The 288,358-nt window shown below is 40.1% G+C and overlaps 1 protein-coding gene across 2 annotated transcripts; it reads right to left on the reverse strand.

The window, feature by feature from the left end:
* Window positions 1-82,926: 82,926 nt before the first annotated feature.
* On the reverse strand, window positions 82,927-220,317 carry Abd-B (Abdominal B). 2 transcript variants are annotated; one of them, XM_067140528.2, is made up of 2 exons: window positions 219,029-220,317; window positions 82,927-84,014 (listed from the first exon to the last, which is right to left on the reverse strand). In XM_067140528.2, the coding sequence occupies exons 1-2, from the start codon at window positions 219,927-219,929 to the stop codon at window positions 83,569-83,571; spliced, it is 1,347 nt and encodes a 448-aa protein (XP_066996629.1). In that variant the 5' UTR covers window positions 219,930-220,317; the 3' UTR covers window positions 82,927-83,568. The 2 variants fall into 2 exon arrangements, with proteins under 2 accessions (XP_066996629.1, XP_066996621.1); XM_067140520.2 differs by having other exon boundaries at window positions 82,927-84,053.
* Between the last annotated feature and the right edge of the window lie 68,041 nt (window positions 220,318-288,358).

Below are 288,358 nucleotides of genomic sequence, written 5' to 3' on the forward strand. Positions count from 1 at the left end.
AGGTCTGTAATGTCTTCAGGTTCAGAAATATAATTAGCCTCATTAAAGGCATTCAACACATTTTCACCCTTTTCCACCCTTCCTATTGGCATTTTCTGAAAACAAAAATATACGTGTTTCTTTATTTTTAAAGGAGATTCTAAATACCAATTTTTACATCTATAAACTTTAAAAGTTTTGTGATATAGACACACTCAATTTAAAAAATCACCCCCTTTTCACCCCCCAGTTAACTGGATTTACAAAAAACAAAAAAATACGCGTTTCTTAATTTTTAACGGAGATCCAAAACACCAATTTTCAGGTCTATAATATCTTCAGTTTCTGAGATATAAGTGTCCTCATTAAATGCATGCAACTCCTTTTTCACCCCTTTCCACCCCTTCTATTGGGATTTTCCGAAAAAAAGTACGTGTTTCTTAATTTTTAATGAAGATTGTAAATACCAATTTTTACATCTGTAAACTTTCAAAGTTTTGAGATATAGATACACTCATTTTAAACATTTACCCCCCTTTTCACCCTCCCATTAATTGGATTTTCCAAAAACAAAAAATACGTGTTTCTTTATTTTTAAAAGAGATCAAAAGTACCAATTTTCAGGTCTGTAATGTCTTCAGTTTCTGAGATATAAGTACCGGTATCCTCATTGAAGGTATTGAACCCGTTTTTCACCCCTTTTCACCCGTCCTATTGGGATTTTCTGAAAACAAAAAATACGTGTTCCCTTATTTTTAAAGAAGATTCTATATACCAATTTTTACATTTGTAAACTTTTAAAGTTCTCAGATAGAGATACACTCATTTTAAAATTTAACCCCCCTTTTCACCCCCTTAGCGATGGAATATCCAAAAATCCTCTCTTAGCGAGCACCTACATTTCAATATGAATGTATCTCCAAAATTTCATTTCATTATGTCCAGTAGTTTTGGCTCGGCGATAATGAATCAGTCAGTCAGTCAGTCAGTCAGTCAGTCAGGACAAGTTATTTTATATATATAGACTAGCAAGATACCCGTGCTTCGCTACGGTATTATACTGGAATTTATAATTGAATGCTTATTGTTTTAGATATATAATCCGCCGAAATTCGCGATCTGACTCGTTTTCTGCGAGAATCCTCCAAAATTCCCGATCTGACTCGTTTTCTATTATTTTACAGCACGTTTCCTCCCATTTTTCAATATTCCTTTCCAACAATCGATTTCGTACTTCCCGGGCTAGGCTCAGGTATTCCTCCTGGTCAGTTGGGTCCGTAAATCTTTGCCATCTTTTCCGTTAATCATTTTTAATATGGATAAAATCCTTCAGGAGATCCGGCGTGGTGTCATATTGGGTGATTTGGCGGCACTGAACCTGCGGCCGGACTGCATTCTTAGTCATTACCCGTCCAGGAGCCGTTGCCAGCGCGGTCCGCACATTTGACGACGGTCCGGAACATTATTATTATTATTATTATTATTATTATTATTATGTGTTGCTGGAATGGCTGATGACAGGGAAAACCGGAGTATCCGGAGAAAAACCTATCCCGCCTCCGTTTTGTCCAGCACGAATGTCACATGGAGTGACGGGATTTGAACCACGGAACCCAGCTTTGAGAGGCCGGAGCGGAGCCGCCTGAGCAACGGAGGATCCTTATAAGTACATTAATAACAGTAAAATCAATTGGTCTCACCTCCTTCTACACCCCACCGCCGTTAAGTTTATTTACCGCCACCCCCCCAAAAAAATTAAAAGAAGGCTTGTTTCTTTATGTTTAAGGGAGATTCCAAACACCAATGTTCACGTCTATTACCTTCAGTTTTGAGATATAAGTATCCCCATAAAAGTAATTTACTTTTTTCACTTCATTTCACACTACTCCCCCCCCCCTCCTAAGTGAACTTTCCCGAAAAAAATACTTGTTTCTTTAATAGTAAAGGATCTTCTAAATACCAATTATCACGACTCTAACTTCTTCAGTTTTTGATTTATGTGTACTCATGAAAGGAATTCAACTCCTTTACACTCCCGCCCTCCAAGATGGTTTCCCGCCCAAAACGCGTTTTTCTTTGTTTTTAAAGGAGATCCAAATACGAATTTTCACATCTGTAAAAACTTTAGTTTTTATTAGATGTATGTATTCTCATACAATTAAGCCAATTAATTTTTCAATTCTTTCACCCCCCCCCCCCCGATTCATTGGATTTTTAGAGAATACGTGTATTTTTACTTTTAAAGCAGATTGAAAATATCAAATTTCACGTCTGTAAAATCTGCATTTTTGATTTATCAGTAGCCTAATTAAAAGAATTCAACACCATTTTCAGTCACTTTTACCCCTCCCCCCTCCACTCAGGTGATATTTCCGAAAACTAAAAATACACGTTTCTTTATGTTTAATAGAGATAAAAAATACCATTTTTCACTTCTGTAACATGTTAAGTTTTTATATATACTGTAAAAATTCTCATTTCAAAATTTCACCCCTTTTGAGTTCCCCTTAAGTGGAGTTTCCAAAAACAAATCACCTATGTTACTTTACATTTACAGGAGATTCCAAACACCCACTTTTTACGTCTGTAACATTTTACGATTCCAAGATATTCTGTAGATATAGTCTTTCAAAAAATTCACCCCAATTTGTCACTCCTGTTTAACCGCCATTAATTGGATTTTCCAAAAACTAAAAAATACGTGTTCCCTTATTTTTAAAGGAGATCCCATATACAAATTTTCAGTTCTGTAATATCTTTCGTTTCTGAGATATATGTATCCTCATTAAAGGCATTCAACCCATTTTTCCCCCTTTTACACACCTCCTATTGGGACTTACAGGAAACAAAAAAAAATATGTGTTCCTTTATTTTTATAGGAGATTCTAACTACCAATTTTTACATCTGTAAATTTTAAAGTTTTAAGATGTAGACACACTCATTTTAAAAAATTCACCCCCCCTTTTCACCTACAATATTTGGATTTTCCAAAAACGAAAAAATACATGTTTCCTTACTTTTAAAGTAGATCCCAAATACCAATTTTCAAGTCTGTAATATCTTCAGGTTCAGGTCTGTAATATCTTTAGTTTCTGAGATATAAGTAGCCTCATTAAAGGCATTCAACCCTTTTTCCACCCCTTTTCACTCCTCCTATTGCGATTTTCCGAAAACAAAAAAATACGTGTGTCTTTATTTTTAATGAAGATTCTAAATACCAATTTTTACATCTGCAAACTTTAAAAGTTTGGAGATATAGATTCACTCATTTTATAAATTCACCCCCTTTTCACCCTCCCATTAATTGGATTTTCCAAAAACAAAAAAATACGTGTTTCTTTATTTTTAAAAGAGATCAAAAGTACCAATTTTCAGGTCTGTAATATCTTCAGTTTCTGAGATATAAGTACCGGTATCCTGATTGAAGGCATTCAACCCATTTTTTCCCATTTTCACCCTTTTTCACCCCTCCTATTGGGGTTTTTCAGAAAACAAAAAAATACGTGTATCCTTATTTTAAAAGAAGATTCTAAATACCAATTTTTACATCTGTAAACTTTTAAAGTTTTGAGATATAGATACACTCTTTTTAAAATTTCACCCCCCTTTTCACCCCCTTAGCGACGGAATATCAAAAACTCCTCTCTTAGCGAGCACCTACATCTTAATATGAATATATCCCCAAAATTTCATTTCTTTATGTCCAGTAGTTTTGGCTCGGCGATGATGAATCAGTCAGTCAGTCAGTCAGGACAAGTTATTTTATATATATATATAGATTACAAACCACCACAGAAAGACGCAGTAGTGAACATATCCCCACAAATATTGTTGGCATCAGGAAAGGCATAATATCGTGAAAACTGGACTAAATCCACAGAAACCGGGCGAGTTGGCTCTATGGTTAAGGGCGTGCAGCTGTGAGTTTGCATCCTGGAGATAGTGGGTTCAAACCCCACTGTCGGCGCCCTAAAGATGGTTTTCCATGGTTTCCCAGGAAATGCTGGGGCTGTACATTAATTAAGGCCACGGACTCTTCCTTCCTCCTCCTAGGCATTTCCTATCCCATCTTTGCAATAAGACCTCTCTGTATCGGTGCGACGTAAAGCCAATTGTAAAAAAAAATTGCGGAAAATGCCGATCTCTGGTGATTACGGAAAGGGGAGGCAGAAGGGTATGGAGATTGGAGGGAAATCAAGAGAAAAATAAGGGAAATATACTAGAGTGGATGAAGAGTCTAACAATAATAGTAATAATAATAATAATAATGATAATAATATACCAAGTGAATTGGCTATGTGATTGATGTCGCGGTGCTGTGAGCTTGCTTTCTGGAGATAGACGATTCGAACCCCACTGTCGGCAGCACTGAAGATTGCTTTCCGTGGTTTCGCATTTTATACGAGGTAAATTACATTACATTAATTAATTTCATGGCCGCTTCCTTCCCACTCCTTGTTCTTTCCTATCCCATCGTCACCATTAGACCTATCCGTGTCGGTGGGACGTAAAGAAAATTTTAAATAATAATAATAATAATAATAATAATAATAATAATAATAATAATAATCATCATCATCACCATCATCGTATAGTCTCAGCTACCAAGCTGCAGACCTTCTGAGGAGATATTAACTCTACGTGGAGAAATGTGTTCACTATTGCGTGTTTTCGTATGTGGTTGTTACTGTGACATCCCTAATGATACTGTAGTAAAAATGCGTGTATTTTGCAAATACGAACATGAAGACCCTGAACGAGAGGAATTAATAAGTCAGGGCTAAAATCTCCAGCCCAGACAGGACCTGAACCCGGACTCTCTAAACCGAAGGACACTGCGACGACCATTCAGCCATGGAGCCGGGCTTGCAGATAGTGGTAAATAGAAGAAATCAAATGTCAGTACAGCTCTCCCTTATGCCGAACTTCTGCCATATACTCTTTAGAATTACTTCTGGATTTTATGCAACTAAAGTTAGTTATGTTTAATCACGATCGCCTTTGAACCTCGGGCGAGTAAGGAATTTTTCCAAAGTAATGGAAGGCAATAATGTCAAAAGGATCGAAATATTATTCTTAAACATTCTGTTTTTGTTCCATATGGCTGTTCCTATGACAATCGTGTGATTCAACTTTCACAACGCTTGTTAATATGTGCATCAATGCGGAAGATGGACACCCTTTTCGTAATAATAGCCGAATCAAGCGTACGGTAGGTAGACTCGTAACCCTTCCGCGCGGGATTGAAGAGATACTAGGCATCCATCGCAGCATCCACAATCAATGGGCGTGTTCTGAATCTTCTACATCTCAGCAATTTCCGTACCATCAGTGATGAATGAGACAACAATAAAATAATAATTTTGCCATAATTCTTGAAAGTATGAAAAATGGAAAAATACTGCATATTCCGAGAGATGGCAACAGACAGCTCTTGTGAATGAATGGACAAGTGCGTCCCTCATGGATTTTTGCCAAGGGACATCTGAGGTCCTACTCTCTTCATCTTACCAAACATCCAACGTTCCATAGAACAGCATCGTGATTCTAAACAAGTGGTCAAGCAACTGCGTGTCCATGAATATAACAGATAAAGAATTTATGCGTGAAATTAATTCGTCCTTGTAAATGATTTATAGCTTACGTGACTTACGATGACGTACAGTCAAGTTCAAAATGATGTGTAATTCCCATCTTATGACTTTTGTCAGACACTGGATTTACTTCAGAGGGCCCAATCCCTTAAATGGGTAACAGCCAAGTGTTGAAATGTTCAGTTTTACAAGCATTAATATGAACACCTCTTTGGGCTAGTCTTAAACATCGGCATGAGATCTTCCTCTCGGGTTGTCTACGGGTTCTTCGTCACTTGCTTAGGTAAGAGGCGGGTTTCAGTAACTTAAACCACCTACTAAATGAGAGGAATCGAGTCAAAGAAATTGATGTTTTTTTAAATAATTTAAATAATGATGTCGAAGGGACACATGATATTTCAACAAAGAACTCATTCTTGTCCGTAATAAAAAATAATAATAACGATGATGAAAGATACTGGCTTTGGAGACCTTAACTCAAATGCCTGAGAGGCACCCTTACTAGGAACCACGGTCTTAACTTAAGAGTGAAATAAAGAAAGTCTGTAGATCACTAATATCCGCTACCATGTAAGACTGCATGTACCATCATAATGATTCGTGATGATCCAGCCCCGTAGCACGAGCTCTGGACTCTTGGTATAATTAAGGCAGTCCACTGAGTGGATGTACGGCATGGACAATTAATTGAATCGATGTGACTTGCGAATATGTCATGGACCGACGTATCACTTTGTAATTTACGTTAAAGCCATTGTGGATGATGACCGCAAGGAAAATGAAGCTAGAATGGCAAATGGCCTTAATCTACGTCGCTGAGGTTGATAACTGAATGACCATCTAAATTTCTAAGCTGAAGGCTGAAGACAATTCAGTTACAGTAGTTGATAACCAAGGTTTCTACATTAATAAATCCCCAGCACATCTGATGCTCAACATATCGAAATAAAAATGATAACAACAACAACAAACGCTCACAGCACTTGTGGTAGTAAAGTACCTTGCCATCGGACACGTCCCCTCAATCCTTACGTTAATAACATGAGATTTCCCATCAAAATAAACTAAGATTTCCAGAATACATTTTTCAAGTTAGTCACTTGGTTTTAAGTTAATTCTAAAAGTACGACTTCACTGAATTTAATAAAGTGATGTAATCTCATCCTAATTAACGACAAATTTTATCTACTCCGGACGAATGGTTTCTTTATAAACTCCTAAATATTTAATTAAATAATTGTCTTGTTTTATTGCTGGCTTTATTCATTTCTGCCGAAAATGGAATACATTGTTATGATTCGCAATAATATTTACTTATTTCATGACGTCACTCAACAAGTCCAACAGTTATTAACAAACTAGCTTGGATAATCCTAACATTAAATCCTACAAACTGCATAAATTAACGCACAATGGAAAATAACCATCCATGCCACATTGCTTCGTGACATTAAAAAATAAGACTTTGTACAACCCTCGAATAATGTCAGACAACATTACTATAATTCTCAAATTTTGACATCCCTGAAAATGGTTAACTCCAATATCATCGTCTCATTTCCATCGCTTCCAAAAATGAATTCAAATCTCTATTAAAACGAGTCTCTACTAAAGAATGAAATCTGATTCCAAACATTTTACTACACATGACCAATTCCAGTTACAGGTCGTTTCTAGTAGCGAATTCTATCGATTAACAGCTGGCTTGAGTAACGGGTCACTAGTTTCCCGTCGTTATCTTGACAGGAACCACATGTGAGCTAGTCGTGTTTTTAACTGGCATTAAATGAAACGATAAAACTCGGTCTCGCTGGAAATTCACATAAAATATAATTCTTGACCCACTTTAACTGTGCGAAGATATTTCATTTAAGACGTCACACAAATATTCTTACCCATCACGGTCCTACGGTTTCACGTGGAATCCAAATTATGGACACACCCAATTCCCATCTCAACAAATTACACAAAATAACTCCTCGGGTTCTTACACTGAACATCTCGGCATCAACACTATAGGATTTCAAAAACCTGATCCACAATCCTTCCTTACTTCTCATTTCGCTAGACTTGAAGCACTCGCTTAACTCGACCAGACAATAATATGGAATATCTCTATTGGGTCGTCTATAATGCTGTTACACAAACTCATCGTGACAATTAACCACCTCTCCCGGCATATCTGAGCTAAATGTTTACAAAAACCGAAATTCACAACTTGACTCACAAAAATGTTTACTGATATTTTTCTCTCATCAACTCTACAAAGATTTCAACAGACTTCGGAATAATAATCCCTCCAACAAATTTTTATTGATCTCGCTTCGTAACTTCCCTTGAATAAAATTTACATCCCCTACAACAACGGTGTGCCTTTATGTCAGCTTTAACTAAATAAACACGGATTACACCTACTTGAATTTCGTCCTTACATCGAACATAATTTTATGGCAAATTAATATCTCAATTTTGACAAACCACAAATATAGAAAATGAACTTACCGAAATGATCCTTTACTTTACGCATTAAATTTGTTTCTCAACCATCAAAATCTACTACTCTACAACACCTCACACGCTAGTTTCACGACTTTCCCGGTTATCCAAGAAAATAACACAAATGACCTTTTGACATATTTCTCTGATATTTTCACGAAATAAAAGGGTGACCAAAATGCGTCACAGATACATACACAAGAAAAACAGTGACATCATGAAACAAATAAAAGCATTTTAACAGGGTGGTAATTCACATAACGTTTAGTCGTACGCCTTCTCCCATCTTTACAGATTCACCAGCTTCTCAATAGTTTTCTTTTTCCATCTTGACAGAGAGAAGTTATACAAATATATTTTCCTTTTATTTTATTCGCCTGAAAATAATGGCATAAACAAAGATATACCCTTCAAACGTTCCCTTCCTTGCACGGACCGAATATGTCTGTCGAATACAGACCCGCACACGCGATATTCTTAACACACAACAATTATTATTTATAACATCAATTGCAGGAATTGCAAGATCGCGGCATTAGAATGACCGTCTATTACCTGTCCCTGAAAAATGGTGTGATGTTTAAAACAGATCTTCCCTTGGGACTTAGTCTTTAAAATGCTGGTTTGTAAATTTACTCTCAAAGACGTGCACACGCCTCGAGTTCAATTGACACAATGCGTGCTTTCATGATGGCGCATCGCTCTTTTATACATTTTACTCCCACTCTCATGTCATTTTCATTTACCGCCAAAATTTTATAAACTCTTTTCTACCCAATAATAAAAATGTTTTGAAGGCAAGTGTCAAGGTAACACAAAGTTATTTGATTTAGTAGCAATGTTATTGATGGGCATTTAAGAATTTCTCTTAACGAATTTAATTGTTAAATTACCTCATAAGATAGGCACTATATTTTGTCGACGAAAGCGAGTTTGGACGAACAGGCGCCTCTTTTGAAAAATTTTCTTCTGAAACGGTTTAGCGGTTTAAAATCTGTATCATTAATGATAAAATTGTTTCTCTTATAATTTCCTACCATTCACTACATTTTCTCTGCCAATTCTTCTTAAAATGTACTTTTAATTAGAACAAATAGTCTACCATATCCATGCTCTTGTTCCACGTGCGGGTGACGTAATTTCTTTAGTGTGAGAATGAGAACACGTGCCGTCTCTGGTCAGAGATTTAAAAAATTCAAGTAGAGCTTCTGACTTGTAATTTATATGGGATCTCATGTAATTACTTATAGGACTCTGGTTCCTTATGACACAAAGGTCATGGGTTCAGTACGTATGTATGTATGTATGTATGTATGTATGTATGTATGTATGTATGTATGGATGGATGGATGGATGGATGGATGGATGGATGGATGGATGGATGGATGGATGGATGGATGGATTGGGCCGGAAAATTATTAAATGATAAGCCACGACTAGTTGTTTCGGAGATTTTTAAGATTTCTTAATCGCAGGACACACTAGGTGTAGACCTGCAGCTAGAGAGAGGTCCTAACTACAATAAGCTCAGAAATTAAAATACGGAATTTATTCACATCAGGTTCACCTTTATTGTGCTGGTTACAGTGAAGTTGTATCCATAGACACTCCTTGTTGAACGGCGACCCAACCAAGTAAACGCGATCCTTCGTACTCAGCCACTAAACCATGGAAACACGATCCCTCAAGGGCAGCAATCAAACCATGGAAAAACGATCCTTAGTGTTCAGCAACCGAATCATAGAACCACGATCCGTTGTGAGCTGGTCGTCGTTGATTCTAGAAGGTTTTGGCGCGGGGTAATCATTCACTGATTATGTTACGCGAGTGTCCACATTTAACAGTCCCCTGAGTATGGAATGGTTTCACGTAAATCACAGCAATTCGTAAACGTGAAGTAATATTTAATCATGGATTCTGCTCTAATTTGACAAAAATGTTAGTTTAGAAAAATAAGATGCACTTGTGTGAAAAGATTGTGGTTGTTTTCCCACACAAACAGTTGAATCCCATCACTTGCGTTGTGTCTTCCCACGAAACTGGAAATTAACAATGTTTCTTTGCACTAATAAATGCACAGTTTATTCTTAATCACATCAGAAAATACAGTGTCTGATGGAATAACTACACGAATGTCTAAAGCGATTTAAGACTGCATTCGTGTCTTTGAATGTCTGTTCGCAAAGAACAATTCACACGTAGCATTTATTATTCTTATTCTTATTATTATTATTTCCTATCAGCAGAGTTCAATTCACTTGAACATGTCACTTATAATTGCTACATTCTTCACAATGTCTGAAGTGAACTACTAGAACACCTGCAATACGTAAAGTCCATTAGCAAAATACCTGAATATTCTATCACTCAAGTCGTAATGTTAAAGTTTCAATTAAATTAACTTTGAAACTGTCCTGACCTATGTGACAAACGTAAGTATTGGTTATACTATGATTTACAAGTCCTGGAGTCGAACTCGAATATTTACAAGTTCCTTAATAAAGTTCTACTCACTGCAAATGTATAAGTTCCGAAACACCGAAATTATTATGTGTCAAAAGTTCACGCCTCACTCTGACAGTGTCCTGTCTTCAAAATACGACGCAGAAAACCAACATCGTCGAGGCATAACGAGTATAAGAGAAAGTGTGAGCTCTTAAGTTGTTCCCTGTTGGCTAGTATAGGGACTGTGATGAATCGTTCGCTAGGGGTAGCACGTTGCTATTTGAGGTTCGGTATCTGTAGTTGTGATATGGTTATGTTCGGTAGTGTTGCTCTGTGAAGGCAAAAACTTCATTGTCGTGCATTATTGTTAAGTGAAATGGAAGAACGTGTGATTTGGTGATGGTATTTTTATTTAGTGCAAATATATTGCTGCGTTTATAAAACTTACTGAAATACCGACGAAGAATAAATGCATACTTGCTTCGTTCCAGGATGTAAGTCTGGCTACAATACTACGAAAGGTAAACACTTATTCAAACCACCTAAAAATGAAGCAGAATTTTCAAAATGGGAAAAGACGATTCCCAGAAAGGACAAAAAGCTTTCTGATAAGTGTTGTGTGCGATTCACATATTTCTGATGAATTTATTGTTAGATCAGATCATTTGTAATACAAAGCGAACAAGTAGAAATTCTTAGAGATAGATGGAAACTGAAAACTGGGGCTGTTCCTCGTATACAGGTATTCCCAAATTTGCCACAATATCTCACGAAACAATTAAACAAACGAAAATAATCCCGTTAAAGACAGCCTCCGAGGTCGGAGGAAGGTTCAAAAAACAAATCACACAGGCCTCACCGCGAATTAAATTTCCATGCTTCTTCTGAGAGTGCTAAAAGGAATGAAATAAATCCATGCACAATTAAAAAGACAATAAGTTCACTTAGAAACAAACTAAAGAGGCAGGGACTAATGTAATGACTATCCGTAATAAATTGAAAATAGCTAATGCTAAGGTTTTGTTGCTAGAAAAACAACTAAGAGATTCCAAATTACAGCCAAATTATTCAAGTGAGCCGATATTAAGCAGAAAGCAAAGGGTGATTATTGACACCATGCTAAAAATGTCAGCTAAGAAATAAGAAAGAGATGACATATGATAACGAATTCCTTTTAGATAATCTCTTATTTAAAATTAAATCACCAAAGGGCTATAGACACTGTTTAAGGCATGACATGCTTCCCCTTCCTTCGGAGGCTCACCTGCAAAAATTACTTAAAGGTCTTAAGTGCCCTTACGGGGTGAACACCCATGCCATAAGTGCTATTGAGAACTATTTCTGCGATGAGAAGAGTGAAAACAGTCGCACGGGAATTCTCATATATGACGTAGTAAAACGGAGTGAAGAGGTTCAGTTTAACACCAACTCATTAAAATGTGATGGATTCGTAAATTTAGGAGAACACGCCCAAGAACACGAGAAAAATAACTTCCCAAATCATGCCTTAGTGTTCATGTTTGTACCCCTATTGCATAATTGAGTTCAATCGGTTGCTGTGTATGCAATAGTGTTGGCTACTGAATTCATGATTCGAAGCAGTGTATCGATTCATTCAAGTGTCCGAGTGAATCGATTCACAGGAACGGCGAGCTCACGGCACACGATTCAGCTTACGCCCAGCGGAGAGTGCTGAGTGGCGCACTCACTGGACATTGACGGGGAGCCGAGCTGCCGCTGCAGCGAGACACTGAATCATGGCACATCGAAAGAATCGTGAACGAGCGCGGCTCAGTGAGACACATGATACACACGGCTCCTTATCGGCTCACTGGACACGCGGAGAGCCGAGCTTCCGCTGCAGCGAAACGTAAAGTGAGCCATGGCACACGGAAAGAATCGTGAACGAGCCGGCTCAGTGAGACACAAGATACGCACGGCTCCTTATCGGCTCACTGCAGCGAGACATACAGTGAGCCATGCTACACTGAAAGAATCGTATGCTACAATGGACTCTCGAGCTCAGCTCATTTGAAAATAATACCCATTTGCATTCACTGTCCTCTTCTTACAGGGAGGTTTAAATAATAGATGGATTTATTTGCAGTGTTAAAAAGGTAGTCACAACATAATTGTGAAGTAGCTAGTAAGTAGGTAGGCTATTAGGTGATACTATGTATTAGTTTAATGAATCTTAGTATTATAACTTAGTTGACATTTGACAATTAAACTCAACTCTAGCCTGCCCTATGACTATGAGTCATGCCCATGACCACTCAAAAGTACCTGTTTTATATTGGGAAGAACGGCTCAGTATTTTCTCAGTTCATATGTCACATCGTTGCACAAGACTTCAATCATATGTGGACAGACGCAATGACAGTATGTTGAATCAGAAAACCAGCGGGCTACTGTACATCTCGGGTAGCCTATATAAAATATGACGATTTAAAAACATCCTCAGCTGATAGAAAAATACATATTTTCAAAAATGACTGAGCGAGTTGTCGTGCGGTTAATATCGCGTGGCTATGCGCTTGCATTCGGGGGATGGTGGGTTCGAATCCCACCGTCGTCAGTCGTTAAGATGGTTTTCCGTAGTTCCCCATTTTCACACCAGGAAATGCTGGGACTGTACCTTAATTCAGGCCATGGCTGCTACCATCCTAATCCTAACCTTTCCCACCTGCGTCGCAGGAAACCTTCGATGTATTAGAGTAACTAGCATTTTCTTAAGAAAGGAGTTCATAGTATGAAGACCAGATGGCAGCTGCGAGCGCTAAATGCTGTTTCCGCTGTCTTACCAGCACATACTACACAGATGCAGTAGGAGCGGTGACCCATGAGCCGTGAATCGGATTACTGTATCGATTCAGTAACGTGAACGGAATCAAATGAATCGATTCAGTAAAATGAATCGAAGGTCCCATCACTAGCATGCAAGCCGAAATTCCGCACCTGGTGATATTTTGTCACGAATTTTAATCCAGATGGTTCTACAACTGGAGCAAATTAATGCCAGAATTATAGGTTTCACCTCAGACGGATGTCAGTCTAATAAAAAAGGCGTGGAAATGTTTAGGAATAAATACTTCTTTCTAATACTTTTGATTCCATAGGAGACTTTGGGCCTTTTCAGATGCTGTACATTATTTAAGTGCATCAGAAATAATTTTCACGACAAAAGGCAAGTCTATTACAATATTGAAGTTGTGGACTTTAAATTCTATCGACAAGTTTTGAAATGGATAATTGCAATAAATTTGCAGGTTTGAAAGTTTGCCACAAGCTAATGTCTGCACATAGAGACCCCACTTCTTTTCAGCGCATGAACGTGAGATTTTCTTTTCAGTTATTTAGTAATTATGTTGCAGATGGCATAAAGTTCTTTAGACAGATAAACTCGGAGGGATTTGAAGACAGCGAACCGCCAGAAACATTCACAAGTGATTAAATATCCTAGTAGATATTGAACCCGACAGGGGCATGATCCAAGGACCTTAGGTTGATATCGATCTCCGTAATTACGCACGCAATGCTATTAAAGGGAAAGAACGCTGAAAATGATTAATATTCATATCATTAATAGAGGTCATACCGAAACTAATTAATATTCATACCATTGAGATAGATAAATTGTGTATTTTAAAATTATTTTACGAGATTTCTTTGTCTGCGACTTATTGCGCAGTATTATCCTTTGTGTAGCGGGGGCCCCGTAGATGAAGCCAAGCGAACTTAGACCCGGGAGGGGTTACGAATGGGGATTCCCTGTGACATCACTCGAGAGAAGACATCCCTCCTCAAGACTCACAGAATGAGGGGAAACTAATTTTTTCGAAACGAAATATAGGAGCCATCTTGGAATCGGACTGGCCAACTTAATTACCTACGACCTAGAAAATTAATAAAACTCGAATTAGGGGCTCATCTCCCGATTTAAAAGGGATAAATGTTACTGGGACATTTATTTAGAGTGTTTAATGTCCTCTTCCGTGATAACTTTCAGCAGAAGAAAGAATACTGTGTTGTTTCTGCGTGGAAAGGTACTGAGGCCATCTGGTTATTCTCATGACACGTCCTCGACGGAGGGACTTCACCCCGTGTGGTAGGGGAAGCAGAACAGATTTTAATTAATTTAAAGAGATTCACCGAAGGATAATTGAGTGGGTATGTCTCGATCGCACCAACTAGATACTGGTCACCGACTACCCGTACTATTATACCTCGAGTACGCCGGGAATAGGCGCTACGCAAATTAGTGGAAGGGGTATCGCTCCCTAGTAAAAACTACTGCAGGAAGGGACAAGAGTTAGTCGGGACTCGTGGCTTACAGACGGCGAAGCTATGTGCAGTCGAGTTTCCAGCGATCTTTTGTTTGAGTGAATTTAAATTTAATTTACAAGTGAAATCGCGTACTGTGCCTAAATATTGCAGAGATTGGATAGACGCGATGCTAGTGTCTAAACTTTAAAGATCAGGGACGTGTCGCGAACATTAAATATAATTTGTAATAATATTATTATTATTACTACGGCGCTACTGTGTCGAGTAGTAACAAAGGTACGCGGAATCCGATACTGAACCGCGGATTGCGGAGTGAGGTCCGATATCGTGGCTGGACGTTCACACTGAATGTAACTAAACAAATCTGGGAATAAATAGTGACGTATTGTGTGCCTCAGGAATACTGCCAGCGGTTTCGTCAACCTAGAACAATGGACTCCCGGTTGGAAAGAAGAATGGTGCCTCCAGTAACTGCTTTGGTGCCTATGGGTCAGCACTAAACCAGCAATGGACTTCCTGAGCTGACAACGGGTCATCAAGTGATGGAGATGAGTATTAATCATATTTAATATGACGTGATCAGATTGGGCGGGGAACAGTTATCATTACCTGACGCTATAATGTTAGAGATTGTAACTTCAGTAATGTAGATGTGCTACCATGATACACGTAGCTTCTATTTACTTTATTTAATTAGTAACACGTCTGAGCAATCAATTGTAAATAAAGGTGTAATACGATAAGTTTGCATGCAGTAGTAGATTGACTTAATCATTTTATTTGGGGAAACTTGTGATTATTGATGCGTCAGGAAACCAATTTTTAGTAATTCAGAGTAATTCAAGTTAGGCTGTAGTTAGTCCAGCGTTGATAATGCATGGCCGGTAAATAGTGTAATTTTATTCCGTGAGCACCCAGAACTACGAGATATGACTTCGGAACTGACACCACAGGCCTCCACTGACATATATTTAGATAGGAATTGTACAATTTTAATTGGCAGGCTTATCACAATTTAAGTGCAAATTGAGGAATATTTAATTCATAATGGTATTACCGTGTGACGATTTTATCAGAAATCACAATTTAGATATGGATTAATTACACCGTTATTACGAGGAAGTTAATTATGATCACGCAGTATGGTCTAATTTCCAGGTAAGTCGTGTAGGGAGATAGTGCAATGATGAACCCAATAATAATAATAATAATAATAATAATAATAATAATAATAATAATAATAATAATAATAACAATAATAATAATAAATTGTAATTAAGGTAATCATGCAAGTATTGGTATCATAGAAACCGGTGTCGCGTCGCGGGATCATGATATTGTAAACGAATGTGTGTGTTGAATTGAAGTGAAGTATTGAGAGCCGATGTAATTTTGCTTAATGAACAATGAAGCTCAGTTTATTAGCGAACGATCCCAGAGATGGGGTGTTTTGTTAAGAAAGGGCGTTATGCCTGTGAAGGCCGAGGCCATTGACCACCCGCCGTGCAGGGGTTGGGGCAGTTGACCTAGTGAGGAGAAGTGTTGTTTTTTTTGTATGCTCGTCCGCTCGTATAAGGGGGAGCCTTGAGTTAAAGAGAACGAGGCCCGGAAGAGTCGCCTAATAGTGGAAATATTCAACACGCCAGAATGATGTAGTCGCTAATAAATGACACGGCGATTGTTACCAGTACTTGTTAGTTTACTGTCATTACTCACTTGAGTATAATGTAGCTTAGGGTTTTCAGAGTCCCACTTCCATCCAAAGGGGTGTCAGTTCAGTTTCCGACAGCGGCATTGGTACCCCAATGCTCAACCGAAGGCTGGATGTCTCACGTGTTTACTGTATATAATTTGTGTTCTATAAGTGTTTATGTATCTTGTTGTGATTATAATTGAGTTGCCGATGGTGCTGACCATCGGGGTGGTGAATTGTATACAAGTGAGGGTCGGTTCAAACCCGGGCGTTTGTTCCACATTTTTATGAGTTCCTTCTTGGTACTTCGTTGGGGAATAGTTGTGTGTTTAGTATAGGGATTGCTCAGACTCGTTGCATGCATGTTAATCCTATTGGTCTATGATATCACATAGCCTCAGTGTCTATGATAAGTGTTTTCCCGTTCGAATCTCGTCATAATGGATCGCTCTGCGATAGATAATACTCGGATCCATCACATACGACTAAAAGTCGATAACAAAGCACAACAATTGATAATAATCCATGTAATTCATTTGTATATAAATGCGTCATTACCATCATCATCATTAAGGCCTAATAAACCACTTGTATTAATCTAAACTTTAACCCGAATGTGTTCTCATTGTAATTAGGTATGATCCGTCTCCTACCCTGTATGCCTTTAAGCTAAGTCTAGTTAAGCGCCTATTTGTTTTATTCCAACCCGTTAACGCCCTGTAGATATCATGCCGGAGCCATTATGTGTAGGGACGGGTGCAATATATTAATTCTACACCAGCAGGGACTCTTTATAAAGATTCAATAGGGCATCTGACCTTAATAAAATGGAGAGATAACCTCAGTGGGAGGAATAATACTTTTGCTTCAGAAAAAACTCTTGAATCCCTAAGAGTAACAATTGAGAGCACCATACAGCTGTCCGAGTATGTATGCCAAATTTAATCAAGATATACTAGAACGGCACTTTGGTATACTACGCTCGTTAAGTTGTGACGACCACCATTCAGCAATAGATTTTCTGAATTTACAATTGGTGCAGTCTATTCATATCCCAACCAAACTTTGCCTGTCATCGGGTAGTAATTGTGAGCCCAAATTTTAACTGGCATTGACATCATTCGTCAATCAAATGAGAACACTGGCTAAGAAGACAGAAGAGATAGCTAAGGCTGTAGTAGAAAATGCACACAATAAATTAAGACAAGCACTAGACTTCACTGAGAACATGGATGACCTCTTACTGGACCGGGAGAACAATTTAGGCCTAATTAACAGTGATAGCCGCAGTCTTGCAAAGGAGTGTTTGATTTATTATCTAGGAGGATATATAGTAAGCAATGTATCCAAGGTCACAAAATGTCATAAATGTGTCAGCCTGCTTCACGGAAAGCCTACTGAAGAAATACTTGCCACAGCCCTCACATTTATTAGGGACTACAGCAATAAATACAGCACTGAGAGCACTTTCCTCACCCATCCTTCAAGAGCAGTTTATAATGTGTTCGTGCAAGTTGAAAGTGTAGTGGAACAAAAACTCTCCTGTGAACATAGTCTATAGGACGATATATTTTACGAGTGTTTGGACAGTTTGCACAGTATTACTATTAATTCGAAAGAATTAGGATGCTGCGATGACCCTGTTGCGGACATTATCCCTAAACTTGTGATACATTATATGAAATGTCGATTTTATTTTGTAACAAGACAGATAAGAAAGGAACTGAAATCTTTTAAGACCACAAAGTCTACCCGGAAGCTATCTAAATTATCTGACAGCTGACTTCTGGAATAGTAAGCAAAAGCATAATATTTTGCATGCAATAATTGTCTTTCATTCTCGTGTTGACTTGTAAGCTCAAGCTCGAATACTGCTGGAAGAGCGGCGTAGCGGAGGAACCGATGAACTAGGGAAATGATCACACTTCATCCTTCTACCCGCTATCGTCGAGGTGTAGACTGTAGCTGTACTGTTGATGAACTGGCTGATAGGGCTCAGAATACTGTCCCTTTTGTATAAAACTGGCTCTAACGTAACGTGTTACCAAAACTTGAATATCTCCGTGGTCCCTGGATCGACTTTGGAGAAATTAACATGAGGGGACCTTTGACATGTGTATTAAAAGATGAACTTGTTTCTAAGTTGATATCTCAATTGGTTCAGAATTTGGAAAATTTTCTTTTATGGCTGTTTCGAAAACGTATGATGTAACCTGTCCTTGGCGAGCGGTGGCCAGGCGATGATGCAATGAACATTGTCCCAGTCGACTACTTACTCCTGTAGGACTTAGTTTCTGTCGACGTTCGAAATATATGCACGCCAATATTTTGTCATTTCCTCATGATAAACAGTATTTAAGAAATACTTTATGTACGGTCAATTCCGATACACTATGTATGTATGTATGTATGTATGTATGTATGTATGTATGTATGTATGTATGTATTGTCCCCGTCAAATTTGGCGATCTTGAGAATATTTCCAACAAGTTAATATTAAAAGTTTTATTGTCTACGGGGAGCTGTAATTTATCATTTGGAAAGTAGTCAGTTTTTCTTCATTCAGAGGGGCGATGTATTGATCCAGCTTCGACAAGGGCAAGGTAAATCACGTGACGAGCCCATGTGCTGTCCTGCCACGCGCGAACGACTGACAGCCAGCTTCTCGAACAGTCTGAGCCAATTACAAGAGACCCGATAACCAATCGTCTTCGTAGAGTACACGCCTCCTAAGCCAAGGATATAAAAAGCCTTGTTCCGAGTAAATCACTCTCTTGGATGTTCAATTCCCTGCTGGACAACTCTCTGCTGTGCGATTCTACGACGCTACGTTACTCGACCACGTGGGAAGTAACTTTGCATTATGAGCAGACGCCCGTTCTGCCACAATTTAGTGGAATAATTAACTAACTCCTATGGAGTAAAATTCAACTTAAAAACCAAGTTAAGTGTGACTATCCAGAAGAATATTAATTCTGCATGTGTTTGTGCCTATATTAATATTTACCGTCTCAGTTAAAGCTTTCAGGTCTGGAACGCAACAGAAGTCAACCTGAAGATCGCAGCACATATATATATAATTCTCCAAGAATCTACACCTCAACTTCATTGTGGGACGTCTACTGCTGTGTCTCCATGGATTTCTAAAATGTGAGGCGTATCTGGTCAGGAGGAGGTGACTGACCGTGAAAATGCTGGAATTATTGACTACTACCTGGGATCGAACCTCATCTAAAACTTGAGTACCATTTAACAATTTTATTTCTGTCTCATCTTTGTAAAACTAGAGGTCTTTCTTCTTTAAATCGCAGATCTATTAGTTTTGTTGTAGTTAGAAATGTTTCATTTTTCCATTTCTTGAGGTGTCGTGGTGGTCGAGTCATGTGTGTGAATGAAATTTGGAACCTATTAGATTAGATGTGTAGTCTGTCTTTGAATGATTTCCCATGCATATGAGTTAGGTATCTAAAAATCACTGACCACGCGATAAATCTTACTTCTTTGTGATATTGAAATTAATCGGACTTGAATTTACGTGTACAACTTGTGAGATAGGGTCGAACCTAGTGTCTTTTTAAGATCACTTGTATTTTTTTTAGGATCGAGTCATCTAATTTTACGATATTTCATGAGAATTGATAGATGTAATAATCACTTGAGTAATAATAAAATTAACTAAAGATCGGGTAAAAGAGAATTAAACGCACGTGAGCCATAACTTATCTTAGATTCCTTATATGTGAGATTTAATGTGCTCTGTTCATGAAGTGTCTGGAATATGGCTAATACTGCGGGATATTTATTATGTAATTGAGCAATTGGAGAATTTATTTGTGATAATTGACTTGTTCTTGTGTCAGTGGGAGCACAAGGGAACTTATTGTAAGTAGAGCACGTGTTGCGTGTGTATTTCACGGATAGGGAATAAAAATAATAATGCAGTTGAGGCTCACGAATGCGATAGTTGCGATTTGTAACCCATGTGATGGAAGTGATTATGGATTTTATTGGAATCTTCAATTATATTTCCAAAATTTAGATGAATGTCCACCGTTGTGAGAAGAATATTTCAACCCAAGTGATATCCCTAATTTCGATCACTAGTCACTATTGATGATAGAATAATTTCCGTACACGAATTTATGTTCTACTGCATGTTGACGTGACCATGCTTAAAATTAAAGAATAAACTTATAAGGGCAGGATTCGATGTAAATAATGTATATAAAAGTACCTTTTTCCAGTATGAATGTGATGTGTGTGTGTGTGTGTGTGTGTGTGTAAATAAGAGTATTTTCCATGTATCTTGATTGTTCCATTTGATTTTATCTGGTCGTGTACTTGTGGCGACACAGATTACATTCATCGTTGTGTGCCACCTTGAGAAGTTATTTTTGCGCCCTTATGGGAAAATTTAATAAGTTTAAGTCGAGGAAGACTAGAAGAGGATTTTATTTTGTTGATTAGTATGATTTAAAAGGAAAGATCATCCTGTTATTTTTCGCAAAGGTAAACGATTTGTAAAGTAAATTATTATTTAATTAGCTCACACGTGGATAACAACATTTTTGAAGACATTTATGTTTAAAATTTTGAAACATTTTAAAATTAATTTGAAATGTGAATGCCATGCAGATGTCAGAATTAAATGTTCATAAACGGCATAATTATCTTGAATTCTAATGATAATGAGTCACAATAATTAACTGAAGAATAATTAATTAAAATAAAAATTATAATTGCCATGCGGATAATGTAGTGAGATACATTAATTAGAAACACGATCGTGTGATGGTAAAGAACATGTCACTCAAACAAGGATAGAGATTAATAATAATAATAATAATAGTAATAATAATAATAATAATAATTAATTAGGAAAATTTGAAATTAACTTTGATTTTTATTAAAGCTTATGCTGGTGTAATTGACAAATGTTATATATTTTAAATGTTGAAATTTATCAGAATTCAGCTTAAACCACTTGTTGAGACTACTCTTAATTCATAAAACCTCTAGCAACTTTTATTGTGGAACCAAAAGCGAGACAGCTGTGTAATTATTTTGTAAAAACTCTTTTGTTAAAGTTTTGAATTCTTTCAGCCAAGTATTTAATTTTAAAAGGCAGTAGAGGTCTAATTTTTCTTTGATTTTCATTCCAGAACAATAAGGCTGGATGTCGAGAAATACGTGTGATTCTCAAACACTGCGGAAGCAAAGAATATTATGGAAGTTCATTGTAAAACAAAACCAATTTTTATATGCTTATGTAAATAAATGTCAGAGTGTTGTTTGAAATTTATTTTCTTCGCCTGGTCATCAATCCCCTTTTCCATTAAATGCCTCTAGAAAACGATAGCCATGAACGAACGGTCCACCTTGGTATCTCTCGCTCACTGGCTGGGTTTAGCTAGGCAATAATGGGGGCAGTATTATAAAGAATGAAATTATATATATCTATCTCCACTGTAGCGAATAATATATTTCCGCATGTAGGACAACATTTAAAATGAATGTGCAGATATTATTTTCGACTTAGTGCGCCGATCGCGTTGATAATATCGTTTGCATGTTATTGTAGTATTCCATCCGCAGACACAGTATTCAATTATAACGAATTTTTACACGTGTTTATTGTCATTGTTACAGGAGTCCACGCATCGTTGTTATATTTTATTTCCTAATAGCTTCCTGACAAATTAAAAGTTGATTCAGTTTTATTTAAATTCAATGAGTAAGAAAGTTTTGTTTCTTTTCTACAGAGGAATTATGTTTTTCCAAAATATCGTCGCTGGAAAGGTAAAAGGTTGTATTCCGCAAAGCTCTTCCTATCAATTATTCTCCTTAAGACTGGTCACGCCTCCCAGCCACGTATGGATATGCAGTCCATCAAAACAAATTTTGTTGTGTTCATTTTCCTATGCCCATGTGTAAAGGAAAATGAACCTTGCAGTATCGTACTGTAGGAATGTACGTTTGCATTACGTATTTACGCACTCCTAGTGTACAATGCATGTAAGGTTCATTTTCGTTTAATTGTCGACGTAGGAAAACGAACACAACGGACATTGTTCTGATGGACTGCGTATCCATATGTGGCTGGGAGGCGTGACCAGTCTTAAGGAGAATAACTGATAGGAAGAGCTTTGTGGAATACAACCTTTTACCTTTCCAGCGACGATATAATACACACATAAAATATTGCTGGAAGACTCCATATTCACAACAATAACAATGAAAACAGTGGGAAAACGAAAGTGAGAACTAAACTACCATTTGTAGATGGACCGATGAACAATGTACATATATGTAGATAAATACCCTTCACTGTCTCTGTATCAATAATACTTGCCAATTCTCATAATCAGCACTTCTAGCATCACACAGATACTGTACCTCGTAATACTGTGCTCATAGACTTTACCACTTGTTGTAAAGATATATACATTTAAGTAACACACGCTTATCGATCCTGAAAATAAATTATGAAAAGTCGGAGATAGCTTTCACCAACATATAATGCCAGGCCGCCACAAGTGCTACAATACTTAATGCGCAAGCACTCCACTATCAGCCAATTTCCATGAACATAACAAGACTACGCTCCACGAACGTTTGAAGTCCAGTCCATTGCAGCGATATTGCGACGATATAGTTCAATCGGAATCTCAAACTCAAACTACAAGCGACGAAAATGAACTCCACAATATGAAATATTTAAATAATAATGTTGGAATATTATAATACCTAATGCACATTTATGAAGATATTTGAACGTAATGATTTATTTTAAATCTGGAGACGTTGTCTGTTTACATATGAGTAATGGAATTTCGAAGATGATATAGTTGTTAAAGTCCGTTCATGGACCTATGATTGTCGAAGAAACAAATCATTCTGGATCCGTATTTTCGTCACCCTTGCTATAGATGCTTACTTGGAGCTTTCTGATACCCCCAAAAGACACTGAAGCTAAAATGACCTCGATCTCATAATCAAAGACGAGAATCGAACCTCGCAACCTCTAAAATGCATGCGTGCTTCGCTGTTGGCAATGTACAAAAATGACAAAAACGAAATTTCAGACACAACAAAAAACAACAATAAACAAATCACAAATATTCCAATGGATCTGATATAAATACACAATATACACACTGGTCTTGCGGGCTTGATGATGTAATCGCATCCCTGGGTCGTCTTTCGGGGCGACGTTCATGGACCTTACCTTTACTGGGGAACGGGCAATGCCGTCTTACCCTCGCTGTTTCAAACAAAAACATATATCTGTCTGCAGATACACATAGCCACACGGCGAAGCCTCTTTCACATCTGGTTTTCGTCCTCCGTTTGACCTGGCTAGTTCAGCGGCATCGCCCTACGAACGTCCGTAATTTGGTCTCCAAAACACATCAAATAAGATCTCTTAAAAATGTAATTAGGACAGGAATTGCTTTTGTGTGTGTAAATGAGGGCTAAAATTTGCATTAAAAAAATTTTTATATGTTAAAACATAAAAGATGGATAAAGAAAATAATAAATTCCCTGAGATAACTTGATACAATTATATTACAATGAGTGTTGTTAGCCATCAAGAGGCAACAAAACAAAAAATACTAATTTTGGAATTCGTGGGGGTTACATATACACTCCACTGTATATTTAAAGAAGTTTGAACAGTCTCGACTATTTGCGTTGTACTTAAACGTCGTGGTAACGAGACAAGCAACAGAAATCTTCGTATATATAAGAAAACTAAGATTATAATTATTCCCGTTTAAATCTGGGGTACAATATTCACCCGAAATTAAGATGCCTAGTTCAGAAAATCATGGGTTAGGACTGAAGAAAAAATATAACATGTCTCCGATCTGGGCTTATAGTATGTCCCGTAGAGCTCCTAATCACATGTAGAAAGTATTTGTTAAAAACTGTACCACGCATACTGCACACGGATCTCTGGATCAAAGTTTATTAAAATATTATTTCCTAGCTCCGTGTAATTGCTATTTCTCCAGGCTATGAATGATAAAAACTTGCCGACACCACATATTCTAATACTGGCTTTATGTAAATACTACAAGCTCACGACGCACTCTGTCTCATCGTCTGTCTTACAAAGAATGCCATCTCCACTCAGTGCTCCCTTGATGTTCTTGACAGAGAGGCCACACACGGTCCTTTGATACAAACGCTTCTCCTTTGTACAACGAAAGCTTGGTTCCAACGCTCATCCCGCTCAAATCATACTATGAATGGCAAGTATACTTAGCACATCGGATCACTTCGGAGCACACAGTAAACTACTACAAAAGGTTATGCTATTTTAACTTCGTATTATTACGTTGAGAGGACTAATTATCGTCATATTTTTTTACCTTGCCAGGCCTGGTTCTTGCCGCTTTTCTTCTCATAAGGGTGGTATATATGAATCCCCAGACAGTATTTGAGTCGTTCTATCCTTTTCCCTGGCTTCATCGCTCTCTCACACATCTTGCCACGCCCGGTCTTGCTCCCCTTGCCTCCTTTGAGCACCAAGCTACTTTTCACGCCTTTCCAGTTTCGACTCGTGGTACAACGTTCTTGATGCGTTAAATACATATCTATCATCATGAAATGATAGTCCGACTCGCTGGCTGAATGGTCAGCGTACTGGCCTTCGGGTCAGAGGGTCCCGGGTTCGATTCCCGGCCGGGTCGGGGATTTTAACCTTCATTGGTTATTTCCAGTGGCTCGGGGGCTGGGTGTTTGTGCAGTCCCCAACATCCCTGCAAATCACACGCCACACACAACACTGTACTCCACCACAATAACACGCAGTTACCTACACATGGCAGATGCCGCCTACCTTCACTGGAGGGTCTGCCTTACAAGGGCTGCACTCAGCTAGAAATAGCCACACGAAATTAATTCAATCATGAAACGATATGGTTCAATATGTGTGTATGTATGCATGCATGTATGTATGTATGTATGATCAGTATTCAGCCCAAATCCTAGTTGGATCCTCAAAAATTTCCACTATCAGCTGTCACACGAACGCTTGTAAAATATAGTGGCAAAGTATGCATATGCAGTATATACGTTAAACCATTTATTGTAGAACCAGCATACTTCTAGATGCCGTCAGTGCAATGCTCTGTAATGTTACAAACGTTGCCAATTGTGTGGAAGGCTTAGGAACCACCTTACAATACTGACCTTGTTGTTGTCTGCGACTGAGCACCCTACCGCTTGAAGTACGGCGTGTCCAATCGGAAACGCTCTTCTTGTAGTGGTTCTTTTAATTTGAGGAACAGATCAAAATTATCGTTCAAGGCTGCAAGTGAGATTATCTAATGTGGCTGGAACTGCTTTTCAGCGCAAGTCCAAGCTCGGTTGGCGGAGATAATACCAAGTCAACACCTAGGACATCTGAGAATGCTTCTGCACGTGAGACCAGACTGCATACGGGCAGAAAGAGAAATCCGGGGAACGATCCAGGTAGCCAGGCAAAATCTACGGCGTCTGAGATTATTTTTAATAATGATGTTGATTTTACGTCTCAGCATGTGCTTTAAGACCCGAAGATGCCTCAGAGCCGAGAGTTCACTTATGTGCAGGTAGACCTACCGACAGGAGACTGGCGCATATGAGCCTCTTCAGATATCACTGAACCGAGGCCTGAGGTGGGATGAAAACCACCCCCATGATCACAGTTAGCCACGCCATATTAACTAACCCAATCCGCACAGTAAGACTGTTCAGAGGGCGAGGCCAGCCCCTCCGCCGACAGACTTAAGATGAACATTGCTCCAGACTCAGATCGTGGGAAAAAGTTCTACTCTGAGAGGATTAGATAGATAGCACCGTTAAAGGGAAACGTCATTGGGTGCCTCGAATAAAAAAATAATTGGTAGAGAGTTTCATTCATTCAGACGCGAAAATCAAACCGCTGAGAAATGTTTGCAGGCTTTTGCATAATGACGAATTCGGTATACGTCATCAATCGAAATGTAAGATGCTCAATAGGAATATGACTAGCTGAGTAACAAAGATCACAGACCACTGATGATTATCATAGTCACTTCGAAGCAGATAGAACAAGACTTGAGTTGCCAAGATGCAAAGAGTCTTAAGTACACAAAAAGTGAAAATTGAGTTAAGACCAACAATTCGTTCTTCTTATCATTTAGCATTGATTAACACTAGCGTAGAGCTTCAAAATGCCCTCTATATTGCTTATTTTGCAGGTTAAAAATCATGAACTGATGCAGAGACCCGTATGTCCACTGCCAAGCTTGCTGAATGGACCCTTATGTCCAATCACTAAAGGGAGATGCAAGTACCATTATGTCCACATCCATAAGCTTCTATATAATAGTGGAAATTCAGCAAAACATCATTATGTACGCGAAAGTTATGTTTGCTCCTGTTCTTGAAATTAATGGCCAAATCAATAGAAAGCAAATAAAAACTAAATAATAGCAGATACTTCATACATAAATGAACAAAAATACATCCAAATTTGGTAATACTGTCAACTTCACTACACTGATTGTCAGCTGTAATGTGGCATTTTCAACTAAAGACTAGCGAACGGATAATAATTGAAAGATCACGTATGGAAACATTATTATGCGTGTAGAAGTTCTTTACAATACAGATTATTCTGTAGCTAAGTCGATTTTGAAAAGGGTAAAGAACTGAGACGTAGTTCAATCTCGGATTGTCCTTGAGGGATTTAAGTTAATAAATAAAAAGTGAAGGATATGAAATGCCTGCTTGAAACACACTTCACAGAATACTGTAAAAATTTAGACCTGATATTTTTAAAGGATACACTGTCTAGACAGGATGAGCGGTTTGGTGGACACAGTTCCTCATCTACAGGAAGATGTAGATGATGACTTATACATTCCTGTAGGAGATAAATTAATTTCCATTTAAAGAAATAGTACTTTTAATGTATAATGATTCTTTGGCTATTGAAGTGACTTAGTTGATATATTTTTCATCGCCCGTTATTCTTTATTTAAGACAATGTATGAGACATAATTTTATACAGCCTGAAGAATGACAACTAGATCAGCTGAAACCTGACATTTAAATTAATGTAAAGAACCTGCTGCCCTTTCTGACCTAGATTTACTTTAATTATTTTGTGAAATCTTGTTTGTTTGTTTTGTCAAAAACTAAAGTAAATGTAAGCAGAGTAAAATAAATGGAAAAAAATATATATTAATTAAATGATTTTTGAGTTTTTCTTCCTTCCTCCAGTCCACCTAAGTTTATGTTCCCAGTACTGTAGCATATGCCATTAATTCCATTACTGTTGCAAATACCCTTATGTACAATGTAATGCAGCAAAATGCCTTATGTCCAAAATAAATATTTATATACCTATAGAGGAGAGGAAATCAAAACCTTGAGATTTGCCATTGATATTGTTATTTTATCTGAGACTGCAGGAGATCTCGAGAAGCTGCTGAATGGTATGGACGAAGTCCAAAACAAAATGGAGTGCAGTCTAATAAAGGCAGGTGATGCAGGAAATATTACATTAGGAAATGAAGTCTTAAAGGAAGTAGATGAATATTAAAATATTATATTAAAATAACCAACGATGGCAGAAGTAAGGAGGACATAAAATGCAGACTAGCACAAGCAAAGAAGAGCTTCCATAAGAAAAGAAATTTGATCACTTCAAACACTGATATGGGAATTAGAAAGATGTTTTTGAAGACTTTCGTGTGGAGTGTGGCATTGTATGGAAGTGAAACATGGACGATAACTAGCTCAGAAAGAAAGAGAATAGAAGCTTTTGAAATGTGGTTTCACAGAAGAATGCGGAAGGTGAGACGGATAGATCGAATCACAAATGAAGACTGAATCGAATTGGTGAGAGGAGATCGATTTGGCTAAATTTGACGAGAAGAAGAGATAGAATGATAGGACACATCTTAAGACACTTAGGACTTCTTCAGTTGGTTTTCGAAGGAAGTGTAGGTGGTAAGAACGGTACGGGTAGACCAAGGTATGAATATGACAAGCAGATGTAGGATGCAATAGTTACGTAGAAATGAAAAGGTTAGCAAAGGATAGGGTGGCATGGAGAGCTGCATCAAACCAGTCTATGAACTGATGACTCAAACAACACATATCTATAGAATCATAGAAATTCGGTTTCTCTCGCACATGAATTTAAAATCAAATATATTTTCTAGGGGTACTGTGACTCCATGAAGTAAACGAAGTTACGTAAATTTTGCACGTAACTTTCTCATCCATTACATTCAGCAGCAAAAATGGAAGCACGAATCAGAGGGAATTTGCTATTCATCTGGCAAAACTGAATTAGATCCCATAGCCCATTCACAGATTTCTCCATCAAAAGGGACACTGCCGACTCTGGTGATTTCTTTCAGTCTATGAGATCTTACAATAGAACATTCCAAATCACTAGCTACCCGTTTGTGAAGGAGATGAAGATGTCTGGGAGTAATGTCGGACGGTGACAACCACAATATTAATATCGAGAATGCAATAACCAGCCAACAATACAGTAGACAAGCTAGTCGTCTTCCTGGCATGGAACGAATGTAAAAAGCAAGGATTTCCAGAGATCGAAAAACCCCTATAAAGAACATGCTGTTCTCTCTCTATTATTGTCGCATTGTGATAAGCCAAGACGAGATGAAATACAAGTACTTGTTTTGTCAACTGTCTGATCAATTTTGGGTAGACATACTTGTGAAGGTAGAGACTAAAATTCAGTCTATATCTCACCAAAAGGGTTGAGAAGTACCTTCACCTAAAAGATGCCCTGTGTCAGGGAGAGGAGAGGGTTCCTTTTTCCAGCAGCTAGACCGGGGGACGTCGATATAGATTCCTCCGTTCATGAATCCATATGTTACATGCGTCCTGTCGTCACGTTTCGATTACAATTACAACTAACCCAATGTAAAAAAAGAAAAGCTATTTTAAACGGTCAGCCACCCTTATGATCGTCACGACATTTCTGCATATCACGTATATTTCACTTGAAATGGAAAGTTCTCATGAACTTTCTAACCACTGGACAAATATTTGGACAAACTCTTTGTTTTATGTCCTCAGTTGAGTGGCAAATGCGTGGTTTACCTGTACTGTTGCGGGTCGAGTACAAGATGCGAATTGCCAATATTGAGAAGTTGATATACCGGGCGAGTTGGCCGTGCGCGTAGAGGCGCGCGGCTGTGAGCTTGCATCCGGGAGATAGTAGGTTCGAATCCCACTATCGGCATCCCTGAAGGTGGTTTTTCATGGTTTCTCATTTTCACACCAGGAAAATGCTGGGGCTGTACCTTAATTAAGGCCACGGCCGCTTCCTTCCAACTCTTAGGCTTTTCCTATCCCATCGTCGCCATAAGACCTATCTGTGTCGGTGAAAAAAAAATTGAGAAGCTGATAAGATCATTAGCACCGACTTGTCAGAAAAAGGTAAGCTTTGTTATAAGTCACACAGTACATGGGCCATGGCGACCTCTGAAGTGGCGCTTGCCGAATATGAAAGAAGAACAATATTCAAACAGTAATCGTGACTTTTGATCAAGGAGGCAATGTGTAGTATTGAGACCGGCGTTAGGAGTCCATCCATCACGGTGTCTTCAATGAGCCTGCTGTTTCCCACTTCAGCATCTACTGTAGATGATAAACTCTAAATTTATATCAATTTCAGCTATACTTCATGGAAATATGTACCGTCTCATCAATGAGGGGTAGCTCACCTAGATTCTTAATATAAGGGAAGAGAAATGTTGAAACAAGTTCACAATGAACAGATTTGTTCAATCAAATGGACGTCACAAATAAACATAACATAGCGTATATTCTCATTATGTCATTTCTTCCAATTTATTGGGGTCGGCACAGAGTGTAAATTTGACCCAGTTTCATGAACGAATGCTCTACCTGACGATAAACTTATGTAGAGGGATGTATTCAGCATTGCGCGTTTCTGTCGTGATTGGTAGTGTGACGTATGTATAAAGAGATGTATATTGAGACAAACACAAAAAGTCCTCGAGCTAGTGAAATCTTCGACAAGGCCGAGAAAACCTGAAGAAAGAAAGGGGGCTTAAATGACATAACACTGAGTCATACTTTCCGTCCCAGTAAGTAAGTCCTGCAGGACAATATTCTGACTCTTATTAAAACAACAGTCAAAGGGAGATTAAACAATAGAATTATATTATGATTAAAAGAATATTAAGCCCATCGCATTACCGGAAGTAAAGAGTTGCTTGAATAACAAATAAAAAATGACAGAAGTGGATATTAGGTTGTGTACTAGTAACAGGGTTGGTATAATATTTTATTCGTCTATATATTCGTTCATTTATTTAAAGCTTATGTGGTAACGATTTTACGTACAAATATTTAAACACTATGGCGAGTTAACCATTCATACGGCGGGCTGAGCGGCTACTGACCTTCTAACAGAAAGGACTCCTGTGGTATAAAATTCTGGCATATCAGAGTCTCCGAAAAAGGTAAAAGTAGTTACTAACGCCAGTAACATTAACATCATTTCAATTCGTATATAAGATATATCTGTATATGGTGCTTATATACAGCATATATTTTTTTCTAAAGCGATATGAGGGCAATACTTTGAAATAGGAAAATCTTGTATATTTCATATTTGGAGCGCCTGCATTCGATTCACGGCTGGTCAAAGCATTTAAATTCTCTAATGAAGGTGGATCGGGGTTTACTCAGCTTAGTGAGACGAACCTAATAGCTGAATTCAAAGTAGCAGACACGATTAATAAAACTAAGCAATGTAGCTGAGGATATCGTTACGCTGACCGCACGGCACTTCATCGTTCTAGTTGGGCAGCTGTCATCTTAGCGCGGCAAGGCTGTTTATGAATTCTATATGTGAGAGAGGGTTCTTTCTTTTCTTGGAATTATTTTAAAATCTAAACATGTCCATTGATTGAGGTTTATACCGTTCTTATTTCAAATTCATGTCTTATGGCTTATGTCTTATCACTTCAGTTATTAAAAGAATCATGGCCCTCTTCAGGAGGCTTGGTGGATCTTGAATAACAGCCATTTCCATTTACTGTTGTGATGAAATGAAATGAAATGAAATGAAATGGCGTATGGCTTTTAGTGCCGGGAGTGTCCGAGGACAAGTTCGGCTCGCCAGATGTAGGTCTTTTGATTTGACACCCGTAGGCGACCTGCCCGTCCCGTTAAGGATGGAATGATGTTGAAGACGACACATACACCCAGCCCACCTCAGCGAAATTAACCAATTATGGTTAAAATTCCCGACCCTGCCGGGAATCGAACCCGGGACCCCTGTGACCAAAGGCCAGTACGCTAACCATTTAGCCATGGAGTCGGACTGTTGTGATGAATATAATAGAAGCATGAAGCATGAAGGAAAGCAATTACCGTATCAGGATTTCTCTGGCGTTGAGGAGAGAAAATGACGGATTACTTGGACGGTCAATAGTTGATTTTGCTCCTCTTCTCACCTCTTTGAGGTCCCTCAAATCAAACTTCATTTCGTGACAGAGCGTAGATTCGAACCCAAGTCAACGGGGTGGGAAGTTACTACTATTACTAAATTGTTCTTATTCCTCCCCATAAGAGAAGGGCGGGCCTCTTACGCGATGACGCCACCTCTCAGGCTAGGAGATTTGTAATGGTGATGTCTGGAAAAGTTGAGGGGATTCGCGGCCGTGGCCTATATTAGGAACTACCCCGACATTCGGCTTAGTAAACCACGGAAAGGCATTCTTATGACAGTGGACGGTTTACACCAGCACCCTTCCGTCCCCCGATGCAGAGGTGTAAAGCCAAGGTAGATGCCGTAGCTACCCGTCCTCTGCTAGGTTGGTTGGTCGGTCGGTCGGAATGCACAGCTGTCGGACCAGCCGAGGCCACTTGCAGACCGAAGCGTACTTGCAACCGCTACTACTACTACTAATACTAATAAATTGTTTTCGTTCCTATCGTGAAGTGGGAGGCGGGCCTCTTAGGCGATTATGCCGTCTCTCACGGCAGGAGATTTGTGGTGGTGATGAAAATGTGTGGAGAAGGTGAGGGGATTCGCGGCCATGGCTAATACTAGGAGCTGTCCCGGCTTTTGCCTTAGTGCAGGAGAAAGCAAAGCCACCGAAAAAATATTCTTAGGGCAGCCGAGCGGTGGCGTCTAGCCCACCTCCGTCTCCTGAGTGCAGAGATGTAGAGCCGTGGCTGCTGTCCTCTCCTCGGTTGGTCGATCGGAATGCAGAGCTGTCGGGTCACAGAGCAGCCGTGGCAACTTGTAGGCGGAAGCCTACTCTGCAACCGGTACTATGCCAACCACTACATCACAGTTCCTCCGATAAGATCACATCCTTACCTACCATTGTAATTCGAACTTACAGGTGTATATGGTTTTCTATATATTTCGTAAGATTTTAGCTACTTGTAAGTCAACTTAGATTGAATATCAATAGAGCTTTAACAGCTGTTGTGTACCCATCGTTGATGGGTTGGTGATTTCAAACAGCAATACTATCTAGCGTAGAGAAGTAGCAGCAAAAAAAACAGAGCACTCCTCAACTAACAACAATAGCCACTCAATGCAATAATGCCCCCTGGAGGCGTCAAGTCTTTATGGTCTTTATGGTCTGACACCGTGGTTATCTGGTTCGAGGTCCATTGGTAAAGGAAAATTCACCGTCAGAATGTTAGCCGGCTTGATAGGAAGGACGATAGTTTACGATTTCTAAGAGTAATAACTAGATTGCGTGCCAAAATCCTGGGTACAATTCCATAACAATCCGTAGTACTCATATGGAGTGAGGGCGTATGACACTGCTGGTGATTCGTCCCTCGAATTGAGGCGTTATGCCTTGAACAGACCCCTTAGTGTTTTTCGACAGGAGATGGCTATGTGTCACCACCGGGTTTCATGCTCTCCCTACCTTTATCGTCATCATCATCATCATTATCGTCACCATCATCATCGTCGTCATCAACACACTCTGACGTGCAGGTCTTAGAGCGTCATGTAGAGAGAGGATGTACAACTGGGCAACCATTCTCTATTAACACTATTCAAAGGAAAACAGTTGGAAAGGGTAAAAAAATGTCTTATGGCTTTTAGTGCCGGGATATCCCACGACGGGTTCGGCTCGCCAGGTGCAGATCTTTCCATTTGACACCCGTCGGTGACCTGCGCGTCGTGATGAGGATGAAATGATAATGAAGACAACACATACACCCAGCCCCCGGGCCATTGAAATTAACCAATTAAGGTTAAAATCCCCGACCCGGCCGGGAATCGAACCCGAGACCCTCTGAACCGAAGGCCAGTTCGCTGACCGCTCAGCCAACGAGTCGGACATTGGAAAAGGTTAGGCACTGTGAAAAATAAAGGTATCGTCCAAAGAATGGCAAGGGCCACGAAGGACGTAAAAATGGAAGACTTCCTAGGCCACAAGAACCTAATACCGAAGAGGTCAGAAAAGAACAAGAGTTGTCCAAGAGAGGTCGGATAGCATAGATAAAAGTGAGGAGCCTGACACAAGTGAATTGAAGCAATGCCAGAACTCAAGTAAGTGCCCCATGGTCGCCATCCCACGCTCCCAAATTAAGAGCCTCTGTGGCCCCTTTTATTCACTTCATACGACAATTAGGGGATACCATGGATGATATTCTATAACCCCCACCCACAGGCGACGCTACATTGAACACTTGCCCTTTGACAATATCGCCATCCAAAATACACTTTGGACACCAGAACGATAGACTTCTAAATTAATACGGTCCCAAAAATGACGTTTTGAGATCCCTGTCCTTGCCCTAATTTATTTTTTTGGGGGGGGGGGAAGGGAGGGAAGGAATCCTATAATGATGGCGACCCTTACCACACGCACAATTAGAAACGTGACTTTAACGATAGGTATTCTGGTAAATCAAGACACAAATATGCGAAATCTGTCATTTATAAACTAAATAATAATAAATGACATAAACTATTAACGTTTAATCAATTACAATTAATATTAATACTAGTAATGTTATTTGCTTTACGTCTCACTGACTACTTTTACTGTCTTCGGAGACGCCGATGTGCCGGAATTAAGTCCAGCGGGAATTCCTTTACGTGCCAGTATATCTACCAACACGAGGCTGACGTATTTGAACACCTTCAAATACCACTGTATTGAGCCAGGATCGAACCTGCCAAGTCGGGGCCAGAAGGCCAGCGCCTCGACCGTCTGAGCCGCACAGTTCGGCTAAATTACACTTAAGTTATCGTTGAAATTTTACATAAATTCACATACACGGCCGACTTGAAATACTGGCCGGGTGCTGGAAGCCGTCTTGTTCATGACACAAGCAATGTAGATCTACTGTACTGTATTTTCTCGCTGTGGAAGTGAGTGCTATGCGATAGTCATTATATGGTGCATTGAGTAGTGTATTATTTGTTATTGTTATCTCAATTTCTGATGTGAAAATTATAATGTTCCACTTTAATTAGTATCTTTGTCTTAAATGTCGATACGTTTATAAGTAGTTATTGTAATTAGGTACTTTGTGATGTTGTGTTGAAAATGATTGTATAAACTATGTAGCCTAAATATACAGAAAAGTTTTCATACACACTAAGATAAAAAAATTGGCTAGTTGTTGTTTTTGGAAATAACGCGTGTATTTACATTTTAATCGTTATATTCAATTTCTGTTTTTCAGATACTAAAAATGCCAAGTTTCTGTAGTGTGGCTGGCTGAAGAAAGTAATTACAGATCACAAGGTGATACCGCAAGTACATTTTCTTTACACAGGAATAAAGAACGGAAGACAAAATGGCTGAGAAAAATTCCCACAGTCTTCTCAAAAGTAAACATTTTAGTGAAGAGTGCATTTACAAAGAGTTATCCGAAGCTGAAGCCAGATGCTTTGCCTTCAAGTTTTCCTAATTTACCAGGATACTTGAAGACAGCTGGACCCTCGTGCAGAAGGTTATGTGATGCAGAAAGTGATAATTTTGAAAAAGCAGTGGCAAGACTCTTGGAAGACTACAGGCAGAATGAAGAGCAAATTGCTACTAACAGTTTGTGAGATATGTGCAAGTACCTTTCAAGTTCTACCCGAATAAACAAGCAACAGCGGTCCTGTATTGACAGTGAAGAAAAGAACGTGCTGTGTTGTATTGATGTTAGCAAAGAAAACATTGTTGCTTCAGTGAAAATTAAGGCAGATCTAGTTGTACTACTTTCTGTGAAAAGGTATAAAATTCCCCAAACCGAGCTCGATAGCTGCAGTCGCTTAAGTGTGGCCAGTATCCAGTAATCGGGAGATAGTTGGTTCGAACCCCACTGTCGACAGCCCTGAAGTTTGTTTTCCGTGGTTTCCCATTTTCACACCAGGCAAATGCTGGGGCTGTACCTGAATTAAGGCCACGGCTGCTTCCTTCCCATTCGTAGGCCTTTCCTCTTCCATCATCGCCGTAAGACTTATCTGTGTCGGTGCGACGTAAAGCAAAGCACAAAAAAAATCCCCAACATATTTTTTTTTGCTAGTTGCTTTACGTCGCACCGACACAGATAGGTCTTATGGCGACGATGGGACAGGAAAGGCCTAGGAGTGAAGAAAGCGGCCGTGGCCTTAATTAAGGTACAGCCCCAGCATTTGCCTGGTGTTAAAATGGGAAACCAAGGAAAACCATCTTCAGGGCTGCCGACCGTGGGGCTCGAACCCACGATCTCCCGGATGCAAGCTCACAGCCGCGCGCCTCTACGCGCACGGCCAACTCGCCCGGTCCCAACATAAATTGCCCTATGAATATGTTTTACTAAAATTTAAGAATGTGCCTGATAGTGTAATTAAGTATATTGAATCATTGGTGTCCGCCTCCGTGATGTAGTGGTTAGTGTGATTAGCTGCCACCCCCGGAGGCCCGGGTTCGATTCCAGGCTCTGTCACGAAATTTGGAAAGTGGTACGAGGGATGGAACGGGGTCCACTCAACCTCGGGAGGTCAACTGAGTAGAGGTGGATTCGATTCCCATCTCAGCCATCCTGGAAGTGGTTTTCAGTGGTTTCCCACTTCTCCTCCTGGCAAATGCCGGGATGGTACCTAACTTAAGGCCACGGCCGCTTCCTTCCCTCTTCCTTTTCTATCCCTTCCAATCTTTCCTTCCCTCCCCAAGACCCCTGTTCAACATAGCAGGTGAGGCCGCCTAGGCGAGGCATTGGTCATCCTCCCCAGCTGTATCCCCCGACCCAGAGTCTGAAGCTCCAGGACACAGCCCTTGATGCGGTAGAGGTGGGATCCCTCGCTCAGTCTGAGAAAACAACCGACCCTGGAGGGTAAACAGATAAAGAGGAAGAAAACATAGTGAATACTTTAGAACCTAGTTTTTTTTTTTTTCCAGGTGATAGCAGTTCACAGCTGCAACTTATAATTGAACAGATCCAGTTTCTTACTATAAATGACAACAGTCGCAAGTACAGTGGTAATACCTTATTACTGAGAGCTTCTCTATATGTCAGCAAATGCTGCCGTACACCAGAATGGTTATATGTACTTGCCACACCCATACAAAGTAAGTAAGCTCATTTGGTAAGTTTGATCTTTATTAACAGGTTGCTTTACGTCCCACCGACACAGATAGGTCTAATTCTAATGCACACACACCCAGTCCCCGAGCCATTGTAATTAACCACTCAAGGGTAAAATCTCCTGCCCACCGAGCTCGACAGCTGCAGTGCGGCCAGTATCAGTATTCGGGAGATAGTGGGTTCGAACCCCACTGTCGACAGTCCTGAAGATAATTTTCCGTGGGGTCCCATTTTCACACCAGGCAAATGCACACTGTACCTTAATTAAGGCCACGGCCGCCTACTTCCACCCCTTGCCCTTTCCTGTCCCATCCTCGCCATAAAACCTATCTGTGTTGGTGCGACGTAGAACAACTTATAAAAACCTAGCGAATCGATCCCGAGACCCCTTAGACTAAAGGTTTGAAAGCTAACCATTCAGCCATTGCACCGGACACTTCTGATGCAACAAAGTATTACACTCAAGTTAGGAAAATGAGAGCGAGGATTTTTTCTCCAGCCCATGGTATTTGCTCTTCAAGAATAAGCAGTAAATGTATCATTACATTGGTTGATCCTTGCACAACATAGTTCACAGGTAATCTTACCGCGCACACTCCATCGAATGGTTCAGTACGCTTCATACCGCTGCAGCGAGCGAACGGCTCATTTGATGTCAATTTGTGCGTAGGTAAACAAACAGAATAACAAGTACAATAACTAAGAAACATACATAATGACTATAACCAAAATAAACATACTGTTGCAGGTCAGAAGCCAAATTACCGATTTTACTATCAAAATATAAACACCGAACCTCCATGTGGAGTACTACTAGAAAGTTGTATGTGAGCCCGACCTGATGATACCACAACGGTTATCCGCCTGCGACCCTAAGTTGTATACGGTAGAAAACATTTGAATTTCTTAATATTATTGTTATCGACTTCTCAGTGTAAAATCCGACACATGATGTGTGCATCATTGAATAGAGTTTTTATTTTCAACATAAAGTTGTTATTGTTCGGTTAGTGTTCCGACCTTTGGTCCAATGGGTCCTGGGTTCGATTCCTGGCCAGGTAGGAAATTTTAAACCTTTATTGGTTAATTCCGATGATTCGGGGGTTGAGTATTCGTGCCATCTTCAACATTAGAATAACATAACTAGGACCCCATCCTCACAGACTCGCAAGTCGCCTATAAGACCTCCACCAGCCTCTCCGGAAGCCACACGCCACTGAAGGGTATTATTGTGCTAGACCACTGTTTTATTTGCTCCTTGATATCCTGGATACTGGCACTGGGACGGAGTTGATGTCCCAGCTGGTCCCGCACATGTTCTATCGGGGACAGATCTGGGGATCTTGCCGGCCACGCGCTGTTGGCGGGGAGTAAGGGAATGGAGGAACGGTAAGGAACTGGCCATCCTACCGTACGTAAACTCCGGCTCAGGCACACCTCCGCGGAGGTTCGGACCTACCTTCGGGCAGAATACACACTTATCTTTAAAAAGTACAATAATGTAGAAACACAGGTTTCCAAACAAATAGACTGTCCCTACGAACACTGAAAATGAGAGAAATGTTGTTTTATTGCGCTGACGGCTAATTTATATTGAACCCTTGACTTACCATTCCATCGTTGGTCGGCCACAGCTGCTGCAGTAGAGCAATATCGAACTCTTAAATATTGCGGTCGTAGCGGGAATAATTCGGTCACGATCTTAACCAAACGATGGGGTTCAGAAGAGAGCCTAACTACTTGAAATGAGGAGCAAATATGTGCTTATTAACTTTTATTGAATCAATTAACTGCGCAAAAAGTCATTTATATAAAATCCTTGATCAAGAAAAAAAAGTATTATTTAATGTTTCAAACGCAGTCACATTTCATGGCGTTAGTTTTATTGATTACAGTATCGAAGAATTTTCTTCGGAGAAAAGTAGAAATATCACAAATTAGTGGACAGTGAAAACTAGAAAAATGAAAGGTAACCTGAAAATCGGGCACCTATTGATCCAAGCGATAACTGAGAATTAATCCAAACGATCCGTGGAAAATCTGACCTTTACCAAGTAGAATTCCAGATTTACTCTTAATTAAGGTTATCCACCAGTCAAATACCCTGTCGGATATGGAAACGCCCGCCGAATGGACCCTTAATCGAACCAAACTGACTATCAGTTGGTTTGGATAGGTTGCGAAATATTACTGAAAAGCATGGTGTTCACTGCAAGTAAACAGCGACATTCACATTGAAAATAAAATTCCACCATGTATTGTCAACTCGTGACACCCTTAAGTTATAAAATAACCCCGATGCTGAAACGTGCATCACCCAAACAGCTGTTCAGAAGGAACCAACAACACCACGATCCTAGAGGACCTTACGTTACGTCCTTCTGAAGGAACAAAACTGCGAAATGAAGGAAACACTTATTCATCACGCATTTAGAAGAAATGCCAAACACTGAAGTTAAATAATAAGTGGTGAATCACTTGAAAAATATTATTACAAAACCAGCTTTCAGGTTATAAACGGTTACGTTACGCTTAATAAAATTACAAGTCCACATGGTGAAATGAAATAAAATGTAGGAATTCTTTCCTGTACAACAACGGTGACTACCATTACAGATCCATCTACTTATTGTTTGTCCCAAAAAAACTACCTACAAAGGTATTGATCGACCACAATCAACTACTACAAAAATGAAAGAACAACAAAAATTGAAAAATAAAATATATTCCCGGCTGACGAATCGAACCCGCATTCATAACTCAAGTCTCACATAAATAAGCTAAGTATGAACACGCCCATTAGCAAAGCAATCGGACGTCAGAACGACAAAACAAGTCCGTAAATAAAATAAAATACTGAAGTTCATTGAACTCAAACATGCGTGGCGAACTGCAATAAATATACAATCACCGTTAGCTCAGTACCCAATATTGGACAACCCTCACGTTCATGCCACTGGTGGTTCCATAATCTTAGGTAAACACCTTCCAGCTGGTAAGGGATGTGCGCAAATCACTGCCTCAATGTTACTTAGCTAACACTCTTCGCATTGCATACACTACTGCAGACACTACCATCGCTCAAGTCACTTCGCAAAAACATCTAATCTAAGACTTGAGTATATACAGCTGACATCCTAAGCCTATCGTCGGGCCTGCCTAATGTATGCACACCCTAACACTAACCTCTATGTACACACACACACCATCCTAAACCAATCGTTGAGCGTGAACTAGGACGTCTCATCATCAGTATACTCCTAGGATAACATGTGACGTCCTAAATCTATTGTCGAGCGGAAATTGGGTTGTCTACGCTTCCTCTAGAATGTCAGGTAGATATTTTAGCTGGAAACCAATAGCACACAATGAAACAAATCTTGCCACAGAATGAACGTAAGTTGGGAAATGCAACTAAGTCCCTATCTTGTTCATAAACGTGAAATTGAAAATGAATAACGCGTGGCAAGCAATCCACAATTCAAACACGATCTCGACCTACGCAATGAAGTTTGGAAAAATAATAATGACTTTCAACACCCGTCTAACATTACGTGAATATCGCCAAAACAGTAATCATCACCACCGCAAAAAATCCACACTATAATTCTAGGGCGAGGCCCTCACATAGCTTACCATCTCACTATTCCAAATATCCATATCCATTAAATATCCAGTGAAGCGAAATTCAGTGAATCTACACAGCCAAACTATCGCTTTAAGAACGTTCAATATATCATCCCACAATGTTTCCGATTTAATGATAAATTATCGTCTCGTAATTTATGAAATTTTCTGAGTGGAAATTTGTTATAACAGTCAAATAACACCAACCGTGTATTCAGAATGCTCTTCTACCCTTGAGATCGTATAATATAATATTCATTATGCTGACTTTACATAAACTCTTCACTTGTACTTTACTGCCAGGAGCTGCCATCCTCAACAGAAATTGTTCTTCACTGGGGATCTTAACTTGAAATCTTACTGTGCATCACACAATACTCATCTCGAACCAACCTTCACTCGGTCAGCTGTCCCGGATTGTAAGCGGAATATACTACAGCCTGCCTCAAAAATATCACATTTAATATACAGCCTGTCTGAAAAATTCTTCGCCATCAGCAAATATAGCCTGTCACAAAAATTCTTCCTCATCGCCTCTCACGGCGGTATTACACATGAAATACAGGCTTTCTCTGCCTTCAAAATCTATACAACTCTCATCTCAACATATAAAAATTCTTCGCCATCAATTCATTTCTTCTGTTCCAAGACTTTTCAAACCTCAATCCTCTCGTGACAAACAACTTTGATAAAAATATTTTTTCATTTATTTTTACTACAACTTTCGGACCTCAGGAATACAACAACACACCGTGATTTCCCATATCACCGACATACATGATGTCACAAAATTACCTTCCCATGAAAAAACATAACTTTATCAGACTTCACTGGATTTCGAGACAACATAAATCTTACTGAACATATCTGTTAAATACACTTTAAACATAGAAAAATTTTATCCCGCGGTAAATATTATTATTATTATTATTATTATTATTATTATTATTATTATTATTATTATTATTATTATTATTATTATTATTATTATTATTATTATTTCGACAAAAATGTTCTGACCTCATACGATAGTCGAAATTAAGACATTCACCACGACTACATTACCGTTGTCACCTTGCTAATTTTACTCAATTTGAACAATATCTCAAAGAATATTAACACATTATTTAAACTTCGCATTGTATAGTTTCTCGACGTGAATTTTACAGCCCTGAAGAATTTCACACGACGACAAGGAATATAACACATTCGCCTGATCATTATTAAATATCAATTCGACACACGCACTGAAAATTTATTGGGACAAACAAATTCTAACTACAACATTGATAAAAATATAGTGACAGACCTGTAATCATAGCCACCTGGAGATTCTGGCTGCATTTTGCCAACTGACCCCGTGCTTAACCTCCCATGGCTACATTTGACATCATATTCTTATATATATTACTTAAGCTAAGCCGATTTTACACTCGGTGTCGATTAACACCACAAATACCGCACTTTCTTCGCGTTTAACGTGCGACGAGCACGCTTCTCAAATGGCGACTGCCACAGTTTTCCCAGGACCCTGCTGTCGTTCACACTACTGCTAGCCAGGTGTTCCAAACAGATAAGAAAATCAGACCTCGCAGCCAGCCTCCAGACTTCCCTTTTGACAAATATTAAACGCACATAATTGTAATACAGAGAGAAACTCAGCTACGTATTTCAACCAAATACCTAAAACTTCAAAGTTTTAATCGGCGGCAGTTCAGGAAAATTTCTATCACCTTCTACTTTAATATTCTACTTGTACCATTGACACGAATATGTAACAAGTTACTTTGAGAACAAAACCCCGCACTTTCTTGCAGACGAATGACGTGGGCTTCGCCGTTCAGACAATCAGACAGAGTGTATAAAATAGGCGGAGAGGGGTTTCTTTTTTTACCCTCTGGGAGCGACGCCACCCTCTCCACGAGGCTCGGTTATGCAATCTGCTAATTCCACATCCACTGGACCAATTTTCTTGAAATTTATTCCATAACTTCGGACAGATTTATAATTCACCATGGTGTGAATTTCATATTTTTCCCATACTTGCAACGGGCGAAATGAATTAGTTCTGGCAAGGAGTTTCGCGGCTTTTTCTTCAGGAAATTGACCTTGCCACGTGTCGCCGATCCGCGAGCAGGAGGCAAACTCCTCCAGGTTTAACTGCATTTATATTTACCCTGGGGATTCTAACTTCACATACGGTTTATAAATAATTTAGATCCTTTATTCCTCTATTTACCATGTCGCCAAAATCTCTCGTTATGAAGGATTTCTCGAAATTGACAAATTATTATTTACTCGAGGTCCACCGAAGTATCCCGGCATTTCACGAGCTCACCGCTCGCTTGTCACGGAGAGTTCGTTCCCACGAGACAGAGAGGCTCTTGAAATAAAAACATGGCTACCCTCAAAAGTTGTTTGTAGCTGAAATAAATATTTGGAATTATTACTTATTTATTTTTTTCTCATCGTAGAATTATGGGTTCAATATAGTGGTCTGTACTTTCTGTACGGAAAAAGTATTAATGACTATGATCAAGCAATGTAGGGTCTGCCTGGCCGAGCCGGACAAGGCATGCTTGGTTCACCCGGAAGGACGTTGATTCTATTCCCCATCAGCAGGTGAAAACATTAAGAAAAATGATTTCATTCCCGGAGTTGCACATGGCCCTTAGTTTCACTCATCCTATACCAAAACTGGGTACCAGGTTAATTCCTGGGGGAAATGTGACCGGGCGTAGAGCTAACCACTCAGTCCCACTAACTGCCGAAGTTACGGAGAGTGGAAGCCATTACATTCCATTCATCCAAGGATCTTCTTGGCTTGTACGGAGATTGCTTTTCCAAAGCGAAGTAAGGTATTGAAAATATGCAGCAGAATTTGATCAAGAGAAGCGCTAGGGAACTCACCTCTAAAGTTACGAGTTTAAAATTTCAATAGTAAGTTGTACTTAGGAATAGTCGAATTTTTACACATAAAAATAGAAACAGATCATCAGAAATGTGTTGAGACCCGTATAAACGGGACAATTACAAGAAAATAGATGGTTGTTGTTATTACACACACTACATGTTTTTTTTTTTCAATTGATATTCCGAAAATCCACAGGTATGATATGCTTGAGGGAAAACGAATATAACCTTAAATAATGTCCTTATACACATAAATGATTAAAGTACTTGCAACTATCTCCGAAGGTTTATTGCTGTAGCCGCTCGTTTGAATGCCTTTGAGGCGTGTAATCTAGAATGTTATGATTTTAGTAACCAGGGTGCAGTAGTTTATGTCCTTTTCTTCTTTACGTCTCATCGACACAGATAGGTCGTATACAACAATGAGATAGGACAAGTCTAAGAGTCTAAATAAACAGACGGTGGCCTTGTTTAAAGTACAGTACGAACATTCGCCCCGTGTAAAAATGGGAAACCACGGAAAACCATCTTCAGGGCTGCTGTCTGTGGGGTTCAAACCCACTATCTCCCCAATGTAGCGTATTTCTACTGACTCTATTTCCCACATCAATATTTCTCCTTGAAATATTAGGCCTCAATAATAATAATAACAATAATAATAATAAAAATAATAATCAATAATAATAAAAATACTTTTGTTTTACAATTCTTTATGTCGCACCGACACAGTCATGTCTTATGGCGAGCACGGGATAGGAAAGGCCTAGGAGTGAGAAGGAAGCGGCCGTGACCATAATTTAGGCTCTGCCACAAAATTTGAAAAGTGGTACGAGGGCTGAACGGAGTCCACTCAGCCTCGGGAGGTCAACTGAGTAGAGGTGGGTTCGATTCCCACCTCAACCATCCTGGAAGTGGTTTTCCGTGGTTTCCCCACTTCTCATCCAGGCAAACGTTGGGATGGTACCTAACTTAAGACCACGGCCGTTTCCTTCCCTTTTCCTTGTCTATCCCTTCCAGTCGTCCCAACCTCCACCAAGGCCCCTGTTCAGCACAGCAGGTGAGGCCGCCTGGGCGAGGTACTGGACATCCTCCCCAATTGTATCCCCCGACTTGAATCTGAAGCTCCAGGACACTGCCCATGAGGGGGTAGAGGTGGGATCCCTCGCTGAGTCCGAGGGAAAAGCCAACCCTGGAGGGTAAGGAGATTAAGAAAGAAAAAAATTCTGGGACTGTACCATAATTAAGGCCACGGCCACTTCCTTCCCACTTCGAGTCCTTTCCTGTCCCGTCGTCGCCATAAGACGTATCTGTGTCGGTGCGACGTAAAGCAACTTGTATGAAAAAAAATAATATGAGGAAGCATATCGGGTCGAAGAAAAGCCAAGTAACACTGCTGAGCATACAATTATGACGTTCACAGATTAAATCTGAGCACGCCTTTAACGCCCCATCCTTCATGGAACCCATGTATTATAATTTATGTTTGATGGAATTTACCTCTTCATTATACTCGTATTTTTAATTTCCCTGTACAAACATGGGTAGGAGAGGCAACATCTTAGACGGGTCTGATAAAGGGAGCACGGAAGCTTCATTCTCAATTTCTTCTTCTTTGGCATCCAGACCTCATAGTTTGGCCATTGCTCCCTTCACAACTGATGCTCGTGGTTCTCGATCAGCTGCTACCGCCCTCTGCCTTCTCACTCTTATTTTCCTAAGGTCTCCTATACCTCAACTTGTCATCGAATTCTAGGTCTTCTCTGATTTCATTAGACTTACCCTGGAACAATCTTTATTACAGCTCTTCCCTCTGCAATACTCATCAAAAGACCCAGCCTTCTGATTTTTATTACGGTGACAATTTCAGACGAATTGTATTTATTGCGTGATGCATATTTCGTCTTTTATACGTCATTCTCTGATATATCTAACTGGTCCATATATCTGCTTCAATGTCCTGAGGTTTCTCCCATCTTTCCCGTCATTGTCCATATCGTTCCCAATGCCAGCACCAATTAATCGTAAATGCTACTCAGATAACAAACTGTCACACCTCATCTCACAACACACAAAATGAGCAGACGAAAATTCTCTCTGAAGAATTTACAATGTTCTGGATATATGATCAGGAACAGAGAACAAGTTCAATAACAGCAGGTCGCAAGAAGCCTACTTACCTGAGTTCGGTGACCCTTTACACAGCCTGCTATGAATTAACATAGGTAATAGCTACGTTCTCACAGTTCTATTGGCAGTTTCCCCTTGAGGTAATGAAATAAGACTAAGAAGATTATGTTGTAAAAACTCTGGATAAATAGGACGTGCCAGTAAAGAGGGAACCCGGTTCATTTCAAAGCCATAACTGTAAGTCTCCTTCTAGAAGGTAATTATGTATAGGTTGCTAAGCAATTTATGCTGCTAGTTCCAAGTGTTTGTTAAGTGAACTGAATTTGCTAACACTTGTTCATCTAGAAGTAAACCAGAGAAGGGTTCTCAGCTGATTCTAAATAGTTTGGGGGTTACTGAAGCCACTTCGAATTCTTTTGAGTTTTAGTCGGAGTTTTAAGGCCGTATTCTATTATTTAACACCATGCGAGGAAAATTCAATTCTATGTTCGATGGGATTCTACCTTTGGTAGTCCAAATGGAAATACGCAACTACACCCCTGTTTTAATCTCATCCTGAACTGGAAAGGAAGCAAAATCAAAACAAATATTTGTAAAAACTTAAATTCACTAGAACGAGGCATGGCAATGAAGAAAGAATACTAGGAGACGTGACAGCCCAGTGAAGTTACCAATGGCTTCTCACTAAGCAGGCCATGGTCGAATCCCAGCTAGTGCATGTTTAAGATTCCAAATAAAAAACTGAGTAGATCTGATTCTTCATAAAACTAAAAGTCCCATGACTATGAACATATAAATAGTCACGTAATATTACAGTCCTTATTCCTCAGAGAATACAAAAGTATATGATGGCCTGAAAATCGTGAAGAAGGAAAACAGTACAAAGACGAGGAAGAGGAAACTTCCCTGTTCCCCAAGATTACATTTCGGATTTTGGTTGGAGTTTTTTTCTTAGTTCGAATCCTCTTCCTGACAACATGCGACTTATCTCGTCACAATTCAACCTTACATTCCTGGCATTCAAATCTAAGTATATGGAGAGAAAGTTCAGTAACTAATCGCCTTTATCAATTACGCACACTGGAAAAAGATAAAAATTAAATAAATATATTTTTTAACTCAAAATTGAGACAAAGCAATTAAGAGAAAATGCTAAGGTAAATCATGGACGGTAGAAGATCACAAGGAACACTGGTGTGATTATAAGCTAAAGAGGTAAAACGAAGTAATAATAATAATAATAATAATAATAATAATAATAATAATAATAATAATAATAATAATAATAATAATAATAATAATAATAATAATAATCGCATAGCCTTAGCCATCGTGTATAGGCGTTTTAATTTGACGCCAACTAGGTTACTTGTGCATCAGTGGTGGTGGTGGTGGTGGTGATTATTGTTTTAAGAGGAAGTACAGCTATGCAACCATCCTCTATATAACAGTTATCAGAGGGAAAAAAAGGAGGGGATTCGACACTTTGAAAAATGAAGGTAACGGCCAAAGAAATACAAGGGCCACGAAGGGCGTGAAAACGAACGATCCCTAGGCCTCGAGTGGTCTAATCCCGTCGGGGTCTGAAAAGAACAACATTTGAACAAGGGAGGTCGGATAGGATAGATGAAAGTGAGGAGTCCGGCACAAGTAAGTAGAAGCAATGCCAGGACTCAGCTCATGGTCCCGTGGTCGCCAATCCACACTCCCAAGCTGAGAGCCCCTGGGTCCCCTTTTAGTCGCCTCTTACAACAGGCGCCGGGCTGAGTGGCTCAGACGGTTAAGGCGCTGGCCTTCTAGCCCCAACTTGGCAGGTTCGATCCTGGCTCAGTCCGGTGGTATTTGAAGGTGCTCAAATACGACAGCCCCATGTCGGTAGATTTACTGGCACGTAAAAGAACTCCTACGGGACTAAATTCCGGCACCTCGGGGTCTCCGAAGACCTTAAAAAGTAGTTAGTGCGACGTAAAGCAAATAACATTATTATTATTTCTTACAACAGGCAGGGGGTATCGTGAGTCTTATTCTACCAATGCCACCCAGAGGGGGATACCTGTGCGTCAATTTTGATGTCCCATTATACACTACCGCTGGCCCCGTGTTGAAGGGGTAGCGCGCCTCCCTCTTACCTGGACGCCCCGGATACTATTGCTGGCCAGGTCAGGAATTTTTTACCTGAATAGAGCCTGTGAGTGCTGGTTCGATGCCCATTCATCCTGCGTGGTTACAATTGAGGAGCTACATATCAGACGGTGCGATAGCGTCCCCGGTCTAGATAGCCAAGAATAATGGCCGAGAGGATTCGTCAAGCCGACCACATGTCACCTCGTAAGCTGCAGCCTTCGGGCTGAGCAGCGCTCGCTTGGAGATCCATGGCCCTTCGCGGCTATAGTACCAAGGGCTTTGGATTTCGGTTTTACGCCCTGATGGTAGAGTATACCTGATCTCGGTTGGGGGAACTATGACTGAGTTTTAATTAATTTGGTCGGGTGTCACCAGAGATATTTGACATGCGGACATCGTACGCCTTGGAGGGTCGAATGGACTTACATTCGCCCTTCAAAAATGGTACTTTCTCGGTCAGGCTTGAACCCGTGTTCTTGGAACCCGGAGACCGACACTCTACCACTGATCCATAGAGGCAGTCGAATTGAAATCCCTGGATTAGCAGAAAATCGAACCCTGGGCCTCCGGGTAAGGGGAAAGCCTCTATCCTCACACCACACAGCTAACACGAACATCATATACGGATATAAATGAGGATTAGAGGTTGGAACCGTCACAGAAACCTTCATAAGTACAAGTGATAATTAAAGTACATTGCAACCTACTCACGACCTTCTAGAATTAGTTTCTCGGCGGACTCTACGTCAACTTAGTGGATGCCGGAATGATATTTCGAATACAGCATATTAGTTCCTTTTACAAATCATAGCTACGTAGAAACCCACCAATCGCAGTTTTAAAGGTTATCATATGGAATGTGCGAGCGCCGATTAATTTTATTGACTTAGGTCCTACATGATGTACTACCAAAATTTTATTTCTGATTAACGTACCATTCTTCACATTCATTTGCTAATATTGATATCAGTCAATATATTTCAATGATGTATTCATAATTTTATCTCCATATTGTGCTATGTAGTGCCCTGATAAAATAAGGAAGCCATATCTGTACACACTATGGAAACGCATGGCATTATGGAAGGTAAGTTATACGCTACCACTATTCGTTCCTTAAGCGGGATAGAATGGGTAGTTCTATGCCCGATTGCCTTTGTTTCAAGGAATTAACCCGGTACATACTTTTGGTGTAGGCGGAGTGAACCTCAGGTTCATGTACCTCGCCAGAAGTAGAAACCTCGTTTCTAAATTTTTAGACTTCCTGACGGGGAAACGAACACACATCCTTCCGGGTCAACCGTGCATACCTTTACCTCCTCGACTAAGCGACTTCTATGGCTTTAATACAAATAATAATATGTGTTAAAATAGATTTATTCCGAGTATTAAGCAATTAGGCAAAGAACATCACCTCACAACTATAATTTAAACCCTCGCTACATAGGTATACCATTTAAGTTCGCTTGTCGATATCTACATATTAAAAGAGTTTACTAAAACCAGCTTTGGCAAATCCGTCCGTTCTACTGGACAGATTTGCTTCATCTCTATTTTATTCCCTCCTGAATGACCTGCAAGTGAATCACGAGGCATTGATAGGTCTCTAAGTTGATACAATATTTAAGCTCTGGAAGGCCCTCATCAGTTCATGCCTTATTTTGTATACGTACCTTTAGAGATCGCTACATTTTAAATTCCATTTGTTAATATAAATTACCTCAATATTACGAACATTTCTCTCAACGTATTCTCGTCGTTTGATGTTTAAAAATAATTTTAATGTTGAGGAAACGTTTAATTCCGACTTATTGTCTGATTGATCTGCGTGTGGGCTTTCGGTTCAGAGTGTCCTGAGTTCGATCTCCGGCCGGGTTGAGATCTTAATCGCGTCTGGTTAATTCCTGTGACTCGGGAACTGGGGGTTTGCGTTAGTCCCAACACTTCATACTTACACAACCCACTACTCTACCAAGCACCACAGAAACATTCCTTACCGAGCTCGATAGCTGCAGTCGCTTAAGTGCGGCCAGTATCCAGTAATCGGGAGATTGTGGGTTCGAGCCCCACTGTCGGCAGCCCTGAAGATGGTTTTCCATGGTTTCCCATTTTCACACCAGGCAAATGACGGGGCTGTACCTTACTTAAGACCACGGCCGCTTCCTTCCAATTCCTAGGCCTTTCCTATCCCATCGTCGCCGTACGACATATCTGTGTCGGTGCGACGTAAAGCAAATAGCAAAAAAAAAAAAAAACATTCCTTCACATACGGTTGGCGTCAGGAAGGGCATACGGCCGAAAAAGAGAGACAACTCCACAAGTGCAACACAGTTCGGACGCACGATATGAAGAACGATAGAAGAAGAAGAAGAAGGAAACATTCATGTTCACAAAATCATAGCTTTGAAAAAGAGGTTTTCCATTTGCTGAAAGGTGCTCTTGTTTGAGTACTTATCCTGTTTTACTTCTAACCCTATAAGTCATCGCTTGGGAAAAGAGCTTTCCCACTGGATACAAAAAACTCATGTTTATGTACTTACGCTGTTTTGCTTCTACGCCCCAAGTTTGAGACCCACCAAGCTCGACTCCCTCGGAAGGATTTTGAAATGTTTGATTTATCTAAGGATCTCGGATGTGTGAGGTTCTCCAGTATTTAATGCACCTTCGTTTATATTTTAATTTATTAGTTTAGATTTGTTTGAAAAGGACCCTAAAATCAACCTGCTGTGTACTGATTTAATAACGATAGGCCTACTAAATATTGTCAACAGAGATATTTTACATGTATGCGTCGTACGACATGGTGTGGACTGGGCCTTTTTTTTTACCACCCTCCAAACATTCCGCACTTCCGCCGGGTTTGAACCCGTGATCTTGGAATCCGGTGGCCTACACTTCACCACTCATCCACAGAGGGAGCTTGTATAGACAGAAGAGATCCATAAAGCAGAAACGCGTCTAGAAAACATGTCAAGCTACTGTACAGAATTTCAGTACCGGTACACAATAGTAGATAATAATAATAATAATAATAATAATAATAATAATAATAATAATAATAATAATAATAATAATAATAATAATAATAATAATAATTTTTGCTAGTTGTTTTACGTCGCACCGACACAGATAGGTCTTACGGCGACGATGGGACAGGAAAGGGCTAGGAGTGGGAAGGATGCGGCCGTGGCCTTAATTAAGGTACAGCCCCAGCATTTGCCTGGTGTGAAAATGGGAAACCACGGAAAACCATTTTCAGGGCTGCCGACAGTGGGGTTCGAACCTACTATCTCCCGAATACTGGATACTGGCCGCACTTAAGCGACTGCAGCTATCGAGCTCGGTAATAATAATAATAATAATAATAATAATAATAATAATAATAATAATAATAATAATAATAATAATAATGTTATTGTTTTTACGTCCGACTAACCACATGTTTATGGTTTTCGGAGACGCTGAGGTGTCGGAATGTTGTCCCGCAGGAGTTGTTTTCCCTGCCTGTAAATCTACCGACACGAGGCTGACTTAATTGAACACCTTCAAACACTTCCGGACTGAGCCAGGATCGAACTTGCGAAAGTAGGGACAGAAGGCCAGCGCCTCAATCGACTGAGCCACTCAGCCCGGCACAACAGGTAAAGTGCAATATTCCTTATACTGTATTAAGATTACCTGTTCGCAATGAAAATCTGTGTGCAACAGAATAGAAATGTGGTAATTTATGATTCCGTTGTGTATCGATTTCGCTGTAGTATTATTGGTAGTTTGAAACGTCTCCTCTCACAGCACTCGACGACTGAGTAATGCTAATGAGGCTGTGTCATTTCAATGTAACTGTTGGTCGGTATATTTATGTTGTCAGACAATGTTGCACACAAAGTATACGTTATGCAGGTTCACTCACAATTAAAGCTGACACTTATTACTTGCCTGGCGACATGTGCAGCTGCAACTTGCTAACCTTCACCGCGAAGTCTCCTATTAAATATTATGGAGCAGGCCAGCCCATCGCTTGAAGCAAAACAAGTATTCTTAGTATCTACCAATCTTCCATCAGATTTAGAAAGCCTTCAGAACTAGAGATTTCACACAGCATTCTTTCAACAACAATAATAATGTTATTGGCTTTACGTCCCACTAACAGCATTTTTACGTTTTTTGGGGACGCCGAGGTGCCAGAATTAGGTCCCGCAGGAGTTCTTTTACGTGCCAATAAACCTATCGACACGAGGCTCACGTATTTGAGTACCTTCATACACCACCGGACTGAGCCAGGATAGAACCTGCCAAGTTGGGGTCAGAAGACCAGCATCTCAATACAGAGTATGGACAAGTTGTGTTTCTTACTGAAACTGAATAGAAGTATTCAGCAATTTGCTTTACGCCACAGCGACACAGATAGGTCTTATTGCGACGATGGGATAGGAAACGGCTAGGAGTGGGACGGAACCGGCCGTGGCCATAATTAATTTACAGCCACGGAAACCATCTTCAGGGCTCCCGAATGCAAGCTCACAGCTGTATGCCCCAACTGCACGACCAGTTCGCTCGGTAGAAGAATTCTACAGTATATCTCCTTCCTGCCAGCTCTATGTACACTTCTCAGCACAAAATCTGGTACGGATGAATCAACACAATTTTTTTTATATCACTTCCTGGAGTTCTCGAGAAGGTTCCCGTTCCTTTTGGATCTTGAATTTAATTTTTCTCGATTTGGTTCACGTACGTTTTGTGCCTAGGATTATAGTTGAGTCTAGAACTGATAATAATCATCAGTGGGTATCCTGGAGATGTATTTCATGTTTATACCAGGCAAATGGTGAGAAAAACTTTCATTGTGTTAGAGCGACGTTAAATCACTAGCAGCTTGTAATTTCTATGTCACAACGCTAAGCAGGATTCTCATTTATTAATAGTTGAAATAACAGCTCACCGTTTCATAACATTTAGAAGAGTTGATAGGGATGAAGGAAGAAGGATTCCTCGAGTCTCTACCTCGATATCAAGCCGCTTTGATTTTCATGCCACAGAATCGCATAGGCACCATGAAGCGAATAATAACAAACTTAGCCTGGAGATCCGGCGTGATTGTTTGAACGTCTACTTGCTCCAAGCAACTCAGCTTGAATTTACCAGGAAGGCGAGAACAATAAAATTTCAACCAAATTGAGATATAAGAAAATACTAAAAATGTTCAGGAAAGTGTAAAAATCACACTAAAACAAAATTGAGGAATAACAAATTCCATGCTAAACACTATATTGTGACAGTACGCTTTTATGTAAAGGTAATTTATTGATTTGTTCGAGTGTGTATCGCCTTGTCTCTGTCTCTTGTCGGCGTAACACGTATGCCTTGACATTGACAACACTTCATTAACATTGTACATCTGAGAGCAATATTCATAATCTTATCTTAAAACTACCATTACAAACTATGAAACAAAATAACATAAACTCTATAAATATTCTTAGTCATGTCTTAAAACTATCATTACAAATTAAAAGTTGAATGACACAAAATACCATATGCACAGTAAACGTACATTCATACACACATTCACTCTACCAGATTAATTCAGCCTGGCGGCACACATCGAGGAGATGCTCACGGCAAGACAACTTGAAGGAATTTAAGGATTTTATGGCTCTAATGTTGTGGGGGAGAGAATTCCATATTCTAGCTCCATTTGCAACAAAGGAACGGCTAAATGCTGCTGACCTGCTGAGAGGGATAGCAAGTGTACTGCCGGAGCGTGTGCTATGCTGGTGGAAAGAGGATAGGAAATTGAGTTGTGAATTTACGAAGTGCATTTAATGTTTAATAAATTGAACGAAAACATAAGAATTCAGTATCTGAACTAAGCACGTACTTCAGGTAATCGGCGGAAAATGCCACAGAATCGCATAGGCACCATGAAGCGAATAATAACAAACTTAGCCTGGAGATCCGGCGTGATTGTTTGAACGTCTACTTGCTCCAAGCAACTCAGCTTAAATTTACCAGGAAGGCGAGAACAATAAAATTTCAACCAAATTGAGATATAAGAAAATACTAAAAATGTTCAGTGGAGGGTAGCTGCAAGCACTCGCTCTCATTCTGGTTTCGACCGTCGCAACAAACTCTCACTCTGATTTTAGTCGTCGAGGTGGACAGTGGACCGACATATTCGATATGATATTGAAAAGAAACTGCGTCCAGGATTATTTCTAACTAGCTGTAGTACCCGGCGTTGCCCGGATAGTTTTTGAATGTTTACTTTTAATATTTGTATTACCAGTTAGTTGAGTGTGAAGTGAATGCTTATAGAATTCTTTTTGAGATGTTGATTTTACGACTTATCATGTAGTTTTATAGTTATTTAGATGTATCTGACTTCAAGTTTTAGATTATTTAATTATCGAGTAAACACTAATCTCGGTCATTTTATACTATTTACTTTTAAGCCCTTCTCAGCTCCTGCCTCGATGGAGGCTGAACGTGGACTTAAACGCTATCCACAGCGTCACAGTTCGTATCAGCGACACATAAGCAATGGATTTCGACATTAATATTGGTTATTTTCCTTATTTTTGCACGTCAGCCCCTCTCATTCCCCAACTCCAGCGGGGGCTAGGTGTATCTGACCTCCACAGTAATGTTTTCTATATAGTAAGTCATGTGTATACCAAGTTTGTTTGAGAGATATGCTAAAACATACACACATCCTTAAACTCTGTCCCTTTGGACGTTTTCAATTTTTGGCCAGTTCTCATCCGCCTGCCGAGTAGGACTGAGCTTTATCTTAAACGGCCTCCAGAGTGTTACAGTTCATCTCAGCGACCCCGAAAAATATGGATTAGACACAAATTTCGGTCATTTTCGGTTAATATTTACATTTCGCCCCTACTTTAGAGGCTAGGAGTCTCTTACCCCTAGGGTATATTTCTCGAGACAGTAGGTCCAGTATACACACATGCGTCCATTCTCTCGGTCATTTCCGAAATTTTGTTTTTCACTTTTTCTCACCGCTGTGCGAAAGGAGGCAGAAATTTGACTTCTAAAAAAAAAAGGAGCGTTACTATTCATCTCAGCGACCCCGAAAAGAATGGATTCGACACTATTTTCGATTATTTCTACACCTCATCCCATCGTAGGTGTGCTAGGGTTGTCATACCTCCACGCACTTTGTCTCCTGATAATAAGTCATAAGTGACCAAGTTTGTTTGAAATTGTTCCCATAGTCCCGAAACGTATGGATTCAACACTAATATCGGTCATTTTCAGTCTTAATTACATTTCGTACCCTTACCTAAGGATTCAAGGGGTGTCTCTCCCCCTTAGTATTTTTTTCAGGTAATAGGTAATATTTGTATTAAGTTCTGCTGACAGTTATACTGGAACGTAGAAAAAAACATCCTTAATCTCGGTCATTTGGATATTTTCTCTTCTTGACTCCTTCTCACCCGCCTGGCAATTGGGGATCAACTTGGACTTAAACGACAACCGGAGTGTCACTCCTCATTTAAACGACACTTTAAACCATGGATGTGACATTATTTTCGATTATTTTATATCTAACTCCCTTCCTAACCACTCACCACAAAAGGGGCCTTAATTTGGACCTTAAAAGTCCAGAGTGCCACTATTCACCTCAGCGACCCTAAAAACTGTGGATTCGACACTAATTACGATTATTTTTATATATCACTCCTCCTTGCCCCCCACCCTAGAGGGGGCTGAACTTGAAATTAAGAATTTCCCGGGATGTCACTGTTCATCTAAGCGACCCCGAAAAGTATGGATTCGACACTATTTTCGTTTATTTTTATTTATGACCCCCCTTGCCCCCCGCCCCTAATGGTTCCTGGGGTGTCTTATCCCCACGTGGTTTGTCTCCTGATACTAAAAATCCGGAGTGTCGCTATTCACTTTGGCGACCCCGAAAACTACGTATTCGACACAATTTTCGATTACATGTATATATCACTTCCCCCTCGCCCCCACGCCAAAGGGTCTGAACGTGGACTTAAAAAAATTGGAGTGTCACTATTCATCTCAGCAACCCAAAAATGTATGTACTTTGATGATTTTCATATCTCAAGCCCCCCGCCCCCTACCCCTAATGGTTCCTGGGGTGTCTTATTCCCACGTGGTTTGTCTCCTGATAGTAAAAATCCGGAGTGTCAGTATTCATCTCAGCGACCCCGAAGAGTACTCGACATTCTTTTCGAGTATTTTTATACATCACTCCCCCCTTGTCCCCCACCCTAAAGGGGCTGAACTTGCAATTTAAAAATTCTCGGGATGTCACTGTTCACCTAAGCGACCACGAAAAGTATGGACTCGACACTATTTTCGATTATGTGTATATATCACTCCCCCCTCGCCCCTACTCCAAAGGGGGCTGAACTTGGACTTTAAAAAAATTCGGAGTGTAACTATTCATCTCAGCGACCCCGAAAAGTATGGATTCGACACTATTTTCGTTTATTTTTATATATGACCCCCTCGCCCCCCACCCCTAAGGGTTCCTGGGGTGTCTTACCCCCACGTGGTTTGTCTCCTGATACCAAAAATCCGAAGTGTCGCTATTCACCTTGGCGACCCCGAAAACTATGTATTTGACATTATTTTCGATTATTTGTATATATCACTCCCCCCCTCGCCCCTACCCTAAAAGGGGCTGAACTTGGACTTTAAAAAAATCGGAGTGTCACTATTCATCTCAGCGACCCCGAAAAGTGTGGATTCGACACTATTTTCGTTTATTTTTATTTATGACCCCTCTCGCCCCACGCCCCGAAGGGTTCCTGGCGTGTCTTACCCCGCGTGGTTCGTCTCCTGATACTGAAAATCCGGAGTGTCGCTATTCACTTTGGCGACCCCGAAAACTATGTATTCGACATTATTTTCGATTATTTGTATATATCACTCCCCCTCGCCCCCACCCCAAAGGGAGCTGAACTTGGACTTTAAAAAAAAATTGGAATGTCACTATTCATCTCAGCGACCCCGAAAAGTACGGATTCGACACTATTTTCGTTTATTTTTATATATGACCCCCCTAGCCCCCCGCCGCTAAGGGTTCCTGGGGTGTCTTACCCCCACGTGGTTTGTCTCCTGATACCAAAAATCCGGAGTGTCGCTATTCACTTTGGCGACCCCGTAAACTATGTATTTGACACTATTTTCGATTATTTGTATATATCACTCCCCCCTCGCCCCCACCCAAAAGGGTGCTGAACTTGGACTTTAAAAAAATCGGAGTGTCACTATTCATCTCAGCGACCCCGAAAAGTGTGGATTCGACACTATTTTCGTTTATTTTTATTTATGACCCCCCTTGCCCCCCACCCCAAAGGGTTCCTGGCGTGTCTTACCCCCACGTGGTTTGTCTCCTGATACTGAAAATCCGGAGTGTCACTATTCACTTTGGCGACCCCGAAAACTATGTATTCGACATTATTTTCGATTATTTGTATATATCACTCCCCCCTGGGCCCCACCCCAAAGGGGGCTGAACTTGGACTTCAAAAAAATTGGAGTGTCACTATTCATCTCAGCGACCCCGAAAAGTATGGATTCGACACTATTTTCATTGATTTTTATATATGACCCCCCTCTCCCCCCCGCCCCCAGGGGTGTTTGGGATGTCTTACCCCCACGCGGTTTGTCTCCTGATACCAAGTCATAAGTGTATCAAATTTGGTTGAAATCGCTCCAATGGTTTGGGAGGAGATGTGGTACAAACCCACCCACCCACCCACATACATACAATGACTTTTATATATATATAGATTGTCTTGTACAATTTTCAGTGCATTACTACGGAACTGCTGCCGTGTGAAGAGGACATCTACAGTCATCGGAATACGAGGATGGATTTCATCGCAGTATTCAACACTCATTCCACTATGAGCTGCTATATCATCAGACCGTCGCCAACTGAGTAGAAATGCAGCGGCATCCGCCTTATACATACCAATTAAGGACAAATTTTCATCGTTCAACATGAAGTCTGCAGTCTAATTTAAGACGATTACATCTTATACTAGACATCTGTTCTACGTAGTTGTATTTTTCCTTACCTTTGTGGTGTGGTCTTGTAGTTAATCATTTTCTTTTATTTCCCTTATACTTCTTCTATTAACTACTTCTCCATATGAATTGTGTTGAAACGTCGATTTCCAACATTGGATATTTTAGTAATATGGAATAGTAGATTTCTTAACCACTTGACAGGGGTGAATCATTGATAGTTTGCCCGTGTGTTATCTTGGTCGTCGTTAAATATTTAAAGAATGTGTATGCTATTTGAGAACTGACATGAGTAAAATGAATCTAATATGGTAATATTTTTTATTTTAGAGTAATATTTCGGTAATATTTGAGCTTACATTCACGCCTTGTGGTGATCGAACACAGTGTCATCGAGACTTTCATTCAGATATCAGGTAATCATTCAGTGTTGGAGTGTTTAAATAAAAGTGTATGACAATGAATGTTAGATTGAATCTTCGATATCGAATTCAACAAATTAAGGTTTATTTTATGAGTGTGATACTTTGCGTTATTTCTGACCACGTGTTTTTTGTGAGATACTGTAGGCTAATGGATTACAGTAATTGATACTGTGAGTCTTTTTGAGTGGATTTCTTGGATTAATTAAGTATTGAATGTAAGAGTTATAATCAGTCCTGAGATAATTGAATTCTGACGCGTATTTAGCGACGTTGTAATACAGCGTAAACCGAAATTCGCGCACTCGGGCGTCGCAGCGCGACTCCTCACATGCTAGCAATTAAAAAAAATGTCTCTCACAAAAGTTCGTCCTGCGAGTATATCCGGCAGAAAAAGTACGTTGAAGAGTGGAAATCTGGCAACACTGTAACTACATGTAGGGTAACTACCTCTGGCAGCACATAGTCGTCATGCTGTACAGTTGGTGCAGTGAATAGAGTTTTGGGTTAGCATGCAGGAGGTAGAGGGATCGATCCTGGGTTGAGGCGTATGGTTTTCATTTCGTAGATGTAGTCCAGGTGGTATGGTATCTGGCATATTAATCGTCAACAGCGAATAAATTCACGCCCACGACATGGAAAGGGAGTCTTTCAAAGCTGACCTATGAAAAAGATTGTTCGTCCATTTCTAGGATCGTAGTAGGCCTATGTAAGTGCAAATGGTTTCTAGGGGGCCCGCTGCAATCGCTGTTGACGATTAAGATGCCAGATACCATACCACCTCGAGTGATTTACGAAATAGGAAAACACGCGCCTCAACCAAGGATCGACCCCCTAGACCTCCTTCTTGCTAACCCAAAAGCCCTAACCACTGCACCAACTGTACAGTACGACCAATATATGCTGACATAGGTAGTTACCCTACATATGGTTACAGTGTTGCCAGATTGCCACTCTTTAATGTCCTTTTTCTGTCGGATATACTCACAGGACGAACTTCTGTGAGAGACATTTTATTGCTGGCATGTGAGAAGTCGCGCTGCGACGCTCGAGTGCGCGAATTTCAGTTCATCCTGTATATTAGATGCATATCGTCGTTGACGGGACAAAACCTCCTATGTGATAATATTTTTGCAGATATACTGACCCGCAGCACATACATTATGAAGAGCGAGAATGCCTTGACAATATTCACACAATATTGCACCTTACATGACAGAACCTTACCGGCCAAAGTTTTAAGCTAAAATATTTCACATAGGAGGTTTTGTCCCGGCAGCGACGGCATTTGAATAGCAGTGTCTTCATGCATGCGTGATCGTCGTCACTTTAGAAGAGTTTTTGATATTAATAAGCCGTATAGTTGTATTCCTGAATATAGAATTTGTCACTGTGAGAATGAAATTATCCTGATGTGAAGTTACTGAGAGTTGTCAAGTCTACGAGTGTATTTGTTGGCTATTCTTCCATATTAATAATTTAGAATGTGTGTTAGTTCAATTCAAACTAGAACTCAATTCATAATCGCTCGAACCCTGGACCACGTGCTAAATTTCATGTTGATCATTTGTACCTACCACTTACGGAGTAAATTGATTGTAGAGTGTGAGTAGTGGTTTCCATGATTTGTATATATTTTAGTATATTTCTTCTGCGCATTAGCCTTAGTAGTGAATTGTAGAATTGTTGTACATTTATAGTTGTTGAAGGTGTAATTGGGAAAAGTGATTTATTTCAGACATATGTGTTGTGCTATGTGGACCGATTTATTTGTGTTCCAATGTGTAGGGATTATGATCTACGTTGTTATCCATGTTCCAGCGTTTATGATTAATTTTGGTTATCAGAAGATATGTTTATTTTATTTCAGTTTACATGAAGTGACCAATTAACGTTAAATGATTAATTAATTAAGTGATAATCTATTCTGAAAGGATATATAATTGAAGTCTCGACTTAATGTTGACTACTTTGAAAGCATATTCAAATAAAACTAAATTGTTTTTAAAATTAATTTGTAAATTACCACGATGTAATTTCAAGTCAAATTTTCATTACAAGAAAATTAAGTACTTTGAATATTTACAGTTTTTCTATAACACTTTTATATTCAACTCTTTCACGATTATTCGATATATTTTTCAGATTAGTTCGAGAATTTTACCTCGACAGCCTATTTACTCAAGAAATAATTAACAAAAGTAATTCTTCACACTCCGCAAGAACAAAACTATTGTCACAATTCAATTCTGTTAGAATGGTTAGGGTGAAATTTGCCTGTACCATCTCACTTGTGTGAACAATGTTTTATGTTACCTCAAGAGCTTAATTAAATATAGTATTAACGTAGTGATCATCTTCATTATCACAGTTAGCCAGGATGGCAATTTTCATTTTTGTTCTGAATAAATCATGTGTAAATTTTCCATTTATGTTGCCGTTTTTATTGCCGAACCTATCGTTATGTTTCCTTGTCACTTGCGCCTACTATAGCTATTTCATACCAGTCCTTACTGAGCACCTCTGAGGTGTCTCTTGCTCTGTGCTGACCTTGTACGGTGACATTATATATTCTTGAAAATACAAGCATATTGGCACACTCCACATTGATTTAACGACAATGGTTGTCGCACTGTAAAGCTGACAAGAGTCTACAGTATATATTTGCCGCTGGTTAACAAGACAAAACACGAAACTGATACAATAACCGTATATTTTGGAGAACTCTTGTATTAATGAGTTCGAGTTGGATAATGGACTTCCTGAATATCGGCACTCTACTGTAGTTGTTTAGATGTGAATGTTCTGTGGTTCAGATTACGGATTGCGGTTTTTAGGATAAGAGAACTGAAATCTGACGAAGCCAATACGATATAGCCTATTTACCGACACGTTGAGATATTGTTTCCTGAGCCAAATTCCGGGGCACCGGCTTCTGTTGAGACTTACACAGATTGAAAGTACTTCTAGGTATCAAATTGCTGTTATTTTTGCAATAATAATAATAATAATAATAATAATAATAATAATAATAATAATAATAATAATAATAATAATAATAATAAATAAGTACCGAGAGAGAGGTTGCGTGGTTTGGGTCACGCAGCTGTCAACTTGCATACGGGAGTTAGTAGGTTCGAGCCCCACTGTCGACTGCCCTGAAGATGGTTTTCCGTGGTTTCCCATTTTCACACCAGGCAAATGCAGAGGCTATAGGCCTGCTTTAGTTAAGGCCGCGGTCACTTCCTTCTCAGTCCTAACCCTTTCGTATCACATCGTCGCTATCAGAGTATCTGTGCCGGTGCGACGTAAAACAACTAGATTTTAAAAATAAATTATAAACACAATAAGATACATGTTTAAGTCATCTCATTCAATTTCCTGCATTATGTGAAGTACCTTACTCGTTTATCCATAGCCTATTCCGTCATTCTCCATTTCAACCCTGCTCGTTCTTCTGGGAATAATCGTTTTTGTTCTTTTTTGTTTATTTTTATTTTATTTTGTTTTTGCTTTGTTCTTGGTTTTTGGTTTATCTTCGGACAGACGCGTCTATGTTTCCTATACTTCTTGTCTTCATCTCACATGTTCCTTGATCCTGGACTTCAGATCACCTATTGTAGCTACCGGAAGATGAGAATTTTGTTTGCTATCATTTCCTGGATCCATTCTTTTATCATCATCCTGGCGTATTCTCGCAGGTGAAGCTTCCACTCTTCGAATCTTGGAACCTTATTGGATTCGATGAAATGTATGTTGAGGTTGCAGACAAGCGATGTGGATAACTTTATTGATGGTGCTCTTCCACCTCTGCTTTGCCCCCCCCCCCCCCCCCCCCCCCATATGGCTGCTAGTCTTAGATTTCCAGGTGGTAAGTGGTTTAGTAACGATACAGGGTACCAGCTTCTGGACATGTCCGTTTCAGCAAAGCCGGGTTTCTCTCATTTTCGTTTCTCGTGGTTTCCCATTTTCTCACCTTAATGAAGGCCTCGGTCGCTTCCTTCCCTGTCCTATCCTATCGTCGCCATAAGACCTGTCCGAGTGCAACGTAACACTTATAGCAAAAAAGGAAAGAACACTTCCTTCTCTGGATATACGGGCGGAGTCCGGCCCGAAATGGTTGAGGAGGCCATTCCAAGACTGTACTTGCCACTCCATTCTTCTCATGTGCCCATAAAATCACTCCTCCTTTTCTTAAACGTGGTCGCAATCCTTTCACATATTTCGTATAACTCTTGATTTGGACTTAAATTTATTGTTCATTTATTTGTTAGTTGAGCCTCGATCTTTCTTAAAGAATTTATTATAGCTGCAGTCGCTTATGTGCGGCCAGAATCCAGTATTCGGGAGATAGTGGGTTCGAACCTCACTGTCGGCAGCCCTGAAGATGGTTTTCTGTGGTTTCCCATTTTCACACCAGGCAAATGCTGGGGCTATACATTAATTAAGGCCACGGCCGCTTCCTTCCCATTCCTAGCCATTTCCAGTCCCATCGTCGCCATAAGACCTATCTGTGTCGGTGCGACGTAAAGCAACTTCCAAAGAATTTATTTCTTCAATATCTATTCCCGAGAGTCCTCTGTCATGTATAAGCATTTCGGTTTAACTATCGCAGTACAATGTCCGAATTTCCTCCCGACAAAGGCGGGGTTTGTAAAAATAAGTTTTCTGTCATTGTGTGAAAGTTAACTCATTCTCTTCTTCTTTCTTCGAACATTACCTTTTCGTTGATGCTCTGTGTCAGAATCGCACCTTGTTAGTTAAAGGTCTGAGTTCTTTTGTTATATCACCACATTTCGTGTCCGGACTAGTGGCTGACTAGTCCGTATCTTGGCTTTCACACGTCACGATTTCCGAGTTCCATTTCCGGCCAGGTCGTAGGATATTAATTGTGAGCTGATAATTCACTTGGTTCAGGGAATGGGCATTTGAGTTGTCCTCAATATTTCTGCAACTTCCACACAACAATACCCTACACCACACTAACACACACTTTTATACGCATTCTAAACCCCCTTGCCGGGCTGAGTGGCTTAGACGTTTGAGGCCCTGACCTTCTGAGCCCAACTTGGCAGATTCGATCCTGCCTCAGTCCGGTGGTATTTGAAGGTGCTCAAATCCTAGTGTGGATAGATCTACTGGCATGCAAAATAACTCCTGCGGGACTAAATCCTGGCACATCGGTGTCTCCTAAAACCGTACAAGTAGTTAGTAAGACTTAAAAGCCAATAACATTATTATTCTGACACTCGTGGTAGTAGTAGTGGTGGTGGAGCTGATTATTGTTTTAAGAGGAAGTGCAACTGGGTAACCATCTTCTATACAATACTAATCAGCGATAAAAAGTGGAAGGGATCCGATACTTCGAAAACTGAAGGTACCGACCAAAGAAGGACAAGGGCCCCGAAGGGCATGGAAATTAAAGACTCCCTAGGCCTCGAATGCTTTAATACCTTCGGGGTCGGTAAAGATTCTGACATCGTCAGACGGTCTGCTTGTACCAGGGAATGCACCAGGATAACAAAAGTCACTCTTAATTGTTTATGCTATAGTTAGTCCTCTGCGCCCACTGTGGATCTTTGTCGTCTGTCTCTTCAAAATATGTGTGTAATTCTATGTTAACTACGGCTTCTCTCAAGACTTCTATCTGCTTTGTAGTATGTATAGATTATTTTTCGAAGAAGGATAGGCTAGTACCCAGGCAGTTCAATTTTGCCCCATTTTTTTCTGTGGTCTAATTACGGTTTCATGAAACCTATTCACATATTAATTTCATACGTTCCCTGATTTTATTGTTTGAACCATAAATTTATCCTTATCCACCTTTTTGTTTCAAGCGTTTCTGAGATTATTATTATTTGACTCAAAAAAAAAAGTCTCGAATAATCCGACCTCCCTTTATAAACTCATTTCTAGTGGAACTATACGCCACGATTTTTAATATGTTATCAAAATAACGCGCAAATCACAAACAGAAACTGAAAAATTGTGTTGAGATCACGGCCGCAACACTTCCGAGCGTGGAATACGTTGCGTGGGTTTTAGAAATAAGTGAACACTCAGAATTTAATTTTAGAAAGATAATGCCTTTGCTGGCAGGACCTAGTGTTTAGAGTTCACTATGCCTCCTGGTATGGGCTAGAGCAATTTTGTTACTTTCATTGATCTGTCTCTGTCTTATCCTTGGCTTTGACAGTATGAAAGTGGCTGAGGTATGAGCGATGCAAGTAATGCCATTACCAGGCGAGTTGGCCGTGCGGTTAGGAGAGCGCAGCTGTGAGCTCGCATCCGGAAGATAGTGGGTTCGAACCCCACTGTCGGCAGGCCTGAAAATGTTTGCCGTGGTTTCCCATTTTCACACCAGGCAAATACTGGGGCTGTACCTTAATTAAGGCCATGGCCGCTTCCTTCCCATTCCTAGGCCTTTCCTTTCCCAACGCCGCCATAAAACCAATCTGTGACGATGCGACGTAAAGCAAATAGCAAAGTAATGTCATTCCTTCTGCAGCCAGTCTCTACCATGAATGGTGTGAAAATGTTGCTCATAGGGTCGGTTGGTGCATGCATTTCAGTGGGCTTGGCAGACTGATATGTAATAGCAACTTCTGGCTCGGTGAGGAAAGCAACGGGAAACTAACTCACTCCTCATTTCCCTACCAAGCCTCTTCACTGATGCCTAGGCTATCTATGACAGCTGATGGCGGAACTGTTGAGGATCCAACCAGCCTTAGGGTAGAAGACTGAACTTACATACATACATACATACATACATACATACATACATACGTACATACATTCCTTTCATGTAGGCCAGGGTCTCTCAAACGCCCAAAATCTCACGCGTGCAACTGAGGCGCAGAGGTCCTGTGCACAGTGCATCGGTCCCACTCGGCTCGGCTCAGACCAGCGCGTCGCCTTGGGGAGACTCGGCTAAGCTCGGCTCAACTCGGCTAGGATTTGGAGCAGTATGGAGCAAATGAGCAAGAGGGATACAGGCGGAGCGGGTGAGACAGGCGTGGGGAAGGAGAAAGGCCGTGCTATTGCTCCAAATCGAGGAGTGTGCACTCTGGTCAACCAAGCGAAGTCGTCTTTTGCACTTTGCACAGCGCAATGCACTGGTCCATGCACCCTGAGAGGCACTGATCTAGGCGATACTTTTGTTAATGTTGTGAAATCACACTACAATATTTCCGATCATAGTCGATTCTATTACATAGTCTTGAGAGTCTTCAGGCGTATCTACCTTCATAGGCTACGCGGGAACAGTTGCGGCATGCGGCGCACGACTGCCTCGGCTTTCTCACCTTGTAGACCTGTACAGGGTGGCCGGAAATAACTTGAACAGAGTATATGAGCGTTGGTGATACTAATTAGTAATCCGAAAATGTTACGAATATCTCGCGCCGTTGTCATTTTATCATCTGCTGAAGTTAGCCAACAGATCTCTTCGCGGGCGAATTCAAATGGACAGTGTTGCTAATTCTACATGGTCGGGCATGAGAGCCATGCCGAGAAATGAGCATCAAACACTAACACACCGTGGGTTTCAGCCATTGCCACCGTAACATGCTCGCTGTGGGCCGAGCCTGTCAGCAGGGAGGTCCTTGTTGAAGTCCGTCCCCTGGAGAGGTTTATTTATTTTATTGGCGCTCTCAAGCCGGTCATAAGACGCTTGCGGATTTAGCAACAGCGCCTCGCAAAGTCAATCGGAAGTCGGCTGCGAAGCGATCAGATTGGATAACTTCAGCAGCTGATAAAATCACAAAGACCCGAGATATCGACATCATTTTTTCAAATTACCTATCAGCATGACCAACGCTCTAACGCTGATATATTCGGTTCACGTTGTTTCCGACCACCCTGTATAAGCTTTTTTTTTTTTTTTTTTTTTTTTTTTGCTTTACGTCGCGCCGCCACAGATAGGTCTTATGGCGACAATGGGACAGGGAAGGGCTGGGAGTGGGAAGGAAGAGTCTGTGGCCTTAATTAAGGTCCAGCCCCACCATTTGCCTGGTGTAAAAATGGGAAACCACGGAAAACCACTTTCAGGGCTGCCGACAGTGGGGTTCGAACCTACTATCTCCCGAATACTGGATACTGGCCGCACTTAAGCGACTGCAGCTATCGAGCTCGGTATAAGCTCTTTTACGCTCAGATTAGGATATCTTGGGCTTGTCCGACTCATTGGCTGAATGGTCAGCGTCGAGGCCTTCGGTTCAGCGGGTCACGGGTTCGATTCCCGACCGGGTGGGGGATTTTAATCGCCTCTGATTAATCCTTCGGGCCCGGGGACTGGGTGTTTGTGTTTGTCCCGACACTTTCCTCTTTCCACTACACTACCAACCACCACAAAACACGCAATAGTGATAACACCCCTCCATATAGGTTGCGTCATGAAGGGCATCCGGCCCTAAAATAGGGCCACATCCGCATTTGCGACACAGTTCATGACCCCACATGTGTGAGAAAAGCGGTAGAAGAAGAAGATTAGGATATCTTGGGCTTGTTGAATTCTCTTCGACTCATGCTCCTCCTAGTTTCTGTTTGCGGTAGGCCTGAAATTCCTTTAACCTGCAAGCTGTCCTACCGTCTTTCGTCATGCGATCGGGTTGCACGCGTACATTTTTTCTAACACGGTCTTGTTTCAAACTAATGAATTCTGAGCAGTTTTGGTATTTTCATACTTTAAAAATAGCATTAAGGATATTCTTTAATTATTTATGACTTTTCTCTCCGAACATGTCTTTATTATAAAAATATACGCATTCTGGAAACAAATACTAAATATTCCATTCCATTCCACTCCATTCCATTTTCTTTCATTTTATTAATAAAATTAACACATCCTGTTCATGATTTTTTTTTTTTTTTTTTTTTTTTTGCTTGTTGCTTTACGTCGCACCGACACAGATAGGTCTTATGGCGACGATGTAATGGGAAAGGCCTAGGAGTTGGAAGGAAGCGGCCGTGCCCTTAATTAACGTACATCCCCTGCATTTGCCTGGTGTGAAAATGGGAAACCACGGAAAACCATCTTCAGGGCTGCCGGCAGTGGGGTTCGAACCCACGATCTCCCGGATGCGAGCTCACAGCCGCGCGCCTCCACGCGCACGGCCAACTCGCCCGGTATATTCATTAAATAAACTCCCCAATGTAGTGTAGAAAAGCATTATTTCAAAATAAGAACCAGTTTAAAGACTTCATCTTTGACATTCGTAAATTCTTCTCATCAGATTATAATGCCCGCAGAGGAATGTGGAACATTTTCTCTTCACTTACATCACTATCATCAAGGATAGGTCCTATCAGGAATAGTACGTCTTCCATTGATTTATAATTAGATCCTCTTGTGGGTTCATAGCATCGATATACGCATACGTCACTACACTCTAAACCAAAAAAATGTCGACGCCGTAGATCGTGTCGTTAGAATTATTCCAACACGGCACTAGAGTGAGCAATTCCGCGCCTAGACTCCAAGTAACACATGTGGGTGGTGTCTACTTCAGAATGTTCTAAAAAATCACGTCAACCCCTATATCCCTGAAAATAACGACATAGCGTCGCTATGGATGAGGGGAAAGGATTCCAGAGAGACCTGCCTGCTGATTTGGGTAAAGACAATATGGCGACGAAAACACTACTGATGTTATTTTTTTTCTAACAGTGGGGCATTTCGGAAATGTCCACAAACATCACAATTTTTCAAATTTACTCTCAAATAGTGTTACAGATATCGGCAGTTCTCGCGTAGTGAAACTAACGACATATTTTGGTACATGCTAGCATGTCGCGGTGCTGAGTTATACTAATTTTATCGCATACTTCGAACTCCGATTTCACCACAGACTAGCGGATACGTGTGCTTCCACGACTGCACCATCTAACCTTGAAAGCTATTTGTACCTCCCTCCTTTCAAGTCAGATATTATACAGTGCCTTCAACTATTCTCTCCGCAGAGCACTGCGTGTTTGTGAGGTCTCTGTAGCCTGCTTGACAATTTTCTCTGCCTTCCTCTCGCACGCTTATTGTCAGTCTGCTGCCTACTTGACAAATTTCTCTGTTCCTCCAGAGCAGTCCACCACGCTACCTGCTAGGATGTTGACTGCAGTCGCAGGCTCGTTGCTTTAGGAGAGGTAAAATTTGACCTCCTTGACATGCTATTGTGAGCCTTATGTACCGATAACTCGCTGCGGAGAGAATAGTTGAGGGACTGTATTTTTACTAGCTTTTATAGTTTTGAAAAAGAAGCATCGGTATAAAAATTATAGCGATACGTGGAATTTTACCGAAGAACTCAGTACAGGAACGAGATGATAGAAGTATTCTGTGTCAATAAAACTTGTTCCCCAGCCCTGCCTAGTAGTTTTATGAAGTTAATTCATAACCAAAATGATGTTTAAAGAGCTACCTTATTTGGAAAGCAGTGACACGGGCGTCGTATGGCTTTTAGTACAGGGAGTGTTGAAGGATATGCACGGCTCGTCTGGTGCAGGTCTTTCTATTTGACGCCTATGGGCGATCTGCGCGTCTAGAGATGAGTTTATGATAGGGAGAGGATGGAACCCGCTGTTTCTCTAAGGGGTCTGTTCAAATCTTAACGTCTCCGTGCGACGGACGCCATATGCTCTCATTCCGTATGAACACTGATAAGAGATGTGGAATTGAATCCATGTGTTCAGCACGTGATCTAGTGATAAGAATGGCACCTCCTCCCCTTTCTTGCCGGGCAACATTCTGATGATGAACATTTTTTTCCGTCAACGGTACCAGAACCAGTTAACCACGGAGGCAGACCAATTAGACTTGCCACCAGTGTGATTAAGGGACGTGATGAACACAGCGGAGGTTTCTGACTCAATTATCGGTCACAAAATAGTACTCAATTCTGCTACCAAGAATGATGGTGCCAATCTGTCCAGCGGGTATCTGTATTATAGTATCCAAGGGTTTATCCAAATACAAAACACATTCGGCAGCTTGGACGGACTCTACAATATTATTAACCAGTCCAAGGTAGGATATTAGCACTCTTTCGACAAGAACGACGGTGCCATCCATAAAACTGTGAAGAAATTTGTTGACCGAACCGAAAATTTAGATTCGAAACGAGATTCGAGATTCTTCTCCTGGATCTTGAAGTGTCGATCTCGGAAAGAACACTAACAAAACTATAAAAACTAACTACACAAATTGTTTGAAATAGTGAACTAAAACCAAACCAAACCAAACCCCATGGTGCAACAGCCATGGCCTACCAAGCGACCGCTGCTCAGCACGAAGGCCTGCAGTTTACGAGGTGTCGTGTGGTCGGCACGACGAATCCTCTCTGCCGTTATTCTCGGCTTTCTAGACCGAGGCAGACACCTCACCGTCAAATTGCTCCTCAATTGTAGTCACGTAGGCTGATTGGACCTCGAACCAGCCCTCAGATCTAGGTAAAAATTCCTGACCTGGCCGGGAATCGAAACCTTGGTCCTCCGGGTAAGAGGTAGGCATGGTACCCCTACACTGCGGGGCCAGCAAATAGTCAACTACCGGGCGAGATGGTCGTGCGGTTAGCGATGCGCGGCTGTGAGCTTGGATCCAGGAGGTAGTGGGTTCGAATCCCACTGTCGGCAGCCCTGAAGATGGTTATTCCGTGGTATCCCATTTTCACAACAAGCAAATGCTGGGGCTGTACCTGAAATAAGGCCACGGCTGCTTCCTTCCAACTCCTAGGCTTTTCCTATCCCATCGTCGCCATACTACCTTTCGGTGTCGGTGCGACGTAAAGCCACTATCAAAAAAAATTGTAAACTAGTTGCAATTAATTTATCTATATATAAGAAAAAACTCCTGCCTAATACAGCTACTAGCCAGAGAGTTGTCTATACTGATCAGTTGTGTTGCTAGACGTTTGGTTTCTGCATGTGATGTGTACGGACCCCACTGTCGGTAGGTCTGGAGATGGTTTTCCACTGTCACACTAGGCTATATCGTAATTAGGGCTAAGGTCGCTTTCTTGCGTGAAAATCACCCTAATTTCTAGGGAACAAATGTGACCCGTCGTAGGGCTATTCTGTCTGTCCCACGTATTGTCGGTTACGAATAGGAGGCGGTCTTTAATTTGAATTTCTCCGGGGGTCCAGTAACTGAGATGTTATGGGACTTAATATGAAATTCCAGAGAACACTTCAGACTGCGTTTTAATGATCTCGTTCTAAAATAAGAATTTAGACTAGTTTAGCTGTTGACAGCGTCTAGTTTAAGTGGGCCATACTTTTGGGATTTTTCATATTCATTCAACATAAAATCTTAATAATAGGCCTATACATTACCTCAATCCCAGAGACACACAAGGAAGGCAGCGCGATCAACAACTGTGTGCTTTAGTGATTATAAAAATTAAAACCAACTTGGAATTCTACGTTATTAATCTTGTGACCATATCGATAGGATGTACAATTTTACGATGAATACGAACAACAGGGGCTTAATTTCCAATTTCGGAAATTTCACAACCATTAGTTGGAATTCAAACCGTGTCGGCCTTGGTAAGAAGCTAGGCTACCTAGCTCATATAGGTATGTCGATGCTACGTCGTATTGCTCAATGCTATATCAATTCGAGTACAACTCTAATTTTTCTTGTTGTTGCTTCATGTTGTACCTTGGGATATCTTTAATCATCAAGCCTTTGCAGATACTATCTGTGTACTTTCTTCCTCCAATTTTTTCCAGCTTTACGGCCGGATGCCCTTCCTCGGACCAAACCAATGTGGAGGGGTGTATTTACTACTGGGTGTTATTGTGCTCTTTGGTAGTCTAGTATATTCATGAAGACAACTATGTTTAGAGGAACACATACATTCAGTCCCCGAGACGGAAGGATTAATCATACACAGTTAAAATCGTCGGCTCTACCAGGAATCGAACCCACGGCCCTCTGATCCTAAGGCAAGTACTCTGACCACTCAGTAAAGGAGCTTAACACTTATACTAAATGTGTAATCATTAGTAGGCCTATATCTGCTATAGTATGTGTATCAGGAATGTGAAAATGAAATCAAAATCCACAGCCTGTTTCCAGTCATTTGACCGGATCAGGAATGGAATGAATGAAGAAGCCCCAATCTAGCGGCGAAGATAGGAATTGTGCCGGCTCCCGAAGCCTGTCGCACTCCTCTGGGGCAATGATTAATGAATGACAGATGAAATGAAATGATACTGGAGTGTTGCTGGAATGAAATATAATAGGGAAAAGCGGAATACCCGGAGAAAAACCTGTCCTGCCTCCGCTTTGTCCAGCACAAATCTCACATGGAGTGACCGGGATTTGAACCACGGTACCCAACGGTGAGGGGCCGGCGCACTGCCGCCTGAGCCACGGAGGCTTATCAGCAATGTATCTGATCTTAATTAAATATTTCTGAACTTGAAATATTGAATTAGTTTAGACATTTTGATTGCCCCGTTGTGTAAGGGTAGCGTACCTGATTCTTACTAAGAGGTACGGGGTTTGCTTCTTTTTTCTGGACTGAGAACTATTATGGCTTTACTCAACCTCATGAGGCAGACTGAGGTACTGTTTTACTGAGGGTCAAGAAAGCCAAGCAATACGGCTGAGGATGTAGTCACGCTCACAACATATCTGCAGATCATCTAGCTGGTCAGTAGTCGTCTTTGCAGATCAAGGGTTGCTTTGTGCAGAAATTATGTTTAGTGTGAACGTCGAGGATCACAGAAGAAAAGCTCACGCAGTCTGTTTCTAATAATGGTGCATTCAAAATTGTGCTCTCCAGACGATTCAGCTTTCCATTCATGTTGTGTAGTGCGATACAATGCTGCGCGAGAGGCTGGTAGGGATGGGAAATGTGTTCTAGAATTCAAAGAAAATTCACTTACTAACATTTTCGATTGAAAAATAATAATCTATTGCCTCAGCTACCGTGTTGCAGACATTTTCAGCTGACGCCATTAAAGCTGCCTGCGTGTCATTTCCGACGTTCCGTTTTACTCTACCATAGAAAAAAGAACTCTGTTGAGTGACCTAAGGCTATCGCGTAAACACCAAATGTGTCACCAAAGATATTTGACATGCCGATGTCGTAGGATATTGAGAGTCCCTTTTTTTTTTTTTTTTTCTTTCTAGTTGCTTTACGTCAAACCAACACAGATATGTCTTATGGCGACGATGGGACAGGAAGGAGCCAGGAGGGGGAAGGAAGCGGCCGTTGCCTCAATCAGGTACAGCCCCAGCATTTGCCTGGTGTGAAAATGGGAAACCACGGAAAACGATCTTCAGGGCTGCCAACACTGGCGTTCGAACCCACTATCTCTCTAATACTGGATACTGGCACCAATTAAACGACTGCAGCTATCGAGCTTGGTATATTGAGTGTCCAATGGACTTTCAAAAATCCAACTGCCTGAACTTAGTTTATTATCACACGAACACTCATAAGATTTTGGTGTCTCAGTGTATGAAAGTGCTAGGATTGGGAAAGAAGCAGTTGTGGTATTTATGAAAAAGACAACTTCAACTAGTAATTAATTTAATATATCCTCCATCACTTGACTGAATTCGACTGCATTCCATTATATTTGTTCCAGATTTTTTCTCTAAGACTCTAGGACTGTGTCCAACGCTGTTTCTGAAGGTAATCGAGATCACATATCGAGAAAAGGAGTATCTAAACTCTAGGAAAAGATCAGTTAGCAGTGATAAGAATCGAGAGCTATGAAAAAAGCTACAGCAATTCGAAAAGGAGTGAGGCAAGGCTGTTGTTTGTCCCTCTGCTTTTAAATGTTTACTGTATATACAGAGTGTCTCAAACCTTTTGGGTCAAATTGAAACAGGTGATAGTGGGTCCACAACCAATTACATTGAGAAAGAGATTCAATCGTCGGAAATGCATATTTATTGTGTTATGGATTTACACAGCGTACACCGTATTACAACGTAGCTCATAGTAACTGTTCAAAGTGACGACCGCTAGTGTCAATGCATGTATTGCAACGGCGCAAGAAGTTTGTCGCACTCTCCCAAAGATCCCGGGTGTCTGTTGTACACTGGAACAGCCAGCGGGTGATAAACAACGTACATTCCTGACCACCAAACAGACGTACTGAACACAACTTAGCTCATAGCACGTGTGTCATGTGAGGACCGCATGCATCGCACTGGCGCATTAACCACTTTCCCTGGTGTCAGTTGTCCATTGCATGGGACAGCTTGTGATGTGTCCATGGTGTGTACAATGCTTGACGCGTAGTCAAAGAACGTTACTTCTCACGAGAGTTGCCCGGCATGCATTTAATGTATGGTGTGGCAGGATGTAGTGAACGTAAAGCAGCACGAATTACAGAGAATGCATTCCCAACAGGCGTCATCCTAATTGAAGAAGTTTATTTACGTGGATACCAACTTACGAGAGACAGGGTTCACGTCACAGAGGTTCCCGCCAAAGACATGTCCGAACACCAGACTTTCAGGAGATGGTGTTGGATCGTGTGTCTAACCACCCAGCAATATGCAACCGTCAACTTGCCCGTGAAACAAGATTGCATGCTCCCTTGACTTCTGCCAGTCAAATCGAGAAGGGGATTATTCATTTCAATGGTAGTCCCTCCTTGCTAATGCTAGTTACAAAGGAGTTGGAGAAGGATCACATTCCTACTGCCAGTCAAAGCCGACGTAGAGAGTAATGATTACAACAGCAGACGCCCTCCTGCTGAGAGCCACTATCGATGTAAAGTATTAATTATAATGGCAAAACACCCTTTCTACATGGCTACAAATCGACTTCAATGAATATATACTGTATAGATCGACATACGAAGTAGGCCTATTTGCATGTTTACAATATTGCAAACCTTAATTTACGGATTAATGGATTGTACCATAAGATGCCTCATTACCGGGCGAGTTGGCCGTGTGTATTGAGGGGCGCGGCTGTGAGCTTGCATCCGGGAGATAGTGGGTTCGAATCCCACTGTCGGCAGCCCTGAAGATAGATTTTCGTGGTTTCCCATTTTCACACCAGGCAAATGCTGGGGCTGTGCCTCAATTAATGCCACGGCTGCTTCCTTCCAACTCCTAGGCCTTTCCCACCCCATCGTTGCCATCAGACCTATCTGTGTCGGCGCAACGTAAAATCACTTGCAAAGTAAAAGATGCCTCATTTGCTGTCGAAATGGCTGGTTTTAAGATGTTTTCTCCCGTCTCATCTATTTATGGGTAAAATTGAGTTATAAACGTTGAATAGGGTAGAATTTGTGTATGGATTTCTCACAGTGCATTACTTTAGGGTACTAATATGACAGCTACAAACATAGAATTTGGCTCACGTATGAAACTGGGTGGGTCAATGTTCATGTAGAATTAGAAGATTCTACCTTTCGTATAAGTGATTCGAACTACGAATTGTACGTGTACAGAGAACAAAATGTAGGCTAGAGACAAATCTAATATAAGGAATAGAGTAACGACAAAACGTCATAGGACCAAAGTTGTAGATCACTCCGAACTGAACTGAGATTGTGCCATCCGTTTTGTGATACGACTTACCGTTCAGCAGCGAAATACTTCGAAACGAAGATCTGCACCGACATTAAAACTGCCTCAATATTTCGATATTTTTCGGAGGTAAAAAAATGAAATATTTAAAGATCTTGGAAGCTTTCAGTCGATTACAGGCTAAGACATATAATTTTGCCAAATTTCAATTTTCTGGTTCGTCTGGCAGATTGTGCCTCAATCTTGCTTTGGGGGAGGGGGGTTAAAATGAGAACTTTCAGGAAACTAAAGCTAACAAATAGGCAGATGGTCATTATTACACCTGAAACGGGTAACTGTACGAACATTTCGCCAAAATAGTCAATGTACAGCCACACGGTCGTTAAGATTGTCTTTATATAGATCAGGAATCTGCTCTACGTACATCACCTTTTGGGCTATGTCCGCTGGACTTGGCCACCAAACCGACCGTTCATGATATATCAATTATTAATCTTCCTATAGAAAAAATGCACATGAGAAAAATATTTTAGAAATTGATTTACATCAAGGTCGGTCGATTTCTAGTCAGGTTAGTCTTGTATATATTGTGGGAGAGTAAAATCACTATTTCGGTTCCCTATAGTCCCCGAGTCCATTCCGGGATTTGAAATGACATCGACCTAAAAACCTACCTTTGGAAAGGAGGATGCTAAATTTGAAGTTTGGTTGATATATCTCCAGTAGTTTTTAAGTTATAAGAAATAAGCTTGATACGCACCCGCTTTTGAGATAAGGCCGGTGGGACATGAACCGAAAAACGGCCCGTTAATGAATATTTCCCTTATTAATCCCCGTATCGAAATGATGCATATTAGAAAAACAGTTTAGAAATTGATTTCCATTAAAGCAGGTAGATTTCCATTAAGTTTGGTTGTGTATGTATATTTTGTGGGAGTGCAAAATCACGGTTTCGGTTTCGTTTAAACCCCCAGTCAGTTCTGGGATTTGGGAACAATATTGGCCGTAAAAACTACCCAAGGACATTTGGATTAAAAATATGAAGTTTGGTAGAAATATACCGAGTAGTTTCCAAGTTATAGACAAACAGACAAACAAACAGACTAACTGACACCAAAGCTAAAAAAATTACAGATGGTCATTATTACACCTGAAACGGAAAACTGTACAGAAATTTCGCAAAAATAGTCAATGTACAGACATACGGTCATTACGATTGTGATTGTATGGCTGAGGAAAGTTTGCTAGCCGCTGTGTGAATTCATGGGCGTAAAATTAGTGACATATCAATTAAAAATGTGAGGGACCATTTCGTTGCGCGGTTTGCGAAAGCAGCACTGACAAAGATGACGTTGTTAGCGTGGGAAAAGAAACCCTTAATTAATGCGGTGCGCGAAGCTTTCCAGACAGTGACCCCAATGATGTAGCTTAATATGAGCTTCACAGCATAGTGACGTATTCAGCTGCACAGAGACCATGGAGGGACACATGCAGATGTTTTATATTACGAAGATGTAAGTAGAAATAAATAAATAAATAAATAAAGAGTATATGCAATTTTACATCATGTAAGTCTGAGTTTAATTTAATTTAATATAGCCGTACAACCCAGGGCGCCCTCCAAACCGAAGTTCAGTACGTTGGCCACTCTGTCAAGGTTCCAAACAAGAAGAAATCTGGATAAACATAAACATGGGAAGGTACATTAGATAAAGAGTTAAAATTTAATGGTAATCTTAATATTGAATTATTGAACTGGATTAAATGAGTCAGTGAATATTATTTAAATTTTGAGCTAATGTTGAATGTTGCAGACGACCCAACCTCTTGATATTATAGGAATTTCACTCTCACTTTGTTTGTTTGAAAGTGAATAGCTTGAAGTCAGAATTTATTTCGGACATTGCATGTGGGGCAATAGATAGTTTCAACCCAACACACTTACCTGTATTTCTTGTTACGAACAGAAGCTCTGAAATAAAGAAACTTCATTACCTGGGAATTAGGAATAGGATATTTACATATATACTGAACACAGAACTTAAGGATATTTATTACATAATTGTTATATAAATCAATTCGTTATTAATTTGAATTCTATACCATTTGACAGTGAAAGCAATAGGAAGCAAATCATTATTTCCTACATTCTTCTCACATATGTTTCAAGTATTACAACAGTGACATTTTCAGAAGCTGTTTATACAATAAAAATAAAAGACATCTAATTATGTTTTGGTAAATAAGGTTTATTTATGTACAATGTACAGAGACGAAACAACGTTGTGCATTAAGATATACACACGAAAGGAAGAGAATAACAATGAAATCTTCTCCTGTGGCGCACTAGAACATATAAAATATCACCGCTGTCGTATTTAATAATTAATATTATTATAAGATCTTCAATTAATTCATTTATTTTTAATTTCTTAATTTCTTAATTTACATACAATGAAAACAATGCCTTTATAAAACACATAATCAGTAGACAAGTTTACGACACATGCAAAAACGTAACAAACTCTAAACACAACAGATGAAAGAATCGTAATTCTAATGTTCCTATACATTAAAATATGGGCCATCTCATTCATGCTTCCGTACAGATGATCTATTTTTAAAATTACTCATACAGGAAGATAAAGAGCCAAACAAAAATTAAACGGCAACATATTGCACTTCTGCCAATAAAGCAGTGTTTGTTTCTTTATACACTGTTGCCTTCTATCATAACTAAAGCTCTACCTTCAACAAAAAAAAGAAGTATGTGCGCATAGATATTTAAAGCTTCACAAATAGACATAATTTTATGAAATAACAAGAAAACAAGTTAAAGATATCTGCAGCGTTAAGAATTTAACAGTAACCTAAACTTTAAATCATTATATTGCACTCTGCGAGTAAAAAAAAGAAATAATTAAAATTTTGAACAAAGTTCTGCATATTTCAAACAAATTTAATATTTCAGAAATGTAAACTGATTTTAATAGTTAACAAATTGCAGCAGATATTTCAACTTAATATTAAAAAATTTAACTGCAGAGTAATACATTCCATTTTGAAGTAAAAGTGAACAGTCATAATGGTTTTAAAAACACGTATGTCAAGAAAACTTTGTCTGAATTTCGCAACTCATATAAAACTCCGTTAGAAAAATAACGTTAACTTGCAAACTGCTGTTTGTTAATAACTAAACAAGGTTTTAAATTTCAATTAAAACGTAACAGTTCCAATATTTTCATCTACTTAATGCTCTTAAAATGCCGAAACAGAAAGCAACAAGATAAGAAGTTGAGATAATATGTCCGCTTAAAATAATTAACATGACAAGGTTGAGAAATCGAAGACTACTAACATGAAGATATTTGAACTACACACAAACTGGTAAATGAACCATAAATTTGGAAACGAGATATTCTTCATCATTCATTCCATCACTATAGAAATTGTTTATGATTCTAAAATGATGTGTACACTAAATTCAGACAGAACTTCCTTCACTGTTTGCCTGAATTCCTTTCCTTTTTTTAAAATTCGTTCTCTAGAGATCGGTTTTCTTTGTTAAGTTGCCAATAAAATTTACTACATTATATTTTACATTATTGTATTGGAGGGAATTGTTGAAATACAAAATTTATTCTAACAATTTTTTTTGTTTTCAGCAAGGGAATCGACATTAATGGTAAGTTAATAATAATTAAACTTTTTGTATAATTATTTCACGGACAATAATTTTTGCTATATGCACCCAGAACTGCACATGAGCATTAAAATACATTTTTAACACATCGTGATTCAATGTTGTTTGAGTTAATGGGTTCATTTTAATGAAGGGTTAAATGATCAAATAAATCATTAAAGTCTATCAACATTTCAAGAATTTACAAACGGACGCATTATGAGGGAAGGATAGATTATTCAAATTTGCAAATAATGCATACAAAGTAATGATTTTGTATGGTTTCACAGTGATTCTTCGCTCCAGTTCTGGTTCCATACAGAAGTCAGCATGTAAGAAGGAATATGGCACAAGATATTGATCATATCAATAAACAGAAATAAAATACGGTGATGGATGTAAATTATACCTTTAAAATATAACAAACTGTATTTCCAAAAGTAAAAAGTATATATTAGTCTTCATACTAAAAGAAGCACAGATTATTGTTGAGCTCTGATTTTCTTGTTTGATCAGACACCATTCGAGGTACATGCGGCCAGAAACGGCACTGTATACCATGAAAGATGATGAAATGTTACTTTACCTACGAAGGGACATCAAGAAGGGAAAACACCAGGTTAACATTCACAAGTACGCACAAGAATAAATGTAAGACATTAACAAGTAGAGTTCCTTCTCTTCACCTTTAGCGGCCCAACACAGTAAAACCCGACATGGCGGGACAGACCGTACGAAGATAGTTCCAAGCAAAGAGAGAAATATGATGCTTTTATTTGTGTTCCTTTAATATAGCCTGCATTATATACCAATATTCTAAATATCATGTACACACGTTCTTCATCCTTAGAATTCCATTAAAAAATTATCTGAAACAATTCTTTGGGATTACTTCATTTTGATACTAATTAATTTCTACCATACAGAACTCTTCATCCTATATTTTTTGAACGAAAGCATCCATAAATATTAATATAATTCGGATTAGACTAGCCCTTTACATAAACTTTGTTTCTGAGAGCTAATTTTGGGATGCGTTCCTATAACTTTCGGAAATTTAGTAATTCAGACTTCTTGAAGTAATCTATACACGCCATCACATCCGGACAAGAAAGGAATAATAGTTGTAAGTTGTACAGTACATATACCGTAATGAACTCGCACTCACATGCAACCATTGTACGTTTTACAGTAGTCCATTATACACAAAAGAGATTAAAATAGTGAGAAATGTATTTACATATGATAATAGAGTGTTCGTACACTAAGTGTACTTTTCATTGACCTGGTATCTATTCTTGAAGAACACATTTCCTTAATTTATTATGGTTTATCTTACAGAGAGCGTCCAGTCTTGTTGTATTGCAGGACAAGCTCCAGTTCAATTAAAATGTTCATTTTCTATAAGGATCATAAGATTCTATAAATGAACAAAATACATATTTTATTGGTTTGAGTACTTTAGCTTCGTCATATAACGAGGTGACATCTACTCAATTATAATTAAAGAACTTCTTGTAGTGGGGACACAGTCATAAAAGGAAATGTAATTTTATACGAAACAGAGGAATAAGCACTTCATGAAAGGCTAGTCTTCATCGCACTTGATCGTTTGATAACTTTTCTTACTTTTGAATCAATACACTGGACGATACTGTGTTCTTGTTTCAAAATTAAATGAAGATATTCTATTTCCTCTTGCTGGTAAAATATTCAACCACACTGGCGGGTGCGTTGTTTCAACCAGTAAAACGAAATTCAGCTATGACTATTTGTATATGAATCAAGGAATAGTTCAACTTTGTACCTTTTCCACACAGTGACACTTGTCCGTTTCAAACACTTTCATGTTCATCACTTTCTATCTAAAAACGAAGTACCAGAAAATCCACGATCAAAATAAAAGTACTATTTTCATATAAATTAACATTTACACAAAAACGTGAGAAAAATTAAAGTCTGAGCGAGAGTGTTACACTGAGTACTCTGGGATTGGAATTTATCCGTCCGTTTCGGCCATCAGTCTCCTTATCAGTTCAGTGGCTGCTCGAGTCCAGAATATCCGTCATTTCCTGTCTATTAAATATTTATATACCCATATCAACATTAGAACTGTATAGCTGTCGAATATAATAACTCATATTTTAAGTGACTTTGAAGATATCGACGAGAATTTCAAGTGAATTTTTTTAGATTTTGTTTTAATTTTATGACTGCCTTTAATGGTCCAGAGTCTAAACTTAGCAGATATTTGTATTGTTCTGCCTGGAATTACATGTAATCACAAGGATCCAAATTCATAAATTAACAGCCCATAACAATTAAGTGTAAAAGAAATAAAGTAAGAATACCAAAATATGAATTTGTGACTCGCAGCGCCTCGCGTGGTTAGCATGAAGATCAATTTACACACAACCGCACAAAAATTGGCCGTCACAGAAGATGACTTTCTTTCAAAATCCTCTTGTTTAAAATAGGACGAACATATCGTGTCGGTGGTAGGATTCCAAGCATCATCCCTTCGGCCACGACTTATCCACATTTAATTAATATCGTTGCATTTCGAGAATGAATGAAATTAAATATTTTTGGCCGGCCTAGTTTTATGTGGTTGAGTGTACATGATGTTTAAATGGCCCGATTGATCCCTTCATTACTTGAGGGAAATGGCATGGATAACATTTTTGTTGATTCCGTGTCTGTTGTAGTCGACAAAGAAAGATGTAATCGTGCCTCTCATTTCACGGTTTTGAGGCTTTTTTTTTAATTTATGGGGAAACGTGTGCCGTTTCTATCCTTTCCCTTTTTTGTCGACTATATTAATTATGTCACGTCAGTCTAGAATCCTACTATTGGATATATTATATACCTTTTTTGTTTCTTTCGTTGTCAGTAGTGTAGATGCCGTGAATAATAAAAAACTGAGTGTTAATGGAGTTCACACATTCTCAAAATGAATCTTAAAAAGGTGTTCTCTACTCAGATATACCATTAGAGCGATTGGGTGGATACCTTTAATTCATGGACCAATTTTGATTTGATATTTGTTTCAAATTAAGTAGTTCATATCACATACTGAATGAATGACGATAAATTGGCTTGTAAATCAAAATTAACCTGAATACTGTTAGTGTCCCACATTATTGTCAATAGTTTGAAGGTCGGTGAGGAATATTTCTCTCGGTTGTATGAATCCGTAGCTCTAAATGAAGAGCAACAGGCATCCGTTAATCCTTATAGCGGTAACATAGAAACAAATCTGATTCTCTACCTGATCCGTATAAGACATGTCAATCCTGGTTAGTAATTATCTGGTGACAGTAAAACACTCGTTTCATCTCAAACAAAGGTAATCTCATAATTTTTAGTAAATAATTGAATCTATTTCTGGCATCTGCGGCCTAATGTGTATTCGGGTATTACAGAATCCTTAGGTAACACCAAACTGTGAGCATTATTATTTTGTTCCATCCCACGTACTTTTCAAGTGACAACTGGAGCCATGTTGTAAGTACATAACTTTAATTCTGTGTATCAGAGGTATAGCGTCTGCCTCCGCATCCCAAGACCGTGGGTTCAAACTTGGCAGAAGTAGTCGATTCTCTACTATTGGTCACCCAACAGAGTTCAGCCATTTGGCAAAGTTTATTACAACGTCGATATTGTAAAGCGAGAAACATAAATACCGTCAAATCACAGTGCCTGCTCACCGTAGCTGAAACGAATCTATTATTATCGTAAATTATTATACTTTTCCATGTTACGACTATGATACAATTGGGGCTTATATTGGGGAAATGTGTTTCCTTTTTCATTCCCATTTGAATTGTAACTTGGAAAGATTCCTAGACATCTTTCTTTCTTCTTCCTGTTCTGGCCTTAGCAAGATTATCTGGGGTTGGCACTAATGTCTATTAATCCCAGTTTTATGGCCGGATACCCTCCAAGGCACCAACGCTATGTGGAGGAATGTATTCACTAGTGCGCGTTTCTGCGGTGGTTGTTAGTGTAGTGTGCTGTGTGCAAATAAAGCATCAGCCCAAGAGGAATTAATCAAACGTGGTTAAAATCCCCGTCCCAACTGGAACTGAGCCCAGGACCCTATGAATCAAAGTCCACTACCCTGTCCATTCAGCCAAGGAGCCGGACGGGATGAGTCGTAGATGTGCCCAAAGGTTGGTCCCTGGTGGACCAATCATTTTGGAATGTAATTCGATTGTAGGTTTCCTGTTACTGAGTGATGGCTCTCTGTACGAATGAAGAACTATCAAGGCTTAACACGCCATGGATGCAATTCAAGAAGACTTGTGTACGGTACGTGTTTCTGTATTATGCTGCTGCGACTGCGTAATAGTTTTGTGAAGTTGCATAGGTTGTAATATGGACAAGGACGCAGCCTGCAGGTGTGGAAAGCGAGGCTCATTTCGTGTTGTTACTCACTTCGTTGATAGTATAGAACTTCACTGGAAGCATTTGGTAATGAAATATGAAGTAACTTACTGTATTGATACAAATCTCTAAAGCGCCATTCTCTCAGGAAAATAAATTAATTCATCCTGATATTTTTTTAACGAAAGATGTATCTAGAAATTGAAAACATTGGGCTAGTGCTGTGTTATTTTTGGTCATACTAGTAAAAAAATTGTAAGAAAACAATTATAGAACGTTTTGTTAGTGACAGAAATGATTATATCTTTGTTTAGGTGAAGAAACACCTCATTACATCATAGATGTATGAAATTCAGAATTACATTACATTTTTTTCCATTACCTGTTCATTTATTATTAATCTGCTTGTGACTTGTTTAACTCTCTGGAACCATACGTAAATATCACATTAATGGCAGTGACGACCTAAGTGCAATTGAGAACTATAACCTCGTCGATAACTTCAAAGAGCATTATCAATGTTGTTTGATATAAGCAAGTTTCCTTTACCTGGACTGCTGACTGCATTTACCACTGAATTTGAGAGGAACACACTTTAAGTAGCTACTCCGTGGTGGAACTGATGATGGTGGCCGAACACAACCCCAGAGAAAGCCATTGGTCACTGATGATGCTTGACTGGTACTGCCCCGTTGGTGGCAGCCGCGGTTCCGTGGTGGTTCTGTGCCACCACGTGGTGTTGAGCCGTATGGTGACTACTGTGATGGTGTTGACTGCTCGTGTGGTGGTTATTGGCGTTGTTATTGTTGTTGTTCTGTTGCTGTGCCGCTTGTCGCTGACTGTTTTTCTTGTTCTTCATTCGCCGGTTCTGGAACCAGATCTTCACCTGACGTTCTGTTAGGTTCAGGTTCCGCGCAAGTTCCCACCGCTTCTGCTTGGACACGTACGCGTTGAACAAGAACTCTTTCTCCAACTCCAAGGTCTGGAACTTCGAGTAAGGCTTGCGTTTCTTGCGCACCGTCACTTGACCCGTCCACTCCAGAGGATTGGTACTGCCGCCACAACTGACACCTACACCAACGCCCATCCCGACTCCCGCCAGGGATCCTGCCGGGAAGAGAGAAGATGGGGAGGTACCCCACATCACTTGACACCATTAGACAGAGCAGGGCAGACAATTGGGGCTACACACATTTGGGGAACTTAACACACACAAGAATTAACCTATAATACAGAGTGTCCCTTAACTGGCAAATAAGTTATGAAGCAGTTCAGGAGGTGCCATACCATCCCAAATGTCAACGTTAAAATTATAGGGTACATTTTACCAGCATTACGACATAAATGAGGGAATTTGGGGATAGTAATGCTTTTTGTACACTCACTTCCTGAGCTGAAGATTGTGTTACTGAATCCTGACACAATCGGGTAACATAGGAGTAATTGCAAGTATGATGATGATGATGATGATGATGATGATGACAATTATTATTATTATTATTATTATTATTATTATTATTATTATTATTATTAGGTTGTTATTTGCTTTACGTCACACTGACGCAGATAGGTCTTATGGCGACGATGGGACAGTAAAGGCCTAGGAGTGTGAAGGAAGCGGCTGTGGCCTTAATTAAGGCACAGCCCCAACATTTGCCTGGTGTGAAAATAGGAAACCACGGAAAACCATCTTCAGGGCCGACAATGGCATTCGAACCCACTATCTCCCGGATGCAAGTTCACAGCTGCGCGACCCTAACCACATGGTAAATTCGCCCGATAAGATTACTATTATTATTATTATTATTATTATTATTATTATTATTATTATTATTATTATTATTATTATCGTCGTCGCTGGAAAGGTAAAAGGTTGTATTCCACAAAGCTCTTCCTATCAGTTATTCTCCTTAAGACTGGTCACGCCTCCCAGCGACGTATGGATATGCAGTCCATCAGAACAAATTTTGTTGTGTTCATTTTTCTATGCCCATGTGTAAAGGAAAATGAACCTTACAGTACCGTACTGTATGAATGTACGTCTGCATTACGTATTTACGCACTCCTAGTGTACAATGCATGTAAGGTTCATTTTCGTTTAATCGTCGACATAGGAAAACGAACACAACGGACATTGTTCTGATGGACTGCGTATCCATATGTGGCTGGGAGGCGTGACCAGTCTTAAGGAGAATAATTGATAGGAAGAGCTTTGTGGAATACAACCTTTTACCTTTCAAGCGACGTTATTATTAAAAGAATATGTACGTACCCTTCAACTTTTAGTAACATATGGGGCACATACCAAGAAATGTTAAAAGCAAAGTCTTTTGCAAGCATGGCTGAAGGCGTATGATGAATCTCATCCATTTTATTAGATACTAACAAAATGTTTTTAGTGTGATATAGAACCAATTCATATTTTGCGTATAATTGACCTTTCTATATTTTAATGACTAGTGTTAAAATAGACGATGCCTTCTTTCAGTCTAATTTTCTACAAGAATATGATCATCTGTTGGTGATTTTATCCTTATTCTTATAAACTGAGTTGTTTAAGAGCCTCGTTGGCATTAAGTGTGCTCCTTCATTAATATGTAACAAAATTTTCATAATTATTTCATCATCATCTTCGTAATATCTTGCCATGCCTTCTGTATTGCCAAATATTTAAATTAAGTTTTTTTAGTTCGGTTAAAATGTGTAATTTTCCCTTTTAAGTAATCAAATTGTAATATCATAAAGTTGGTTTGTTCCTTCTAACATGAATTGTTTATTTATCGTATGAATAATAGTGGCCTAAATACATGTTCAGTTATTTTCTAGAAATTGATATTGATTGTTATATTTAATAATAGTCTATGCATATTACCCCTAAAGTCTAGTGTCCTGTTTTGAGGATGTCATACCGGCTAAACTAAGTAGGGCCTATATTATTTTACAAATTGATATATATTTTTGTTCTTTTAGGCGATCTCGTAGATATTCTCTAAAAATTAAATTACGATAATTTATTTGGAGATTTAATTGATTAACGTTATATCATCAGTACTTTTGATATTGGAAAATTCGGTCACAGTTCCCTGGATAAATTGATGAGACAATGTTACAGTGATTTGAGTCTCAGGTCACAGAGCTATGTAATGTAACAAGAAGTCAGTCTGCTACCAGGTATGAATTAAGTGCCGGTATCTGAATAGTGATAACGCGTATGTAAGCTAAAGGAAGGATGCTCATTATAAATATTGTTTAAAAGTAGGCTTGACTTAATTATTAAACTGTAATAATAATTATTATGACTATTATTATAATTTCGTGTGGCCATTGCTAGCCTGGTGGAGGATAGTGTTGTGTGTGTGCTAAAGGAGTTCCAAGAATTTTAAGGACAGCACAAACACCCAGTCCACGAGCCAAGGAAATTAACCATTGAAGATTAAAATCCGCGACTCCACCGATAATCGAGCTCGACGTCATCTGAACCGAAGAGCTCTACTCTGACCATTCAGCTAAGGAGCCAGACAATACTTAAACTGATTCTAAGTCATGGTTCACAGATTATGTGGGATGATAAGGGATCCTTAAAATATACCCATTTTAAAGTTCAAACTGTCGTGAACAACCCCTCAAGTGTAAAGGTCCATCGTGGAAACTTGAAGTTTGTTTACGACAAATTTGCGTAATTATCTCTTTTCATTAACGTCTGATGGATCTGGGGTGCTAGTTATGGAACACTCTGTACATCTACAACAATCAGTTATGAATATAGGGAGAGAGAATTATTATCATAAAGAGAAATATGTGGAATTAATCAATTAAAATCAAAATTTGAAACTTAATGCAAGTGTGACATTTAATTACACAATTCATCAATGATATGCATAGTTAGTCATAATATTATTAGTTATATCAACTCAATACTCTACACAATACCAAACAGTGATGGTAAGTTACCGTAAATGAAAGACATAAAAGGTGTACATTAAATATTGATCAGTGAGTCAGCATTAGCGGATACACTAATTGAATCTTAACTTTAAAAATTAGGAATATTCACCAAGTTGTCAAATTTAATACAAATGAAGCACACTCCTAAACCATAGTATTTAAACCGAAATTTCTACAACTCATATTAGAAATTGGTGTGTATACCTCTGTTGAGTCGTTGGGTGAACTCAGGCCTCGCATATCTAATGATGAGCAAACAGAGGCTACCACATCTTGGAATTTGGGATTTAATGTTAGGTTATTATCAAAAGTCAGTCTATGAAGATAGAAACACTTTATTCACCCTCTGAGATGACGGGTAAAATTAATATGAGATGAAAACTGTACTATATTAGTATATATGCACCATATAAAAATATCTGTGACATAGTGTTTCTTCCTTACTATTTTTTTCCTATGAAATGAAATGGTGTATTTCTTTAGTGCCGGGATATTCCGGGATTGTTTCGGCTCGCCAGGTGCAGGTCTTTTGATTTGACTCCTGTAGGCGACCTGCGCGTCGTGATGAAGATGAAATTGTGATGAAGACAACACATACACCCAGTCCCCGTGCCAGGGAAATTAACCAATTATGGTTACAATTCCTGACCCTGCCGAGAATCGAACCCGGGACCCCTGTGACCAAAGGCCAGCACGCTAACCATTTAGCCATGGAGCCGGACATTTTTTCCTATAATTAGTCCGGATAGCACATGAATAAAGTTTGTGTATTAAAATAAAAAGCAATGAATGTATGAGTTGTGTAAATTGTCATAAATATTATTTTCTTAAAATTTACTTCATTATAATAGATACTAAATGCCAGATTGAGAAATACGTTTTACATGAAACAAATGAAAAATTTCTACTGACATGACACTCATTCGGACTAAACATGAGATTGTTTTCTGTTTCAGCAATTTGACTCTTTCAACGAAAAAATATTACTGAAAAACATTTCAAGAATGTAATACTCCTAAAGAAACAACAGGGAGACATGGACGGAATTAACAACATTTGTTCTTGAAGCGATCAGACCATGGAACTCTACCATTCGGAGATACAAATCTAAATACCTGCATCCTTCTCTTATATGTATTTTCACCAGATATTGCCAGTTTTAAAATTCTGAATTGTACGAGTATATTCCAGTACCTATCGTAATAGTTGATAAAATCAAACCCCATGGCACAACAGCCCCGAAGATCCATGGCCTACCAGGCGACCGCTGCTCAGCCTGAAGGGCTGCAGAGTACGAGGTGTCGTGTGGTCGGTACGACCAATCCTCTCGGCCATTATCCTTGGTTTTCTAGCACGTGGCCACTATCTCACCTTCATATAGCTCCCCAATTGTAATCACGTAGGCTCAGTGGAGCTCGAACCAGCCCTCAGAACCAGGTAAAAATTCCTGACCTGGTCGAGAATCGAATCCTGGGCCTCCAGGTAAAAGGCAATCACCGCGGGACCGTCTTCGTAATACATAATACAAATAGTAATTGACTGGAAATAATGTGCCGTATAAACAAGCTTTCACAAGTATTAAATACAACGAAAAAATAATTTGCTAGAATGTAATATCAATCAATTACGATCGTTTCTACTAATAAGATATCTGTTATGCTACATAGTATCTTTAATCGACCACAATTAATCAGAATTATGTTAATAATCTGTTCTGGATCATATATCAAGCCGCTGTATTTTAACAAGTTTCAGCATGCATATTAGCGAAACGCAGCACATGTAGCTCATTTGGCCAAGAGGATTTACCTCAACGAACAATTAAAAGACCGGTAGAAATATTATCCTCGTGCCGTTCACACATCCAGAATGCAACCTTCAATGCAATTTGAGATAATGGTAGAAAATTGATCGCAAGGGGAGGGACTGTAGACAGCTTTGTCTCTAATGTCTAATCATTTTGCTGGCAACTTATAGTTCATGCGTACGCATATTTAAATTCCTCACATCTCCATAAGTTAGGTGCAGAAGATGGTGATTCGCGAAATGTAATATTTATTGAATTGGTGGAGTGTTCTAGCCAGTCAGAACTTAAAGTACTGATGTAACCATGAGCCAACGTTTGCCCACCTCAGGTCAATTAGCAATCTTTACATGCTGCCTGTAAAAACATTGCATATTAAGCATTTACAATTCTCAAAGATCCAATAGTTTTCATCAGGTTTGAACCCAAAACCTTGAACACAAGAATATTTTCTTTTCGTTGTTTTCCTTTTTTAAACACATGCATTTTCCTAAATATCGAACGTAATGGAAAAACATTGGTTTCGTCTATAATTTCTACTGAACAATTTCATTTAACCTATTTATTTATTTATTTATTTAGGGGTTGCCTGGCCGAGGGGGTAAAGGCGTGCTCGGTTCGACCGGAAGGACGTGGGTTCGAATCCCCGTCAGGAAGTCGTAAAATTTAAGAAACGAGATTTCCACTTCCGGAGGTGCATATGGCCCTGAGGTTCACTCAGCCTACACCAGAAAAGAGTACCAGGTTAATTTCTGGGGGAAAAGGCGGCCGGGCATAGAGCTAACCACTCTACCCCATCACGTGCCGAGGTTAACAATGGTGGAAGCCTTTATCTTCCACTCCTCCAAGGGCCTTCATGGCCTGTATGAAGGTGACTTTGCTTTGCTATTTATTTATTTATTTATTTATTTGTTTATTTATTTATTTATTTAATTTATTTATCGGATGTACGGCCAGCGTGAGGGCGTATTACACGGAGGCCCAGATTCGATTCCTAGACCAAATGTTACGTTGGCTGATAGGAGAGGTGCTTAAGCGAAATAATACGACCGTGTCGAGAATATTGCATCTGATTAATTTCTAACACACTCCTTTTCATATACATACAAAATACCGCACTACAAGTGACCACAGAAACGCGCAGTATTGAAAATATCTCTCCTCGTGTTGGTGTCAGGAAGGGCGTCTGGCCATAAAACAGGGGCAAGACCACATGCGTGACACAGATCTTACCTGCGGTCCCACCGGGGTGTGGTAAAAGTGGTAGAAGAAGAAGAAGAAGAAGTTATGCTCCAAAACCGTAACGAATCAATATTCTTACTTAAAATATTTGAAATTATGAATGGCTACTTTTTTGCCACTAGAAAAAGTGTGCACTTCCTTCATACAAATAGTAAGACTTCAAATTAAAAACGATAGTGTGTAATTATCTTCAACATTTTCTTCCGCTCTATCGCCACATTGTATGTACAATTTCTTATTTTGTTCTCTTCATAAATGGTTTTATGCTCCAAGGATACAATAATGAGTGTGCCCACAAGCGTAAAGGTTATGTCTATATTACCGGATGAGGGACATAAAATTATGTTATTCTTTGTTCCATAGCGGGAGTTGTGCTACATAGAGAAGGAAAGGGTCTACTCCGAGGAAAAGAAGAATATTGTTCTTATCTTAATGAGAGCATATAGTTTGAAAAGAGCTTCTTTTTTCTTCTTTTTGCGACAATCAGTCAAATTTGTTCATCAGTTTATAACAACGACAACAACAACATTAATATTAACTCCTGTTAGCCACAGCAGACTGTTACAAAGATTTTATAAAGATAGGATAAACTTAATTATGTGTTCCCGCAGAAACAAGAAAACGTATTCCCTATGGAGAAGATGAAAGATTTCCAAGAAAAGAGAGAAAATAATATTGAATGTTTAAGGTGAATTAGAATTACTTTAACAATTGTATATGAAACTCCTTCGACAATTAATTAATTATGCAAGTTAATTAATTCATATTATTCATTCAACTACTAAGGGAAGTGCCCGCGCGTGTTATCGCGCTATGGCTATTAAACCAAGCTCTGCATTCAGCAGATGCATCGGTTCGAACCCCCATCATAGATTGTCTAGTGAATTGTTTTCTATGGTTTCCCATATTCACTTCCAGGCAAATGACGAAACAGTTCCAACTTATAGGCAACAGACTATTTCTTCCACCTCCTTGCCCTATTTCATTCACATTCATTCGTTTTACGTCCTCAACTGAGGTTGGCGTCAGAAAGGGCACTTGGCATGCTATATCAGTTTATCTGAACTCATCCCAGATCCCTTATCAAGGAACGGGACTAAGGAGTAGACAAACAAATGTAACTGTTCGTTTATTTAAAAGAACAAATTCATCCATACTAAAATGTTTGTATTAACATAAAGCCTAATTATCTTGGATTATCCTGTTTTTACCTTTCATTGTAAAATCATTCCTGAAACAGATGCGAGTGACGATGCATTAATTGTTTTTGAAGTTTATACTCTTTTTGGTCAGAAAGATGTGAAGATGTTAATTTAACTTAGATCTATAATTAGCGAAATTGAGCTTAACGAAATAAACCGTATGAATCATATAAAATTCTAAATTAAGGAGTATCATCGAAGGATTGATCATGTGATACTAGGTTTAACTTATGAAAGCAAACAATGCAAGCCCTAATCCGACTAAAATATGTGAGGGTAAGTCAAAGAGTAACTTTCCCTGTTTTATCGCTCAGAAACAACTGAATGATACTGACTTCACTTTGTGTATTCAATAGTTTGTAGTGTCACGGATGGAATCTTGGCACAACGATAGTTAAAATGTGCCGAATTTATTGAATGAGTGGTTGTGGTAAGAAATCCATTTTTTTTTATTTTTTTTTTTTTTTGCAATATAATACAGGGGACCTGTCAACATTCACAGGAGGATAGTATATGTAGGCCTATAGGTAGAGAGAGAGTGATGTCCATCCTACAAGTGCGGAAGTGATCCAGTGAATTTGCAGACGATCAAACGTTTGTGAAACGTGAAGGGCAGAGTGATCGTCCGCCATATCAGACATGTTCGTTAACGCCATTAATGAAAATGGTACGGGGAAAGAGACATGTAATGGTGACTCAGTTAGAGGAGTTCAACGAACATGACTCCACCTTCTATCTTCAAGTAAAGGAGACACTCATTTTATGCTATGAAAAATCGTCACTAATAAAGCAATGCCGCGTATTTGACAACGCTCTTCCAATCCATACTTTTCCTTAAGAATAGTCACCCACCTCAGCCTTATATTGATATGCATTCCATCATAATATATTTCAGTGTAAATGTATGTAGATTTTATACTGCGAGGCTGTAATGTACTTTGAAATCCAAATTTAAGTGCATCTTTCATTAGGAGTGTATATACTTTTGAAATTGTTGATATACGATTATTGCCTTGTAAAAGTAAATATCATTCTTTATTAAATTATTTTTTATGATTAGGATGTTCGACTCTCACGATAATGTATTTACCTATGAAATGATACCAACTACAGTATATCATCTCATAAGATAAAATGTGCTTACTTTTTCAACGTAAACTTACGAGCATACTGTTTATAATCTTTATAAAGGCATTCTGTTTACTGTCGCAACTGTGAAATCTGAAATAAAAGCGTGTTAATATAATAATTAATTCACAGATAATTTTGTGTGATTGATTAACAGTACGTGTATCTGGCGAGGCTTCTAATAATGTCAATAGATTGTATTAATGCGGTAAACTATCAGTAAACATATATTTTTGACTCTTATATGAATTTTAGAGTAAATGTATTTAGGAAAAGGTCATCAGGCCGTAATAAAATGTGCCAGGACAAGCATCACGAGGATAGGAACTAACCCTGTAACTAGAGATTCAACTGGAGCAAAATTAATTGTCAGGGTAACGAACTGGTGATGAGGCAAGTTCAATTGTTATGGTAACAAAGTAACTGACGAAGGTTGTTGTGATTGTTTGTATGGTTTTGAAAAACGCATGTAGATATTAGCCACTAATGATCAATATAATGAAGATGACTATCGAATGGCAAGAATAACGTGAAGGTTCCATCGCTCGAAGAATGAAGGAAACGGGAATCACACAGGGGAGATATAGAGAGAGCCAGAGAGAGGAAGGGAGTGTCTTAATACCACCGAGCCGTAAGAAAATAAAGTGTAGTGCCCTACAATGTACTCATCTCGAAATATTTCCAATATCTGCAGTGTAAACCGATTCGACCAAACTTATTAGCTATTACTAGTCAGAGGCATTATTTCCATGCCTTCGAAGTTGGTCAAAATAGAATGTCGGGAAGGACAACTGTCTGTTCTTACACAGACTCGCAAGTGGTGACGTAAGAACACAGGCCATGCAATAGTTAATCTTTACCATCTCGAACTCTGGTTGTTTATTTGCCAGGAGCAACTCACTGTCGTGGAAGAACGTGAAGGAATGTTATAGATAAGCTCTCCTCGGCTTTAGATCTTTGCCAGTGAATTCTCATCACACAATGGGCAACTATTTAAAACATTGGTCCGGTGAGATTCATTTCACATCAAATTGCAATAATTGCAATGCCACCTTACTTCCTTAATTCGCTTTATAATGGTTCTAACAGTTCCATCAAACGGGCGGATTCAGGGGAAGAAGATAATACACAAATTGAATATTCAACAACTTTACGACAGTACCAAATCGAACTATCAGTTATTGTTGACTGAAAAGCTTCCGAATAAATATCTCGATGATATTGAGCAGCACTGGTCATTGTTAACAACAGCTATTATAGCAGCTGGCAAAGAATAGGTTGTTATCGATAAGAGGAAACATCAGGACTCATTTGACGACAATGACAAAGAAATCAGTGTCTTAGCTCATGAAAAGCGAAACGGCTATAGCACTTGGTCACTTGGCGCCCGCAAGGGGGGGCAAGGGGGGGGGGCACTTGCCCCCCCCCCCTGGAATTCTAAAAATGTTGATGTTCAATTGCTTAATATCATACCAGATTATTTCATAAACTGAACTTACTGACGTTATATTGGTTTTATATTCAAGAAAATTGTTAATGTGCCCCCCCCTGGAAAAGATCCTACGGGCGCCCATGCACTTGGTAAAATTATCCAAACTCATTTCCCAAGAAACCGATACATCAACAAGCCAAAACGGAAGTACAGAAAATGTGTAGCATGCTTCAAAATAAGTGGTGGTTATCCAAATCATTGGAAATGGAGAACTTAATCGCATCCAACAACACTATTGCCTTCTTCAGCGTCACAGAAACTATTTATGGTCCCTCTACCAAAGGTCTGAACTGTAGGAAATCCAAGGATGGTACTCAAGTTCTCAAAGATCCAGACTCGATAGCTTCGCGTTGGAGAGAACAGTTTCAAGACCTCCTAAGTTGCAATTCGTATGGTGAAGTATCCCACAACAACCAACTCAAATTCTTTTAGGTGAAGTCCCCTCTCTCCGAAGGCCATTCAACAGCGGAAGAATAATAAGGCATCAAGACTAGATGGAATTCCAGCCGAGCTCTTCAAGAAAGGAGGCCCGATACTATTAGAGCATACACAAATGCTGATGAAAAAAAGTCGGCACACGGGAACAATCCCTGCGGGATGCGTCCATCACAACAGCTTTAAAGAATGTGACAAAACTCACTGTTGCAATTATCGAGGAATATCCTTGATCTCTGTTACAGGAAAAATTATCGCTAGAGTATTGTCCAATCGTCTATTGCCTTTGGCTGAAATATATCTACCAGAAACACAGTGCGGATTTAGACCCAATCGAGACACAATGGATATTATCTTCAGCGCAAAACAAATGAAAAAAAATCTTCAGAACGAAATCAATCCTTGTAGGTCTATATGGCTTTTATAGATCTTGTTAAGGCCTTTACTGCTGTTAACCGAGAAGCTCTTTGGAAAGTCTTCTGTGATTGGATGACCAGACAAATTCATTCAGATACTGAGACTGCTGCATGATGGCATGTTTGGTACTATTCTTTCCGGTAATTTTCCTGGGGATCCTTCGCGCATCATAACTGAAGTCAAGCAGGGCTGTGTAATTGCCCCAGCATTATTATCAGTATTTGTAGGAACCTTACTCCACCTTGTAAACAAAAAACTGCCATCGGGTGTAGAACTTGTGTACAGAACTGACGGATATCTGTTTAGTACTAGCAGACTGCGAGCTAAGTTCAAAATTTCCTCTGTGTCAGTTGTAGAGCTTCAATACGTAGATGACAATGGTATCTTAGCTTACTCAGTGAAGGGCCTACAAATTCTTATTATTATTATTATTATTATTATTATTATTATTATTATTATTATTATTATTATTATTATTATTATTATTATTATTAATCTGTTTACCCTCCAGGGTTGGTTATTACCTCGGGCTCAGCGAGGGATCCCACCTCTACCGCCCCAAGAGCAGAGCCCCGGAGTGTGAGACTTTGGGTCTGGAATACAACTGGAAAGAAGGACCAGTACCTCTCCCAGGATGCCTCACCTGCTATGCTGAACAGGGGCCTTGGTAGGTACATCCCTCAGCTTGTTAATTCGAGCAGAATTAGGACAACAGTCTACACTGATGTTATAGTTTCAACACTTCTAAGTCTGGTGGGGGATGGGAAGATTGGGTGGGATAGAGAAAAAATAGGGAAGGAAGCGACCGTAGCCTTAAGTTAGGTACCATTCCGACATTTGCCTGAAGGAGAAGTAGGAATCCACGGAAAACCACTTCTAGGATGGCTGAAGAGGGAATCGAACCCCCCTCTACTCAGTTGACCTCCCGAGGCTGAGTGCACCCCGTTCCAGCCCTCGTACCACTTTTCAAATTTCGTGGCAGAGCCGGGAATCGAAGTCGGGCCTCCGGTATTGTCAGCTAATCACACTAACCACTACACCACAGAGGCGGACACAAATTCTTCTTAATATTTTTAATCAAGTTTATGAACTTATTGGTCTAGAAAATACTATTGCTAAGATAGAGATCGTTTACCAACCTGCGCCAAATTCTTCAAATATAACGATCAATTAGGAAACTTTGCAGAATATAAATGATTTTCCTTATCTTGGTAGAACACTTGTAAGTCTGCTAGACATGGACTACTTACAGAAGACACCTAAGATGCCTGAAGAGATACCATCAACGATGCTTGAGGAGGATACTGAAAATTAAAAGGCAAGATCACTGGACGAACGTCAGTTTCCTCGAGGAATCCAACACTACAGGCATCAACTACGCTGGTCTGGACATCGACGATGCGCGAGCAATACCTCGTATCCCACAATGCTCTTCCTATCCATTATTTTCCTAAAGTCTGGTCACGCCTCCCAGCCACATATGGATATGCAATCTATCAGAACTATGTTCGTTGCGTTCATTTTTCTATGCCGTTCTGTAAAGGAAAATGAACCTTATAGTACCGTACTGTAGGTATTTATATGTTCATGAAGTATTTACATGCTCCAACAGTATAATGCATTTAAGGTTAATTTTCCTTTACACGTTGGCACAGGAAAATAGACACAACGAACGTTAAGGAAGATAATAGATAGGAAGAGCATTGTGGGATACAAGGTATTGCTCACGCACCGCCGATATCATGTATCATGTATTCTCAAGTAAAGAATAGCCTGCGCAATCATGAAGGGCAGCTAAAATGATTTAAGGATATTTTGAAATTTAATCTAAAGAAATGCCAAATTGACACTCAACTAGGAACCAGGAATATTATATTATATTATATTATATTATATTATATTATATTATATTATATTATATTATATTATATTATATTATATTATATTATATTATATTATATTATATTATGATATTTTAATTTATTATTATTATTATTATTATTATTATTATTATTATTATTATTATTATTATTAATGGCTTCCGAAGAGGTCTGGTAGAGTATTTTGAGTTGTCGCCTATTGTTGATTTCCACTTCTGCGAGAAAGGGGCCCTACCTGTTAAAATTGTAATGTTGAAAATGGCACACACACACACACACGCACACACACACGCGCGCGCGCGCGCGCGCGCGCGCGCCCAGCTCACCGAGCCAGAGAAATAAACCAAGTAAGGTTATAATCCCACATCAGGCCGGGAATAGAAGCCGGGGCCCCTTGGACAAAAGGCCAGCATGTTAACCATGGGCGAGCCAAACTGGTGTCAAATCAAAATTCGCGCACATGGAAGCTGAGATCAATATGATTATTTATTTATTTATTTATTTATTTATTTATTTATTTATTTATTTATTTATTTATTTATTTATTTATTTATTTATTTAACTTGTTTCTTGCGAATAAGCCACTGTAGGACTACACAAAGTAGGCCTACTTCGAGGGTCTGTGTGTGTTTTTTAAATCATTTTGTCAATAATACACTTAAGTGCTATCTCTTTGTAAGATGTCAAAATTTACTTTGGTTACAGATGTATAAAAATCCTTTAGGTGTTCGTCTACGAGTTCGTATTTCTCCACCGACCAGTGGCCCACTGACTTTATAACACTTCTACAAATTTTACCTCTCTCAGAGTTGAGTAGTCTAATGTACACTCGAAAAGAATATGGTTAACTGTCTGATGATTTATTCCACTGCACACAAGCACATGTAGGGTCTATTTTTATTTTGAAACTAAAGAAGTATTCACCAAATTTTCTGGGGCCTGTTGTCATAGCTGTCGTATTATGACTTAGGTTTAGTTTAATTTTCAGTCTACTCCGTATATTAGGAAAATATGACTTTGTTATGCTTCCGTTTGTAGGGTTTTCGCACTCGCTCTCCCACAATCGAATGGTTTCCTCCCTCAGGACTTGTTTGATTGTACAGATAGGTGTTCGATTGTAAACCACTTCTATGTCCAGGTTGTTTGCAGCTTATTTCGCCAAATGGTCTGCTAGTTCATTTCCTTCATTGCCAACATGAGCCTTGATCCATGTAAAATATATGATCCTCTTTTCTTGCTGAAGATATCGTAAAATCTTTTGTATTTTTTCTATCAGTGTATTGTGCCGGCGGTTGTTTCGTAAAAGATCCAAGGTTAATTTACTGGCATTGTGTATTACAGCAGATTTTTCATGTATATTGTCTATGCCTTGTAATATCTCAATATCGCAACTTGCTCAGCCTGATTGTTCGAGCATCTATTATGTAATTTGAACCTAAGTTGGTGAGTTAGTTCAGAGTTGTTATATATAACTTTTCAAGACCCGACACACGACTCGGTTTTGCTGCCGTCTGTGTACATCCGGACTGTATACTGTACTTCTTTTTGTCTTGTATTATTATATTTTATCATATTATTATATGTCATTCCAGCTAGATGCATAATGCTTCATGTGACATCGTTCTGAAGGCTTTCGTAACTTTAATATTTACTACCCTCTGTACTCGTTTAAGTTTGTTGACATTATGTGTGTGTGTGTGTGTGTGTGTGTGTGTGTGTGTGTGTGTGTGTGTGTGTGAGAGAGAGAGAGAGAGAGAGGTTTATCTTTGGTCCAACTTGTTCCGATCGTTTTCTTCGATTTGGCGCATCTTGGTCACCAAGTTGCCAATTGTGAATTTTGGGATCTAAAAGTCGCACTGTTTTGGATGACTTCTCGTGTCTACGTCATTTTGAATTCACAGATCAGTTTCAATTTCATAGTGTCCGTTTTAACTTTACTCTTGCAAAATTTCACTATATGTTCGTCTTTCTTGTTTACAATATATTTTACGTCACACCGACACAGATACTGTACGTCTTCTGGCGACGATGAGATAGGAACGGGCCAGGGGCATGAAGAAAGCAGCCATGACCTGAATTAAGCCCCAGAATTTGGCCGGTGTAAAAATAGGAAACGACTGAAAACCATCTGTCGGCCTGCCGACATGGGGTTCGAAACCACTATCTCTCGAATGCAAGGCGGTAGCTACGTGATCCAAACGGCGCAGCCATTTGCTGTGTAGCCTACTGTTTGTTTTATAAGTCTGAAAGGTTTCATTCTTTTGGCGTGTTCATAATATTTTAATAAATGAAATGGCGTATGGCTTTTATTGCCGGGAGTGTCCGAGGACATGTTCGGCTCGCCAGATACAGGTCTTTTGATTTGACGCCGTAGGCGACCTGCGCGTCGTGATGTGGATGAAATGATGATGAAGACGACACGTACACCCAGCCCCCGTGCCAGTGGAATTAACCAACTATGGTTAAAATTCCCGACCCTGCAGGGAATCAAACCCGGGACCCCTGTGGCCAAAGGCCAGCAAGCTAACCATTTAGCCATGGAGCCGGGCAATATTTTAATATTTTTCTTATTTCACCATGAATGTCTGTGTATTGTTTGATTTTCTTACCTAATTCTGAGCGTACATTATTCACCTGTAAGTTTTCTGTCAATTATTTTTCTTGTGATTTTGCAGTCTTTTTTCTCAGTGTCTACTTTCCTATTATTATTATTATTATTATTATTATTATTATTATTACATCACAGCAAAGAACGTTAGCTCTAGCTGTGAAAATCCCTGAATATGGCAGATATTCTCCAGTAATTGTTTTGAAAGGTTTTATAATTTTTCCCTATATATATTCAATTTTATCGCTCGCGATTTTTTCTGTCCGGCTTCTTAGCGGAATGGTCAGCGAACTGACCTTCGGTTCAGAGGACCAGGGGTTGAATTCCCAGTCAGGTCGAATATGGTTAATTCATCTGGCTCAGGAACGGAGTATTTGTGTTCGTCTTCTTTTCATCTACATAAAACACTCCACACCAGTGTTAACCACTACTAACACTCATTGGTGAATACATCACTTAACTTTGGGGGTTGGCGTCAGGAAGGGCATCAGGCCTTAAAAATAGGCCAAATGGCCGCGTAAATTGGGAAAATACCAGGAAGGAGAAAAGGAAGAAGAATATATAATTTTTTTATAATCTCGGACGTGATTAGCTCAGTAGAGTTTAAATTTCAGCGAGTAGGGCTACATCCAGTGTTAAAGCTCCAGCCGAACTATCAAAACGAGCTGGGTAATTCCAGTGATCTCAGAAAGAACTGGAATGAACCGCAGGCCCCTTCACTTGTTCTCATGTGTTGTTACGTCATACCTCACGCCACTGCTGTTACACTTTGCTGGCACCATTGTGCTGACAGACTTATAATGAAAAGGCTTTAATATTTTAAGCGAGGTATTACAGTTGCCAAGTTACCATCATTACCAAAATGGTCTCTGGAGTACGGCTTTGATATTCTTGGAGAAGACTAGACCTATCTGCATATTTAATCCTCAAAACTAACACGGAACATCTCAGTTTCTCTTGCTTGCCATTCGCCATTTCCGACAAAAAATACAGTATTGCAGATGTAAGTTTAGGACAGTACGACTGGCCGTACAAGTCATACAAACAGAAAATGTGAGGGCGAACGAAACAAAATATCACTGAAAATAGCAACTTATAGACATTAGGTTTCCAATTAATACTATCATCATAAACTGGCTGTTGGAAGTAGAAGATAGTTCATTTTTTATTCTGTGAATTTGAACTAAGAAATGAGAAATGACATACCGTGCTCGGAAACTGTTCGGCAATTTTTAACTTTCGCAAGATATTTTAGCCATCTTGAGCAGTAAAATCGTAACATGTACTATCCTGGCATTCGTATTATATTTTCGTTTTTGCTGTTAATATCATTTCTGGGATTTACAGCCAATGGTTAGAGACGGAGTAGTTTAGGACGCTTTCAGGTAACTGGTATCTGGTATCTGTGCACGACTGTTAAGGGAAATTTTATTTTACTGATGAGAGTGATTTAAGGGGTCTAACATCCAGGTCATCGAGCCAAATTTTCTTTTATAATTTCAATGTCAGAGTACCTTTCCCACGTTCTAGTAAGGTCAAGGGTGTTCCCTTAGCCTTGTTTTACGTTTGGATGCCCTTATTGATCTAAATCGTATGTGAAGGGATGCATTCACGTTTGACTAACATTGGTACTCTGCCGTATTTTGTGTATTATGCATAATGTGTATTGAGACAAGTACAAACACCCAGTTCCCGAGCCTGAGGATTAATCATACGGGGCTAAAATCCATGACCCGACGAGGAATCGAACTCTGTACCTTCTTAACTAGGGTGGCTAACCGTCTCGCATTTTGTCCCGAGCTGGACTCATTTGTCCTGCAATTGTTTCGTTTTCTATCTGGACGAATTTTCGTTTTGTCATCGGTACGAATTTTCACATTCTCAACTGTCCTGTCATCTAGCTTCAACTAAGAATAGCATAACCGTTGCCAATATGATCTTTGAAAGTGCAAGGAAGCAGGTGATAGCATGACTGGAGAAGCATTCCGGATGTAGCTTCCGACTTCCGAGTTACCATTAGTCTGTGGTGTGGCGTGTGGCCATCCTGTAGCACGAAGCACATCAACATAGACGTGCTGTATTAACTGGTGTTTTTCTTTAAGTTTTTGATATTTTTGAAATGGATTTGGCGTACTTGTAAATTACTTCGTCACACAAAAAGAAAAGAAAGCCAAAATTTAAACCTGAGAAGGCAAAAGGGAAAAATAAACATGTACGTTCATAGCTTATAATGCAAAGTGGGAAACCAACAAGCCACACTTATCTCCTGTTTTGAAAACTCTTGAAAATTTGGTCAAAACAGAGAGAAACTGGCAACACAATGGTTTTGAAGATATTACGATTTTTGTTGTTTTATAATTACGTTTAAAATGTAGCTGTCTCCAAAAATGTGTAATGTCCCCCATTTTGACTGTCTTGTCCCTCATTTTTTCCTTCAACAATTGGTCACCCTACTCCGAACCGAAGGCAACGACACCAAAAATTCAGCCAAGGAACCGGGCAAATGCACAAATGCCAATCATGCTAGTCAACTTGGCGTATTTTTTTTTCCATAAATAGATCATGAACACGTCATGTATATAAATAATGTTGTAGGGGACCGCTGTCTGTAATTTCGTTTATTTTGCCAATTTTTTAGATATTTATCCGTTTTAGGTCAACTCAAGATCGTATCAGTGGTTCTTAGCTTTGGTGTCTGTCCGTCTGTTCAAACATCACAGCGAAACGGCTAGATAGATCTCGACCAAACTTCATATTTAAAGTATACTCATACAGGAGCAGGTTTAGATATGCATATGATTTAAAAAATCACTTAATAGTTTGGAGTTTTTTAGGCAGACCAGAACAGGTTTTTCAATTTCCTCTTATACTATTGATATTCTGTAAAAATCGGTAGACTATTTATGTGAAACGTACCTTCATTTTAAATAACCTTCGTTATGTACATAATTTCGTTTACACTTCATATGACAAAGAAAATTACTATTTTCGCCAGCAAGGAAGTAACGTAGTGCCATTTTCATCATTATTCCTGTAAACTCATGGTTGTTCGCTGGGGCAAGAGAGACGCTAAACTGCCATTCTGCGGTGTATAATGATAATTCTCCATCTCCATTGTGAATGGCACTAGGCAAGTGAGCCTGCCATTATAGTAGAAATTCCCGAACTCGATTGTGATTAGCAGTTGGAAACGTGGCCTGCCATTTTCATCAAAACTCCACAACGCGCACCGTACATCGGAAGCAACGATGTGGTCCTCCCCGTAATGTTTCTCGAATAACGCTAAGAGACATGCAATTTAATATGACCTATCTTTCTCATTGCGTGTACGAAATGTCCAGATAGAAATATAATTTTATATTTTATCCTGACTATTATAATAGTAAATAAGGTGAATTACTGTAAATGTATTGACGACGATTGGAAGAAATATGAGGTGTCACTCTCAAATTACATTGAACACGTGTAGTGTCGGAAAGCAAGTAATCTTTGAGGGCCAACAGTGGCCAATGAACTCTTTCGTAGAAAAATAACTGTGTACCTCGGTGTCACCATACAAAGCCGTAAAAATATCTGTCAGCTGTGAAGTGTTTTCTTGTAATTGATCACTGGTGAAGTACTATACTTCTTGGAAAAACGTCAAGACATAGAGGAGATAGCTGCAGATGTCTGTTGATCTTAGGGTCTAAAGCCATGCCCTATACAGAACTATGCCGCCTGAACAATACAACATCTCGCACTGGGTTATATGTAAATAAAAATAAACCAGTGTTGAACTGAGCAAGTGCCTGTTCCCCATATAGGGTAACTGTGTCCAGGAATAGCTAGTGTTTATCCGTGCTTCCTGGAACTGCCATGCTCTCGCCAACAGATACTGCACAGGCAAGCTACTCCTTCACAGGGAATGACGGGATTTTTGGACCGGTGTATTAACCCGGCAGTGATGGCGTTAAAAATTGTGAGTGAGTGGAGGAGAGGGTTGTGATACATACTACGCATATTTTCTATCAGACAAGTAAATACATCTATATCATGTCTGTAAAATACCATAAACAGTTCCTCTGCATAGCACCACGGAATTTTAATACTTTTGATCTAAACCGATATACGAATTCTGGCAACACTACGTTTTTCAAAAGATATGTAATGACTAATGACCTCACTATGGGACGAGAGCAACAAAATGCAATAATTAATGAAGAATTTCATGGCACGATACGTTCGCTATATCCTCTCATTATCCACAAGCCACTGTTATTATTATTATTATTATTATTATTATTATTATTATTATTATTATTATTATTATTACATAATACACTGACTGAGCAAGTGTCATGGCATAGCGGAGCACTGATGCGCAGGTGTGTTGTCTGCGCACCACACGCCCCCTGTGCCAGCGGCAGTTGTATAGGTGTAACATGGAACGTCGTCGTGAGCTGACACCGTTCGAACAAGGTATGGTGGTCGGTGCCCGACGATGGGAAGTGCGATTTCGGAAGTGGTGTGGGAATTCGGCTTCACACGATCAACCGTGTCCAGGGTGTATCGTGAATGGTTGAATGCGGGTGTCACCGTCCACAACAGACGAACGACCAGCCGTCCAGCCACCCTCGATGACCGACGACATCTGAGACGGATTGTCAATAGTGACAGACGGGCAACCGTGCAACAAATCACGGCTCAATTCAACAGAGGCCGTGCTAGACACGTCTTCCAGTGGACGATCCGTAGGAACATGAGTTCTATGGGGAAATGGGAACCGGCGCCGCACACGGGTGCCACTGTTAACCCAACGTCATCGGGCACAACGACGCGCTTTTGGGGCCAGTCACCAGGGATGGACACTGGAACAATGGCGTAACGTGATATGGTCGGACGAATCACGATTTCAACTGCACCATGCTGATGGGAGGCACCGTGTATGGCGCAGATCACATGAAGCGATGGATCCCGCCTGCCTCGAAGGTGTGGTCCAGGGCGCTGGTGTCTCTGTTATGGTCTAGGGTGCATTTTCTTGGTATGAAATGGGCCCCCTAGTTGTTCTGGAAGAGACTTTGAATGGTACGCGGTATGTTGAACTGCTCGGAGACCACCTCCACCCATTTTTGGCCTTCCAGCGCCCAGACGGTTCTGCGGTGTTTCAAGATGAAAACGCGCCGCCACATCGCTCCCACGTCGCCCGGGAATGGTTCCAGGAACATGCAGCGGAGGTCCAACGACTGCCATGGTCACCCAGGAGCCCCGATATGAACCCTATCAAGCATATCTGGGATGTCCTGGAACGCAGGCTCCGTGCCATGGATCTTGTACTCACGAGCAGACCAGCATTGGCGACCGCTCTGCAAACGATTTTGTGTCAGCTGCGTCCAGAGGACTACCAGGGACTTGTCGACTCACTTCCACGGCGTCTCACTGCAGTTCGCAGGGCCAGAGGAGGCCCCACACGCTATTAGGTGACTATCCCATGACATTTGCTAAGTCAGTGTATGATTATATGAGTTTACATAATAATTATGAATACGCTATGGTATATACTCTTTACTTTGTGAAAGATACGTAGTAAATGTTGTAATAGACCTTTCTTTCATTAGTCGTCTCCAGTCCTCCAGAATCAAATTTTACTGTGAAAGAAATCTCTCTACATCCGTTTTTTAATATAGTGCGGTATTTGCAAAGTTCAGAACAATATATTAAGACTAGAGTACACATCCTAATAGATATCAATATATATTTTGAAGAACCTTAGCTTTTAAAGTGAGGTTTCGTGAGCACAGTCGTTTCAAGAACATTCCAAATTCTGCTTTTACCAGGAGACCATAAGCCACAGAATGGATTATATTTGTACCAGATTATCCTACTTAGAAAGGATACTTGTGGTTATTTTATAAAGATAATTTTCGAGAAAATTGTACCCTACAAGTTTTTCTGCCGAGTTGATTGATCCTTATACAATGTTCCTTAACACATTTAATATTTTAAAAAATGTCGTTGTTTTCTACACATCTCCTGAGACTTCGTGCTTATCGCAAAATAAGTACATTTCGCTTGAACTTATCGATGCATTTCGCAAAATTAGTGTCACCAACATCGTTCACCAGAACCATAAGATTAGTCAAAATGTCTCGAGATCAATTCCGTACTTTGTCACATTCATCGTTAATGCGAAAAATGAATGTCCCTAGCTATCACTTTTATTTTCATGTACACTATTTCTTTTTCAGTAAGATTTTTTACATTTCTTCCTCTTCATAGTAACCGAGCGAGTTGACCGTGTGGTTAGGGGCTTGCAGTTGTGAACTTGCATTCGGGAGATTGTGGGTTCGAACCACATTGTCGGCAATCCTGAGGATGGTTTTCCGTGTTTTCCCATTTTCACATCAGGTATAAGTTATGCTTGCTGGGGCTGTACCTTAATTAAGGCCACGGCCGCTGCCTTCCCACTCTAACCCTTACCTATTCCATCGTCGTCTATATGATCTATCTGTGTCGGTGTGACGTAAAGCAACTTGTAAAGAAAAGAATTTTTGCCATGTTGACTTCAGAGTATAGTTAATGAATTGTTACATTTGTTTCACATTACGTATACTTAAGTATAGTATACTTACTGCATTTAAAAATAACTCCCCCCAACTTTACGCCGGAAGGCTATCAGAAGAGTAACGTTGAATGTGACTCGTTGGAACAACCTACTATTTGCTTTACGTCGCACCGACATAGATAGGTCTTATGACGACGATGGGATAGGAAAGGGCTAGGATTGGGGAGGAAGCGTCCGTGGCCTTTATTAAGGTACAGCCCCGGCATTTGCCTGGTGTGAAAACGGGAAACCACGGAAAACCATCTTCAAGGCTGCCGACAGTGGGGTTCGAACCCACTATCTCCCGAATACTGGATACTGGCCGCACTTAAGCGACTGCATCTATCGAGCTCGGTGTTTGAACAACCATTGACAACAGTGAACCCATGAACTTTTAAACTCTTATAAAAATGAATCTCAAGAAAAATAATAGTACTTACTACTTTCAAAATTTGATAATATAGTCCTTAACAATTCTAGTACGTTTTTGGTAATTCACCATGGGCCCAAAATAACTATGATTTATTTATTTATTTATTTATTTATTTATTTATTTATTTATTTATTTATTTATTTATTTATTTATTTATTTATTTATTTATTTATTTATTTATTTACATCGATAGAACCAACTGTGTATTATAAATGCACAAACTACGTGACATCTTTCTGTTCTCAGATTTTCATTATTTTCTTAATATGCTGACCAAAAGGTTTTCAACCTCAAACTTAGTGTCTGTCGTTCGCAGTTTAGTAGCTTGTTTCTCGGGATTATACGGAACTTTCTTTCAAAAAAACAAGTCTGTGTTGTATCTCCTCGTTTCATACGAACTTCACGTACGTCTTTGTGCACGTCTGTCAGACAGTGGTGATGACATTTCCATTTCTTCTGAATAATGAGTAGTCTGTGCGGATGCCCTTCCTGACGTCAACCTTGTCAGAGGAGTTATGACGTGATATATGATAGTAGGAAGGGTGAGTTTAAAACCCAGTGCCTTTTTCTGCTGAATAGCACCGAGGAGACTGCTCAACGCTTAATGTCGCATCCGACGGACGAATCACTATACTATCCAAAGTATCACTCAATTCGGAGATCGCGGAGAGGTTTGCAATTAAATCCAGCCTTTTGCCACGAAATCTGGTGATTAGAACTTGTATACCACCACCTCTCCTACACTTCCGGCCAACATTCTGATGGTGACTGATTTTTTAATACTATTAAGTTATTTAATATTATTCGAACCTCTCACTTTGTTAATTTCTTGTTGGTGCGGTCAGAAAAATCCGGCAATTGCTTTGTCTCTTAACGAGTTGTTTATTCCTGAATTTAGAGGAAAATTTGTTCTACTCTATAGGCCTAGGTGGGGTAATATTTTTAAAATTTTAAGAAATTCTTGATAATTTGCATGTACCTCGATGCACATTGATGTTTATGTAAGTGAACGAGTGCATTCCGAAGTTATCAATATTTTAATGGGAGAGGAAAGGGCTAGGACTGGGAAGGAAGCGGCCGTGGCCTTAATTAAGGTACAGCCCCAGCATTTGCCTGGTGTGAAAATGGGAAACCACGGAAAACCATCTTCAGGGCTGCCGACAGTGGGGTTCGAACCTCCTATCTCCCGAATACTGGATACTGGCCGCACTTAAGCGACTGCAGCTATCGAGCTCGGTACATTTCTTATCAAGGTAATGGTCCCCATACTACGAAAAAACGTAAAATTAAGCTATTTCCTCAATTTTGCCGAACTTTGAATGGCTAAATGGCCCGTAGAGGTTGCAAACTGTGAAAGCGCCCGAGTTGCTCCATTCGGCAAAGTCACAGGGCCTGTTCGGCGCGCTCCACTGACGAGACGCAAGTCACATTGTTTGGAGTTTTTCAACTCACGAGACTCCCGAGAGATATCGTTGCCAACATTGGCTAGAAGGGATTCGGCCTTAGAAGCGTTCAGGCTTAATCCCACGGATGGTAGTTTCGCACCATCGGCCAGTAAAACTAACCTGTCTCACGAAGGTCTAACTAAAAAGACAAATTTCGATAATCACTTCCGGCCTAAATGCAGTTCCGGAAAAACAGCCTAAAATCACTTGTTTCTTTACTCGTTTTCTTTTTATTCAAATCCTAGCCAGATTAACTTATTTTCATAATTATTTCTATAATGTGCTCCTCGGTCCAATACTCTTAGGTATTTTTTATTTATTTTTGAAAAATGTCCACACCGAATTAAGTTATAAGAACTTAAAGTGAAACTCTGCATTGACTCACATCAGCGCTCGTAGTGGTGCTTAAGTGAAACTCTGCATTGACTCACATCAGCGCTCGTAGTGGTGCTTAAGTGAAACTCTGCATTGACTCACATCAGCGCTCGTAGTGGTGCTTAAGTGAAACTCTGCATTGACTCACATCAGCGCTCCTAGTGGTGCTTAAGTGAAACAATGCATTAACTCACATTAGCGCTCGTAGTGGTAAAAAAGGCAATCTGCTAATCTAATCCACGGCCGACTGGATCCCTCGCTGCGCTCCGCTAGCTAGAGCGTTGCTTCAAATCAGCCATGTCTAATCACCGGATATCAGTGATTAAGAAAAGGAATGTCATTTTTAGGAATAAATCAAGAATGTATTCTCATACCTCATTATATTTTATTGACCTAAAACTCGTAGCACACATCCCTAGGATGTTTTCAACATTGAGTTGCTTGCCTGAAGGGCTAGAGCTGTGTATTCTTCTTCGGCGTTTATCCCGCCTCGGTGCGGGGTCCGCTACATGGATCTGTAGTCTCCATTTCCTTCTATCTCGGCCGCATCTGGATGGACATTTACGATCTTTGATGTCTTTATATAGTGTGTCTGCCCAGCGTTGCTTAGATCGCCCCTCCGGTCTTCTGCCGACGGCCTCGCGGTTGTAGCTTGTCCTGGCAATTGCGTCGGCTCCTGCTCGTAAAGTGTCCAGATCTACGGAAGATGCTTCCACGCTGTTGTTGTTTTTTTCTTTTTCTTTTTTTTCGTGGTTTGGTGTAACGCTCTTAACGTTTCCTGATGCTTGATGTCTGGCGTCCACCTTAGCCGTCTACTTTGATGGTTCCCATTTCTTGTGCGACTAACGTCAAGTCCTCAGTTCTCTTCTTGTGGAGGAGAAGGCCGTATTGTTCCAGCCAGTCGTTCCATTCTTGAGTTAAGCGTAGCAAATGCAGTTTTTTCTCTGCAGTCAACATGACATCGTCAGCATAGAGAATGGTTCACAGCAATGGCCGGTGCAGGTCAGGCTGTCACGGTGTCCACCACTAAGTTGAACACAAGCGGTGACAGTGCAAAACTCTGATGCAAGCCGACTATCATGGAAAAAGCTTCGCATGATTCTGTAGTAGCCTGGTTTGGACGCAGATTCTCGGTTCTGCATAAAGCAGCTGTACTTAGCTTAGAAGATATTCTTGCACACCGTGTTCTCGACGTGCCAGCCAGATGAAACCGTGTGGTACCTGGTCTAAGACCTTCACGAGGTTCAAGAAAGTGAGCTTATGCAACTTGTCCGTCTCACCGAGTTTCTTGACTAAGAGACGTGCAACATGAATATACTGCAATTCTTCACAGATCTCGCTTGGTACCTGGTAAGATAAGTGATCTCATTAACTTTTATTTTCCCAGAACACATTCAAAGCGTGACATAGCAACCGGATAGGGCAAGAAATAGTACACTCATCCGCACTGGTTAATAATAATAATAATAATAATAATAATAATAATAATAATAATAATAATAACAATAATGAAAAATCCACAGCCTGTTTCCAATCATTTGACCGGGTGAGGAATGGAATGAATGAAGCAACTCTAGCGGCGAAGATCGGAATAGTACCGGCAACCGAAGTCTGTCACACTCCTCTGAGGCAATGATTTATGACTGAGAAATGAAATGATGTTGCAGAGTGTTGCTGGAATGAAAGATGACAGGGAGAACCGGAGTACCCGGAGAAAACTCTGCCCCGCCTCCGCTTTGTCCAGCACAATCTCACATGGAGCGACAGGGATTTGAACTACAGAACCCAACGGTGAGAGGCCGGCGCGCTGCCGCCTGAGCCACGGAGGCTATAAGAAGAAGAAGAAGAAGAAGAAGAAGAAGAAGAAGAAGAAGAAGAAGAAGAAGAAGAATCGTATGGCCTCTGAAATCGTGTGCAGACATTCAAATTTACGCTATTAAAATGTCTGTATGTCAATTTCGGGTTCCGTTTTACTCTGCCGTGTCTCTGTTGAGCGCTCTTTAGTTGAGTTTTTTTGCTAGGGGCTTTACGTCGCACCGACACAGATAGGTCTTATGGCGACGATGGGATAGGAAAGGCTTAGGAGTTGGAAGGAAGCGGCCGTGGCCTTAATTAAGGTACAGCCCCAGCATTTGCCTGGTGTGAAAATGGGAAACCACGGAAAACCATTTTCAGGGCTGCCGATAGTGGGGTTCGAACCTACTATCTCCCGGATGCAAGCTCACAGCCGCGCGCCTCTACGCGCACGGCCAACTCGCCCGGTTAGTTGAGTTTTAATAGATTTTGACGGGTAAGCACCAAGTGTGTCACGAGATGTCTTTTACATTTCGACATCATACGACATGGAGCCATGCACGTTTGACGTGAATACGTGTGTAACTAGGGTACCATTCCAGAGAGCCGACCGAAACATTTTAAGGCGAGTTTTTCACGACCTTAATTTATAAACTATATGATATATTCCAATGAAATAAACGATGACCGAAAGATGAATGATGAAGGTATCGAATGAGACCTTGAGTTTGTGCAAGTAATACCATTTAATGATGTGATGGGGAAGATGAGACACGAATTGGTGGGTTGTACGGCAGCCGGGGCCGTGTTAACTTACGAATGTAAATGTATAGAACGTTCGTAGTGATGTCAAACGATTCTTAACGAACAGGGCTACAAATTCAACTGAACAATAATCAACATCAGTAAGTTAAATTGGAAGAACTTGCAGGTGAATTTGAATGAAGAGTGAGAATATGCACGATGTCGTGGCATTAGCAGCACAATATAGGAGCGGCCGTATAAACAACAATAATGCACTATGGTTACAATAGCAACCAACAAGTTACCCTGAATGCGTACAATACGGAGTCACAGCATAGCGAAGTCCAGTGTTATCTGAATTAAATTAGAAAACATCGCAAGCGAACTTGAATGAAGAGTGTGAATCACAGTGTCTAGACCAGGGCCTCTCAGGGTGCATGCGCCCGGTGCGTGCATTGTGCACGGTGCAAAAGACGACTTCGCTTGGTTGACCAGAGTGCAGACCCCCACTCCTCGATTTGGAGCAATAACGCTGTCTCTCTCTTTCCCCACGCCTGTCTCCCTCTTCCTCACTTGCTCCATAGCGCTCCAAATCCGAGCCGAGATGAGCCGTGTTGAGCCGAGCTTAGCCCAGTAGCCCAGAAACGAAGCGTTGGTCCGAGCCGATCCGAACGGGACCGATGCACTGTGCACAGGAACTCTGTGCCGCTGTCTGCACGCCTGAGATTTTGGGCGTTTGAGAGGCGCTGGTCTAGGCAAATGCAGCGCAAATGGGAATGTGTGGGCGGTTAGGGATGTAAATGATGGTAAACGATAGAGCGAGTCAAGACGAAAACAACAAGCCCTAAGCTACCAATGCTGAGAGATGAAGAGGTGTAGAGGTGTAGAGGTGTAGAAGGTACAGAGAGTGAACGAATTTGAGGCCGTACGAATACTCCTACCGCACCTGTACAACCAATGGATGTGGACGAATATATCGATGTATTCCAAGGTAGTGAACACGATACATGGATAATGAAGTACAATTCGAGAGATTATCGAATTTCGAGAGACACTGATAGTTCAATAGAGAATATTTCCAGAAGAAGTTTAAAAAGAATCTGTTAACAGTCCGGCTCGAGGCACATAATCCACACATAAAACTTTCGATTGTTTATCCCATAAAGCCTACCCTGTTTCTTCCGCCCTTCAAATATCCTACTACTGTACCTCTGCCGGATTTTAACATGTGAAATTGGGATTCGGACGCCGGGACTCCACAACACTTTTAAAAAGGAAATTAATGATAATAATAATAATAATAATAATAATAATAATAATCAGATTGAGTAGTTCACACGATAGAACACGTGTCTTCTGAGATCAACTTAGCGGGTTCGATCCCGGCTCAGTTCGGTGATATTGAAGGTACTCGAATACGTCAGCTTCGTGTCGGTAGATCAACCAGCGCGTAAAAAATTCCCTGCAGGAAATCGGCACCTGCGTAAACCGTAAATGTAGTTACTGTGACGAAAAATCCATAATAATAATAATAATAATAATAATAATAATAATAATAATAATAATAATAATAATAATAATAATAATAGCTTAGTTTTACAATTTGCTTTACGTCGCACCGACACACACAGGTCTTATGGCGATGGTGGGACAGGAAAGGTCTAGGAGTGGGAAGGAAGCGGCCGTGGCCTTATTCCAGGATTTGGATGGTGTGAAAATTGGATACCACGGAAAACCATCTTCAGGGCTAGGTAGAAATAAACACCAGATTAATTCACGAGGTCAAAGACGGCTAGAGATATAGCTAATATTTTATCCCACTCAGTGTCGTGGTTTCGAAAAGAAAGGGACTTGGAAGTTCCGTGTAGAACACGGTGAATGTTTTACAGCATTGCAGCTCTCGGGGTAATGCAAGACATGAACACAGCTAAAATATAATGACAATAAACATTATCACCATTGCGTATCTCAGTTTCTTTTGCTCAAAGCAAGCCGTTATCCTGGCAGTCCGCCACAATGACTGATACAAATATGAGATATGCTTTTATAGCTGCTCTATTCTCCGCAAAGAGCTCGAGTAGGAACCCGGGCCAAGACACGACAACTGAACATCGTAAATCTTTATCCACTCATTATCTACTCCGATCATGAGGTAATGCACTTACATCAATGAGGCATTTACTGCCGATGAGATATGAGGTGATTGCTTTTAATAGCCCATCAAAGTAAAACTGTATTACTCTATTAACACGACAAGGCCTCATCTCTAATTCGTGAAAAATTGAGGGAATCTTGAGTCCATTTTATTTTAAGCACAATTTATTATATCTTTAATTATTTACGCTTATAAAACAACTAGCAAGTCACCCAGAATTCTCTACGGTTTTAACAAGTCTTCACATTTTTTTTCTTTTTTTCTTAATCTGCTTACCCCCCAGGGTTGGTTTTTCCCTCGGACTGAGCGAGGGATCCCACCTCCCTGCCTCAAGGGCAGTGTCCTGGAGCGTGAGACATTGGGTCGGGGGATACAACTGGGGGAGAATGACCAGTACCTCGCCCAGGCGACCTCACCTGCTATGCTGAACAGGGGCCTTGGTAGGGATGGGAAGATTGGAAGGGACAGACAAGGAAGAGGGAAGGAAGCGGGCGTGGTCTTAATTTAGGTACCATCCCGGAATTTGCCTGGAGGTGAAGTGGGAAACCACGGAAAACCACTTCCAGGATGGCTGAGGGGGGAATCGAACCCACCTCTACTCAGTTGACCTCCCGAGGCAGAGTGGACCCCGTTCCAGCCCTCATACCACTTTTCAAATTTCGTGGCAGAGCCGGGAATCGAACCCGGGCCTCCGGGGGTGGCAGCAAATCACACTAACCACTACACCACAGAGGCGGACTTCACTTTTTTTTTCAGTTTTAATTTTTAGACCCTGCTGTTGGTGGAGCCTACAGAATACATTCTTAGTATACTCTGCCAGCCATAAGGGGCGGCAATGAGGGATCCCGAGAGGTGAAAGTTTTGGAATGTGGTGTGACTGCCATGGCCTTCGTAGGTAGGTCGGGCATTGCTTCTTCTTGCGCCAGGCTCTCCCTCTAGGCCCTGTTCGTCATCTCTTATTCTCTTCCAAATCCGATGGTGTTAAATTTTTGCTGGTCATGAGAGTTATTTCATTTTACCGCCTTTAATGCCACTTGCATCCTTACGCCGATTCCCTCATTTCACAACGGATCTGCGCTTCATTGTGTGGACTGATAACCCCGTTGTGACCCTTACAAAAACATTCACCACCAATACCAACACTAGTAAGAAATATTTTATAGAACTTCACTGTAAACTATATATTTGTTCTACCTTTTGGTTGGAGAATTACCAAGTAGTGAGGGGAACTCGATTCGAGGTATCCGAGGGAGAAACAGTTGTTCCTCAACTCCATACCCGCCATCCTCCCGTTGCCCCTGGATCTCCTTTATAGGCACTGCAAAGTAGACTTTGATACGGAACTGATTTTCAATTGAACGGCATAGTCTCATGGGATGAGAGAAATACGCGGTACAGATACCGTTTCTCCTTGATCAAAGCTTTTAAAGATGTCACATCAGATGTCCTTGTAGGGATTTTACTCCCAGCCTGGTACCTTTGTAGTCCTTCTTTGTCTCCGGGAATTAAAGTAGTATTTTCTTCACTTGGAATCAGAATTGACACTTGAACTATGAGCTTCTTCAGAAGTGACAGTCGGATATCTAAATTTCTAAGCTTTCTGACGAGGAAAGAAGCCCAAGTCTTACCAGAAAAACCAAGCACGTATTTTACAACTCTCTAAGGAATTCCTCGCAATCGACGAGAAATTTGATTAAGAATCGTAATAATTTCAGCTCTAGTCGATTATTCAATCTTCTGCTACAGCCAAATATCTAATTGATCAAGTCTATACCGAGTCTAAGGGTATCGTGCCCGCCTCTTACCTGGAGACCCCGCGTTCAATTTTCAGAGAGGTCAAGGAATTTTACCTGGACTTGAGGGACGATTCGAGGTCTACCAGCCTACATTATTACAATTGAGGAGCTATCTGACGGTAAGATGGCGACCCCGGTCTAGAAAACCAAGAATAAGCACCGAGAGGTTACGTCGCAATGACCACACGTCACCGCATAATTTGCTGGCCTTTGGGCTGAGCAACGGTAGCTTGGTAGGCCAAAGCCTATCAGGGCTGTAGTGCCATGGGGTTTCGTTTTTAAGTCTATACCGAAATTCCTAGCTCAAGCCGATGGTAGTTTATATGAAGAAGCTCAAATGCAATACCGCAGGGCATAAGAGAGTGCCTGCGTGGCAGTCGGTAAAAGTAACAGTAGTGAAATGTTATTGGTTTTGCGTCCCACTGAATATTTTTATAGGTATATAATCATATACTCATATCATCAGCCTTGATGTGCCGGCATTTTCCTTCACAGGGGTTGTTTTACGTGCCGATAAATCTATCGATATTAGGCTGGATTATTTAAGCACCTTGAAATACCGCCTAATTGAGCTAGGCTCGAACATGCAACATGGGCTCAAAAAGCCAACGCCCCTTTGCCTCAACCACTCTGCTCATTAAAAGCAATTATTATTATTATTATTATTATTATTATTATTATTATTATTATTATTATTATTATTATTATTATTATTATTATTATTATTATTGGATTAGTATTTGACATTTAGGCTGTCTGCCCGTCAATTGCTACGTTCCTCTTCCAAAAGTTGTTAATGCCTTTCTACAAATAAGCCCCTAATATGTCACCAGAGCCGATCTTTTATATGCAGACATTTTACGACATGGAGAAGAAAGCTACAGTCATTGGCCGTGCGGTTATTATTATTATTATTATTATTATTATTATTATTATTATTATTATTATTATTATTATTATTATTATTATTATTATTATTATTATTATTATTATTATTGAAATTAAGTCACTACCGCAGTGAATCCAATATTCTTTGTACATTATACTGAGGAATCGATCGCACTGGTGTAGGCTTCTTATCAGTAATAGCGGGAAATTTCGACGTAATAAAGGAAGATATTATTATGGTAATCTTATCAGTGAGTCACTGTGTTTTATATCGGACCGGAGAAGCCATAACATAGCCAAGACTAGGTAAGAAGGTATGTCATGATGCCATAAAATAAGGTAATTAACCATACGATGACGTGGCTCTCATTCTCACAATGATTTCTTCTCGTGTATTGTAATAGTCTATGAAGATAGAGAAACCCAAGTCGGGGAAAATTTAATCTGTAGACTCTGTAGTACTCTAAACCAACTAGGCGTGTATTATAATTATACTTCCTCTTTGACAAATAAACCAACAAATTTCTGGAATATATTGACCATTAATGATATCGATCCTGCATACACAGCTACTATCCAGCCAGATAGCTTGCAGATTCTGAAGTCTTACATGGTCAGTTAGCGATTTCTCAGCCAAACTGTTGCGTCGTTTTGCTTCCTTTCAAGGCCTACATCAGCGACCTCACAAACCTGAGTGAATCCTGCCGCAGCTCTGAAATGAAATGGCGTAAGTTATGGCTTTTAGTGCCGGGAGTGTCCGGGGGCATGTTCGGCTCTCCAGGTGCACGTCTTCTGATTTGAAGCCCGTAGGCGACCTGCAAGTCGTGATGAGCATGAAATGATGACGACGACACACACACACCCATCCCTCGTGTCAGGAAGATTAACCAATGATGGTTAAAATTCTGACCCTGCCGGGAATCGAACTCGGGACCTCTGTGACCAACGGAGAGCACGCTAAATCATTTAGCCACGGAGCAGTAGGTTCCAGCTCTCAGACCCGGTGAGTGAGCAATGAAACGAACCAGGGGCCTTCGCACAGGAGATAAAGATATAAATCTTAGATCGTGAGGTTGATTGTAATTTTCTTGAACTTAGGTTGCTAACTTTAGATCTATTTTGTTATGGTACTGTTGTTATTGTCGAACTACTTCGTGGTAACTATAATAATTATAAAATCGTTGTATTGTTGTATAATCAGTTGTGATTTTAACTCAAATTTTAATTCTGGAACTGAGAGCTGAAACATGTTTCACTCAACCCTCAACATCTGTGGATGTGTCACATACAAGAGGCAGTGGCCCGGTCACAAAAACCATTCGATACGGCCTAGGAGGTCGTTACCAATACCTGCAGGCCATTAAGAGGAGCCGCAGTCATCTTGGCAGGACGACACTGCTTATGGGCTGTATGTGCCACACACGTCCTGGGTTTTGAATTACTTCTTTGGAACATACAACTGTACGGTACACGCAAAGTACTTAATGAAGTGAGCCTTCTTATTCTTCTTTTGCTAGCTGCCTCTGTGGATCCGTGGTAGACTGTCGGCCTCTGGATCCCAAGATAGCGAGTTCAAACCCGGCAGAGGTAGTCGGATTTTTGAAGGACGGAAAAAAGTCCACTCGACACTCCATGTCGTACGATGTCGGCATGTAAAAGATCTCTGGTGATACATTTGGTGTTTACCCGACAAAATTAATTAAATCTCAGCCACGGACGCCCAAGAGAGATCCGGTTTACTCTGTCTGCCATCTAGTGGGCCTAGAGTAAAACGGAACGTCGAAATTGACGAGCAGACAGCCAGATGGCGCCAAATCGAAATGTCTGCACACGGTAACTGAGGCCATACGATTATTCTTCTTCTTCTTGTTTCGTTTCGGCCAACTAAGGACCACGTCATTTCAACTGTTTCCCTTGAGCTTTAATGTTGGTCCAGTACTCCTTCATTCGTATACGGTGTTGCTCCTTTCGTTCTTCCGTCCATGCCTTTCCAGTTTTCATCTTCGGCTTTGGTAGGAAACTCATTTACCACATTTCATTTCATTTTAATTAGCTCCTCAACTGAAGTTGGCGTCAGAAAGGGTATCCGGCCATAAAAAATGCCATACAATTTCATCTCACCTCCTCCCTGAACCCGTATGAGGAAAACGGGACTAGGGTACACATACATACTTTCGATGTTCTGTAGGCCTACCTTACTTTCGTAACTGAAAAAGTAAACATAGACGTTGCTCAGTGAGTCTAACTTATGTTTCCTGTTTTTCCTCGGAATATTCATAATAAGCGAAGGTTCGTGCTGTGTTCAGCTTAGTTTCGATTAATTAAGAATGCCGCTTCTGTTCCGCATTCCGCGTAGAAGATAAGGTTAATTAATTCCCAAATAATGTTTTGCCTGATATACAGCTTTAGTCACGCGAAGAGATCTGCATAGGAATAATTAGCCCTCTAATATCTCCACATTACATCAGTCTAGAGCTTTGAATTTGTGGCCGAGTTGACATAGTTAGAATTGTTAGATTGTTTAGGTGGCGAGTACATTCTCAGAACTCACTGTTGTAGAGACGAACACAGCTTAGTGGGTGACGCACATCGTTCGCAAGACTGATTTTAAAAAATTCAAATTTTATACATCGGCAAGTTAAAATCTAAATGGATAGGATTTAAGATCCTTAGTACTGTATATCGTCGCTTCGCGCGCAATACTGCATGTCTGACGATGTTCTTCCTATCTATTATTATTTCCCTTAAGACTGGTCACGCCGCCCGCCCGCTTATGGATATACAGTCCATCAGAACGAATTTCGTAGAGTTCATTTTCCTATGCTTACGTGTAAAGGAAAATAATGGATAGGAAGAGTACTGTTAGATATGGGGGAATACTTGCGCAACGATGATAAATTTATAACCGGGTGAGTTGGCCGTGCGGTTAGAGGCGCTCGGCTATGAGCTTGCATTCGGGAGATAGCTGGTTCGAATCCCACTGTCGGCAGCCCTGAAGATGGTTTTCCGTGGTTTCCTATTTTCACACCAGGCAAATGCTGGGGCTGTACCTTAATTAAGGCCACGGCCGCTTCCTTCCCACTCCTAGGCCTTCCTTATCCCATCGTCGCCATAAGACCTATGTGTGTCGGTGCGATGTAAAGCAACTAGCAATATATATATATATATATATTCTTCCTTCTTTCTTTCTTAATCCGTTTACCATTCAGTGTTGGTTTTTCCCTCGGACTCAGCGAGGGATCCCACCCCTACCGCCTCAAGGACAGTTTCATGGAGCGTGAAACATTGGGTCGGGGGATACAATACAACTGGAGAGGAGGACCAGCAATACCTCGTCTAGGTGTCCTCGCCTGCTTTGCTCAACAAGGGCCTTGTGAGGGGATGGGAGATTGGAAGGGATAGGCAAGGAAGAGGGAAGGAAGCGGCCGAGGCCTTTAGTTAGGTACCAGAGCCTTCAGCATGCTCTTTGTGTAGTATAAGTAGAAGTTAAAATTCATGGAGATATATTCGATGCAGTTTGAATTAGGTCCTATGATGAAAGCTATGTGTAAAAATAAAGTTTCAGAAAATTAGCATAATTATATTTGTCTACTGTCGACCAAAATGTTTTGTGTACTTGAGTTTAGAGACCAAGCAAGTGACTGTGCGGTTTGAGTTATGTAGCTGTCAGCTTGCATTCGGGAGACAGTTGGTTCGAACCACACTGTTGGCAGCCCTGAAGAAGAATTTTTATGGTTTCCGATTTTCACACCAGGCAAATGCCGCGGCTGTACCTTAATTAAGGCCACGGTCGCTTCCTTCCCAATCCTAGCCCTTTCCTATCCCATCGTCGTCATAAGATTTATCTGTGTCGGTGCAATGCAAAGCAAATTGTCGACATTGGATATTGTTTATGTAATAACCAATAGGCCTATAGAAAATCCAATAACACCATCATTTTTCTCATTTCATTTCAGGTTAGGTAATGTAGGTTTCGAATTATTAATTTGTATTTTTATTGCAAGTGAAACGCAAAAAGTGCTCGTTTTTAAACGTGTTTCAACCATGCTTTTAATTATAAGACATTGTTTCTCCAAAACCCGTCATCTTATCGAATCCAAATTTTACCACAATAGACATTGGAACGTTTTGTACGTTGATTAGAAATTGCAAAACGTTACGTTTCCAAGAACAAATTTATCAATTTCTCGGCTCGGGGTAGTTCGCAAATTGCGTTCTTGGTAGCGTTGTGGTCTTTATTTGTATATCCAATGGTCATGGTGTATGACTGTGAAATATGCAAATAAATTCCATTCTTATATCAATTTGAATTTGTATTGGGTAGAATAATATGAATTAGTAACTGATCTATGCAGGAAAAGTCGTGCGATTTTACCACGATAGCGCGCGACACCACGCCATGCCACACATCGCTCTTAGTTGAATCTACGGATTACAATATTTTCATGTTGCATGAACACTAACATTTGCTTCACCGTTTGTTTAAAAGTTTCCTCCGTTATTTAATAATTACCTGTGATTAGTATCGAAAAGGATGGTTTTAAGAGGTCATGAAAAGATGTGGGGTCGCGAGTGTGAACTGTGTCGCACATGTGGATATGACCCTGTTTTACGGCCGGATGCACTTCCTAACGCCAATCTTATATGGAAGGATGTAATCACTATTGCGTGTTTCTGTGATGGTTGGTAGTGTAGTGTGTTTTCTGAATATGAAGAGGAAGGTGTTGGAACAATCGCAAGCACCCAGTGACCGAGCCAGAATAATTAATCAACGACGATTAAAAGCCCGACCCATCCGGTAATCGAAGGCGGGATCCTCTGAACCGAAGGGCTCAACGCTGACCATTCAGCCCATGAGTTGGATTTCCTCTCTAATAATAATAATAATAATAATAATAATAATAATAATAATAATAATAATAATAATAATAATAATGGCATGTGGTCTCGGAAGAGGCCTAGTGCAAGTCTTTCGATTGACACCTTACAGGCGACCTGTGCGTATGTGGGGATGGGGCTCTACCTATCATGAACTCCAATCCTATAGTTGACACAAACACCCGGACCCCGAGCCAGCAGAATCATTCAATGAAGGTTAAAGTCCCCGTTCAGGCCAGGAATGGAACCCGCGACCCTTTGAACCAACAGCCAGCACGCTAATCATTTAACCACGGAGCCGAACTTCTCTGTGATCACAGTTAGATAGGAATTATTACATCGTCCTATTTTCCCCTAACATAATGAATTAATGAAACCTCTTCAATTGTTATACATTTTATGAAACACCGAGTGCGTCAATACTTTGTTTCGCACGAGTTCACTAACGTGTTAGAAACCAGCGACTTGGCCTGAACCAATGGTATTCAACACGTCGTTGACCAAAGTTTGTATTCGTTTTGAGTCATTTCTAAGGCTTCAGATATGATAATTACGTTTTCGAAAATTTCGAAATAAAAGTACAATTCGGTGATCAAATCATGTATCATAATCTTATTAGGGTGTTTGATATTAAAACAAAGCAGACTTCTCCAGTCTGAAGAGGATATATATTTCTAAAGAAATATCAATGGCAATCATATTAGGTAAGAAGTTTCGAAGAACTATACTTTGTTAAAACTGCCTTTTAAATAAGGATATATTATCAGATGTAAGAGATTATCTTAGTAATGAATAGCATGACAATTATTTTAATCCTATAAAAACCCCTAAAATGTATATTAGTCTCGCTATATTATGGAATAGCGGGCTGGACGACACTTCCTATTAACAAAAATTATGTTGTATTCTAACCTATTGCTGCCTAAAAATTTGGCGTCTAGTAATAATAATAATAATAATAATAATAATAATAATAATAATAATAATAATAGATCAGATATCTTTGCTTAAAGCCATTTTAACATCTTAGATGTTGCTGAAATAACATCAGCCGTACAACTTTCGTACACCTGCTAATGCAAGTCTATATTGTTCATAAAATGTCATCTCACAAGCCAGTCTTCAGCCAACAGAAAGAGGGGACATGCGCTGCAGAGCGAGACAGAAGAGGAAGTGAATTAGGTAGCGATAAAGAGATGTGTATAATGGATGAAGGGGGGAAGAAGACATGTGTTCTGTCAGCCTAAGCCCACATATCATACTGTGTTTCCAATGTTATTATGTCCTACCTCTCACTTCGTTAATTATTTGTTGGTGATTACACACAGACACAGTGAATAAACCTGAATTTTACAGAGCTGTACCGTAATTAAGGCCATGGCTGCCTCCTTCCCACACCTAGCCCTTTCGTATCCCTTCGTCGCCATAATACCTAATCTGTGTACATGCGAACTGAAGCAAATTGTAAAACAAACAAAAAAAAGTCCGGAAATTAAGGAAACGTATAAAGAGACACGAAACTATTTTAAATTTCAAAAGTTTGCTGGTTATTTAGCACTTCCATGTATAGCGACATTTAAAGTGAAGGAATTCATTGCTCATACAATAACGATTAATAATAGTCGTATATTAATAAGTACTATAATTAATTTGCTTATTTTATTTAGCGCATGGCTTTTAGTGCTGGGAGTACCAAGGACACGCACGGATCGCCTGGTGCAATTACTGTATTTCTATTTCACGCCCATAATAATAATAATAATAATAATAATAATATATATATATATATTCGTTTACGGCCATTAGAGACCACGTTAGATAACAATTACATGTTTCTGGAAGCCTTCCTCACAGCCCAGAACTTCAGCATCCTCTCTCTGGCAGCCTGTCTTCTTTCGTCCGTCCACCCACGGTTAAGTTTTGGTTCGTCATGGAATCCCTGAAATCTGTCGATCACTGACCTAAACTTTGTTCGGTTTGAGATGTCTTCCGAATTTAGTCCCACCTGTCTGAGATCCTTTCTCACCTCCCTGAACCATTTGTCCGACACTTTAGGTCTGCTGTCTAGTATTGTGAAAATCCTTTTCGTTAGTCTCTTCTCATCCATTCTAAATAAATACCCATAGAATTTAAGTCTCCGTTTTCTCATGGACTCAGTTAGCCTTTCATTGTCTCGGTAAAGTTCTTCCCTTCCTCGCAGCCTATATTGTCCATCCACAATCTTTGGACCCATTATTTTGCGAAGGATCTTTCTTTCAAATTTCTCAGCTTCTCTCAGTCCCGCTTTTCCTGTCATTTGGAGGCACTCACTAGCATACAGACATTCCGTTTTAATCACTGTATTGTAGTGCCTTAGTTTAGCTCGTCTGGAGATGGTTTTCTTTTTGTATATAGGATATGTCCTACGAAAAGCCGCAGCCATTTTCTCCCGTCTGGTGTTATTTGCTTCTCTTTCATTTGTTTTCAATTGCACTATTTCACCCAAACACTTAAAGCTATCAACTCTTTCTATTTTACCGTGTTCTGTCTTCAGGTACCGAGGGGCTGTTTTGATGTTTGTTATATAATAATAATAATAATAATAATAATAATAATAATAATAATAATAATAATAATAATAATAATAATAATAATAGGATCAAATCTTGAGTCTAAAAATGATAATCAAATTTTACAATATTACATCTCTTTCGTTGACTTTCAAAAAGCATCCGATTCAATAGATAGAGACACGTCGTTGGACATTTTGAGAGAATATGGCATCGATCAAAAAACACTCAACTTAGTTAGTTTAACACTAACAAACACCATATCCAAAGTGAAATTTCGAGGAGAGATCAGAAAACCTTTCCAGATAAAAACAGGTCAGAGACAGGGTGATAGCTTATCATCAACACTGTTCAGCGTGGTTCTAGATAAGGTCATAAAAACACTGTGGAAATAGAATGACTCAGGTGCTATAATAGCTAGTGTCCGGCTCCATGGCTAAATGGTTAGCATGCTGGGCTTTGGTCACAGGAGTCCTGGGTTCGATTCCCGGCAGGATCGGGAATTTTAACCTTAGTTGGTTAATTTCGCTGGCACTGGGGCTGGGTGTATGTGTCGTCTTCATCATCATTTCATCCTCATCATGACGCGCTGGTCGCCTATGGCCGTCAAATCAAAAGACCTGCACCTAGCGAGCCGAACTTTTCCTCGGACACTCGCGGCACTAAAAGCTATACGCCATTTCATTTCATAATAGGTAGTAAAAATAAACATGTCAAACCCAAGTGTTTGGCCTTTGATGATGATTTGGCACTCTTCGATGAGGCAGAACAGGGAGCAATTATATAGATAAATGAATTACACGAGATAGCCGAGAAAACAGGTTTAAATCTCCTTCACAAAAACAGAGATGATGAGCACGGACAGGAATTATGTGAAGAGAACAAAGAAGACGAAATATGGCGAAGTGTAGGTCACAAAGCAGTTCAAATACCTAGGAGAGATTATCACCAGCAACGGGATGGATAAAGAGGCCGTGGAAAATAGGAGACATATGTTGGAAAGGCTAAACACTGCCACCAAAGCCATTTACAACAAAAATAATCTTTCCATTAATGCCAAACTAAGACATTATGACGCTGTGGTAAAACCAGTGAATCTGTATGGGGTGGAAACAGCTACACTAACGAACCTGGATAACTACTAAAGATTGACAGGAGAATATTAAGGAGCATTTATTGGCGAACGGTGGTAAAGGGAAACTACAGATTAAAATCAAATAAGGAGATATACAAAAAAACAGAAGACCTGGAAACAACAAGAAGGAAAAGACGGCTGCGATTCTATGGACACATGGTCCGAATGGAACCAGCATGGTTAAATAAACACATTTTTAATAAAATACACTACTTGAAGAGCCAGGGGGGGATATGCCAAGCAGATGAAGGAAGAACACAAGAGGTTAGGAATTGCAGATAAAGAATGTCGTGATAGAGACCAATTCAGGAAAAGACTTTCCAACATAAAAGTTATTGTGGAAGAAGAGTGCAGAGAGGGAAGATGGACTGAAGAGGGAAGGGCGCAACTTTCTGAAAGAATGAAGACACTGTGGAGAAAGAGGAAGAAAGAAGGGATGATAAGTAGGAAGTGAAGTGGTATTGGCGTGGGCCTAATTTTGGCCGGTTCGCAAGAAAGAAAGAAGGTATAATAATAATAATAATAATAATAATAATAATAATAATAATAATAATAATAATAATAATAATAATAATAATAACAATAATGCCCTGGATTTTTAGGCATTAATAGGTTACAATTCGAAGTTACTGGAGGGAGTTACAAGTGTACTCTAACATGGACAACTGTTATGCTATGAGCTTTGCAAAAATGTTAGGGGTACGTCCTACAAAAACCCCTAAAATTTGTATTAGTCTCGCTACATTATGGAATAGCGGGCTGGACGACACTTCCTGCTAACAACATCCGGGGTCTAATAATAATAATAATAATAATAATAATAATAATAATAATAATAATAATAATAATAATAATAATGGATCAGATCTCTTTCCTTAAAGCCATTTTAACATCTTAGATGTTGCTGAAATAATCAGTGTTCAAATGAAGGCAGCGGTAATAATAATTTCGTGTGGCTATTTCTAGCCGACTGCAGCCCTTGTGAGGTAGACCCTCCGATGAGGGTGGGCTGCGTCTACCATGCGTAGGTAACTGCGTATTATTCCATGGATGTTGGGGACAGCACAAACACCCAGCCTCCAGGCCATTGGAATTAACCAATGAAGGTTAAAATCCTCGACCCGGCCAGGATCCGAACCCGGGACCCTCTGAACGAAAGGCCAGTACGCTGACCATTCAGCCAACGAGTCGGACAGGAAGCGGTCCATTGTTGTCATTACTTATATGGTACCTAATCCTGTGATGAAAGAATGGAATGTGGAAGTCACTGGTAAATAATATAGTTAGTAATTTTTTTACAAACAGTGAAACAGTGTAAACAAAATAATACTTAACCCGTAAAGGGATATGATTCGATCCACTACCTAATGAAATATTAATATTTCTAAGAGACTCTTCTGGCAAAGGCCAGTGATTGTTTTACCAGTATTTGATCTTTTATTCCAAGACAAATCAGGATATGTCAGGATGTTACATAAAAAATTTAAAAACTTAGTTAATTATAAAATGTACCTTTGAACATATTTTATCTCTATCCAAATGGTGAATGTTAAGGAGGCCTTAATTAACAGTAGGTCTATTTTTTAAAGAGAAAGTGAAGTCGCAGTCGAAATTGCTCTCATATGGCTTTGTTTCTAACCGACTTTGATCCACAGCCTGGCTGAGTTCGAAGTGTCTTGTGCATTAGCTAGTGGTAACACAAGAATCGTTGCAGACAACTATCGGTGGGACCAATGGATGAAGCATATTCATAATAAATAAGTGATAAATAATAACGAAGCTATTATTTGCTTTAAGAGACGCCCCTTAATGACATATTAACACAAAACGACTTTGAATACTTTAATGCTCTTGAATCTGCTATTACATTATTCTAATGTACAAACAAAACACCAAAATTTAGTTTACTTCTCTAACTCCAACCTCAAATATAACTCAGTATTGACATACAAGACGCCATGACCTGACTGGAAAGCCTGTTCGGTGACTTTGATGTCAGATGATGGACTGCTGACTTCCTATTATGTCACTATTTTTTCTTACGGCTCGTATTCAAATATAAAACCTGTACAATCTGAGATCATCGAATCCGTTGTATCCAGACTTGTTGATCAAATGTTCATAAACCGTCTTCTGCAGTGAACTGTTAACGAGAGAAGCCGTCTCGACATCAGGTGTTACACACACACAGGGGCAGCAGCCGTCTCGAGTATCGCCAGGATGTTTTGACTGGAGTTGCTCTAGCGTGCCTTATGCGCTTCGCTTAGCAGAGAGTTAGGCTGCGGTGAACATTTACGAACTTAGCTTTTCACCTCGCGCATAAGAACTTCCACCAGCTCCTCCTAATGTGGCTCTCGTATTTATCATTTCACGAATTAAAGCATATAAATTATTATATTAAACAGTGAATAAATCACTAACGAAAATAATTACATGAAAATTATTCTCATTCCTATTACTATTGGTTTTAGGATATATACATTGCGCATCTGACAGGATTTTTCTTCAGCCAGAATCCACATATCTCATCTTTCCTACGCAACGACTCTTGATCAACTTTTCTTAACTTCCGCCCCGACGTTATTTGGTGTACGATGCCGTTCATGGTCCTCCTTTCTTGTTGATACCTCCTTTCTCCTGAGGATCAAATCTTTCATAACGAGTTACGAGGGAATAATAATATCATTGTAATTTCCCTTAAATAGTAATCACCACGATACCTATTGACAATGAAGAGGCCATATACCAATATATTGTCACACGAATTAGATTCATTTGACGTGCAAACAGCAGCCTGTGAGACCTTTTAAAAAATATTTGAAGAAATGGGAAGAAATTTGCAAAAAATTCATAGCTCGTTCAAAATATATTTTTATACCCTTAGAGACCCAAGTAAGAACTAATTCATTCTTTAATATCATTTCCTGCTTGTAAGTATTCACTCGATCTGATTATATTATGTTTTACTTTTCTTCTTCTTAATCTGTTTTCCCTCCAGGGTCGGTTTTTCCCTCGGACTCAGAGAGGGATCCCACCTCTACCGCCTCAAGGGCAGTGTCCTGGAGCTTCAGAATTTAGGTCGGGGGATACAACTGGGGAGAATGACCAGTACCTCGCCCAGGCGGCCTCACATGCTATGCTGAACAGGGCCCTAGTGGAGGGATGGGAAGATTGGATGGGACAGGCAAGGAAGAGGGAAAGAAGCGGCCGTGGCCTGAATTTAGGTACCATCCCGGCATTTGCCTGGAGGAGAAGTGGGAAACCACGGGAAACTACTTCGAGGATGGCTGAGGTGGGAATCGAACCCACCTCTACTCAGTTGACCTCCCGAGGCTGAGTGGACACTGTTCCAGCCCTCGTACCACTTTTCAAATTTCGTGGCAGAGCCGGGAATCGAACCCGGACCTCCGGGGGTGGCAGCTAATCACGCTAACCATTACACCACAGAGACGGGCATTTTTTTTTTAATTTTCAAAGTTTAAAATCCAAACTTCGGCAGAAAATCAGCCCTCACAAATGCTAGCACTTGGTCTTAACCATTATAAAAATAGCTATGGGATCCATACAAAACTCACTGTGGATATTTGATGCAACTTTGCATGCAACGAATACCAAGAAATACTTTAATTGCCATTGGTGTAAAAAGCAGTTTCAATTCTTTTTTTCTTTTTTCCTAGTGACTTTACTTCGCCCCGACACAGATAATTCTTAAGGCGACGATGGGATAGGAAAGGCCTAGGAGTTGGAAGGAAGCGGCCGTGGCCTTAAGTAAGGCACAGCCCCAGCATTTGCCTGGTGCGAAAATGGGAAACCAAGGAAAACGATCTTCAGGGCTGCCGACAGTGGGATTCGAACCCACTATATCCCGTATGCAAGCTCACAGCCGCGCGTCCCTAACCGCACGGCCAACTCGCTCGGTAGTTTCAATTCTTCGTTCTTCTCTCATTGGTAGTATTGTTTGTTGTACAGTGTTGCACACTCGAAGATGTTTTTAGGGAAGTAGGCTACATTGCTGGAATTTTAGGGTCTTAAAATTGTAGGCCTATATCATTGTTCCCTTCACACTACATTCAATTGTCCTGGGTTTAGTAGTGTTTATTTCACTCTTTTATGAAATTTTAAATAGCGTTTTAAGTAATTTAAATGAATAAACCTTCTTTTCAGTTGAACTATGGAAATTATTTCACATTGGTAACCTACCTCTGTTCTATTTGCGGAATTTTACGAAAACTGGCCTATTATTAAAGTGTGGCCTGCGATTATGCCTCAGGTTTCCAAGGTGGCCCTAGACCCCTTACAAATCGGAAAACCCTGCTATAACTATTAGTGATGCAGGTATTTAAAATTACAATAGATTGGTGGTGTCGAAGGGGAAGAGACAGGATCTTATCAGTACAAAACAAAAAACAAAATTTATGAAACCAATGAAATGTAGGGAAGTGATAATCCAAAATAGGAAAGTGTAAAGGAAAGGAGAGATTTATCCTAGCTCGAAAAAAGAATGAAGGTCAGCGAGCAGAGGATGACGCATGCATATACTTTTCTCATGGGGTGCACATACAGTTTGATGAAGACAGGTTGATTAAAGCTTTCTCAGCAACCCTCAATGGTAAACCTACATTTAGAGCTATACTTCAAAATGTTTTAAATGATCCACGATGATCTCTGATATGATCACACTGGAAGACAATTAACTAGACTAAATATGCGTATCTCCCTGTCCGCTCGATGAATGACTACGTAATTTTGTGCCCCGGTTCAGTCAGCAGTGCTAGATATCTGCTACGTTTAATATTATTATCTTGTTGTTATTACACTGTCATTATTAAGTTATCATTATAATATTTCATAAAATTCCACTTGTTACTAGGCACGTCTTACAACCTTCTACTTTAAATGGTGAAGGAAAGAATTCTAACAGCCCCGAAGTACTTGCAGGTAATGTCCGATGGTACGGGTAAATATCCGATCGTTTTCAATTTACTTACAGACATTCATAAATTTTATTATAGGACTACGTGTTCATTAACATACAAGAAACGATGTAAGGTGAGAAAATACTGTATTATTTAACAATTACTCGAGATTTACCACATAGAACACTATATAGGACCATGTTTACGTATGTTAGTGTTGAGTTTGACGTCATATCTGACGTCATAGAATGTTATAGATAGAGAAATAATATCCAAGAACTAAGTTCGATTTTTCTCTCAACATTAGGAAGTATATCAAATACTAAAACACGACGGGAAGATAGTATGAGTTTATCTGTAGAAATTTTATCGATAATTTTTATTAGTTTAAGGAGAAAACGTCCTTTGGTTTCCGGTACGTTGTGATGGTATCAGCTTCCTCCCGTACTGTTTCCTGTGATAATTACCGAAACTCTTAAAACGGGATTTAATAACAATTGTATCCACATTCCTTCACCATCTATGGCCTAAAGCGGGCAGAAATTGGGCATGCGTTCTCTTCATATTCTTAAACACAAATAAATTAGCCTCGTTGAACTATCAGTAAATCTACTCAGACCTTTTATTTTGCAAGGGATCCTTTACGGGTATTAAAATTCATGTTTTTGGAGAACTTTCGTAACTTTCGCATCGCTGGAGTAAAATGATCGCTGAAAGGGAGATTGAATTACAGCATAGAAATCGCAACTTTAAATTTGGATATTTAAGGTATTCCGAAGAACGATAAATAACGCCACAAATCTTAGATTTATGACGTAGTTTGCTTTAAATTATCCACAGTGTAGCCTGTAAACGAATCAGATCTTTCAGTAAGGATAGGTAAGTTGCAGAGACTGCAGACTGTGGTGAAATGATGATCTGGCAGCGCATACTAGCACATCAAGATCGTTGTCTGTGCAACATTTTGTGCAAACTTCATTGACAACATGGGTCGATCCTACTATTTACGAATGTTATTAATTAGACAGATACGCTAAATCTGAAGTGGTGACCAAAGTACTTCTATGAGCGTTGAACACAAGACTTGTTCATTAAAAGTCCACTTTCTCTTTTACGATAATCGCATTCCGTACTGAGCAATTATAATGCGGTTCCAATGAATATTTTGGTGAAGTCGAAAAAAGACATGCAACATAGAAATTATTTTACGAATGTTCATCGATGTAAATACCGGCTGCAAATAATAAAATAACAACAACATTGCTGTCCATCGTCCCTCAACTGCTCTCGAACTTCCTTCTATTGATACGGTACTGTTTAAGCCGAAATTGGTGGACTCGATCCCGGCTCAGAGTTATTCGCCAGCCTAGTGTCAGTAGATGTACTGGCACTTAAAAGAACTCCTGCGGGACAACATTTGCCCTCCCGCCCCCATACCTCCCAAGAGCATAAAACCAATAACATTGCATTACATTCAGTCACTCTAAAGTGCACCCGACAGTAAATGTAATATATCATTGACAGCAGTGGCATGCACTGAACCTCAGCTACCCCAGCACTGCTGGGGTAAATAACTTTGTATTAACATTTTCTAATTATTCCTTAGAACGTTTTTTATAGTGTTTGAAACATTGCGAACATCTAAGCCAAGCCATGTACAGCTGTCTCGACAATCAGCTCGCACTACCGCAGTTCAGCTTCTCCAGAGAGTTGGGTTTCCTTGCCAGCGCAAAAGAGAGCTACCCCAGCGAAATATAACGTAGCTTGGGTGACGCATGCACTGTAAGCTTCCTTGTCCTGGCAGCGGGCCGGAGCTGTAGCCCCTCCCCTGACAGCAATTTACGGTGACAGACCAGCTAGCTTAGGTAAGGTAATGTTAGTTTTAATGCTTGACACTCGAAGTCTTCAGCGCCGCACACTAGAGACTACAAGAAAAATATCATCTTAACAGTATAGCCACTTGCACATCGTCTTGCTAATAAAAATAGAGCCAGTATATGAAATGAATTGTAATATAGAAGAATATATTTTAGTCTTGGGTTTCGGCACGTATAAAGATTTTTCGAGTAATTCATTGATACGTGTAGAGTACGTGTTCCGAAAGCCGCAGAAAAAATATTTGGGTTGCCCGGCATGAACATAGAGTTAAGCGCGAACGCCGCGAATTCGGAATATTGTATTTGGTTGTCTGTGATGGTGGTATATAGTGAATTTTCGTAGTGTTCCTCTTGTATTATAGGTGAAGGTTTCGCGAGTTCTGTGGCATTCTTCATGAATAACACGTGTGTTATACATCGTGACAAATATTTTCCCTCGTTTGTCGTTGATGCACGTACACTCAGTATGCGAGTGAAACGATAAAACTTCAGTGACGGTAAAATACCAGTTATTTTTTGCTGATTAGTTTAGATTAGGATTTTTAAGTAAAAAACAAATAGTCCCAGTGTATTTTTGTGAAAACCATGACTGTATTATCACGAAGCGTCACCGGATGAAACTGTAAGTGCATTGTTTACAATCTGCTATAGATTAAGTGAATATCAATTTGAAAGTCTGTGCGAGCTTGTGGTTGAAAATATTTTTGAAAAATCTTTTTCAGGTAAACCTTTTCACCAAAAAACGCAGCCTTTTAAATTGGTAATGTTGACTTTAGAGAGTGTAGTGGGGCTACGATTATTTATATTTAGAAAACATTTTAGCAGCTGGGGCAATGAATATGTTTACCGCACGTCACTGATTGACAGTGTCCTTGTCAAACATTTATCTTCAGAAGAGTGATAATTTGTTTCCTTTTCTCCTGGTCGTTAACGTGATTGACATTACGGTAAATGCGTACTTTTGACAAGCCAACCACATTTCTCTGCACTTCTGCAGTAAATCAACGCCAGGTTCTGCGGCGAAGGCGCGATAACTTGCAGAGAGATAATATATAACGCAACTCTTCCTGGAAAGGCGACATAGTATCTACAAAGCTTAAAATCACAAGGTGTAAGAAAACAATGTTGTTTCATTTACAACTTATTGTTCTACTGTAAGTCTTACACCATAGTTCAAACCAGCCCAACTAAAACTTCTTAGAAATCCTTCGTATCATACACTTTTTCATAGAAGTGAATTTCAGCGTCGAGGCTCTTCGATTCAGTGGGTTCCGCATTCGATTCCTGACCTGCTCAATAATTTTACCTGTGTGTCGTTCATTCCTCTTTTGGAGGACTGGGTATGTGTGTTTGTCTAAATATCTTCGTATATAAAATGAATATTTGTTTGATTTTTGGTTTGTTCTTTATATATTCAAAAACTATTGCACCGATTTCGCTGAAAATTTCACACTGTTCTTATTAATCCAGGGAGTGTTTAGGAAGTGGTATGACATCCCTAGCACCCCTACGGGTGGGAGTGAAATTTCAAAATAAAAATAGTGTCGAATCCGTTTTCGGTGTCGTTGAGATGAATAATGACACTCCGGATATCGTTTAAGTCCCAGTTCAGCCCCAATCGGCATGGGGGTGAGAATAGGTGAAAAAATAAAATGTCAAAAATAGCAGAGGTTATCGATGTATGTTCCAGCATAGCTCTCAACCGAAAAAACAACAAGTGTGATGGCAGAACACCTCTATAACCCCAAGAAGAGGGGGTGATTTCACAAAAATAACTAAAAACAATCAATATTATCCACAGATTTCGGGGTCGCTGAGATGAATAGTGATTTCGTTCAAGTCCAAGTTTAGCACCAGTGAGAATGGGGGTTAGAAAGGGTGAAAAAGGATGTTCAAAATGACCGAGATTATGGATGTATATGTCCCAGCATAGCTCTCGACCGAACCTGGTACACGTATGACTTACTACCTAAAAAAAAATAAGACCCTGAGGTGGTAAGACACTCTAGCACCCCTATGGTTGGGGAATAGAGTGGGGGTGACATATAAAAGAATAGAAAATTTATCAATATTAGTGTTGAATCTGTAGTTCGGGATCGTTTAGACGAATACTGACAATTCGGATGCCCTTTAAGTCCAAGATTAGCCCCCCTCGGCATAGGGGTGAAAGAAAAATGTCCAGTATGACCGATATGAAGGATACATTTGTGTTATGTTGCAGCATAGCTCTCAACGAAACTTGGCACACACATCACTTACTATCTGAAGAATAAAAGCACTGTGGCGGTAAGACACCCTTGTCACCCATAGGGGGGGGGGGTTGAGATGAAAAAAAAGAACATCGAAAACGACCGATATTAGTGTCGAATCAATAGTTTTCGGGATCGTTGAGATGAAATGTGACACACTGCGTGCCGTCTAAGTCCAAGTTCAGCCCCCATAACAATAACTCTTAAACTACAAAATACATAGTTTGTAAAATATCAGTCAATGTCACAATAATGAAGTCTACGAAGATTCGCTTCACACATAATGAGCAGGTAATAAAAAGCCTAAAATAAACATTCAATAAGGTCCCCGACAGCGCCGCGTAATATAGCTAGTAGGCTACAATATAAACAAACAACACTCACCACAGAAACACACCATAATCGAGCAAGTTGAATGCATGGTTTGCGTCGCGTAGCTGTGAGCATGTCGGGAGATGGTCGGTTCGAACCCCACTGTCGGCAGCCCTCAAGATGGTTTTCCTTTTCCACACTACGCAAATGGTGGGGCTGAACCTTGACTAAGGCCTTCGCGATCTTAGCCCTTTCCTATCCCATCGTATCGCAAGGTATCCGGCCTAGTGTAAATGTTCGATACACTTCGCGCCCGCGACTCTGGCAGAAAATTAAGAGGAGGAGAAGAAGAAGAAGAAGAAGAAGAAATGACGGACCTAGTAGCTGTGCGGTTTGGGTTCAAACCCCACTGTCGACAGCCCTAGTTTCCCCTTTTTCACCCCAGGCAAATGCTGGGGCAGTACCTTAATCAAGAACATCCTTCGCTATTCTATCCCATTGTCTGCATAAGACCTATCTGTGTCGGTGAGTCGTAAAGCAAATTGATTTTAAAGAAACAATTTCAGGGAGCTGACCACAAGTAAGCCCTCCCCCTAAAAAAGGTAAGTCGCAAATAGAACACCAAACATCCCAGAGATGAGAAAAACAGTGGTACTCTCAGTGTGCTAGAAAATCAAAGAAAAACATCGCCAGATTTTACAGGAACAAAGGAGCTTTGGAGGATGTCCCAGCATTTTGGTACAGATTGTGATTGTAGAAGTGGTCTCTTCAGCCACCTAAGAGCCCATAATCCACGACACTGATGTATTTGAAAGCCAGTCATTATACTCACAATCCTATGATAATGAGCACGTACTTCGTCGACGTTAAAAGCCACGAGAAATTTCATCATTCCCCATTTCTAACCTTCCAGTTTTATGTGAGGGTTAATCTTGAGATCAAAACCGCGAGATCTGCCGTTGTACGTAAAAAATGAACAACGTAGAAGTTGCTCGTATTCCAAGTCTTAAGATCAACACCTCATTTTTCGGAGGTCCGAATTCGGTTCCCAATAATGCTAGAGAATTCATATTCGTAAGAGGTGTTGTGCATTTGGGCCTGCCTGAAAAGAGCTGCACTTCGAGAAATAAGTGGGCACGAGTTTACTTTTACTTAAACTTTACTATGACGGGTTGTGTTATAAACTCAAGCTATTCAAGCATTATTAGGTATTTGAAATCCTCTTGATTATTCGTATATTTACTGTGATGTGTATTGCAATTGTTTCATTCCCGTTCATTATGGACAATTTTAGAAGAAATCGTGGGACGTACAATTGCAGAAAGTTGTTTTTGAAATTAGGCATTGTTGGACGACTGTGTCGTATGAACCATGCATTCCTTCGTTTAAAAAATCGTTACGCATAGTATTGAAGAAGTGGAGATACATTATAGCTGCTCCGCTTCAATTTTACTATATCCTTCGTGTGTTATTGAAGGTTATCCTTTCAGAATCTCACACGTAACATATGATTTATCGCGATTAAATATAATATTTTATGTTGACACTAGTAAGATTCTCGTGCTTTGATACGGTTTAAAATGAAAGTTATCATTCAAAAGTTTTACATTTCGGGCAGTTCATTGTCGGCCGAGCCTGGAAAATAAACCACCAGTTCGTGCGTCAAATAGTCATGGAGGGATGATTATTTATTTTCGGATTTGACAATTTGAAGTGCACAGAATTGGAATGTTTTAAAACCGTATCTTATTTAACATATAGAACGTAGAAGCGACCAACCTGCAAAATTTTGACTTCGTACGTTTTCGTTTTGTTTTATGAGTAAAATGTTTTAAAAACATGTCTTATTTAAACTCTAGGGCATAGAAGACCAGCATTCATCATGTAAAATTTAAAGTTCGTGCGTGAAACAATTTAGGAAGAATATTGTGATTTTTTAGAGTCAACCCCGATCTAAACCCCTTAGGGGAGAAATATTTTGAATGATACGATACTCGACACCTAGGACATAAAAGAACAAACTAATTAATTCAACTTCGTACGTCAAACGGATTTGGAGGGATGGCTAAATTCACTTCCGTAAGTAACCCCATTAAACCCCTTAGGGGTGGAGTATTTTAATGTATTTCCTGTTTTACACCTCGGATTTAAAATGTATACCTCAATTTGGAATTTTGTTGAAAGTTAAACTTTTTCGGTGGATTTCATATTTTTGTTTACGAATCTTTGCCCCAATCGTCTCCGTGAGGGTTTAATTTTTTAAAATTTCTGTTATTTAACTCCCAGGATATCATTGAACTTTTGACTTCGTAAGTCAGACGGTTTCAGAAAAAATTAATGGTTTTATCATCAGGTCTCATCCCCCAGTCAAAGTCCCTTAGGGGTGTATTGTTTTAAGACTATTTCTTATTTAAAAATCTAAGACATACAAGAGGAACCATCATATGAAATTTCAACCTCGTGTGCCAGACGGTTTCAGAGAAATTATCGGTTTTGTTTTCGGGTTTTAAGTCCCATTCAACACTTAAGGGCTGAAATTTGTTCCTAAACGTGTGTTATTGAACATCTAGTACATAAATGAGCTATCAAAGAGTGAAATTTCTGCTTTGACCGGTGAACGGTTTCGGAGTAATGATTATTTTGGTTTTCAGGGTTTTATCTCCGTTTCATCCCCTTAGAGGCGGATGTTTTTGAAACTCTTCCTCAATGGGTGTCTACACTGTAGTAGAAATGTATCCCTAATATTTCATTTCCGTATGTCGAGTAGTTTTGCCTGGACGTTGATTGACAATGGACAGGTCATTACCATTTATATACACAGATAGATGTTCCCACTTTAAGCACCTATATTTCGAAAGTTATGACTGGGTGAGCAAAGTGTTCGAACGAGTATAACTTCAATATCGGTTTTATATTCACACAAATAACAACGTCATTATCCCATTTGTTCATTTCCTTTTTTCCAGGCAGTTAACTCATCGCTAGATCTCGAATTAACAATGTATTCAAATGCAGGTTCAACCATTTTGTAAACGGAAGTTTGTAACAAGAACTTAAATAAATAATCTTGCTGATAACGGATATAAAATATTTAAATTATTAAGGTGTTAATTCAGTAGATTTGTAAAACACGGTTGTTTTAAGGAAGTCACTTCAATTTCATATTATAATTTCAAAAACTGGCATGCATACCTTTATTGTTTTAAAAACAATCCTAATTGGTATTGTATCAATCACTGCAATTCCCATTTGTTATTATGTTTTGAATTCAAATTACTTTACACGACCAGTATTCTGGAGAGAGTGGGTCCAACCCCCCACTGTCGGCAGCCCTGATGATGGTTTTCCGTGGTTTCCCATTTTCACACCAGGCAAATGCTGGGGCTGCACCTTAATTAAGGCCACGGCCGCTTCGTCCCACTCCTAACCCCTTTCCTGTCCCATTGTCGACGTAAAACCTATCTGTGTCGGTGCGACGTAAAGCAACTTGCAAAAAAAATATCTATATATCTTCACACGAAGAAAATACTACGTGAGTTCGGCTCGTTAGCTGAATGGTAAGACTATATACTTCAGTTCAAAAGCCCCCGGATTCGATTCCGTATCGCGTTGATTTCTTAAAATAATAAAATAATAATAATAATAGTAATAATAATAATAATAATAATAATAATAATGTTATTTGCTTTATGTCCCACTAACTTCTACGGTATTCGGAGACGCCGATGTGCCGGATTCTTGTCCCGCAGGAGTTATTTTGCGTGCCAGTATATCGACCGACAAGAAGCTGACGTATTTGAGCACCTTCAAATACCACCGTACTGAGCCAGGATCGAACCTGCTAAGTTGGGGTCAAAGGGCCAGTGCCTCAACCGTCTGCGCCACTCAACCCGGCGTTTATTGATTTCTTAATAGCGTCTGGTTAATTAACCTACCTCAGACACGTCTTAAAACACATCCCTTAATGTACAGTACACACCATACACCACACTACCAGCCACTGCGGAAACACGAAATAATGAATACATCCCTCCACGATGAGCTGGCGTCAGAAAGGGCCTCGTGCTGTAAAACTGGACCAAATCCAAATGCATTGCTGACCCCAATAAACTCGAAGAAAAGTCAGCAAGAAGAAAACGGAGATACGTGAAGATACTTTCACAGAATTCAGAATCGAGGCCTCTTAGATAAGGAAGAAAGAGGTAATGATAATAATAATAATAATAATAATAATAATAATAATAATAATAATAATAATAATAATAATAATAATAATAATAATAATAATAATAATAATAATAATAATAATAATAATAATAATAATAATCACCGGGCGAGTCCGTGTGATTAGGCGCGCGCAGCTGTGAGCTGGCATTTGGGAGAGAGTGGGTTCGAACCCCACTGTCGGCAGCCCTGAAGATGGTTTTCCGTGGTTTCCCATTTTCACTCCAGGCAAATGCTTGGGCTGTACCTTAATTAAGGCCACAACCGCTTCTTTACCATTCCTAGGTCTTTGCTGTCCCATCGTCGCCATAAGACCTATCTGTGTTGGAGCGACGTAAAGAAACTAGCAATAATAATAATAATAATAATAATAATAATAATAATAATAATAATAATAATAATAATTTTGAACATCGCTCAGTTGCTACAGATGTTAAGAGACGCCTAACTTTCACAGTTTCGTCTCGTTGGATTCCTTTAAAGTTGAGTAAGGCGCATTTAAACACTACCGACCTCAGCTGGAGTCGAAGCCACTGTCTTGAAAATAGGAGGATAAAGACTAATGCATAGCACACTCATGTCGGTAAGATTTCTGCTATGAGAGATAGAGGACTCAGTCTAAAGAGCCGGGTAATGTGGCCGAGAAGGTCGTCCTTAATATGCGAAGAAGTTTCTTGCTTGTTTGTGATGGAACTTCAATATCTGTATCAATACCGTGATAGTAACGATCGACCTCATAATGATACTTAGGTCAAACATTGAAAGATCGTAACTTCGCGAGTTAAGAAGAACTTATTAATGAGTGTAGATGTTGACGGTGAGGTCTGGGAGGTAAACGACCTCCTTTAAGTGCCGTCACGGTGACCCTATAAAGCAATAAAGGTGGCGACCTTGTGTCGCAAGCAGCTGCACTATCGGTAAGCAATAATTATGAAGCCAGAGTGCGGTAGCCAAGCGCGCGCTCGGGTTAGTGGCAGTTAAATCCTCCCCCTTCATGCCGTCTCCCGGTTAAGATTTACGGGGCCAGAGTAACACATTCTTGTTCCCCGCGCTTTGCCATGAATGAATCTTTATGGCTTCAAGAAGCCATAAGGAATGCAGTACATGTCACGTGGGTACTACTTTCCCACTCAACGACGCCAGTCATGCACTCACTGAAATCTCCATCCGAAGTGTCAAATTTTGCTACTTCAAAACCGACTAGGTAAATTATTTTAAAAATTAGTACCTCACGATTCTTCAATAACTGATGACAAATTTCTAAAGAAAGTAAGTTAAATACCGAAAGCAAATTTTAGAAAGAAAAAAAAAAATTAACTTCTTCTTCCTGGCCTTTTTCCCGATTTGTTGGGGTCGGCGCTTCTTGTGGATTGATCCATTTTTACGGCCTGATAACCTTCCAGGCGCCAACACTTTTTGGAGGGATGTATTCTCTATTGCATGAATATGTCGTGGTTGAAAGTGGAGTATATTGTTTGTAGGTGAAGATAAATGTACTAAGATGAGCAGAAACACCCAGTCCACGAGCCAGAGGAATTAACCATCCACAGTTAAATTTCCCGGCCCAGCTAGAAATCGAACCCGGGGTCCTCTGAACCGAAGACCAGTACGCTGACCATTCAACCAAGGATCTGGAATTGAATGTGTGCACTGATTACGTTTTAACAGGTAGCTGATGTCATTTACTATTACAATACGTAACAATCATTCCAATATTACATACAAAAGTAGTACAGCCTAATTTTATGAAAGTGTATTATGTGGCCCAACATCAGTGCTAAATAGATATTAGTGTTCTAAGTATCTGTAGAGAAAAATGTGCTTGTAGAAACTTTCTTGAATGTATCCCAGATATTTGTCAGGTCACTGAAGCCAACCAGGCTCATTTTAATTTTTGACCAGAGATTTAAGGGCTGATGCCCCACCTAACGCCACGCAGTTTTGCAGGTGATGATTCAAAACCGTGATCGACCGGGGTTCGAACCTCGACCGTCTGGGCTGAAAGTCAGCAGCTAAGCCACTGCACTAATCACGCACCCCCGGAGAAAAGGGTGAATGCATTCATTATAATTCAAAGTTCCATTTTTGATCTTATATCAGTCAAGTAATTGTATGGTCCGCCTATGTGGTTTAGTGGTTAGTATGATTACTTGCAACCCCCGAAGACCTGGATTCGATTCCCGGCTCTGCCATGAACATTTGAAAAGTAGTACGAGGGCTGGAACAGGGTTCACTCAGCCTCCGGAGGTCAACTGAGTAGTGAGGGGAGGGAGGGAGGGAGGGAGGGAGGGAGGGGGGGAGACGATTCCTTCCTCGGCCATCCTCGAAGTGGTTGTCCGCGGTTTCCCACTTCTCATCCAGGCAAATGTCGGGATGGTACCTAACTTAAGGCCACGGCCGCTTCCTTAAATCTTTCTTGTCTATCCTTTCCAATCTCCCCATCCGCCTACAAGGCCCTTGTTCAGCATAGCAGGTGAGGCCGCTGGGCGAAGTGATGGTCCTCCTTCCCAGTTGTATACCCTAGCCAAAGTCTCAAACTCCAGGACACCGCCCTTGAGGCGGTAGAGGTGGGATTCCTCGCTGAGTCCGAGAGAAAATCCAACCCTGGAGCGTAAATGGATTAAGAAAGAAAGAATATTATTATCGTTTAATCTGTGCAGTATTTTAATAAGAGCTTGGAGCTTAAAATCGATTCATCAAATTCCTCTAATATCACTCGGTCGATGTTGGTTTGACTGTCGAATATTTCTATGACGTCTGATTTGGCTCCAGCCATTCTTCAAGGGGCATTCACAGACATGAATACAGAATGGTCGCTCACTCTCTGACATATAGTCGGAAACAAAAGTCTGCATACACCCCCTCATTTCATAATTCTTGGGCAATCTTTATTCCATGTTGATTATTTTGATACCTACGCTTGTGACGACCTCCCAAACAGTGAATACTTCTGTCCTTGTGCTAAGAGCATGCGTTATAAACACGAACAATCCTAAAAGTTTTGAGCAAGGTACGAAAGTCAACAAACATTATGAGTCAGTCACAGGTATCATTGGAGTTATGTACTAAAATTAATTCTACACCTGGATGATCGAGTTGGCAGTTTTATTCATAATGAGTTCCAAAAGAACTACAAATTAGTTTCTACGCCGCACCGACACAAATAGGTCTTATGGCGGCGATGGGATAGGAAAGGGCAGCAGTAGGAAGGAAACGGCTGTGGCCTTAATTAAAGCATAGCCCCAGCATTTGCCTGGTGTGAAAATGAGAATCCACGAAGAACCATCTTCGGGGCTGCCAACAGTGGGGTATGAACCCACTATCTCCCGAATGCAAGCTCACAGATGCCCGGCCCTAACCGCACGGCCAACTCGCCCGGTCCAAAATATCTGAAATACCACCTGCACAGAGGGAAGTTATAATTGAACTTCATGCAAAGGGGTTTTCATTCCTAGATATTGGTGAGCTAGTGAAAAGAAGCCGTGCAAGTGTTCGGACAGTTAGGCCTATTAGAAATTATAAGACAAGAGTTAGTTTACGAAATCAGCCTAGAACTGATAGATCTCCAAAACTCTCTGATGAGAGAAACGGCAGATCATTAGAACAACCAATTTTTCTCCTAGAACTATAGCTACTGAATTGGAAGTGATTACCGCACAAACTAGCGGAAAACTGTTCATCCCATTGCAGTAAGAAGGACATTAAAACATGTGGGTTTTCGGGACAGATGAGCAAGAAAGTAATTTTACATGGTACTGTTAATGAGAGGAAGCGAATAGAATGAGCAAAATTGCACACCGATAAGGACTCCAATTTTATTAGAATAATGTTTTCTTCACAGACAAGAGTAAATTCAGAGTATTTAAGTGTCATGGAAAGCAGAAAGTATGGATAACACCTAATGAAAAGCTCCAAAAGAAAAATCTTGTTCCATCAGTGGAACATGGAGGTGGGAACGTTGTTTGGCTCTGGTGCTGTGGTTGGCAATTTGGTGTTTTTATGTTGGGTATTCAGCCCGAAGGCTGGTTGGATCCTCAACAGTTTCACCATTAGCTGTCATAGATGGCCTAGGTGTCACTGAAGAAGCGTACTAGGGAAATGAGGAGTGAGCTAGTTTCCCGTTGCTTTCCTCACTGAGCCAGAAGTTGCTCTTGCACATCAGTCTGCCAAGTCCACTGAAATGCATGCACCAACCGATCCTATGAGCAACATTTTTACACCATCCATAGCAGGGATTGGCTGCATAAGGAATGGCATTACTAGTGTCACTCATACCTCAGCCACTTTCATATTGTCAAAGCCAAGTATAAGACTGAGACAGGTCATTGAAAGTAACAATTTTATTCTAGCCCATACCAGAAGACATAGTGCACTGTAAACACTACATCTTGCCAGCAAAGGCCCTATTTGGTGTTTATTGAGAATAAAATTGTAAATGGAAATATCTGAATATATTAAAGGAAAACCTGAAACAGGCTTTGAACAAACTAACGACCGCAAACATACCGCTGTAATATTGAAAGAATGTCTACTTTACAACGAAAACGAAAATCCACAGCTTGTTTCCAGTCATTCGACCGGGTCAGGAATGGAACGAATGAAGCCCCAACTAGCGGCGAGGATAGGAATTGTCCCGGCTGCCGAAGCCTGTCGTACTCCTCTGGGGCAATGATTAATTTAATGAATGACAGATGCAATTAAATGTTATTGGAGAGTGTTGCTAGAATGAAAGATTACAGAGAAAACCGGAGTACCCGAAGAAAATCTTGTCCCGCTTCCGCTTTGTCCAGCACAAATCTCACATTGAGTGAACGGGATTTGAACCACGGAACCCAGCGGTGAGAGGCCGGTGCGCTGCCACCTGAGCCACAGAGGCTACTACTTTACAATGTTCCCAAGCAATCGTGTTCACCTGCCCGGTCCCCCAACATTAACCCTATTGAACACCTAGGGGAATAAGGAAATATTACTTCAAGACGATTTGAAACTTGCCATAAGTACAGAATGGAATGAAATTTCACCAGATGTCGCCAAAAATATAGTGGATTTGATGACCTGGCGTTTGAAAGGTGTGATAGCTGCAAAAGGTGGAAACACAAGCTACTGAACTTAATATGAGTATGAAAATTTGTAAGTGTATGGTTCACTGTTCTCGAATGTATTTTCTTTACAGAAATGAACAGTATATTGCCTTTAGTTCTACACTTACTAATGCCATAATGTAAAATAAAAAATTATAATTTTCTTTTATACGTGCAAATTAGTAAAATGGCCTGTTTTTGTACATATTTCTTTCTTTCTTAATCTGTTTATTGTCCAGGGTTGGCTTTTCCCTCGGACTTAGCGAGGGATCCCACCTCTACCGCCTCAAGGGCAGTGTCCTGGAGCTTCAGACATTGGATCGGGGGATACAACTGGGGAGAATGATCAGTACCTCGCCCAGGCGGCCTCACCTGCTATACTGAACAGGAGCCTTGGTGGGGGATGGGAAGATTGGAAGGGATAGACAAGGAAGAGGGAAGGAAGCGGCCGTGGCCTTAAGTTAGGTACCATCCCGGCATTTGCCTGGAGGAGAAGTGGGAAACCACGGAAAACCACTTCCAGGATGGCTGAGGTGGGAATCGAACCACCTCTACTCAGTTGACCTCCCGAGGCTGAGTGGACCCCGTTCCAGCCCTCGTACCACTGTTCAAATTTCGTGGCAGAGCCGGGAATCGAACCCGGGCCTCCGGGGGTGGCAGCTAATCACACTAACCACTACACCACAGAGGCGGACTTTGTACATATTTACGTGGAATTATGCGGTGTGTGTACATTTTGTTTACGACAGTAAATGGAAATACCTTCGGTACATAGGCGCAGGCAGTATTTTTCAGAGACAAATATCCATGTGATCGCCAAGAATATAATTGGATTATTCATTTAAAGGAATTTCCATTGAAGGCGGAGATGAGTTTGGAAAATTTAGATAGGCTACATGCAGTATAGTGTGTCAGTGCCTTGCAGAGAAAGTAACTTACTTAATGGGGCGAGCAAATGGATCTCAAACCAGTATTTCAAAGTAATAGAGTGGGTCCGGAAAAAAGAATCGTACGGTGTCTTTCAAGGTCAAACATTAAGTGTGGCCTTTATGTTACATTAAATGTCGTGTGCTTCCTGGTTGGAGCGGTATCACGGTAAGTGAGTACAGACATACATAGCGTCCGTTCTAATTTTTGTTAGAAGGCCTACTGTTCGGCAATATGATACCATGGACTTCTGATTATCTTTCATCTCACTATATGTTTTCTTAACAGGTAGTTTACTAGCACTTAGAAAGGTCAGATTTTGGGATAAAGCCACAGCGACAGTGGTCAGCCTTTTTGAAGGAGACATTCGCCTGGTTTTCATCACACTAACAGCAACGGCGACCGAGCTCGATAGCTGCAGTCGCTTAAGTGCGGGCAGTGTCCAGTATTCGGGAAATGGTGGGTTCGAACCCCACTGTCGGCAGCCCTGAAGATTGTTTTCCATGGTTTCCCATTTTCACACCAGGCAAATGCTGGGGCTGTACCTTAATTAAGACCATGGCCGCTTCTTTCCCACTCCTAGCCCTTTCCTGTCCTATCGTCGCCATAAGACCTATCTGTGTCAGTGCGACGTAAAGCCAATAGCAAAAAAAAAAAAAAAAAAAAGCAACGGCGCGTTGGCTTCATCGTAACGATGTTGGTTCAACTCCCTATAAGGAAACAGGATAATATACGAAGTGAATTTCCACTTCCAGACCGGAAAATTATCAGGAGATTCACAGAATTGAGCTCCTAGTTAGTTTCTGCGATTAAAGTCAGCCGGGCATAGAGAAAAATACTTAGTCTCAATAATAAAAGGGGGGGGGGGGGGAATCCTGCTCGTTCAGGGAGATCCATGACCACAAAGTGAAACCGGTTTGCTTCTTTACACTTGTTCTCAGCAAACTGAGCAATATTTGGAATAAATATTGAAATCATGTAGGATATAAGATTAGCTAGCTCCCTCCGTCTCAGCTGAATGGTCAACTTCGGTCCGATCAAGGCCGAGCCAGGGATTTTAACGGCGTATCCGAATTGAGAAAGCACGGCTGGCATTCCGTCGGATGAAGAAAGTATTATTCAGTTTGAACTTAAAAGTTCATCTTAAGTGTTATGTCTTCTCCACTTTGTAATACGGTGCGTAGGCTTGGACACTCAGGGCCGTAATCACTAAACGGCTAAATGTCTTTGAGCCCTGTTGTTTTCGTCGTATGTTCAGAATATCTTGGTTCTATCACGTAACGAACGACGTGATTTTGCAGCGCATGAGAAAACAAGTGGCCGCCTTTGTGGTGTAGTGGTTAGTGTAATTAGTTACCACCCCCGGAGGCCCAAGTTCGATTGCCGGCTCTGCCAAAAAATTTGAAAAGTGGTACGAGGGCTGGAACGGGGTCTACTCAGCCTCGGGAGGTCAACTGAGTAGAGGTCGGTTTGATTCCCACCTCAGCCATCCAGGAAGTGATTCTCCTCCATGCAAATGCCGGGATGGTACCTAACTTAAGGACACGGCCGCTTCCTTCCCTATTACTTGTCTATCCCTTCCAATCTTTCCACACACCCCCCCCCCCCCCCGCACGGTCCCTGTTTAATATAGCAGGTGAGCTCACCTGGGCGAGGTCATCCTCCCCAGTTGTAACCCGACCCAGAGTCTGAAGCTCCAGGAGGCTGCCCTTGAGGCGGTAGAGGTGGGATCCCTCGCTGAGTCCGAGGGGAAAACCAACCCTTGGAGGGTAAACAGATAAAGAAGAAGAGAAAACAATTAGAAGTAACAAAGACCATCCAAGAAAGGAAGATAGCATACGTTGCCCACATTATGTGTAACGAAAAATAGCACCTCCAACAACTCATCTTCAAGGAAAAGTATAATGAAGAAGAGGCCCTAGGCGACGACGCATTTACTGGTGGTCCAATTCATAATCAGCTGGCTTATTTAGAGCAGTTGTTAGTAGGGAGGCATGGACCAGATCGACCGCCAACTTCCATTGAGGATATGGCATTTTCAGAAGTTTTTTTTTTTTTTTTAGCTTGCGGACTGGGTATTTATGTTAATTTAAATACACTTCTCTTCACCTACATACAACACACCACATTAGCAAACACGACAAAAACTTTCCATAGTCAATACTCCCTCTACGTAAGGTTGGCGTCAGGTAGAATATCCGACCGTAAAACTGCACTAAATCGCCGTCAAGTGCCGACCTCAATAAAACGGGAAGAAGACGAAGAAGAAAAAGAAGAATATGAGCTTACCTGGTTGAGGAAGATAAAGATTTTGACTGCCGACCGAGTTGGCTATGTAGTTCGATCGTTTAGTTTCTATACGCTTGTATTCAGAAGATAGTGGGTTAGAACCTTACCAGCCAAATGCTGGGGCTGTATCTGTACTAGGAATGGAGTTCACTCAGCCTTGTGGGACTGAGAATTTTTCTGACACATACAAGAATGCAGTCACTTAAGTGCGGCCAGTATCCAGTATTCGGGAGATAGTGGGTTCGAACCCCACTGTCGGCAGCCCTGAATATGGCTGTCTGTGGTTTCCCATTTTCACACCAGGAAAATGCGGGGACTGAACCTTAATTAAAGCCACAGCTGCTCCCTTCATATTTCAAGTCCTTTCCTGCCACACCGTCGCCAGAAGACCTATCTGTGTCGATACGATGTAAAGCAACTGGTAAAAAAATAAAAATTATTCCGAAAGCTAAAATCCAACAAGTACAAGGTGAGCGGTCTTTACGAGATAGTGAAAGTACGTAACTTACAGAGGAATATCTATCCCTTCTTATCTCATGCAGGAATTGTGAGATATTAAATTGTCTTCATCAATACTGACCGTCATACTTCGAATTTGATGTCGATTCTTTACAGCTAGTAGGCAAAACTATACCAGAGAAATCTTCTCCAAATTATTTACACTGTGTAGAGATGTAAGCGCTATGTCGCATAGATCTGGAGCACTGTAAATAGCGGAGTGCCAATACGTTATCGTGACATAATAAGTTGGACTTCTCGAGCGGTCAACTCGTCATAAATTTCGAAATTAATTTTGAATACGACGGAGATTTAAACCTGGTCGTGAAAGTCAATCAAGATCAAGACGCTTGAGGATGTCGCCCTGCTGACGATGTTCACAACATTATCTTCTCGTCATCTACGTAGACAACATTCATCTTGGAACACCCAGGCCCTTAAGAGGATGAGTGTCCAATAGGTCGTTTTTCTTAACGAATCTAAGCTACGGTTGAATAAACACTCGTTGGATACAATGGAACTATAAGATCAGAAACGTTAATTGGTTTCATAACAGACAAGAAACTAAAATCAAAGCTATGAAAGAGAGATGAAGTAATAATAATAATAATAATAATAATAATAATAATAATAATAATAATAATAATATTTTTCCTGGCCTGGTCAGAGATTTTTACCTGTATCTGAGGGCTGGTTCGAGGTCCACTAAGCCTATGTGATTACAATCGAGGAGATCCTGACGGTGAGATGGCGGCCAGGGTCTAGAAAGCCAAGAATAACGGCCAAGAGAATCCGCCGTGCCAACCACACGACACCTCGTAATCTGCTGGCCTTCTGACCGAGCAGCCGTTGCTTGGTAGACCAAGGCCCTTCGAGGCTATTGCACCATTTAGTTTAGTTTTGTTTTGTTTTAGCTATCATCTTGCATTCGAGATACGGTGGGTTCGAATCTCGATGTAGGCAAGGCTGTGGTTTCCCATTATCATACCGGGGAAATGTTAAGGCTGTACCTTAATTAAAGAGCCATGGTCACTTCCTTCCCATCTTAGTCGTTCCCTCTCCCATCATCTTCATAAGATCTGTCTGTGCCGATGCGACGTAACACAAATAGAAAACAAAATTAATACTATCTCCTATGGGATAAAGCCGGCCCCGCGGTGTAGAAGCAGCGTGCCTGCCTCTTACCCGGAGGCCCCGGGTTCCATTCCCGGCCAGGTCAGGGATTTATATCTTGGATCTTAGGGCTGGTTCGAGGTCCACCTCAGCCTACGTGATTACATTTGAGGAGCTATCTGACGGTGAGGTGGCGGCCCCGGTCTAGAGAGCCAAGGATAACGGCCGAGAGGATTCGTCGTGCTGACCGCAGGCCTTCGGGATAAGCAGCGGTCGCTTGGTAGGCCATGGTCCTTCAGGGCTGTTGCGCCATGGGGTTTGGTTTGGGGTTCCTATGGGATAAAAACTTGGTCACATGAAGAAATGGAGTACTTGGAGATCACTGAACAGATTACGGGCAGGCGTGACAAGATGTAAAAGCAACCTGCAGAAGTGGGGTTTCAACATCGAGTCCTCATTGTGTGAGTGTGGTACAATCCATACGACGTCTCATTTGTTGCAGTGTAGTAGGTGCACAGTACAAGATCTACTTCAGGCAACAGAAAATGCACTGGATGTCGCCAATTTCTGGGCAAAAGTAGTATAGACTTTTTTTTTTGTTGATAAGTGTGACTTTGTCTATAATGTATATAATTCAGTAAGAGTATATATGTATACGTATTTATAGTATTAATGCTTCTGATACGAATAAATAAATAAATAGGATAAAAACTACAGGGTTATTTCCCGTCACGAAGAATGAGTTCACGCGCGCATTACAAGTTCCGATTCCTGATAGAAACGCATGTAACCTCTGTTGCAATTGCAGTGAAGGTCAGTGCAGCACATACTGTAATTTGACGTAGTTGTGACCTGTGTATAATGGATAAAATGTGAAAGGCGTCATGCAAGGTACTAGGTTCATGAAAGAGTGAAAGGTGTTTTCGACATCGGACTGCAAACGCTAAATTAAACAGCATCTAGTTTGAAATTACAACAGTCCTGTTCCTTTGTAAGTAGGCCTACCTCTAAGAATGATATTGCGACATACCCAACCATCAATTTATTTATAATCATCTACTGTATATCCTTTGCATCTAAACAAATTTTTAATAATAATAATAATAATAATAATAATAATAATAATAATAATAATAATAATAATAATAATAATAATAATAATAATAATAATATGAGGAAGAGAAGACTAATGTTCTATGGTCTCGTAGTCAGGATGGACAGCAGAGAATCACTTCAAGGATCTTCAACACTGTATCTAGAGGGAAAGCAGCAAATGCCAAATGGACGAATTTAGTTCGGAAAGACCTACAATACCTAAACATTGATCACATTAACATTGACAACCAAGATAAGTTCAGAAAGTTAATCAAGACATCTGATTCTCTCCAGTCACTAACAGCTAAATCTCTGAGTCCAAGGGTAGGAGTGAAATTGACTCTTTTCTCTTGTTTTGCTTTTTACTTTAAGTCGCGCCGACACAGGTATGTCTTTTGGCATAGGGCATTGGGATAGGAAAGGCGTAGGGATGGTGTGAAAATGGGAAATCACGAAAAACCATCTTCAGGGCTGCCAACAGTGGGGTTAGAACCCACTATCTCCCAGATGCAACCTCACAGCTGCGTGCTCCTAACCGCACGGCCAACTCGCCCGGTGAGAAATGGACTCAAGAAAGAAAATACATCCATAGCACTAGAATGAGGGAATACTGGACTAAGAAGAAGAAAAAAGCTCACCAGAGTTAAGAATCATATGGTCCATCGTAGGCCTAAACGAATAATAATAATAATAATAATAATAATAATAATAATAATAATAATAATAATAATAATAATAATAATAATGTTGGTTTTACGTCCCACTAACTACTTCTAGGCGGTATTCAGAAACGCCGAGGTACCAGAATTTTGTCCCGCAGGAGTTCTTTTACATGCCAGTAAATCTTCCGACACGAGGCTGACGTATTTGAGTACATTCGAATACCACCGGACTGAGCCAGGATCGAACCTGCCAAGTTGGGGTCAGAAGGCCAGCGCCTCGACAGTCTGAGCCACTCAGCCTGGCTTCCAAATTTTTACCCCATACTTCACTTTATTCCGGATTAGATGCACCAAAATCAAAAGTGTGTTCAGTTCAATTTTTGTCAGTCAACATGGATGTTTGTGTGAACATCGCGGCATAATTTCTCGAAATTAAGTATTTTACCCTTTAATGCGCAGTTTATTATTTCTTTCTAATATTATGATATACCATTTCAAAAGTAATACAGAAAAATATGTATGTCAAAATAAATATTCTTATTTATTTATTTGGTTCAAAATGTTAAGAGTTCTGAATGTCTTACGTATCGGTACACGCAAAGCCAAATTTCAGCCTTAGGAAAGTCCTTGCTCATGAATTCTCCGAGGTAAACAAAATTTTAATTGTTTTAGCTGTTTTAATTTTACACCACTCCAGCTGATTAGCAAGAAAAATCATAAAATAAAAGATTGTTCAATTTTTGTTACACTAGTGATACCTAGCGAGTTCATCTGCAAGGTCAAAGTAAATGCACACTTGTAAACTCGTGAAGCAGATATAACAAGCAAGTAAATACTCCTTTGCACATATGCAATTATTGTGCATGTACGGGTTAAGTCCAAGGATATCCTGTGAGTGCAGTACACTCATGAGCAATTTAATTAGATACCGGTCTACTAGCGTGTAGCCCCTAGTTTCGCTTTGATGACGGTTGCGACGCGGCGTGCAGTCCAAAAGACACCCGAAGCGTTGGGAAACCATACTGATTCATGATTGCTGAACAGCCCACCATAATCCACGAAGATTGGTCGGAAGAGAGCCCAGGAAATGCCCATTTCTTTCGACATCATCCCGGATATGATCAATGGGACTGAAATCGTACAGCATCTTCACATCCGTGGAGTGTTCATTGAACCAGTCAGTTCGGGAGCGAAGGGCTGGAGCATAGTTTTGCTGTAGGTAGCCGGCAGGTCGCCTGCAGGGTGCTGTTCAAGTTCCTCTAATGTTCGCCGGTGAGTGACGTTGTCCGACGTACCACGGTTCTTATTTCATCCCACGTGAATTGTACCCGTTCCAGGATAATGCCACCCTGCTGGCAAGACGAGTCCATTATCCAATGTGGTTAACAACGCCCACGTACCCGGCCGTCGGCGTGTGCAATCTGATAACCTCGACTCATCTGTCCAGGCGACCTTTATCCATGCTTCGAGCGTCAAGCCAGAAACTCAGCCATGGTTCATTATGGAGCAGATTCAAACTCGTACATGTATTGGGCACACCCTTCGAAACCTGAAGGAGCTGCTGAAAGAGAAGCTGTGGATTGGAACCGTCAAGTTAGTCGAAGACCAGGGCAATCAAGAAATAGATAGAAGAGGACTATTCTTAAAGAAACCCCAATCGTCTGCTTTGCGAGGGGTGTTGAGCAGAGGTATCTCGTGGGGCTCTTTTTCTGTATCCCATGAAAACTAGATGGTTCTGGATTTTAAGGCGGCTGCTCACACGTCATTGTTGTCGAGCACTGAACTGACGAACAATCTGATCTACTGCTCTATGGTCCGTCCATGCCCTCTTACAATCCGAAGTATTTGACGGCGACCCCTTTCATCTACACAAGAGTTGACCCTGGCGGCCGTGGTTTGGTCCGAATTCACGTACTCACAGTGCACTCTTGATACGGTGACCCTTCGAAATCCTAGTGTCTGCACGACTTCAGAGATGAAGTGGCCCATACGTCCGGCACCGACAATCTGGCAGCGATCAAGTGCGTTGAGGGATCGTGCCTTACCCATTATGAAGTCAACTGTTACTCATACAGCCCGTACTAGATCTGACGTCTTCGCGTTACGAGAGCCATATTGTATGTGTTCTATCTAAAAAAAACTTTACATTTTAGGTGGTTTTTTTTAACTACAATTCCCATTTCATTATTACCACACTGGCAGCCCGCTTGGTGGCCATGAACTTTAAGCCGTTGAAGTCTATATGGTCTGACACCTTTGGTCGGAAACATTTTCACCCATCCGAATGTTGGTCGGCGTGGTAGAGGAGATGGTGGTATACAATTTCTAATCACTAGATTACGTGCCAAAAGCCTGGATTAAATTCCAAGCCTCTCCGTAGTGCTCGTATGGAGTGAGGGCATATGACGATATTATATTTATGGTGATTCGCCCTTCGGATGGGGAGGTAAAGCTTTGAGCTGATCCCTTGGTGTTATTCGACAGGAGTAAACTACGTGCCGACACCGGGCTTTACCCTCTCCCTATCTCATTATTGTCACCCCGCATACATAGAGCAGGTGCCTAAGGGCGAACATGTCCTCGGACACTACCGGCACTGAAAGCCATGCGATAAATAAATAAATAAATAAATAAATAAACCACACTGGCTATAAAAAGGGTATACGGAAAGCCCTATCTTCACAATGTTAATTTACGTCACCTTTAAGGAACATTTTCTCAGAAACTGTTTGACACAGACTCTTGAACTTTTTATACATTATAAACAGGTATATTAGCTGTGTACTGATGCTAAGATCATTAAAATAAAGATAATTTTTTGGAAAAAATATATATTTTTTTAATAATGCAAAATTTTTTGCTAATATTCTCGTGAATTTTTTCCAACCCACCTCAGAAATTTTGCAATATGTTTGTTTATATTGCTTCAGAATATATGGCATGCTCTTACAAAGGAGTACTGCAAATTTCATAGTGATATCTGTAATAGTTTTTGAGATAATGTTCCTTTTGCAGGAAAAAAGTAACTTTGTGGGAAATCGCTTCCAAAGTTTCAACATCAATGCATGCCTGGTGCATAGCTGGGATTATCAGCATCCTCTTGCAATTCATCAAGAAGCTTCTTCTTGGTTGCTCTCCTGTTTCTTCCACAGTTCATGATGTACTTGGTAGCATTTTCAGATGATCTTAATCTCTCCATGTCTATAGAACACATAGCATTTACTGTTCGGAAGCCCACCTGCTGCTCTTCCCTTCCCTAATGACCGAGTGCCATAAACTAATCTAATATTTATAGTGTAAAGGCTCTTGTCTTGCTGTAAACTATTTATAGCTGAGGAATTGAAAACTTGACACTGTATTAACAACAAGCACAGACAAGTTCTAATTCAGTAGTAAGGCCAATATGTCTCATTGTTTTCAAGGAAATTCCACACTTACCACACTCATTGCAACATAATTTATGTTTTAATATATCAGATAAAATTGATATATCTATCACTTCGTTAATTTGAAGTCCAGTACGAAAGTTATCGCATTTCTGTTCGACACCATTCAGTTTTCTATTAGATGAGCGCTCAGTCCCAGCATCTGTCTTATCAGACGGGGTTTCAGAAATATTTTCACTCACGTTTATTAGGTTAGGTGTATTTGGCCCTGCTTCACATCGTGAAAGTTCTAAACAATGGTTTTTGGCACAGTTGAAGGACATTTCATCTTTTGCCACACGTTTCCTGAACACTTTGTTCGAAAATCGAGGCATAACTTCCACAAACTTTACATAAACTCACAGAAAGATCTTGCAAAAAAACGTGGCCCTACCTGTTGCTAAACAGCAAACAAAGGACTATCAATAATGTAAGCTGTTACAATATGACCAACAGACAATAATCTAAGACATTACTTTCAAACACAGAAATAATTCCTAGATCAGCACGATATGCACAAAAATAATGAAACGTCAATATGTTGACAATAAGTCATCCGCCATGCCATGGCAGAATACTCGCCGTGCGTAAGACAATAATTTTAAAAAAATAATTTTAAATACTTCTATACATTATTTGTTCAAGATTTATATGTCATTTTAAAGAGGAAATTCCAAAGTTTAATAACAACCAAAAAAAACCGTTTTTGATTTTTTTCCCTCCAAAATTGCTTTCCGTATACCCTTCGGAAATATTCACAAATTTAGAACGCTGAACATCGTCGACGTAAATATTGTTAAATTGTCACAGTAACCGGTTAAATGGCTATGGTGGTCGTTGTTGTGATTGTTTTTATAAGGTTCAAAATCCCGTGATCGTCAGCCCATATTGATTAGGAAGATAACTAAGATAACTATCGAAGTGAGAAGGAAAACATTAAGGAAAATAATAAAAGAAAATGTAGTGATGAAAGGAAGTAGAAATGAAAAACACTCTTCATATCGGTTGCCCTAATATCACCGAGCCGACAGAAAGGGAAATGCGGTGGACGACAATGTCCTACGCCATAAAATTGATCAACAATGACATTAAACTCACTGTTGTCAATGAGATTGTGCTCTCTTACTCTATGGCTGCCAATAGATGGCATTACTACTGCAATAAATTGTACAAAGCAAATCCGTGAACGATAATAATAATAATAATAATAATAATAATAATAATAATAATAATAATAATAATAATAATAATAATAATAATAATAATTTTTATCATTTTACATTTTGCTTTACGTCGCACCGACACACACAGTCTTATGTCTTATGTAGATGATGAGATAGGAAAGGGCTAGGAGTGGGAAGGAAGTGGCCGTGGTCTTAAATAAGGGCAATCCCCAGCATTTGCCTGGTGTGAAAATGGGAAACCACGGAAAACCATCTTCAGGGCTGCTGACAATGGGTTTGAACCCACTAATTTCCCGGATGCAAGCTCACAGTTGCGTACCCCTAACTGCACGGCCAACTCGTCCGGTAGTAATAATAATAACTTTCAACACAGAAGTCTATAATACATAAATTGAATATTATACCTGCTGTTTATACATTTTCGTACGTCTGACCGAATGAAGTAGCGACAACATTTCAGGTGAGATGGGTGACGCATAAAATCTATAAGGAAATAGAATGTTATGTGTTGTTTGACGAACTGATGGGTACTAACAAAATACAATGAAATTGTCTGTATTCAATGCATGTTTAGTAAACTTCAGAACGATATTGCTATTCCAGATATGAAGTAGAAGGCAGATAATATGCATTATATGCATTGAATGAATCTGTTTTTGATTTAGCAGGAAAGATGGAGGGACATAATAACCGAGGAGCATCAACATTGGCTTCTTACTGAGGTAGTCGTGGTTCGAATCCTGGCTAATGCACTTGGGATTATTAAAATGAACAGTCACGTCTTTATGTAAAACTGGAGGTCCCTTGGCTATGATCACGATCTCAGTAATCAGATATAATTGCAAATTTCCCTCCTTTCCTCCTTTTCATAATTTAACTTTGTAGTGAAATATTATTTTAAACCTACGAAGCTTTGCATCTGTTATTCATTCTCTATGCTGGGGAGGAGAATGTTTTAAAACGAGACGTACACTAACATGGCCTAAAATGAAGTCCGCTACTGCAAAATGCAAATATCCTGCCCGACAAGGTCGTGCTGCACGAGTTGGCAAGAAATCTCTGTCTTTATGCAAAGTTGTTTACAACAGTCAGTTAGATGCTACATTTTCAACTTCAAAGCAGCGATATTTAATGTTATATAATTTTTTATCTCACATCTAATACACATCTATTGTACATCAGTGGATCTTCTGGCCTCCTTACATGAACACAGAGAACGGACAACATGAGAACAGCTGCAGCAGCTCCCCAAAAGGCATGTGTTAGTTAGTGAAGAACACAGTATTGCTCCTTGTTTAGATTCATGAGATATGTCTCGAGTTACTTTAAATGACAGTTTGGTTCTTTCAAAATCTAGTGTGAAATAACGAGTGTTTTGGATCAAGTGTGTATGCTATTAACAGAATTATACTGGCTTGAAATATTTTTCCTGTCTACAATAAAAATATACAATAAAAAATATGTAAGAAAAAATGAGCCATGTTTCTTCTCTGGTACGGAAAGTATAAATTCCAACCCTGCTTAAAGGAAAAAGTACAAATGTGAAGTGCAAAATTAGCTGTATATACAAATAGTCCTAGGCCCCTATCAATGGTCTTTGGAACATCGGTGGAGGATTCTATTTCTGAAATCTAAATAAGGGAAAAGAAAACAGTCGCTGGAAGGTACAGGCTTTCACTCTACTAAACGTTGGCGTTAGTTCCCTCAATAGATTAATGGAAGAATTTCGGCTTCGGATCTGAAGTTCGCAGGTTTATATCCAGACTAGCTGATGTAGCCGTGCCTCGCTACGGAATTCTACATTGAATACAGAATTCTAGGTTAGGTAGTGTACACGTTGTAATATTGTATTAAATTGCATAGCTTTCAACGTTACCCTAGAAACGCGACAGGGAAGTCACCAAACGTCTTTTCTTATGTGAAGACTAGGTTCGGCAATTTTCATTGCAATAGTAGTCCCTCTTGCCTGCCATAAGTCTCAATCAAGTTGGGGAGTTTTCATTATAATAACAGACACTCACTCTCCACCTGCCTTTTTACATCCTCAAAAAGAATGTTTTAGTGATGTTCCCAACTGAAATCAACATAGCTCATTACAATGACGCCAGTAGGAATGTCGCGGTTAAAAGCAATGCTATCATACGAAGTACTCGACCAAATGAAAAACCACATATTTTCTCACTTTTAGCGAACAGTAATACGCTGCCGATGTAGCAGTTCAAAGTTCCAGACCTGGAATGCCAGGCCACAGACAGCCGTTAGTCGTGAACATTCTTTTATTTTCGGGGGAGGAGGGCGAATTGTGGAGAATCCCAGGGCAAAAGCTATGCACTTTTACTCATCTGTTTAATAGGAGTACCCGATGAGTCGGAAAATCTCAATTCACTAAACTGGGCGGGGGAAGAAACTATCTTACTTAGAGGCAAATTTTTCCTCCAAGCTAGAGGAGAAAGCCCCTCATCGCTGCTAATTTGGAATAACATGAATGTAGAATTTAATAAAAAGTGAAGAGGAAGAAACTTTTATTTAGAAACGGCTCTTTCAGGGTTGAATTTTGAGTTATTAAGTGAATTCCAATCAGCGCGTCAGAGTAGGGATCCAATAGCTAGAATACTATGATGAACCAGTGTGTTACGTACCAGCAGTATCAGAAAATGTATGAACCAGAGGAATAGCATGCTAAAGAAGAAAGTTATCTAACTCCCCAGCGATTTCCCGTCAATATTCAGGCAGGCTGTTAAACTCACAGAGTTCCTAACTCTGTGGTTAAACTCGGTACGCAGCAGTAATTACATCTATCTAAGATCTCTGCTAGGGGCTTTACGTCGCACCGACACAGATAGGTCTTATGGCGACGATAAACTATCGCAGATGAATGGCAGGATAAGAGACAAAGAACATCATAACAACAATGGTCAATGTAATTGTAATGTTGATCAATTTTACGAGCTTTCGATATTGTTTCGATATTTAGTTTTCTTCCGACTCTGGAATGCCACTCTTATCATAGTCGGTACGGCAAAACTGAATAAAAAATAAATGATCGGAAATTGTATTCTCTATAACTTTCGTTATGTAGTACTTTTCGATAGGGCCAAGAACAGGTAGCCTATTTAAAAATTAAATTTTAGGCACCTTCCCCTGAACTATCATTTTAACCAAGGTGAATAAAAATGTTTATTGCTTAGACTGTAGTTTCTGATTCCCCGACTCCATATACTGATTTTCATTAAATTCATTAAATTCATTAAATTCATTAAATTCATTAAATTCTGTTTACCCATTTTCTCGCAGCTTGGCGTTAGCGACAAAAATACAAATTCTTGAATATATCTGTTATCATATCCGGTACGGTAAAAATGTGTAAAACATAATTGATCAGAAATTTACTTCTATATAGCTTTAGTTATGTAGTATTTGTCGATAGGACCGCTAATAACATAAATATTTGAGAATTAAATTTTAGGCCTTCCCTTAAACTACCATTTCACTCGCGTGAATAAGATTATTTATAGCCTAGATTGTAGTGGCAGAGAGCATTTAGACGTGAATAATATTTTATTTTCGGTGGGGGGGGGGGCGAATAGTGGAGAGTACTTGTTACTTAGCAATGTACAGACAAAATTCTTATTTTATATATATATATAGATAAAATCCTCAGAGTCGGATTTTTGAAGAGTGGAAAGGTCGGCATATAAAAAGATTTCTGATGACACATTTGGTGTTTACCCGACAAAATTAATTAATACTCAGGCATATACCACCCAGTAGATTTCCGGCTACCGGTACCTAAACGGTGTCATATCAAAATGCCTGAAAATAGCAATGTATCCCACACGATGTTTATTATTATTATTATTATTATGATTATTATTATTATTATTATTATTATTATTATTATTATTATTATTATTATTATTATTATTATTATTATTACCGTCTATGTCCTACCAGTAATAACGTACTGTCTGGAAACTACGACTGCAAAGGAGAACATTTGTAAATTACAGCACTCACAGCGCTATGGAGAATTAGATGATAGGTATTGGTCCCAGATACAGGAATCATTCAGCACAAAACGCGAAGAAGCTCCCAAATCGCTGTCGTCATGGAAAGGTTGCAGTTACAGTGGACTGGGCATACAATGCAGGTAGAAAAGACCCCACTACAAATGTACCTCTTAGAATTGTCGACTGAAGACCAAGGAAATACAGAACGAATGTGATGATGATGATGATGATGTTGTTTAAAGGGACCTAACAGCTAGGTCATCGGGCTAGAACGAATGTTGGAAGGGAGAAGATGGCTTGATTACATCAAGAAAGTAGGAATATGACTGAGTCAGTTGGATCAACGCCACAAGATGTGGAATAATATAGAACAGGCCTACATTCAACCGTGGATGATTCAAAGTAGGCAATATCGCGCTTACTCTGAAGGAGATAATAGTAACAATTACAGTATTGTAATACAGGAAATCTAAGGACTACTCGAAACAAAAGTCACATGTCTTTTAATCGCCATTTGACGTCTTCACTTGCAAGAAATTAGTATCTAGAACCATCATTTGGTCGTAAATTACGTCGGATATTTACGATGTCCGTTCAGTTACAACTGATGAACATTAAAGTCGCAATGCATTCCGTTCTCAGTCTCTCTCTCTATCAGTACCAATGGTTTCGGAGAAACTGTGTCACATCCTTACACGCAGTTTGTTCCACTGATTACAAACGTGTTTATTCATTGAAGACTGCAGTTCTGGCTGGTTGCGTTCACATTACAAACAATCCATTGAATTCCGCGAGATAATTTCATTCTAAGCGCATTACACGTTCTAACATAGTCCCCATACCAAGTGACGGACGCTTGCTAGACGGGACAGTTGATATGGTGTGCTTGTAAGTCCAGAATGCATTTTATCGTACCAGGCTGAGAAGCGCAGTTGGATATGTGCTCACCTTCAACGTTCAAGGTTGTAGAAGCGAGGGTTTTCTTTCCTAGTGGCTTAACGTCTCACTAACACATCGAAGGTCTTCGGCGACGCAAGGATAGGAAAAGGTTCGGATTGGGAAGGAAGACCATGGTGTTAATTAAGGTACAGACCCAGCATTTGCCTGGTGTGAGAATGGGAAACCACAGAAAACCATCTTCAAGGCTGGCGATAGTTAGATGGATTTGAGCCCACCACCTCCCGAATGCAAGCTCACAGCTACGTGAAATGAGTTCTGTTACAGTTGACTGTTACAGTTGGTCCCTAAAGAGCAAATAGCATGCCCGGCTTCTTGGCTGAAATGTCAGCGTAATGCTTTCGATTCAGAGGGTCCCGGGTTTGAGTCCCAGCCGGACCGCTGATGTTAACAGTGTGCGATTAATTCCTCTGGCTTTGGAATTGGGTGTTTTTGTTCGTCTCAATACAATTCTCTTCATCCGCATACAATTCACAGCATTGCCGACCATCAAAGAAACACACAATAGTGAAAATATATAGCGTTGGCTTCAGGAAGGGAATCCGGCCAAAAAGCTGGGCCAAATTCATATCGAATGCCGACCCCAATACATTGGGAAAAAACAAGGAAGAAGAAGTATAAGAAGAGGTAGAAGAAGAAGAAGAAGAAGAAGAAGAAGAAGAAGAACAACAACAACAACAACAAAACTAATAGGCAGATTTGAGTATGATTGATCATTGCTGCCAACTTGAATAATTATTTATAAAAATCATCGCACATTGCCAAGACAAAGAGAATCTCATTGTAATTATCAATAATTGAGTTCCAGTAAAATTAATAGGTTATTAAAGGAACGACGCTAGTGGTTTAATCCCACACTAACTCAGACAGGTTTCCGACGACAAAAGGATAGGAAAGGGCTAAGACTGAAACGGAAGCTACCAAGCCCTTAATACAGATACAGCTCCAGCATTCACCTGGTGGGAGAACCATTTCCAAAGTTGCCGACTGTGGGGCTTGAATCCACCACCCCCAAATACAAATTTACAGCTACACGACGCGTACTGCATAGCCAACTCGCTCGGTTACTTGTTGTTGTTGTTTGAGTCATCAGTCCTTAGACTGGTTTGATGCAGCCCTCCATGCCACCCTATCCCGTGCTAACCTTTTCATTTCTACGTAACTATTGCATCCTACATCTGCTCTAATCTGCTTGTCATATTCATATCTTGGTCTACCCCTACCGTTCCTACCCCCTACACTTCCTTCAAAAACCAACTGAACAAGTCCTGGGTGTCTTAAGATGTGTCCTATCATTCTATCTCTTCTTCTCGTCAAATTTAGCCAAATCGATCTCCTCTCACCAATTCGATTCAGTATCTCTTCATTCGTGATTCGATCTATCCATCTCACCTTCAGCATTCTTCTGTAACACCACATTTCAAAAGCTTCTATTCTCTTTCTTTCTGAGCCAGTTATCGTCCATGCTTCACTTCCATACAATGCCACGCTCCACACGAAAGTCTTCAAAAACATCTTTCTAATTCCGATATCAATGTTTGAAGTGAGCAAATTTCTTTTCTTAAGAAAGCTCTTCCTTGCTTGTGCTAGTCTGCATTTTATGTCCTCCTTACTTCTCGGTTACTTACGAAACTTAAAACATAAACCATCAGTCCCGTGGTATAGGGAGTAGCGTGCCGGCCTCTCACCTGGAGGTCCGGGTTTCAGTTCTCCACTCACCCAAGGATTTCAATTCTGAACTGAGTGCTAGAAAGGAATGAGACTAACCGAATAGGTTTCTGATATTAAACAGCGAACCCATTTACGAAAACGAAGCAATACTCCTGAGAACGTCGCCAAGTTCACTAAGTGGTACTCAGGTAGCTGGAGGCCGTCTGGCTGGGCAGTACCGGTAGTCGTCTTGACAAGTCCCCCAAAGGCTATATGAGCCTCAGCTAGCCTACTTTTAAACGTAATCGTTCACCGACTAGGTTATTAAGTACATTATTCGTACACGTCCTTATTCAACTCCCCTAATACTATTCCTACATTACTTTCCTGATTTTATCCCATCAGTCAGTCCTACAAGAAAACAATCTGAAATTTACTAAGAGTAACTTTCACGATAAACATGAATCTTACAACAATTCAGCTCATTATAATCGACTAAAATGCTGTCAGCCTGCGAGTTAAAAGAAAACTGCGAGATTCTGTAACGCTAAGCAGGGGCCCATTTTTATGGATGGTAACGCACAAATCGAGCATGCTGGCTTCACGGTGCGCGTCAAGTAGCTGCTAGCTTGCGTTCCCCACTGTCGGCAGACCTAAAGACTGTTTTCATTGGTTTCCCATTTTTATATCACGAGTGAAGAAAAGCAAGTAGCAAAAAAAAAAAAAAAAAAAAAAAAAAAGGTAATGCACAACGTAAATCAACTGTTTTAAAGTAACCATAAATTCCTAGCTTCAGCAATAACTGGGGAGAAATTATAAGGTTTTTCTCTCAAGGGCCAGCTTTAGATGACACTATCCCGAACACAGGAATAAACCCGTCATTGGAGCAAAATTCCTTTCTTTTGACGTCCCTCATGGCCGAAAAATGTTGAAGGAATGTCAGAGAATCATATGGAAACAGAATATCCAATTGCACAGGCTTTCCATTCTAATAATCCGCTTTCTCTACATTTCTTCTTCTTCTTCACCTTATCCAAATTCAGAGGTGGAGTGCAACAGTGAGTTTCCTCCATTTCCGTCTGTCTCTCGTATCCTCTTCGCGAAGTCCTTTCTCCTTTAGGTTATCCACACTTCGGTCCCTCCACCTTATGTTCTGTATTCCCCTTGATCGCTTTCCTGTCACCGGTTTCCCATGTTCTCTTCACAGTCTCTGTTTCCTCCTTTTTTACCAACATACCCATACACTAGTCGGTATCAATTAGGTATCAGGCCATAAAACTTTCCACTTACAATCTGAAAACAATATGCTTGTCACGTTCTATGCTGTGAGTTAGGCCTATTGGCTGTAAGACCTTTTTTCATTTTTCCACCAACACGAAAAAGTACTATTGTCTTTATAATAGAACTAGCTGTTACCCACGGCTTCGCTCGCGAGGATTTCATAATTTAATAAAAAATAATTGTTCCTCGGTACTGCACTAAGACGTTATCTGAAAATCCATCAAGCATAAAAACTCACCGAAAAATGGCATTTCATTTACCCCAGAACCTCTTTATAAACCACCTTTGTGGCATTGCCTTTCGCGGCTAAGACGACCAAGCTACTGGCAGAGCTAAATTTGGTGCATGCGACATGGAACTCGACATCTGAGAAAGTCCTCTTTTAAGTTGAAGAAAAGGGGGTTTCTTTATTTCTAAAGGAGATTCCTGATACCAATTTTAACGTCTGTAACATCTTAGTTTTTGAGTTGTAAGTATCCTCATAGAGAGAATTCAACTCCTTCACTTATTTCCCATCTCCAGTTTAAGATGATTTTCCGGAAACAAAATATACCTGTTTCTTTATTTTTAAATGAGATTACAAATACCAGTTTTCACGCCTGTAACATGTTAAGTATATGAGATATATTGTAGATGTACTCATTTTAAGAACTGCCCCACTCCTTGGGTGAGTGCTCAGCGTTGAGGCCTTCTGGGCTGGGTGGGGGAATTTAATCGCGAGTGATTAATTCTTCCGGCTCGAGGACAGGTAATTTGTGTTTGTCCCAATACTCTCCTCTTCATATTTACTCAACACACCACATTACAAACCACAACAGGAATACGCAATAGTAATTATATCCCTACACATAGGGTTGGCGTCAGGAAGGGCATCACCGGGCGAGTTGGCCGTGAGCGTAGAGGCGCGCGGCTGTGAGCTTGCATCCGGGAGATAGTAGGTTCGAATCCCACTATCGGCAGCCCTGAAGATGGTTTTCCGTGGTTTCCCATTTTCACACCAGGCAAATGCTGGGGCTGTACCTTAATTAAGGCCACGGCCGCTTCCTTCCAACTCCTAAGCCTTTCCTATCCCATCGTCGCCATAAGACCTATCTGTGTCGGTGCGACGTAAAGCCCCTAGCAAAAAAAAAAAAAAAAAAAAGGAAGGGCATCCAGCCGTAAAACAGCGTCAAATCCACATACGTGTGACACAGTGAACACCCGCGACCCCGCAGGTTTGGGAAAACCGGTAGAACACGGGGAAGTACTCATTTTAAAAATTCACCCGCTTTTTTATTATTTTCACCCCCTTAAGTGGATTTTCCAAAAAAGTGTTAATTTATTTTTAAAAGAGTTTCCAAGTAGGGCCTACCAATTTTAACGTCTGTAACATCTTCAGTTTCCGAGATATATGTATCCTCACATAAAGAATTCAACACCTTCCTCACCTCTTTTCACCCTCTCGATCCCTCTCTCCCTTAAGTGGATTTTCTGAAAACAAAAATGTGTGTTCTTTTATTGTAAAGGAGATTCAAAATACTAATTTCATGTCTGTAACATGTTAGGTTTTTGTGATATATTGTAGATAATCTCGCTGCTGTAGAATCCTGGAGCTGATGTTGCCATGGTTACGGCAGTTCATTTCCTTACCGAGTCCTAGAGCAGGGGTAGTGTAGTGCCAATATCTCCATAACGGTTAGTTTTAGGGCCTTAAAACATGGTTTTCGGGCTCGTAGGGCTTGGCGAGTTTTGTTCTTTGCGTTAAGGGGCTTAAATTGAGCTTTGTCTCGTCCTTGTACGACAAATTCGATATTTCGCCTATATTAGCCTGTCATTTTTATATCTTCCTCCGTGCCCCCTCCCCCCCCTCGAATTGTTTTGAAAATAAAATACAGCCCATGTCCGTCAGGGATAACGTATATTCACATTAGTAAAAGCATTTTTAGAATCGGTCCAGTAGTTCCTGAGATTAGCCGTTACTTACAACCAAACTTTACCTCTTTATATATTAGTAAGTATAGATATCCCAACGACGCAACTTATTTCAGAAACGAGATTCAAATTATTTATATTACTAGCAGTTGTGTCCGTTGCTGACGAGTGAGTTTTCGAAAAATTTAAGCAGTAGAGTAGTAGCAGATGAGACAGAGCTCACCTCAGTTACCAAGTCACTCCTGTACTGTTGATTAGTTGTAAGTTCTTACAGAAGATGCCGTCAAAGTGACGGAACTTGGTCCTAGGCGAGTCCGTAAATTCACTGACTCAAGATCGGATTAATTGAACATCTTAAAGTAACACCACGCTGAGCCGGTATTGAAATTGCCATCTTGAGCTCAGAAAACCAGTACTCTAACTTTTGAACTACACTGCCTGGCATTCAAATTCTATTTCTATTCTGCTTCTTCTGGTGTTTGTTCTTCGCAGAAGGTTGGCTACCATCGTAAGGTACTTTTTCCTATTTCGGGTTTCCCCTCCGTCGGTAGGTGCAGAGTGGGTCTCGGCCCATAAGTGGCCACGGCTGGTCCGTGGTCCAACAACTCTGCACTTTGACCGGCCAACCGAGCAGAGCAGGGGTGGCCACGGTTCTACCGTGGCTCTACGCCTCTGCATTCGGGAGACGGGACAGGGTTGGACCTCACGACTGGCACTTTTCTTACTTCATTGAGCCTCATGCTTCCAACCATTAGTAAATCCCTTTACTACCTCTTATGCGACGATATTAACATTATAATGTATATTGAAGGAACACAATACACCGATTAAAACATACAGGCCTATACGGCATTTCCTATAGGTGGAAATATGTTTACACTTGCGTACTTTTGCTACACACTATATCGGTATATTCCTTATTTTCTACAGATTGATCTAAAATTTGTGTTAACGTACTTTAAGTACCCCTGCACATGTTTTGTTACTAAGCACACTAAGCAGTATTTTTTTAATTTTCTCATTGGGTGAAAAAATGCTTACGCCTGCGTCCTTATGTTTTTCCAGCTCAACCCTCTCGGCGAGGGATCTTGATGGATATCAAGTTCTTTGGTACCATGTTTTAAGTTTCTAGGATCACTGGAATTGCCCTATTCACTTCTAACTACATCTTCACATCCACATCGCTACTTCGACATCCAGTTTTAGTATACAGTAGACTACTGGTACTCCTACTTCGAAAATTTCCCTCAAGATTTTCTTGAAGTTTAATAATAACAATTAATTGGGACTTTCAGGAATCTTTAGGCGATGGAAACTTTTAGAAGGAAAGTTTCCGGTGAAAATGTGTATATTGCATACTTATACTGTTTTGTTTACAGCCCAAATATCACACAACTTCAACACTCTTGGCCATCTTGAAGAGAATTTTAGATTTTGCTAGAGATTTTTTGGATATCGTGTTCTCCAGTGCCAAGTTTTTTCAAAGGTACTTGGAAAAGCCTCAGTCATGCTTATTTGCATTTTAAGACATACTTTTATGGACTGCCCGCTACATTTCAACCTACGTTAATCAATACACATAATCCGTTAATTTAAGGACTACAATTTCTCAAGTAAATATACGATATTTTCTTCCCAGATGATCCCACGTGCTGGCTTTAAGTCTAGAGTGTTGCAGAAGAATGCTCGTTGAGACATTTATATTCCTGACAGGTATCCTGCATCCTTGTGGAGTGTTCTCTATGCGTCCTGCATGTCTCTGTCTGGCTGTATTGTGAGCTAGACAAGCATGCTCAGCAATCATTAGTCGTGGTCTTGTTCACACAGTTCTTTTCCCTTCGCGAATACAGCATTGTTCCATTCAAAACAGTATTACAAACAAACTTCTGAAAATGGGGAGAGAGCATTCGTTTATTACAATTCATTAAATTCGCTACATGCATTACATTCTCTTTCTTACAATTATCTCACTATTAGTACAGTAAATATTATTTATTTTGTCCTAGGCGTTAAAAATATTATATAGTCTATGACTACATATACCTTCCCCTTCCTAAGCTTGTTTAGTGGTTACCTTTTACAAACAAACTCTCTACCTCTAGCAACTGTATACCGTAAAATCAGATATAGTCTAATATAGGCCTAATAATTTTCTGGTGCGGCCGGTAGATGCAGAGTAGATGCACGACTGGTCCGTGGTCCAACAGCTCTGCACTCTGACTGGCCAACCGAGCAGAGCAGGGGTGGCCACGGCTCTACCTGGCTCTACGCCTCAGCGTTCGGGAAACGGGACAGGGCTGGACTGGCCCCAACAGTCGGCTGTCCTGAGAATGGTTTTCCGTGGTTTTCCATTCTCCTATACTAAGGCGACTGCCGGGACAGTTCCTGATATAGGCCACGGCCGCCAACCCTCTCACCTTCTCCGAGCATCTCCTTCACCGTAACACATCTCCCGACCTGAAAGACGACGTCATCGTCTAAGAGGCCCGCCTCCCCCTTCAGGGGAGGAATGAAAACTTTTTAGTTGTAGTTCCTGACGGTAGTGCAGCCCTATCTTGGGTCCGGGTACAAGATTTATCCAGCATATTAAAATGTAGACAGCCTAACTGGCATCAAATCAAAATGTCCATAACATATTATTTATTTATTTATTTATTTATTTATTTATTTATTTATTTATTTATTTATTTATTTATTTATTTATTTATTTATTTATTTATTTATTTATTTATTTATTTATTTATTTATTGAGACAGCACACTACACTACCATCCACCTCAGAAACACACATTAGTGTTCATATCCCTCCATACATGGTTGGCGTCAGAAAGGGCATGCGGCCATAAAACAAGGTCAAATCCACATATGAGACTCAGTTCACACCCGCGACCCCACACATGTGAGAAAGCTATGAAAGAAGAAATTATTATTATTATTATTATTATTATTATTATTATTATTATTATTATTATTATTATTATTATTATTATTATTATTATTATTATTATTATTATTATTCTACAGTAGAGAGTCGATTATCCGAATACCGATCAACCGAAACATCGTTTAATCGATCACGGTGGTGACTAAACGTAAACTCGTTGCTCTCAGTGTATCCAATTAATTTAAAATAATACAGAGGTTAAAGAATGGTGCCAATGGTTCAATCATAGGTCGGGAAGATTTAGTTGGAAATGCAAAAATACCAGATATTAAAAGGAACAGTGATGCCGTTAAAAAATTTGTGAGTGTACTAATTGACAGTGAAAATGGAAGTTTACCATCCAATGAAGAAACTTTTCAATGTCTTGAGACGTCTATGAAGAGGTTAGAACAAGAAGAAGAATACGATACTGTCCAATTACTCTTTAAAACGTTTGCAAAATTTAGCGGCAAAAAACGAAGACTCAGCTATGAAGAAACAGATATTATTATTTTTTACTTCTGTTCCTAAACTGTAGACCTTCTTTAATGTATTATTTACCGAGCCAGTTGGCCGTGTGGTTAGGGACGCGCAGCTTGCATTCGGGAGATGGAAGGTTCGAACGCCACTGTCGGAAGCCCTTAAGATGGTTTTCCGTGGTTTCCCCGTTTTCACTCCAGGCAAATGCTGGGGTTGTACATTAATCAAGGCCTCGGCCTCTTCATTCCCACTTCCAGCCCATAAGACCTCTTTGTGTCGGTGCGACGTAAAACAACTTGTAACGTATTACTTTATTTACGCTTATTTGCAAGGTGGAATGATACAAAATATATACAGTTTTTTGTTTAAAGTCATTATTTTTCGTAAATGATCGGTTGTCCGAAAAAATAATTTATCCGGACACCCACAGTTCCCAATTGTTTCGGATAATCGATGCTCTACTGTATTATTATTATTATTATTATTATTATTATTATTATTATTATTATTATTATTATTATTATTATTATTATTATTATTATTAATCTTCATTAAGTACTGTTATACCTTTCAGCCTCTGTGAATTAACTGAACCTTCACGCTCCCCTATTTGAAAGTAGGACTGTGGTCTTGGTTGATTGTACACCTCTTACCACTATAGGCCTACCATTAAGAACCGAATCTAATCGTGTAATAGTTCTCCTAGGCAACTATCCACCTCCATTCGCCTCATATGATCCTACATCCAAGTACGTGTCGGTTCATCTATTAAGTTAATTCCTTACTTATTACAGATCATTAACTCACAACTTACTTTATGGACAAATTCTTCTACTGTAGATGTTAAATTCTCCCCAATGAATATTTTTACGGCACATGTAAAAGTAATTTTTCGGTTCGTAGAGCGGCTGATGAAAAAGATTTACAGTGATTAAATATTACCCAATATGCTTATTTCACGGTGTTCTTAAAAGCAATATGTTGCCTTATTATAACTTGCGTGGTGTTCAGGAACTTCAGGGATGACGAAACCACATGACCTTCAGCCTTGCTGACCTAGCGGTCCTCGCTGGAGTATGGGACCAGGTTCAAGAAAAAGTACGTATATGAAGAAGCGTGGGTGGTCTGGCGGAAGATGTGCCTGACAGAAGCCAGACCAGCTCTTACCGACTTCATATACTGTCACATTATGAATGTGATTTAGTGAAGTTGAGATAAATAGGGACAAGTGGTAAGTTGCTCCTTCGGCGCCCCTGAAGGAGTAGAAAGTAAAGAATTTAACTTGATACTCGTTTCTGTTGAAGTTTGAGTGAAGACCAGGACCGCAATACGTTTTCAAAACATTGTTTCTCAATCTCCCTATGCAGAATTGAACCAATTCCCTGGCTAAACCAAGAGTGCATTCACAGTCTCGTTAAGAGGCTTCTTTAAATGTAAACTTCATCTACTGTTAAAAAAACACCGACCCCGCGGTCCAGGTAGCGAACCATAAACTTACCCGTAAGTTCCGGGTACGTTTCCCGATATTTTTACCTTGATTTGAGGGTTGGTTCGAGGTCCACTTTGCCTCAGTGTAAGCAGTTGATGAGCTATCTGATGGTGAGGTAGAAATGAAATGGTCCATGGCTTATATTTTTAGTGCCGAGAGTGTCCGAGGGCAAGTTCGGCTCGCCAGATTCAGGTCTTTTGAATTGACACCGGTAGGTGTCATGCGCGTCGTGATGAGGCTGAAGTGAAGATGAAGACGACACATAACACCCAATCCCCATGCCAACGGAATTAACTAATTATGGTTAAAATTCCCGACTCTGCCGAGAATGGAACCCGGGACCCCTGTAACCAAAGGCCAGCATGCTAACCATTTAGCCATGGAGCCGGAAGCGAAAAATAATGGCCGAGAGCGTTCATTAAGCTGACGATGCGTCACCTCGTAATCTGCAGGAATTCTGTCTGAGCATCGTTCACTTAGTAGGCCAAGGCCCAGTAGGGCTCTAACACCATAGGCCTGTTGTAACCGTCACTGATAGGGTAGTTTTTGCAACAAATATGCCATCTAGCGGAGATGAGTGGTGGCATACGAAACCTCAGTTAACAATAGTAGGTCAATATTCTGTCACTGTTGATTAGGTACAGGGACTTCGGTCGTTGCAGGTCACCACGATGAGCTCCGAGACCTAGAGAATCCTCACCTCCTGTTTTTCTTCGATTGCTCGTTCTTTCATGCGCTTGTTCTCATTTCGATAGTCATCTTCATTAACTTCCTGTCTGGCTCCTTGGTTGAATGTTCAGCGTAGTGACCTCCGGTTCAGAGTGTCCCGGGTTCGATTCCAGGCAGGTTCGGGGATTTTAATATAAAATGGTTAAAACTCTTATTTCGAGGACTGGTTGATTGTTCTGTTCTCAACATCCCTGTAACTCATTCCCCCCCACCACCACCACCACCGCCACAATAACACACAGTTTCCTACACACAGGACATGCCATACCTACTTGTCGGAGGGTCTGCCTTACAAGGGCTGCACCAGGCTAACAATAGCCATTATTATTATTATTATTATTATTATTATTATTATTATTATTATTATTATTATTATTATTATTATTATGTTGAAAATATAAATTCTCATCCTGTTTTCAATCACTCGACCGAGTCAGGAATGGAATGAATGAAGCCCCACCTAGCGGCGAGGATAGAAACTGTGCCGGCTGCGGAAGCTTGTCCCGCTCCACTGTAGCAATTATTAATAACTGACAGATGACATGAAATGATATTGGAGAGTGTGGCTGGATTGAAAGATGACTGGGAACACCGGAGTATCTGACCCGCATCCGGTGTATCTCACACAAATCTCACATGGAGTGACCGGGATTTGAAGCACGTTAACCAGCGGTGAAAGATCGGCGCTGCCGCCTGAGTCACAGAAGCTATTATTATTATTATTATTATTATTATTATTATTATTATTATTATTATTATTATTATTATTATTATTATTATTGAAAACGGGATTCTACAGTCCGGTTCCTACGGTTAGCTGATAGCGAGTGTGTGACGAGAGATCGTTAACATGCCAACAACGTTCACATGTAGGGCCGAGATTTTTAAATATCCTTCGAAAATTGACTACCCCGCCCGGGATCAAACCCGTGAACTTGCTAGGATGAGTCGGAAACTTGGATCCACTACTCTTCGGGGTAGCTCCTTGGTAGTAGTCTGGGTCCTGTCACTATAATTATTTGGTTTATAATTTTTCTATATCCCCCCCGAGACATTACGTAAGGTAGGCCTACTATTCCAGAACTTTTCAGGGAGAAAACCACATGCAGTAACTCCACATCAACACACATTGTTATCATTCGCACTTATGAAAGCGAAAAACATCAGAAATGGATTTCTACATTTATATCAGTAATGCCTCGTCATATTGGAATATGAACTGAATGAAGATTGTAAAATCGTTTTCATGAACACCGTTTGGTACCTACATGTTTTTTTCTTTTCTTTTTTTGAAACGTTAGCCATTGAGGATATACGTGCAAGAAAACTTAAGACCATCTCTAAAATACCTCTCTACATAGGAATATCGTAAAACATTGTAGCCTAGCTTCTCTTTCGAATGTCTATTCCCAGTCTACGTTTTGATAGTCATAAAATAACCCATAGACTTTCACCTGCCAATCGACCGCTGCTCAGACCAACCGCCTGCAGAATACAAGGTATCGCAGGTTCGGCGTGACAACTCCTCTCTGTTGTTGTTACTGGCTCCAGACTAAGGCCGCTATCTCACCGTCAATAGCTCCTAATTCTTCTCACATAGGCTGAGTGGACCTCGAGCCAGGCCTTGGATTCAGTTAAAAAATCTACAACGTTATTGTTTTTACGTCACAGTAACTACTTTTATGGTTTTCGGACACGCCGATGTGCCGGAATTCAGTCTCGCAGGAGTACTCGTACGTGCCAGTAAATCTACGGACACGAGGCTGACGTATTTGATCACCTTCAAATATCACCGGAAGGAGGCAGGATCGCACCTGCCAAGTTGGGGTCAGAAGGCCAGCGCCTCAACCGTCTGAGCCACTCAGCCCGGCAAAGAAAAACAAAAACAACAAAAAACCTGAACTGACCGGGAATCGAACTAGGGATCTCTAGGCGAGAAAGAGGCTCGCTACCACTTGACATTGGAGTTGTCTGTAATTGTTATAAAACACATTATTATAGGACAATGTCATTGTTTCGCGTGCAGAACCGTCGTAAACTACACTAATTAACTCTTCTCCACAGAATACTCACTTCAAATAAACCAAATTACCTTTGTTCACACATTAAATCTCTCTCATCATTTAATCGCCACATCATCTGGTCCCCTCTCCATTTATATCTTTACACCGTACGACTGTCTACAACCACTTTTCCATAATCTCTGCTGCTAGGTCATGGAATTCACTCCCTGCCAACATAAGGGACATGGCATGCCTTAAGAATTTTAAGACGGATTACCGAAAGTACTTACCTGATCCATTAAACTGTCTTAATATATGACTGAGGTGTGAATGTGTGAGTGAGTGGTCGAATATTGTCGTACTTAGATTATATGCATTAGGTTTAGTTTCAAAGTTACTATGTCATTATTATTATTATTATTATTATTATTATTATTATTATTATTATTATTATTATTATTATTATTATTATTATTAATTTTATACCGACCTTGATAGCTGCGGCTAGTATCCAGTATTTGGTTGATAGTGTGTTCGAACCCACTGTCGGCAGCCCAAAAGATTGTTTTCGGTGGATTTCCATTTTCACACCAGGCAAATGCTGGGGATGTACCTTAATTAAGGCCACGGCCGCTTCCTTCCCACTCCTAGGCCTTTCCTATCCCACCATCGCCATAAGACCTATCTGCGTTGGTGCGACATAAAGCGACGTGCAAAAGAATTATTATTATTATTATTATTATTATTATTATTATTATTTTATTGTTACCGAGCAGAGCGCCCACGCTTCTTAACGCGCTATGGCTATGACTCAAAAGTTCAGCATTCGGGAGACGCGTGGGTTCGAAACCAGGTCGGCTGTCCTGCGAATGGTTTTCTGTACTGTCCGATTTTCACTTCCAGGCAAATACCGCGACAGTTTCTATTCATAGGCCACAGCCGATTCCTTCCACCTGCTTACCCCATTACATTCACCATCTTCATTTCGTTCCTCACTGAGGATGGCGTGAGGAAGGGCATTCGGCCGTAAAACATGTCATATAAATTCATCACACTTCATCCCCGAACCCGTATCAAGAAACGGGACTAAGATTTTCAATTATTAATATTAATATTATTATTATTATTATTATTATTATTATTATTATTATTATTATTATTATTATTATTATTATTAATAATACTATTTGTTGTTGTTGTTGTTGCATTGCTTAATTTTTGTAACATTTTAATCAAATAATGTGGTTGTGATTAAATGCAAGAGAGGGTCTAGAGCCCCAACTTCACCACCAATACGGAAAATATCTCTCTCGTTTATATATGTAAAATCTATCAGTCTACAGTATCTATCTAAAATACCAACTGTCAAACTAATAACTCCTGTAAATTTGGCCTGTTATTTCTATAAAATGAAAAAAGAAATGGAAGCTGAAATAATTGCTCATTAAATACCTCAGAAATAAAAGCGAAGTGTTAGCCTAGTATTCGAATTGTACTAACAGGAATATAATTTTTGCAGGGGTTTCTTTGAGACCATGCTGGCGATAGGACTACTGGTATAATACAAAATTATAGTTATATCCAGTAAGTTTAAAAAATTACAAATAGCATGTTGCACTTTTAGTGGGGAGAACTGCTTACTTCATTTGAATTGAAAATTGATCTCTTAATTTCCAGGAATGAGCTGTTGACGCTAGCAGCAGAAGAAAGAGCAAAGCTATAAGCACAGTGTTGCGAAGCGTGGAACGAGGGGAGGTAAAATGCTCGGTCGTCAGTATACGGCCAGGTGACTGTCCCGAAGTGAGTCGGAAACAACTCGTGGAAGGAGACAGATGAATTGAATGTAAAACAAGACAGAGACAAAATGTACCAGACATATCACATTGTTACGCTGAAATGTGCTACATTTTGTAGAACCTACTCAATGTAATTTTTTCAACGTTATAAATACTTTTTTATTTAATCCAGGGTTGGTTTTCCCCCGGAATCAGCGAGGGATCCCACCTTTACTTCCTCAAGGGCAGTGCCTTGGAGCATGAGACATTTTGTCGGGGATTACAACTGGAGAAGAGGACCAGTACCTCCCCAGGCGGCCTCACCTGCTATGTTGGACAGGGGCCTTCTGGGGGATGGAAAGATTGGAAGGGGTGGGCAAGGAACGGCGAACGAAGCGACCGTAGCCTTAAGTCAGGAACCATCTCGGCATTTGCCTGGAGGAGAAGTGGGAAACCACGGAAAACCACTTCGAGGATGGCTGTGGAGAGAATCGAACCCCATCCCCTACTCAGTTAACCTCCTGAGGCTGAATGGACCCCGTTCCAGCCCTCGTACCACTTTTTAAATTCCATGGCAGGGCCGGGAATCGAACCCGGGCCTCCGGGGTGGGCAGCTAATCACATTAACCACAACACCACAGAGGTGGACCTGGCTCCAAATCACCATCCTATTTGCAACTAGTTCTGTGGTCTGTTTAGTTATACATCGCTTATCGTTAAGTCATTAAAAACAATCTAACCATTGTCGCACTCTTCTTCTCTTACTCTCTATGGCTGAATCCATTGTTCTCGCAGGTAACCTACCTTATTTCACATGACAACACCACCGAAACCGGTTTTCGCGCACAGCTTCATCCATAGAGTTCATTCCTATCCCGGCATTTGTCTCCTCGTTCCGAGTACACTCCTGCCATTGTTCCCACCTATTAGCACCAGAAATCATTGTCGTTATTTCCATCTTAAGGAATTTAGAGTAATCCAGCTTTCATTCCTATACAGTAAAGGCGGTGTGAACACAGATCTATGTAAAGATAATTTCCTCTGAGAACTGACTTCATTCTTACAGTAGGCCTATACCGTCCATCGCAACTGCGAGTCCACAGCGTAAGTTTTAGTACACCTTGACTTGGTTTCACATAGTATAGTCTACTAGCAACGCGGGAGAATACAGAGCCTAAATACTTGATATCATCCACCTGCTCCAGTTTTGTACAGTATTTCCGAATTGACATTCAATCGTTTTACGTTAAAAATATATTTAGAGAAAAATATGTTTCTGCATGAGAGCCTCCGTGGCTCAGGCGGCAGCGCGCCGGCCTCTCACCGCTGGGTTCCGTAGTTCAAATCCCGGTCACTCCATGTGAGATTTGTGCTGGACAAAGCGGAGGCAGGACAGGTTTTTCTCCGGGTACTCCGGTTTTCCCTGTCATATATCATTCCAGCAACACTCGCCAATAGCATTTCATTTCATCTGTCATTCATTAATCATTGTCCCAGAGGAGTGCGACAGGCTTCGGCAGCCGGCACAATTCCCATCCTCGCCGCTAGATGGGGGCTTCATTCATTCCATTCCTGACCCGGTCGAATGACTGGAAACAGGCTGTGGTTTTACATTTTTCATGTTTCTTCATGAGATGGGTTCAGAGTATTATACTGATGCTAGATTTCTCTGTCAGTTTCGTTACAATCCGTCTTCATAATCATACACATACAAAACAAAGGCTTACAGGAACTACACGCTTACTCATAAGTGGAGATAAGAAATTTATGTAGGTTACCAAAGCAAAGCATAGCAAAGTCATCTGCGTACAGGCCATGAAGGCCCTTTGAGGGGTGGAAGGTAAAGGCTTCCACTATCCGTAATCTTGGCACTTGTGGGGTAGAGTGGTTAGCTCTACGCCAGGCCACCTTTGCCCCCAGGAATTTACCTGGTACTCATTTTTGGTGTGGGCTGAGTGATATGTAGGTTATCAATCTCTTAAAATGTAACAAACCTGTAGTCAGTATTGACATCACACATCACGAGGGAGGAGTCAGAATTTAACATCCCTCTCGAATCCATTCGTGGTCTACTATCGTTACCCGACAAGGTTTTAAGCCTAGTTACAATGAAAATTACCCCAGACTTCTCACTTTCATCTGATGTGGTGTCAAGCTGCCTCCTGTTTCAAATATTTATGTCCGAATTGGGCTTCTTATTGATAATAACGATCTTCGCAGGACGGCCGGACTGAAGGGAGGGAGCAACAAAGGCAAGAGGGGACGGAATCGATTTGAATGCTCCCTTCCTCAGACTCACGAGTTACGGCATTTCGACTTATCTACTACACAGCTTGCAAACCTCAGGTTAGTGCTGCAGTGAATTCTCGACCAGAGTAAGGAATAATGAAACTTCCTTGACAATTAGAAATTGTGTTTCTTAGGTCATCAAAGCAAGGAAAGAGAGTAGTGTGCGATTATGGCTTTTGACGGGGAAGAGCTACGTTAAGAACGTTAACGACATGTCTTTAACGCCTCGCCATCGAATTTCGGTGTTTCTTTAACGTGCCCGTAAATCTGCTGATGTGAGTTCCTGCATCATGATTCGATACCAATAATAATAATAATAATAATAATAATAATAATAATAATAATAATAATAATAATAATAATAATAATAATAATAATAATAATAATAATAATAATGTTGACTTTACGTTCTTGGGGGTTGCTGATGATGGGGGTTCAAACCAACTACCGCCTTAATACAAGCTCACAGATACACGAGCCAGCTCACCCATTAATGTATAATTCTAGTCCGTATTTAATTTTATATTATATTTATTACCCTTACATAGTCCGGTTCCACAGCTGAATGGTCAACTTATGGGACTTCGATCATTAGAGGCCCCATTTCGATTACCGGCCAAGTCAAGGGATTTTAGTTTCGAATTGTTAAATCCCGTTACATGGAGACTTGGTGTTTGCGCTTTTCCTCCCAACTCACACACTGCACTTAACACTAACCTCCATCCGCCATATCAACTTGCCTTACAAGGGTTGCAATAGGCTAGCAATAACGATGCGAAGTTATTATAGCCTAATGTATCCATATTGTCATCCAGTTCCCAGCTCCTAAACCGCGGCTTTTTAGTTCCTTTGGCTCGGGAACTGGGTGTTTGTGTTCGTTTTAATACACACCTCTTCGTTCACACACGCAGCACAAGTAACTACCAACCACCACAGAAACACGCAATTGTACGTCCCTTCAAGTAGCGTTAGCATCAGGAAGGGCATCCTGTCGCAAAACTGGGCAGACATAACTCACATGTTCCACACATATTACATTCGTGACCTCGCCATGGTGTGCAGAAGTCTGCGGAAAAAGAAACAAAAAGAGAATATTTTTGTCTGATGTTTCTTGTCTCTCGCACAGACATTCACTGCACTCCGCTATACACAAAATGTTATCAGTAAATCGCTTCAGATTTCTTAATGCCATGTTTGTTTGGTCGGAGATTATTTGGGGTCACTCCGAGTGCCATGTAGTGGGTTGAGTACGTTAACTACCCGTCTTGATAGCGCCATCACTTGAGGCCCACTTGCAGGCCAATGGCATCAGTGTTGGCGCCTTATCTGACCATACTGCTACAAGCGCCTGGGCGTCGAGCTTCATCCAGCCAGTTGGAGTAGGTTATCTCTCCACTTTATACCGTCTCTTGGCAATCACTCACTCTCGTTCAAGGACACCATGTGACACTTCTACAAGATTTATCTCTTACAAAAAGGCCCTCTCTATCAGAACGTGATACCTAATTGATTCTAAATCTGGTGGGTTCCCTCCCACACACTTCACATCTTGTCATCGTTAATCAATATTTACGATGATTAAAATATAAACAGTGATTTACATCATTTCTTCAGAACATTAAGATGCACTCGCCTTTTTTATTTCCTCTCTATTTGTTTTTGTCTTTTACTCTATGAAGAGGAAAATAATATACAACTCCAAACCTTGACCTTCTATCGTAAATGAGTGGACTGATCAGAAAATGTACAATAATACTGGGTGTTTTACGATCCATCAATCATAATCGCTTTTGAATTGTTAAATCGAGGTCTGAGTGCCAGAATTTTGCTCTGAAAGAGGGATTTTTGACTTTTCAGTTAGTCTACTGAAACTATTCTCTCCTACTTATTTGTAAAGGCTCACTGCTTGAACTTGGATTCATTCCCACGATCTTGTTCGTAGAACAGTAAAGGGCTTGTAACCTGAGTGATATTGCCGCTAGCTTCTATCCAGTTTGGTTGCGGCAGTACATGGGGGATTTGCGAAATGAGTAGTCATGTAGCTGCATGTAAGAATATGCGTAAAACTACAAAAATAATCGCTATGATCACACTATTATCAGCCACGAATAATAATAATAATAATAATAATAATAATCATGATAATAATAATAATAATAATAATAATAATAATAATAATAATAATAATAATAATAATAATAATAATAATTGTACGTTTTCCGCCACTGAGTTGCAAACCTTCCTTAGTGGTTATCATTACTAATTTCGACATCTCGACTGTGCTGTTCGCTAGAAAGGAAAGTGGTATTCTACCAGAAGATTCCTATGGCTGAGTTAATTTTAGTTGTTCAGGTGACGATGAGTGCGCCAGCAGAGATCTTCAACAGTGACATACAGCGCCAAGACCACCCGTCAAATATCGACTACCTAAGCCTGGATCAAATTCGCGGATTTGTGATCATGATTTGGATACTCTATCACTAATCTAGGGGGTAGCTAAAATTGCGTAGAGCCCCGTAGCTATCTCAGTATCAACAGTCACGAGAATCAGAAATCACAAAAAAATTAAAACCCCATGTCTATGACCTCCGTATGAACAGTCACGTAAATAATGATCCAGATAAAACCAGAGACCTCGTGATTACATTAAGAAATCGATATTTACGTAAATCAGAATCAGTATTAAACTACAAGCCTGGTGGCTATTATCACTAAACAATACTTACATAAAACTACATGTTTACCTGCTGTTTCACAGAAGAAAGGCCTCTAACTGAGCGACACAGCTAGTCATAGGAAATATGTGTCTCTATTCTATTACAACAACAAACCTTGCTAGTTCTAGAAGCAGAAAATGGTGCCAAATTTCCCTTTAGAAAAATTAAATGATCATAAGTATGTTTCTCTCAGCCATGGCCATCTATCGATATTTCACCTCACAGCCTGCACGGTTACCAGGTGACATCGTGTCACGCATGTTTATCGTTAATTTCGTGACGCAAAACAGATGATATGTAGGTCAGAACATGAAGCCTGTTGTTATTCACGGAGGAAATATTTGTATTTTTCATGTAGGCCTACGTCGAGATTTCAGCCCAAAGCTGGTGGGATCCCCAACAGCTCCACTAACGGACGTTATATACAGTTTGGACATTACTGAAGAGGCGTACTAGGGATATGAACATTTACATACTTTACCATTGCTCTCCTCTTGAGCCAGAAGTGCTAATATATACCAGTCTGCCAAATCTACTGAAGTGCCGACCAGGAATTGATCTGGGCTTATTACGCTACATACGCTGCGACCTTCAATGTCACTTTTCTTCTTGAAATAAGATTGTAATCCTTATATTCTAGTAATCTTTACATTCCAGTAATCGATATAAGGCCTACTATACTGGAAGCAAAAACGGGAAAAATATTAAGTGATAATGAAGATCTCTTTTTCCCATTTATTTCCAATGACATCAAATTTATCCTACAATATCCGTCACTGCTGAGGATGTTCTTAAAGTTAAACAGAGGTGTTCTTCAAGTGTCAAGACTTAGCGATGAGAATTAGGAGTTAAATATTTTGTAAAAAAAAAAAAGGAAAGTATATTATTGAAATTGTAAAAGTAACGAAAATAAAAATTAAGGAAAAATCTATGCTAAATAAAACGCATAATGAAGTAATATATGTCCGCCTCTGTGGTGTAGTGGTTAGTGTTATTAGCTGCCACCCCCGGAGGACCGGGTTCGATTCCCGGCTCTACCACGAAATTTGAAACGTGGTACGAGGGCTGGAACGGGGTACACTCAGCTTCAGGAGGTCAACTGAGTAGAGATGGATTGATTCCCACCTCAGCCCTCCTGGAAGTGGTTTTCCGTGGTTTCCCACTTCTCCTCCAGGCAAATGCCGGAGTGGTAGCTAACTTAAGGCCACGGCCGCTTCCTTCCTCTTCCTTATCTATTCCTTCCAATCTTCCCATCGCCCGCAAGGCCCCTGTTCAGCATAGCAGGTGATGCCGCCTGGGCGAGGTACTGGTCATCCTCCCCAGTTATATCCCCTGACCCAGAGTCTGAAGCTCCAGGACACTGCCCTTGAGGCGATAGAGCTGGGATCCTTCGCTGAGTCCGAGGGAAAAATCGACCCTGGAGGGTAAAGAGATAAAAAAGAAGAGGAAAAAGTAATTTATTTTTCTTTGCAAAGTTCGGTACCATTCCGGCTCCAAGCGATTAAAGTTCCCAAAGACTGGCGTTTTGTGAAGCAATTGTAATTTTAGTGATTACTTTGTTGAAAAAGAAATTTGTGATTGTAATTCAGTAAACTTTTCACATCGCTGCAAAGAACTCGCTCTGTTCGCTTTGGTTCACCTTGATTTCGTTTATCTCTCTCCACTGCCTTCTTCTTATTCTGTCTTCGAATTGGCCTATCTGAGATCACGCTTGCTGAACAGTTGGGCTTCGTTCTTTCCCCAGTGCTGCCGCGTATTCTCTCGATGCAGCTTCTTTCTTTCCTCTGACCTGGGGACATCTTTCTTCTTCAGAAGTTTCTCCTGAAACCACGAACTATTTTCAGAATCTATCTCACAGGCTATCTGTTTTGTAAGACTAAACATTTCTCTAATGTACCCTTCTCAGTCTCCACCATCAAGGTGGTACGGACTTTTTTGTTTCACCAAAAGGTGAACAGGCAGTTGTTCAGTCTGTTGGGAGACAGTATTACCCCATGACCTTAGAAAGGTACCCTTCTTTTCCTGGCACGGTAATAGAGCCTGTCTGGGTGTAGAGCTCTGAATTGAGACGTCTGTGATAGGCTCTATTCCCCATCTTCCAGTACCAGAGCTGGGATCGATACATGTGAATGTATACAATTAAACATACAAGTACTTTCGTCAGCTGTATTTCATGTATCGTGGGTCGTTAGAGATATGGTAATCGGCCCTTTGGATGAGTGGTACTGGCATTCGTTTCAGATGACCCTGGATTGGATTTTAACTACATATTTTTAATTCCTCAGATTCGGAAATTTGGTGTTCGTCTTAATTCACTTGTCTTTATTCACACACAACGCATCACACTACTGACACACAGAAGCATTTTTTAAGAAAGAAGCCATTCTTTTTCCAGAATTGACTCAACATAATCGCAAATTTTTCAGTCGGTCGAATCACGAAATGTAACACTTAGTATACTATTTTTAAAAATGTATGTTATAGTAGTCTATACTAAGTGTTAGGCCTACAATTCGTGTTTAGACAGACAGACAGACAGACAGACAGACAGACAGACAGACAGACAGACAGACAGACAGACAGAATAATGAATGCGTCCGTCCACGGAGGGTTGGCGTCAGAAAGGACATCCGGATGTAAAACTCGGCCCAATTCACATCAATTGCCGGGACAATACATTGGGAAGAAGAAGAAGTATTAGAGACATTCTTGCTCATCTTAGGATTGTACTTCTCTACAGGAGTGTTGGCTGCCATTACGTAATTTTTGAGGTGAAAATTCCAACCTAACACCCACTATGGTTCGAACCTTACCCTACCTTGGCCTGCAGCTAATCCTCTGTTCTAACTAGAAAAACAACGAATGTGTCACCAGGGAGATACCTTACATGCCAACGTACTACGACGTTATCGTTTAGAATTATTCTCATTAGTCTTGATTAATGTGACCGAGCTCGATAGCTGCAGTCGCTTAAGTGTGGCCAGTATCCAGTAATCGGGAGATAGTGGGTTCGAGCCCCACTGTCGGCAGCCCTGAAGATGGTTTTCCGTGGTTTCCCATTTTCACACCAGGCAAATGCTGGGGCTGTACCTTAATTAAGGCCACGGTCGCTTCCTTCCCATGCCTAGGCCTTTCCTATTCCATCGTCGCCATAAGACATATCTGTGTCGGTGCGACGTAAAGAAAAAAAAAGATTAATGTGTTTTGGAGTTTGGCTAAGAGTGGTTCACTATTTAATTGTAATAGTCTTCCTAATCAAATGTGCTGTATGGTATAATAATATCCCTACATTTACGGCTATAGCTTAGTAGTCTGGAAAGATATCTAATACTGTTTGAAACCTCAGCTTGGATTTGTTATTGCAGTAGAATGTGATGCCATAATCTTTATTTAATGGTCATAGAACAATAGGTTGTACATCCCACTACGGATTTTGGAAACGCTCAATGCTGGAAATTTGTCCCGCAGGAGTTCTTTTCTCTACTGGTAAGTAGACAGGACACGGGCCTGACGTATTTGAGCACCTTAATACCAATGGGCCGGGCCGGAACTGAACTCATCATCTTGGGTTCTGATGGCCAGGTATATATATCACCCAACATGTGAGTATAGTTTGTAAAAACACAAGATATTGTAGCCTAAGTTATTCATGTTCTTACATGGGACATGTATCGAGCTACCCTGTCCGCGATTCCTGAAGTAGTTTTCCAAGATTTCGTTATTTCAGTTCTAGACAAATGTTGGAACGATGTCTTTATCAACACAGACCCTTCTTCGTATATCGTAATCATTAATACCTAGTGAATATCCACCATACTAACGCAAAATATTAGACTAAATTTATATACCCAGTAAGTATTGCAAATAAGTATCATGAGATCTAAAGTAGATTGCCAAGAAGAGCAATTCGTCACAAGCTGTGTTCAGCTGGAAGAATTTTCAAGTCCTTTTACGGAGACATATTTCTGTACCATGCAACTTGTTAACAAGGGATTTTACGATCTTTGTTGGGGCATGCATAATACGTAGTAGTTTGATTTAAATGTTCGTATAATAGCTCTGTCATAAAGATTATTAGCGAAAGAGAAGACCAGTCCCGTGCTCTTCTTAATGGCCAGTCAAAGAAGCCTTTTTTGTTCAAATGAACAGAACGAAAACTACGTTTTTAGGACAGAGAGTACACCTCTGTTGGCCACCCTCCTCTTCCTATCAAGGTCCCCATCACTCTCTTCAAGTAGCGAGCGACAAAGATAATGCGAGTGCCATCTATTGAGGGAAGCTGGTAACACAAGACGAGCTGGTGGAAGTGAACTAAATAACGGCACGACACGCACGTCTTCAGTTCAAATCGAGAACTCGCCCACCCTACGGAAGAAAGAATTGAATGGAGGAGGACGAAGAGTAGAAATAAGGAAACAAGCATGTCGATGGTTTGGCACAGTATACTACAGCATGGCTCCAGATGCGCACAACAATCAGAATAAAGTACAGTACGATACAGTCCCGTATTTGGATGAAGGAGACTCACAATTTACGAATGTTTTCTACTTATAATTCTTCTTCTCCTCCTTCTTTCTCTTATTATTATTATTAATAGTAACAATAATACGTTTTAATGGTGTATGTTGTTAACAAAATGTAATTTTGAAAGAAATTAAGATGTTCAGAGGAGTCATGGAGCAGATTGGCTGTGCCTTTCAACTTGCAGCGGCTATGGAGCCAAGATCTGCCTTCGGGAGACGAGTAGGTTCAAAACTCACCGTCGGCTGTCCTGAAAATGGCTTTCTATGGTTTCCCATTTTCATTTCCAGGCAAATGCCGGGACAGATCCTATCCATAGGCCACAGCCGATTCCTTTCTCCTCCTTACGCAATTTCATTCACCATGTTCATTTCATCTTTATTAGCTCCTCAACTGAGGTTTGCGTCAGGAAGAGCACCCGGCCGTAAGAACATGCCATGAAATACCTCGCCTCATCACCAACACCTTAACTACAGTATTTATACCAAGCTCGATAGCTGCAGTCGCTTAAGTGCGGCCAATGTCCAGTAATCGGGAGATAGTAGATTCGAACCCCACTGGCGGTAGCCCTGAAGATGGTTTTCCGTGGTTTCCCATTCTCACACCAGGCTGTACCTTAATTAAGGCCACGGCCGCTTCCTTCCCACTTCTAGCCCCTTCCTGTCCCGTTGTCGCCATAAGACCTATCTGTGTCAGTGCGACGTAAAGCAACTTGCACAGTATTTATAGATTCGGAAAAAGGTGTAGGCCTACTGTAAAGCTAACAATATCCGTTACAATGTTACCAGGCTTAACTGTTTTCAAATAAATATACAATATGCAATATAAAATAAAATTAAATGACAGAAAACAAATTTCTTTGACATTTAACACGCTCATGTATTTGACTTACATCCAAAAAATAACAGAGTACAACAGAAAATGCCTCCAGATGCGCACACCAATCAAAATGCAGTACACTACGATATAGTAACGTAGACTACTAATAAATTCAGATGAAGGAGACTTACGAATTTTCTTTTACTCAACGTGTCCTATTATTTTCTCTTTGATTCGTTATGCACAACTAAGAAGCGCGTTTGAACTTATTAGCACTTATTTGTTTTCTCTTCTTCTCTTCCCACTATCTCTTCATCCTCTCGCTGTGTTCCATTTTACGTTGTTCAGTCCATCCTGTATTTAGTCAGATGGGCTTTACAGAAAAATTGTGTTTGTGAAATAAGGTTCTAAATCTTATTTTATCTCGGATGATTTATTCATTAATGCCAATTTCATTTAGGTCTTTACTGATTTCTTAGTCGTCAAAATTACATTTTCGCATTTTGATCCTAAGAATTTTTGAAGGATTTTCCTTCTTTGTTTTTCGATCATTTTTATTCGAGATTTGCCACCAATTATAATAGTTTCGGATGCATAAAGTGCTCCTGTTTTAACTATTATGTTATAATGCCATAATTTTGCCTTTTTTGATATAGTTCTTTTATTGTATCTGTTCCAAATGATTTTGTATGCTCTTTGAAGTTTTACAGTTCTTTTTTGTTAGCTAATTTCACCCTGTTGGTTCAATAGATGCTTAAATTTGCCTACTTCATGCCCTATTATCATTTTTATTATTATTATTATTATTATTATTATTATTATTATTATTATTATTATTATTATTATTATTATTATTATTATTATTCGTTGGGTCCATCTAGGTCCATGTTAAGCCTTATTACATTTGGCAGTTTAGCAGTAACTTATGGTATATTATTATTATTATTATTATTATTATTATTATTATTATTATTATTATTATTATTATTATTATTATTCCAGACTCTCTATGGAAATTAAAACTAAACAAACGGAAAACGAAAGTAACAGCAGAACGGAAAAATATGAGAGAAATTAAAACCAATATAAAAATTGTTGATGTCAGAATTAATCAGATGAAACAATATTCTGTTATCTTGGTAGTATTATAACAGAGGATAATAGATGCTTCTTGGAAGTAAATAGAAGAATAGCATTGGCAAAACAGGCTATTATGACTAAGAAAAACATTTTAACCGGCACACACATGAATATAGATGTCAGAATATCCTTTGCAAAATCATTTGTATGGAGTACACTTCAGTATGAAAGGGAGAGCTGGACTCTGGGTGAATTAGAAAGGAGTCGACTTGAAGCTGCTGAAATGTGGATATGGCAGAAAATGACCAGAACGAGCTGGACGGAAAGAAAAAAACCCTGGAAATCTTAAGGAAAGTTAAAGAAGAGATAAGATTATTAAAGGAAATGGAAAACAGGAAATTAAAATTTACTGGACATATCATCAGACACAACACTTTCATCACTACTAACATTCTCGAAGGGAAAGTGCTGGGAAAGAAAGGAAGACCTAGGATGAAGTATTTGGACATCAAGAATTGTGACAATTACATGGAACTGAAACGAACATCCAATGAAAGAAGAGAGTGGTTGCATCGACAAGGCATTAGCCTTTAGAATATGTATTCCTTGGTTGAATGATGAGCGTACCGGCCTTCGGTTCTGAGGAACTCAGTTTTCGTTTCCGATCGGGATGGCGCAATTGGGTCGGAGAATGGGCTTTTGTGTTTATCTTAATACAACACACCTTATTACCAGTCACTGCAGAGATATGCATACTAGTTAATGCTGCTGTCCACATCGGCGGGATATCCAGCCGTAAAACTGGGTTTATATCCACTTGTAGTACCGACCTCATGGAGATGAGAGTGTCTGGGTTAAAGGTGCCCGAAATAACGAACAAACAGCACTTGCAACTTATGAAATGAATATGGTACAGAAAGATTCTTTTGAAATTTTGGTAACGATATATACAATTTCGAGAAAGTATGTAGGGGCTGCCAGTCCTGTTATGTAAGGGTGATGTATTGTTGCTTCTCCCGAGGCGCTGGGTTCGACTTTCACCAAGTCAAAGGATTTTAATCATGGACTAAGGCTTACATGGGATTTGTTCAACCTCCTGAACCTGCCTGATATGATACGCAGTGGATCTGGTCAAGGAAGCTGAATGATACTGAGCATGTGGCGCTCTAATATCTGAATTCCCTGTAGCTGGCTAACAGTCGCCTTGACAGGTCAAAAACCTTCATCAAACTGTATGACACACAGGTTTTGTTGCTCACCATGACTTCAGTACCTTGCACGTTTAAAAAGATTTTTACATATATATAATCGACTGTTTCTTGATAGCCTCCAGTTCTAGGTTGCCAGAGGTCGATTTCCAGCTTAGTCATAAATTTAAATTAAATTTTAAAATCTATTACAGGATATCCCCATCTCCTTGGTGGACTTAGCCCTAGAGAGATTAGAGGAATGTCAGGAGTCCAGAAGTGTCTTTCCGTGGTCTTCGCACTTCAACTCCAGGTGAATACCGGAATGGTACAAAACACATAGACTATGGCCACTTCTTTTCCTATCCTAGTTCTAATTAGAATTTTCAAACACACCCTTCGACGAGGACATCATAAAAAGCACAGATTTTCCGACAGATTTAATTCACACTAAGTAGGCATACATGGGGCTATCGACAACTACGTCTCAAATATCCCAATGCTAGTTCGCTGCTTATTTAGCATTGGCAATAGTTACATTGCGTCTATGTCAGTTTAGTAGTCCTCGATGAAATCCATTTAAATGTGGACACATTTCGTTTGCTGTTATTTGATCGAGATCCTTACAAGCTCTTCCCCGTATCACTTTTCAATTGCTAATATTATATAAAATATACGAGGAAGTCTTAGAAATAGCCTGTCGCTTTATGTTCAGCGGGTTATACTGAGAGGGAGAATTCCACCTTTGGAGAGATTCATGGCTCCGTGGTTCACTCAGTCAACAACAAGAATGGGTTCCAGATCGACTAGTGGGAACAAAGTAGAATGGACATGATGTTGTTAACCATCCCTATTATAGCCAATGTTACAAATAGTGAACACCTTTAGCTTCTCCTATTCCACGAGTCCCCAAGTTGTGCACAAATATAATTGCACTTCGCTTGACTTTGTTGTTATAATCATCGTGTTTTTCCCTTTTTATTAAAAAGCTGAACCCTACAAATCCGCTGTAAATCACAGTCATAGAAAGCATTTAAAGTTTAAATCAGTTTAAAATTCCGCCAAAAAGTAATGTATCAGCAACAGCATACCTTTATGCTTAATCCTAGTAATACCAAGGTATTTCAAATAATATGTAGGCTCACTACCAACGGGGATGTTTTGTGACAGGAATGTAGTCAAAGGGAGTGAGTTACTGGGGATTAGAACCTCCCAATGGAAATTGTACAAAACGAAAGTGAACGGAAAATGACAATAAATGATAAACTAAATAAAAAAATTCAGAGATATAATTGTCGAACCAACAGATCTGTTGCTATTTTCTACGAAGCCTCGAAAGTTGGATTTTAGATTGTAAACTGAACATACCATTCACTGTAAAACCGTTGAACTTGATTGTATTGTTCTTGTTCTGTATTTTAATGTAAGATTTTGTAGTGTACTGCAATCTGAATATCAACATAATTGACTTGTATCAGTGTCCTTATAATGACAAGTCTTGCATGCGCACACCACACACGCACAAGCACCTTAATTATGTTCTATCATTATTTTGTAACTATAACCTCCACCATCGGGAGATCCTGGCTACGCTGCTGTTTTGTGACCATTACAAATATATTTATTTATAGACAATTTGTGATACAGTTTACAGGGAAAATGTTGTATCAAGAAGCTCTCCAGTAGTCAATGTTGCACGAGTCTTGTATCACACTCAAAACGGTAGATTGGAAGAAACCTAGACATATCATTTGGTCACATGGGTTCAAATCCCCGTCAGGAAGTCGTAAAATTTAAGAAACGAGATTTCCACTTCCGGAGGTGCATATGGCCCTGAGGTTCACTCAGCCTACACCAAAAATGAGTACCATGTTAATTCCTGTGGGCAAAGGCGGCCGGACGTAGAGCTAACCACTCTACCTCATCACGTGCCGAGGTTAACAATGGTGGAAGCCTTTACCTTCCACTCCTCCAAGGGCTTTCGTGGCCTGTACGGAGGTGACTTTCTTAAATTGTACATGTACAATTTAGGGGTGGTAGATGGAGAAAGGGCAAGTCCCACATACACGGAAGTGCCTCCATCTCCACCTGTGTACATAAACTCTACTGAATATTTACATATACAGTAAACTTATGTAGACAATTTTAAACTTACATATTTACACTACAAACACTGTGCCCTTAGAATAATAATTATCTTAATTTATCCTGAAAATATTAGAGTAAGAACACCCAGCCATTTATACTCTCACTCAGACCCCTGTATACACACTCATTCACAACCACTCCCACACGCGCACGCATACACATTCGCCCATATACACCTGTACTTGCACCCATCCTTCTTACAATTCTAATTTATACAAGCTATATACATCGCATAAGGGTTTCTATTTACATACACATTTTCTTTACTTCGCGGAGGAAGTGAGGAAGAGGAAACAGCTTTACCTCTGATGGTATAAGTTAAGGTTCCAGGTACGAGCAGCCCTTGCCTTTGGGACCACCACAACGTATTTCCGTCTTCTATGAATACTTTGAACGGTCTGGCTCCTTGGCTGAATCTTCAATAAAGTGACCTTTGGTTCGGAAGGCTCGGGGTTTGATTCTCGACCGGGCCGAGGATTTTAACCGCGTTTGGTTAATTCCTCTAGTTCGGGAGCTGGGTGTTCGTGTTCGTCCTAATACATATATTAACTTACATATATTTCACACCATAAACCACTAGTCTACAGAAACACAAAGTAGTGAATACATCCTTCCCCTTAATGTTGGCGTCAGGGAAGGCATCCGGTCGTAAAACTTGGCCAAATAGTGTAAAATGCAAATATCTGAAAAGAAACACCAGAAGGCACAAGAATCCATTAAGGACTATTTTTAAAAACAGAGAAGGTTGGTAGTAACTCTCCATTGCCGTTGCTAGGATAAACAACATGAATTACTGAGTAATGTGTTTCTGAATAACTCATTACCTGTATCTTCTTCGGGAGAGAACGGTATTACAGGTAACTTATAATCATCATCCTTCAAGACGGGCGTCTTTTGCATGTAATTTATAGCAGACGTTAATACATAAAAGTACAAGGAATGGTCATATTTCTTGTCACAATTGAGATAGATTTACCGAGCAAGTGGCCGCGTGGTTTGGGTCACGTAGCTATCAGCTTGCATTCGGGAGATAATGGCTTCGAATCCCACTGTCGGCAGCCCTGAATATGGTTTCCCGTGGTTTCCCATTTTCACACCAGGCAAATGCTGGGGCTGTACGTTAATTAAGGCTACGGACGCTTCCTTCCCACTCCTAGCCTTTTCCTATCCCATCGTCGCCATAAGACTTATATGTGTCGGTGCGACGGTATACCTGACAGCCGACTCTGCACGTAAAAGAACTCCTGTGGGACAAAATACTTATACCTCGACTTTTTGGAGACTGTAAAAGTAGTCAGCGAGTCATAAAATTAATAATATTATTTAAAAGCTTAGCAGAGTGCGAGCAAACTACAGTGTCATATTAAAGTACTCGTTAGTCTTCTGCTTTCAAGATAACGGGATCGATCCTAGCTGTGTTCGGTGGCATATCAGGGCGTTTAAATTCGTCATTTCCATGGCGTTGGCTTCCAGTTCTTTAAAGAATTCTTGTGGGAACAATTACCGACTCCCTGGCGTCTGTTAGGACTGTTAACAGAACAGACGTTGAACAAACAACGCTCTTTGGCTATCTTTATTTGTGGTGCGTGACTAAGTTTAGTAATTTCCCAGACGACGTAAGCTGCATCCAAGTGTGACTAAAATGCGCCGACATCCATCAGTTGACATTATGATACATAATGAAGCACCTGCGGATGTAGGTAAAGATATTGCCTCAATTCCCTGGCATTATGACACAGCTCGGCATGTGCAATTGTATATGAAGGAAGTAGCCTATAGTAAAAACGATGGAAATGGAAATACATGCCGCTCCATCAATATATCTTTGAGACTTTGAAAAATAAAGAAGAGGGAAGAAAAGGGGACAGTATTATTTCTCGCCCGTTGTTTTTATACGTGAGTTGCTCCCGCGATAAGACAATGGTTATAGTGAGCACATGTGAATGCTCTGGCGTTTGATTCTCTAGTCTTGTCAAGCGAGATGTCACGGTTCATTGAACGAACCCAGAAGTCAGTAAAGCTTATCGCTACAGCTCAAATAAGTTGTCTCTTTACCATTAAGGAAATGTCTTCATAGAAGCTAAGTACATGGGGAACAAAGAACAGTTAACTGGAACCATTCGAAAGCAACGTCTTGAAGAGGATATCACGCCCCTAAGTTGAGTAGTTCAATGAAAGATCACGAAGGGTTCCACACGGTGTCCTAGGAGTCTCAGTTTCCCATATCTTCTTATTCTATCAAAAAAATAAAAAAAAATAAAAAATAGAAACATTTAACTTTCCTCTGCTTGTCTCAGAAATTCCTGGGATTGCTGGAGCCAACTATGTTCCTTTTGAGCTTCGGCTTGATGCCTGATGGCCTCGTGATGCTTTTGGCGAAAATACCAACACGGGTTCACTCGGGATTCGAACCTCAGTCATTGAGATAGAGCACCAGCAGCTATGCCATTGAGTTTAACACCGCCTAATTAAAGTAAATTTTGAAATTCAGATGTAATGAGTAGGTATAAAACTTTTGTCGAGTGAAACAAGAAAAGCTGCTGAAAATCTTGACGTTTTACGTAAGACCTTACTTCAATTCCTCAAATGAAATCATGACTTTTGTAATAATGTTCATATAGCTTAATTGAATTTCACCGTTACACTATTGATAAAATCATGCCTCTATGTTGTCACCTTATGCGAAGAAATAGTTCATAAATCTGAACTTTCCTCGGCAGTGAGTTTGGTTTAGCGTCCTGAAGTATCTATTCCAATCCTGTTTGAGCCTCATCTCGAATATTTGTTGGATGCATCGATTATATGGTTGTGTGGAGCTCTCTAAACCTAGGAACAGGATTATAATGATTCACCGACCAAGAAGAAGGGTGAACTAATTGGCCATCGCTTCTTTCACTGAGCTATAATTATGCTATTGCTAGGACTCGTATTTCTATGACCGAAAAACTCTGTAAATATGCATGTATTTCTGCCTTACAAATAACACATTATGACAATAACATTTTCAAATATGACGTAAAAATTTAGATTCGTGGGTGATTCGGAAAATAAGGAACTGACTGCGAGGCTGGGTTGTTGCAGCCGGTCTTGCGTGAGTAGTCTTTGAGCGTGATATCGACATTTTCTTAGTGCATTTGTTGGTATCTAACTTATTCGATTGTTCAATGAAGCGACCTTTGAAAGTGGACATGCATAGGGGCATGTCAGTAATTCAGCCGACTGTGAAAACATTAACTCTGTTGACCTTCAGGTTGCAGTTTATGGAGGAAGAGTTATGAACGAAGCCAGTGTTAGGAAACGGTGCGTACAGTTAAACAAATTGTAAAACAAACGTTCATGACGCAGAGAGATCAGGTCACCCCCTATCATCAAGGATAAACTGAAAAAAGAAGGTTAATCGCAACATTACAGCTAATTTGCGCTGCATAATTAGCGAGATGCATGCAAAATGTCCAGAAGTGTCTCATATAGTTGTGTTCAAATTGTCATTGAGCATTTGCAGTACCATAAATTCAATCAAATTGTCACAGTGGATGAAACAAGTGTTTTGCAATAACAACAACAAAAAAGGAAAGGAAACGACAGTCACTTGAATGGTTTCATTCCAACTCGTCAAGAAAGTTGTGCGTAGTTTAAATAAAATGCGTCATCGCAGAAACTCACGGCGTGTATTTTCTGGCACCGTAAAGGGATCTTACTCACTGAATTCAGGCCAAGAAACACCACTATAAATGTTGTCTACTTAGCTACTATAAGACGTCTTCGCCATGCTATCAAGAACCGTCGCAGGGACTTAAGTCTACTCTCACATGAAAATGTTCTTAGCTCGATATCATGCTGTCAGGATGACACAGGACTTGCTGCGGGAATTTCATTGGGAGACTTTTTCACACCCACTCTACAGTACAGTCTGCACTTCGAAACGTCAAATTCTAACCAATTTCTGCAGATGAACGAGAACTTGAAATGCTGTCACGAATTAGTTAAAGCAACAGGTGGCAACTTGCTATGACAAGGAAATAAGCTATTCTTCAGGTAGGCCTACAAGTGCCTATTTGTACAAGGCGACTATATGGAAAGGTAGTTTAAGGTATGAAATAACACTTATAGGCTATATTCACTTGCATTAACATTATGTCATTACGACTTCTTATGGAAAAACCTTCTTTACTTTCTGAATCGGTTTAGTATTGTCCAAAATAACCCGTTACCTTCAGACGTAATTTAACCATAACATATTTCTAAGGAAAGGAAATCCAAAATAATCAAACATAAACAAAATCACTTAGCATTTTTAGCACAAAATTTGAGAATAATATTTGATGAACAACTAGAACTATTATTACCAACAGATAGGCCTCTGCTTTTATACCTATTTTTACCGTGCAAGTGGCGGTGCGGTTTGGCCCAAGATAGCGGGTTCGAACCGCACTCTCGGCAGGCCTGAAAGTGGTTTTTCGTGATTTCTCATTTTCACACCAGGACAACGATGGTACTTACCTCGATTAAGGCCACGGTTACTTCCTTCCCAATCCCAGTCCTTTCCTATCCCACCGCCCCCATAAGACCTATCTGTGTAGGTGCGACGTAAAGCAAAGAATATATATACTTTTCTGGTCAAATATTACTTAATGAGACAATTTAATAAAATATGCATCTATATGACCAATAAAAATGTTTAACTGGAATTTGTGGAAAGGGACCAGGAAGTCATAGAAATCCTGGAGCGACAACTCGTATGAGTAATGCCTTTCACAGCATTCACAGGCACTGACCAATATTCAGCACGGCGCACACCTTAGCAGCTCTTCTCATCAGAGCCATAAATGAGAGAGAGAATAGTTAAAGCTACACTTTGCTGTTAAATGTGCAATATTTTTTTCAACATCACCTTCCCATATTTATGTTGGCTCGGCAGAACTCCCAGACCCATTTTCTGTCATGGCTGATTTAAGTCCGGATGCCCTTTCTGTCGCCACGGACTGATCCTACGCAAAACTTTCACCCGAAATAGAGATGTTTCGAACTCATAACAGTCGACCTGGAAATCGAGAGGCCATATCCCACTATAATTCACCAATTGACAAATGCAAATGTACCTGGCTTCTTCATCCATGAACAGTAACAATCCTAACAACAAACAATTACGGATATAGCGGCACCACCTTGACACAGACTGGTTTCACGTTGGAAAGTACGAAGGTCATATTAACGCAAGGAAAAGACGTGTAAGTACATGTTTCTTGTGTTTACAGCAATGTTATCCAGATCGGATCAGTAAATTTACAACGAGCAATCCCTTCTTTTTAAAAAAGTACTTCTCTTAAAATTATCACCAATAAATCCTCCCTCGGCCAATGTAAATGGCAAGGGCAATTTTAAGATGAGAAATGTTATCCCTATGATTTGGTTTCCGAGCAGAACTAGAGGGTTCGACAATCACGATACTAACATTTACGTACAAGAACAAATTTGCTTGCTCAGAGAATCTTGAGAATTGGAACAATGAACACTTTCGGTATTGTTTGCTGTTGATGACTTCAGAGCATTTTAAGTCTGAGTGATAGTATCGTAAACTGGAGAGGATGGCATAATAATGATGAGTTCCCCAGGCCCACAATGGTTGCACATCTAAATCGGCTCACAAGATGTGACTCTGATCCTTACCAGTGCTCTCTCCATACGGAACGTCTTTCAGCATCTCCAGGCGATGACTAAGATAGAAAAGATAATTTAATTTAACCTTTTATAGTGCTTAATGAGGTTGTTAATGTTTATACTCTCCTCATAAACTCTTATCAGATTTGACGCGAGTAGAGTCTCTGTCAATGTACTTCACCATCTACTTAGAATCCTTGGCGGCGTACTCTCTGCCGTTTGTGACAGTGTTTAGTCCAGAGATAATTCAGTCACTTTTGCAAAAAAAAAATCTTTCTTGATATTTGATTTTCCACGGCAACTAATGTGTATGTAATTCTGTACCATTAACGTCTCATTGTAAGAGTGATAATTTTTACAATTTTGTTTTACATCGCACCGATACAGATAGTTCTTATGGCGACGATAGGAGTAGGAAAGGGCTAGGAGGGGGAAGGTATCGACTGTGGCGCCAGCTTTTGCCTGTTATGAAAACGGGAAATCACGAAAAACCATCTTTAGGAGGACCCTCTATTTCCCGAATGCAAGTTGACAGCTGCGTCACCCAAACCGCCCAGCCACTCGCTTGTAATGTTACACGGAAAATAAGTATCCCTTCTAAAATGCCGTTTAAGCTACAGATGCAGGTCTCTCGCATTTAACTACTCTTATAGACCAATCGACTACGCCAGAAATCGAAACTGCCACGTTGAACACGAGAGCTAGCGCTTCACTACCCCAAACAGCTGATCTTTAAAATAGTGCCATGAAATGTTCTTGAACAGATCGCATAATCTTACACGGTTCTTCTTCATTTCAACCTCTTCCATCGACTAAACATTTACTCTTTCAACAGTACGTGGATCTACTCTAATATGAAATAACTGTGGTGCAAATTATCCTATAATTGTATATGAGCGGGAATAATAATAATAATAATAATAATAATAATAATAATAATAATAATAATAATACGTGCGTGCAAGCATTTTGATCTGACGTCATGTAGACTGCCTGCGGTTGTGCGCGGAGACTCGTCAACATCCCTCTTCCATCTATGACCTGGTGGTTAAGTAATAGATTATTTGATTATCACAAAGCCAGTTCCTGCCAGGAATGTCTTCTTCCCTGCTTTTGTTAAAAGAATCCATGTCTCCACTTCCATTCTGTTCCAAATACTCATCGTCAATGTAAAACAGAGAAACAATTAAAGAGATAACATGTAAATGAGAAGCCCAAATTGTGTTCAGTCCACTCATGGAACCTGAGGATAACGTGGCTAACAGGTTCTGCGGCGGCACGGATTTTAATCCCGAAGGTATCTCTCTAATTTAAACTAATCTTATTAAAAGTTGTCGTCCAGCCCTTGCCCGTAATAAAGTTAATTACGGTCATCAAGGTGCGGTGAGCTGTCTTCTTAGTAAGTCAGATAGTGCCACATACTTCATGCCTTCACCTCAATAGTCCGTCTCAAAAAATTCAGTTACAGTGCATTGTTTGAAACGATGCTTTGATATCAATATTTTCAAATTACTCGTATGAACAGGCAAAGGTATTTGAGAGCAAAAGGTGTTGTATAGGAGCAGGGCGTTTGCCTCTTACCTGGACTCCTCGGTCTCAATTCTCGGAAAGTTGACTAAGGGTTGGAATCATTCCCTCAGCCTCGTGAGTTCAACTGAGCAACTTTCTATATGAGTGGGACTGGAACTGGTCAGGAACGCACCGAGCTCGATAGCTGCAGTCGCTTAAGTGCGGCCAGTATCCAGTAATCGGGAGGTAGTGGGTTCGAGCCCCACTGTCGGCATCCCTGAAGATGGTTTTCCGTGGTTTCCCATTTTCACACCAGGCAAATGTCGGGGCTGTACCTTAATTAAGGCCACGGCCGCTTCCTTCCAATTCCTAGGCCTTTCCTCTCCCATCGCAGCCGTAAGACATATCTGTGTCAGTGCGACGTAAAAAAAAAGGTCAGGAACGCTAACCAATAAGCTAAGAATATCGCCGGGCTGAGTGGCTCAGACGGTTAAGGCGCTGGGCTTCTGACCCCAACTTGGCAGGTTCGATCCTGGCTCAGTCCGGTGGTATTTGAAGGTGTTCAAATACGTCAGCCTGGTGTCGGTAGATTTACTGGCACGTAAAAGTACTCCTGCGGGACTAAATTCCGGCACCTCGGCGTCTCCGAAAACCGTAAAAGAGTAGTTAGTGGTACGTAAAACAAATAGCATTATTATTAAGAATATATCACACTCTGATATCTGCAGGTCCTCTCACCTGCCAACGACGCCCACGCCTAAGATGGCTTCAATGTGCCGAAGATTATTTGGAAGCGTTGTTTCTAGGCCGAATACTAGGCTAATATTGCATATCCACTTATTCTTTACAGAGCGAGTTGGCCGTGCGGTTAGAGGCGTGCTGCTGTGAACTTGCATTCGGGAGATAGTGAGTACGAACCTCACTGTCGGCAGCCCTGAAGGTGGTTATCCGTTGTTTCCCACTTTCACACCCGGCTAATACTGAGGCTGTAGGCCAACGCTGCTTCCTTCCCACTTCTATACCTTTCCTCTCCTATCGTCGCCATAAGACCTGTCTGTGTTAGTACGACTTAAAAGCAAGTTTAAAAAGAAAGCAATTCAGCCTTAATTTTCACACTCTTGAGATCATTAAAAACGTTGTTATGAATAAAAAATGAACCTAGAAACTGGAAACAAGAAGGAGAGTTTTCTAACTTACATGGTAGTATTTAGACTGAAACATTCAGCAGGTTTTACCTTTGTCCACCACTGCCTACTACTAGTTACAGTTACTGCCTACTACTAGTTACTACCCAAAGACATAACTCGTGAGATGACCGTGGCAACCTCTGGGCTCAGCTTACCCAGAAATTGCTCAAACTTATTTATGTCTAAATTTCTTCTTTCACATTTCCCATCCGATTTTTAATCATGTCTTGTTCTATTCTAGGCCCCACAACGTTGAAGTTCTTCATGGGACTGGAGTTCCTCATTGTCCCTCCTTCTGTTCTTTAGCCCATTCGTTGAATCTTCGGAAAGTCAGAAACCTTCTTCAATTGTTATGTTATAACATGGTGGGATAACCTTATTGTTTTTGTCTACTAAAAAACCCACAGTTCTATGACATATCAGTGCATTCAGTGTCTTGGTCTGCCAAGACGACTACTGCCCAGTCATATGGCCTACAGATGTTGTAGCGTAACGTGGTCAGCGTGATGATACCCTCAGCTATGTTACTTCGCTTTCGTGATGGGATCCGCTAACCCTCGTATGAGAGAACTCCTCAGTTAGTCTCACGGACTTGAGTGAACCCAATTCTAGGCAAGAGGCAGGCACGCTACTCTTAAACCGCGGGCCTGCCGTTTTGTCCTCTAAAGCAACAAATACTATATGATCAACATCTGCCACAGCCATCAGGAAGAAAGATTGCATACTGAGAGGTCATAAACACTGATTGTCTCGGGATAGGTTTTTCACGGAGTAAATAGTGGTACCGAAGTTAACCACACCATCACAGTCCCAATACTGGTGGATTACTGAGGGGGAAGGTGGGGGAGGATGCGTCGGTAGGATGCGGAGAAAATGTCATTTGGCACATTTTGTTGAACGGTATCAGCATGTAAAACATCCCTGTAATGTTTACAAACTTAATTAAAACTCATCAATATACCATCTTACAATGATTTATTTCCTCTGCCATCTGGTACAGTAAAAAGGAAACTCGAAAATAACACACAGCCATTTCAAATCACGTCAAAGCAAAAGGCCCACAAAACAGTAGCTGAAGCTATTCGACTTATTCGTTGTTATTATTATTATTATTATTATTATTATTATTATTATTATTATTATTATTATTATTATAACGCACTCTGTAGACTAGTGGAAGAGTGTTGCTCTCCACATCACAAGACCGCGGCTTCACATCTAGAAGTGGTAGTCGGATTAAAAGCATAAAGAAGTTCTTTCGGTTCTCCATGACGTGTGGTGCCGGCATACAAAAATCTCTGGTGACACATTTGGCGTTTACGTGAAAAATTTATAAAAACTCATCTATAGATCACCCAAAGTGAACTGTTTCTCAGAAAACAGGAACGTCAAGATTGATGTGCATGCTGCCTAAATGGCTTCAAATCAAAATACCTGCGCACTGTAGCTGAGAGTATACGATTATTATTATTATTATTATTATTATTATTATTATTATTATTATTATTATTATTATTATTATTATTATTATGTCTGGCTGGCTCCACAGCTAAATGGTTAGCGTGCTGGCCTTTGGTCACAGGGGTCCCGGGTTCGATTCCAGGCAGAGTCGGGAATTTTAACCATGATTGGTTAATTTCGCTGATACGGGGGCTGGGTGTATGTGTCGTCTTCATCATCATTTCATCCTCATCACGACGTGCAGGTCGCCTACGGGAGTCAACTCAAAAGACCTGCACCAGGCGAGCCAAACTTGTCCTCGGACACTCCCGGCACTAAAAGCCATAAGTACGCCATTTCATTTCATTTTTTCATTATTATTATTATTATTATTATTATTATTATTATTATTATTATTATTATTATTTGCTTTACGTCGCATCGGCACAGAGAGGATGTATGGCTGCGATGGGATCGGAAAGGGCAAGGAGAGGGAAGGAAGCGGCCATTGCCTTAATTAAGGTAGGCCTACCTGATGTGAAAATGGGAATCATCGTAAAACCACCTTCAGGGCTGCCAGCAGTGGGGTGCGAACCCACTAACTCACGAAATGCTAGGTGACAGGTACGTGTCTCAAACCCCGCAGCCACTTACTTATTTATTATTATTATTATTATTATTATTATTATTATTATTATTATTATTATTATTATTATTATTATTTTGAGTAGAAGTGAGGGCTGACAAGTGCAGTATTACACGCTATGAGTTGTTCCAAAAAGAAGAAAAAAAGCAATCTTCAGCCATCTGTTTATTTTATCTTACAGCTACAAGTTTGTATTTTATTAGTGATGATCATTAGAAAGCCGTCCTACTCGTTGGTTGAATGGTAAGCGTACTGGCCTTCTGTTCAGAGGGTCCCGGGTTCGATTCCCGGCGGGTCAGGGATTTTAACCTTCATTGGTTAATTCCAATGGCCCGGAGGCTGGGTGTTTGTGCTGTACCCAACATTCCTCCAACTCACACACCACACATAACACTATCCTCCACCACAATAACATGGAGTTCCCTACACATGGCAGATGCCGCCCACCCTCATCGGAGGGTCTGCCTTACAAGGGCTGCACTCCACACGAAAATTGAATTTGATTAGAAAGCCACACATTTTTAAACATACCTTTAATATTTAGACAGTCGCATGTCTAAGGAAATTGAGAAAGGGAGTGTCGTGGCTCCACACTAGGGAATCAATTTGGACGTGCCGTTCCCTAAAAAACATAAGAATCAACACGGACATAGGCCTACACTTCGTGAGCGGCCAGGAGTCAATTCGGACGTTAGGGAATCAATTGGTATGCAGCCAGTGTTATTCATCTCTCTCTCTCTCTAAGCGTTTTACTCATGCCTGTATGCCTTTACCCAAAAGACTTTGTTCAAGCAATTATGAGCTTATGCCATTCTTAACGATATCATGCGTTTCAAGTGGCAATTTTTCATGGGATTCCAGTAAGGTCACAAATCTGGTCGACCCATATTTCTATGGTTTGTTCTCGTAAGCCTTTACCGTTAGCTTTTCCCTGGACAGTTAACTTTCCTTCTAATCATGTGAAGAAATAATTGTAATAGACCTGTTTTCTGTTCCACAAGGCTTTTCTGTATTACGGGATCGTTTGTTCTCCTGGCTATCCATGGTAATCACCAATTATTGTGGTTGCTATACCAAATTCTTTCAAGTTTCGAATTCCTAGGAGGATCTCCTCGAAGGCAGTGATGCAGTTTTTCTTTATTCTTTCCTGTTTGCATTTCACAACCATACAGAATGACTGGAAAGGCAAGCGCATTACATAATGCAGTTGAACAGTGCAGTCGCTTTGAAACATAACTATGTGATGTTCAAGATCATCAGGCCTACTTGATTAGGATATTACTGTTGACTGTAGCAGGAGATGGAAAGAGCTAACATTATAACAAGTGAATTCAGACTTAAGATTGATTTCATCAACCATTTTATTATTTCGATTTATTATTTGATTTGATTTATCTACCTTTTCACAATTTGCTTTACGTCGCACCAACACAAATAGGTCTTATGGTGACGATGGTATAGGAAAGGCCTAAGAGTGGAAAGTAAGCTGCCGTGGTCTTAATTAAAGTACAACCCAAGCATTTGCGTGGTGTGAAAATGGGAAATCACCTTCAAGGCTGCCGACAGTAGGGTTCGAACCCACTATCTTCTGGATGCAAGCTCACAGCTGCGCACCCCTAACCGCACGGCCAACGGTACTTACTGTATATGTTAACTTGTATGTAACGGGAATAAGAGGAAACTACGTTAGAGTGATATTCGTAATGAAAATAATGAGTTATCTGATTAAAATGACCTCCTCTCTCTAGGAATCTCTTCGTGTAAGATGCAAGGAACAATCACGAGACCCATGGTGATTGTGTCAGGCTCGTCCATGTCCTTCCTGTAAACTATTATTGGTCAACTCTTGTTATCTCCGAAACTGAAGTCTGGAGACGCTTTCACTTCTCTGGGCATTTTTCATTTTCTTCACTGGATATTCTTCCTCTGTTTTAGAGATGACAACTGTCGTTTACCGTACAATTTTTCAGTTAATGTTTTAGATACAGCTTTAGATATTAAATAAATACTATACAAGAAAGGCCCACCTATACTGCAGTCAGCAATCCCATTAGCTAGAACAACATGGTCATTATATACTTATTTCTTAAGTGTCATCTCCACTGAGGACAATGCTTATGTCCTGTCAGTCGTTTCCTCAGCACTGCTCCAAGTTAACAGAGGAATAGCCTCGGGGGAAGTCGAGAGGCTTTAAAATTCTTATTTCTTCATTTTTGTCCGGAGACGTGGAGACTTGAAGATAGTATCCCACTCCCTGCGCGGCCATCTCTTGCGCCTAATAAAGATGTGCAGCAGGCTGGAGGAAGACCTTGACAGCGTTGAACCCAAAGGTCTAGGAGATCTTTTATCTGTTCAGTACTTCCTAGTACTTGACGATGGATATAAATACTCCATTATGCTTCCAGCTGTTCGGTTTGTGTATGGCGAATTAAAGTCTCGCGGCAGTTGTAAACATAAACCAAATGTGACGCGACTTCCCGAGAAACTGGGTCGAGTATGTAAATCACATACTCAGTGATGATTGGCAGTAATTCCACGAATGCTGCAGAAGCATGGAGCGCTAGCTGTGGCAATGTCGCTCCTTTGGAGGAGGGCTCCATAACGAGCAAGCGAGTCTCCGCAGGAAAGTCTAGGTCTAAAAGTGATTTTGAGAACAGGACTTTAATGTGGAGCATAGCATAAGCCACAAGATCTAGAGTGGCCACAGACAGGGGTCAGTAATGACTATGCAGCAAAGAAAAATGCAAATGAAAACTTCAATCAATCAATCAATCAATCAATCAATCAATCAATCAATCAATCAATCAATCAATCAATCAATCAATCAATCAATCAATCATCTGCATTTAGGGCTGTCACCCAGGTAGCAGATTCTCCTATTAATTGTTTACCTAGATTTTTCTTAAATATTTACAACAAGCTTGGAAATTTATCGAACATTTCCCTTGGTAGTTTATTCCAGTCCCTTACTCCTCGTCCTATAACTTAATATTTGCCACAATTTGTCCCCTTGAATTCCAACTTTATCTTCATATTATGATTGTTCCTACTTTCAAAGCTTCACTCACTCAAGCTTATTCTTCTACTTATGTCATTTCACGCCAACACTCCACTGACAGCTCGGAACATACCACATAGTCGAGGATCTCTTCTCCTTACTCTCAAGTCTTCCCAGCCCGAAGTTTGCAACATTTTAGTAACACTACTCCTTTGTCGGAAATCAACCAGAACAAATCATGCTGCTTTCCTTTGCATTTTTTCCAGTTCTCGTATCAAATAGTCCTGGTGAGGGTCCTGTACATTAGAGCCATACTCTAACTGCGGTCTAACCTGAGACTTATACACCCTCTCCTTTACATCCTTAATACAACCCCTAAATACTCTCCATAACCATGTGAATAGATCTGTAACCCTTCTTAACTACCTCGTTTATATGATTACCCCAGTGAAGATCATTCCTTACATTAACACCTAGGCACTTGCATCGTTCCCCAAGGTACTTACGTTGTTCTTCGTAGTTTAACGTGGTTCTTTCTATCATTATCCTAACTATACGACCTCGAATTTTACGCAAGAACAGAAGTGGAGGAACAAAAGCTTCATTTAAAAAAATCCCACTTGCATTGGCTGGGATTCGAACAACGGGTACGTTGAGGGGAAGCGCATGATAATGCCACACTGTTATCATGCCCTCAATGTAAGTAACAACTTGCAGAATTGAAATGAAGGTGTCCATTTGATCGATTGAAACAAGTCGTCGACTGTCAGTTACCTTCTTTGGGACCGTACTGGTTAACATTTACCAGTCCACCAATTTTCGATACTAGCATCACTAAATTAGTCCGTTAGTCTCCCTAATTGTCCCTGGGGTTAATCCGTTTTAGATGTCATTTCAAAACTCTTAAATCAGTTCACTTAGTGATACATTAAAGAAATCCTCTCAGGGAAATAGCCAGCCTCTTAAAACCTGTAGTCGTTCTTTATAAATCATCGTTTACTAAAACTGGACGACTTCGTAACACACGTGGGCTAACCTATTATTCATTTTACCTCCTAATTAGTAACTGTTCTCTTCCTGTATGTAATACTCTAATTATCCGAGAGATCATGATCCATAGTACCTTCTTCAGCAGTGAGGATTGATGACTTAAAATACCACGCCTATTACCTCATATATGCTCAGGGGATTGTCAACCACCCGCAGTATGTCTTCGCTGATAATCTTCATTCTCTAATATTCGACTGAAAACAAGTTATATGATTTTATTAATATGTTGCGATTTCTTGTGATAAAATTTAGAAATGTGGGACCTTCGATTACGTCTTTCTTTGTCGACTTCTGCAAGAGACCCAGAATCATCAAGGAAGTCATCCACACAGTTGTCTTCACTGTACTGAAGAGTACTGAGACATAATTTATGTTTTTCACATTTAATGCGCCTTTTATTCACTTCCTTTGTTTATAACTGTCGTAGGCAATTTAATTTACAGTAAAAATCTGTTGTAGTAATCTGGATCCTTGTGGTCAACTGTAATCTTAGGTAATTTATAGCAAAAATATTCTTTCAAAGCAGTGCTATTGGTATGCTAATCGTAAATAAATCACTGGGTCGTAGGTTTCAGTGGAGGCTATTCCACTGTGCAGAAGAAAGATTTAAGATTCAGTATATTAGCTCGATGTTTCTATTATTACGAAGGATACAGAATGTCCTTTACGAATGCGTAAAATAAAGGTTTGAATATTATTCTGTATCAGTATAGGAAAAAGCTAAAATAGCGTGCGTCTTTTCCGACTCAGGGTCAAACGCACACTAATGGAGATGCAAGCACTGTTTAATCTATTATGAAAATAAAGTTAAACATGTGAAATTTTGCATTGTTTTCTAAAATGGAAGTTACTAGTAGGCCTATATATCGGTTAAACTGAAACACTAATCATTAAAGTCCACGGCCTGTTACTGGTACTACTAGTACTATTACTACTACGAGGTGATTTCTGAGTTATATGGCACTTTCTGTAAGTTTCATTGAAGAGGTTAGTTTATGTTCCGACTAACTGCGCTATAAAACTTATTTAGTACCTATAAAAAGACCTATTTTGTTTTTCGTTAATAGCGCGCTGTCCATTCTATGACCTGTACCATTAACACACACCAGCTACACACTTCTGATGCGTCAACAACTATCGCTATTTTTGCAATATTTTCATTCAGTATTTTACCACCGTAATAGGCCTAAGATTAATTCTACTTTATTTTAATTTCGCTTACATTTTTTTCCTTCAACGACCTTGTAGGCCTGTATTAATGTGCGTGAATAATAATAATAATAATAATAATAATAATAATAATAATAATAATAATAATAATAATAATAATAATAATAATAATAATAATAATAATAATAATAATAATAATAATAATAATGTTGGTTCTTCGTCCCATACATTACTTTTTACAGTTCCAGAGACGACAAGATTCTGAAATTTTGTCCCGCAGGAGTTCTTTTGTATGTCGGTAATTAACCACTGGTACGGCAATATACAGTACCTAAACGGGGATAGCGTCCTTGAGCACTTTCAAATACCACCGGACTGAACCGGGATCGAACCCACCAAGTTGGGCTCAGAAGGTCAACGTTTTTACCATCTGAGCTACTCACCTCGGCTATGTAAAATCTGTCTAGCAACCTGTGTGGATACTCTGTTTGTACTGGTGTGCGATTTTGTAGCTAAATGAGGCGAAGATTGTGAAGAACATGACTGGCTATGTTAAGCAACATTTCCGTTTCTTCCACGCTTTGATGCGAACGTAGTTCTCGAGTTGGTTCCGAAGCCTAACTTCTGAGCTCGAGTTGATTCCCATTACTTTTGGATCTTGAATATATCTCGATTTGGTTCCCTGGGTCGTGCATTATAGTAACATCGAGAACTGATAATAATCATTATATTAGATCGTAATGATATCTCCCTGTAATTTCGGAATATTCCGGAATAAATAAGCTCAAATGCATGCGGTACTCAATTAATTGTCAGGTTCCCTACACAGAAACAGAACAACAGGACATTTTTCACAGTAAATTGAATGAAAATTTATACGGTCCACACCCTAATTGACAGAATGTCCTCAAGGAAATTCAATATGGTACTTTAATAAAATTGAAGAGCAGAGATAAAATCACGCCTAAAATGCGATTGAAAAAGAAATGTGCAGAAATGGATTGGGAGTTTAAAAGAAGGCAGTATAACTATACAGCCATCCTTGAAACACGTCTGATTAAAATGCTACCTTCCACGGCTTAAACATAATTTTAGACTTAATTCATTTTAATGTATACATTATTTAGTTTACCCCGAGCTCGCTTGGTGGCTTTGATCGTTAAGGCATCAAGTCTCTTTGGTGTAACACCATGGTTAGCAGGTTCGAGTTCCGTTGGTCGAAAAAAAACTTCACCATCAGAATGTTGGTTGACAGGTTAGGACATGTACTGGTGCACAATTCTGAATCACTATATTGCGTACCAAAAGCCTGGATTCAATATCCAACCTATCGGAAGTATTTACATGGAGTGAGGGTATATGAATTTGTTGATGGTGATTCGTCCGTCGGATGGAGACATTAAGCTTTGAGCAGAACCCTTGGTGCTATTAGACAGGTGCCAGAATATGTGCTACCACCTCCTCCTTCCTACTATCGTTTATATCACGTCATTCATTTCATCTCATTAATACCACTGATGAGACTGACGTCAGGAAGGGCACCCGGTCTCAAAAACTCGCTGCGAACATTCATCTCACTTCATACCCGACCCCGTAGAGAAAAGGGACATGGGTTGGACACATACACACACACATTTATATTACCTCGAAATTGGGGAAATAGTTTTTGATACTGTGTAACATCATTTATAACCATAGATCTACTTACTGCAATAGCAGTAAGAAATCTGCTAACTTATCTGAGTGATGGCCCCAAATGCAAATCACTGGTGATTTATTTATTTATTTATTTATTTATTTATTTATTTATTTATTTATTTATTTATTTATTTATTTAGAAGTCAGTCCTCAGTCTGTTAAAAGTGGGAAGGAAAATTGACTTGGGAATCAACTCCTATACTGACTCTTCAACAGCTTGGGAACCAACTCGAGTGTCAGTTCGAAAATGGTTGGGGACCAACTAATAAATCCGTGGATCCAACTCCAGGCCAGATGAAGTGAAGAAACTATAGGAAATCACTTCTCGGTAGGCATAGAATTCAATGACACATCCAGAATATTACTGTTGTAATTCTCTGTTGTTCAACATCTCTTCCACTGCTATCGCTTTTAAGAGACGCCCGAATGCCGAAATATTGTCAGTAAATCTATTGACAGAATCTCTAGTATTTAGGCACTGTGAAATAACCATCGGTTGGGCAGACATTCGATTCCATATCCTCCAGCTTAGATGATGACCAACTGAGCTAGGCAGTCAGTAAGGACTTGGCTTCATATGGTGCCCGAAATGCAAATGAACATACCCTATACAATTTTGGCTTTTCTTAAAGAATACAGTGTATTCCTATAATATTTTGTTACCGCCGTTCCAAATACAACAAAAGTTCTATTATTCTTCTGGTATGGTCAGTACATTTCCTAAGTACCTTTCCTGATTTAATATCGGCATGTTATCATTTGCAGGGGCGTGGTAATCGAATTATTTTCCCCAAGTGACTGTATAGCCAGTTACTCAACACCGAGTGCCGGGAGACGGTAGATAGTCTAACCCGACTCTATAAAGGTCCAACGGCTTCAAGCGGAGGGGTGCTGGTTCTCTAGTGGAGGAAATGCCACTGAAATCCAGCAAGCAGCGTCAGTTCTCCAGGTTAAGGGCGGCTGCAAAAGGCGTCATGAAACCCGGCAGTTCTAGGTATAGAATGCCTTTGGGTGCTGCGAGCTCACCGCAATAATAGTCAAGGTGGACCAGAACAAAGAACTAGGAAGTGCCCGAGATGTGACGCGCATCTCTTGTGTCTCCAGGGAGGTACAAGAAATGGATGGAAACGGAGAAGAAGAAGAAGAAGAAGAAGAAGAAAGGTTGAAAGGTTCCTGAGGTTAAATTCTTCGTAAAACTAGAAGTCCGGTTGCAATGGTTTCGGTAACAGCAATCAGGCAAAACTAGAAACTTAGGCCTACTTAATTTTTGTTATCAGTGTTATGTTCTTGCTAGTTGCTTTACGTCGCATCGACACAGATAGTCTTATGGCGACGATGGAACAGGAAAGGGCTAGGAGTGGGAAGGAAGCGGCCGTGGCCTTAATTAAGGTACAGCCCCAGCATTTGCCTGGTGTGAAGATGGGAAACCACGGAAAACCATTTTCAGGGCCGCCGACAGTGGGGTTCGAACCTAATATCTCCCGTATACTGGATACTGGCCGCACTTAAGCGACTGCAGCTATCGAGCTCGGTATCAGTGATATCAATGTTATCAATCGATGGCCTAGAATGAAAACCTCGTATCTCACAAAGTTCTTCCTATCCAGTACTTCCCTTAAGACTGGTTACGCCTCCCAGCCACACATGAATTCGCAGTCCATCAGAACAATGTTCGTTGTGTTCTTTATTCCTATGCCGACGTGTGAAGGAAAATGAACCTTATCGTACCGTACTATAGGATAGTATGTCTGCGTGACGTATTTACTGACTCCTACAGTATAATTTTATAAGGTTCATTTTCCTTTACGCAACACCATAGGAAAATAAACCCAATGAACATTGTTCTGATGGATTGCATATTCATGTGTGGCTGGGAGGCGTGACCAGTCTTAAGGGAAATAATGGATAGGAAGAACTTTTTGAGATACGAGGTATTCAATCTAGGCCATCGCAATGTAGACATTGGAAGGTATGGTGGGAGGGGGAGGGGGCTATCTTCTTGGATATGCTACTTCAAGAGTGGGAATTCAACACATTCCTGTCCTCAGTTGCTTTACCTACATTCATGCAAGAGTGTCGACTCCAGTAGCGAAGTCGGTTAATTGTTACCCTACTGTTCTTAAAATAGCTGGTTTAATCCCAGTAGAGCCAGTTGACATTTGTGGGTGTTTTAAAAACAAATTACTCCATGCTGATGACTTCCCTCATGTTATTTTACAGCCATAAAAGGGACTGAGACATTCACGGGATGGATTTGTAAGGTATTGATAGCCTAAATTTGAATCTGGAAATACCTTCTAGGAGCCCTTAGTTCTCACTACTGTTTCGTAGAACATTTTACATTAACTATATTAATTCTAAACGCAGGGTATCCTGAGAGTCATACAAATTTTCGAACAGTTGCTTAATTCATGGAAGCCTGTTCAGTTAAAATGTCTACAATTGATTGATTGATTGATTGATTGATTGATTGATTGATTGATTGATTGATTGATTGATTGATTGATTGATTGATTGATTGATTGATTGATTGATTGATTGATGGATTGATTGATTTGTACCAATACAGTCAGCACTGGGCTTCCAAAACGTAGGCCAAGCTACATGTCATTTTTCAGTTTATACAATTTTCTTTTATTTTCGGCAAAGGTTGCTAAGGTTGATTTTCTGTCCTACTTCAACGTATATATTCCGTAATTGCGTATGTTACATCAGAGGATTATCCCTCAATTCCGCAGTTTTCTTTTTTGAATTTTTGCCGGTTTTTAATTTAATTTTTTTCTCTTTCACTTGTATCTTTATATGTTTCATTCAGCCAGCAGGATTGAGTGTTTCAGTTTGTCTGAAGAGTGAGTTGGCTTTTTTAATAATTTGCTGAACGTCTCATCGACACAGGTAGGTCTTATGACGACGATGTGAGGAGAAAAGGGTGCCTGTCTGGTGTGAAAACGGGAAATCACGGAAAATCTTCTGCAGGGCTGTCGACAGTGGAGTTCGAACCAACTATCTCCCGAATGCAAGCTGACTCCAAGCGCTCAGCTACTCACTCGGTGAATGAGTGTTTTATGTAGGTATCTGTAAAAGACTAACATTCTATCTCACACGGTGTTGATAATTACTGTATTCCGATTCTCTCTCTTAATTCCTTGTTGAACTTCTGACATTGTCTTGGTTCCAAATATCTTCCAGTGGAAATTCCTTCTATTTTTATTCTCAGTCGAAGAATAATATCCTGTTCTGGACAGTGCTTAACTTACCTTACATGCAACCTCTTAAATAAATTATAGACCGTGTACTATATGCTGCACATTTCTTTTTACGTGATAAACGTGCAAAATATCCCGTGTGAACTGCAACTTTCCAGCACGGATTGAGAAAGTGGTATTGACCACCACGTATTACGGGAATTTGTCCCGTTTCCGCTATCGTTATCTGCATACCTTTCAGATAAGTCTTCAAATCTTTTACCGTTAGTAAGTTATACTAGTAAGATACAGTTCCCCTCGTAGTGAGTATAGTTGAACATTCGCTTTTCAGCGTCATATAATATCTGAAATCAAATCTCAGTTGGTGTGATTGAAATTTGTGCTGAAGAAAACGATGAAGATAGTATATATTGCTAGTGCAGAAAATATTAAAGTCAAATTTGATTAGACATGGCTGACCTTATTCGAAAATAATAAAATACGTAATATATTAATTTTCAATGTAGGTGATGGTGTAGTGGCATTGACGGGTTCTAAGAAAAAGATGGAGACAGAGAAGGTAACTTTCATCCAAAATCAAAATAGTGTGTTATTAAGGTTTGAATTTAATCATGTTTAAACACGTTCAGCGTAGCATATTCAAGTCCGGTTCCTGAGTTGAATGATCAACGTAGTGGTCTTCGACTCGCCAGCGCCGTGGTGTAGGGGTAGCGTGCCTGTCACTTACTCGGAGGCTCCGGGTTCGATTCCCGGCCAGGTCAGGGAATTTTAACTGGACCTGAGGGCTGGCTCTTGGTTCACTCAGCCTACGTGATTAGAATTGAGGAGCTATCTGACGGTGAGATAGCGGCCCCGGTATCGATGTCCAAGAATAACAGCCGAGAGGATTCGTCGTGCTGACCACACGACACCTCGCAATCCGCAGCCTTTGGGCTGAGCAGCGGTCCCTTGGTAGACCAAGGCCCTTCAAGGGCTGTAGTGCCATGGGAGGGTCTTCTATTCAGAAAACCCTGAGTTCGATTGTCATTCGGGCTTGGGATTTAGTTCGCGACTAGTTCATTTATTTTCGTTTATGTTCAACACATCATACTACCAACCACCAGTGAAACACTCAGCAGTGAATATATCCTTCCACATGGGGTGTTGGTGACAGGAGAGACATCCGGCTGTAAAACTTGGCCTGATCAACAAGTAATGATGAACCCATGTAATTGGAACAAGCCAAGCACTGTGGAAGAGCTTGCTGTACACTTCCGAACTGCCTGTATCACCACTTAGCAGTGCAACACGAATCGCCCCAACAATCTTAAGGCACTATGGTCATGACTTCTCCAAGTGAGAAAGTCGTTGATTATTTTTCTTTTCACGGTCACGTAGAAGGATTTTAGTTTCGATGTTATTTGGTTCAGACGACCCTGAGTTCAATTCCCGGCCAGGTAGGGGATGTTTAACTGCATTTCGTTCATTCCTCTAACTCGAGTATTGGGTGGTTATGCCCGTCTTTATATTCATCTCTTCACAATACATCACAGTATCAACCACCACATAGATAGTGCATACATTCTTCATAAAGGGTTGACGTCACGAAGAACATACGACCGTAAAACTGGACCAAATTCACAGGTTGTGCTGATCAAAATAACTGGGAAAAGGTCAGAAAGAAGAGGTTGAAGATATTAGTCTGCCTCTGTGACCTCTATATTACTGTTGAGTGAACTGGGACCGTAAAGGCGTGCTCGGTTCACCCGAAAGGAAACGGATTCGATTCTCTGTCAGGAACTGTATACATTTAGGAATGAAATATCCACTTTCGGAGTGTGTTAAGATAAAAGTTTCACTCAGCCTACACCAAAAGTACGGTACCAGATTAATTCCTAGGAGCTAAGGCGACCAGATAAAGACCTACCCATTCTATCCAACTTAATGACAGGATTGGTGGAATAGTCTTCACCTTCCACTTCTCCAAGGGATTTCATTAGTTGTATGGAGATGGCTTTGCTTTGTGAGATGAGCACGTTTTTTCTTTCTTTTCTGATGACATGATACACTGTTAGGTATCGACGGAAGTAAATCGTTAGACCTACTTCTTTTCCAGTAGACCGACAAGGCATTTTTGGGTTTAATTAAAGGGTCAGGTATTCTTGTATTAGGTCCGAAGTTCACCATATAACAACTTATTTTTTATTGATATTTCTGTGTAAACCATCCCAAATATTATCAAGATAAAGACAGTACAGAAGTTTTGTTACTGATAGAAGTGCACGTCTTAGCTATCAATTTATTACTGTATCATACACAATGTTATTGGAAGACATGGAAATGAAGCAAGAATTTTGAAAACACCATGTGTATCGAAAGAACTGGCTACGTGGTTTGGATCACGGTTGTATTCGGGGGATGGTGGTTTCGAACCCAACTGTAGGCAGCCCTGATGATGGTTTCGCATGGTTTTCCATTTTCATACCAGGCAAATGCTGGGTCTGTATCTTACTTAACGCCACGGCCGCTTCTTTCCTACTCCTGGATCTCTCTTATCCCATCGTCGGGGCGACGTAAAGCAACTTGTAAAAAAGAGTCCGGTTTAGCATAGACTGACGGTTATTTGAAAACCAAAGTCCTGAAGTGTTTCGGACAGAGTATCAGAACGGCAGCGATGAACTGGAGCGAACTAAAAAGAGAACGACGGAGCGAGCAAGCAAGATGGAGAGGAGTAGGGCAGGCGGAGGGTAGAAACCAAGGTGGGTCGAAAAGTGAGCGGTGAAAGTTCTGTGTAGACAAGGCGAGACAAGCCCAACCTAGCCCGTAGCGAAGAGAAGAGAGGGTTTCAAAAGATTAAAAAAATGAGCGAACCCATATTGAATGGGTAGGAGAATGGGCGAGGGTTGTAAACTATAAACGCCTCACTCGATCGGAGCATAAAACAGGAATTTACAACCTCGGTGTAGCCTAGTGCTTCTGTCAACAGCCAGCAAGTGGAGCTGTCGAGGTTTGATCTCTGTACTGATTCACTTGTTCTGATTCTTTATTCAGTAAATGAATACATTTATCTCTTGGGGAATATAACGTTCTTATAACTTCGTTTCAGTTAACGGCACTAGAGACATATAAGCTCATCGTTCACAGGTTAATTATTTCAGTAGAATTATGACACCTGCAAGAATAAACTGGCCGTAGAGAAAAATTCGTAAAATGCCGTACCACTACTGGCGGTTGCAATCGCCAACTCTTTATAGGGCCACCAATTTCTGATGATATATTAACAGCAATATTTAAAAGCGAAAAGTTGACAAGCAGTTTGAAAGCCTGTGACGTCATGGGTACCGTTTGCGATCGTTTACCTTCTCTACGCTGAATTACTGTATAAACAACTATTTCAGTATAGGAAAATCAAGTGAAACGCGTACTTCGTCCAACTAAGGTGAAACTGTCTCTTTTCTTATCGCCTGTCGACGTCGCACTAACATCTAAGGATCGTCGACAATGGGGAAGGAGTGGCTTGAAACTCAGAAGGTAGCAGCTGTGATGTTAATTAAGGTATAGCCTCGGCAGTTGGCTGCTGTGGAAACGGGAAGCCATGGGAAACTATCTCTGGAGATGCCGACGCTCGTCATCCTGAATACAAACTTACCTATAAATACAATACATGACGCAAACCACATTGTCAAATTTCATCTTGACGTAAAAGTAGGATCGAATCACACGTTATTTCAACGATCATTTTCTTTACTCCGGTAGTGTGTAATCGACACGTCGGTTAATCGACGGTTGATAGAGGCAATTCTGTATCTCTTAAGGAAAGGTAAAAAATGTAAGAGTCTCTAAAGCTCTCAAATCCCACTCTAGAGTTTTAGGAAAAGAACAGGAGTTGACAAGGAAGGTTAGACATAAAAGATGATATTGCGGTTACCACACAATCCCTATGCCTCGACCAAGAGGGAGTGAATTGTGATATGTGCCTCGAGACCATAAATAATACCGAGCTATTTGGCTACGCAGTTTGGGTCATGTAGCGTGTTCGAACCCCACTGTCGACAGCGCTGAAGATGTTTTTATGTGGTTTCCCATTTTCAAACCTTAATTAACGCTACCGTCTCTTCCTTCGCAGTCTCACACTTGTTCTAACACATCATCGCCATACGACCTGTCTGTTTCGGCGTGACGTAAAAACAAAAAAATACCGCCCTAAATAAAATAACCATAGCAAACAATTGGGATTACCATTGACTGTTGATATGAAGCACGTGCTCTACTGACTTATGTGAAATCTTAACATTTAATTTTTAATTTCCAAACATCTCTCATCATTGACCAGAACTAAAATTACAATTGCCTTGGTTAGAAGATACAGACGATAGACCTATTACTGTGTTACTACGCTCACTTAGGCCTAAATTAACTTACTTAAGTTACTTAAGTTTTTAATTAATACTGCGACTGTTATTTTTAATATTTTAAAAAATCGTCATCCTCTTGCTCTTGAAACGATAAATAAACTATGATAAATAAATTACTTGATAAATAAATCACAACAATATTTGCCTAGAGCGAGCAATACAATGCACAGTGGAACTGCGTCCAAAATAACCATATGAAATGATCACGGCGTAGCATAGTGCTATTCGACTTCATCTCGTAGTCTAAGTCTCATCACAGAATGAGCCTTAATGAGCTCGTCTTTGAAATTATTGTTACATATGAATCCATGGCTAAATGGTCAACGTTCTGGCCTTTGGCCCAGGGGGACTCCGGGTTCAATTCCCGGCCGGTTAATTCATTGGTTAATTCCAATGGCTCGGGCGCTGGGTATGTGTGCCGTCTTCAGCTTTAGAATTAATCCTAGGTAGAGTCCCATCCTCACAGACGCGCAGGTCGCCCATACGGTGTCAACACGGAAGACCTGCATCAGGCCGCTTCGTAAGGCACACGTCATTAAAAAAATATTATATATGAAACTTATTCACATAAATTTGATATTTCGGCATCATATATCAATTCCGCGAGTATATCGAATCAGGACCAATACAGCAGTTCGGTAACCGGGCTGAATAGCTCAGACGGTAGAGTGTTGGCCTTCTGAGCCCAACTTGATGGTTCGATCCTGGTATATTTAAAGGTGCTCAAATAGGTGAGCCTCGAACCAGTAGATTTACTGGCACATGAAAGAACTCGTGCTGGACAAAATTCCGCCACCTCGGCTTTTCCGAAAAAGTAGTTAGTGAAACGTAAAAAGACCAATAACATAATTAACAGCAGTTTGATATGAAACACGAGAGAATAATATTTCAAAGCGTCCGTTCATAATGCTGAGGCGGTAAAGGTATGTTCATTTCACCCGAAAAGGCATTAATTCGATTTCTCGTCACAAAGTCGAAACATTTATAAAAGAGACTTTCACTTCTGGAGAGACACTTGGCCATGAGGTTCACTCAGCCTAGAACAGAAATGAAGCAAAAAAGAGCAAAGTCATCTCCTTACAGGCCATGAAGGCCCTAGGAGGGGTGGAAGGTAAAGGCTCCCACTATGCGCAATCTCGGCACTTGATGGATTAGAGTGGTTAGCTCTACGCCCGGTCGCCTTTGCCCTCAGGAATGAACATGCTACTCATTTTTGGTGTATGCTGACTGAACCTTAGGGCCATGTACACCTCCGGAATATAAGTCTCGTTTCTCAAAGTTTTCGACTTCCCGACGAGGAATAGAACCCGAGATGGGTGGACTTAAAACTAACCGCCCTATTTCACTTATTGACGAGGCTACGAATAGTGAATGTCTCTACCTTGTACTCCTCCAAAGGCTTTCCTGGCCTGTTTATGTTTTATATCCTAGTTAGGATGTTGTAAAATGTTAGATAAGTAACTTATTATTTACAGGTCATTAATACTAAAATTTTGTTCCTGCTTCTTCATTTATGAAATTATTATATACGGTTTATCATCTCACAGGGCTGAGAGTCAAATACGTTGTAAGCTTCTAAAAAAAATAATGCCATGGATAGCGTGTATTAAGAGGCAGGGTCAACGCAGCAATCTGACCAACTTTATGAGTGTAAACATTGTTTGATATACCGTGCTACCTCTGAGTAATTGAGATAAGACTAGGACTACAATTTGAGATAAGATATCAAGTCTGCGCTTTCTGTATGGGAAATGAAAATAAAAATCAAAACTTTGTCAGTATCAACGTCGGGATTTGAGCACATAATCTCTGAATTAGCGAAAATCTACTAATACAAGTCTCTCGCATTTAAATACTCTCAAATGCCAATGGACTGTACCGAGATTCGACCCCCGAAACTTGAGCAAAGGAGACGAGTTCCTAACTAACTATGCTGCGCAGCCACTTTATATCAGAAGAGGTTAATTCAGGAATGCCCCAGGTCTGTGAGAAGGGTTTTATATGTAGTTGTCTCTGGTATCAACCACTGAGTTTATGTTGCATTAGAAACCTGAGTCCAGTATTTCTTCTGATTAGTAAAAGCAGGCTTGTAATTTTTCGTGATGGTTGATATCGTGATAATAATCAAGAGCCACCCAGTTTTTCGTTGAAACGAAACTACAAATATATGATTTAAATTTTTAAAATCTCACACTCATTGCTAACTTGATTAGAAGTGCTTCCGTTTAGTTGTGGCCATTTTCTGATCCAATCGCCTGTGGTTACCTCTTGTTCTTGACACGAATGCTCTTAAATTTGAAAAGCCTACATGTCTTTCATTATCCCATTCTACACCGAACACCCTCTTTCTTAGACAGGTCCTCCTCCTCCTTCCGTTAGTGTTAAGAAAGTATGATGCTTTTTTCGTTAGGATTCACTTTTGAGGATTATTCAGCATTGTAACAAATGATTATTTCTAATTATAGCATTCAAAGTTGACGAGATGATGTGAAGTAATGGAACACGTTTAAGAAGGAATTGTTTTGGAAAGAAATGCATGCATTATCGTGACTACAGTGATAGATTTTCACAACTAATCTCCTGATGCACGATATTAGCAACCGCAGGGACATGAGTTTAAATCTCGACTGAACCTAGGTAAATTCACTGAATTTGTTAAATGATTAGGAGGCCTAATGAAATAAATTAATACAATTTAAATATATCATTGAACACAAATATTGCTTACGTCTCAATAGATGGAAAGGACAAAGAGCAAAATATATTTCTACCTATGAACTGATACTGGAAAACGTTTCTATAGAATAATGTTATGCGTTTTCTTCCCCTTTACTTCCAAAGAATTCATGTCTTCGACTTTCATTAATAACTTGAAACGACAACTCACTAGTTTACAAACTTATTAATAATCTAGATATATATTTACTTTGAAATAATCAGTATAAGGTACCGCAGCTCAGTTTCCGAAGTTAATATTTCTTTACAAGCCCTTATACAGGGCTATAAACAAATTGATAATGACCAAGTTACATGTGAGTTCCACACTATTTGTCGTATTTAAAATTACTCTTAAAATGTACACAGTCTGACATGATTGCGGGTGAATATAGATAGAGAATGCGTTTAGGCTATATTTTGTGTGATACTTAATCATTTATTGAAGTGTCCAATTCAACCACATAGCATACCATTATTTTCAACTTTCAACATAAATATAATTTGTAGGCCTATCTTTTGACAGGCTTTCTCTCTACAGGAAAAGGTGCTGAAAATTCTTATTAAAAATATGAATTGAAATATTTACAAAACTAATTTCAGATTTATGAACTTCGTCCGTATTGCCTTCTTTTTCATACCCTGAAGTTTTAAACCTTATTTGTTATTATGTACTAAACGGAAACATGTAGCGTTTAATACGAATTGTTTTATCTATGAATAAATACTATGAATAAACACATTGAACAGCAGCATGTATTTTGAATCTCAAATAAATAGTCTAATAAGAAGATGCCACATGGTTACAGTTTCAGACTCACGAGCTCATCTTGTTTACGGTCTGCCACTGATATTGCTGCAGCCGGCTAGCCTTCAGGGAAAACAAGCTTATTATCATACATACTAAATTATTCCAAGAAACTCGGACACATTACATACAGAATAAAGGAAGCATATTTCTTTTAATCATACTAAAACATCACTAGGAATTCATTTTATCACAATTCCTCCAAGTTTCCGATCTCATGCAGAATTATAGGCCTAATTTTCTTCCGCATGTCCGTTGCTCGTACAGCTATAAAATACACACCTATGATATTCATAGCATAACACAATTCCCATAAAAGTTTAATAAAATAAAACATGTCGACTTTTTTGTAGACATATGGAGTGATCTTCCTAAAAGAGACATACACAGCCTAATACTTTGTGAAAAAGTATATGTAAAATAATTGCATAAAAGGTTGATCACTTGCAGTAATGCTGGGTTTCAATCACGAATGAATCGGTGACATTTTCAGTAAGATAAAATAGATCAATAACAGAAATCAACTAATTAACGAAATAACACCAGATGAACATTTCTGAAATATATTTTGTAGATAATAAGATTGTTTGACAAGGAAAGCATGACTTCACGGTTAGTCGCAGTGCACTGTTGCCTGTATTTAGTTAGTTGGTTAGTTAGTTAGTTAGTTAGTTAGTTAGTTAGTTAGTTAGTTAGTTAGTTAGTTAGTTAGTTAGTTAGTTAGTTAGTTAGTAGTTGGGAGCTAGTTAGTTAATTAGTTTCATAGTCCATTGTTTGTAAAGAGAATAAACTGGATAACTTTGAAACGAACAGTGGGCCCACTCATTAATATCAGGAAGAAGGAGGTACCCAGTAAAAATAAAGAAATTTTGTCAGTTAAATTTTCTTTCTGTATCAAAAATAGTGAACGAATACACCAGTTTATGTTCGCATGTACTATACAGTGGGTGGATGCTATACTGAGCTACAGTAGAAGGGTACGGCATGAACTGGGTATGAACCAGTGACTTAATCTGATCCAACAAGTTGCTCTAACCACTGAGCTATTGTGGTACCTTCTAATGGCTAAAGTTCTTACAGCTTGGTCTACTTGCTGAAGATCTTGATATGAAGCTAATGTAGTCACAAAAATGCAATAACATTTGGAATATTTTCTTCATTTCAAATATATTTTAAGATCATTGAGAATATTTCTCCGACATGTCATTCCTCCACAAATTTCAGTAGAGGGACATCGGATAATTTTATCTCATTTCTTTGGAGACATCTCTAACAGAGATGAAAAATGTATTACTCAAACACTCTTAGATAAATAATTATTTATATGTCTTTAATAGGATAACTGATGTAATTAATGTGACAAAAATTGAACCTATACGGAAATGTAACCAAAAGAACTCAATGTTAAATTTTATTTTGCCTCTGGAATTAAGAGAAATATGTAATATTCTGATAAATGTACACTCAATTATGTTTTTCTGAGATGCTAGATGTGTTTCTGAAACATAATTAAACAGCACACACTTCACTTCTGTAATTTAATGCATGGTCAAATGAATTAAAAAAATATAACAACGAATTATTCATCAGTATTGAATGTTGCATTGAAATGTTTCCTGTAAAATTATTATACTTCTGCATTAAAGAGACTTAGACAAGTATTGGAATATCTTATGTCAATCACATTTGTTAAACTTTCATCATCTCTTCCATACACAAGAGAAGTTCTGTCAAGAATGACCTACCAATGCTGACTCACAAGATCGATACAGTATTACCGCCATTGTCTACACATACAGAACATAGAGCCAATGTTTGGCCCGGACCAGGTTGGCAGCCCTGCATGCCAAAGATAATGTCACTGATGTCTCAAATATTCCGAGAAACTCACCTTGTTCTCAAGCAAGAACTAGTCAGATCAACATTATTTTTTTACGGAATGGCAGTTCACTCTGTGCAGTTTTGCCATCAATTTCACTTCATATGGGAGTTACACTGATCTAGAATACAGCTTATTAAAGATTTAAAGCATTAATATATCATACGTACTTCAATAATTAATTCAATAACTCAAGCATTTGACTGAACGGTTCAAGTTCGTATCCAGTAAGAAAACTAGCTTAAGTCACTCTGCCATACACCATGTGACTTCCCATTTCATTTAGCTCATTTTCCAAGCGAAGATTTTGGTGTATATACTGAATAAAGTATAACACAACCACATCATCCCATGAAGTTAAAATATTGAACAATTGAACTTTGCCTGCCTAGCTCTCGAATGAATCTCAATTACTTATTCTTCAGAATTAAATGCACTATTTCGGAAGAGTTTACAAGTGTATTTTTATTGTTTGAAATAATCTAACCCTTATATAATTTTCCTGACCTGGAAGTGTAATTAACTTTATATAAGCCAGATACACTTCTGTTCGAATGATTAGAATATATAACCATATATTCTTATTCATGTTAAGAAAAGGTTGAGCATCTCTCATATTTCAGAAATCATCAGTAACACACACAGACAGACATAGTAAATTTTTTCTAGTGAATTAGACTAAATTTCAGGTGTAATATACATGGAGTAGCACCAAACACAGCTACCCCAAGTGACCAGCTTAATACATGTATAGATGAAGTTTGTTTGCCACCACAGTAAATCAACAGGTGTGTAAGACAGTATTACTTTAATGACTGTCTAGATATGTAAAGTCTTCATCTTTCATGATGAATGTGGCTGCGAGGCATTTTGAGACTCCTTTTCATCGCTAAGGAAAGAAATTCAGTAGTATGTATCCATGGGGAAATAGCCCTGAGATGTGTAGGCTGGTAGGTTGAAGGCGGCTGCATGTGGTGCTACCCCATGGGAGGCGGTCACTTCAGTGCTACTGCTTACCTGGTGGAGGGTATGGTGTCGAGGCTACAGGTTCGGGTGCCCCATAGTTGCGCAGGCCGTACCCATCGTGCGGAAATCCTGCGGCACTTTCCGCCGCCACCATCGCCGCCGCCGCCGCTGCCCGCCCTCTGTCATCGGCCGGCGTCAGGTAAGGCACGGGCTGGGCGTGGTGTGCGTGGGGGTGGTGCGTGTCCACGTGGTGGGGGTGGTGGTGATGGTGTCGGGTGGCGGCGCTCGAATAGGGCGAATAGTTCCAGCAAGTCGCCGCCGGAGAGAAGGACGATGACGACTGGTCCGTACTGGGCCCTGCGGACGAAATCGAGCCCGAGGTATACTTGTAGTCGGTAGCAGTGCCACCCCCACCTGAGACAGCCGCTGCCGCCGCCGAGGCGGCAGGTGACCAGAATGAGAGCGCGGCAGTAGTGGCCTTACTCCGACTGTCCCTGCCACTCCCACCAGACGCTGAAGGTGGTTCTGCTGCCAGGTTGTAATAGGTAGGGGTACTGCTGTATTGATGGTGGTTAAGTCCTGCCGCAGGTTCGAAAGCGGTCGCTGCTGCCGCGGCCCCATGGTGGTTTTCCACCGGGCTGTAGTTCCACGGCTGCCCCCCATGGTGTGAGTGTCTTATAACTCCACCCCCCGGTTCTACTGAAGGACACTCGCCATAAGATGCTATCCTCTTTGCAGGTATATGGAGAGGACCCGTTGAAGGAGTATTGTTGTTATTATTATTGTTGCTAGTGACGGATGAGGGAGACGTCGACGACGCCGTGGAGGTTGTAGTGGTAGCGACCGATGATGGAGGTGGTGGTGGTGGTGCGGCAGCAGTTGGTGACGTGATCGGGGTGGTGGCGCTCTGCGGGGGCGGTGGGCTGTCCTCGTACAAGCTGCCGTTCATCATAGCCCACCACGTCACCCCGGCGGCAGTCCCCGCTCCGGAGGCTGTCGCGCCGCCGCCATTGTGGACGTCGTACAAGGTCGCGGAGGCGGTGACGGCGGCCGTCGCCACGTCCAAACCGGTGTCGGCGATGATGATGATGGTGATGCGAAGACGCGGGCCGGCAGGAGGTAGTCAGCCAGTCAGTACCAACACCGACACAGCGACAGGGATGTGTGCGTTGTCATGTTGGTAACGACGGGGTCCCCACCCAGAAGTTGGTAGCAATGGAGGAGGAGGGAGAGCAGTGGGGTTGGAGGGGAATTCAGTCGAGAAGAGGGTAGCAAATGGAACAGAACGAATCACAGACACACACACGCAAAAATAGGTCAATAAAAATGGGTTATTATGTGTGTTTGTCCCAGTTTCATAGAACGTTTTTGTTTGTTATTTTAAATATTAATGAACGGATGTTGTCGGTTCAGAAGTTTGTTGTTGTTGGATGGATTTGTTGCGTTGATTAAAAAAAAAAGAAAAAGAAAAAACACACAATGTATAAGATATCTTTTTGGCTAAGTTTTCCCACAACTGGCTAGCTATCTGTTAGTGTTAAGACAGGCTACTCAAAACTACGTAACACTGGGCACTCTCACTTTTTCGGAACACAAATTCAGAATCGGAACACAAATCACAAGACACAAGACTTGATGATCACATCTTTAAACAGGCACGCACTTCGTGTAGTTAGACATTGTTTACATCAGTTTACTTTCTTCAGGTAGGAACTAATCTGCTATTTGAGTGTCAGGGAAAAGAGAATTACAGGTGTGAGCAATAAAAAGAAGTAACCTTTGTAACTAAAAACTTTCTACAGGAGAGAAATGTTAGGGTTAGAATTCTTTTCAGAAGAGGGAAGGTTGTAAAATATGTTCCCTGTCCCTCTCTCTTGAGGGTTACTCAAAAGTCACAATAGGTTGAAGAAAGGAAGTTTCCTTTTGTGATCGCTGGAAAGTTTTGTTTAGAGTGTAATAAACTCGTATGTAAATCACTCCGTTGTGTTTGAGAAGAAAAGTCGCATCGCTTGAAGAGAAGTAGAAGCAGCACACTCGCTTGACGTACTATCGGGTCGGGTTGTTCTGTGCGCGCAACTCTGCTTGCACTGCGCTCTCAGCGGGCAGCACGACTGACGGTTAACTGGCGAACAAGAGAGACTCAAAGGCCCTGGCTCACTCGCACTTTCCGACAAGCGGCGCGCGGGACCGGACTACCAGCTCGGCTGCGGGAGGAAGGGGCGGGGGGATGAGCGCAGAGGGGAAGAGACGGCACGACGCGCGCGACATCTGCTGCACGAACGGGGAAACGGGCGCGGATCAAATAATAAAAGGAAAAAAAGAAAACGAAAAGGAGCAGAGCATAAAAGATAGAGTAAACTTTGTTCTGGATACATTACACGGCCCTCGGGTTGCAAGTAGTACAGTTTCCCTTTGCGAAGATTTCTTCTACAGTAAAACATATCACCTGTATGTTTAACTGTGACATCCGGTTAAAGAAACGGGAGACTTCATTATCACTGATTATCTTCGAGGGTAGGTCTGACATACGAAACCTTCTAAGGGTATCTGTCAGACCTTCCCTCGCCTTCTTTTTATTCATTATTAATCTGCCTGAAGTTGCAAGAAATCACAAATAGTCTGAAGACTGCCGCATATTTATATTTTTAAACATTTAAAAAAGTTATTTCCCAATGTATGAGTTACCAATTGCTCCTAAAACTACAAGTAAACATGTTAATATCTCTCTAGGGGCGGGATGAGTGGCTCAGACGGTTGAGGCGCTAGCTTACTGAATCCAACTTGCCAGGTTCGATCGTGGCTCAGTCCAGTGGTATTTGAAGGTGCTGACATACGTTAGCCTGGTGTTGGTAGATTTACTGGCACGTAAAGGAACTTCTGTGGGACAAAATTCCGCCATCTCGGCGTCTCCGAAACCGTAGAAAAGTAGTTAATGGAACGCAAAGCCAATATTGTTATTATTATTATTATTATTACTATTATTATTATTATTATTATTATTATTATTATTATTATTATTATTATTATTATCTAGGTGAGAAGCGTACAAGACGTATAGGTACTCGTTTTCCCTGGCAGGCTAGAACTAATTAGCAACGCCTGGCTTTGTTGATGGCCAACATTCAGATTTGGATAAGACACTATTAATTATGATGGTGATACTAACCAATAACTTTCTTTAGTATGGAGAACTTGGGAGTTTCAGGTTGCTATTAATCATAGTGATAAGCCATTTTCCTAACAACAAGGCCGTGAATGTCCATGTAGAACATCTCACTTAGGCTTATTTTGAACGTACTTCCAGGTGGACGACAATTACCTTGTCTTGTGATGATTTCGGGAGTGATAATGTTATTTTATCCCTTAGAAGAACAAAGTCAACAACAACAATAACCACCACATCACCTTCACTATGAAATGACTGAGCTGTGTCATGTGATTCTCGACAACAGAAAAAAATATATATATCTATGATTTCTGGGATGTATGAAAGGCTAGGGGCTGACTACAAATAACTTGTAGTCCAAAGTTATTTAATTTCTCTTTTTTGGTCCTGCTATGAATCATTGTTAGTCATCCTATGGATCGCGCGCACAAACCCGGCAGAGGAAGAACAATCTTTGAAAGGCGGAGAGAATTCCATTCAGCACTCCACTTCATCCTACTAAATGAATTAAAATAAAATAAATTAAAATAAATTAAATCGCTCGCCCATTGGAGCTCCAAGCGGTAGAGTAAAAAGAAACTAAGAATCGTTGGCAGCCTATATGGCATGACATAAAATTTTATGTACACTGTAACCGAGGCCTTACGATATTATTATTATTATTATTATTATTATTATTATTATTATTATTATTAACGTTATTTTCTTTACGTACCACTAACGACTTTTACGGTTTTTGTAGACGCCGAGGTGCCGAAATGTAGTCCCGCAGGAGTTTTTTTACGTGCCAGTAAATCTACCGATACGAAGCTGACGTATTTGAGCGCCTTTATATAACACCGGATTGAGCCAGGATCGAACTTGGCAAGTTGGGGTCAGAAGGCCAGCGCCTGAACCGTCCGGGCCACTCAGCCCGGCATTATTATTATTATTATTATTATTATTATTAGATTCCCTACTAAATTAGGCAACGGCTGTAGCCATGTTGAAACACCGGATTCCGTGAGATCTCCGAAGTTAAGCAACATTGGGTGTGGTCAAGATCTGGTTGGGTTGCCACGCGCAGTTTGGGGGGGGGGTATGGGAATGGAGGAGCGGAAAGGAACTGGCCACCCTACCGTACGTAAACTCCGGCTCAGGCACATCTCTACGGAGGTTCGGACCTGCCTTCGGGCAGAATACACCCTTATCGAACCTACTAAATTATAAATCTGAATATTGGTCTGTCTTTCTGTCCTTCCTTCACGTAAAATCCACTCGACCGGGAGATGTAGACCAGGGTGCGAAATCGCGGAAGGGGGGGGGGGGGTGGAAGGAAGGGATTTCCCCCCACCGACGATTTTATCTGAAAGGTCCCTCCCCCCCACTAAAATTGCCCGGGGGAGATTCTTTCATTATAAAATTATGAGGAAAATGTAGAATGCATATAATTTATGACTGAAATTAATGATTTTTACTGTGCAAATTTTTATGAAAACATCAGCAATAATTCAAGTGAGTGCCAGACCTTGCCGGACCTACAACCTATTATTCATGTTTCACTCTGACAAGTCCATCTGAAACCCAGGAAAAATATAAATTACTTGAAGCTCTCCTTCTTTGTCATTTCTCTAAGTAGCTCGAACTTACACCACTTCTTGGAGAGGGTGTGTTTCCGATAAGTGGCCAACAGGACAATATGCACTTAAGCAGTGTACAAACCGACACATATTTTCAGTCAAAACGTAGCCCTGATAGAGGAAGGTTCCGCCAATAAAGCAATAAATCGGGACAAATCGCATCTCATCTGGCCTTTCGTAAGAAAACGACAGTCTCTCGAAACTTCTCATTCGCTTTATAACAACAAAATTAAAAAAAAAAAAAGATCTACAATTTACATTTGTGTGGGGGGAGAGGGTAATTAAATTACAGGAGAAATTTAACCCCCCGCGAATACTGCCTGAAATAAGCACTTGTAGTTAAGTCCTATGCCCCTTCCCCCCACAATTTATTTCGGATTTCGCACTCTATTGTAGACTATAATTTGACAGGCTTCCAGCTAGTACAACATCCGCTGTTCTTACTGGGGCGAAGCAGTGAAAGAAAATGTAGTGCAAGTTAGAAGAAACTGTTCGCCTGGGACACTTAAAAGTGAATACGTTGCCTAAATGTTTAGTCATGATAAGAACTGCAGTCTATCAAGTGTACTGATTAAAACCAAAATAATGGTTAAGTATACTTTTAGGCTTACAAACTGAAGGAACATAGACCTTCGTACAGAATTTAGAATTACATTTCATATATATGAGTGATCATATATTTTTTCATAACTCTAAGGATTTGCCAGTAAATTGCCCTTTTTTATCAGTTAATTTTGAGCGTGTGACCGTTCACACGTCCAGCGTGGACAGTTCACATGGAGCGCTGAACCACTGCCATGTCTCTAGGGATTATTGTTGTAATATGAAGTACAACTGGGCAACCATCCTCTATTAACACTAATCAGGAAAGTGGAAGAGGTCCGACACTTCGAAGAATGAAGGTATCGTCAAAAATTGGGGAGGGCCACTAGAGGCTTGAAAATGAAATTCTCCCTAGGTCTCGTAAACCTTCTGGGTTGGAAAAAGAATTGACTAAGGGAGGTCGGATAGGATAGATGAAAGTGAGGAGCCTGTCCCAAGTAAGTAGATGCAATGCCAGACTGGGCTAGGAGTCCCGTGGTCGCAAATCCACGCACCTAAGATGACAGGCAGGCAATACAGTGGATATATTCTACTATCACTAACCACAGGCGGATCTTCGGAAGCCATGCGCGAGCTAGGCTACTATCGGTTGAAATTCACAGCAACGTGGAAATAATTCAAAATGTTTGAAGTCGTGAGCAAGCAATAATAATAATAATAATAATAATAATAATAATAATAATAATAATAATAATAATAATAATACATTCCTAAATTACCAAACAAAAAAAGCCCCATGGCATTACAGCCCTTGAAGGGCCTTGTCCTACCAAGCGACCGCTACTCAGCCCGAAGGCCGGCAGGTTTCGAGGTGTCGTGTGGTCAGCACGACGAATAGTCTCGGCCGTTATTCTTGGCTTTCTAGACCGGGGCCGCTATCTCACCGTCAGATAGCACCTCAATTCTTATCACGCAGGCTGAGTGGACTTCGAAACAGCCCTCAGGTCCGGGAATCGAACCCGGAGCCTCCGAGAAAGAGGAAGGCACGCTACTTCTACACCAAGGGGCCGGCAAATTCGTAAATTAGTTGGCTCCAATCCGGAATAAATGAATGTTGACTTTGTATTTCACAAAATGAAAAATCGAGTAGTTTTCTGGGAAATGCGACTTCGCAGAAGATTTCTTTTCATTAAAAGTCCATAATAATTCATTTCACATCGCTGTAAGCCTCGTCAGCCGGCACCGTTATATACCTTAGCTTTATTTCGGGCTTCGTCATCTGATATGGCACTAAAGAAGGCGTTATATGATGATCGTGAGGTATTTTGCCTCATTCAGAGGAATGATAGCCAGACAGACAGTCGAGAAATTTAGAAACCAGGTTTTCACTTTTAGAGAGACATGTTCCCATGGTGTTCATTCATTCTTCAAGAGAAATAAGTGTTAGGTTATATCATGGGAGCAATAGTAGCCTGCGTTCATCTGACTACAAGATGTTCATTCTACGACTTACCATCTGCGATATTACAACTAAGGTACTGTACCTGAGTTTGGTTTGCTCAGAGGAATTTGGTTCCAACTGAACCGAATTCGGACTTGTTAAAAATGAACAATAGGTCACCCAATAGAAGTCTATCTAGTAGAGTGAAACGAAACTACAATTGACTAACACGCAAGCATCGCAAATGTCATCAAATCAAAATTCCTGTACACCGCCCTAAATTACTGAAAAAACCGAGAATCTAACCCAGGCCTGATGGATCCAAACATGTATTGACCTCTTCAGGAATAAATAGGAGCTTTATTATTGCCGATTTTTACTATTTCGAAAGAGAACTATCGTGTCATACAGGCTACAACTACTGGTCTGACTGAATTACTACACATGCAGTGATTGGAAAATGTGTAGTTAAGTTAATTTGCTTTGAAATTGCTTAAGAAGAAAAGAACTTCAAGGTTAGGAATTTTCTTAGCCGATAATTAGGGCTGTTTTATCATTGAGTTGCCTGACGAGATCAACTACTCCTGTAATTACAAGGATTTCTTATGGAGTGTTTAATGCAACGTCATGAACAGATTGCATCACGAATAAAGGCTTTTAAGAAATCAACAGGACTGTTTAGTTAAGCCAACAATCAGAACACTTTTCATACATTCGTACATTTTTTTTCAAACATTTCGATCCGAAATGCCAAACGACTTGTACATATTTATTAGAAAGAAGTCCCCAATGTATTTATTCGTCATTATTACGATTCAGACTGAAATTATATTTCATCTGAACAAGACTCTGTGTTTGTGGTTGCTTTTACGTCGCGCCGGCACAGACAGATCTTATGGCGAAACCGCGAAAAACCAGGTTCAGGGCTGCTGACAGTGGGGGTTCGAATCCACCATCTCCTAAATGCAAGCAAATAGATGCGCGGCCTGATTTACGCAGCCAACTCATTCGATAGTACAAGAAAAGTTTCACTTTTTAAGTTAGGTTTATTATATTTGTGTGCATGATTCCTATCATAGGCTGATCATCGCGGAGGGTGGGTGTCAGCATGATCCAGTGCGTTGTAGTTTCCCTTTCCCTAGGGTTCTCTATCACTTTGCCTTGATTTCCTCCCGTAATTTTGTCAGAAATTTCCAGTTGTTCACGCCCGCGACGGTGACGCCATATTGGGTGTATACGGTCATGATGACACACCGCCGATCTCAGAGTGCACTCAGTATCACCTTTCTTGACGATGGTTGGGTCATGGCGACTACGATGTGTTTTCACTCCTTGGTCCGTTTCAAGACTGTACTGAGTGCTCATTCATCGTGATCTCACAGTAGAAGTATTCCACCTCCTTCGGTTTGCTAACTATGAAATATCCTTTACACACGTCCGCTCGTTGCTATTTTCGAACTGATGTCAATAGTCACGGTAGCCATCATGCAGTGATTTTTGTCACGTGTACCTCGTTGTGGGTGGTGTTGTAAACCAACCAGTGAGTAAAGTTCACCTTGGGAAACAGTACTTGCAAATTTGAATACCTATCGGATAATATTAAGGATTTCAGCTGTGTCATAATTCCTTGGTGATACACAGCCTTCGATATTCATTTTGGGCGATTGTTAATTCATATTGAAATCGCTTTTTTTCTCCCAAATTTGTGTCATGTAATGATACTTTTGTTCCACCGGCAACTCCCTCTGTCCCCCTCATTGCGGGAATATTAAACTATCTGGAGAACTTAAGAAATGGGTATTATTCTACATAGGACGATATATTGGTATATCGTGATTTTCTCATTGTAATAATTAAAACAAAGTGACTCCCCATTTCAGTACAGCTCTTCATACCGTAAATAAATAATAAAGAATATCCGTCAATGTATTTACTCTTAAATCGCAGACTGTTATTGATAGCTCATTTACAGCGTATACAGTGATTCAAACAAATCCAGAATTATTGCAGATAATTGTGTCTCATCTCTTCTATATATAAAACAAAACTCTATAACCTAGTTTACTCCTAAGGATCAGAAGCGGCATTTCATATCAGTTTAAAACTATTAAAGCTAGTGTCAGAAAAACGTCATAATGTACAAACTGATACTAGGATATGGAGCACTTACATCACGCTTGAAGAGGAACGAGCAACTTCTAGAATCAGTAGTAGATATATTCCTAGGAGTCAGTTACAGGGCAAAGCCGATGTGACAGTTTAGTAAATGCTCCGTGGTCCGAAGCTCTCCACAATTGCAGGCGGTTGAGAGTACTGGGAGTTCCCAGGTTCGTAGAATGCATCTTAATATTCCTAATTCAATACATAGCCAGTTGATACATTTCCAATCAATCAGGAAACTTCCATTCCCCACCCTGAAGGGGATGGGGCAGGCCACCTAGAGGGCGACACCTTTTCTTCGAGCAAGTAACCCATTTCTATTTACTGTATGCATATGTGAATGGTCTGCACTTAGTTTGGATTAGTTAGAAGAAGGCGGCTCATTACTTCACCATTTGTATTGTTGTTTTGGTTAAAGTAGTAAGACTATACCACTCGCTCATTTTGATCAGAAGGATTTTACTAAATACGTGAATGTGTTGATCATAATGTCGCAAACCCCTCATTACAATAAAAAATAATTGAAAAAATGTAAAATGTTTGCGTTAATCTTCCTATAACAATATGTCTTTAATCAATTTGGTAGCACAATCAATACATTTTATTAATGTATTCAGCTCGGACACGTTTTTGATGACACCAGGGTAAGGAAAGGTTAGGACTGGAAAGGAAGCTGCCATGGCGTTAATAAATATATCGTAAATCGTGTCATGAGAACAGATAAGAATATGCTTTGAAGGAATCTTGCTCTAGTCCAATGAATGTATTCGACACTCGATACATTCTAAGACACAGACTATTCGAGTGCGACTGCGATGTGTCGCACACATGGACCTAGCCCAAATTTCTGATCGAATACCTCTTAGGACGATATCGTGTGGGGTGTGATATATTCGCAATTGCGTGTTAATGTGGTGGTTGAACTATCCATGTAAAACTGTAAAATAAATCATTTAAAAGCAAAAATGAATTTGTCATATCATGGGGTACATTTCTGTTTCGTCAATAATTCACCAAGGCTACCTGGTTACCGGTCCCATTGTGCATTTCCTGAGACAAAACAAGGTGATCGACTGAAAAATTCGAAGTCCCTGAGTACAAGCATGACCGAGAAGAAGGGGTATATTATCATGGGGAGTTGATGGCAAGTTAATATCTTCTTAATGGCATTTGCATAATGTTATAAATTTTTAAATTAGAATATGAATTAAATTAGTAACACAGTGAAATTATGCAAAGCTAAACCCCAATTAAAATGGAAACATTTTCTGGTCTCTAGAAATTCTATTTTGGGCAGATTATACTGCAATAACCGTTACCTTATAATCTATAAATTAAATGTCAAAATTTGAAGTAAGGAATTTTGTTGGTATATGATTAGTTTTCTCAAGTAATGATTCAGACTAAATGGGATACAGCGAAGCTAAAACCCCGAAACAGATAAGAATCGAAATATTTTGCCGAAATAAACAACCTTAAGACATGTGACAGTAGTGTTCTTAAAAATAAAAAAATGGAACTGCTTATTGTTATTGTATTTTTGCTTTACCTTTGCAAAGTTAGCTAGAACATTTGTTCTTTCACTGTACAAATCTCGGGTGAGCTCTGAACTTGCTCTCAAGATGAACATGTATGTGGAAAAATTGCTTCAAACTGAACAGCAACTTCTCTGCAATCCATAGTTATCACCTCAGAAAGACAATGTGGCCCTGCAGCAAGGAGTATTGCTGCGGCAATGAAATCATTGGTTTATTTGCCCACAAACTGCTGTTTATGTCCTCTGACATAAAGGAGTTTAGTGATCACAGGGACGCAAAGTCCTTGTACGCTCTATAAATCTGCAAGAGGAGAGGTCAAACAAAGCGCGAGGAACCATGAAATTGAAGACATCTAACCTACTGTCATGATCCTTTCTTCTGCTTGTGACGTCAAACAATTCCACGCGATTTCTCTTTAACTGGAAGGTCCCAGTCAAGAAATCCGAGTTTATTTTACTCTCTTGTTCAAACAAAGCTCAATCGTGACTGTCAGCTCATGGTAACATAGGCTATAGCACATCCGCAAGAATAGTGACAGAACTCCAAAGTGAACGTTTCCGAGAAAACAAAAATTTAAAAGTTTAAGAAAGCATACCAATCACAGGATAGTATTTTATCATACTATTTCTGCATGATAAAATGTAGCATACGTTACATCACATTTTTATGGAGTTTCAATTAAATAATTCACAACTAAGAATTGTCAATATTATTGACTGACGAAGTTCAGTAACCTATGCTGCTGACATCACTTTATCTTGGAAAGACTAATTTGCATACCGTACTCATTGAACCTATTTTCAAGTTCTAGTGTATGAGAATGCAGGCTTTCAGTTCTATCTGCCATTAAGAACAAATCGTCGTCATAGGCCGAACTGCTTATTATATTTCCACATAACTGGATCCCTCCCTTTCAGTAGGTGATCCATATAAGCTATGAACAACAAAGGTGAAAGATTGCAGCCTTGTCTAACTTCTTGAACCAAGAACTCATTGTACCATCATTTTATCACTGTAGGCCAATTGTCAACTTAAATGCCTTTGATTGCTATTAATAATCTCACAGTACGGCTAACATCTTTTCTCTCGGGACTCTGTCACATGCCTTTTCTAAATCTACGAAACATAAGCGTAGGCCTAACTGTCTATTCATCTCGTAGCATTTTGCAATTGGGAACATGCATAATTTTCAAAAATATTTTTTTTGAAGAGTACACCAATGAAATAGTACGTAAACGTATTACATTGTGCTATGTTGCCTTGTTTTCTACCATTAAAAAAATATTTAATAGTGCCTTTCCGCAAGGCGAGTGAAACGGCCTCTGACGTAAGCGGCGCGCTGTGACGTCACGATCCAGTACCGCATGGAGCTCTACCAGCCGTTGTGCATCAGCCGTTGCTAAAAGCCGATTGTTTATTATTCATGATCGCGAATAACTTCAAAATGACAGAAGAAAGGTTCAAAACAGCACAATCAGACAATCTATCATGTGTAAATGTCATCATTCTTGAAAAATAGTGACTTTTGTGGCCGCAGAAATTCGCGGATAACAAGCAAGTTTGTAAGTGGCGTCTTTTATATACGTGCAATGTACTGTAACTCATAGTATTAGGATAACAACGAACCTGGATAGATATCACATCACTTTCAACATTTCCTTCTAGACTGATTCCCCTATTAAAGAATAACATTACATTTTCGGGCTTTCAGCATTAGTAAAGTAAGAAATCGGATTTCAGCACTAACATAAACATATAGGTAGCATTATAGTACTAGTCCGCTTCTGTGGTGTAGTGGTTAATGTGTGCCACTGCCGGAGGCCCGGTTTCGATTCCCGGCTCTGCCATGAAAGTTGAAAACAAATAGTACGAGGGCTGGAACGGGGTCTACTCAGCCTCGGGAGGTCAACTGAGTAGAAGGGTTTCGAATCCCACCTCAGCCATCCTCGAAGTGGTTTTTCGTATTTTCCTACTTCTCCTCCAGGCACCTAAGGCCACGGCCGTTTCCTTCCCTCTTCCTTGTCTATCCCTTCCGATCCTCCCATCCTCCAACAAGGCCCCTGTTGAGCATAACAGGTGAGGCCGCCTGGGCGAGGTAATGGCCCTCCTCACCAGTTTCATCACCATACTCAAAGTCTCACGTTCCAGGACACTGCCCTTGAAGTGGTAGAGGTGAAATCCCTCGCTGAGTCGGAGAGAAAACCAACCCTGAAGGATAAACTGATTAAAAAGAAAGAAGGAAACCAAGATATATTGGTAGAATTAGAGCTGTCAAAATGGTTCATAACCCCTTTGATTTATTATCTTGACATGGATCACACAAAACATAGGTTAGGTTTGGAGAATACTTTAATAATCAGCATTATTTAATGCACTGTTTATTACTTTTTTTTTTTGCTACGGGCTTTACGTCGCATCGACACAGATAGGTCTTATGGCGACGATGGGATAGGAAAGGCCTAGGAGTTGGAAGGAAGCGGCCGTGGCCTTAATTAAGGTACAGCCCCAGCATTTGCCTGGCGTGAAAATGGGAAACCACGGAAAACCATCTTCAGGGCTGCCGATAGTGGGATTCGAACCTACTATCTCCCGGATGCAAGCTCACAGCCGCGCGCCTCTACACGCACGGCCAACTCGCCCGGTGTTTATTACTTTCATATTCCAAGATGTAATTGAAGCATTTAAATAAAGCATCATACATTAAAATTTAAAGTTTTACCACTAGAACAGCTGACATGGAAAAGTGATTTGAAAATTCAAACAAATTCATCTTACGTTAAAATCTTCAAAAAAATAAACTGTAGACTTTTCCAATATATTACCAGCATTTCTCCAGCTCGCCAAAATCCATTTCTCCCTAGTTTTAGCGTCTTTCGAACGTTTATAAGCAATTTGTTTGGTATGGTATGCGATGTGCTATTGCACATCGGAACTCTACACCATTTATAAGTTTTCTGCCTCACTGTCTGCGCAGGATTCATTTTAAGTCTAAAATATACCACTCAGATTATTATCCAATGTATAGACCTCGAATTTAACCATACTAGACACTAACGTAAAGTAGAAATACGCGAAGTGTATCGTGCTTCTCACAGCACACTATGTGTTATTTCGTCTGCTAATTCAGTCAACCTGTACGATGACGTCAGGCCAATGAGATCGCGTACTTGCGTGACGTGACATTTTCGTAGATTTTTATCATGTTTGGAGTTATTATTTGTACATTCTGATCACATTTTTGAATTCTGCATGCAATTTTGAATCAGATTAGCATATTTTTAATTAAAACCCCGGATCATGCATGTTCCGTATTACCTGGCTCAGTTTTCATCCAAACTACTCTCAACCACTGATCACACCCTCCCTGCCAAAATCCCAGTGAACACCTTGCTTGGTATATGGATCAATGAAATACCTCGATAGTTGTCGCAATCCTTCATGTTCCCTTGCTTATAGAGAGGTGCAATTATTGTTTTCGTCCAATCAGACGGTACCTTATTAACATTCCATTTTACCGTTTTGCTCTATAAATCCACTTTATCCCTGCCTTCCCACTATAGTTCACCATTGCCGGTCTAATTACATCTATTCGTGCTGCTTTATGACAATGGATTTTATTTACCATCCTTTCCACTTCCTCAAGCATAATGTCACTAACATTTTTTCTCCTCCCCCATGAGCTCGGTTTTTCTCGACATTTACAGAAATATTTCCTTTTACGTTGAGAAGATTTTCAAAATAATCCTTCCACCTGCCCAGTGATTCTCTGGGATCTACTACGAGATCACCTGATTTATCCAAAATACTATTCATTTCATTTCTCTTCCAAGGTTCTTTATTAGTATGCAGCTTGATCTAGCCTTGTTTTTTAGCATAATCTTGGATTCAACAAGTATTTGTTTCTCTCTGTTTCTTTCAAATACCGGTACGTACAATTCTCTGTCCTCTTCAGCTGTTGTTTGGAACCATTTCTGATACCCCTCCTTTTTTACGTTTACAAGCTGCCCTCACTTCATTATTCCACCAAGATGTTCGCTTTTACCCATCTTTGCACACAGTTTTCCCTAGGCAATCCCTCATTGTTTCTACTACAGCATCTCTATATGCCACCCATTCTTTCTCTGCTTTCTGTCTATTGTTTGGAACTTATCACTAATCATGTCCATGTACTTCTATCTAATGTCCCCGTCCTGGGGATTTTCTACCCTTATTCGTTTACAGACAGATATCACTTTATCTATCCTGGGCCTAGAGACATTTAGCCACTACAGATCAGATAAAAAAACCGGATTACGGGCACAAAACACACTTGATTCTGAATTCAGGTTGGTTAAGATAGACTATATTCTATCATGGAACTGGTGACCCTCCCCTCCCATATGTAGCGGTGAATAGCCTTATGATTGAAGAATGTATTCGTAACTGCTAATCCCACACTAGCACAGAAGTCCAGTAAATGCTTCCCATTCTTATTAGCTTCCTTATCTTATTAAATGATGGTTAAATTATTATTATTATTATTATTATTATTATTATTATTATTATTATTATTATTATTATTATTATTAACATGCAATAGCCTATACAATAAAACCAACCACCACTGAGACACGCAATAGTGAATACATCCCTCCACATAGTTGGCGTCAGGAAGGGCATCCGGTCATAAAACTGGGCCAAATCTGCAAACATTGCCAACCCCAGCCATGAAATTGATAAAAGGTTATTATTATTATTATTATTATTATTATTATTATTATTATTATTATTATTATTATTATTATTATTATTATTATTATCATCGTCATCATCATCATCATCATCATCGACCTTCGTGTTCTAGTGTTTAGCTTGAAATGAATAACTAGTAGGCGATTCTATCTTAGCGTTCTTTTCCTCTGTTACAACGCCTGCTCGAAAAAAAATTATATACTTCAGAATATTAAGTTCACTATTACAAATATGTATCTGAATTTATAGGTAACCCTAAAAATGTATATTTAACCGTGCACCACACACTGATTCAAGAGGTTTGTCTATAATGATGAAATCTTTGATATCGACGCCCATGCAAGCGGTGTTTGTTTCCTGTCCTATTTTGCAGACCGCCAGCCAATAGACGCACGTACAAGTAATCGCTCTTCTTCCGGTCTCCTTGGAGAAGGCAAGCGTGGGAGACGTCCTCGCCAACACCCACAGGTGGTAACCAGTGCCGTGCCGCAATTCAACAAGGACAAGCAAAGCACAGGAAACAGTACGTGAGCAAGCACGTCTTATTCGGTTACATTTCCCCCACTTTATATCTCAATATTCTTTCTAAACTTCCGTCAGTCCAGTGTACTATCGTGCTCAAGAGAGTTATGTATAGGTCTAGTATTTGTCACGGTACCTCAAACATATTTACAGTATGCTCTCTAGGCATACGTCTGAGACACATACTGATTCTAAACACAGACTATATTGTATATTTGTCCTATAGGAGGAATTTGTCATGTCGATGAGTTTAAAATCAATTGTATCAATTGATGTACAGATAGCTGGTGCAGGACTGGGGTAATCTTGGCAATAGTGCCCATTCTTTTCACTGATAGCATTTGAATTGACATTGCTGCAAACAGGATGGCGACAAGTAGATCTTGCCGCTCGTGTTGGAGTAGAGCTTCGAAGAGGTCCAGGGAGACACAAACGGTTGCTGACGACAACGACGGGGCGCCCACGCATAGCCTAACAATTTGCAGAAAGGATCGGAGTTTGTTGCTTTTAGTAAGTCGTAGGCTCACTGCTACTGTCACCTTGTTCCACCACCTCCTTCGAGGGCCACCGGAGTGAATGTGTTAGATCAGACCGCGCGAAGTCTGCTGCACGACGAAAGACTGACATCAAGGAGGTCTGTGCCGAATGCTCCTCTTAACCACATTATAGGGTGTGGGCCAACTTTCTAAAACTATTAAGTTCGTTTAGGCCTATTATTAATTTGTCTGTTTTCTAATTACTAATGCTGCGGTACACGAGGGAAACGCACTGAATACCGCACCTCCTTTTGCATAGAACGTTTATGATAGGCAAACCATATTGATGATAGCATCTTGTTCTGTGTCGTAGACTCTTAAAATCGTTTTCCTACCACCATGATAATCACATCACGAACGCTTCCACATCTTATGACAACTTCTGCAACTGAATGATATGTGCTACAACGTACAATTTACAAGGATTTATGTCCCGAGTAAAGAGGAACTCAACAAACCGGTGCTGAAGATATACTAAAATTATATAGCATATTTTTCAAGAAATGGAAGAGCATGGTCGTCTCCGAGTGGACATGCAGTGCCCTGGTTTCACCACCATGGTTTGTTAAGCCTGTTGTTGAATTAGCATAAGGATTCCCGAAATGAAATTGTGACTTTAGTACGAGCGTCGTTATTCGAAGAAAGAGAACAGTCTGCATGCGTCGGTAGATGGCTACGTATATTAGGGAGAAATCTTGTGTCGTCAGGAGGTGTTAGTGAGCTAAGGGAAGTAAACACGTGTGGTGCAGGTCGCTTCAAGCAGTGACCCTCACTTCCCGAATAGAGGTGAGCAGTATATGTCATTTTAGCGACATACCAGTCCTCCTGCCATTCTTCAATCTCTGGCAGTACAGGGAATGTAACCCGGGAATCTAACCGTTACGCTACATACTGACTAGGTGTGATTTTGCCCTGAATTCGTCCAGAATTGCCCAGCGTCGATTATCCAGTTTTTGGTGGCGGATGGTATGGGCGGAACCGACATTTATCGTCTTATGAATGATGTGTATCACGCTGTACAGCGTTTAATGGTGTTGGGAATTTCATCATAGACGAGTAAGAACTTGGCAAAACCAGGCCATACACGGTGGGCAGCCTGATGAGAAAAACACTTTTAAAAATGAAGGGATGTCGGTTCGCAAGCAATGGTCAGTGTGAGACGCCGTTGTAGAATGAGTCCGCCTCCAACCATGGTCATTGTTTGCTCGGGGTATCGTCATCAAGTGGACACTTGCTTGAACAAACAAGACGACTATTTTCCGGCAGATATGTTACCTAAACATGTTTCTTTACTGTACTTTCAGTATGTTCACGTATTTAAACCATTATAGAAAACTACAAAGAACTGTTTCATCTGAGCAACCGTTATAGCGCATGTAGGCCACCCTGAACTACACTGTACTGTTTTTTTAACCGTAAAAGTAGTTTGTGGGACGTAAAGCCAGTAACATTATCATTATTCTACTGTGTTTGCTTATTAATATTCGTCAACTTAAGTATTCATTGATTCATCGAACGTCTGTAAATAGGAGGGTCATCATATGCGAACTTTTATGTATTTCATGTGTTTTTGTGCCGATATGTGTTACTATAGGCTAATTATTTTGGAGCTAATACAGGGAACGACTGTCATAGACTGGATATAATCATTCATAGCTTAATTTTCCTTGAAGGAACGTGGAAGGCCATAGAGAAAAACATATTCAGAAGTTAGAGCAAATCGTCTAACTAATGTATTGAATGAGATGTCTTATCTTTTCATGGTATTTGTATTAGGACTTTCAGCTATGTTGACAATATATTTCAAAGGAAAGAATTGATATTCAAATACATAGTTTTTCCAAGAATTATGAAACAATAAATAACTCTCGAATGTTTATGGTAGGCAGTAATATAGCTCACATTGTATTGAATTTAACTGTGAGTATATGTACTGAATATATTTTTAAAACATCAATTTTGAATAAGATTAGATCATCAAGTCTTGTATCCAATACACTTAATAATTATATAATGTTTACTAATCAGTAATTTATGAAGGAGGAAATTTTATCACTCTCTATCTTATCATGTTCTGCAGACACCTGGCGTAACGGCATTATACCTTCCATGCATCGTTTAAGACATTTTTAATTGTTTTAATTACTTTTTAAGTAATCCTAATGCAGCCTTACATAATTAGAGAGTGGTACAATCTTCTACCTTTCTGAACACAAACATATATTTACGCAATCACATGAAATGTATCAATAATACTACAAGCAAAGAGGAAAAAGAAACATGGCAATCAGGTTTAGAAATCATTCACACAGTGCACCAATTTGTTAAACTCAGCAATATAAAATATATTTTGACAGAAACAATGTGTTACAGATGTGATATTTAATAACTGATGTAAACAAATATTGAAAGAACTAATCTTAGTTATATGTAATAATCTACACACAAAAATACCACAATCACGAAAACACATTGCCTTCATCAACTACTAACTGTTGTTTCTTTTAAATTTTTCAATTGAAGAATTACATTATTAAACTACAGAAGATATTTATTCACATGCAGGGAACAAAGCTAACCAGATTATAAAGAGTCATGCATGGCATGCACTAAGAGAGAGAATTGTTTGCAATAAGCACAGTAAAGACCTTAAAAATGTAACAGCCTGTTTCTAAATTAATTTGATTGAGGAAATCATATAAGGCCGATTATCATACTGCTATGTGATAACATTATAACTGACCAATTTATATTGAGGAAAATGAACAAATATGTCCACCAGTTAATACTTTGTGAAAATGTATTTTACATTAATTACTCAATATACAGAGCCTGCGTGGCTCAGGCGGCAGCGCGCCGGCCTCTCACCTCTCGATTCTGTGGTCCAAATCTCTGACACGTCATGTGAGATTTGTGCTGGACAAAGCGGAGGTGGGACAGGTTTTTCTCCGGGTACTCCGGTTTTCCCTGTCATCTTTCATTCCAGCAACATTTTCAAATACCATTTTATGTCAGTCATTATTAATTGCTCCAGAGGAGTGCAACATGCTTCGGCAGCAGGCACAATTTATGTCCTCATCGTTAGATGGGGCTTCATTCATTCCATTCCTGCCCCGGTCAAATGACTGAAAACAGGCTGTGGATTTTCATTATCATTTCACTTCATATATACAGTACCTTCTTCACCCTCTTTAGGATTTATACTCTTCAATGTTCAGTCTGAAAGCTTCTGTAAATTAGATAGGAGCCTACTCAGTCCTCTATTTGTAAATAGCAATGTGGCCTCATAGGTCTACACCGCGCACCATTGAGTCATTTTAAAACGTGTAGGCCTATATGCAAACTCCGAAACCACTTAATGCTCAACCCGCAAAGCCAGTAATCGAACGAACTGGTAGATTGTGGCACAAGTGGACAAGCACAGTGTTGGTTGCTGATTTTTAAACAAACACGTACTGGTTATGGTTATGGTATAGGTTATGGTATATGTGCTTTAGACTACAGTAAACAAATGATACGTTAGAGAACTTTACATTTAATTTATATATGCCATTATTTCACTAAAATTAGACGAATGAACAGTGACCTCCCGCAGTGCCGCGAAGGTCAAGAACCAATAGTGCATGATTCAAAACTTTGTTTACATACTGCACACCTAAACTCAAATCAGCATCCCATCTAGTCACTCGTAGCCCTCATAAGCGTGCCAGAACGAATGGCAGAAATGGATGGATGGTAAACCTATCCTGAGTACGTTCAGTAGCCCCCCGCCCCCAATGTCAAACATCGTTCTACTTCCTCACCAGCCACAGTCACATTTCAACTTCTCCACCAAATATCGTTATTTCTATCCTCCAAAGAAACACCGGTAGATAGGACAACATGTGTTTTAAACGACCTACTGGCGTTCTTACGTAGCAAATTTGAGATCTAAACAATTTGAATCAAACAATTTACTAACTCGGTAGCATGGTACATAGGACCCTGACTGAGGTCGGTGGTCCCAAGTTTTGTCACTGGAGTGGGGTTTGGAGGGTTTCGCAAACGAGCTAGACTTGGACAGTAGTCTAATATTATCGTCAACTTGGTCTCTCTCCGCTTCCCTTACCCTCCACGGCCGAGTCGATTATTCACCAAGGTAAATTATATTCATTCATTCGCCTCCGTAGCGTAACGGTTAGTATTATTAGCTGCTGTCGTCGGGGGCCCGGGTTCGATTCCCGGTACTGCCAGAAATTTAAGAATCGCAGAAGGGGTGGTATGTGGTTACATGGTACATGCAGCTCACCTCGATTGGGGCTGTGCCTGAAAAAAGCTGCACCACCTCGGGATGAGGATACGAGTTTACTTTACCTCACATGACCCTACCGCCAAAAGAATCGGTATTATCGACCTACAGTTTTGAGACTTGAAATTTTGATATGATTAATTACAGAGAAACACCCATGAAGGAAAAAATTTCGGTGTTTGCCTGAATTAAGTGCAGGGATGACAGAGTTGTGTTATCACATTAAAAGTAATATTTTTCCAGGGATCAATCAATCAATCATTATTTCTGAAGCAATTCGTTAGCCATGTTACTGTAGGACTATTCGATATCCTAAACTTAAAAGCAGAAACAAGGAAGGACACATTATGGTATGTTCTCCTCAGGAGTTGCAGCCAGTCACATGATTTGATGGAGAAATAAAGTTTTCCAAGAAAATATTAGCGGAGTGGCGTAGTCAGTGGCGTCTTTCTGAGGCAGCCACTGTTGGAATCCCACCCAATGCATGTGGGATTTTAGGAATGAAAAGTCACGCCTCCGTGGTTCGGAATCCACGTGATAACTAGAGGATTCCTAGCTTAAATCACGATATCAACAGTTACTTAAATGTATAAGCTTGTTGACTGTTCTTGTTCTTTACCACAAACAGAACAACAGAATGACAATCAAGAGGGAAAGACATTGTTGATATCCTAATAATTATGCACATTTATGTAAAAGAACCTTCTTTGTTAGGCTCCTCGGCGGAATGGTCAGCGTAGTGGCAAGGCCTCAGCTCAGAGAGCCCTGGATTCGATTCTCCGCTGGGAAGGGGATTTTAACCACGTATGGGTAGTTGCTCTAGGTTGAGTACTGGGCGTCATAACACTCATATTAAATCTACACCCAGCAACCCACGTTACCAACCACAACAGAAAAGCACAATAGTAAATGCATCCCCCCAATACAGTTGCCGTCAGGAAGGTCATCCGGATGTAAAACTGGCCCAAATTTATGACAAGTTCGCCTACACCCTCAAGGAATTGGGAAAAATGTCAGGAAGAAGAAGATCTCTTCAGCTTATCTCAGGCATTCTTGGGACACTGGTCCATTGTGGCACATTTTCATTTATGCTGAAGATAAATGGCACCTGAATTTTCAGGTGAAAATTCCAGTTGGAGACCCTGCGGGATTAAAAATTCAGCCATACCGGTGGAAAGCTAGTAGCTAAACCATTTCGCTTAGCACTAAATTGCGAAAAAATAAAACGAAATAAATATATTTAAAAAATAATGAAGAAATAGTCGAATACAATTAAAACCTGATTAGGTGATTTTATTTCTTTCATTCAGCTGAGAATTTCGAAGATTTGATTGGAAACAATCTTCTATAAAACCACCTGCCAATGTAAAGACACATGGAGTGCTCAAGAATGAAGTTATATTCCCGTACCGTACACCTGTAACGCAGCAAGGAAGTATGTCCGAGCACAATACAGGCTAGGAGTGCACTTGGACATACCTGTAACATGCTACCATTAACCTAGAAATGTAACAATTCTGTCCTAGTTCGTAACTTGCTTGTGATAGTCACCACTTACAAGAGGTGAAGCAACTCCAGCACATGTGTCAGTAAGAGAGACCGGGGCACATTACAATATAAATCATTTACCTGTTCAAGAGAAAGATTATATGCTACGGTTGTCTCTTACCCCATACTATTTAATCTACATCTAAGATAGCAGATTAACAAAATTCAATAATAATCATTGACAAATTAAATAATAATAATAATAATAATAATAATAATAATAATAATAATAATAATAATAATAATAATAATAATAATAATAATAATAATAATAATAATAATAATAATGTCAAGGCGCATGGAGTGCTTAAGAATTAAGTTACTCTAGTACCGTACATCTGTATAATCGTATGATCTTAGTTGGCGTGCGCAGGCATTTTAATTTGCCGCAATCTAAGCTGCCCGCGCGTCGATGTGGACGTTTTCTTTTACTATACCAGATTTCAGAGTAAAAGTAAAGCATATATTTCTTCGGAGATTTATGGCTGTGTTTCAATTAATTTAGTTGGGTAATTTTACATGCCTACATCTTATGACATAGAGCGTCCAATGGACTTCGAAATCCCGATTACCTCTGCCGAGTTTCAACCCACGATCTTGCGATCCGACGCCCAACACTCTAGGGAACTATAATAATAATAATAATAATAATAATAATAATAATAATAATAATAATAATATAGCAATGTCACCTCCGTACAGGCCATGAAGGCCCTTGGAGGAGTAGAAGGTAAAGGCTTCCACTATTGTTAACCTCGGCACATGATGGGGTAGAGTGGTTAGCTCTACGCCCGGCCGCCTTTGACTCCAGGAATTAACCTGGTACTCATTTTTGGTGTAGGCTGAGTGAACCTTGGGGCCATATGCACCTCCGGAAATCCCGTTTCTTAAATTTTACGACTTCCTGACGGGGATTCGAACCCACGTCCTTCCAGACGAATAATAATAATAATAATAATAATAATAATAATAATAATAATAATAATAATAATAATAATAATAATAATAATAATAATAATAATAATAATAAACAAAGGCAATTGGTAGCAAACGAAAAACAAGTGGATCTGCCATGTATGTCAACTGTTGCCCAGCTTAGCTTTCTTGACTGGGACTGCTACCTTTCATACTAGACAATTCCTCAGTTGGACTCACGAAGACAATTGAACGCTGTTTCAGCCCTCAGTCCAGAATTGAATCCTTTACCTGGCTGAAAATACAACCCAGGGTCTTTGTGTTTGATGTAGGCACGCTACCCTATATCACTCGGCTAGCAATAATAATAATAATAATAATAATAATAATAATAATAATAATAATAATAATAATAATAATAATAATAATAATAATAATCTTTTAACGTCCCTTCAATTACTATAGATTTCACGAGCGGTCAGAGGGTGTCATGACTCATGAGTTCATTAACGTTGCAGAAGAAATCGACACAGAATTATCGCACTAAAGAACCCTCAAATGCCACTGACCTAAGTCAGGATCGAACTGACTACCTTGGGAGCAGGATGCTAACGACAGTCCAGCATTATATAATATGTGTATTTTAAAAAATCCCGTGTAGATAAAAACGACGGTGTCGCCTAATACTCCGGCTAACACACATTACACGGTTGAGAATTACAGCACTAAAGAATGCTGTTAAATCATCTGTGGTAATATACAGTAGTATCTGTAGCACCAAGGAAGTTGGCTACGGTGTGCAGATTGTTTAGCTGTATGTTTGCATTCGGGAGATGATGGGTTTGAACAGCACCGTAAGCAGCCCTGAAGATAGTTTTTCATACTTTCCCATTTTCATACCAGCCAGGCAACTGCAGGTGCTGTACGTCATGGTCGCTAACTTTCCAGTCCCAGGCTTTTCCCACCCCACAGTCGGACAGTGGGGTCAATCAGGTCTATTCTTGGCAACAATAAAAAAATATGTTAAAAATTGATGATATCTTATATTCGATGGATAAATCCCTGAAACATGCATTTTTCTTAGTAAAAAGGAAGTCGTTTAAGTGCAGCTGCCGTCACGGCGGATGACAGAACCTGAGTCTAGGCGGATCAGTGAGGGACTTCAGGAGTCATTAAATGTATCATTAGTGTCTGAGGGAAGTGGCGGGTAAAATCAAGATGTGGCTTATGTCTTTACCATTAGCGGGGAAGATTTTCGTGCGATTAGCCTACATACAGCTTTCGTGAATTCAGAGACATTAAAGTAATGTACCGAAAACATGGCAAGGGGATGATATTTTTGAAGATTATTATCAGGGCATGTCATCTTTTGCATCGTGACATTATACTGTATTTATTTACGACATTATACTTTCCGTAAATGGAAACAAACCCTACTAACTCTGGTCCTTTTGATACAGTCGCGGTTTTAAAAGTTGGCAGGTTTATTTATAGCGTAACCAAAAGACCAATACATGGTCCAGAAATAATATGCCATACTTTTGCGCTCATTGGTCAACTAAGTCAAGAGTCTCAAAAGAAATAAAGAATACAATTACCGAGTAGGTTTTTACCAAACGGTGTCCCGAATATAAATGGAGCTATGTTCTTTGAAGGAGGGTTCCTGGACATACTTCCTAAACCAACATTGCAAACGAGACTGAAGAGTCCCGAAGATATTATTTTTTTGTGTGTGGTTGAAGACCTTCCCGGAATAAGGATGTAATCAACGAATCAGTAAATTTTCAGGAGAGAGGAAAATTAATTTTGGGGTTTATTTCATGGTATAAAATACATGAACCAATTGCATATCAAAGTGTTCAAATGAGTTCATCTACTTGCATTGTTATAACTTTAGGTTTTCAAAGTAATTGTTGAATTGGAAGTGATTTAACTGAAAATAATCCGCAAATATGTCTTACGTTTGCATATAAGAGAAAATAAATCCTGTACATGGACTTTAAATAAAAAGGATAGCAAATAATATTAGCATAATAATAAAAATAACAACATGTCAAGAAAATATTTCAAGCATAAGTGTGATTTCGTCTATGGCCAATTTAAATGTTCTGATAAAATGATGTGATACTGATGATGAACCAACACAAGCACTGACTAATGCTCCTTCCTTATAACACGAAGAATAAAGTTCTGCTGGCTATAAACCAGTTTGAAGTTCAAATGTAACACATAAGATGACACCACAGCATAGAAGCGTGATGATACACCATATTTTCACTGAAGTCATATTTTTCAAAAATTTGTTGATTACATCCTTATTCTGAGTCTTCCGGTCTTCAATTATTTCCTAACCTTCCACATAATTCGAAATCGAACTTTTCATTGTTACAAAGGTTTACAAAAACTAGAAACGTCTTTTCATATCATGTGAACGACAGTGAGACGATACAATCATTTTACTAAAAACAAGCAGGTGTTTTCCTACTGTGCGTCGCCGGATGGTGCCATTATATTATCTAAGCAGGAAGAGGTCTTCATTTCGATGAATGAGAATATTTGACGAAAAAAAATCAGAATAAGATAATGAAAGACTTTCTATGCCTTACAAAACCAATACCCTCGGGTATATAAAGCAAACAAAAGCAACATTTTTCTGAGCTGAGTGGTTCAGGAAAATTTTGGGTTCGATTCTGGCTCAGTTCAGTGGTATTTGCTGGTGTTGAAATATGTCAGCACAGTTTTGGAAAATTTACTGGCACGTAAAAGAATTCAGCCGGACAAAATTCGGTGCTTCTGAGACTCTGAAGACCGTAAATCAATCAAAGCATTATATATCGTAATTTTAACTCAAGGAATAACATTAATATTTAAGTTAAATATCTGACTTCTACTTTAAACTTAAGGAAACTGCAAGGAAAATGGAAGTCTTAGAATGGTTTGCTCTAGAGAAAAGAGTAGCGGATGGTTTCATTAAGAGTCGCCAAGGTTTAGGCAGACTAGTTCGTCAGCATCAGGTAAGCAAGTTTCTCAACATATCAGGAGACAAAAATTTATTAATTAATGCTGTTATTACAAGATCGTAAAATGTACACTCATCAATCCGCGGAGCGTGTTACATCAGCACACCTGCGTGTGACCCGGGGAACAAAAGACTCGCCAGTTCTCAGAAAAACATTGCGCAATGCAGAGCTGAGTGACCATGTTGTACTGTTCAGCGTTTAGTTGAGCTCGCAACCCCACATGACCAGACGTTCACAAGCAAGAAATGTGAAACATCAACATTTTTTCTGCAAAATTAGCTCTGTCAACAATTCCAGTTAAACGAGCAGATGCAATGCGGCCTTGGTATACGACTCCATTAACATGCATTTTTCGTAAATAACCAGAACCAGTTATTTATTTATTTATTTATTTATTTATTTATTTATTTACAGGAACATATTCTATGTAATTTAATCGTAAGTTCATTAATTCCACGTCATAGATTTTGAAGGTGCTTTTCTCAACGTTTTAAAAATAATTTTTTTAAAAAGATCATTTAAATGGTAATAATGTGAAGCTCAGGATACCCAGGTTTATGTAAATGAATATTCGTCTAATTTTTACTTTGGACTTTTTAAAATTGTTAAAACCGATAAAACAGCATACAGCTCAGTATCCTCAATAGATATGTATGGGGTAATGCAGCGAGATGATAAATATTTCATAGAATCGCACCTTGAGATACAGCGAAATAAAGAACTGCCACGATTCTTGTAACAAAGAAGTAATTAGCAGGTGTTGATTCTCCCACTCGCCAGGACAGTTAAACTCTTTCTAAGAAACGTCCGGTCTCCACGAACTCACTCTTGGTACTTTCCGCTCCTCTTCTATGATTGTCTCCCTCCTTTTAACCTCTACAATCCCATTCTACCCTACAACCTTAATGAAATCTACGAATAAACATGAATTTGCCCGAGAATTTAAGAGCACTCCTAACAATTGTAGCTCTATCGTATTATTCCATATGCAGTCTCATGTATCTGTCGAAAACAAATGATATAAATAGTAGTCACTCACAAGTTGACATTTGAATTCGACTCTCTTGTAAGTCTCGTCACGATCAATGGATACTAGAGATGAACGACGTTTTCTAGCCGCGGATACAATTCAACTGAGCTTCTATATACGTGTAGAACATTCTCTCAAGAAAGAATTGATATCGAGGGTCAAGATGTGGTAATCTTTGCTGCGCTGTAATTCCAAATAAGGATTAACAAAAGTGTTACATATCGATGGCCTAGTTCTTATACCACGTATGTGACAGTTCTATTTCTATTCATTATTTTCCGTAAGACTGGTCACTCCTTCCAGTCGCATATGGATATGAAGTCCATCAAAACAATGTTCGATGTGTTCGTTTTTGAATGCTGGTGTACAAAGGAAAATTAACCTTAGCGTACCGCACTATTGTAATGCATGTTTGCATGACGTATTTACGATCTCCTAGAGTATAATATATTTAAGGTTCATATTTCTCTACATTCTTGCATAGGAAAATAAGACAACGAACCTTGCACTGATGGACTGCATAGCCATACAGTATGCAACTGGGACGCGTGGCCAGTCTTAAGGAGATTAATGGGCAGGAAGAATATTGTCAGATACGTGGTATTAGAACTAGGCCGTCGGTATGTTTTTATCTTAAAGAAATATTCAGGCAGAATATTATTGCAGAATCAAAGGTTCAAAGATAGTTTGTGAATATCAAAGCTAATAAGACGTCGACCGATCTGGAAGACTTTCTACAGATGATATCGAACTTTGCATTCAGTCTAACCCAAATATTAACTATTCGGATGTTAACAGGTTAACAGGTTAACAGTTTCTAAATGTATTCATGAACATTTTCTGAAATTTGAGAATAATTTTCGTCGTGGTGTTGGTTACCACACAACCAATGAGTAAGAGTGAGAGATAGGCTACATAGATCTATTCCATTTGTGACATAGTCCTAGAATGAAGTGATCTGGAGTAACATTCGAAATGGAATGTGACTGAAGATTAAGAATGGAACATCTACGTCAGTTCAGTGTGGAAATCATGTGTAATCTAGGCTAGACATAGGCATTATTACACTGGCGCCGTTACACTTCTAGTATGTTATCCGCAATACACTTCATTTGAAGAAGTGTCGTAGAATGGAGGCGGATTTACCAGGCATTGCTTGCGAGCCAGTTTGGTTGTAACTCATGTATCCAAAGATTTATTTTACTCACATTTGCAGAAATCTAGTCTTGAGGAAAGTGATAAGGGAAGTGATGAATTATTCCAGGCAGGTAATGATTCAAGAACAGTGGTAATCGTTAGTTAAAGTTTAAGCTCTCATACCAACAAAGGAAAAAATATATAATAAAAATCTTCCGGGCTATTATGCTATGGGAAGCAGCTATATTTATATGCCAGTGTGTGGGCTCCAATTGGTTCGCGTCGTGCAATCTGACGCCTGATTGAATATCTGAAAGCACGATCTCCGACCCAAGCAACCAACGCAGTCGCCAGCGGGATACAGGAAAGAGTATCTATACGACGCCACAGAAGATGACTACCGCAGCAGTAATCGAAACGTCTGGACGAAATGAGAGGAGTGGACCACGGCATGATAGCCCGGAATATTTTTATTATATTGGTTGACATCGGCCGTGAAAGCCTTCATACTTTAATAAAAGGAAAAAGGAAAAAAACTTCCGAAAAATTATCCGAGGAGTTTGAAATACTCTCTGATGTGGTAATTAATATGTGTAGGGCACCCAGTCGGAAAACCTACACTACATCATTCACTAGAAGAGACTTAAACTGAGAAGCAGAACGGACATTGCGTTTTCCCACATGTTGGAAGAACTCAAGAATGGCTGCGATGTCTCATGACACTCACCGTATTCACTGAATATTTCACCTCACTGCATACATTTGTTTTATTTTAGCCAGAATTCTTCGAAGAAAAGAGCAATTGGTGATTAAAATACTACCAAATAATGCACGTGGATTCCTTCTCCATTTTCAAATCATTCTAGTTCTATGTCGACAGAATTTTGAAATTCCTAGAAAAAAGACAAAGTTCATACTAATAGATAAGGAGTATTTAGATTAATGCATATTTTAGATCTAAGTATATAAAATTAATTTCATTAAAGTAAGACTCAGAATTTTCTGGGAAACCCGATAAATTCGTTTCAACGTAGTTCAGCCGGATCAATACGTTACCCTTGAAACGATAACTACGAGATAGAAGTATGATAATCGGCATTTACTACTTATAGAAGAAATTGCAAATAATGCAGAAGATGATTAAGAGTGCATTACAGAAACAAATTCGAAAATGTAAATAAGAGAATGAAACAGGAAACAACCAAAGGGAAGTTTAAGGATTGCATGCGGACAGAAGTATAACCATAGCATATTTAGCACCGAAAGTAAGAGAATGAAACAGGAAACAACCAAAGGGAAGTTTAAGGATTGCATGCGGACAGAAGTATAACCATAGCATATTTAGCACCGAAAGTTACTTTACTGAAACTAACGAAGAAGTATTTACGTTTAAATATTTTGTACTACGAGACGATATTACCCTAATAAAAATTCTCTAGTCATTCTCAGCTTGCTTTAAAAGTTTTGGTAACTAATCCTGACAAGGAGTCGACTAGAAACTCAAAATATTCATGACAATCACCGAATACGCCAAAATATTATAAGTAGATACCTCATTTAAATTGCCGCAAATTGGCTGGCCTCCTTGGAATCTGGAATATATGCTGTAGTACAAGTAATCTGTACAAGGAGCCTTCAGCACACGGCTACAGATAATATTTAAGGTCAAACTGGTATAAAATTAATAAGTAGTAATAAAATTCACTAAATGTTTTCGTAGTTGAAACAGATAAGTATCTCACAATGAGGTGGTTTATATTTTATACCTGCGCATATTTCACTCGAAAGAGGCTAGAAGTTTAGGATTAGTTACATAAATGGTCTGAAGTTCATAAAAAGATAATGACATTAAAAGTTTTCATTTGATTCGAAACATGAAATAGCATAGTGAAGTGTACATGCGCCCACTGTAATGCGGAGAACATAGTAACGGTGCTGGATATTGAAAGGTAAAAAGATATGTCATTTGTTAGAACCTGAAATTATTGCTATGGAAACGAGGAAAGAGTTACCGATGATCGCTTTCATCTAACTTACTGTCCGGCTCCATGGCTAAATGGTTAGCGTGCTGGCCTTTGGTCACAGGGGACCCGGGTTCGATTCCTGGCAGGGTCGGGAAGTTTAACCTTAAATGCTTAATTTCGCTGGCACGGGGGCTGGGTGTACGTGTTGTCTTCATCAGCATTTCATCCTTATCACGACTCACAGGTCGTCTACGTGCGTCAAATCAAAACTGCATCTGGCGAGCCGAACTTGTCCTCGGACACTCCCGGCACTAAAAGCCATACGCCATTTCATTTCATTTCACCTAACTTACTGTATCCTAATAATATTAGAGAGTAGGGGATTGAATATAGGGCCTAACCGAATAAACCTTCGAAAGATGAATTAGTATGTCTCCTGATTCTACTTTTTTTCTTATCATCCTATTATACCATTCACTAATGAAACTCTGCAAACTGTCGTGAAGCGTCAGATGTTGTTGGTGTTGATTTATGATGTGGAATGTTAGACTCTTCGTCAATGAACCGACTGCAGGCTTTTAAAATGTGGATGTGGCCTATAGCTAAATGTTGAAGATCTCTCGGGTAGATCGCGGCACCCATTAAATGGCGTATTGCTTTTAGTGCCGGGACTGTCCGAGTGCATGTTCGGCTCGCTGGGTGCAGGTCTTTTGATTTAACGCCTGAAGGCGACCTGCGCGTCGTGATGAGGATGAAATGATGTTGAAGATGACACGTACACCAAGCCCCGTGCCAGCGAAATTAACCAATGATGGTTAAAATTTCCGACCCTGCCGACAATCGAACCCGGGATCCCTGTGACCAAAGACCAGCACGCTAACCATTTATCCATGGAGGCGGTCATCATGTGAAGAACTAGCTCTCACTAAACGCAGAAAGGCAGCCTGTTCTGGTTACATCTTCAAAAATTACAAATATAGCCGGATAAGTCGATCATTGGTAACTTACAGTATTTGGAGGGAAACGCAGACGTGGACGAAGAGGATTATCCCGGACGTGGAAACTTCGGCAGTGGTTCGACATACTATAACCCCAACGCTAAAAGCGCAATATAGGGATAATTACTCCATGATTGTGTGGAAGGTGAAGACACCAGAAGAAAAATATGGGTCTGTTGAAGAAGATAAATTGCCTTGTACAACCCAGAACCAGATTTAGTTTTTATCGTTAATATAGGAATTTTAAGATGGCTGGAACATATTCAACATATCGTGCCTATAAGTAATTCGAGAAAGCCTTAACCGGGATATCCAGATGGAAGAAGAGTCAGTGGTCATCCCAGTAGGAAGTGACTAGAAGGGTATTGCTGAGATAGCAGCAAAGACATGCAGAAAATAGAGACGACTAGAACTATGTGGTTCTGCGAGATTCTGAGAGGACCTAAGCTCTTTGGAGTAAGTAATTAATTGATTTAGTAAGTAAATAAGTAAGTTAATGTGGAGTGTCAGATTCACAATTTATCGATATTCGATATGTCTACCTGTCTCTTTTTTGTGCTCTATTACTACGACTTCAAACATAAAGCAATTGTTTATGACTTCAGGACATCTATTCTAAACAACACGTCACCAATTATCCACGTTATATTTATCATCTCCTATTTAGGAAAACGCTGTATGAATTTTCTGAATAATATTAGCCCTGTCAAATTTAATTGACACATACAGTTCATTCATTATTCTCTATTCCCTACAATTAATTGCGAACCAGACACATTTAAAATGGTCATCTTTAAACGCTGGGGATAAGAAACTAACCAGCAGTTCAAAGTAGGCCTATTTACCTGGGAATAGGGCTGCTAATCGATTTTCCGTCTCGACGACTTTGTCTATTGACGATAATATTTTTGTTTTCTAAAGTAAGATTGTTTAATAACCCGTTGTTTTAAATGTAGTTTTGAACTATGGAAAATATGACACATTTTAAAAAAAAGGAAAAATGTAAATAAAGGAAACTAAAAATGAGAGAAGGGAAATCCATGACGATAATATCGAAATAATATATGGGCCTATCAATCGCCTTCGATATTCCTAAATATTGAGGATTTTGAAGTCTTCCAATCAAAACTTGCGTTGGTTCCATGCCATAATAAAAGTCCATTTCCCTCACCCTTACTGAATAAAATTAAGGTAGGAGCGAAAATGATCAGGATATTTCTAGAAAGCCATTTATGAGCACGATGCAAAGCTTGTTCTACAGAATCTGAAGGTGATATTGATTGGTTTCCTCACCTTGTACGCTGGCCAGTGTGACAGGCGGGAAAACACAGGCAATCCTGAAACATGAAAGAGAGAGGAATCACATAATTGAACTTGTATGGCAAGCACAGAACAGTATCACAAAGGGACGATGTATAGCTTTACCGGAATACACCAAATAAACACACCAGGATTTAAAAGCCTCAATCAAAACGGGAATAATTTTTCGAGGGTGTAGAAATAATTTCATTCCGCGAAACCACGATATTTTCCTGATGAAGCTGCACACGCGCTATATAGCCGAGGCAGGGAAATTGCCATGATTACCACAACCTAGGGTACATCAAAATCGTTAGCTGTTCATTCGAGTTTAACGGTGACATAGAAAGCTTCTATTATAATCTGCCTAGGCTTGAGTTTATTAACATAGGAATGTTTAAAGGGGCATACTCATTTTTCTATCCTAAGGGAAAAATATTTCGATGGCTTATTTCTAAAAGCTCATATCTCCCAATGCTCTTCCTAATCCATTATTTTCCTTAAGACCGGTCACGCCTGCCAGCTACATATTTATATGCAACTCGTCATAACCTATTTCATTGTGTTTATTTTCCTATGGTACAGCACCCCGAAGGATCATGGCCTACCAAGCCACCGCTGCTCTGTTCGAAGGCCTGCAGATTATGAGGTGCGATGTGGTCAGCACGACAAATCAACTCGGCCATTACTTTTGGCTTCTTAGGCGTGGGGCGCCATCTCACCGTCTGATAGCTCCTCAGTCGTAATCACGTAGGCTGAGTAGACCTCGAACCAGCTCTCAGATCCAGACCCTGTCCTGACCGGGAATCGAACCCGAGGTTTCAGGGTAAGAGGCTGGCATGCTACCCCTTCACCGTGGCGCCGGAGTAAGTATAATGGGTAGGAAGAACATTGGGACATACGAGGATTTAGAAGTAAGCTATCGAATTTTAGAAACCCCAATGGAGATTCGTGCTTGTAGGCCTATATGGCAAAGGCGCTGTACTTTTCTTACATGCTGGAAGTGGTTTTCAAGATTTCAGTCTGGAAGTTTTTCTTTAAATGACGTATCTCGCACTGACAGAAATATGAATATTGACATGGAAAGTCTGAAGGAGTCACATGAAATCAACCTGAGGATAACAACGAAGGAATTAGTACAAATTCTTTGCCTTTCCGACGGTAATAGAGTACCCCAAGGTGCCTGAAATGCTCTTTAAAACTTATCTTGTTGACAAACAATAAACTAGCGAGAGTGTAATAGAAGTTTGCGGAGCAGCTGAGTATGATGTTGTACCCTTGCTTGTAGTGATCTGGGCAACTTCTCAGAATCGAGTGTACAGAAATTGTGCAGAAAAAAAAAATCAGATGGATATTTGTGCTTGCGCGGAATGAACTCATTTCCCCACCCAATACACAATTTCATTTTCCTCTTTGGTCAAATAGATCATTTGAAGATTTCAATGCTTTCAACCTCTGAAGTACACTTACGTACTAGCTCCACTTCCTCCCAGAAAGGAATCTTCCCTCCAGCCAATATTTCGTCTCTACCCATAATCGCGGTGATTTCTAATTGCCAATGGATCAAGGCCCTATTTCACAAAAACAGTAAAAAGTGAGCTAGGGTGTAACTTGCCATGTTAATTATGTTCATATTGAAGCAAGCTTTTACAGACCTTTGAATTTTTTCGTTCGAATCCGAAGAAGTACAAATAATTACACAGACAGGTCTAATACGTAATGCGGTTATTATTAAAGTGCAGCCTCCGTGGCTCAGGCCGGCCTCTCACTACTGGGTTCCATGGTTTAAATCCTAATCTCTCCGAGTGAAATTTCTGCCTGCTGGACAAAGCGGAAAAGGGCGTGTCGTCCCAAAACTCACGAGTCTCAAAACTCACGAGTCCCAAAACTCACGAATTCCGGGAATAGGATTAGTAAGAACAGGTTTCTCTACCTGGGCCAGTCTCAAAACTCACGAGCAGAGCAAGTTCTTCTTTGAATGGATAAATGTCCACCTTATTAGTGATGCGATAATGGAATATTTTTAATAATCGAATAACTTCCATCCGATTATTTAAATAATCGAACGAATAATCAATTTAAATAATCGAATGAGTTTCAAATATCATTCTGTTATATCGCGCAGAATAATCGGGTGCGTCATGAATATTTTTTTTTGGTTTAAGTGTGTCGGGTAGACAATCTATTGAGATAAGCGAATAGATGAACTCTTACGAAAAATAGGAATATGCCTTTTCCCAAATGAATCACCAAGTGTTGAAACTAAATGAGTGAATTAACTTTCTTGATCTTTAATATCTCTGAATAAAATTCCTTATTCAAGTAACTGCCGCCTTCTGGCCCCAACTGACATTTTCTTTTAACTAGCAGCGGGCAATATACCTACTTTAATTTTATGTCGTCCGGCTGCATATATAAAGTGTCAGCATACTGGCCTTTGGTCGAAGGGGTCCAGGGGGTCCCGGGGGTGCCGGGTTCGATTTCTGGTCGAGTCGGAGATTTTAACTTTCATTAGTTAATTCCTATGGCTCGGGGACTGGATGTTCGTGCCGTATTCAGCATTAGACTTCATCTTAGGTAGGGTCTCAACCTCACAGACGTGCAGGTCAGCTATACGGCGTTAACTCGAAAGACCTGCACCAGAACTCCCCGGAGACCACACGTCATTATTATATATTTATGTGAAAGGTAAAAAACGCATTATATTAGCTTTCAGTCAACAGCAGAATATTTTAATAATAATAATAATAATAATAATAATAATAATAATAATAATAATAATAATACATCTCAGTCTCTTTCATTCACCAACCATTGTTTTTCCCCTGTGGGTGGGGGTGGCAGAATAACATCCACAGTATCTCCTGGCTGTCGTAAATGAAGCGTGAGTCACCGGGCACCTCATCCCACCTGCGGTCATCACATGCACCTGCTTTCCGGAGTCGTGAATTTTGAGACTCATTACAATGTTTACTTTAGCTACCAGTTTGTAGTCGTGAGTTTTGATACTATTTGTAACTAATTTTAGCCCGTGAGTTTTGAAACTCGTGAGTTTTGAGACGTAACCGAAAAGGGACAGGTTTTTCTTCGGGTAGTCGGGTTTTCCCAATTATGTTTCATTCCAGCAACACTCTCCAATATAATTTAATTTCATCTGTCAGTCATTAATCATTGCCCCAGAGGAGTGCAACAGGATTTGGCAACCGGCACAGTTCCTATCCTCTTCCCTAGATGGGGTCTTCAGTCATTTCATTCCTGACCCGGTCGAATATCTGAAAAAAATACTGTAGATTTCATAATAATAAATTATATTATCAGCTTGGCTTGCCCCACAGCGCACCACAGATACAGGTCGTAGAATGTCGTCGTGTTTTAACATGCGGGTTGCTTTATCACACCTTACGCTGACGCAGTTCCGTTAGAAACGATGCATACCTCGTAACTACCTTTCCGTTGCTTAGGGCCCAGCAACTTGAAAATACATACAGCAAAAAGACTGTTGACGTAAAAATCCTCTTAGTATTGTTTGTTTGTTTGTTTGTTTGTTTGTTTATTTGTTTGATCCGTTTACCCTCCAGGGTTGGTTGTTCCCTGGACTCATCGAGGTATCCCACCTCTATCGCCTCCAGGCGTGAGACATTTGGCCGGGCATACAACAAGGAGGGAGTACCAGCACCTCGCCCAGGCGGCCTCGCCTGCTATGCTGAAAAGGGGCATTGTGGGGGATGCGAACATTGGAAGGGATATGCAAGGAAGAGGTAAGGAAGTGGCCGTGGCCATAAGTTAGGTTCTTGCCCGGCATTTGCTTAGAGGAGAAATGGGAAACCACGGAAAACCACTTCGAGGATGACCGAGGAGGTAAATGAAGCCCCCTCCACTCCACCTCTACTCGGTTGACTTCCCGAGGCTAAGTTGACCCCGTTCCAGCCCTCGTACATCTTTTCAAATTTCGTAGCAGAACCGGGAATCGAACCGGGGCCTCCGGAGGTGGCAATTATTCCCACTAACCACTACACCAAAGAGACCCTCTTAGTATTTTAAAAATTAATCTTATTATCTTATGATTCGCACTGAAAACTAGAGTAGATTGCATCACGAAGTTTTCGATCGGTGGTTACGTTCTATTCTACGGCAGCTGTTCTGGGAGAATGTCGTTTCGAAGCCACATCTTCTGGTTTTTCCTATTTTAAGTTCAGAAGGATAGACATTTTTCAAATGCAGTGATGTGCGAACTATGACAATAGGTGCACTTTAAGTTAGTGAGTGAGATGGCTATGCAGTACGTGCCATAGAGCTGTAAGCTTACATTTGAGAAATGTTGGGTTTAAACTCCAACATCGGCAGCCGTGGATATTGTTTCCTATCATTTTCCTTTTCCATACGAGACAGAAATTGCCAGAGCTGTACTATTATTAAGACTATCGCCGCAAGTTTCCCGGTCCTAGCTCTCTTCTATGCCGCCATATAATATAATATAATATAATGTAATATAATATAATATAATATAATATAATATAATATAATATAATATAATATAATATAATATAATATAATATAATATAATATAATTTATTATTATTATTACTATTATTATTATTATCTTATATCCCTTCGTAATTCACTTTTCCTGCAAGCCATTGAATTTCTCACCCTTCATTCGAAGCACGTCGTTGTTCCATTTCGCTTTTGGATTTATTTCAAATTCCTGTCTTTTCTTGTTTCCTCAACCCATTTTGTGGTCGCCTTTAGTTTGGTGATGCATTTATTTATTTATTTATTTATTTATTTATTTATTTATTTATTTATTTATTTATTTATTTATTTATTTATTTATTTATTTATTTATTTATTCCTTACATTTGTGGTGAAGTTAGGGCTCACGGCCCTCTCTTACACTTAACCACTATAAGCAATAAAATTTAAAAATGTAAACATAAAAGTAACTTTATAAAACTGCATTCTGAAGAGGTGCACATGAGACTTTCAGTTTTTCTTGCGAATCGTCTAATTTTTCCTACCTTTTCGTGTAGAACATTATTCTTTCTTCAACCATGAAACATCTGTTCTTTCGTCCGGTCCGAGAATCTTCCTTAATATTTTCCTTTCCTTCCTCTCTAATTCTTCCATTTACCGTCCAGTATCGGGCCTTCTCAACTAGAGCCCTTCTTACTTAATAACGGTTATGTACTGTCTTATTTATTTATTTATTTATTTATTTATTTATTTATTTATTTATTTATTTATTTATTTATTTGTATATTCGTTTATTTATATATTAAGTAACTATTTAATTGTTTATTTGTTTGGGGGAGCGGGGAGTTAGCTCAGTGGATTAGCTATTATCTTTTCACGTGGAAGTCTGAAGTTCGAATCCCGGCCAATCCTTGATTGAAGTTTCCATTTCAAACATTGCGGGGCACCAGGAAAGGCATCCAGTCTTAAGCCCACGGCCATATATAAAATGAGCATAAGTGTTTCCAGTGATTCCAGAAATAACTGGGATGAGCTGAAGAAAGATTCACTTACTTATTTGTATGTTTTAGCTTCCTCTAGGTAATTGGACACTTTACTATTGAACTTCAATGACTGAAACCGTAACATTTTATTAATTGTATTGAATGTTTGAAATACAAAATCTCTAGGATCCTGTTATTCGATTGTTGTATACAGTCATGGCTGTTTCTTCTTAGCCTCACGGCACATGGCACAATGATCTCTGCTTTAAAATGCGGAGTTCTTTGAATTAAGTCATTAGACACTCTGTTAATGCCCATCATTCATATAACGAATACGGGTAGCTCTCTTACTCCCACGCTAGGAACAGCGACCTCACCACACTTTTTAAAAGGCAATTAAAGCTGTCGTTAAAACAATCCGGCACTGACCTGCCTCACTGCACTTTCCCACTTTATCTCGTGTTGTTGTTGTTTAGTCTGAGTGCAGGTGCAGATGTTTACATCCTGGGAGACATTCCACTCTCCAGGGTGAGAGTCCCTCATTGGTAACCACCTCACTGGTAAATAACTCAGGCTATCATACGTTCCTACCCGAGACAAGTCATTAAAAATAACAGTTCCCGGTTCCTAAAACGTGTGGCGCAACAACTCGAAGAACGATGGCGTACCAAGCCACCGGTACTCTGTTCGAAGGCCTGCAGTTTATAGGTGCGATGTGGTCAGCACGACAAATTATCTCGGTTTCGTAGACCTGGGGCGCCATCTCACCGTCAGATAGCTCCTCAGTTATAATCACGTAGGCTGAGTAGACCTCTAACCAGCCCTCAGATCATGGTAAAATTCCCTGACTTGACCTGGAATCGAACCCGGGACTTCCGGGTAAGAGGCAGGCATGCTACCCCTTCACCGCGGGGCTGGCGTCGGATCCAAAAGTTCGGGAATTTTACTTCTGGTTCCTCACCGGAGACACCGGAGCACAACCAAATTCAGTATTCTCTGCGCGATTGTACACTTCTATCTGTGTTGGTTAAGTTTCTAGGAGTTCTGGTGGATGTCAGCTTTCCAGCTGCTGTAATGCTTCCTGCGACGCTGTTTACCTCAATTATTAAGGGAAAATGACAACTCTTGAGTTGTATGTCTTCCTTGGAAAGAAGTTGAATTCACTTGAAGAGACAGGATGTAAATGCATGAAAGTTTCATGTTTGGCGAGAGACTCTGAGACTTAACAGTGACTAATGAGAAGGCGTGTTGTCGCCATGCCGCTTACGATAATCGGATTGCCACAAGCGAAGCAAAATATCCACGTAAATCTTATTCTTTTATGTTTTCATTCGAGGATAAATTCCGAATTACATGCGAACCGTAAAGGAAACCTAGAGAATGACTTCCTCTTGCCTGTTATACTGCTAGATTTTCTTCCATCTGGGCGACGGCGATTTCCAGATCGTTTTGGCGGAATATCAAACAAATACCATGTTTCGTCACCTGCGATGACCTTAACTAAAGAAAACGTTTGCCACTCACACACGACTAACAATAGAAGAAAGAGACAGCACTTGTCGCTGTTTTACTGTTCATCGATGAAACTATTCTGTTTATGGAGAGGGTGATGCTAGGAATAACTTCAGACACCGTTGCATGTGTGTGTCCAACCCTTGGCTCGTTTCTCTATGGAATCGGGTATGAAGTGAGTTTTTACGATCGGATGCTCTTCATGACCTCAACCTCATCAGAGGAATTAATTAAGTTATAACCCGTTAGAGGAGAGATCCTCACTTGGACTATGTGCAAGTAGGGCAGCATCCTGCTTCATGAATTTACCGAGCTCAGAACACTTTAAGCAAGCCTCGGACCTATGGGTGTAATGGAGTCCCACTCCCATTTGACAGGCGAGGGACTCCTTGGAAACAACTTGGCGAACGAAATGGATTTCGATGGGGAGCTATCAATATTAATGGGGCTTATGGAAGAAAGAAGGTAGAACTGGCTGAGTCAGCAAAGAGGATGCATCTGGATGTGCTAGGAGTAAGTGATATTCGGGTAAGGGGAGATAATGAGGAAGAGATAGGAGATAATAAAGTGTACTTGACGGGTGTTAGAAAGGGAAGGGCAGAGTCTGGGGTAGGGCTCTTTATCAGGAATACCATTGCACGCAACATAGTTTCTGTTAGGCACGTAAATGAGCGAATGATGTGGGTAGATTTGTCAGTAGGAGGAATTAGGACAAGAATTGTGTCCGTGTATTCACCATGTGAGGGTGCAGATGAGGATGAAGTTGACAAGTTTTATGAAGCATTGAGTGACATCGTGGTCAGGGTCAACAGCAAGGATAGAATAGTGCTAATGGGCAATTTCAATGCGAGAGTTGGGAATAGAACTGAGGGATACGAAAGGGTAATTGGTAAATGTGGGGAAGATATGGAAGCTAATGGGAATGGTAAGCGTTTGCTGGACTTCTGTGCTAGTATGGGTTTAGCTGTTACGAATACATTCTTCAAGCATAAGGCTATTCACCGCTACACATGGGAGGCTAGGGGTACCAGATCCATAATAGACTATATCTTAACAGACTTTGAATTCAGGAAATCTGTTAGGAATGTACGAGTTTTTCGCGGATTTTTCGATGATACAGACCACTATCTGATCTGTAGTGAACTAAGTATCTCTAGGCCTAGGGTAGAGAAAGTGAAATCTGTCTGCAAACGAATAAGGGTAGAAAGTCTCCAGGACGAGGAAATTAGACAGAAGTACATGGATATGATTAGTGAGAAGTTTCGAACAGTAGACAGTAAGCAGGTTCAGGATATAGAAAGTGAATGGGTGGCATACAGGGATGCTGTAATAGAAACAGTAAGGGAATGCCTAGGAACAACTGTGTGTAAAGATGGGAAAAGGCGAACATCTTGGTGGAATGATGAAGTGAGAGCAGCCTGTAAACGTAAAAAGAAGGCTTATCAGAAATGGCTCCAAACAAGGGCTAAGGCAGACAGGGATTGGTACTTAGATGAAAGAAACAGAGCGAAACAAATAGTTGTTGAATCCAAAAAGAAGTCATGGGAAGATTTTGGTAATAACCTGGAAAGGCTAGGTCAAGCAGCAGTGAAACCTTTCTGGACAGTAATAACGAATCTTAGGAAGGGAGGGAAAAAGGAAATGAACAGTGTTTTGAGTAATTCAGGTGAACTCATAATAGATCCCAGGGAATCACTGGAGAGGTGGAGGGAATATTTTGAACATATTCTCAATGTAAAAGGAAATCATCCTGGTGGTGTTGCAGACAGCCAAGCTCATGGGGAGGAGGAAATGATGTTGGTGAAATTGTGCTTGAGGAAGTGGAAAGGATAGTAAATAAACTCCATTGTCATAAGGCAGCAGGAATAGATGAAATTAGACCTGAAATGCTGAAGTACAGTGGGAAGGCAGGGATGAAATGGCTCCATAGAGTAGTAAAATTAGCGTGGAGTGTTGGTAAGGTACCTTCAGATTGGACAAAAGCAGTAATTGCACTATCTATAAGCAAGGGAACAGGAAGGATTGCAACAACTATCGAGGTATCTCATTGATTAGTATACCAGGCAAAGTATTCACTGGCATCCTGGAAGGGAGGGTGCGATCAGTCGTTGAGAGGAAGTTGGATGAAAATCAGTGTGGTTTCAGACCACAGAGAGGCTGTCAGGATCAGATTTTCAGTATGCGCCAGGTAATTGAAAAATGCTACGAGAGGAATAGGCAGTTGTGTTTATGTTTCGTAGATCTAGAGAAAGCATATGACAGGGTACCGAGGGAAAAGATGTTCGCCATACTGGGGGACTATGGAATTAAAGGTAGATTATTAAAATCAATCAAAGGCATTTATGTTGACAATTGGGCTTCAGTGAGAATTGATGGTAGAATGAGTTCTTGGTTTAGGGGACATACAGGAGTTAGACAAGGCTGTAATCTTTCACCTTTGCTGTTCGTAGTTTACATAGATCATCTTCTGAAAGGTATAAAATGGCAGGGAGGGATTCAGTTAGGTGGAAATGTAGTAAGCAGTTTGGCCTATGCTGACGACTTGGTCTTAATGGCAGACTGTGCCGAAAGCCTGCAGTCTAATATCTTGGAACTTGAAAATAGGTGCATTGAGTATGGTATGAAAATTAGCCTCTCGAAGAGTAAATTGATATCAGTAGGTAAGAAATTCAACAGAATCGAATGTCGGATTGGTGATACAAAGCTAGAACAGGTCGATAATTTCAAGTATTTAGGTTGTGTGTTCTCCCAGGATGGTAATATAGTAAGTGAGATTGAATCAAGGTGTAGTAAAGCTAATGCAGTGAGCTCGCAGTTGCGATCAGCAGTATTCTGTAAGAAGAAAGTCAGCTCCCAGACGAAACTATCTTTACATCGGTCTGTTTTCAGACCAACTTTGCTTTACGGGAGCGAAAGCTGGGTGGACTCAAGATATCTTATTCATAAGTTAGAAGTAACAGACATGAAAGTAGCGAGAATGATTGCTGGTACAAACAGGTGGGAACAATGGCAGGAGGGTACTCGGAATGAGGAGATAAAGGCTAATTTAGGAATGAACTCGATGGATGAAGCTGTACGCATAAACCGGCTTCGGTGGTGGGGTCATGTGAGGCGAATGGAGGAGGATAGGTTACCTAGGAGAATAATGGACTCTGTTATGGAGCGTAAGAGAAGTAGAGGGAGACCAAGACGACGATGGTTAGACTCGGTTTCTAACGATTTAAAGATAAGAGGTATAGAACTAAATGAGGCCACAACACTAGTTGCAAATCGAGGATTGTGGCGACGTTTAGTAAATTCTCAGAGGCTTGCAGACTGAACGCTGAAACGCATAACAGTCTATAATGATAATGTATGTAATGTATGTATGTATGTATATGAAGTGAATGACGTTATACTGTATATGATAGTCGAAATGGAGAGAATGAAACCCGATTCCGGCACATAGTCTACTCCTGTCGAATAGCACCAAGGTGTCCACTCATACTTATGGTTTAATGGATGTGCGTAGTCCCGAAAATTCTGGATCTTGTTTCGTAAATCCTTTTGTTTTCTAGTGAGGTAGTAGAAGTGTAACATGGAAAATACGTGTTTGAAAATGAAAGCAAAACCACTCGCACACAAAACCAAGAAAGATCCTCAAATTGTGGGATGTACTGACTTCCACTAATTGAAACTTCAGCGCCAAGTAGGACAGAGTGATTATTTCAATTCAAAGCGGCCTCTGGTCCCAGAGAATCCAACCCCAGCTTAAGTTTTACAATAAGATACTAACTTCCTATCTATCTTACAAGACAACACGCACATGGAAAATGCAAGACTCCATTTCTGAAGTATATCAGCATAAAGAAAAAGGAAAGGTAGACTCTAATTAAAACAAGTCATTGATTTTTGCCGTCAAATTGAGGTAGCAGAAACTTTACAATGAAGGCATGTAATTGGCCAGCTGAAGAAGACCTCACGTTACGTGTTTACAATCCGTGGAAGGCTCTGAAAGAGTGGAATGAGTATGCCGTTCACTATTCATAACCTCGGCGCGACCAGCCCTTCCTTTCTCAACTTCTAATGGAATAGCTATGTAATTTTCTTGAAAACGTCGGGACCTTCTGCCAGCCGACATCCTAAATCTGATTGAATATATGTAAGTTGTTATTGTTGTTGGAGTTATCAGTCCATAGACTGGTTTGATGCAGCCCTCCATACCACCCTATCACGTGCCAAACTTTTCGTTCCTACATCCCTGCTGCACCCTACATCGGCTCTAATACGCTTGTCATATTCATACCTTGGTCTACTCCTACCGTTCTTACCCCCTACACTTCCCTCAAAAACCAACTGCACAAGTCCTGTGTGTCTTAAGATGTGTCCAATCATTCTATCTCTTCTTCTCGTCAAATTAAGCTACAACGCTCTCACCAATTCGATTCAGTATCTATTCATTCGTGATTCGATCTATCCATCTCACGTTCAGCATTCTTCTGTGACACCCCATTTCAAAAGCTTCTATTCTCTTTCGTTCTGAGCGAGTAATCGTCCATGTTTCACTTCCATACAATGCCACTCTCCAAATGGAAGTCTCCAAAAACATTTTTCTTATTCCTATATCAGTATTCAAAGTGAGCAAATTTATTTTCTTAAGAAAGGCCTTCCATGCTTGTACTAGCCTGAATTTTATGTCCTCCTTACTTCTGTCATCGTTAGTTATTTTATTACCCAAGTAACAATATTCATCCACTTCCTTTAATACTTCATTTCCTGATCTAATATTTGCTGCATCACCTGACTTCGTATGACTGCACTCCATTACTTTTGTTTTTGACTTATTTATTTTCATCTTGTACTCCACACCCATTAGTTATAAATTTAAATAATAATTTCTCTTTACACTTTGTGGACCATAAGCTGTAAATGGAAAATATAAATTTCGTTCTTAGAAAATACAATTTTAGTGTTTCAAAAATCATTAATACAGTACTATACGCAAACAAATAAAGTGTTTACCAATTTAAATATTTGACGTGATTTCATACGGGACTTCCAATACATTCGTGATAAAAATAATTATTACATTCTCTTTCGGAATTATACGAAACCATTATTTATGTTTTGTTACATAAAAGCACCCATTATAAATTCCGCATCACTATTTTGTACAGTTACATTCCTTAGGGATACTGCAAACTACGTTATGGTCATTTCTTGCGCATGTCAGAGGCCTTATCTTTTCATATCTGCAGAAGGCAATATGATATCATTTTTAGCGTTATCTAGGTAGGACTTGATGATCAGAACAATGACCTAGTAACAATAGACAAACCGAAGTGTATAACAGTGACTGGTATTTCAACGCAATTTGCTTTGCTAGCGATAACATTTGAAATGTTGAGATCTAGGAAGTGCCAACTACATCAGTCCCGAGTGTCTCCTTATGTATTATGCACAGTTGGTTTCAACTATAATAATGTTATTGGCTTTACGTCCCACTAACTACTTTTAAGGTTTTCGGAGACGCCGAGGTGCCGGAATTTAGTCCCGTATGAGTTCTCTTATGTGCCGGTAAATTTACCGACACAAGGCTGAAGTATTTGAGCACCTTGAAATACTACCGGACTGAACCAGGAGCGAAACTTCGAAGTTGGGGTCAGAAGGCCAGCGCCTCAACCGTCTGGGCTACTCAGTCCCGTGGTTTCAGCTATAGACCAGTGTCTTATTTTGATACGGACTATGCACGGTGAAGTCGTGGCTTCAGAGTGAATCCACAAGGCCAGGAAGAGCTAAAGAAGTCTTCTTGTCATTATTACGGATATTTAAAATATTAGTATTATCATTATTTAGAAAATTTCATGTTGGAACAGTTACATAAATTATTATAAGTAATAAAATATAATACTGATGCAAATTATAGTAGTAAATAATAATAATCTGTGTGAAATTACAATTGGTTTCTCAACATTTTTCCAATTCGACATTAAGTCAGCTTTTTACCAATGCATTACAGATAAAGTGCCATTGAGTATATTCTAGCATACGTTAGAAAACATACGTAAAATAGACCTAAATTACGAGGCATACTTCCTAGGCGTTTTAACACATGCGACCTCTTACAATTGTTTTAAATGATTCTTAAATTCTCCAAGGAAACCGCCAAATCATAAGTGGTAAAGAATTATACTCTTTCTGAGGCCTTAGTTCTATGATTGAACAGTTCGGCAATTATCTCTGTTTAGAAGAGTTGGGATTAGCCTTCAATATTCTAAACTTGCAAGAAGTGCGATTTTAATTTCGGCAACAACAAAGCCTGGGCAGCTGCTGTTCTCAATAACACAGACTGGGGCCATATGACTACAATGAGACCGCCACCTAAACACTGTATCATCGTTGTAATAACATGACAAACAGTCCCATGTGGTGTGACGTGCGACGGTCTTTATATTGCACTCCCAAATCTTTAACGGTAAGAGCGTGGTGAAGCGAGGGTAGCACTCTTTATTTGCAGCTTTTATTTACGAAATATCAACAACTTTTTTCCAAACTTATTAACAACGAACACTTTTGAAGCGCTTGGGCAACCATATGAAATTCATTACGTAGAGCATTAGACTATGCCTCCTCTTCCAGTGAACATGCTGCTAGGTTTTCCACGTGAAAATACAAATTTTCTTCTTCCTTTTCTTCCTGGCCTTTTGATCAATTGTCTATGATAGGTAACACAACAAATTAAGCTCAGTTTTACAGCGGGATGCTCTTCCTGACGCCAACGCTATGTGTAAGGATGAATTCACTATTGCTCGTTTCTTTGGTGATCGGCAGTGTGATGAATTGTGTGATAATGAAGATATGTGTTAAAACGATCACAAAAACATAGTCGTCGAACTAGAGAAATTACCCTCTCTCTTTCTTAGCATTAATCCCGACTTGCAGGGTCTGCTGCTTTGCTACATCTCCTCCATTTCTGTCTGTCGTTGACATCTTCTGGTGTTAAGCCAACACTGAGCATGTCTGCCCTGATGTTGTCAGTCCATCTCTTTGCCGGTCTTCCTCGTGGTCTTGTTCCCTCTGGGTTGATGTGGAGCGCTGTTTTCAATCAATCAATACTGATCTGCATTTAGGGCAGTCGCCCAGGTGGCAGATTCCCTATCTGTTGCTTTCCTAGTCTTTTCAGAAATGATTTCAAAGAAATTGGAAATTTATTGAACATCTCCCTTGGTAAGTTATTCCAATCCCTAACTCCCCTTCCTATAAATGAATATTTGCCCCAGTTTGTCCTCTTCAATTCCAACTTTATCTTCATATTGAGATCTTTACTACTTTTATAGACACCATTCAAACCTATTCGTCTACTAATGTCATTCCACGCCATCTCTCCGCTGACAGCTCGGAACATACCACTTAGTCGAGCAGCTCTTCTTCATTCTCTCAATTCTTCCCAAACCAAACATTGCAACATTTTTTTAACGCTACTCTTTTGTCGGAAATTACCCAGAACAAATCGAGCTGCTTTTCTTTGGATTTTTTCCAGTTCTTGAATCAGGTAATCCTGGTGAGGGTCCCATACACTGGAACCATACTCTAGTTGGAGTCTTACCAGAGACTTATATGCACTCTCCTTTACATCCTTACTACAACCCCTAAACACCCTCATAACCATGTGCAGAGATCAGTACCCTTTATTTACAATCCCATTTATGTGATTACCCCAGTGAAGGTCTTTCCTTATATTAACACCTAGATACTTACAATGATCCCCAAAAGGAACTTTCACCCCATCAACGCAGTAATTAAAACTGAGAGGACTTTTCCTATTTGTAAAACTCACAACCTGACTTTTAGCCCCGTTTATCAACATACCATTGTCTGCTGTCCATCTCACAACATTTACGAGGTCACGTTGCAGTTGCTCACAATCTTGTAACTTATTTTTCACTCTATAGAGAATAACATCATCCGCAAAAAGCCTTACCTCTGATTCCACTCCTTTACTCATATCATTTATATATATAAGAAAACATAAAGGTCCGATAACACTGCCCTGAGGAACTCCCCTCTCAACTATTACAGGGTCAGACAAAGCTTCACCTACTCTAACTCTCTGAGATCTATTTTCTAGAAATATAGCAACCCATTCAGTCACTCTTTTGTCTAATCCAATTGCACTCATTTTTGCCAGTAGTCTCCCATGATCCACCCTATCAAATGCTTTAGACATGTCAATCGCGATACAGTCCATTTGACCTCCAGAATCCAAGATATCTGCTACATCTTGCTGGAATCCTACAAGTTGAGCTTCAGTGGAATAACCTTTCCTAAAACCGAATTGCCTTCTATCGAACCAGTTATTAATTTCACAAACATGTCTAATATAATCAGAAAGAATGCCTTCCCAAAGCTCACATACAATGCATGCCAAACTTACTGGCCTGTAATTTTCAGCTTTATGTCTATCACCCTTTCCTTTATACACAGGGGCTACTATAGCAACTCTCCATTCATCTGGTATAGCTCCTTCGGCCAAACAATAATCAAATAAGTACTTCCGATATGGTACTATATCCCAACCCATTGTCTTTAGTATATCCCCAGAAATCTGATCAATTCCAGCCGCTTTTCTAGTTTTCAACTTTTGTATCTTATTGTAAATGTCATTGTTATCATACGTAAATTTTATTACTTCTTTGGCCTTAGTCTCTTCCTCTATCTCGACATTATCCTTGTAACCAACAATCTTTACATACTGCTGACTGAATACTTCTGCCTTTTGAAGATCCTCACATACACACTCCCCTTGTTCATTAATTATTCCTGGAATGTCCTTCTTGGAACCTGTTTCTGTCTTAAAATACCTATACATACCCTTCCATTTTTCACTAAAATGTGTATGACTGCCAATTATGCTTGCCATCATGTTATCCTTAGCTGCCTTCTTTACTAGATTCAATTTTCTAGTAAGTTCCTTCAATTTCTCCTTACTTCCACAGCCATTTCTAACTCTATTTCTTTCCAGTCTGCACCTCCTTCTTAGTCTCTTTATTTCTCTATTATAATTAGGTGGGTCTTTAACATTCCTTACCACCCTTAAGGGTACAAACCTGTTTTCACATTCCTCAACAATTTCTTTAAACCCATCCCAGAGTCTGTTTACATTTTTATTTACCGTTTTCCACCGATCATAGTTACTTTTTAGAAACTGCCTCATACCTGCTTTGTCAGCCATATGGTACTGCCTAACAGTCCTACTTTTAAGACCTTCCTTTCTATCACATTTATTTTTAACTACCACAAAAACAGCTTCATGATCACTAATACCATCTATTACTTCAGTTTCCCTATAGAGCTCATCTGGTTTTATCAGCACGACATCCAAAATATTTTTCCCTCTGGTTGGTTCCATCACTTTCTGAATCAGCTGTCCTTCCCATATTAACTTATTTGCCATTTGTTGGTCATGCTTCCTGTCGTTCGCATTTCCTTCATAATTGACATCTGGCAAATTCAGATCTCCCGCTACAATCACATTTCTTTCCATGTCGTTTCCCACATAGCTGACTATCCTATCAACTGAGTAGTCCTGTTTTCTCATGACGTGGCCGTACCAGCGGAGACGGACTTCCCTCACTTTGTCTATGATGGGCGCGACACCAAACCTTTGCGGACGTCCGTGTTCCTTATGTGGTCACATCGGGTCAGCCCCATGGACCATCGAAGCATCTTCATCTCCATGGTTGTCAATATTTGATCCTGAACTAGAGAAATTACCCTGACGCTGTTAAAATCCTTGTCTCGGCCGGGATACAAAATCGGTGGCCTATGAACCGTGGGCCACCACAATGACCATTCAGTCAAGAACCCGGTCATATCAAGTGAAATGGTAAATTACTGGTCAGAAATTGACAAGTGGGGTGGCTAGCCTAAGTCCTCAGTACAGCTAATTCCGCAGTAATTGAAATATCTTGCGTGAGGAGATGGTCTGATACTCTGATGGTAAACGTTATAAATTTTGCATTGGATTCCTTTGAGGTAACCTTTCAGTAGCGTCAGTTTACTGTTTACGGTGTTAGTACAGTGACTGTACTTTAGCTTTGTTCCGTGAATGTGAATAAATATGTAGTGTAAGAAAGTAATTTTGCACTTGAAAATTTTTTAAGTAACCACATTAAGTAGTTGATGAAGGCATTGTGTTCGTGATTGTGGTATTTTATGGTAAATAATTACATATCACTAAGATTAGTTCTTTTACTGTTTGCTTACATCAGTTATTAAATATAACACCTGTAACATATTGTTTCTGTCAAAACATGATTTTTTATTGCTGAGTTTAACAAAATGGTGCACTGTATGAATAATTTCCGAGCAGTAACTGAGTACTGCTACAATATTGTCGCTGCTGTGCCAAAACCGTGAATGTGACAATGCTCTTCCCATCCATTATTTCCCTGCTTGGTCACGCCTCCTAGCCACATACGGATATAGCCTACAGTCCATCAGAACAATTTTTGTTGAGTTCACTTTTCTATGCGGGTGTGTAAAGGAAAATGAACCTTAAATATATCATACTCTAGGATTGGGTAAACATGTAATGCAAACACACATTCCTGCAGTAGGGTACAGCAAAGTTCATTTTCCTTTACACACATGCATAGGAAAATGAACTCAGCGAAAATCAATATGTAGCTGAGTGGCATGACCAGTCCTAAGGGAAATAATGGAAAAGAAGAACATTTTGACATTCGCGGTTTTGGCACAGCAGCGATGAAATGTATTACTACATTCAGGTAGTATTATTTGCAGTGTTATTGATAATGAATTCACAGACTACTGCGCGGTTAACTATGCAATGCTGCAGAATTACCCGAACTGCAGCGGATTGGACCGAAGTGTATGGGACCCTCATCAGGATTACCTGATTCAAGAACTGGAAACAATCCAAAGAAAAGCAGCTCGATTTGTTTTGGGTGATTTCCGACAAAAGAGTAGTGTTACAAAAATGTTGCAAAGTTTGGGCTGGGAAGAATTGGGAGAAAGAAGACAAGCTGCTCGACTGAGTGATATGTTCCGAGCTGATGATATAGATGTTGATTCCCATAGGGAATCAAATATTTGTCCGGAATGAGTAAATTTATAATACCAATATAAATGGTCCGTTATTGGACATTATAATTTTCCAGCTAACTCATTCTTGGTTGCCAGCGTTTCGCCCTCGTGTGCTAGGGTGGGCTCATCAGTTGGTACCTAGCACACATACCAATACGCTGCCTAGTGCATACCGTGAAGGCCACTGCGTAGGCTAACTGGAGCCACCGGCAGTGCCAATGCACTAAGAGACTTTATCTCATCTGCAAAAATTGATTCCTGCTTGGCCAGCATATTGGTATGTGTGCTAGGTACCAACTGATGAGCCCACCCTAGCACACGAGGGCGAAACGCTGGCAACCAAGAATGAGTTATAATGTCCAATAACGAACCATTTATATTGGTATTATGTTTCGAGCTGTCAGCGGAGAGATGGCGTGGAATGACATTAGCAGACGAATAAGTTTGAGTGGCGTCTTTAAAAGTAGGCAAGATCACAATATGAAGATAAAGTTGGAATTCAAGAGGACAAGCTCGGGCAAATATTCATTTATAGGAAGGGGATTTAGGGATTGGAATAACTTACAAAGGGAGATGTTCAATAAATTTCCAATTTCTTTGAAATCATTTAAGAAAAGTCTAGGAAAACAACAGATAGGGAATCTGCCACCACCTGGGCGACTGCCCTAAATGCAGATCAGTATTGATTGATTGAAGTTGTACAGTTAAGTGAATTAATTGCAAAAGTAAATAATAATAAAATTGTTAATCAAAATAATGTTATTTGCTTTAAGTCCCACTAACTACTTTTACGGTTTTCGGAGACGCCGTGGTGCCGGACTTTAATCCCGCAGGAGATCTTTATGTGCCAGTAAATCTACCAACACGAGAATGACGTATTTGAGTATCTTCAAATACCATCGGACTGAGCCAGGATCGAACCTGCCAAGTTAGGGTCAGAAGGCCAGCGCTTCAACCGTCTGAGCCACTCATCCCAGCGATAAAATTGTTTTCAAGTACTAACTAATAACGGTTGTTGTGTAGTAGAAATGTTTATTTCGATAATCATTCTCAAAATATGTCATACTTCCAATTTTGCGTTAATATTGCGTATTTATCTGAGTCTCCCAGACCGTAATTTCCCTTAAATAATGTCCAGGTATAAAATTATTTACCAGCGTTTCTCTTTCTTAATCAAATTTAAAAGCTAGTAAAATATTTTGTATCGATTGATATAAAAGAAATGACACACAATTGTACAGGAAAAATTGACTACTTTCTACATTAGTAAACATAGTCTACCACTAGAAATCCACTCAGCATACTGCCCTGTAGGTTCTTACAATACCCGGATCATAAAATTATTTTAGAGAAATATTTTCAAGCGTATAATTTCTGAGTTGAAGTACTGTACGTACTGCGTAAACATTCAGCTCAATACGAGCAACGTTAATTCAAAGATCTGAATAGTTATATGATAATCTTTATTGAAGGAATTTTAGACGATACTTCGGTATTAAAGTAATATATTTTAATACCCAGACATAAAATCTGCCCAGAAGATAATTCCTATAATGTAAATCTTCAAGCATCAGTGCACACGAATGGAGCCCTGTCATTAATGTTTAATCATTTACGACAGATAGCCTATATCATCCGGACTTTAGACTTTCTCCCGAAGTATTGATTTGGTTCTTGTTTCATTTAAAGGGCTTAGGAGTTCCAGATCGACCGAACGTCGTACTTAGTGTATGTTTGAAATCTGTCTGAAAACCTATGTGTCTGTACTTAAATTCTAGTGTAGATGTTCATAATGGATTTTGAACAGTATTGCGAACGAAGCGGGCATAGTCTATGATATAAAATACCATCGTGGCACTTAAACAGATTTTAATGGGTTATTAACACAGATATTCAGTTCTAAGATGATAAAGATTCGGATTTTAGTATTCTACTTCAACGGAATGCAAATTCACGCCAGGATATCAAAAATAATGTAAGAAAACAAGCTTGCTTCTTCTCAGTTGTGTTGCTGAGGCAGAGAGCCTCCTATCGGAGACCTTCAAACCATTCTGAAATTCGAGGCAGTGATGGGAATCGAATTTATAAGGAAGCAGCTATGTTAACACAAAGACCACGAGCTGAGTGAGCGGGTGCTGTAAATATTTAAAATAAATGTGTGGTTAAATAAACATATCGTCGCTCGACCGGTAAAAGGTTGTATTCCACAAAGCTCTTCCTTATTATTCTCCTTAAGACTGGTCACGCCTCCCAGCCACGTATGGATATGCAGTCCATCAGAACAAATTTTGTTGTGTTCATTTTCCTATGCCCGCGTGTAAAGGAAAATGAACCTTACAGTACCGTACTGTAGGAATGTACGTTTGCATTACGTATTTATGCACTCCTAGTGTACAATGCATGTAAGTTTCATTTTCGTTTAATAATCATCATCATCATCTGTTTACCCGCCAGGTTCGGTTTTTCCCTCGGACTGAGCGAGGGATCCCACCTCTACCGCCTCAAGGGCAGTGTCCTGGAGCTTCAGACTCTTGGTCGGGGGATACAACTGGGGAGTATGACCAGTACCTCGCCCAGGCGGCCTCACCTGCTATGCTGAACAGGGGCCTTGTGGAGGGATGGGAAGATTGGAAGGGATAGGCAAAGAAGAGGGAAGGAAGCGGACGTGGCCTTAAGTTAGGTACCATCCCGGCATTCGCCTGGAGGAGAAGTGGAAAACCACGGAAAACCACTTCCAGGATGGCTGAGGTGGGAATCGAACCCACCTCTACTCAGTTGACCTCCCGAGGCTGAGTGGACCCCGTTCCAGCCCTCGTACCACTTTTCAAATTTCGTGGCAGAGCCGGGAATCGAACCCGGGCCTCCGGGGGTGGCAGCTAATCACGCTAACCACTACACAACAGAGGCGGACTCGTTTAATAATCGACAAAGGAAAACGAATTAAACGGACATTGTTCTGATGGACTGCGTATCTATATGTGGCTGGGAGGTGTGACCAGTCTTAAGGAGAATAATGGATAGGAAGAGTATTGTGGGATACAACGTTTTACCAGTGAAGCGACGATATGATTCTTCAATCACAACCTCCATAATGTGGAGACGATTAGAATTCAAATGTTAAAGCCTTAAATACATAATGTTATGGTAAATAATAATAATAATAATAATAATAATAATAATAATAATAATAATAATAATAATAATAATAATAATAATAATAATAATAATAAAGCAAAGCCATCTCGGTGTAGGACATGAAGGCATGTTGTTCATATAGGCTACATAAAATGCACTACCATCCAAAAAATAATTCTAATATTTTATTGGTTTTCGAATTGTGATGAAAACAAGTCTATACTAATATTATAAAGAGGAAAAAATGTTTATGTTTGTTTGTAACGAATAGACTCAAAAACTACTGAACCGATTTTAAAAATTACTTCACCGATAGAAAGCTACGTTGCCAGTGAGTAACATGGGCTGTATTTTATTTTCAAAACAATTCGGGGTAGGGGGCATGCGGGGAGGGGGCAAATATAAAAATAATAGGCGAATATAGGCAAAATATCGAATTTGTCGTATACGGACGAGACAAAGCTCAATTTAATCCTCTTGACGCAAAGAACAAAACTCGGTAAGCCCTACGGGCCCGAAAACCATGTTTTAAGGCCCTAAAACCAACCGTTATGGAGATATTGGAACCACACTACCCCTGCTCTAGGAATCGGATAAAGAAACGAACAGCCGTAACCATGGCAAAGTCAGCTCCAGGATTCTACAGCAGTTAGATTATGCATGTATGTTTGGGCATAGCTGCCAACCAAAATTGATACACATATGACTTACTATCTGGAAAAAATAAACTGATGTGTAAGACGCTCATAGCACTCCTTTGGGCGGGGATGGAAAGGGAGTGAAGTATAAAACTAATAGCCCCGGAGATCTCCGTAGTACAGCGATCAGCGGTTGCCGACGGGCCTCCGTTTTTACGTGCTGGCTTAGGGTACAACATTTTGCGGAGTGTGTTACCTTTAGTTTAAACCATTTGCTATCAAATCATGAAGTAGTAGTATCACTGATGTTATTAGTGCCGATATTTTGGTCCACTTTTACGATCATTGTAACCATAAAAACAACCTATATACTGTACCCAATTGTTAACATGGTGCGCCCTTGACTTGAAAAAAATTCTCAACATTTATACTCAGATTCATTATATGATGTGCGACATGAGTGACAAGCCCAGAGAATTATAATTCTCGATAATTATAGCAGTTTTTATGCATCGCGTGTTTCCTTGATCATTTGTAATAGTTACGAAATGTCGGATCAAACAAATATATTCAATAATATTTATATTTGTGGTACTATCCAGCGGAAGTATACTTACACTAAAGCTGCAGCTTTGTGAAGGGAGCAGGTATATCTAGGTGGGAATGAAGGAAAATGTGGTAGCAAAAGATCTTAGAGGTCGACGCTAATTACGAAGTAATATTTAGAGGCACCCATGAAGAAATGAAGAAGAAGAAGATACACTATAATTCCAAACATGACAAATAATTTCTAAGTACTTAAGTAAATACACCAGTGATATAAATATCTAATGAAGTTAGTCACGCCGATAGTATGAGTAACTAAAGCCAGTTTCCGATAACCCGCACGAAGAACGGGTACTTCTGCTAGTCAATATAAAAAAAATGAAAGTTACAGATAACGAATGTCAAACCCATGGTTGGTGGTAAATTGCAAGTGACATGCATGGACATTTATAATCATATTTCTGAAGTAGTGGATGCAATAACTTTTCACGAGATTAAATGGGAAGATATATTCTATAAAGAAAAAGTAAACTGAAATAGCATTTTATACCCAGAATAGTAAAAACTGAAAAATATAATTTATGACGTATATAATGTATGTGTGTGATTATGCTTAAACGATTGATATTGTAGTAAAATGAAAACCTTCCAACCTGAGAAGGCAGCCATGGTTCCTCGTGAGCTAAACTCTGTTTATTTGCTCTGGCGGCTAGGGCGGTCTGTAAACTAAACACGAACCTATGTATGCCTCCCTGGCTGCGAATCTGCCATCATCACAGCTATTCTGGGAACACTCCGGGAAATGGGGCCACACACACCTCCCGCCAACCTTTCTTCCTCCTTGGACTACGAAATCTTTACAGAGAAACATTCAAATTTAGGTCCGAGAGATGGAACAAATAATGTTACATACTTCTGTGCATATTTCATTGCCGCTTTCATTGCATCTTATTATCCAAGAAGAACATGCAGAAGCACGGCCCCTAAATAAGTCTAGCTCTCTTATTCTTTCTTCTTTTCCTACCGTTTTTCCCACACCTGTGGGGTCGCGGGTGTGAACTGCGTCGCACATATGGATTTGACCCTGTTTTACGGCCAGATGCCCTTCCTGCCGCCAACCTTATATGGAGGGATGTAATCACTATTGTGTGTTTCTGTGGTGGTTGGTAGTGTAGTGTGATGTGTGAATATGAAGAGGAGAGTGTTGGGACGTACACGAACATTCAGTCCCCTAGCCAGAAGAATTAATCAGAACCGATTAAAATCCCTGACCCGGCCAGGAATCGAATCCGGGACCCTCTGAACCGAAGGCAAGTAAGCTGACCATTCAGCCAACGAGTCGTACCTAAATGAGTCTAGCTTTGCTCCCAATTATTTGTTCAGAGCTCTTCGCTTTCAAGTTTCCTATCGGACCTCCCTTCGTTACTTCTTATTTTCTTTCGTTCCTCGACCAATAGGCACCAGATATACGATCTTAAATGAAATTAGTTTTTGCTATTTGCTTTACGTCGCACCGACACAGATAGGTCTTATGGCGACGATGGTATAGGAAAGGCCTCGGAATGGGAAGGGAGCGGCCGTGGCCTTCATGAAGTTACAGCCTCAGCATTTGCTTAGTGTGAAAATGGGAAGCCACGGAAAACCATCTTCATGGCTGTCGTCAGTGGGGTTCGAACCCACTATCTCCCGGATGCAAGCTCACAGCTGCACACCCCTAACCGCACGGCCACCTCGCCCGGTATGAAATTAATTAATCATACATTTCTGGTATATACAACGATACCATCTCCATCCATAAAAAATAATGGCACCTTTACCGCTGAGACTCGTGAGTGACATTTAACAAATTTTGATTATTGTAGGTATTTCCATGGTAAAGACACGTTGGTTTTTTCTCAGTAAAGTGCCTCATTTAGTGAATTGGGATGGCCAATTTGTTGCAAGTTGCGGCATTAATATTACCGGTATCTAATGACATAAAACTGAACTAGGGCCTACTGCCTGCTTCCAAGTAGAGGGTGCGACATCTAAGAAATGAGAATTAAAGCTTTGTGGTAGACGATTGACAACGAGAACGAGCTAACATAGAGATGGCGGCACGAGCTGTAATGCGTTCTCTCGCTAAGGCCGAATTTTGTGCCCGTTCCCGTATAGGCCAGCCATCGAGCATGGAATAAGATAGAAAAAACACTTCACGAATGTACTGCCAGAGTTGAAGCAAACGTACTCCCGTGGCCGCCATGTTGCTTGGGCTAAAACATTTGAGATCGGTTATTGTCTCTGCTGAACAATGTAGACTTCCAAGTAAATACAAGAATTCCGTATTATGATTTTATTTTATGATATGTTACAACAAAAGTGAAAGAATGTGCTTTTAAAACAAATAGTGAAATTTACACATAAATGACAGGAACTTGAATGAAAGTCGATTTAGCTACACTAGTTTTGAACCTCCTCACACGATTTCAAACACCAGTGTCAGTAGAATATCTATGTTATTCCCGACATTTATTTAGTCAAGTTCAAAATATTCTACTTTGAGGCCAAAATTAAGATTTTTAAACTAAAAGGGAATTTAAGAGCAGTAGATACCAACTATATTGAATGGCTTCTAAATCTAGGCAATGGGAAGTAGGCAGAAATGACATGATCGAGATTTCACAAAACCAGACCTAAAAAAATATTGTACAAGCTTGATTTGTTTATTCTTTGTATTCGTTTCTAACTACAAAATACGTTATCTTAAACGACTAGATAAAACAAACGTTTCAAAATCTGAAAATTATGATCTAATGTTCTTTACGTATGAACAGATTATGGGTGCAAACCATAGAACTACTTAAAAATGTACACCTTTCCTCCTCACCAGGTGGTCCAGTAGCATATTCTGATGTATGGAATTTAGAGAGCACCCAAATCAGTGTAATAAGTGTGACATTCGATACTAAACCACTGTTAAAGGTAGGTATTGTGCCCTTCTTAAGGCCTTATGGGTGCAGTATATTCGACGTTTTACAAGGCCATTGAGGGATTTCTAAACCGACCAAGCGTTCAACACTTTGTCAGTGCACACGCTACTCCAATAAACTGTAATCTGTCGTAAGTAAAAAAGGTGGTTTTTCACATTCGATAATCTTCAGTTGTCATGACGATTGATTTATACGAATGCAATATGCGACGTTGGATCGCATCAGAAAAAATGTACTTCAGCGGTTAACAACTATATTGCCACAATGTCTTGTTATTGTACTTATTTTATGACTATGTGCCATAACACAAGGAGAATTTCAGGAATGTTTAGTGTTTTCCAAATACGGTGAAATAAAACTGCTAGTTAGTTTCTCCTTGGTCTCGTCCCGTCTTTCTTTCTTTCTTTCTACTCCTTTTCCTTCGTCAGACCTTAGGAGCGTGGCGTATATTCGATATGTCTAATTTTTCGAATCAATATGGTACTTCCCTCTGTCCGTCGGAAGCCACAGTTTGAGGAACAACCTATGTACAAAACTTGTAATCTCATGATTTCCTAATATGGTATGGAGTTTAGTTTATGAGTAACTGTCTCCTTTGTTGGTGAAACAGTCTCTGAATAACAGAACATCCGCTTGACATTTTGCCTCAGTACTCTTGAAGAGTCTTGAGGCATGTTGTGGACGGTACGACACCACTATGGCACTGACCTACATCAATTATGCGAAAGTAATTATCTTTTTACAACCAATAATTAATACAATAGCACAGCTCATAAAACCCTGCAAGTGAGAGACTTGCCTTTCTCTCATACCTTGGGTCACCAGGCCGCTTGGACAAGCAGTATAACTCCTCGATAGCCGAGATCGCGAGGAACACGCTTTACATAAATAATAGCACGTTGTGGTCGAAAGATGTTAATGTGTTTTTTATTCAACAACGTATTGCCACGATACCATGGAGTAGATGGAATTACAGCCTCAATTTGTGACCTAGGCGAAGTTTTAAGGTTGGGTCTATATCCGAATACACTCGTTTTTTTACATCGAGCATGTTGTTCACTCATACATAGCCCATTTATAAATGTATTGAAGAGATGAATGAGGTTTAGGCTTACTACTGAAGATATAGACGAGATGTGGCGAATATTTTGTGCGAGTAAGACAGTTTGGTAACGCTTATCTATTTCCATGCATTCTCCGTACTTAGCAATATTCTTGATGTCAGTGAATGGATGCGAAATTGAGTTAAGAGTGTTGGTCAATAATTGAGTTTCCCTAATGTTTTGTAGATGAACAGGTTAAGACAGGTTAAGGTAAAAAAAACCGCTTCATTTCGGTATCACGCTTCATACATCTGTCTCTAGAAGCACTTGTCATGGCATAAAGCGAATCTCTTCCTTTATTCTTTCTTGGCGATAGAAAATGGCTTTCACTGAGCACCTCCAACTGATTCAGTTTTACATGTTTATTCTCCCGTATCATTCAGTAAATTTCACTAACATATCCTCATCGATATGCGTCCTGACACACGAGTTAAACATGAAATCATAATGTGGCTTGGATAAGTAGATCATTCCCTTGATGTCCTAGGCCAGTGATGGTAAACCTTTTCCAACTAGGGTGTCAGTTAAGGTCGTGTTTATTACCTTTTACTGTCTAGTGCAGGGCCTTTCAGGGTGCATGCACTGTGCACGGTGCAAAAGACGATTTCGCTTGGTTGCCCAGAGTGCAGACCCCTACTCCTCGATTTGGAGCAATCGCGTTGTCTCTCTCTTTCCCCACGCCTGTCTCGCTCGCTCCCCCTGTCTCCCTCTTCCTCATTTGCTCCGTAGCGCTCCAAATCCGAGCCGAGTTGAGCCTAGTTGAGCCGAGTTGAGCCTAGCTTAGCCGAGTAGCCCAGAGACGAAGCGTCGGTCCGAGCCGAGCCGAGTGGAACCGATGCACAGTGCACGGAGCTCCTGCGCCTCGATTTGCGCGCGTGAGATTTTGGACGTTTGAGAGGCCCTGGTCTAGTGTGCCATCGGTTATTTTCCTTTAACATCTATGTCTGATATTACTAAATGGCTACCCCAACCCCCATCATTCACAGTTATTTCACAATTTTAATTCGCAGGTTTAATTACTGCGTTGATGGCGTGAAGATCTTTATTGGGGTAATAACATAAATGGGATTGTAAATAAAGGGTAAAGATCTTTGCAAATAGTTATGAGGTGTTTAGGGGTTGTAGTAAGAATGTAAAGGAGAGAGCATGTAAGTCTTTGGTAAGACCCCAACTAGAGTATGGTTCCAGTGTATGGGACCCTCACCAGGATTACTTAATTCAAGAACTGGAAAAAAACAAACAAAGAAAAGCAGCTCGATTTGTTTTGGGTGATTGGTGACAAAAGAGTAACATTACAAAAATGTTGCAAAGTTTAGGCTGGGAAGACTTAGGAGAAAGAAGGCAAGCTGCTCGACTAAGTGGTATATTCCGAGCTGTCAGTGGAGAGATGGCGTGGAATGACATTAGTAGACGAATAAGTTTGAGTGGTGTCTTTAAAAGTAGGAAAGATCACAATATGAAGAAACGTTGGAATTCAGGAGGACACCTGGGCGACTGTCCTAAATGCTGATCAGTAGTGATTGATAGTGATTGATTGATTTAACCCTCTGCAAAATCCTTGCAACAACTTTCGCACACATTGGACAGACATCACTTTCTCTCCGTATAGAGGTACAATCCTTCTGTGAATGTTGACTATAATAGTTCGGTGTTTTTGCCTGATGAAAACGGATCGCTATATGGACATCCTTTCGCCATTTTACAACTCTTGTTGTGTCTAGATTCTGGTTTACCGATCTGAGTATCTGTGTGAGATCAGTTTCTTCTTTTTGCTAGTGGTTTAAAAACGTAGTTCTAGTATATCGACGTAAAGATAAGAAAGGGCTAGGATTGAAAAGATAACAGGCCTGGCTTTAATTGACGGGTGGAAGTTGGAAGCCACGAAAAACCAGGACTCTCTATGGTGTAATTCGAGTCCACTATCTTCCAAATGCTAGCTCAGAGGTATGAGACGCCGAGACGCTAACAGTGTAGCCAACTCGTTCGATGTACGCAATCTATCGTTTTGACAACAATCACATACATAAGTTGTAGCGAGCTCCGTTCCTTTGTTTCTGAGTAATAAAACAAAGAAATTAATTCTTTTGAGTAACCCTAGTAGTTTGATTATCTGTAGACTATAAATGAACTAGTTATATCAAACGACGATTCCGAACAGGTTAGAAGCTGATATTTTCAGTGTCGACTTTAACAGAGAGAAAATCATTAGTTATAATTTATCATCTAAAATAATATCTTAGAATTGAGCTAAATATTCCAACAACCTACACTCCAGACTAGGAGGTTTTGAATTATATGCCTCGGAAACCATTTAGCCTTCACCCACAGTATATAACACGATTTCCCTTCCTAGCAGAGCAAACACTATTGGTAATGGAGTTCTTGCCTATGTTTCCAAGAGTATTGTTATTTATTTTAATGTGATCTGAGAGATTTGAAAAATTCCACTTGATTGAACGACAAGTGATGTGATCTGAGAGATTTGAAATATTCCACTTGATTGAACGACAAGTAATTTAAGAACCTGTAAGAAAACAGGGCTAATAAGGGTCCGCCAATCAATACAGTTCATTTGCACAATTAGTATATGGCAATTACTATTTTAATTCATTTCACCATCGTACTTGTTTCGAGAAAATGATAATTTCTCTTCATCGGCGATAATAGAAAAAAGTAAAAACCCCAAGGGGGTGCTTAAAATTGCAATATATAAGACCTTGTCATAAAATATCCAATATAAAAGAAACGAACGTTAAAATCCACACAAATCTTATATTCTCCCTTGAGAAAAAATATTAAAATCTTATCACATTTTGAAAACAGAGTGCAGTTTATTGAGTATAACATTCCAATTCTTGAGCTGTATTGAATATGTTATTCTAAAAGTAAGGATTAATGCATTCAAATCTATTCAAAAATATATAAGAAGGGTCTATATTTTGCTTGGTACGCGGAGTCCTTCTTCTTATTTTTGTTTTCTCACAGGTTGTTAAATCATTATTAGTCAATACGGATCTAACAGGAACCGAAAATGGTCAAGTTCATTAATACTGAACGAAGGTGTTGCTGTGTGTTAAAAAACATTTTTCGCTTTATTTTGTTCGACTCTTAGTTCTTGCTTCGAAGCAGGGTGAATTGCTTGAAGGACTGCAGTAATAGGTTAGAATTCAAACAAACATCAACTTTCACCGGGCAAGTTGGCCGTGCGCGTAGAGGCGCGCGGCTTTGAGCTTGCATCCGGGAGATAGTAGGTTCGAATCCCACTATCGGCAGCCCTGAAAATGGTTTTCCGTGGTTTCCCATTTTCACACCAGGCAAATGCTGGGGCTGTACCTTAATTAAGGCCACGGCCGCTTCCTTCCAACTCCTAGGCCTTTCCTATCCCATCGTCGCCATAAGACCTATCTGTGTCGGTGCGACGTAAAGCCCCTAGCAAAAAAAAAAAAAACATCAACTTTCCTGTTGCCCGCTATATGGTTGTGTAGGCAGAGTTCCGTAAATAGCGTCATAACAGGTCGTACCCGGACGTGAAGCTTGGTACTTCAGTAATTAGAGATCTGCACCAGACAGTTGAGAACGCTCAGGTCGCCAATCACAATGGAACGCTGTGTGCTGAAGGCAACATGCACAATGTTTGTGTCAGACTGCGTACTTGTCCGGTTAAAGAATGTTCACGTCTACAGCAAATTCGGATGTTCAGGTATGAAATAAAATATGTTGTGTGTTTCACTGCTCATTTCTGATAATATACAGTGTCCGCGAAACACGTCCACTTCTTGAAGTCATATCTTGAGGCTGTGCTTGGCACGCCATAAATATTTGTTACATGTTACAGGAGTTTCAGGGGTGACAAATTTATATATAGTTATGAGTTGTGGTTACAAGGGTTTCAGGGGAGCTAAAAATTATATTCGGTTATGAGTTGTGGCCCTTTTAAGTGTAGTGTGTTCGTCAGGATAAATTGTGGTGATCCTGAAAACGACTAATGAAAATACGTTAAATTTCAATTCAATGAATGTGGTATAAACTACAAGAAATGAAAATCGTTTGTTAGTATAGGGGCATTCCATACAATTACTAATGGCAAATCCTAAAGTTTACTTTTTATTCTACGTAATTCTCAATATTAAAAATATAAAATCCAGGTTCTACAAGAGCTTCTTGCTAATAACACCATAGTTTTTTCTTGCTTCGTGAGATACTGAAACACTCCTCCCTTGTGATTTGTGTTTCCCCTCCTCTGCCTTTAACCTAGAAGATGGAAAGGAGAAGGAGATTAGTTTCTGGAGTAGGTACACTAGCGTGCTTCTCTTCCGGTGTTTGAGTGTAAGAATTCATGGTTATTTACGAGCTACAACCGACCATTTCAAAGTCCGTGCTGTAGGATCCGAGATGATGTAGTATTTTGGTTTACGTGAGAAGCTACTACTGCACCAGACAGTGCTGACATGGCGTGCATTCTCTTTGCAGCTTTTTCCTCCTCCTCCTTCTTCTTCTTCTTCTTCTTCTTCCTCCTCTTCTTCCTAGAATGTTGCCCATTCAGCTGGGGTCAGCTTTTGTGGTCGCTCTTGTCCACTATCTCCTGCCGCGGATGTTGTCCCTGGGAATTAGTGATCTAGCTCCTTGATAACTCGAGCTATCTAATGCATTATTGAATGTCCTAACGTCGACTTACCTTCATTTGTCAGCTATTCGATTCTATTCACAACATATACTTCAGACCTCCTTTCCAGATGTTCATACCACCTCAGATGTTTCTCCTGCAGCATTCTATCGTTGACAAATCTTGAGGTCCAGATTTTTCAGTATCGGACTTATTCCTTAAGTTGATGTGTGTTATAGGTTGTAACGGAGACCCTCTCACCTTGCTCCCTTGTGTGTTTAAATGGGCGGGCATCCATAAAAAAGTGTATACGCCCAATGTTGCTTAACTGGCACAACTCGGAAAATGTCATGAATGAGAAAGGGTGTGGCTGAGCTACAGGTAAAACAATTCTAGTTTATTATATTAGTGGAGTATCTTTCAGCGAACCTCCATGCTTTGATGGTTGACCGAAGTGTGTTTATGTGTGTGTTTCTTTTGTCATTTGTTTAATCTATTCGTGTTCCTTGTCAATCACAGGCATTTTAAGTAAGATAGACTCACGCGTGGATGAAACTTTTCAAAATGATTAAGTCTTATGAGATAATCGCAACGCATCGGACTTAGACCTATACCAACTGAATAACATCGGCGGCCATCTTGGTTTTTAAAAATCTTTTCACTTCATTTTTAAATTACTGTTGTTTTATTATTTCTTTCTTGGTATTCCTTTTTATTTATTTCTCTCTCTCTCACACACACACCCAGTCCCCGAGCCAGTGGAAATAACCAATTAAGGTTAAAATCGCCGACACGGCCGGGAATCGAACCCGGGACCCCTTCAAGCAAAGGCCAGCATGCTAACCATTTAGCTATAGGGCTGGACATTTTGGTGGAATGGTGACCGCTTCACTACTCGGGAGTTGTGAGAGAGGTTCCACCCGCATTAACAAAAGGTGACGACGACAGCACCCCAATTCACAACAACGCTGGTAGAGTAGGAGGGTAAATGAACCTTAAAGCATCATATTCTAGGAGCGGATACATATGTCATGCAAACGTACATTTGTTCTGATTTACTGTATATCAATATGTGGCTGGGAGGCGTGTCCAGTCTTAAGGGAAATAATGGATAGGAAGAGCATTGTCATTTTCGAGGTTTTGGCGTAGGAGCGACGATATTATCTTATAGTTGAAGTTCGTTAACAGTCGTACAGTCTTTTTACAGGAGAACAATTTTCCCGACTTGATGCCACAAGACCACCATATAACTATGACGTAACGCTAGAATCCCTATATTCTCAACTTTATTCATCTGAGAAGTTCTCCCCGAGAGCTCTTTTAGATGGCTGTCATAAAAACAAGATTTCCCTATACAGTGGTCCTGTGTTTAGAGTACTGGAGCCAACTCGTCCGTCTGATGAACAGTGGCAAATGTGTTTACTCTGTGCTGTAGCCTACATGCTGCGCTGTGTACGCTTCACTGTAAGCAATGACTACCTCAGTCCACACCATAGAATTAAAAACATAGATTAGGTTAGGTTGTACATCTTATTCGGCTTGAAATTATTTTTACCGATCAAGTGGCCGTGCGATTAGGGTCGCGCTACTATGAGCTTGCATTCGGGAGATAGTGGGTTCGAGCCACGCCCACTTCCTTTCCACTCCTAGCTCTTTCCTGTCCCTTCGTCGCCATGAGACCTATCTGTGTCGGTGCGACGTAAAGCAAATTCTAAAATATAGGTATATATATATATATATATATATATTCCTATACAGAATTAAATTAGCTGGCCATGTATTCTATGAGTAAAGTGCCTGCCGCTTACCTGGAGGACCCGGGTTCGATTCCCGTCCAGGTTTGGGATATTTACCTGAAGCTTAGGGTTGGTTCGAGGTCCACTCAGCCTACGTGATTATAATTGAGGAGCTATCTGAGTGTGAGCTGGTGACCCTGGTGTAGAAAACTGGTATTAGCGACCGAAGGGATTCGTCCCACAGACCTTGCGTCACCTCGTAATCTGCAGGCCTTCGGGCTAAGCAACTGTCGCTTGGTAGGCCCTAGCCCATCAGTACTGTAGCGCCATGGGATTTGGTTTTGTGTTCTTCTTCTTCTTCTTCTTCTTCTTCTTCTCCTTCTTAATCTGTTTACCATCCAAGGTTGGTTTTTCCCTCGGACTCAGTGAAGGATCCCACGTCTACCACCTCAAGGGCAGTGTCTTGGAGCGTGAGACTTTGGGTCACGGGATACAACTGGGGAGAATGACCAGTACCTCGCCCGGACGGCCTCACATGCTTTGCTGAACAGGGGCTTGTCGGGGGATGGGAATATTGGCAGGGATAGACAAGGGAAGGAAGCGGCCGCGGCCTTAAGTTAGGTACCCCCTGGCATTTTCATAGAGGAGAAGTGGGAAACCACGGAAAACAACTTCGAGGATGGATGAGGGGAAATCGACCCCCACCGGGCGAGTTGGCCGTGCGCGTAGAGGCGCGCGGCTGTGAGCTTGCATCCGGGAGATAGTAGGTTCGAATCCCACTATCGGCAGCCCTGAAAATGGTTTTCCGTGGTTTCCCATTTTCACACCAGGCAAATGCTGGGGCTGTACCTTACTTAAGGCCACGGCCGCTTCCTTCCAACTCCTAGGCCTTTCCTATCCCATCGTCGCCATAAGACCTATCTGTGTCGGTGCGACGTAAAGGCCCTAGCAAAAAAAAAAATCGACCCCCCACCCCCCTCTACACAGTTGACCTCCCGAGGCTGAGTGGACCCCGCTCCAGTCCTCGTACCACTTTGAAAATTTCGTGGCAGAGCCGGGAACGAACTCGGGCCTCGGGGGGTGGCAACCAATCACACTAACCACTACACGACAGAGGCGGACTTATTATTATTTTTATTATTATTATTGTTAATATTATAAAATGTATATAACCTTTAGTATCCGTATTTGACGGGTTAATTCTTGTACATTAGCCTATACCAAGACATCTTCATAATCCCTTCAGCGGTAATACCATTTACTGGAGATGAGCAGAGTGCCGGGCGAAGTGGCTCAGACGGTTGAGGCGCTTGCCTTCTGACATCAACTTCGCAGGTTCGATCCTTGCTCAGTCCGGTATTATTAAAAGTGCTCAAATATGTCAGCCTCGACTCGGTAGATTTACTGGCTCGCAAAAGAACTCCTACGGGACTAAATTCAGGCACCTCGGCGTCTCCGGAAACCGTAAAAGTAGTTAGTGGGACGTAAAGCAAATAACATTATTATTAAAGAGACACAGAACACAAACCTCAATTAACAATAGTCAGCCAGTCAGTGTAATATTGATGTTGAATAGCTTTTAGCGCTTAGGGCATAGTACTTTTGTGTCCCGAAAGATACCTGGTAACGTACGTAAATTGTAATTTTAACTTTTAGTGCTAGAATTTACGTAAGTGCCCCGGGATTAGAAATAAGATACTCTTTCCTTCTTTCTTAATCCATTTACCCTCCAGGGTTGGTTTTTCCTTCGGACTCAGCGAGGGATCCCACCTCTACCGCCGCAAGGGCAGTGTCCTGGAGCGTCAGACATCAGGTCGGTGTATACAACGGGGGAGGCGGACCAGTACCGCGTCTAGGTGGCCTCATCTGCTATGATGAAAAGGGACCTTGTGGGGGTTGGGAAGATTGGAAGGGATAGACAAGGAAGAGGGAAGGAAGCGGCCGTTTCCTTAAGTTAGGTACCATCCCGGCATTTGCCTGTAGGAGGAGTGGGAAACCACTGAAAACCACTTCCAGAATGGCTGAGGTGGGAATCGAACCCACCTCTACTCAGTTGACCTCCCGAGGCTGAGTGTACCCCGTTCCAGCCCTCGTACCATTTTTCAAATTTCGTGGCAGAGCCGGGAATCGAACTCGGGCCTCCGGGGGTGGCAGCTAATCACGTTAACCACTACACCACAGAGGCGGACAGAAATAAGGCATTACCGCAGCATTTTCCTGAAGAGTGTGGAATGCCTCGGGACGATATCGACACCTAGTACAGCCACATTATTAAAATTATTTCTGTAATGGCTTTTATGTGTAAAGAGACATAACGGGCTATAACTAAACATCTTGTGTGCTGTCGGAATGTTCGAAATATTGACTAAAATATATTGTTACTGCAAATTTTATCAAATTACATTTTCCACCGAGCGGAGTGGCCGCGTTTTTTTAACACGCTACGGCAACGGAGCCAAACTCAGCATTCGGGAGACGAGTGAGTTCGAACCCACCACCGGCTGTCCTGAGAATCTTTTCTTTGGTTTCCCATTTTCACTCCCAGACAAATGCCGGGATAGTTCCTATTCAAAGACCACAGCCGATTCCTTCCATCTCCTTACTAATTTCATTCACCTTCATTCATTTAATGTTCATTAGCTTCTGAACTGAGGTTGGTGCCAGGAAGGGCATCGGACTCTAACATGCCATATATGATATATTTCATCTCACCTCATGCCCGACCTGTATCAAGAAACGGAATTAAGGAGCAGACATACAGCACATCAAATTACGTTCTACCATACGGCATACACTTAGATATGTTAATTATGCTATGTTTATGATCATAACATAAGCCTCACTCCTGATTATGCATTTCACATAAACTGCAGCCTATAACTTATTGTAAGTGGAGCAATACTTAAATATGAAATTCCGTTTGTCTTCAGCCACTTTTACGTAATGCGTGAAGATACAGACAGGCATGCACACATACATCGAACTAATAGTATTACTAGGATTCATTTCATGAATATAAAATTTCTCGATTCTGAATAAAAGCGCATACCAATATTGGTACGAGAGATTTGTGAGTGCTTGAATTATGAGTCGTTCTGGAAGGTGGTTTTTAACTTCTTGTGTTTCCATTCCTTATTTTAGTTTTGTGTTCTTTGTGTATTTAAGTACTGTGTAATATTCCCCTTTTTCATTATAGTATTTATATTGATTAAATTTTTACCCTGAATTCTTCTTCTGCTTCCTCCCCTTCTTCTTCTTTATCTGTTTACCCTCCAGTGTCGGCTTTTCCCTTGGAATCAGCGAGGGATCCCACCTCTACCGCCTCAAGGGCAGTGTCCTGGAGCTTCAGACTATGGGTCCGGGGATACAACTGGGTAGGATGACCAGTACCTCGCCCAGGCGGCCTCATCTGCTATGCTGAACAGGGGCCTGGCGGGTGGATGGAAAGATTGGAAGGGGTAGACGAGGAAGAGAGAAGAAAGCGGCCGTGGCCTTAAGGTAGGTGCCATCCCGGCATTTGCCTGGAGGAGAAGTGGGAAAGCACGGAAAACCACTTCAAGGATGGCTGAGGTGGGAATCGAACCCCCTCTACTCAGTTGACCTCCCGAGGCTGGGTGGACCCCTTTCCAGCCCTCGTACCACTTTTAAAATTTCGTGGCACAGCCGGGAATCGAACCCGGCCTTCCGAGGGTGGCAGCTAATCATACTAACCACTACACAACAGAGGCGGGACCCTGATATCTTGAATTAATTATTTGGCTATATCGAGAAACGTCTAAAGATATTATCCTATACAGTATATACAACGTAGGTATTTATAGCATCACTTGCTGCCATAAACTCTTGATTTATGTATCACATAGATCACACTAGTCTCCAAATTTGAAAGTTCGTGAGAAAACCAATCCGTTAAGTTGTTCTCTTCCAAACTTCCACAGTATATATCGTCAAGTATGTTTTTATCCAATCCTTCGCCTCATTTCGTAAGTAGCAAACATGCGATGCAATGTCTGAATGTGCAAACAAGTTGCTCATGAATATCCTAGTCCACCTCCCGTATGATAGCCTCATTTTATAGCCAGAATATGTTAGCGGCACCGACCAATCTGTGATATTGCTTGGGCGTCGCGTATGAGCTGG

The sequence above is a fragment of the Anabrus simplex genome, chromosome 1 (assembly GCF_040414725.1).
Source record: "Anabrus simplex isolate iqAnaSimp1 chromosome 1, ASM4041472v1, whole genome shotgun sequence".
Taxonomy (NCBI): Eukaryota; Metazoa; Arthropoda; class Insecta; order Orthoptera; family Tettigoniidae; genus Anabrus; species Anabrus simplex.

Coding starts and splice junctions, on each gene's coding strand:
- Abd-B (XM_067140520.2), bottom strand. CDS start 219,929: ATGATGAACGGCAGCTTGTACGAGGACAGCCCACCGCCCCCGCAGAGC. Junction 84,054..219,028: donor GACACCATACCCTCCACCAG/GTAAGCAGTAGC, acceptor AATGGTGTCAAG/TGATGTGGGGTACCTCCCCA.